The sequence below is a fragment of the Vipera ursinii genome (genome assembly GCF_947247035.1).
Source record: "Vipera ursinii genome assembly, chromosome: 12".
NCBI lineage: Eukaryota > Metazoa > Chordata > Lepidosauria > Squamata > Viperidae > Vipera > Vipera ursinii.
In genome coordinates, this window is record NC_139525.1 from 574799 (window position 1) to 849947 (window position 275149).

A 275149-nucleotide genomic window follows, 5' to 3' on the forward strand; every position below is an offset into this window, starting at 1 on the left:
GAGAATGCCAAAAGTGAAGGGTTTCTCCCAATACCCAGCCTTTGCCCTCTTCCCAAGACCCCCTGCAAGTCCCCAACAGCTCCCAGCCAACCCATTCATTCCTTGCGGGTGAGGATGAGCTTCCCGACCAGCCCTTACCTTGCCGTGGGGAACGGTTCTTCTGCAAGGCAGCCGCAGGCTCCCTCTACAGGCGCATGCCTCCGACAGACTGTGCCCATCTCGAGAAAGTCATATGCTGCTTTATAAACTATTTTGCATACAATAAGCCCTTTATCGGCCATCAAACAACACACTTTAGAATTCAGACCGCCTGTTAGGACTTCCGCCCACCCTGGCCGAACAAAGTCTCTGTGTGTGCGATTCCAGCCTGCCAGAGCGGCCTTGGCACCTGGTCCCACGCTCTGCCAGGAGCAAGGAGCCTGTTTCGCAGAGGCTTGCTGGGCCCGGGGCAGAAGGTTCCCTAAGATCCTGCTGGGGGTGGGTGGGTTTTTCCCCTCCTGGGCCCCTGATTTGGCAGCTGCCCCAGGGCCAAAGGTCCAGATGCTGGACACTGGCCAGCTGCCTCAGCTGTGACGCTGCTTGGCGTCAGCCGTACCATGTTTTGCAAAAACGGAGGCTCTTGGCATCTCCTTCCGGGGTGCAAAGTCAGTGCCGGAATCCAGTGCCAAGCCTGGCCGAAGACAAAGCGACCCTCAGTTCGAAAGGCTGACCCTGTTCCAGAACATCCTTCCTTACGCACATTGTGCACACCCTTTGTGCGCCTGCCCAGAGCACGGTCCCCCGGAGTCCCAGACGGAAAAGCTGCCTTCCCACCCACCAGTGGGGCAGAATTCTCCCCCAGCCCTCCATGCTGTCAGACACACGCACACAGCCTGGAGGGCCCAGGGTCAGTGAGTGGCTGTGGGAAGTCTCCCACAGGGCAAGTGGACTTGATGCTGGAACACAAAAGCAATGAGGATGGTGCCCAGCGCCCACAGGCCCCAGGCAGGGGGAGTGGATTGGCTACTCAGCTGAGCTTCCCAGTCCCAACCTAGCAGAGAATGTGGCAATGCTGCTGGCAGCTGAAAGGTAACCATTAAGCCAGCATAAACAGACAAATCGAGGGCCAGAGATCGCCCGGAGCAAAGGTCTCCCTTGGTGTTCTCAGTCCCTGAGATTTGGGGGAGGGAGCCCACAGACACAGTGGCAGCATCTGAAGGTAAACATATAAAAATGTTTTCTGCCCATGGTTTTCTGCTTCATGTCTTGTGCTTCATACAGACGGGGCATGAGAAAAAGGGAATTGTGTGGCTCAGGGACCCAGCACAGGCGCCTGGACAATCAAAGCTGACCAGGGAGGTCCAGTGTGACTTAGGTGATGGGGACCATCGGTCTGGCAACTGGCACTTGGGCTTCCGGGAAAAGGTCAACGGAGACCTCCCAGCACTGGCGCTCACCAGCCCCTCCCTGCCCGCCAAGCCAGGACTTGGAGGTCAGCAGGGCCTCCCAGCCACTCAGGGGGGCTTCGCCGTGTCTCTGGCTGCTGCTGCGAGAAGCTGCTCTGTGTTCTCGAAGTGGCTTTGTTTGCCGATTCGCCAATTTGTTGCTTTGTTGGATTCTGATTTCCAACCTCATTTTGTGTGATGCCTGAGCCCCATTGTTGCTTGAGAAGCCGGAGGTAGGCAAATAAAGGCGATACCAGCACAGGTAGGTGTGGGGAGATAGCGGCTGCCCACGTCAGAGCTCCTTCCTGCCAGTTGACTTAGAGGGAGAGACCGAGGGGGCTGGGGACGGCCCTCTGCTCAAGGCCAGGGGTGAACAGCCACTGCCCCGTTAGGCAGAGCTGCTGGAGGCCCTCCCCGTCCAGGGAGTCAGCCTCGAAGCCCCTGGGGGGGGTCTGCGTGTCTTGGTGCCTGGTCACATCTCCCCACCACCTGTTGGGAGGACGCAAAGGGGAGAGAGCCCCCTAGATGCCTTTAGCCATCATCGTGAGGACAGAGCAGGGAAAAGGCATGGGGACATCCGCGGCCCCTGAGACTCCTGGGGTTGATCAGAGCAGCCAGCAGGTCATCTCTAGAGCTCTTGGCAGGTGGGGGGAGGGGGAGTCCTGGGACTTTCAAAAGCCCCCTTGATCAGAAGAGCCCTCCCTCTCTTTCCTTCTCTCCTTTTCCTTCCTTCCCACTGAATTGCTTAATTTCTAGACTTGTTTGAGAAAAGAATTCAACCTTTGCCATTAATCGAGGCTGCGTGGGGAAAGCTCAAAGGTGAAGCAAAAAAGCAACGATGGTGAAATTCTGGGGCCGTTGAGAGAGAGAAGTCTCCACAGCCCCCCACCCCTCTGGTGGCCACCCTGGATTCTGACCGCCCGCCTCTTGTTCCAGGCTCACCTGTCGCAGCCGCAGGAGGTGGTGCTCAGCAGCCCAGGGTAACCTTGATTTGGGAGTCTTTTGCCAACCGGGCTGGGAGCTTTATACCCAGGGACAGGCCCACCCACTTCTCTTGAGGAATCCTCCCTCCAGCTGGCATTTCCTCACATCTGACTAAAGACCCGCAAGGGCGCCTCCAACCTGATACTTGGCCCCCAAAAGTTCTTTGGGAACAGAATCCACCTTCCGGGGTCCCTGCTTGCCTTGGGGTCCACTGGCCAGAGGCTGCAACCTCCAAGCCTGTTTTCACAGCCCCAAAGCACTTACCTGTCAGAGCTGCTACCATTTTTCTTGTTTTTACACAAGAAGCTCACAAAAACAGCAGCGAAAACCCCAGAATGGGCTTTAATGTGCCTCAAAAGAACCACAGCCACTCCTCCCACCAAAATGGAAAATGCCGGCCACTGCAGTGGTTCCAGCCAGCGGCAGTTTGCCCAGCCTTGACTCTCCACCTGTGATGCTGTCCCAGGTTCCAGAGCAGGACCAGACTCGCCTCCAGAGAGGTCCGCTCAATGACCCTTTGCATGGACCCCTCCCCACAGAGACGTGTCCATGTTAGTAGTGCTCACCCCGAGAACGCTTTCCTGATGCCCATCAAAGTACCCTCTGCAACCAGCTATTTGCAGGGCTGCACATTGTGCGAGCCGCCAGTTTCCATGACTTGCAAAAGCCTCTGCAATCTTGTAAACATTAACTTGTGCACCTGGGTACTCTTTCCAAGGGCTCCAACCAACCCTTGTAAGGCAGTCCAAAGCACGTCAAAAGCACTGAGGGGAGGGGGCAAAGTTGCCCAGCGTGCAGGATGAGGCACTCCCTTCACTGGGCTGAAGGGCTAGAGCAGTTTCTTGAAATTCAGGGCAACAAAAGCTGAGCATTCCTTGCTGGCTTGACTTCTGGAGCTGCTGCAAGGTGGGCAGTGACGTTTCCCTGATCAAACAGGCAGGGTGACTGTCAGCAAGAACCTCACCTGTGTTCATAGAGAACTGGGAGAATGTTTAGCAGCCTCCCAAAGCCCAGAACTGCCCATGACTGTGTGGCAGGAGGTGGGCATGAGAAGGGTGGAGTACTGTGACTCAAGTGGATTCCCGAGAAGGGCAACACCCAGGAGAGCGGGCACTGGAGGCTGGCAAGAGGCAATGAGCAGGGGAGGCAGAGACGAAACCTGTCCCAACCCAGCATGCTGGAAGGGCGTATTTGCTCTCTCCAGCCACTGTGCAAATCAAGTCCAGACCCATCGATTAACGTGCTTTTCCCCCTGCGCAAACGTATCCCACTTTTGTCAGCGCAAGAAGGGCCAATGGCTACACGGAGCCCGTCGACCAGCTTTTCTAAACCTTGGCAACCTTAAGACATGTGAACTTCAAATCCCAGAATCCCCCAGCCAGCCACTGCTGTAGACACGTCTCTCAAAACCAAGCCTCGCCTGAGAATTCCTGCCTGCCTTTTTCAGAAATTTCTTTAGGCTCAGCCCAAACCCCTTAACGTATAAAGGAGCCTAACTGTTCCTTGAAGCAATGGCTCCTCCTTGCTGGCCCTTCGCTCTTCCTCAGGGGAACAGACATTATCCGCAGTTCTCCTTTCCCAGGAAGAGCCGGACACTGGGGGGGGGGGAGTGGGTTTCTCTCTGTCCACTCTTCCACTGACTTTGTAAACCACCTGACGTCACCTGTGTTGAACCTGGCAGTTTATAAACACAACCCACCAACTGATCACTTTTTCCCACTTAAAAAGGCCAACTGCTGTAGCCCACCTGGGACCCTCCACTCTGAGGTCCTGTCAACCCCAGACAGCATGCCTACAGAAGATGCCATTTTTCCCAAGCAGGATTGTTCTTTTAAAAAATCTGTTTACCAAGTTTAAAGATCTGCTCTGGAATATTCTGGTGGTTTCCAAAACCCCCAGCTACTTCTTCACTCACTCCAACTAAGCTTAAATAGGTCTGGGGTCTATCTGGGAACACCATCACTGCAATGTTTGCCAGTATTGTAAAAACTGTTTCATTTCTGCACTCAGCCATGTACCAAATCCAGAATGGACCTGGCCTCTTATCCCACGGCTGCTAAATTCACTGGGTTACTTAGAAAAGAGAAGGGATCAGGCAGAAGATCGAGAATCGATTGTCTTTGGGGTTATTACAATTTTTTTATCAGCACTTGGAGAGGCAGATGAGCCCGATTATGCAGGAGTTGCGTTCTTCAATAAAACACGTTCCTTTTGTGTGCTTACAAACATTTGGTTTTCTATCATTTTATTGGATTATAACTCTCCTATTCCATGGATTGAAGCACTGGTGCTCCCTGAGCACTCAGATTTTTATCAGCTCATTGCAAACATTTACTAGACCAATGATTCTGTGTTTGAATTGTTTCAATGTTCGGAGTTTCTTCTGGCAGGTCAAATAAACTTTCGAAAGTTAAAAATTAATGTGTCTCTTGCAGTTTGTTCTTCAGAAAAATCCTCCTCAGAAAAGAGATCTGTATTTGTTGTGGACAGCCAAACCTATTTCTTTCCCAGTTTCTGCATATCCCTTGAACTGCTTTATTGCCTGACTGTGTGGCCAGCCTCCCACCACCACATCCCTTGTTTGCTTTACAATATTTTTAATAACCTTTGTTTACTTCCCCATCTTATGTTCATCTGTCTGGGTGTCTGCATGGTCCACTGAAGCCTGGTTGAGGAACACCCCCCTCCCACCGACTTCATCCATGCAAGGCTCAAATTGGTTATGGATCAGTATGTCACGTAAACCAGCCTTTCAAAATCCTGGGCTCCCGTCCTTTAATGTCAGCCCCTCTTTTTATAGAGCTTCTTCATCTGAGGGAGCTCTGCTTCCGACACATCGCTCACAGTTGGGCCCCAGCCTCTTCGAAAGACCCTCATCCCCTGCCTGGGCTGGCCAGCTGGTTTGAGCCCCAGAAGAGGTGGGGGAGGCAGGCCTTGCATGAATGGGGGCAGCCGTCCAGGCGGGTGGGGAGCAGCCTCCCTTGGCAGACCCAGCCCAAGGGCCATCCTTGGAGCAGGAACGGGAGCTGACCAGTGGGTGGGTTGAGTCTTTGTGGCAGCTTGGCTCATGTTGGCTCTGAGGCTGGACAGGGCCGTCCCCAGCCGCCTCACAGAGGAAGTCTGGAAGGAGGGAAGGGAGGGGCAGCATGAAGGATCCGAGCCAAGGGAATGAGCAGAGCTGCTCTGCTCCTAGGAAAGCTCCCAGGGAGGCTGGCTCCCTCAGCCGTTTGTCCCTTGCACGCCCTTCCTTCTCCCTCTGCCCAGCCCTCCAACTTCGGCAAGGCCCCCAACACAACCTGAGGCCATTGGACTCACCCAGCGACGTGCAGCTCCCAAAGGAAACCAAGAGGCCGGACACCTCGAGGGGGCCCGGCTCAATCCGGCAACCTAAGGCTGACTCCAGGGCAGGGCCACCCTCCAGGATTTCCACAGGGGGTCTCCAGGTGGGCACCCATTTCCTGGTGCACCATCTGCTTTTCCAGGATGAAAAGGCCAGGATCAGCAGGGCTCCAGAAAGAGGGTTTAAGATAATCTGGGAAGAGAAGCAAGAAAAAAAAACCTTAACGACAGAGGGAGAAACACTGACTGGTTCCCCAACCTGCTGTCTGGCTTGGCTCTGGCTTCGGCAGCCTATTTAATTTAATTTTAATTTAATAATTTGATTTCTATACCGCCCTTCTCCCGAAGGACTCAGGGCGGTGAACAGGGCAATACACAATAAAAATCAAATACAAAAATTAAAAAGCCATTAAACATCATGCCCATAAAATCAATACATATTAAAGTTAAAACTAGTTTTAAAAACCCAACCCCATCCCGTCAGACCAGGCCAGCTTGTTCGAAAAAGAATGTTTTGAGATTGCGCCGGAAGGAGCGAAGGTCGGGGGCCATCCGGAGCTCAACCGGTAAGCGGTTCCACCATCTTGGCCGAGCCCTTATAATCCTGCAACTAGAAGAGGAGGGCTTGGGAAGGCCGACCTCCCTTCTAAGAGCGCTGAGACTGCCAAAGGCCCAAGAGAAAACTCCTGGGTTCAGCTGCCTGGACTGCAGTGCACAGTTTAGAGGCGGCGGCCCAGGGTTGAAAAGGCCCTGCAAGCAGAGAGGGGCATCTCCGGAACAGCAGAGAGCAGTGTGGGACAGGGCTGGGTGTTTGCAGAATGATGGGTTTTGGCGGTCCTGCCGCCTCCGTTCATGCTCACGTGGGACGTGCCCCTAACCCACCATAACAGCCCAACAGGTAAGGGCTGCCTCGTGCAGCAGCTGCCCCGTGCCCCATCTCCCCAAAGGCTCCGATTCCAGCAGCAGCAGCAGCTCATGTAGGACATTCGCCAGCCAGCTGAAAAATAAGAGCATTTGCTAATCAAATCCCACTTAATTTGGGGTCTGGCCTCACCAGTGGGGGTCCTCGTGTGCGCCTGCAAACCCAAGGCTCCCTGAACTGCTGGAGGCCTGTTGTCTGTTTTGAACCTGCTTGTCAAGCAAGGGAAGAAGCCCCAGGATCCCTTCCCGGAGCACAAGGGCAGCTCTCGGCAGCCTCAGCAGCCCCACTGAGAGCCTCTGTGCAGTTCCTGCAGGACGGCTCTGCGTTGCCCAGCTCTTTGGAAAGGACGGGGGCCCTGGAGAAACACCCCTCCATCCCGGCGGGGCCCCAACATTTGGAGACCAGCCGGGGCCTTGGCAAGCTGAAGCTGCCAGGGTGTGTGCAAGTGCTGCGACTGGGACTCTGGCATTTGGGTTGTCTGATGTCTGCCATGTTGGGGCGGGGCGCAGACTGCATGAAGGTGGCACTTCATAGATGAAATAAAGATAATACCAAGCAGCAAAGGCCACCATGACGCTCATGAACCTCCTGCCCAGCTCCTGCTGCTGGCGCCATTCTCCGGCCGTCTGCATCCCCCAGCCCCTCCGCAGGAGAGCTGGCACTGTGGAAAGAAAGGCCAGCCAGGCTCAGCTCCCTCCTGTGCCTCACAGGCGGTGCGCCACTGCCCAGGCGCCCTCTGGCAGAGGGATGCTCTGTCCGAGTGGGACCCAGGAAGCACCCGGTGTGTAGCACCCCGCCTGGCCCTCCACCCTGCAAGCCGCCAAGGTGGGCCAGCTGGAGCTCAGGTCTGGCGCTACACCCCCCCTGGCATCTCTCTTTCGTGGGCAAACTGCATCGCGTCTCTCTTCTCAGTGCTCCGGAAGGACCGAGGGGCGGATCTCCCTCCAGGCTTGCTTTGGGCAGGGCTGTTCCTTTCCCAGCCTGCAACGGGCTCTCATTCCAAAATGGTGTTTGGAAGAAGCACTTAATCTCTTAGCTAATTGGAGGAGCTGCCTAATTAGAAGCCTGATAATGGAGGATATGGCTGGTGGCTGTCACTGAGCAGAGTCCTAGTTGGTTTTATCATGGTTTGTCAAATAAAACATCATTGGCTAGGCTGACATCACATATTGGTAAACAATCAATGGATAAATATATAAATAAATGCAATTTGATTTACCTGCTTGGAGTGCTTTGTAAAAGAGCACAGGACTTCCAAAAAAAACCAAGGTGAGCGGAATACAGCTAGAAGCGTAGCACACAGTTTCCAGGATCCATGCCAATCCCTGGTATGAGCTGCAGCTGGGATAAGACCCAACGGCAGAGCTAATTAAAACCAAACAAACCAAGGCCAACTTTGCTTTGCTCAGGCTCCTTGCACGTTTCATGCCTCCGAATTTTAGCCTAGGAAGTGGCAGGAGAGGCGCCCAGAGGGGTGGGGGGGAGCAGGTCCCTGCAAGGTTTTAAGGAGCAGCAGAAGCTGAGTAAGATGCTCCAGATACTGGCCGCTGGCTGGCAGTCCAGAGGTGCCAGATAAGGTACAGCTCCAGTACCAGCAGCTGCATGCAGCCAGCCAAGTGGGCAAGAGGCAGATCCTGGGGAGCAGGTTCTTCTGCACCCTGCTTTCACAAGCACAGGACCCGCTGCTCTTGGGTAGCATCAGCCTAAAAGGTAAAAAGGTAAAGGTTCCCCCGCACAGGCGTGCTAGTCGTTTCCGACTCTAGGGGCCGGTGCTCATCTCCGTTCCAAAGCCGAAGAGCCAGCGCTTGTCCCAGGACGTCTCCATGGTCATGACTGGACGCCAGAGGCACATGGAACGCTGTTCCCTTCCCACCGGAGTGGTCCCTATTTTTCTACTTGCATTTTTATATGCTTTCGAACTGCTAGGTTGGCAGAAGCTGGGACGAGTAACAGGCGCTCACTCTGCTATGCGGCACTCGGGATTTGATCCACCAAACTGCCGACCTTCTGATCGACAAGCTCAGCGTCCTAACCCACTGAGCCACCGCGTCCCTACTTTTCCCTTACTCACTGGATCCTCCTGCTCAGCCCATTTTGACTCATGCCTCGCTTCTTGATACGTGGGGTTGAAACTTCCCGGCCACTTTCCCCTCCCAGATGCCATTTTTGAAAAGGCTCATCCAGAAGGTGGAAGGAGGGGGCTTACTCCATGTCCCGTGGCCTCAGCAGCAGCAAAAGTCCAAGGAGGCACTGGACAGCTGGCAGCCCCCAGCAGAGGAGGCAGTACGGAGTCAAGGACCTGGTCAGGAAGAGGAACACAGTCAGCCTGCTGGTTACTTGGGAGGCCCCCATCACCTTCCGCCTGGGGGGAGGGGCAGCAGCAAACAGGGGTTCAAAGGGAGGCTCCCTGCAAGTGGGGAAGTACAGAACACCACCCCCCCGCCCAAAGTATTGTGCAAGGACAGCAAGGGAGCCTGAGGGGCATCAGAGCTCTCCTCAGGGCCCAGCAATACCCTTCAAGCGGGGTGGTGGTGGTGGTGGCTGCAGTCAGCTCGGAGTCCCCCATCAGAACATCTCCTCCTCCTCCTCCTCCTCCTCCCCAAAATCAGCTGCAGAGCTCCAACAGAGACCCAGCAGCAGGGGGCGCCCTCCGTACCTGTGACTGGTGGGGTTCCGGAGCAGCAAGGCCGCTTCCAGAGAGTAGCAGAAGAGAGCCCAGAGGTGGGAGGAGAACCCAAACTGCACCCAAACCTGGAGGAAGAGAAGTGAATGCTGGGGGGGGGGGGAGAGGACCGCAGGGCTGGCCCTGGCAGGAGGGGGGGGGGAAAGTGGCTGCTTTGGGGCATGCAGGAAATGAGGGCATCACTCTGTTCTTCTTGGGTTATGTCACTGCCAGTTTCCAGAAGGCCATGAGGAGGTTGCCTTCTTTTGCAAAAAACAAAAAAAAACTGGGCTGGCCTTTAAATGTGGGGCGGGGGCGGGGAGGCACTCGGGAGCAGAAGGGGGAGTCAGGTTGCTCTTTTTGATGAGTTGATTTCAGCATCTTAAGGGGCTTTTCAGGTGCTGGACAAAGGGGAGGCCATGGGGGGGTTCAGGCACCCTTCACGGAGGCTGAAGCACCAGCTGGGCTGCTTCTCTCAGCACCACCTACCACCATCAGCCGGCAGAGGCGAGGCGCGGACCCCAAGGGAGCAGCCAGCCAGAGCAGAGAGCGGGCCAGGATCCCTGCAAGAGGAGGGGCAGCTGGTTAGGATCCTGGCCAGGCTGGGATTGTGGGGAGGGGGGGAATGGGAAGCAGGGGCTCATTCCCTCCCTGCAGAAGCCATGTCTGGCCTCTGTACTGGGGTATTTTCTTAAAAAATGAGCAAAGCTAGGACAGAAATCTAAAACTAATTTCATTTAGATGTAATTACAATTAAATAAACATGGTTAAAATAATTATTCCATCCTTATGTAATAATTTTCTTTCAAAGTTTCATCTGAAGAGCAATTTTAGAAGGTCGGAGGGTCGCGGTCTGTGTTCCGCAGAACTTGGGGGGGAGGGCTGCCCTTCTCTAGCACGCCGGAGAGCGCGTGCAAGCGCCCCCCGCCCCCCCAGAAGCCCCGAATGCGGGGCCAGCAGAGCCGGGAAGGCGCCCGGGCTCATTCCCGACCCCCTTCCAGGCGGGGCGGGGGTGCCGAGCTGCTGTCCCCGCCGCCGCCGCCTGCAGCGGGAGAGAGGAAGGCGAGGGCCGCGCCGGCTGCTGCCCTTCTCTCACCCGCCGTGCCCAGGAAGCTGCCCAGGAGCGCGGCCGCTCGGAGCGCCCTGCCCGGAGCCCAGCCGCGCCCGGCGGAGACCCGGCAAGAGCCGCTGCAGCGGTGGCGCGGCCGCCTGCGGAGCGCGCCCAGCAGCGCGGCGCCCAGCAGTCCCAACGTGGCGCTGCCGAGGGCCAGCCCGGGCCAGGGCGGCAGCGGCCGGGAGAGGCGCAACAGCCCCGCCGCCGCCGCCGGAGCGCCGAGCTGGCCGCCGGGCGACGCGCAGCATAAGGCCAGCGCTCGCGGCGAGGCCATCGGGGATGTGCCCGGCCGGCGCTTCTCCAGTCAGGAGGTCGCTGCAACCCCGGAACCTCCTTGGTCGGGCCGGGCCGGGCTCTTCGGGCAAGGACTACTGAGGCTGCGCAGGACTCCCCGGCGGAGACACTCTGCACATGTTCGGGCAGCCTCTTTTAAAGGGACCTCCGGGAAGCAAAGTCCTGCCTCGTTTTTCGTGGCTGAGAACAATGGGAGATGTAGTCACGTGGGAGTACAAGGTGGGGGGCTGATTTATGATAATGTGCCCCGCTGGGGGGCATGGCTTGGCGGGATCCGGCCTCTGTCCGGATGGGCTGTATCATTAAAGTCGTGCTCTCTGCCCCGGTATAACTAATTATTGCTGAGATAATTAAATTTAATGCAGTAATTTGTTATCTAAGTGTCTCTAATGGATGCAATTAAAATTGGAAAAGGAATGGGTTTTGGCGTGGCTTATGCACGAGGGGCCCCCACGCTCGAGTTCGGAGGCCAAAGAGGGCCGCCGGGAGAAGCCGAACTGCGGACCAGCCTCCTTGGCCGTGTCCGATGCCCAGCGAGGCCTCTTTGGGCAGAGGGGTTCCGCAGGTGACTTCCTGCAAGTCTCGGGGACTTTGTGCCAAGGATGAGGATACAATGTTGTGTGAGAGGTTATTGCGGCTTGTATCCGATAACCCTGGCTGTTATTGCGGCTTGTATCTGATAACCCTGGCTGCCTTGGAGAAGGCCAGAGAGGTTTCCTTTTGAAGGGCAGTTCAGCTTGGCTAGGCAGACAGAGAAGACCCCTGCTTAATTTGGAGATCAGCATCTCCAACTCCCCAGTCCTGATGATGAAAGCCAGACGGGGAGGGGGAACTCTCCGCCCTGAATGTTTAGAAAGGGGAAATGTTGGAACTGAGCCCTTCTCTACCCCACCCCACCCCCTTCTTTGATAGTCGAGTAAGAAAGAGATACCACAGCTTTAAGCTCTTCCAAGGAGAAAAATAAGGCCAGCTCCCCACCACCCCTAAATCCTTCCACCCCAGCGCCTTAATCGGGACTCTGCCTGCCCGGGAGCCGCTAAGGGGGAGGGGTGCCTGCAGACTGCCTTCAGTGGGAGGGGCAGTCTGGGTCCCTCCCGGTCTGGTGCTGGAAAAGGCTTTGGATTGAGAGGAGCTGGGTGGTAGGGGTCCATCAGCTCATTTTCTTGAGCCCTCCACAATCTTCAGTTTAATTTGGGCAGCTGGATCTAGATGGCCCACCTCTCCCGGAGGAGGGACCCCGAGAAGCGTCTGCCAAGGGGCTTCTGTTCCTGGCCCTGCCTGCTGAGCCTCCACTCCCTGCGGTGGCTGAGGCAGGAAAGCCTGCCCAGCGGTGATCACCTCAGGCCAGAAATGTATAGAAAGGGAATTGTCCCTTTCATGGAGATGGACAGGCATCAGCCTTATTCTACCCATAGGTTTTGAGAATTCTCTCTGTGTGTGTGTGTGTGTGTGTGTGTGCACAGGCATTGTTTCAGATCAGAGTTGGTTGTCTGTGCCCGTGGTGGGGATGGCAAAGCCCTGAAGTGAGCCAGGGTGAGAGGCTGCATCTGTAATTCGTTGGCTGTGCATACAGACATATTTAGCTTAATGACTGAGCTGATCCATTTTTGTGTTTGCAGGAAATACCAGGGTCAAAGCGACACAACCTGGCTGGGTTTCCACGTGGCATGGAGCACCAAGCAAATGCAAGGGGCAAACACTCCTCCCCCTTCGGTGTTCTCTCTTCTCCCCGTGTACCACCAACCGTGGCCTTCAAACCACTGCAGACACTTTGGGACACTTTGCTTACATCCACCGTCGCCACGGGCTGGAGCCAGAGCACCTGAGGATGGGGGGCTGCCAGAACAGAAGACGGAGGCCAGAAGCTGAGGGCACCAAAGGGGCATTTCTGAGATTTACACACCCTAAACATCGTCCTCCATGCAAAACTGACCACTTGCTGGCTTGGGGCCTTCGACCCTTTCCTGAGGGCCGAATTGTCTTCATTCGGCCTTGATTTGGGGCAAAGGCAGGCAGCAGACCTCGAGCCTGGGCATGGCTGGGGCGCCCAGCTCCCCTTATCTAGAGTGAAAGGGGCAAAATGCAAATGCCTCTTTGGCAACTGACGCTGGCCATAATGTGTCCCTTAAGTCGGGACTGTCGGTCACTCCCTGGCTTCGCAGCTCCTGCTCCCTTCTTCCACAACCTTCTGCAGCAACAGCAAAACTCTGTTCCAGGTGCCGAGGGAGAGAAAATAGCCCACGCCCACACGCCTCCCTGTCTTGGCAAGCAAGGTGACTGCAATTCTGCGGAGTGAGCCGGGCTGAAGTGCAAATTGATCTGCAGGGTGAAACCTGTGCCTCGAGAGAGTCATGCCCATGTTGTATGCTGATGCATTGGAAATGAAGCCTGCTCCTCCCCCCCCATCTTTCCTGTGCTCCATCATTCATGCCGGCCACCGCTCAGAGGCTGGCCTGAAACAATTTGGATGACTGGAGGAAACCCAGGCTGTTTCTTCCATCCAATTTGAGACAATGAAAGGTTGTTAAAGTAACCAATTTGGGGAAGTGATCCTGCATAGACAGCCCCTGTATGTGTGCATGCGTGCACACACACAGGTGCACAATCACTGCAGAAGGGGAAAGAGCGAAGGACACACAGGAGGAGGTTGATCGAGCCAGCATCCTGCAAACACTGGTTGCCATGGAGAAGAATCCCAGATGGCTGCCTGCTCTCTGTCCATGTTGGGGGTTGATTTATGCCTTTTGCTGGAAGCAGCCTCTCCCCCTCCCTCCCTCCCTCCCTCCCTCCCCCCAATCTGGTTGCAGCCTGTCAGGGTATAAAGGCTCCTCAGGGGCAGAAGCTGTGGCTGAGGGTGGGAGACGCTTCACTGTATTATTGGGGGGGGGGAGAGAGAGCCTTACTGTCACCCTGAGCTGGGAACTAACCCATCTGCTACTGCTGGACTAGTTTCCAGCATCCTTCCCTATCTGTACTGTAACATCTGTCCAGCTGCTGGAAGAAACATCCGGAGCTATAATTTTACCTGCTAAATAGAATGGCCAGGAGAGGAGGAGGGGGCTTGGTGACCAAGGGCATCGCCGGGCTGACTGATTCTTTATTCCAAGTGTTTTTATGCTGCTTCTACTGAGAAAGACCCCAAATGGCAGGCCATTATAGCCTGGCCCTCTGCATTCACCCTGATAGCCTGGCAGGATTGCCAGAAAGGAGGCAGGTGGATCAAAAGCCCGTCTCAACCAGTGGCTGCTTGGGAAGCAGTTCTGAGGGACGGCAGCAATGAGCCGGGTAGAGGCCACACAGGTGTTCCCTCAAGCAGCTAAGGGAGGTTGCCTCCTAGGGACGCAAAAGGTGCCATTCTCCTTCCCCCTCCGCCCCAACATGACCCCAGGCCAAGAAGAGACAGCACAGCCAGAAGCTAAAAATATCCCTTCCAGTTTATTGGGAGTTTCTCGTTCCTCTGCTCCAAGATACATTCCCCCCCCCCCGCCCCCAGTGAGGAGCAGGCTGGCGATTAGTAGAGGAGACACACACAGTTTTAAATGTCCAGACAGGCTGGATCAAATCCCATTGGTCACCTGCCCGAGTTGCTTGCAGCCCCCCCTCAATGTGTCCCCCTCCCACCACCTCAGAATCCTCGCCTTGCTTGCCGATGGTGTTGCTGACCACCTGCTGAGCCCTCCTGCCCGCCAGGCCCTTCCCAGGCCAGACTCCCACAAGGCAGGGCTTGCTGCCTGCCATCTTTCCCAGCAGACCCTACCCTTGACCCTCTTTCCCCCCAACTCCAGTTCCCAGGCTGACATCCACCTGTCGCAAGCCTTTGAGCTGCCGCTGCAGGGTCTCCGTCAACTAGCAGTCCCACAGCCAGCTCCTCCTCCGGTACCTGTCCTGGACCTGGCAGCCAGCCTCACAGGCCAAGCCCCTTTCTGTCCCATGATCTCCAACCCGCTGCCCCTACCTGTGCCTTCCTCCTCCTCCTTCCCTGCCTCTCCAACCCCGAGAGGGGGAGCCGTGGAGACCAGGGCAGGCTGTTGGCTGCCAAGAAGCTCAAGGCTGAGGCGCCCGACGTGACTGGGCCGGCCTTGGTGCTGCAGCTGGTCAGGGCAGAGGGCAGGAGGAGGCTGCTGGTCCCCAGGATCCAGGAGCATGGAGTGCCCAGTGGACACCAGGGCTAGGAAGGGCAGGAAGGGCATATCAAAAATACAAAAGGGCCTCATGGTCGACTCTGTGCCACTGCCCATCGCAAGGGAAGTCTGCTGGTTTCGTAGTTTGGCACAGATGCAGCTGGAGGGGGGAGGGGTTGATGTGCTCCTCTGGGTGACGTGTGTGTCTAATTGGCTGTATCAAGAACACTTAGTTTAAAACCTTTACAAAGGACAAAACATGGTGTCTCCGTTAGTGTTTAAAGAACTAAAGATCTGCTTAAAAAATGTCTTTTGGAAAGAAACAGACAAACAGACAGTATCTCCGCAACATGAAGAGTGTGATATGGAGCCAGGGTACCAAACAGTACCTGCCAGGCCCAGCATCAAGACCAGGCATCCAGGATCCAGTATGGGGTTTAGACTGCCTGCCCCCCAATGGCACCTGTCCAAGAGCTCCAGGAAGTGCCAGCCACCTCCAGCCACAAGGTGGCAGCTAAGCTTGTGGGAGCCGTTCTCTGTGGCTCTAGGTTGGTAGAGAGAGACTGGCAAAGCTCTGTTCCAAGTGTGCCCACTGGGAGGTGCCCAGGCAGAGTCACTCACAGTTGTTCCAAGAGGCGAGGGGCTGCCCTGGGCTTCCTTGGTAGTGCCAGCTGGACCGGGAGCACAAAGGGGTCACTCAGCTCAGGGCAGCCCAGGGGTTTCGCCTTCTCTGCTGGACTCCAAGAAGCCTCTGCTGCTCTGGAGATGAGGAGAGCAAAGCACTTGATACTACGAGCCAAGAGAGTTGCCACGTCTGGCCCCACAGCCCAAGGTCCAGTGAGGCGGAGCGTGTGCATGGCAGCTATACCCGGGTGGTAGAGTGTGAGTGAGGGAGCCCAGTACTGCTAAAGCTGGCAGCAAAGGTGTTGTAGGGGTGCAAGGTCTGCAGCCCCACCAGGGAGTTGGGGATCATGGTGATGGTGTTGGGTGTCATGAGTGGAATGTCGTCGGGTGAGCGGCGCAACGTGAGCGTGTAGTCGGGCAAGGCAGTGAGTCGGAGGGCATCGTGGGTCGGCACTGCCTCGCAGTCTCCGTGGTGGGACTGGTTGGTCTGCAGAGACGGGATATCCTCTTCTGGGGTATGCCCGATATCGTTGGTGGCCGGTGCATGCTGTGGGCTGGGCTGGCGGTGGGTGTCCTGCCGTCGCTTGTCCTTCCGGTAATAGAGTGCTGCGAAGGCCAGAACGTTGAGGAAGAGAAGGGAAGCCCCCACAGCAATCGTAACGCTCAGCTCAGTGGAGTAATCCCGGGGGTTCTCCACCAGGAGCGTGCCTGCCCCGTCCTGCTCGGGGTTCCACTTCTCCTGCGAACCCTCGCTGGTGTAGGCAGTGGAAATGGCTGGCCGTTTGGTGCTCCAGGCCTTCCCATTGGGACGGCGTGCCATGTGGGAATTCTGGGTGGTGTCAGGTGGCGGCACCTTTGTGGTGGTGGAGGTATAGTGGAACATGTCGTGCAAGTTGTACAGATGTGGGACCAGATGCTTCCAAAAGGCAACCTTGGTGGCACGGTAGTGGTCACGCACCCGAGGCTTGAGGCCAATGTGCAGGTAGAGCTGATCACGTGGGTTGTACTTGGACCAGGCGACTTCCTCAAACCGATTAGCCTTGGTGTGGATGAACTTGGTGTCCTGGGGGACGGGTTTGTTAGGGTCCCTAAAAGAGAACGAGAGCAAGAATGAGGGAGAAAGCATGCCAACAGCAATCCCTAGTGTGCCATTAATCAGGGGGCTCCCTGGGGGGGATTGTTCCCATTGGAGAACAAGCAGGGACTCCAATATATGGACAAATTCCCTGTCTTTCGAGGGCTGCAGAGAACTGAGCCTTTTCAGAACAAAAATTCATTCAGCTTGGCAAAGACCTAGATTCGTGTTTCAGTAATCTGAAGGATTAAAACTGGACTTTCCCTAAATCACACTGGCTGGGAACTCTGAGAGCTGCAGTCCCAACACATCTGGAGGGGAGTAGGCTAGAGAAAGCAGATCTAGGGGCTCAATCCTTGAGGGGCACCGGAGAAAAAGCAACCTTCAATGCCCTACTGGTCCAAGGAGAACAGATATTTCTTTCATCCTTTCCCCCCTTCCTCTCCTTTATGAGATGCCTGTCCCCATTTCCTCCCGCACACCCTGATCCTGACTGCAGAGGGTCTTTCCCTGTCCAATTCCACACAGCAGAATTCCAAAGGAGTGCCTGGCTCTGCCCTCTGGGAGTCTCTGGGAGATGCCAGCCAGCCACCCTGCAAAACCCACAAAAGCAGCCTGGGGAGGGGCAACATACCCAGTCTTTGCAAAGTTAGTCCAGTAGGTCATAACAACAGCACTGAGCATGACGTCATTCTTGGAGAAGTTGCAGGGAAAGAGGTCGGTGGGGCCAATCATGGGAGTCCCAAAGACGTAAGGCACCTCGTCTCCATGGGCCGCATCAGACCAGGGTGGCTTCATGAGGCTCTGGCAGTGGTGATAAAAAGCGTAGAAATATGTGGGGGACCCATAGCGAGCGTGAAGGTCAGCGGTCACCACTGATGGCTCAACCCACTGGTGGTCAGTGAAGAGGGCCACCAGGGTCTTGCGTCGAGTTTCTGGGTTGTCCCGGTCAGCCCAGTCTGTGTACATGAATTTGATGGTCTCACGCAGGGTGTCTTTACCCTCTGGGTAGCCGTACAGGTTGTCCACAAAATTGGAGACAGAATAATCAAAATCGCTGCCTGAAACACCATCCTCTGGGTCCACGACGCCCTCCACAAACTTCAGCCCCTCACCCTGGTTGACGCCAAGCATTATGTCATAGTTGAGGAACTCTCCCTGCTCCATCAAGATCTCTGGGTCATCTGGGATGACGTCCCCATCGATGACTGGCCCAAATGCCACATGGTAGCGTGCTGGCTGGATGTCCTGCTCCACCAGTTCCTTGGCAGTTTTCTGCCTCAGGCAGTCCACCATGTCCACAGTGTCAAGAACGTTGCAGCCCACTTTGTCAGCCAGCAAGCTGGTGTACTTCACGGGCTGGTAGTTTACTGCCCAACTGGACAGCGCGGAGCCACTCTGGATGATGGCTCTCTGAAAAAGACCTGTGAGGCGAAGATACAAGCATACAGAAAAGGATGTGCCACCCACGAACAGGTTTCAAGAGAGCTGCTGCTGAAGGGATAGCAGACCAGCAGGCTGTTCTCTATTGCAACCAAGCAAGACAGATGGCCCAACAGAAAAAGCTCCTCTCCAGCCACGCCGGCTCCTTTGTCCAAGACTAAGATGCAGGACGCAAATCCTGGGCTTGAGGCCTTAGCACAACCCCCTTCTCATCTCTGTTAATCCCTCCCTGGCAGCCATGCCATGTCAGCCTTGCACCCGTCAAGCGACCCTGGTCCTGTTCCACCCAGTCTCCGGGAACAATGGACAGGAGTGGGAGAAGAGGTGCTCTCCCCTCCCCTGCCTCAGACAGGGCAATCTGAAGCTGGCATCGTGGGGGTTAAGCTGTGGTACTTAACCCTGCGTGTTCCACAGAGAACAGCCTTCATTTCCTGCCCAGCTGGGCCCCACTCCGTGCCAATGTGGGCTCAGCAAACTGCACATTCCCCAGGGGCACAAAGGAGCCTTTTTGCTGGCGGGAACACAAGAGGCCGAGGATGCCGGGCCTAGGAAGCCAGCCCACAAAGGCCCTGAGGCTTGCAAAAGAATGCCAGGCCGGGCTGGGTGCCAAGGTTCCTTCCGTGTGGCTTGTCCTCAGAATACAAAAAGGTCCAGGAAGTGCAGCCTCTGCAGCTGAAGCCGGAAGAAGGGGCAGAGGGAAGGAGGGCAGGAGCTCCACCACCAGCTCCTGTAGCCCCTCTGCCTCCAGGTAAAAAAGGGGATGCATCTTTGCTACAAAACTGGGGGAAGGGGATGATTTTTATTTATTGTCCCCCACCCCCATCCCTGCGCTCCCTTAAAGCAACTCTGCAGCTTGCAGGGGTACACCCCTTTTCTCCCTTGAAAGACTCTTACAAAATCTTGTTCTCCCCAGCCCCCCCCCCATCAGTCACCTTCCAATCACCAAGTGTCTGAAGCTGCTTCAGCTTCCAATCCACCAGGCTGCATCCCAGAGGGAAGGACTGCCAGCTGTGCCTCTGAAAGCGGCTCAGTGTCTCTGGGCTCACCCCCAAAGCAGCCTCCCTCAACCTGGTGCCCATGCTTCCTCGGTTCTGATATCTTGGCAGTTGAAGCCCCACCCGGAAGCGTTGGGGTTGGGAGGGACCATTGGCCAGTGGTTCCTCACCAACAAAACCCGTTACGCTACCGCTGAACAGGAGAGCTGGGCTAGTTCAGGCCATCCTACCACGTGGCAAGGTAAAGCTGCAGCCAGCTGGCCGGGGCATCCCTCCCCCTTGCCCACCTGCTGTACCAGCCCTGAATGCAGCTATTTGAATATTCTCCTGGTGGTTCTGGATGAGCTTCTCAGGCCCCAGAAATGCATGTCCTGCAAATGACCAGAGCTAATTCTATCACTTTCCAGCTGCTGGGTAGCAGAAACGGATAAATATCTTCTGCACACACAGCAAGATGCAGAAATAGCTTCTGCCTTTTTTCTCCACCTGGGGGACACCCCCCCCCCCAGACACTATGGGCAAAGTAGAAGACTGCTTCTTTCTCACATCTGGGGAGGGGCAGCTCCTGCCTGCTTTATTGGCTCACAAAAGAGCACTTGGATGGAGTTTGGCTGTGCAGAGGAGGCGGGAGCCCTGCAAAGGAGCGTCTCCTGGGTCACTCTGGGGCTTCTGCTCGGCAGGCAGGATTCTAGCTGGTGCCTAATGCATTCCGGCATGGGAGAGGGGCGGCTGAGCACCCTCCAGCAAGCAGAGGAAGGCAGCCACGCCTGAGGAGACCCTGGGGCTACCTTTGCTTGCCTCCATTCCTGGGAGATGAGATCCCTTTGGTGGTTCAGGCAAACAAGGGATTTGGGGTGCAGAAACCCCAAGGGGCCCTTCCCCCTCCCCTCTGCATCACTGCTAATAAATGTGAGATACGGAGGCTCTCCTACATTGGGGACACCCTCCCCCCCTGGTGTCGACACTGCAACGATCTTGGCTGAAGCCATTTTTCCTTCGTTTTCGGTTGCCCAGTAGAATACTTTGGCAGGCTTTCTAACGAAAGACTCAGCCCAGCAAAAGTCAGGCAGCTAGGACCTAATTTGCCCACAGGGCAAATTATTGTTTAGTCTAACCTTAAAACCACTCATCCCCCCTCCCAGTACTGCAATTCTGGGAACCTGTGTGCTTGGTCCACCCTGCCCTAATATTACGATGCTTTTGACCACGAGACAGACATTGCTAGCAGCAGCCCACCCTGACTTCTGTGCAGCGGATCCTCCTCAAATAACCCAAAGGAGTGATAACATTAACTAGACTGGGGTGAAGGGGGGGCATTTGCAGGCAGCTTGGCTAATTCCAATGCTCCAGGAGCCATAAAAATACCATGGAAATATGAGCAAAGCTGCTGTGCTACTTTTTCAGCCACTGCAGGAACTCCTGTGCAGCAAACTGGACGCACAGAAGCTGCTGAATGTCTAATTAAAAAGCAAGACATCTTTCCAAACCCCAAGGGAGCATCTATGCTGGATTACCCATCCATGAGGATGGCATGGATGGCATGGATGGCAGGAACAGGGACAAGTGTAAATACTCTTAAAGCTGTCCCAACAGTGACGCTGGGCTGGAAGCCACCCTGTTTTTAACCTGCAGAGTCTTTCTTGATGGACTCTAGAGCTGGAAGGGCCCCCCGGCATCAAGCCGGCCCACCTGAGACACACCTCCACCTTCCCGGAGAATGTCTTTCCCCCCCCATCTACAAAAGGTTCCCACTCTTCCCAAGATCAGCCAGCCAGGATTCAGATGCAGAAGGGGCAAAGAGGGCTGCACAGCCTGACTTTTCAAGGCTTTGCTTGGCAGGTGTTGGGGGCTTGGGCCCATCTCCGCAGTTGTGTTTTCTGAAGGAGATTGAAAGTCCTCTGGCCAGGCTATCCTGGACCATATCTGGCCACAGGTTGCAGCTTCTGAAGACTGTCGGCATCTGCCCTTGGAGAAACTATTGAAGCTGGCTTGGCAAAGGGAATATCCTGAGGTCTGTTTAATTTGAGGAAATCTTACCTGTGCAACTGTCATCTGATGTGTCTCACCCTGGCAAAGAACCTGCTTCAGCCTCTAAGCACTTGTTACCAACTGTTTTCCAATCGTCTTTGTAAATTTCAATTGTTAGCTTATTTTGAAACAGAAGTTATTGTTGCCTCCCCCTTGTAATCCTGAATGCAAAGATACTAGTGCACTTTGAATCTTGTAATTCCACATTATTACAGGAACAAATAGACTATGATAAAAACATGGGGGGGGTCCAGAGAGGAGCGGGTGCAGGAAGAGGGGAAACTTGGGGACTTCCCCTCTTGGGAGAGGCCAAAAGGCTTCCCTTACCTTCGGAGTGGTGCGACAGGGTGAGCAGGCTGACGCAGGAAGCCCCAATGCCTGACCCAAAGACGGTGATGCGCAAAGGGTCGCCGCCAAAGAAGGCAATGTTTTCGCTGATCCAGCGCAGAGCCTGGATCTGGTCCAAGAGACCATAGTTGCCTTTGGCAGCCTGGTCGCCGGTGCTCAGGAACCCTGCAGGCAGCAGAGGAAAGCCAGTTGCTACCCAGCCAGGATGGGGCTCCTCAGCCAGACCCTCCATCCCCCCTCCCCACTGCTGTTTCCTCCTCTCCCCCATGTGAGATTTCCAGGGAGTCTTTTGCCAGGGAGATGCCCCCGTGCCCTTTCCTCAGCCTGCGTGGGCTGAACGAATCTGCTCCCCATCTTTGCGGCCATCTGCCCCGATGCTCAGCTGTTCATTGGGACCTTTCTGTCCTTGGTTGGATGTTACTCTTAGACTGGACCTAGAAAAGCAGGCTTTAAATGCCTCTCTGGCTTCGTCTAATGCCAAGCCAGTGAAAAACTTAGTGGGTTTCAAGATTTTGAAATGTTTGGGAGCTCGTGAATTCTGCAAGCCCAGGAAAGGGATCAATCCGGAAATGAGGTGAAACGTATTGTAGGAATCTAGGGTGAATCCCGCAGGAGTTCAGGTCAGCTTCAGCACCCTGGCATGCAGGCTCACAAGCCGAGTGTGTCATTTCTAGGCTCCTGACCCAGGTGCAAATCCACCCAGGAATAGGCTGCTCCTCTGCCTGGAGACTGCTGCAGCTCAACCCAGGCACCCTCAAAGGCCAAGTCACCATCTGGAGTTAGGGGACCAAGGGCCGTCCCGAAAGTCAAGGGCGGAGCTGTTTGTCTATGGAGCAGGCACAAACCTCTCGGAGAAAGAAGGCCTTTCCCAGATGGAAGGGAAGCCTTGACCCCGCCTGCCTCCCACACCAAGGAAACCCTCAGGATCCAGCAGGCGGCTTCTGGAGGTGACCTGGTAGCGCCCCAGCAGGACCACGGGATACTCCCTCTGGGGAGGCATATGAGTGGTACTTGCTGAGTAGTGCAGAGAGGAAATGGATAAACAGGGTTTTTACAATATTTAACCACAGATCAATACTTGCTCTCTGCGGGGCCATAATGGGCAAACACAAGGGAACTCCTAGGAACACAGAGCGGCTTTCACGTCTGTCAGTTTGGCCGAGGGCCTGCCCTGGGGGCCACGTGCCAGAAGGGGAGGGAACCCCTTCACGGGAACTGGTGCAAAAAGTGGGGGTGCCAAAGCTGGGGATCTTGCTCCCTGCAGGACCCTGTTCTCATTCTCCCCAAAATGCTAAGGGATGTGGTGGCTCTCCGCAACGTCTCCAGAGGCCCCCACTGGCCTCCCCAAGTGGGCTGGAGTGCAGGCAGGTCTGTGGTGAGAACCTCCATACCTAGGACTCCCACACGGTAGTTGAGAGTGATGACGATGACGTTCCCGTAGCTGGCCAGCACACTGCCATCAATCATGTTCCCGGTACCTTCCATGTAGGAGCCCCCATGGATGTAGACCATCACCGGCTTGGCCCCGCTGTCTCGGATGTCTGCAAGGGGGAGAAGCTAGAGACAGGAGTCTGACGTGACCTGCTGGGCACCCACCCTTGGCCCACCTGGACCCTTCCTAGGGAGGCAATTGGAAGAAGAGGCACGGCAGGGACCTCAAGCTCTCTGGTTTCCGGCCTGGCAGACAATGTGGGAAGGTCCCAAGGCTTGCAGGAGCTCCCTGCGGTCCCTTGTGCTCTGGCGGCTGGGACTGAGCCCTAGAAAGATGGCGTCACCAGGGAGAGGAAGGGTTGGAAACAGCACCTCTCCTTTCACTAGGTAAATATTCTGGGGGGTGGGGAGGGAGGGAGTAGCCCGTCCCTTTGGAGAAGCTGCTGCTTCACCAGAGACTTGCTAGCAGAGATACACTCAACGGTCCTGCAAGATTCACCTTCCATCCCCCTTCCCCTCTTCCTCATTTCAGTCAAGTGCCCCTGGCACCTGAACTGGGATGACGGCCTGTGCCCCCACAGCAGCTGGCCCTGCCTATCCCATCCATGCCCTCAACGCAGCAGGAGGAGCAGCCTCTCAGCTCTCCAGGGATGCACACAGGCTTAGAGCTCACACTCCTGGGAGCTACAGTCCCAAGGCAGAGGTGGTCACCTGGCACTGCCCTGTCAAGGATTCCCAGAGGGGGCTCTTTGTCCAACTGGGAGAGTCCCAGAATGCCTACCACCCTAAAGCAAGCAGACATTGTAAGTACAAACATTACAAGCAGAAAATCAGCAAGAAGGACCTCCTGGCAACGTCTGGGCATTTTCTGTTAAGACAGGGACCTCATCTGCCCTTGCCAAGAAGGGACGTGGAAGGGCTTCTCCAAGGAGATGAGGGGGCAGCAAAGCCCACCAAGGGCTAAGAAAGGAGCAAAGGAAAGAGGCTGTCCCTTCACCCCCCTTCCTCCATTATTGTCCTCAACCTAGGAAAGACAAAGTGCTGACCACAAGAATGGCTCCTAACATGCCAAACAACATTCCCAACAGGGCTGCCAGCGTTGACTCCCAAAAGCACCTCCATCCTGGCTAGTAGGCCTTCGCCTCGGGCATCCGCTTCCAGACCTAGCCCACCAGCTCAGTTGTGCTGGCATTCCAGTTCCCTTTTGGGAAGCATGCCTCTTTGTGCCTGAAGGGCAGCAGATGCCCTGAAGGAGGTCCTCGGGAGGCCTTCGTGCTTCTCTGCCAAGCTGTTTTCACAGGTTGGCTGGGATTTTCTTGGGTGTCACCTTGACCTTTTCCTTCCAGCGAAATTGACGGGCATCTGGCACAGAGGATGCTTTTCTCAGGATTAAATGGCAGCCCCTGCAGGGAGGGAAGCAAGCAAAGCCAGGTCTCCGTGCACAAGGACACTGCTGCCTGTGGCATGGACAGAAATTGGCAGAGGGGCAAGCTGCAGATCCCGTTCTGTTGCAGGAGGGCACCACTTCATCCTCTGCCCAATGCCAATGGCGCCCTTTGCAGCCATGTTTCCAGTGCCCCTCCTGCCCAGAGTTGTGCCTCCCTGCCCTCCAAAGCGCCGTGCCCCCATGCCCCCCCCGCCTTTTGCAGAGGCTCCTCCAGCCAGGAAATAGCCCCCTTCCCTGAGCGCCTGGCTGGGGGAAAGAGCAGCCAGGGGGTGTGCTGAGGACTCGGGCTGGACCCAGCGGGGGGGGGACGAGAATGGCAAGCACCACTTTCTCCCAGAGGCGCTGCTCCTGCAAGTGACCTTCTGTGTGGGGAAAGGCCAGAAATCCAGAGCGTCTGAGCTGAGAGGGACCCTGCAGCCCCTGGTCTCACCTTCCCAGCCAGCAAGCAACCCAGGGCAGGGGGCAGCAGGGCTCCCTCCCCATCCAACCACTCAGCACCCAGAGAGACATAGACACAAACGGGGGGGGCAGCAGCAATGAGGACGTGCATGAGAGAGAGATGGAGGGAGGGAGAGTGGGTTCATGCATTGACAGCCACTTGGCACACGCAAATACCTTCGTCTTCATCCCCGTCATTATCCGCTAAGTCCTCGCCCTGTTTCTTAGCGCTGGAGCCTGGGGACCAAACACGAGGAGACCGAACAAAAAGGAAGAAGGGGGCAAAAAAGAGAAACCAAAACAGGAAGGAAGAAAACAAAAGAGAATTCAAACATAGCATGGCTGCAGAGAAGGTGGGAAGGTCACCTGGCCCAGGCTTCTGCTAAGCCTCTGGCACCGCTCAGACCTGCGGCAGCAGCACTGGGGAGGGGGCAGAGGCTTTCCTCAGCAGGGGCCTGTCCCCAGGGTCAGGGAAAAGGCCAGGCGGAGCTCGCGGGGAGGGCAAGGCCAGCTGCAGAGGTCACGCCTGAAGGAGGAAGGAGGGGGCAGCCCACCGGACCTGTCCCTGCGAAGCCAGCCTGGATGGCCCCTGAGGTTCGGGGTGGCATCCCTCGAGTGGCAAGCCCTCTTTGGATGCGGACACGGGCCTGGCATAGTTGTTGTGGGCATCACCGTCTAGCAGCCAAAGGGTGGAAACTCTGAACTGCCGTGGGACGAATATTTGTGCCCTTGGCATGACAGGTCACTTCCACTCAGGATTGCACAACAAGTCCCTTGACTTGTGCATTTGCTTGCACCAGCCTGTGGCACGTGGAGGGCCGGGGCTGTGGTCATCTCCCTAAAGGTCTTATGGTGACCTCCAGAACTACCCTCGGCTCTTGAATATGAACTGGCCCTTGCCACAAGCTCCTCTGGACTTTGGCTTGCCCACATGCCAACCAGGTGCAGCAGATATGGGCTCTTTCTGTTGCTCTGCAGGTGTCCCTTCTTTGCTGCTCCCTTGAGAAAAGGGGGCTGGAGAAGGCCTGGCAGGATGCTTTGGGGGCTCTGTGTGCTCCTGGAAGCAAACCTTAAACATCTGCAGCACCCCAGATAAATGCACACTGAAGGCTCCTATCCCCATCTGGCCCCGGCCACCCTGGGAAGCATTCAGTCCAGCATGCCAAAAAGGCCCTGCCCATCTTAGGGAAGAGTCAGCAAGCGCCCAGCTGCCCATCCAGCCTCTGAGAGGTCGGATGCTCCACCCTTATAGGACAAAGTCCTGGGCCAGCCCAAGGGGACAGATTTGGGAGACTTGCATGTGCCTCCACCTTCCCCTCTGCCGGGCTGCCACACAACGAGGCTCCGGCCTGGATCAGCTGAGAGCAGAACAAAGCGCTCCTGTCTCCAGCCGCTGCTGCTCAGATGCCAGGCCTGCACGGTCACCATGGAAACCAAGGCAGAGAGAGGCTGCGCTGGTCCTCCTGCTCGTGGCTCTGCAGGGCGCATCAACCCGGCCCCGGCCATGTTCCTCCAGATCCCCAGTGCAATCTGGGGGCAGGGAGGAGTACACTTTGCCCGGGCCATTACACGGCTGGGGTGCATCCGGAGATGAGCAACCTGCCCAGCCAATCCCCGTTCAGAGGAAGCTGTGGAGAGGCAGCTGAGGAGCTGCATTGGAGGGATCAGCCCAGGGCGGGGGATTATGGGCAAAGCCTGGTAGAGGGTTCATGGGCACTGTGCAATGGAGCAGCCATGCGCAATATGGCCGACAGAGCCAAGCCAGCCCTGGCCCAGGCACGGGTTACTTTTGACCCCTGGCAGCCGGAGGGAGGGAGGGAGGGAGCGGGGAAGGTATGTCCATCTTCCACCAGGATGAGGAGGAAATGAGGAAGGGGTGATTGATTTCTTTGCTCTGGTGGGAACCTGCCACGCCACATCAAAGCTGAATGAAACGAAAATGCTTTAGAGATGGTGCAAAAGAGAAGCACCAGTGACTCAGCTGACATGGATACCTTCTCCTTTCCATCAGTTTTAGGTGGAGAGCAAATTCTTGCTTGACAGATTAACCAGGATATGAGCACAAGCAGAATCCACAGCCACACTGGAGAGCCAGCGAGGGGGAAACATCTGAGCTAAATTGGGCCCAGCTGTGAAGGGGCAGACAGACTTAAAATTAGCCCCATCAGCCCCATAAGGGCACAATTCCCATAAGCTGCAGGAAATTTGTCAGAAGCTGATTTGCAGTGACTCCTCACTGGGAAACAGCCATTCCTAACTTGGCCTCCCTCCCTGAATAGCGGGGCTGGAGGTGCTCCTGAAGAAAGCGGGCAGATGCAAGCCAAAGAAGAAAGGGAAATAGCTATTTTGGTATTTATGGGGGTCCTTCCCCCAAAAGGCATGCGATACCGTCCTTCTCCAGGATTGAACCCTTCTCCTCATCCTGGTTTTGTGACATCGGGTTGAGTGGGCCCCAGAGTCGTTACGGGAGAGAAGCAGCTTCTCTGATGCCCCCCCCCCCCGTTGCAATGGGATGCCTGGGGGTGGGGTTGGCTCCTCCTTGAAACTGTTCAGGGTTAACTTTCTCCAGACCCACTTTCTCTTTCCTGGAGAGTCCTACATCAGCATTCGTCAATGGGCAAGTCAAAGTATGTAGCTGCATTCACACAAAATGCTAAGCCATCCCTAGTTGGATTCACACAATGCACCGAAGCATAATCCCCGACTAAATGAATGCTACTGGCAGAGTTCTCCCAAAATGCTTAGGCTCTCACAGTCATGTGCCTGCCTTCTAGCTAACCATGTCTTCCTTGCTGGTAATTAGGGTTTGCTGAATGGCCCACATGGACTGGGTTCGTAGATGCACTAAGCCACGGTTTACAAACCACCACAGCTACTTCAGGAAGACTGCTAGCCCGGTCACAGCCTTCCCTGCTTTCCTGGGCAGCTGTGTTTGACTGGAGCCCCAGGAATTGAGGGCTCCCACCCCCCCCCCCTTCAGGGAGAGAAGGGGAACCCAAGCAGATGTTCCGGGTTCAAACAGAGGAAGCTACCTGGGGGTGGGAAAGTCTTTGCTTAAGCTGCTGGGATGGGAAGCTGCCTCACATGCCTGAAGCCACCAGCCCTCTGTGTGCGTTTGTGTGCAGGTGTGCCGGCAATGCCCACTAATTCTGGTCCCCCCTTAACTGCTTGGTATGACTCCCTCCTTTGCTCCCTGAAGCCCCTTCTAAATTGCTGCATGCTTTTGGCCATTTGGCTGGGAATGACAGGAGCTGAAACCCAACACGCAGGGGTCGGGTGGGGTGTCCACAACCTGGGGGATCTGCCCTCTGGAGTCCAATCACATGAAATGAGCCCCCCCTCCTCCTTTTTCCCACTGGAACGCCTCCCTTTGATTCAAAAGTCAGGGATCAGTTTCCTCTTCCTTGGGAAGAGCTGTCCAGTCCCCAGGCGCCCCACAGGACAGCGGGAGTAGAGCAGGGGAAAAGCCCGGAGCGGCTTCAGCCATCCCCGCAACAGGCCCGGTTGGGTGACATTTCCAAAAGCTCAAAAGGAGATTGGCACCTTCATGCCTGGGCCGTGGCGAAGGAATAACAGAGGAGACTTGGGTTGACCCTTTGTGAGGAGGAAGGGGGGCACAGAGCCAGCCAGCTCTTGAGGGGCTGCAGAGGTTCCCTGCCTGCTCCTCTCCACTCCTGGCCAAGGCTGGGGGGGGGCAGCTCTGAAAAGACAACTGGGGCAAAGCAGACCCAGAGGTAGCCCCGAAGCCAGCCTTCCCCGGGAGGCAAGGGGAGTCCGGCTCAAGAGAGGAAGGAGCTGTGGAGTTGCCGTTCTGCCAGGTAGAGGGAGGAGCCCAGCGCAGGGTGTGCTGCCCTGTACCTGCTTAGGGACCCAGGGGCCACAGTGGCAGGGAAAGGGCGCCCACTGCATGGGGGTTGCTGTGGCGGGGCAGCCACTCCCCTCTTGCAGTGTCCGGGCCGGCCAGAGAAGCAGGCCAGAAGCAGGGCATCCTTAGTCCTCTGCCCGCTGGCGTGGCCTTTCCCAGAACTGCTGAGAAGGAACTGGGCAGAATCGCCTTCCAGTCGACTCTGGATGCAAAGCCAGCTCCAGCCCAGTGTGGGACAGGGGAGAAGGGAGCCCTCTCCCCTGCCCTCCCAGCGATAGGCAGCCAATGCCATCCAGCTGTTCCTAGGTGGGAATGCCAACCCCCCCCCCAAAAGAGAGGGTGCTCTCCTGGAGGACTGGCCAGAGAGCCCTTCCAAGTCAATAAGGCCCCCACCCCCACCCTGCTGTGGCATGGGGCAGGGCAGGCGCCCCCTGGCGCTCACTCTCTCACTTGCCTCTCTCTGTGCCCTCTGCCAGGCCCCGGCTCGCTACCTACCTCCTTTCCTACATATTTTCTTGTTGGGTTTTCGGGCGCATTCCTTGGAAATCCGTTTTACTGTAAAATGAATAAAAGACTACAAAATAACAGGAGGCCCCAGCGGAGGGTGTGGGCATGCAACCCATCCTTCTCCCCACTCCACTCCCACCCAGCCCCCCACCCCCTTTGGGGCTGACCACAGGGAGGGCAGAGGGGAGCAGAGCAGCAGCTGCTCTGGGGCATCTCTGAGGCCAGGCAGGGTGCAGGAGAGGAGGGCCAGTGAAGCGTGAAGCCCCCTCCTCCCTGCCTGGGGAGGGGACCAGCTCCCCCAGTGCTGCTGCTCCCCTCGACAGGGCCAGGGTCTCTTGGTGGGACCCCTTGCGGTGAGGCCAAGTGTGCTCAGGAAGGGCTACTTACAGTTCCAATGGGGGAGCCCTGGAAAGGAAAGGTTAAGGTGCTTGGCCTCACCACAAAGAGCCCCCCCCCAGCTGCCCTGCTAGTGGAGACCCTCCTCTGACCAGGGAGTGGCATCTGCTAGGCTGAGCTCAAGGACTGGGCGAGGTTTGGAAGAGAGAGAGAGACCCCCCACCAGAACTGTCCTGCCAAGGACCCTCTGGAAACGGGGGCAGGGGGGATGGAGAGAGAGAAGGTTGGGGGAATGTTGACCCTCAGACAAGCCTGAGGGCACCTAGGGCTCCCTGCTGCTCCCCAACCAGCCAGGATACCCTGCAGCTGACCGGAGAGTTCTCCTGTCTTGCCCACCCAGTTAAGGATGAGGATGATGGGGGCAGGGGGAGACGAGCGGAGGAGGAAGGGCCCGTGTGGAGAGAGAGCGAGAAGGAGCACATGGCAGCCGGGAGGGACAAGCAGAATGGCCAGAAATGGATGTGCACAGACAGCCATGCATCGGGAGGAGAGCAAGTGACGGCAGCATGCTCAAACCGCAAAGAGACACGCGTGCACACACACATACAACACACACGTCCTACAGGCACCCCGCTGGGGACTCACCATCCTCGGTGGGGATGTAGATGTTGAGGTACAGACAGTCCTCATTGGGGTCCTGGATGTAAGTGGCCACAATGTCCAGGTTGGAGGTGAACCAGATGGGGAGCATAATCTCGGGCACAGCGGTGTGGATGTTCTGCGGGCACACTGGGGGGAAGTGGGTGGCATTCCGGATCCCCGACCAGGACGGTGGAGGCTCAGGGGGCAGGAAACGCTTGTCCCCAATGGGAGGCGCGGCGTAGGGCACCCCCAGGTACTGGTCCACCGGCCCCAGGATCTCGCTGGGTAGGGGCACCCGCACCCCACGCAGCTTCCCGTAGTGAGTGTTGACGGTGGGCGAGTAGGCCTGGCTCTCCATCCGCACCACGGCTGAGGCGAGGCCCAGGATCCAGAGGGCCAGGTGTGCACCCCACCCGGCAGCCCCCTTGGTTGCTTGCGAGAAAGGTGGGAGGAGAAGCGGGCATCGGCACAATGACCGCCACATGGTCTGGGGAGGGCAGTACTAGACAGTGGGCCTCAAGCAGACTCGGGGGCTCAAAGGACCCTCCAAGGAGGAAGGAGGGCCCTCCAAGGGGGCTCCGTCTGGCAGGCAAAGGCCCAAAATCCCACAGCTCAGGAGCTCTTCCTCTCTGCAGATGCAGCTCTTTGGAGACAGGTGGTCCTACAAGGAGGAGACGGGGGGGGGGGAGAGAGGCAGGTTAATAGTGACCAGTTTGGAGGGGGCAAAGTTCAGCCACCTGACAAGCCTTCTCTTATAGAAAGAAATGCAAGATTCAAAAACCACATCGGGTGTCTGACCAGAAGTTTGGTTCTTGGGGAAGAAGACTCCAAGCCCCAAGGACAGATTCCTCTTTCCACCCCATCTGGAGGGCAATGTTTGGCCCCCGTTCAAAACCAGGACTGCCCCAGAAGGAGGCTCAGTGGTGACTCCAGCATGATCTGGGCTGATGGCTTACTAGGACCAGCATCTCCCAACTGAAGGACACCGGGAACAAATGTTCTTGTGCTGGTGGGCCTTATGACAAGATGGCTTCCTTCCCCATTTGGAGAGTCCCTCAGGGCCTCGGCTGCTACCTCCTCCTCTCCTGGGTGACCTGTTTCAGTCCTGGGAACAATGTGCAAGGTGGCTGTCAAGGAGAGATTCCTGGGTTGTGCTTTTCATTTCCTTCCGGGGGGCCCCAGCTCCTAAGTGCTCAAGAAGGCAGACGCATCTCCTGGTTGCAAAAGTGCTTGCAAAGTTATCCAAATTACATAATACCCTTAAAGGGATAAAAGCTGCTCTTTCCCAGGAATTACATCCAGCTGTCCGAATTCTAGAGAACCATTTTTTGGCCATAGGTACCTGGGGGACGTTTGTGGTGGGGAAAAAGAAGAAGAGAGAAGAAAGCCTTGGAAGGAGCTCAACTAATGGCTAGCTACATCATTGTTCCCCTTGTGGGTAAGTTCAGAGTCCCACAACAGGGAGAGGACAGACGGAGCCCAGCCCACCCTCCTTCGGGATCTGGGCCCCCTTCTGCATTGCTGTGAAGAAAACGGTATGGGGGGGGGTGTCAAGCATTCAGACAAATGTCAAGACTGAGGATGAAGGCCCCCCCCAGGTCAAAGAGACCCCTCTGCCCCCCACAGAAGAGTCCTGGGCGCAAAGAGGAGGTGAGACTGGAGGGTCAGCATGGAAAGGAGCTCCTCATTCTAGCCACGGAAGGGGACAGCTGTGAGTCAAGGCTCCCCCTCTGAGGCTCAGTGAAGCACATGGACTTAGGCGGACTTCAAAATCAGATGCGGGCAAGAGATCACCCACCCAACAGCCTGAAGCAAAAGAGCTGGAAAGGATCTTCCCACGGGCCCATAAATGACAAGATAAGAATGAGTAGATTTGTGGGGAGTGTAAGGGGGGGCTGGAATGAATGTAAAAGAACCTGCAGTAGGAGGGCAATCAGGGCCCGACGAGGACAGTGATGCAGGAGAAAAGTTAGCAGACTTTCGGAGCATCAGCAGACTGTATAAAAGGAAAGAAGACAGAGAAATACAATATGTCGTTCGGTCTGGACAGTTCCAGATGCAGACTGAGAATTATTTGTATCCAATATTTAAGCTGAACTTTGAAAATTAAAGAGCGTAGGTCTCATAAGAACTTTTGACCCTGGCAAACCTATGGTCAGAATGGAAGGTCCATTTAAACAGCACATCCACTACGTTGAACTTAGGTGAAATTGAATTTCGGGAACTCTGGGAAGAGGTCAGAGATTCTGCCAAAACCAAAGCAGAAAATGCATTCCCCAAATCCAAGGAGTTATCATGAAAGTCAGAGACAGATGGAGGACGAGAGGCTTGGACGGAAAAAGAGCGAGTACAACCCCTGAATGCAGAGTGGCAGCATCAAACGAGGAAGGACAATGGAAGGTATCAAAAGAAAAAATGTCTAGAATTGAGAAAAATAAACAAGAGCTGATGCTTTTAGAGAGATCAGATAAACCACGGGAAGATGTACAGCTACTCAAGGATAACCATCCAAAGCTCTAACAAAAGCAAATGAGGTTAGAAGAAGATGGGAAGATTACACTGGAATCATTGCAAGCAGGATCGCAGAACTAGAGAAATATTTGTAAAGGAGCAATTTATTCAGGCACTGGCTCCACTGAAAATGGGGGTACCACAGACAGTAAAGTAGTTATCAGGAGGAAAGTACTAGAAGCACCCCTGAAACTACAAAGAAAGAGCAATTAAACGGCTACCGGCTCTGTGCAGGACTGCAGGGACGAGAACTCCACTGGCAGAGAGCTGCTCCGAGTGGGGCTGTTCCTTGCTTTATGGACCTCAGCAAGCTCTTCAACTGTGGAGATCATGCCAAAATGTGGGATCTATTAAAACAAATGGCCGGGCCATCTGGTTACTCTTGGGGGGAACTTTTGCAATGGAGAAGAAGCTACTGTAAGAATTGGATTTGGAGGAATCAAGTGCCTTAAAAAGAAGTGGAGGTTCTGTTGTCCAATCCTAAATCCACCCCAATGGATCTTTTGAAACTGCACACTTACATCTTCCCAAGAAGCTCTCAGAACATGGAGTTGGACGAGTGCGCCACAGAGACGTCTACGAGAGAGTCAGCTCTCCCCTGGCTGTCTGCGCATGGTGATAATAGTGACACCCACAAAAATAGCTAGCACAAATCTTTGCTAGCACTTCACCCGCTGCATTTCCAAGACAGCCCAGGCACTGCTGGGTGGGCAGACCCCTAGGTTGCTTTGGACCAGCCGGGCTTAGCCACCATTCTTGCTGGTTTCTTGGACCACGTCTGGCTTCCTACCCAAGCAAGGGAAAGCCTTATGGGACCTGGTGCCCTCCAAATGGAATTCCAGGCCATCTGGAGAAGTTCGTACCTCTAATGGCACAGAATAAAATGAGGCACGGAAGCTCTTCTTTTCCAGAAATCTGGAATGCTATCCAGCAAAGAGTCTTTGCTATGGCTTTCCCTGAAGAAGGAGAAGCAGCCAAAGCTCCTTCTCTCACCTGGAAGGCTTTTCAGGGCAGAGCAAAGCCTTCATACACAGCCATCCAGGTGGAACGGCAGGAAAGCTGCTTCGAGGTCTGTCCCACTGAGTGACAAAGCCTGTCTCCACCGCTGGGTCTAGGCCAGGTGATGCTGCAAGCATAATGGGGGCTTTTGTAGCCCTGTGGAGCGAGAAGAGGGGGGAAAAAGACAGAGCTCGGTAAGGCTCAGAAGAGACCATTCACCCCTGACTTTACTACAGGAAAGTCTCTTTGGGGAAGAAGTCTTCGTCTTGCTGGGCTGCAGAGCTCCAGGTCCCCGCAGCTGCCAGTCTCTTCTCGGTAAAAGGGCCCCCTTTGCTTTGTGTGGCCCTCCGTGGTGGAGGCAAACCAATCCCAGCGTTGCTGCAGCAGAGACTGTCATCAGCTGGGCTGCCCCAAACTCTGTGACTCCAATGACAGAGAGCGCCACAGCCTTGTGCCAGACCTCAAGAGGGGTAGGTGTGGGCCTGGCAGCCTCGTCTTGCCCTCTCACCTCCCTAAGCATCAGAAACGTTTCTGCTCAGTCTCCATCCAGCCAGGTCAAATTAAAGAAGCTTATCTAGATAACCTATCATCCTGGTGAATTTCTGCCTAAGCAAAACCCCACCCACACTGCCTTGATGGCTGTGCAAGAAGCCTCTGGTTGGGCCGGGGCCCTACTGAATTTGGCTCCAAGGTCCCGGAGGGGCCTTGGCAAAGCAGCCTCAGGATGTTGAAGGCAGCTTTCCCTCAGCTGATGCTCTCTGGGTGAGCTGGACTACAATTCCCCTCATCCCTAGCCAGCTGTTCTTCATGCAAGAGGTTCAACCTCTGCAAAGCTCCCGGGGGAGTTGGAGAAACCTCTGCCCAAATCTCCACTGCTCCACAGTACTTGAACAGGTGGAGCAGAAGCACATAGGCGGCTCCTGTAAGACTGTCCGGATCTCCCAGTTTTCTCCACCGGAGAAGCCAGCGTTTGACCCTGGAGGTGTCCAAGGAAAAGGGGAGGGGCAGCCATCCCAAACAGGGAGATTCTCCAGTGCTCAGAGGTTCGCGGGCAGCCCTTGCTCCCGTGCACTTGGCTTCAGGAAGACAAGATGGCTGCAGAGGACTCCCAAGAGCATAGCAGGAGAGCAAAGGCATCTGGAAGGAGGCAAAGCCAAATGCTCAAGCTGACCAAATTTTCCCAGGCTGCCCTCCAAGGAGAAGCTGCAAAGGGCAAACTGCTCGGCCAGGGGAAACAATGGGCCCCTTCAAGCCATGCTCAGAGGCAACTGGGGACTTTCTGAGGTGAAGAACACAAGCATAATGTGGTTGGTGGGAGCGAGGGAGGGAGGGAGGGAGGGAGGGAGGGAGGAAGGAAGGAAGGAAGGAAGGAAGGAAGGAAGGAAGGAAGGAAGGAAGGAAGGAAGGAAGGAAGGAAGGAAGGAAGGATCCAGAGACAGAGCAGCCACTTGTCAGCAATAGAGGCAGGCTTCTCTCTGGAGTGCCCCCACCCCTGGAAAATGACTTGTCTGGCCAACTTACATTCCCCACATTCTCCCCCCATTCAATTCTCCTTCCAGGATATCCCTTTTCACAACACAGATTCACACAGCCTGCAGACACAGACAAGCCACAACATGCAATACACTAAGCAGACCCAAACAAGCGTTCAGCCAACGAAGCTGGGCACCCAATAAACTGGCTGAGCCTCCAAGTCTTGAAAGAGCCCTTTGCCTCACCACTGGCCCAGCGCTGAGCCCGGTGGCCAGTCTCCTGTCAACACCCCCTGCCGGTTTCCTGGGGCGGAGCCTGGAAAGGTCTGGAAGACCAGAGAAGCTGCTTCCTGCCGGAGGAACAGCCACCCGTCCAGTGCAGTCTTCTCCAACTTCTGCTGGGCTGCAATTTACATCCACTGCACCTCACAGTAGTGCTGGTTGTCCATGATGGCAGAACTCATCCGACTGAGCTGGAGGGCAGTCAGAGGTCAGGAAGACTCTCTGCTGTGAAGGACCAATGGAGGTGAGCGGCTTCTCTGGTGGGGCCAAGCATCAGGCTAGGCACCATCAGCCGATGGATTTCCACAGTCAGCCCCCCCCCTACAAAAGGCAGGGCGAAATCCAATCACTGCACCCACGTTCTTTAGGGACTGTGCGTCATCTTCACCCACAGCCGCCCTCTTTTAACCTTTGTCTCACTCGGATCTGTTTCGTCTGCAGAGCCCGAAGTCCCAGGCAAGCAGCACTTCCTGCCCTCACCTCCAAACTGGGATCTCCTGTAGGCATCCCAGGTGTGGCCCTTCCCTTTCCACAGGGAGGTTGGGAAGCAGCAGTGTCTGCCATGCGAGGGCTTCCAGGAGTGCCAGTCAACCCATGGCTGCAAGGAGAGGGCTGGGCACAGGCTCCTTCCAGCAGCCAAGGCTCACCCACCAAGTGCTAAGCGGTCTTCACCCAAGGCCTGTGGGGGCTTCACACTCAACCCCGGCTCCGAGGGCTCCAGGGCTTCTGGCCTAAGATCAGGGTCTGAAAGCTCCACAAAGCAGAAGGTTGCTGGGCTGCTCTGGCTGACCAGGGGGGGGGGGCGTGGGGGCAACATACATCAAGCCCCAGCACCTCTCCAGCCTGGGCAGTGTTGATTGTGTCGTGTGAATCCACTTGGAGCCGGGATGCGCTCTGAGTGCATCTCTTTCGGAGACCGATGTCCAGGTGATCTTTGCGGGGCGAGGGGTGTGGAATGGCACCCACAAGGTACTCTAGCCACAGCCGACATGATGTGAGGAGCAGACAGGAGGTCCTTCTCACAGGACAGAGTGAAGACAGGGGTCTTTTGCTGGTGCACCACCTCTTTTACCCACAGCAGATACCCACAGCCAAGTCCCGCCTGTGCCAAGGCAGAAGCTCTGGGAGTCTCAGTCCCATGTGGCTCTACGGGGCACCCCTCTTGCCCAGGGAATTCCAGATTCTACCTGAAGCAGGAGAGACGCATGAGCTTGTTTTTTAAAACAAAGAATGCAGTTTGTCTTCTTCCTGCAAGCAGCAACAGGGAACCAATCCTTCCTTGTCCATTTCTGCCGTCACCCACTACAGCTGTCAGTAAGAGTGGCTGCCCACCTGATGACTTGCAGAGGCAGCCTGATTTTCCTCTGATAGCGGGGGGGGGGGGAGGGGAGCCATTGTCCCCACACATCTGGAGTCCTCCCCCAAGGAAGACAGCTCACAGCCAATCAGAAGCAGCCCTCACCAGCTTTTGATGCTTGTGGCATTTCCCACATGCTCAGTGCATGTCATGTACAGCGCCTTTTCACACCTTGCAGCCAGTCTGTTGTCCAGGCAAGACCCTTGTTGGGGGGAGGGGGGGCTAAGAGGAAGCAGGGAATGTCAGGGTCTTGGCTGCCCAATTTCCCCCACCGCTTCCCACCAGCTGTTTGGGGGACCCATTGCCAGTCGCTGCCTGCAGAGGAACTGCTGCTAGCTCAAAATGGCTCTTTCTCCCTGGCATGGATCCCAGAGGGAGGGGCTTTCCCTGAGCCTTGAACTAGGAGAGCCAGGGATTGGAGGGGACTTGGGGGTGAATCTGCTGCTAACTATGCCCCCTGCTTGCCACGGGCACTTCCTGCCACCCCAGCCTCTCTTGCTTGCCACCCCGGGGAGCCGTGGAGAGCAGGCCCCTGGAAAAACCCCAGCCCTGCTTCTCTGGGGCAAAGAGCTCCACGTCTGGGCCCCCTCCCCACCCAAGCCCCTCCTGTGTGGGCTCAGGCTGATGGAAGGGAGAGCAGGAAAGCCTTGGGCCCTCCTGCTGTGGAAGCCCCAGGACCACCTCCTCCCTGTGTGGCTGATTCGGCAACAGCACCGGAGACCCCAGGAGTCCCGGGTGCTTCTCCCATACGGTTAGCCCAGCCATCTCACAGTGGTTGTCCAAATAAAGGAGTCCATGAAATGAAGCACTGGGCAAACAAAGGAAGAAACCCAGGTCTCCATCCTAACTAGCCATTTGAGGAGACAGATGTTTCTGAGACAGGTGAAGGAATAAATGTGCAAGGAGAAAATAACACATTTTCCTCCTTCCCGCTCACCCCAAGCAGACTTTGGCAACTGAACCTGCCAGCTATCCATCCCAGGAGAGACAAGCCAGCCGGAAGAGGCAGAAGTTCTCAGCTCTAAATGAGCAGGAAGAACACGGGCAAAGTTCACCCATCAACCCACTGACTGGCATCTGTGCCCAGATGGGAGACCCAGAAAAGGCATCAACAACTGCACTCCATTCTGCCCACGGAGCCCAGCTGCGGCTCCCTGTCACGTGGGGGTGGGCTGCTTACCAAGAAGGCAGCTGCCTGCGCACCTTCTGGCCCTGGACTACCTGTCGGCTGAGGACGTACTGCTTACTCACGAGTCAGGGTCTTGCCCTTGGTCCACACTGCTGCATGACCAGAAAGCCATTCCTGCTCCTTAACAAGGCTGTGCCTCCAGCCCACCCCCCCAATCTGGGCACTGCCACTATAGGCCCCTTAGGAAAAGCCTCAGTGGAGCCACAGGGGAAGATGCGTGGGCCTTCTCCTCTCCTGGACACTGAACAAACGGGCCTTGTGTCTTTCCTGGAAGAGGCCAGCCACCAGAAGGAAGGAAGGAAGGAAGGAAGGAAGGAAGGAAGGAAGGAAGGAAGGAAGGAAGGAAGGAAGGAAGGAAGGAAGGAAGGAAAGCTCTCCAGGCTCAGCATGGCTTGCTCACCCCTCAGAACTGTTCTTCCAGCAAATGCAGAGGAACAAGTTACTAGTCCTTTGAATGACATGGATGGAACACCTCTTCTCAGTCTGCCTCTTCCTGGCAGTCTCGGCCAGAGGCACAGGTGGGGAGGCCGGGCCTCCTTCCTGTCACTGCCCCCTTCCTCCTTCTGCCCCCCAGGCTCCCTGAAGGATCTCAGGATTCGGGCCGGATATTGGTGCCACTGAGCAAAGGGAGCCAGGCTGGGGGAGAGGGCAGCCGAGGCGTTGCACCTGCCAGCTCGGTGGGCACAACGAAGGCACTCTGCTCATGTTCAAGGTTCCTCAGTCACTCCAGCACCAGATCAGAGATACAACAACTTCGGTAGGGGGACAAACAGAGGCACATCCCCTTCCTCCCATATCATTGCCGGGGAAAAGCTTTGGGGCTCACCCGCCTTTCAGGCGGACGACCCCGATCCTCCCTCGCTATTCAGGCTAGGGCAAGGCGGGACGGCGCCCGGGCGCTCCAGGCCGTCTTCTCCCTTCTCTGCCAGCCCCGGAGCAACCTCGGCGGTGCCCGCAGCCCAGGCTCCCCACGGAGGCGGAGGGCGAGCGGCCCCACCCGGGCCGGAGAGGGCGTCGGAGCAGCCGCCCCGCTCGCGCGTCTCCCTCCTCGGGCGCCCCGTCCTTGGCTGCGGCGCGGCAGAACCAGCGAGACCCGCCGCACAGGGGAGGCACGCGGGCCGGGGAGGGGGAAGCAGCCTCCGCCCCCGCTCGCCCCCCCGCCTAAATGGGGGTCCTCTGCCATCCTCCTGCACCGTCACCATGGCAACGCGAGAGACCGGTCGCCGCAGCAGCGGCAGCCCCCCTCCGCGCCCCCGCGCCTGCTCCATCCTCGCCTAAACCGGCGGGCGATCGGGCGGGGGCGCGGGGTCGGCTGCTGCAGCTGCGGAGGGAGCGAGGGGGAAGCGCGGTGGGCTGCCCTCGCCCCCCCCGGCCACGCCGCGCGCCCTCCCGCCGTCCTCGTCCTTCGCCTTCCCCGTCGCCCCTCCCCGACTGCTCACCCGCTGAGGCGCTGCGGCTGCTGCTGCTGCTCCCCCCTTGGCGGCGAAGGCGGCGGCGGCGGTCCCGCGGCAGCCATGCCGGGCCGGCGCGGGAGGAGCCGGGGCGGCGGAGGCGGCGGCGGGAGGGGGCGCGGAAGGTCTCCTGCAACGGCCGCCGTCAGCGCCGCCGAAGTCCCCGCCCCGCGCGCGCGCCCGGCCGAGTGCGCGCGCCCGCGTGCAGCGGCGGCGCGCGAGCGGGAGGCGAGGAGGGGCCGCGGCGTGGGAGGGATCCTCCTTAGACCCGAGGCGGCCATTCGCTGTGCTTGGCGGCGCGGGGGCCGTAGGGCGCGGGGGCGGGGAAGGACGTCCTTGCGACCCCCGACTCAGCCCCCGCGCCGGAAGCCCCCCGCAGCAGGTGGCGAGCGGGAGACGGGCGCCCGGGCCCCGCGAAACTGCCTCCTTCGGGCCGGTCCCGGGAGGGCGGGTCTGCCGGCGCCGGCGTCTCGTTTCGTCCGGATTCCCGACAGAAGCCCGGGAGCAGCTGCCCCTCCCCCCGTTCCCCAGAAGAGGCTTCCGAGGAGAGGGCGACGCGGCAGGGACTGCGCGGGCTGCCTCTGATGGGCCCAGAAACAAAGGGCGCACTGCTTGCTTGCCCTGCCTTCCAGACCCCCCCTTCTGCTCTCCCCAGACCTCAGCAGCCTCCCCTCCCCCCCGTTTCCACTGGTCTCGCCCCCCCCAAGAGCTCCCGCACATGCCTCCCAGGCCCCCCCGTCTGCCTGGTCTTTCCACATTCTTTGGGTCCCAGCCCCCCCAAATGAGCAACTGCAGTTGTGGTTTCCGGGGTGCTCTTTTCCACGACCCCCAGGCTGTCTCGGAATCTGCTCTGGATGGAAAGGTTGGTCTCTAAATCGAGAAACCCTGCTCTAAGAAATAGGGACAAATCAGGGCACGTGTGCACCTAACGAAAGAACACGAACCCGGCCTTTTATTTCAGACCCACTTTGAAATCTGGAGCTTGGCGGACCTTGCGTAGCATCTCCAAGCCCTTTGCTTGCAGACTGGCCAAACTCCGGCCACCGGGAGGAAGGGGCCCTGGGAGGCGGCCCGAGTCTTCCACCTGCCTGGGGTGCTGTCCAAGGTGCTGTGCGTTCACTCCCCCTCCCTCTCCTTCACTCAGGTTTTTTGCTGCCTTCCGACCAGCCTCTGATCATCCAAGGAGCAGGTTTCCCCCAGAAAAATTCTTTTCTCATCCAAGAGATTTGCTTTTCATGTATTTTTCTCTTTTAAAAAAATGAAATGGTGGCACCATTTTGGGTTTGATGCTAAGGAGTGATGCTCCTTTGGTTAAATTTAGCCCTGCTAATTGCTCCCTCCATAGACAGTGGCTTTTCAGCAGCAGGTGCTCCCACCCCGTTCACTGAGGCCACGTTTGCCAGATCTGCCTCCCGGATCGCAACCGTCTCAGAGGAAATTGACCAATTCCACTCTTATTCCAACGGGCTGACGCTCCCTGACCACTAGACATGACTCCCCAGAGGGGATATGAGGCCCTGGTTTTCCGTGTCCTCCATGCTATGAAAGAGTCACAAACCATGAGACAAAATGGGCAGGAGGTCAGGCAGGAGCTGGGTTAGTGGACCAGCTCAGCTCCAGCTCGGGAGGGGAAAGCTGCCGAGCTGCTGAGTCTCCTTCCAGATCTTCAGAGTCGGTCAGAGAAACAGGGCGGATGCCCGTTTCCGCCTGTTGCTTCCATCAGCTCCACCTGAGGGAAACCATCCGTATTTCACGGAACTGGGCCAGGTGTTTAAAAAGATCAGAGACGGTAACAAAAGGGCCGGCTTCATGTCCTCCCTAATGGGCAGCTTCTACTGTGCTTTTCATTCTCCTGAAGCCTGAAGGAATGAGGTAAACGGCGGGTCTCTGTGAATCACACACAGTCCTCCTGGATTCTGGGGCCCAATTAAGAGGACAGAATTTAAGGTTCTGAAATTTCACTCTGGACAAAATCCACCAGCAATGGGCAAGATACCAGGGCTGTAAATTGCCGCCAGACACAAGAGGAACAAAATCCCTGCTTGAGTTTACTTATGTAGCCAGTTTAATAGTCCTGGCTATCAAACATTAGCTTCAAGGGTCATAAAAGCATCACGTTTCAAAGCAATAATGTAAAACCTCGTGACAAATAATAAAAGTAGACTTAAATCTTGATTAAAGCAGTATATAAATTCTTAAATAACATAAAACGCTACCACTCAGCTCAAAAGTGGCTCTTTGAGCTCTCTGACCCAGGCTGAGAATTTTAACTGGGGTTTTATTTTCAGGGATAATTTAATCTTTTAATTCTCTTTTAACTTTGTATTTTATATTGATGTGATTTTAAAATGCCCTGTAAACCGCCCTGAGTCCTTCGGGAAAGGGCGGTATATAAATCTAATAAAATCTAAATCTAAATCTAATAGCTCATTCAGGCATAAATGCTTTACAATGTACTGTATAGAAAAAGTCCAGAAGCTGGTGATAATTTCCCTTAGCAGAGAGTTCCAGGGGCTGCAAAGGAAGCGTCTGGCAAAAGCAACCATGAATGGACCTTTTTCAAGTTCACACACAAGCATGAATCCATTCTTCAACTTGCCATTTGAAGCCCACCCAGATTTTTTTTCTCCAACTATTGAGGAGATATTAGCTTTACTGCTGTCTTTACACCTTTTTAAATGGTGTCTTAATAGCTTGGTGTGTTTTGCACTTGCCCAAGTAAAGGGCTGGTTGGGTTTCACTTGCTTGAATGAGAGATCCCTCGAGGTTGAGGTTTTCGGAGATCTGGCTGCACTTAAGAACATAAAAGTAGGACATTAGAGGAAATGAATAGACATTTGTAAGAATTTTGCTGCCCCATCTCTGGACTTCTTCTGGGTATGGAGAGACTTTGATGGCTACCGTCCTGCATTCAGAGCACTACATACAGCCATTTGAGGGAATAATTGTTCCATCATTTGCTGGGCTTCAAACTGGTGCCCAGCCTCTGGGCTCACTTCCTGATGCCAAGGCCGAGGCTCAGGGGAAGATCTGGACCCCCAGAGAAAATGAAGCTTGCTTTCCTGTACCCAAATGCTTTGAAGCAAATTGGCTTCTCTCACAGACTTTTGATGCATCCGACTTTCTGCAGTTGAACTTTGTTGATGGGGGTTATGTGCCCTTGAAACATTCAGGCATCAAAAACTTTTGTGGGATTAACTGGAGTTTGCTCAGTGATGCCAGTGCCAGAGGTCACACAAGACTTAAGGAGAAACCAGGCAAACCACATTCTGGGTTGCTTCAATGAGCCAACGCAGGGCTGGCGTTTAAAGAAACAAATAAGCGTTTCTGAAGGAGAGCCTGTTTCTCAGATTGACGAATCGTTATTCTTGACTTTATTGAAATGGGCTGCAGAAGCTAAGCTGTAATAAACGCCTGCCCCAAAATCTTTCACTGCAACAGGGTAACACGGTAGCTTTTGGGAAAAGATTGCACACTAATTTCAAGAAGAAAATATTTTGTGCAGATCCAGAGGCCATTTCTTCAAGGCCTATTTTGCATTTGCCGCCACTGTGGCTCAGAATGGGGCTCCCGTGCACTGAGAGCCTGCAGCTTTCCAGATCCCAAGCAGCCTTTGGGTGCTAGGCAATCTGTGGCCAGTCACAACCAGACGGATGGCAGAGGAGCCAGAAGCCACGGGAGGGCATCTCTGACCGCAGAAGAGGGTCGGATCCCACGGTAACAGCAGGGCAAGGAATCGGCACCTGGCAGGGGTCCTTCCTCGGCTCCATGCATTTCTTGAACATCTCTGCCATGAAGCAACAACTCAGGGCTTCCCCAGGTCAGAAGACCTGCAATGGTTCAATCCTGAAGGTCTGCCCACTCACGTCAGCAACCTGAATCGGAAGTGGCAACTATAGATGGTTCAGGGAGCTCTGTGTGCATCTGGTAAAAGCCAGAAAGACCTCATGTTCAGTGACCTCGTTGGGCAGCAGGTCACGTGCCTCCAGGATGCTGCTCTTCTACGCTGGGAGAGCCACACGCCAGGAGGTTTCGTCCTCCAGGGCCCGAGCAGCCAAGACGGCTGCAGCGAGTTGGCCTGGACTAGCAAACATGGGAGTTAGCCTTGAAGGGGGCAGAGTTAAAATGCTGATTATGCACTGGACTAGGGGAATCCAGATTAGCCTGGATGAGTTCCGATGAAGTGGTGCATAAACATTCTTTTACAGCAAAGAGGAACTGATCAGAGGAAGAGGCAACGCTCAGAGGGACCGCGTGATGCGATGCAGCCTGTGTGTGTGGAAGAAAATGGCTGCAACTGGCTGTCTTGGAGAATGAGCCTGGGTAACCTGGACACTTGCCAACCTTCATCTAAGAAGAGGCGAAGGACAAGGGTTTTCACGTGCTTTGTTCAGACAAAGACGAAGACAGGGCTGTAGGGGAACCCCCGGAAAGAGGGCATAAGGTATAAAAACACTACAAGTAACAGACGTGGGAAGATGGAAGGCCAGGCCGGACCTCCGGAAAGACACCAGCTCCCCTCCCTGGCCAGGGAGGCTCACTTCAGAGAAAGGTGCCCCAGTCTGCACTGGGACTGGATCCTGCAGGTCCTAGAAGAGACGGGAAGCCTCCTGGAAGAGACCAGGGGGGGGGGGTTTCATGTCCTTTCCAGGCCTCCACCAACCACACTGAAAAGGACGCAAACCTTGAACTATCCCACAGACGGCTCTGGGGAAAAGCCGAGGTGACAGACTTCGACAGAGGGCTGCCCCTCACCCCTCTTCTGCAAAGACCTCCCCCCAATGTCTTTAGTGGGGAAATCAGCTTCTGTGCTGGAAGCCCTCCCTGTGCAAAAACCAGCTGCACAGGACCATTCAGCATTGCACCAGACTTGGACAATTCACACACACACACACGAATCCTGCGGTGCAATTAAGCCAAGGCCAACCAGTCAAAGCCAGCAGATCAAAATGGGGAGACTAAACCAGCAGAGCACCATCTCTCACACCCCCAAACACAAGAGACTTGGGGGGTGAGCAGGTGTGCGGCTCAAGGGCCACCAATGTTTCTAAGACAGATGACATCGGAAGGGAAGAGAAACTGCAGATGCCAATGTTGCTCAACAGCTCAACGGTTCCTCGAACCAAAGCGGGTGCCTGAACAGCAATGCCCGTGGGCAGGACTGCCCAGCCATCTCCGCATTTGGCTTTGCGAGGGCATGGCTGGCCGTCCTCTCCGTGCCACCCACAGAAGGGTCACGTTCTCCCTTGTTAACAGCCCAGGCAAGCGGAACCGGAGGAGACGGGGGGCATCCACACCCCTTTTTAGCACCAATTAGGAGAACGGATCTCAAAATACGGAAAGAGGAAGCTCTGCACCTCGCCTCCGTCCCCTCCCGCTCCGGAAAACCAAGATGCGTTCTGGAAAGTATGCTCTGTGTATTTCTTTTCAGGACATCTGTGATACAGGGTTCATCTGGTATAAATAAAGTATAAAATCTTACAAGTTGTTTTTTTTGTCATTATTTTAACAAAAATACTAAAAACTTATTAAAAGCTGAAATCAAAGTGGGGTGGGAGACTCTAGCAATCACACAGGATTCAGAAACACTGGTAGAAAGTGGAGATTAAAAACACTCGTTTGGCATGATAAAACACTCCTGGCCGTGGATGGGTGGGGGGTGCCGCTGCATGGCCAGAGTCCACGGGTGGGGTGGGGGGCTGGTTCCCCCCCCCGGCCCTGAAGAATGGCCCTTCCAAGTCCACCGTGAAGCTGCTTCTTCTCTCGCGGGGCTCAATACCGTCCGAATGGGTTGCTGCTCTGTTGGGGCTGCGTATCTGTGTGGGCCAAACAAGCAGTCAGATGCTGGGAAGGGAGGGGAGCAAACAGCTCAGTATTTGGGGCAGAAGCTGGCTGGATGTGGAAGAGGAGGGCACCGCAGGAGGTGCCCATCACACGACCCGGCTCTGTGGCAGGACACAGCTCCCCTGCGCCCGACAAGCTTCTCAAGCACACGTCTGTGATGTAGCCACGGCTCCCTGCATCCCACTCCAGCCAAACCCGGCTGGGCCCGTGGCGGGGGGGCTCTTGGGGGGGAAAGGATGAGGACAAACCACTGTAGGAGTGACCCATTTCTCCCCAGGCTCACAGTCGCCGCAGCCTTGGCCTCCTCAGCCTGCCGAGGGAAGCTGCTGGCCCATCTCCAAGGCTGCAAGAGGGACCAAAGCTGTCCGAGGGGCAGCCCCAATTCTATCCCTCCCCCTACAAGCCAGACTTTTTTGCTGAGGCAGCAGGAGGAGCCCAACTCCGGGGCCGCCCCACATGCCAGACGCCCAAGAGAGCCCCTCGGTGGGTCCTCTGAAGCGTCAGCAGAGTCCCCTCCCCCGGTGCCAGGGTGGGCAGCTCCTCTGCCTTCCCCCAGTTCAGACGCCGCCACTGTGAACGGCTCTGATCTGCCAGGTGGGAAGAAGAAGGCCTGGCAAGGAGGCGGGGAGAGAAGCTTCCTCCAGCAATGCTGGCAGCCAAAAGCAGCCTGCTTCTCCGGACCCACAACGGCCCCCTGGATCCCCCCTCCCACGAAGCTCCCTCCCTTGCCTTCAGCTCTCACTGAGGACCGCCTGTTCCGGTGTGCTTTGTGAGGGAGAGCACCCCCCCCGAGAACCCCACTTCCTTCCCCTAAGAGGAGCCTGGGAGGCTGCACCCTGCCCGGCCGTCTGAGCTACAGGGCCCGGGGCCCAGGCCTTACTGGAGAGCTGCTGCTGGAGCTGCCGGACCAAGGCGGCCGTCTGCTGCTGCTGCTGCGTCTGCTGGAGGCCTTGTCGCTGGAACTGCGCAGAGGGGGAGACGTCACTGAGGCTGTGGGCGGCTGGGAATCCCTGGCTACCCCAGGAAGAGGGACTTCCGGACTTACCAGGGGCTGTTGAGGAGCCAGGCCTTGCATCCCCAGTCCCGGTGGCTGGCCCTGAGCTTGCGGCTGAGGGACGGGGGGCACTGGGGGAGGCTGCTGGGGGGGTGGCTGTGGCTGTTGGGGCTGCGGCTGTGGGGGGGGCTGCTGCTGCTGCTGCTGCTGCTGCAAAAAAAGGGCGAAGCGAATCCGTGAGAAGCGCAGCCAGGAGCCCCTGGGAAGACGGAGGGTCACCTCAGACCAGGCGGCTTTCTGCCAACTGCGCCCGTGGCAGCCATTGAAGCAGCCTGCACCTCCCCTCTTTTAGACCCCTCCCCTTTTGCCACAGACTTCCAGTCCCCCAGGCAGGTCCACAGTCCCCCCAGGGAGGGAAGGGGCCTGCCAGAGGGTCGCTGCTCACCCGTAGCAGCTGCTGTTGCTGCTGCCTCAGGTATTGCTGCTGCTGCTGCTGCTGCTGGTCAGGCAGAAGCTGGCTGGGCCGGACCCCCGCGGGGACCCCCTGCGTGCTCAGGTGGTTGATGCTGCCCATCATGGCTGGCTGCTGCATCGGCTGATGGGGAAACCTGAAGTGGAGGCCGGGGAGAGCCGGCGCATCAGAGGGCAGGCCGAGACAGCCCCCCCCCGGCTGGCCAGAGCAGCCTTTCGGGCAGAGCCTTGGCTGGATCGGTGGGGGCGGACGCAGCCCTGCAGCTCCCCCAGGTACCTCTGGGCGGCATTCAGGGCGTGCCCATACGCCGGGGCCTGCTGGTGCACGTATCCACTGGGCCTCTGCATGGATCGGACGGCGTCGACGAAGGCAGGGTTGGCGCTGGGGTGGGTGTTCTGGTAGGTCTGGCTGGAATAGGTCGAAGGGACCATGGTGCTGGCCTGGGAGGGATGCTGCTGAAGGCCCAGGTGAGGCACCCCGTAGGGGGTGTAACCCTGCAGGGGGAAGAGGGGAGCAGGGCCCGGGTCAGCAATGGGCCAAGCAGGCTAGTTACTGCTCAGAGGCGTCAGAGAAAAAGGCGGCCAGCCTCTGGTGCTCCTGCCGGACAGAGACCGTGCTCGGCCCCACCAGCTTCCTTTCCCAGTTGTCTGGGCAGGAGAAGGTTTCCTGGAAGAAGCCGCCGGAGGGCTGGGGACTCACCTGTGAGGACTGCCCGGTTCCATAAGCCGGAGTGGGAGGCATCTGGCGCACTGGCGGCTGCCCCAGGAGCCCCTGGCCTTGCTGGGAAGGCAAGAGAGAGTCACGGCACAGGCAGCTGGGGCACAGTCGGTGCCCTTGCTGGCCCCGAGATCTTTCCTTCTGGGCACAAATGCTCTCCCAAATTACTTTGGGCCGTGCGGAAGGATAAAGACCAGGGTGCTTTTCGTCCCACTTCTGGAAGAGCTGGAGGCTGCCTCAAAGAGGTCTCCGGAACTCGGCTGCCCACAGGAGACCCTCTCTCGGGCGACCCACTCTGCAAATCCCCTCCCTGGGAGCTTACCAGTTTGGCCTGCAGCTGCTGGCGCAGGAGCTGCCCCCCAGGCACAGGGGGTGGCGGCTGCTGCTGCTGCCTGTAGACGGCTGATTTATAGGAAGGGTCCATTCCCAGCATGCCCATGCTGGCTGGCAAGACCCCTGCGTAGGGGAGCCGGTTAGGCACTAGCTTGCCTATGGGCATGCGAACCGGCCGGTACGATGTGTCCAACCGAGGGCCGCCTGCAAGGAGAAGCAGCACATCTCTTCTGGGCACCTCCAGGCGGAAGAGGCCAGGGGCGCCTAGCTCAGCCCCGGCCAGTGCCAGAGGCCTGGGGGAGCTTGGAGGGAGCCCAAGAAGACGCCCCTCTGTTCCGCTGGGTTCCCTGTCCCGGCTCAGGTTGGTGGTCCTGCTGGGGAAGCTGCCAAAATCCAGGCTGGGGGGGGAGGTCTCCTCCCCAGGAGACGCCGGCCTTTGACTGACCTGCTGGGAGGGGCTGGTTCTGGGCATAGAGGCCCACCGGAGGCTGCCCGTAGGCCAGGCGAGACATGGCGTTCCCCGGTTGGTGATGCAGGAGGTCGGTGGGAATGCCGGCACCATAGGAGACTCCTCGGCCAGCGTTCATCAGGTATTCCTGGGTGGGGGAGGGGGGCAAAGGCCATGAGAAGGCAGGAGGAGGGGCTGGGAGGGCTGGCCCAGCCTTGGGGAGAAGGCTCACCTCGCTCTTGCTGGCCGACTGGGCGCGCTTCTTGTTCTTGCTCTTACTCTTGTTCTTGGGTTCCGCCGCGGAGCTGCCGGTGCTGGCACTGGCCTTCTCCGCCTTGGCCGGCTCGACCACCTTCTTCTCCGGCTCCAGGGGCAGCGGAGTGGGGGGCTCCTCCTCCTCGGGAGGCAGTGGCAGTGGCTCCAGGTAGTAGCTGCGGGGCTTGGGCTTCAGGTGGGTGTGGTAGAGGAGCAGCCGCTGCTGCTCTTCCAGGCGGGAGACCTTGCGGTCCACCCGCACCGTCCCAAACCAGCCCCAGGACAGCGGAGCAGAGTGCTTCAGGCCCTCGAAGAGGTCCCAGGGCGAGATCTTCTGCTTGGTGGAGACCTGCAGGCCCTGGGGGGGGGGGGAGGACAGCCATGGCGATTCGTTCCTCATTCTGGAAACTGCCAGTCCCGCAGCCCAACCCCCGTCCTCTCCCACCAAGAGCCAAGGCCCCCCTCCCCCCCAGGGAGCCACTTGCCTCCTTCTTGAAAATGGAGTCAAAGCCGGCAATCTTGTTCCCTTTGGTGTCGATGAGGGAGCCCTGGGGCTCGCAGGTGATCACGTCCCGGGTCTGCTTGGGCAGGGGCAGCAGCTGCCGCACCTTCTCCAGGCTCTCAGACTGTCGGTCGCCCAGCTCTTTCTGCAGAGGAAGCCGGCCACGCTTGCCACTGCGGCTGCCCTAGGGGAGCTGCACCGTGGCCCCAGCCATCCCACCCTCGCTCCTGTGGCTCCGGACAGGGACCCCCGGTTGGCCCCCTCCTGCCCGCTGCCCTCAAGCACAAGAGCGTTACGCAGGAAAAAAGCAGAGGTCGACCCAGGAACACACCGCTAGTGCACCCCTTCCCTCCGGGGGGCGCTCTGGTTTACCCGCAGCTTCTTGACCAGGTTCATGTAGGCCCGCTTGTTCTCCTCCATGCTGCCTTGCGAGATGCTGGACATGTCAGCGGCCAGAGTGCCGTTGATCAGCACACTCAGCATGTCCAGGACGGTGGTGAAGAGCTCACTGGAAGATCAGGGCCGGAGAGGAAGGGCGGTCAGCAAGGAGTGGCAGCAGCGGCAGCCCCCTTGGCCCAGGCCAGGCTTTGCCCTTGTGCCGGAAGGGCTGCCAATTCACACAGCCCTTGTGGCCAGGAAAGCTGGGCCCCTGTCCTGCTGTGGATGGGGCTCTCGGGGGGGCACTTCTTAAGGATGTGGTCCCCTGCAGGAGGCCCAGCAGACAGGGCAAAAATACCCCCCTCATCACAATCAGAGGGCCCCCTGTGAGGGGCTGGGGGGGGAGGTCATGGCGAAGGAACGGCTCACTTGTTAGACTGCATGTCCACCGTGCCACTGCTGATGATGTCCAGGAGAAGCACCGCCCACTCCGTGGTCTGCTGGGTGCTGCGCTGCACCGTGTCGAACATGCCCCCCACCTGGCGGGAAGGACCACATGAGCTCCCGCCCCGCAAGAAGGCTGGGGGCAGAGAAAGAGGGGGGCTTCCCCCGTCCAAGGAAAGGGAGCTCCCTAAAAAGGGAGAGGCGAGGGGAGCAAAAGGAGGCCAACAGCTCCAGCTCTGCCCGACGCTTAGGGGAGCAGCCTCGGGAGGCAGAAGGGGGCCCCTTCTGCACCCCCCCAGCTCACCAGATTCAGACGCAGCTTCAGCGCCTCGTGCATCAGCTGCTTGGCCTTGCAATCGTCCTGGTACTGGTCTTCCCGCCAGTTGGTCACAATCTAAGAGGATGGTGATGGGAACAGCTCTTCCTCAGCAGGCAGAAGCTGCTGGGGGGCCAAAGGCCAGGAAAGGGAAGCCCCCCAAAAAGCCGCCCTGGGGACCTTCCACTTACCTGCTGAACCTGGCTGTACAAGGAGGTGAGGAGGCCCTCGCGCTGCTCGTCCTGGCCCTTCAGGCAGGTGAGCACCAGGGACAGGAAGGGCTGCTGGCTCAGCAGAGTCATGCTGCAGGCAAGGGCAGAGGTTGGGCTGGTCTCACAGGGCTTCCCTCCCCCCCTCCCGGTCCCTCACCTCTTCTGCTTCTGCCTGTCTCTCTCCTTGCGGGAGGAAGACCCCAAATGCTGCCCCTTCTCCAGCTCGTCCCCCGCGGCCTTCAGCACGTAGCCCTGCACAGAGGTCGGGAGCTTGGCGATGAGAGGCGCCACCAGCCACACTCCGGACCGTTCCAGGGAGCTGGGTGGGCGAGAAAGCAGCGTCAGGCCAGCGGAGCCCCTGCATCCTGCCCCCCCCCTCCCCGCCTCTGCCGACTTCTGCTGACCTCAGGACAGGCTTGGCTTTGGGGTTGGCTGGCATGAGGTTGGAGCAGCTGCCCAGGCTGACGATGCCGTTGCTGGCCGAGTTGGTCTCTGCCGATTGCTGGAACACCTCAATGGTGGCCTTGGCGATGTTCTCCAGGAGGGAATTCATCTCCTGCTGCAGGAGGCGGAGGGGGGGCAGTCAAACATTGGAGCCCTGGCAAGAGGACAGCGGTGCAACTCGGCTGGGATGAACTCCCAGGCTTTGCCCTCCTCCAGGGGCCTCTTGAGCTGCCCTGGCCTCTCCCAGGGAGGTAAGCCCGAAAGCCGGCCCCAGTCCTTACGTTGCTGGCCGTCTGCTTGATCATGAGCTGCAGCTCCAGCAGCGACTGCCGCATCGTCCACTGGTCCAGGTTCTGCAAGGAAGGCAGACGGGCGCCTCTGTCAGGAGGACAGCCCTGCTGTGGGGCCAACCCGCCCGCTGGCTTCGTGCTCTCCTGAAGAGAGCCAGAATTTCAGCACATGCCTCGTCCGTGGAAAGAGCCAATCCCTCCCTCCCACCGGGCTCCTGCAGAGGCCAAGGAGCACCGTCCGCCTGGCCAAAGCGCCCCCCCTCCAGGAACCTGCAAAATGCGCTTGATCCTCTGCCGCTGGGGGTTCTCGCCCTCCTCGCTGTCGAGCAGCCGGTGAGGGTAGCAGATCAGCTGCATCAGCCTCTGGGCCTGAGTGCTGCTCAGGACGGGGTCCTGCAGGTCGTTGCTGTCCTCGCACAAGGACTTCAAGCATCGCTCACCAACCCATTCCTGTGGACAAAGGGGGAGGAGCGTGCCACTGACCCTGGGGGCCTCTGGCTCTGCCAGCCACACCGAGCCATCTGCCCCCTGCGGCCCCGGGAGCAGGGCTGGTGGGGCCCTCCTCACAGGCACGTCTGTGCCTCAAGGGGGCTTGGCACCCGCCCCCTCCCAGCAACTGGACCAGTCCCAGAGCGAGCTCAGGACAAGGCCCATTTCTGAGCAAACATTCCCCGCAAGGGCCGACAGTCTTACCTGCTGGCAGATGCTCCGGAGGACGTACTTGGCGTAAACATCCAGGCTGGCTGTCTCAATGGAGACCATCCGCCCGGCCGACTTCTTGTCGTCATCCAGGACGTCGTCCACCCCTCCCGGGTGGGAAAACCCAGACCCCTTCAGTTCGGCGTCCCCTGCAACCAGGAGGGGGGACTAATCCAGTGATCTGACTCCGCCCCTCCCCCCCAAAAAAGACTGTGTCCAAGTACGCACCCAGGACAAAGACGGCCTTCAGGACTGCAAAGACGGCCCCGTCCACGATGCGATTCTGGGAAGCGGCCAGCAGGTGCCTGTCACAGGACGAGCGGATGCCCACCGAGGGCTTACCTGTGGGGAGCCCACGCTTTTAGCCCTGGACTGACCGCTGCTGCAGCCGACACACCTAAGGCGCCCCCGTCCTGGGAGAGCCGAGGCCCAATGGCTTACTGCTATCCTGCTGGCAGGGATTCAGCTGAGGTGTCTTAAAGAGGTGCAGCAAAATTCGACAGGTCAGGCGGGCCCCGGGCTCCGAGTCCTGTTCACTGCAGGCTGCAAAAGAAGGGCAGGTTGGTCAGGGGACAGGCTGCCCTTCAGGCTGGGCCTCTCTCCGGGACTGCTTCGGACGGTGCCCCAGCCGGACCCTCACCAGCATTGAGAAGAGAGGGAATGGCCGCGCAACGGATCAGGTCCTCCAGAAGCAGACATTGGCGAGCGATGAGGATGGCCACAAAGGTCGCCAGGGAATCGTGGAAAGACAGGTCGCTCACCTGCAGGTAAGGAGGAAGGCAGCTTGGCTGAGCCCCTGCCTGTATTACCATCTACATTCAGAACTGACCCCCCCCCCCCAGTGCTGGGCAAATATTCCCAAATCAGATCTTAAACCACATCCCTGAAATGCTGGGATTGAGGAAAGCACCGGATCAGGCTGTGGGGTCAGGTTTTGTGTTTTGGAACGAGAGAAGGACGACGTCCTGAACAAATGGGGGCATTGCTGGGAGCTAAACCAGAAGTCAAGGCAGGAAAAGATCAGTTAAAGGCAACCAGCTCCTGGGAATGCACCAGGGGCCCTGCAGCCAAGCCCAGGCTTTCTCCCTGAGAGAGTGGCCTTCAAGCACACGCAGCCCTCTTCCACACCTGCTTCACCAATGGGTCCTCCTCAGACGTTATGCCTGCTCTGTAAAACCTCCCTCCTGCCCCTCCCTGTCCCGCCCTTACGTCCACATTGCAGAGGAGGTCGTTGAAGCCGCACGTTCCATTGTTGGAGGAGCAGCACAGGGCCTTCAGCACCCCCAGCCACTCGGCACTCAGCAGCTTGCAGTAGCCGGTGAGCTCCGCACACAGGATGGCAATGTCGTTGACCCTGGGCAGAAGAGCAGGGGCCGGTGAGGGCGTGGCTATTAGCCGAGAGTCACAGAGAGGTCGGCATCGGCCAGCCAGCCTGGAGGTGTGCACGGGGCCTCGTCTTTGAAACCCTCTTTGAAACGGGTCTGCCGGATTCTCAAGAGGCAGAAAAAGCCACAAAGCTGAGTGACAACTAAGTGTGGCTAATTCAATAAAACGGAAAGTAACGTGTGAATCCAATCTCTACCCCCAGGAGCTAGGAAGTGGGGGGAAGAAAGAGGGAAGGCCAGACCTCCTGCTTCCCCTTCCTGTGCCTCCTCCCCAGGGAAAGAGGCATCAGCAGCCCCCCCCCCCCCGTGGCCCCTCGGCTGGCCGGGCTCTCACCGGTCCGGGTCGTGATGCCCCACGCAGACGTGCATCAGGGCGTTGCAGACGAAGCTGTAGCGGTTGGCCGGGTTGTCTGCCAGGCTCTTGCCTAGGTTGGTGTAGGTGAAGTTGTGGGCCGAGGGGTTCTCGATGGTGTCGATCATAAACAAGGGTTCCCACAGCATGTTCGAGTCGGAGGGCTCCACGTTGCAGTAGATGGTGTTCTTCACCTTGGAGCAGAAGTCGCTGCGGGGAAAGCAGGCGGTGGGACCTGGGTAGCCCTGGCCGGGCCTCCGGGAGCCCCCTCGGGTGGGGAGGCGCAGAAGGAGCTGGGCTCGGGATGGAAAAGGCTGGCAGGAAGGCCACAGGCAGGGCAGGGCACTGACCTGAAGAGCTCCCCAAATTTACTCTTGAGGTGGCTGCAGGACGTGTAGAGATCGTAGAGGTAGGCCAGGATGCAGCGCTCGGCCGAAGAGCCGTCCGAGCGGTTCATGCCGTGCTTCACCACCCCACACAGCCTGGGAGGGAGGAGAGAGGCACGTGGGAAAAAGCCAGGACAGGCTTGGCGGCCCCAGCCCACAATCCCCCCCCGAAGGAGATGATCCAGGAGGGCTGGCAGCCTCCCCTAAAGCTTGCAGGGCCAGGCGTGTGCCCAGGGCTCACCCTTCGAAGACTTGGGCCATCTGGTCCTGGTTGAGGATAAGGCAGGAGTGATAATGCCGCAGGACGGCCACGATGCACAGGCACAGGCTGGTGGTGTAGCTGCCCACCAGGTCAGAGGACTTGAGCAGCAACTCGGCCTCCACCACGCTCAGCTCGTTCAGCAGCTAAGCAGCCATCCAGGATCCGGTGGGGGGGGTGCGGTGGGAGGAGGGGGGGTAGGGAAGATGCAGATCAACTCATAGCCTCCAGCACCACTAGGGGTGGGAAGGCTTAAGGGGCGGGTTTGGGGGAACGCTGTGCTTGGGGGGAGCCAAGAGGAGGCGAGCAGGTCCTGCTGCAGCCCTCGGCATCCAAGTCACCAAGTGCGGCTGCGGCATCTCACTTGACGGCAAAAGAACTGGGAAGTGCGCTGCCTACTGTTTATGCCCTTGCGTGCTTGGGGATTCAAGGGGCCTTCGGGTGAGGGTTTTGGCACTGGGCTTTCAACCCGTCTCGGCCACGGGCAAGCTCTCTCCTGAGCAAGCCCGGGGGGGCCTTGCCCGGGGGGGGGAAAGCTCCGCACAGCCAGGCCCCGGTTTGAGCGGCTCACCTGGATGGCAAAGTCGATGAGCCCGCTGATGTTGAGCGAATACTCCATCAGGTCGAAGATGAACTGGATGTGCTGCACCAGAGGCAGGTGGTAGGACATTCCTAAGGCAAAGCTGGTGATCTGCTCCAGGACATTGCGAGATACCTGAGGGAGGGAGGGGGGAGCCCAGCAGTCTAAAGCACAACTCCCCACCCCCCCACTGCTTCTTCTCAGCCTCCGACCAGCCCTCGGCCGCAGGAACCCACCTGAGAGGTGACGAGGTGCTGGTCGAAATGGGAAAGATGCTGGAATTTCGCAAAGATGTCCTCTGCGGTCGGGAAGGCCTCTGGCTTGTTTCTCTTCCTTTTCTGCCCCTCCTCGCCGCCTGCCCAAGGGAGATACGTTGGGATGACCTTCGCAGGTCCCAATGGCTTCCACACAGCCCTTTGGCCTGAGCAGCTCCACCAACCTGTCTCTGCTGTACTTTTCCTGTTGAGCACCTTCAAGATATCTTTGCCGATTCTTTTGATGGCGTGGCGTGCCTCGTCGCGCTGTCTCCCAACGCCGAAAAGGACCACCAGCCGCTGGTTGCACTCGTGGCTGCTCGACTCCTCCTGAGAAGGCAGAAAGGCGGGAAAGAGCCGGTCCCAACTGCGGTCATTGGGAGATTCTCCAGCCACCCCACAGGGAGGCCTTGCCTTTCTGAGGGAGGCGCCTCCCAAAGGCTCTCAGGTGAAGCCACCTGGGACCTCCTCACCAGGCCCCGGCTTATTCCCTCGCACGCCCAGCAAACAGCAGCCCTTCCCCAGTGCCCAGCTCATGGCATCTCACCTGGGGAATGGGGAAATGTGTGCAGTACTGGATATGTCGAGGCTGGTCATAAAGTGTTGCCAACGTCCCATCTGCCAGCCTGTCCTTCTCAGGGTCCAGCTTCTCTGGGGAAGGGCTGGCTTTGGATTCACAGTGCATGGAAGGAGAGAACATCTGGCGGGGGTGGGGGCAGGGAAAAGGCAGAAAGGTGAGTGGATTCTGCATCTTGGCAGGGAAGACTCTGTCCCCGACAGCCGGGCAGGCAGGAGTGCCCTCCACCAAGGGCTTCTGCCTCTCTCTGCACAGCATCCCATGGCTTCCGCTCCCCTTGAGGCCCCCACAGGCCCCAGACAGAATAGGCTGGACCTCCTTTTCCCCCAGGAAGGGCACTGGAGGGCAGTGGCTCTCTTGGGAAGAGGCAGCCCAAGTCTGCCAGCGAGGGAAGGAGGGACCTACGGGCTTCCCAAAGACCGGCCAGGGCCTACCGAGAAATCAGCCTTCTCCATGTCATCAAAGATGGCACTGGAACTGTGGTCGATGTCCATGTGGCACTCCGACAGGCCGGCATCCTGGCAGGGAGAAGGGACGAGGCGCCTCCTTCAGTGCCCTGAAGCCGAAGCAGCCCAGCCCCACCACCCCCGATCAGAACAAGGAGGGCTTTCAGCTCAAACCTCCAGCTTGAGGCTGTGGCCGCCCTCCCGCTCCTTCCGGTCATGCTCGTCCGCCGCATCGTCAAAAGGGGAGGCAGGTCGGGGCCCGTGGTCGATGGCCAGGTCGCCCCGCGAGATCAGGGTGCACATGTACATGTTAGGCGAGAAGACGTCGTGTCGGATCAGCTCGCAGAAGAGCAGGACCAGGTTGAAGAACTCAACCCGCTCGTTCTCGCTGCTGGGGTCAGCTGCCAGGGAGAGAGGGAGGGAGGGAGGCGTGAGGAGCCCGGCCTGACCCCCCCCTCCTCTCAAGCGGGAGCCGGGTGTGGGCGTGGTCCATACTCAGCACGGGGGCCTGGCTGTCCAGGAACTGCATGAGGACCTCTTGGAAGACGGGGGCGCTCACTGCCGAGAGGGAACCCGACGAGATGGAGCCTTTTTCGTCCACCACTTCTGAGTCGCCACAGCGCTGAGCACAAGCACAAGAGCAGAAGGCGGTGAGCCCCACGCCTGCCCCCAGGCCCTCCCCAGGCCACCCGAGCCCAGATTTGGCCCCCTGCAGCAGTTTCTGCTGGAACAAACACCCCACGTGTGGCCTCATCTCCTGCAGCGACTGCCTGCTCCCAAACAAGGGAATCTGCACTCCCACAACACCACCCCATTTTCTAGGGCAATTCTTTTCACGCTGCATTTGGACTTTGGAAGTTTTCACACCCCCATCTCTGCCATTTTGAGCACCACGATTGCTGAATATTTCACAGGCTTTATTACTGTATTTTTTCTTCTTTTTCAAACGTCTAACGTTTTAAGGTAGATTTAAGGTCTTGCCAAAGAATTTACCTGCACTCTGGATGTTGTGTTCATTTGTGTTTGCAGAATATTCAAATGAACTTTGTGGGCTGAGCACAAAGTTGTCGGGGATGAAAATAGAAATTTATAAAGCACCTTGAGGCCAAAATATCTTGGCTACAAATGTCCAGTATCAACTTCAAAAGTGTTCCGACCTGGCCAGAAATGTCCAACCTTGTCCGTGGCCAAGATGGGCCACTGGGGTGACCGAACAATCCCGGCCGAGTCAGAATGGGGCATTCTAGGATATTAACCCCAACGGACATTTCCTTTTTGAAGGGAACACTCTGCCCCACCCTCCTGGCCTTCTCACACCACCTCTACCAGTCCCTGTGGAAGCACCCTCTGCTCACCTCGGCCTCTATTTCAGATTGCCGCTTCTCCAGCAGCTTTGCCACCACCATTGCCCTGTGCCGCCCTGACCGTTTGTGGCTCACGGCCCACTCGCAGAGCAGAGCCACCACGGCGTCGTCGTCGGGAGAGATCTGCCAGGAAAGCAAGGGGGTTAATCTGCCAGAAGGGCCGGCCTAACCTTCTCCCCAGCCTTCCGTCAAGCCCCAAGACAGCTCCCCACGGTCCAGCGGCCAGGGCCGTTGCTTCCTTTCATGCACTGCATGGGGGAGACTGTCCGTCAGCTGAAAAGCCGTAGCCACTTCCTCCAGCCTCCTCATCTGCACCGAGCTGCTTTCCCTGCTTCAGATTTTGCTCTGAGCAGCTGAACACGGAGGCTCCCTCCTCTGCGGTAGATCTCTCTGGTCCATCTTAAAAGGATTTCAGCTGGGAGCCCCGACCACCTCCCGGCAGCAGCAGTCCCAACCCGACTGTCCTGAATCAAATGCCTTGGAAGCGCACTGTGTGCCAACACAATGTGAGCAGAGAACACCCTGCACTGGCCCCTGTCCAAAGCCCCGATCACGCCCTCTCCCTGTTGGATCCCATTTCCCCACGGCTGAACCAAGGCAGAGGAGCCCCTTTGCCCCACCTCGTGACTGTCCTTGCTCGGCCCTCCCCCGAATATCCTGTTGTACAGAGAATCCAGGGAATTGCTAAAGTCCGAACGCTCAAAACTGTGACTGTCGAGGACTTCTAAAGTGTGGAGCACCCGGCTGATGGTGAACCCTGGGAGAGAGAGGGAGAGGTCAAAGGCAGGGAGCCCACCGCCTGCGCAGCAGAGAACTGCAACCCAGCTGCTCAGACACAGGGGCAGCGAGGGAGGGGGCGGGGGGGGAGTCGGGGCAGGGGCTACCTGCAGTGGCTTCCTGGCATTTGTCGAAGGACCAGCGCACTTCCACGGCCTGGCCACGCTCCTTGATCTGCTGCTCTGTCTCCCGGAGCCTGGCTCGGACCTGGCAAGGAAAGGGCATCAGAGGAAGACCCTGGCGCTTGCGAGGATCCTGAGCCAGTCGGAGAGACAAGGAGGGAGCAAGCCTGGCACAGCCCCTCCCCCACCCGAGTCAGCCCCGAGGGTTGGAGATGACCCAAGCCAAGAAGTGGGCTGCTGCTCACCTGTTGTATGAAGCTGGTGTTGACCCCTGGCATGGGCAGGTTTGAGGGGGCAATGGGCAGATGGTCGAGGGGAGAGCCCGTCTTGATTCTGCTGTCCGTGAGGGAGTAATGCCAGACAAGGGCGCTGGGGCAACACAGGACAATACTCTAAAGCCAGAGGAGACGAGGGGGAGGTTGAGTTCTCTCGGGGGTGGGAAAGAGGCCGTCGTTCTCAAGGGCAGTTCAGTGCCCAGCACTCAGATGGTCAGCCATTTCCACAGTACTCTCTGATCCCCAAAGCCAAATGATTCTGGGTATTCGCACCACTATTCCTCTGGGCTCCCCTGTGTCTCCGCTGGTGAACCACACCTGCTAGGATTCTAAGGGAAAGTCCCGTCCTCAGCAGCGGGCAGTTCCCAATGCTTCCTCTCTGCCCTCCTGCTACAACACGGGTGTCAAACTCGCCGCGTCACATAATGTGTCGCGATGTATTGTGACTTTTTTTCACATTGCCGGAGCTGGGGTGGGTGCGGCCTGCGTACGATGCAACGGACCCTTGGCCCGCAGTGCTACAAGGAGCAGCCAGGAAAAGGCTGAGATTGTCCCTATGCTCTCTCTGAAGGCCTTTCCTCTTAGACAACTCGCAAATGCGCCTCCCGAACCCTGCAAGGCCAAGCGCTTGCCTGGAGGATGCAGCTGAGCCCAAACACTACTGGGCGATGCTGGGGACACAGCAGCAGGTCGCTGAAAGGGGTGGCGGAGGAGTTTCCCGCAGCCGGCTGGGGAGTCGGGGTGGAGGGGAGTGCCGGAGCCGTCTGAGATGGAAGATGGTGAGCCGGGTGCCCACCGCTGGCATCCAGCAGAATAGCAAGCCGGCGGGTGCAGAAGTAAGCCAGGCGCCTGGACAGGTAGGCAGACTGCACAAACTCACTGGAATACTGTTGGGGAGAAAAGAGACCAGGGCTGCAGCATTAGCTTAGCCGAGAAGCCCACCACGCTCTGGGGCCCCCCGACCCACCGGGCACTCCCTCAAGACCCAGCGCATGAGCTTCCACCCACCATCTTCTAGGCCGCTGAACGGATGGAAAGCGCCCACCCAGCGAAAGCCCTCCCTTCCTTACAGTTTTACTCCCGTTTTCCCGTTTCAACCCAGCTGGCCCTTCTGAGTTTGCCTGGGGAGCGGCGGCTGACCTGCAGGAGCAGCGGTAGGAGCAGCTTCAGGAGCTCGTCTTCGCCCGGGCGAATCTTCTCAAAGCACTCAAGCACCCAGGTCAGGAACTCATGCCGGTCCAGCATCCCATCCTGGAAGGAGCAGGCAGAGGCGTAGTGAGAGGGCCGGGGGCCTCAGCCCGCCTGTCTTCAACGCAGCTCCCACCAAAGGGGACCCGCCAGCCAGCCAGAGGCCACCTCCCTTCCCCACTCTCACCTGGAACATAAACATGGCCAGCTTCTCATTGTAGTCCCACTGCTTCACGGAGTGCTCCACCTCCTGGGGCATGATGCTGGAGGGCGAGCCGCAGGCTTGTGCCAGCAGCTGCCGATGGAAGTCGGCAATCTTCTGCAGCTGCTCCCACAGAAATTTGGTGATAATCTGCGTCCACTCTAGAAAGGGAGAGAGGCGGTCAGCGGCAGAGACAGGTCTGGACCGGCTCTGGGATTCCTCAGGCAGAGAAGGCTTTGGATGCAACAGAGACAAGGGATGGTGAGGGGGGAAAGCCAGATCATCCTGGCGATTTGGGTGCAAGAGAAACGGATGCCCTGGGTGGAGGCTGAGAGAGGCCTAGCTCAACCCAAGCCCGGGGCGCTACATTGATCCTGGAAGCGTTCGAGGCCTGAGCAGCAGCCCTTACCGCTGAAGGGGTCAATGACATGCCGCTTCTTCACCTTCGTTTCCGTAATGGCAGCGTAATAGGCACAGGTCATCTTGATCAGCCAGGCAGCTCTCATCACGGGCACTGCGTACTTGGCCAGGTAACTAAATATCTCCTCCTTCTTGCTGAAGATGGGCACCTGCCAGAGCACAGCAGGAGGAGGGCGATTCAAACATGGCTGCGGGCAGTTTTGTCAGAGACCAAGCAAGGAGGAGGGCTAGGAAACCAGGCATCGTGTGAACTGCAGCCCATATTTCGCTCACTCCGTCTCGTTCTTTCGTCTCCCTGCACAACACCTAACCTGTAGCTCCGCATCAGGGCTGGGTCTCTGAGGACTCCTGTGCATCCCTCGCATTCTTGCCCTGCCTGAGCAAAATGCTAAGGGCTCCCCTTCCCCAGACAGAGCTCCCGTCTCTTTGTCCAAGTCCTCGCCAAAGCCGTCCAACAGTGAACCCTGAGGGTTTACAGATGCTCTGGGTCTCCTGACCTCAGCCACCCCTTCAGGGATCTGGGGAGCCTTGGCAGTGCGGTACCTTTTTAGCCAGGTGGGTGAGGGGTTTGGTTCCAGCCAGATCGTTGAACCAATTGTTAATCGCGCTCTGGGAGCGAGCCGTCACCGGCCAGAAGTTATCCTTCTGGTTCACCTGCGGCTTCCGACGGCCTGTGTCGGGCAAGGTGTTGCAGCGCAGCTTTTCAGCAATGATGCTGCTGAAGTTGGAGCTGATCTGGAGAAGAGGAAAAGGAGCTTCCAGGCTTCTTTGCCCCCAAGGCACCCCCCGCGGAAGCCCCTGCCTCACTTTCCCTCAAGAGCAACGACTCGGCACCCTCAGCCCACCCTGAGAAGAGGCTCCTCTGCCGCTGCAGAGCCCCCGCCTGAGGCCAGGGCCCACTTTCTCTCTTTCAGACCTCGGGCTTAGTGACGCGGTGCCAGGCAGCCCCAAGTTCCCAAGGTCACTTCGTCAGCCCATTGCCGCTGCCCAGAGCTTCACCCCTGATCCCAAGACCCCACGCAGGGCGAGGCCCTGGGCAGGCAGCATTCGCGGTCCCCTGCTTCTCCCGGCCCCCATCTCTCCCCAGCGGCTGCCCCCTTCGGCTGTGGGTCGGCAGCCCGGAGAGCCGGGACCCACCCTCACCGGGACTCGGAGGCTGGGCTGCCACGGGCCGTCCTGTGCCCCGGGGGGTCCGGGGGGAGGGGCTCACCTTGGCCGGGTTGAAGTTGACGTTCTTGGCGCTGCCGTGTTCATCTCCAGAAACGGCCGGCTGGTTGTTGAAGCCCTGCTTCACGTTCAGGGCCGTCAGCTCGTCCTGGGGGATCAAGGCGGGGGTCACCGGCGCTCCCCCGTCCCCGCAGCCCCGGGAGACCCCCGAGGCCCAGAGCAGCGGAGCCTCCGTGGGGAGCCCGGCCTTTCTCCAGCGGGCGGGTCCGGGCACGGGCGGGCTGCCGGCGGGTCTCCGGGCGGGGGCGAGGGGAGCCCCCGCGGCCGCCCCCCCGGGCCCTTCTCCCTCCGGACGCGGGGGGGCGCTGCGCCCGCCGCCCTCCCGCAGGGGCGCCCTCCCGGCCGGGCGCTGCGGCCCGCTCACCTCCTTCTGCTTGGGGTCCTGCGGGTAGACGTCGGGCGGGCCCAGGCGCGGCCGCTTGAGAGGCCGGTGCTCGTAGCTCAGCACCCCGAAGGCTGCCATGGCCCGCCGAGAGGCGCCCGCCCGCCCGCCGACCAGACCAGGCCCGGACCCCGCCGGCGGCGGAACCAGCCGAGCCGGGCCGACGGCTGCCGGAAAAGGCCGAGCGAGGGGCGGGGCGGGCGGGCCGCGCCGAAGCCTTCCGAGGGGCGCTCGGCGGCGTAGGACCCGGGCGGCGCCGGAATGGATCGCGCGCGGCTGCGGGGGGCGCGGAGGACAAAAAGCGGAGCACCGCCGCCGAGGTCGGAAGCGATGACGCGCCCGGCCGGGGCCGCCCTCCTCGCCGCCGCCGCCGCCGCGCACGGAAATTGCCGAGGGCGGACGGAGACGGCCGAGAAGAGCCCTGCCTCTCCCCCTGCAGGCCGAGCTCGGTCACTGCGGGTCCCCGCAGTCCGACAGGCGTGGCCGGCGGCGGCGGCGCCGCGAGGCAGCCGAGAGTCCCGGCCTTTGGGTCCACTTGGCCGGTTGCGAAGGGGCATTTGGGGAGGGGGCGCGGCGCGGTGTGCAGACCTGCCCAGGCAAGGACGCCCCGGATCTGGTCCGGGCTGCGATGCGGGAGGGGGAGAAGGGCTGCCCCTCCAGCGCCAGGGCGGGCTAAGCCCCGCAACAATTCCCGACCTTTTTGCTAAAGCGACTAAAAGTTCCCAAGTCCGGTGACTTTGCAGCCAGGGAAGAGGCTGAGCCACACGCACAGACACCAGCTTCGTCTCCCGTGCCCCTCTTCTGCCTCGCAGCCCTTCCAAGGGTTTCCGGCTCTGGATGGAGCTCCAATGGAGACTCTGCCTCCTGGGTTGGGGGCAGGGTCCCCCAAAGGTTTCAGCCACCTCTGGAAATCCCCCCCCCCGGGCCAATACCCCCCGGGATTTCACGCCAGAAACTTTCCACAGGAAACGGGTGGCGGCGGAAGTGATGGTTCCAGCCACAGATAAAGTTTTATCACACACACACACAGACGCACACGCACACCCCCACACCGCTTCGAGGTGCAGTCAGAACAGGCGCTTCTGGAGCAGCAGCTCTTTCCTCGTGCTGGAGAATGAGGGTCTTGGACCATCCGGGGAGCCTGCTTGGACTCCTCCTGCTGCTGGTGGCCCCTGGGGGGAAAGCGGCAGGCAGCCCGCAGGCAAAAGGTACTGGCCCCCTTGCCTGCTTCTCTCTGTAGAGGGTGTGGGAGGGGGCAGGGGTGCTAGAACTTGTATCCCCGTTCCCAAATTCTCCTTGAACTTTCCTTGAGGGAAGAAGGAAAATCCATCAGATCAAAGAGACATTGTAATTAAACTGTAGAATGTCTTGGCTTTGCATGTTGGGCAGTTGTCATCTGTAAACCATGATTTGTGGCTAAGCATTCAGGTGGCACTTTGTGGCAGTTCAGCTAGCAAGCAAGCCATGGTTTAGCTCACTTGGGACTGCTCGTCTCTAAATCAGTCCCGCTGACACCCTGGAAATGATAGTAGCCTTGGGATTGTTAAGAAACGGGGATTGGGGCGGGGGAAGGGCCGGCTTTGGAGACAGGCTTTTAGCGCCCCAGGCCAATGGTTACTTTCTTGACCTTCTCTCTCAAACGGGGAATCTGGACCTTCTGAAGGAAGGCCCAGCGGGCACTGCTGAGCCTACTGGTCTTCTCTGAAAATGGATAATAAAAATCAAAGAAGGGGGGAAGAGGCTGTCCGAGCAGGAGCAGAAGGGAGCTGGCTGAGATCTCTGGAGCCGCGCAAGGCTCCCTTACAGGAGGATCCGTTCTCAGCCCGCTTGGGTGGGAGCGGGCCTCGGCTGAGCATGGAGCAGGTGGCGGATGCTCGCTCTTCCTTCCCACAGTGGACTGCATTTGCCACAACGAAGATTATGTGATCTGCGAGTGGGGCAGACAGCAGAAACCGGTTCACAACTACTCCTTCTACTACTGGTAGGTGCCCTCCGCCTTTTTCACCCCTGGGTGGCACCCCTCTTTCTCGGCTTCAGTCCCTCCTACACCTCTTTGCCACAAGGTAGAGCTGTCCAGGAGCTCCCTCCCGTACCAGGGTCGGGGCATTCATGCCCCTGTTGAGCCAGGCCAGCCTCCCACGGAATTGCTTCTCCTGCTAAGGGAGGGTCGGCCCCAGCCAAAGGCCGTGGGCACCTTCTAATCCTCAAGCAGGTCACAGCGCCTGCCTGAAATCAAGCAGGCCAGGGCTGGTGGCGCCCTTATGAAGTCGCAGGGCTGGGGGTCAGCCGGAGGACCTCCCGGCATCTCTGGCCTCGGCTGCCCTGCGCCTCCAACCTGAAGCTGCTGATCAAAAAGGATGCAGCTGTCCCTTCTCTGCACAGGTTTGAGAATTTCAGCCAGCCAGGAGAGTGCGAGAAGTACAGACAGATAAATGGACTCAACGTGGCGTGCCAGTTGAGCGAATATGAGCCCTTCCACTACTTGAAAATGTACCTCAACAACAGTCAGGATCAGGATGTGGTTCGCGAAGCCGTCCTACTGAACAACCGAGGTATGGAGGATCTCCTGCATGGGGAATCCCAAGGAGCAGAGAGGCCCAGCTTCCCCAGTGGGGCTCAGGGCTAACCCGGCCTGTTGCTCTTAACTGCCTTAAGGACCAGCCATTTCCTCACCTGGCTCGCCATCCGGTCTCCGCCTTTCTGTCTCACCAGGCGGCCGAGGGCTCCAGCGGTCCCCGATGCTGATGGTCACAATAACCCTCAATTCTTCTGCTTTCTTTTCAGGGGTTGATTTTGTGGTGGGCCATTTCCCCCCTCCCCATAACATGCAGTTGTTTAGAAAAGGTCTCAGTTCTTAAGGAGCTGATGGGCTCTGTTGGCCTCTGGATCTGCTCTGCCCGGCTGGTCTGGGCTGGAGCTGTACTGTGGCTGAGAGGGAAGCGCTTTGGCCGGTGGGGAAAGAGGCCAGTGGGCCAAGCTCCCGTGCCCTCAGGGCTCCCTCTGAATTCTCTCTTAGTGAGACCTGGCAGGCCCTTTAACCTCACCTTGCACCACCTGAGCAACCACCAGCTGCTCCTGACCTGGGACACCCCGTACAAAAAAGCCCGGTGTTTGCAGAACGCTGTCAGATACAAGAGCAACAAGGACACACAGTGGATGGTAGGCATGTTTTGCTGCTGGACGGCCCAGTGGCTGGGTTCACATCTGGCCACCGAGAAACCAACCACATTAGGGCTGGGTAGGGGGGATGAACCAATTAGTGCCAAAGGAAGCCTTGTGGCGCTGAACGGCCGTGTCCTTGTCTACTTCGTAGCCCAGCCCCCCTCTTGCTTGAGGAAGAGCGTGTGTTAAAAGTGAAAAGTTCCTTCTTCCAGCGGGGAAGCTGCCTAGTCTGTGGCAGCCAAAGCTCCCTGGCCTCCTGGCATCTTAGGACAAGCTTCGGCACTAGAGCTGGGCTCCCTTCTGTTAGAGGAAGGAATTGAACATTTGTCTTGCTTTCCAGGAATACCAGGTAAAGAGCATGGAGTTCCAAATTCCCAGTGTGGATCCTAAGAAGCACTACACCTTCTATGTCAAGAGTAAACTGCACGACAACTGTGCAACCACAGATCTCTGGAGTGAGGAATCCAACCCTATCTTTTGGGGAAAAGGTGAGCAGGCAGGACAGGATGGGTTTTCTGTCTCCCAAAGCCAAGAAGGGAGTAGGAACAATGTCCAGCCCATGGGCATCTCTCCTGCCTTTGGCGACAGCCGCTGAAAAGTCGCCCTCTGCTCTAAAGGCACATCTCAGCCTCCAGCTGGTGTGCAAAGCAGGCCAGGGGCTACCCAATTCTCAACAACTCTCGCCAGCTCAGAACAGTCAAAGAAATTATAATATAAAAGATGGCCAGTATGATAAAGCGAGGGGTCTCACTGCACCCCAGCAGGGCTCAGGGTTGTAGGGAATAACAAAGTGGTTTTTGCATCTGACCATGTTTAATACAGTTTAACAGTGAATACTTGGAAAATGAATGCGGCCTAGATTACAATAACAAGAAAAAGCAAAGGTTAGAAGAACAGGAACTGTCTGCGCTGACAGCCTAACCACAAGAGCTTGCATATAATAATGAAGCTAATTGCTTATGCCTCTGCAGACCTGGGTGCCCGGCAAAACTCCCCGCACACACTGTGAACAGAGAAACTAATTTCGGAAGGGCAAAGCAAATAGGGAGAGATTTAAACGGGTAGGACACAAGTAGAGGATTCTCTGTGTGTGGGGGGGCGGGAAACTAGGCCTTCCGGGTAGGGTGTAAACCTTGTGGTCACATAGGATTCCAAGCCCCTCTTGATGTTCCATGAATGGGGAAATGGGAATTATGTCTGATTTCCAGATAAATTCTCAGACACGGGTAAATTTGGCAAAATGGGATATTTAGTCTGTCCTAGGGGTGGACATTACATTGGGTCAAAGAAAAATAAGGGTTGCGCTATGTCCGCTAAGAAAAGGAGAAATAAACTAACCCAAAAGTCTAAGTTGGAACTGGAAATAGAGGAGGATTGAAAATAGCTTCAATTGAAATTGCTTTAAGGAAAGTTGGGGAAGTAGTAAGGGTGAAAGAACATTCTCTTGGAAGAGAAAAAGGGATTGAAATCAGTCGTTAATCACTTCATGGAGAGTTTGTGGGAATCTTGTACGTCCCCATATGATATTCCAATTTTACCTATTAAGAAACTTGATGGTTCTTATGGACTAGTGCACTAGATCTCAGAGCAGTGAATGTGATAGTCCACAAGAAGCTAGGAAATTGATTTTGGAGGGGAGTAATAACTGGGTCAGTAAATTACCAGGTATGCAAAATCCTGGCACAAAAAGCTGGCTAATGCTTGACAGATTCTAAAAATTTTAAATGTAAAACTATATTAATGGAAATGATTTAATTTTGACAAAAGCTAGTAGACTAAAATTGGCCACTTTCCTAAAGGGATATGTCTCACAAGAGGAGGATGGAATTTGGACTCTGTCAAATTCTTGGAAGCTGAGTGTGTTTCTTACAGGATGAAGAGACAGTGCTGGGTCGAGTGTGGATGGAACTGCCAAGAACAAAGGGCTGTAGAGATCCTTTAAAACCTCAGTCCCTTCCACCCGTGTCTAGCCCAGCTGTCGGCTGTTACTGAATGCATAGAGGCCAGTGGCGATAGGCTGTCTGATGGGCCGCTGGAGGGGAGCATCACTCCCGGGGGAACTGAACTCAAATAGGGAATGCGCAAATCCTGACTGGGTTTTCTTTTCCATGGGCGCAGTGCTGCTGGGACCCAGCCGCCCCACCTCTTGGAAGTTCTGCACTGTCTTGGAGAGTCAAAAGTTGGTCAAGCCTCAGATGATGTGGGGGAACTTCTGATCTGCCACTCTGGCAGAGGAACTCCGGGAGCAGATAATTTGCTTGCTTTGGCACGAGGTGTGAAGACGAGGACGTTCCTTGTCTGAGACCTTTACTTGGCTTCCTCCTTTGCAGAAGACGTGTCCCCCGCTTCACTGCCCTTTTCACTAAAAGATGTTGCGATTCCTTTGGGCTCCATCGTTCTGCTGCTGCTGCTGTTGGGCCTGCTGCGGATGGAGAGGTGAGCAGGGCTGTAGGGGAGGCTGGGGCTGATTCTGCCTGGGGCGAGGGGCTGCTGGGTTGGGCCCGTGGGGGAGAAATTGAGGCATCTTGCCCAGAGCACGGCCCACTAACAGAGAGATGTCCGTGTCCTCCACCTCTAATTACTTCTCTTAGTCTAGTGGGCTAATTGAGGCGGGGCTGGAGGTAAAACAGCTCTGGATCCCATCCAGTCTCCTCACCAACAGAGTGTGGGTGGTCCTGATGCCCAGAATCCCAAAACCCAGCAGGATGTTTGAGGATCTCTTCACTGCATATCAAGGCAATTTCTCAGTAAGTCTGGCAAAGCCTACGAGACGTGAGTCAGCTTCAGAGTCCCAGAAAAAACCAGGTGATTTCTACTTTGTGGCGGGGAGAAGGCGCCCTACCAGGGCCTCTTTGCAGCCCAGGCTTGGCTCTGCTTGTCTGTCCTCAGTCTTAGCTTGCGGGGGACGGGGAACGCGTGTCTTTCCAACCTGTCCTTTCTTTGCCAGGACTGGTCTGGAGTCTCCAAAGACATGCTGGAGAGCTTCAGGCCCAGCCATTATGAAAACATCTGCTCCATCACTGAGCTGCTGCCCAGCGGCGACTGCCTGCCTGCAAGCAACAAGGCCACAATCGAGACCGGAGAGTTGCCTGACCCTTTGCCAGACCCTCCTCCCAAAGCCAACCTGGGCCCTGCAGCATTCGCCACCTGAGTTTGCACATGGAGCCCCTGTGGAGGGAGGGAGCCCTGCCTCCAGGGCCCCCCCAACCCCCACCTGTGTGTAAAGGGATGGAATTCAGCCAGGAAAGGAATGACACAAGCTGCCCCCGCTGAAAGAATGCGCTGCAGGTGCCTAGGCTGATCCCTGTCCGAGCTTCCCCCTTCTGCCTCTACTTCCCGAATTTCCCCATGACTTACGGGGCCAGTAATCTTCTGCAGGGAGGTGGGGTATGGTGCTGGATTTTTCTTCAGCCACGATACCCCACCCAGGCGGCTTTGACTTCCCATTGACCCCTCCTGCTTTCCTACTGCTGACTGAGTGGGTGCATTTCCTATATTCGAATAAAAAGGCCCTCGCTCATTCCGTCTCTTGCCTCCTTCATCTAAGCCTTGCAGGGCTCCTGTTGTATCCCGCCCCTGGCAATACTGGTCCTAGTTTGATGGTTGAGCTGTTGCATCCAGAGCCCCTGGTCACTTAGCTGCTTCTGCTCACCAAATTCTCAATTACAGGATTCCCATCGATAAAATTCACGGGGCACTCAAAGCTAAAGCTTGTCCTGAAATGCGTTCTCAGTAAACATGCTGCAGACTTTCTCAGACAGCATTTCATTGACCTGATTTGTGGAGAGTATTAAACTGCCGGTTTAGTTATTATTTATTGAATCAACTACAGTTGGTTACATTTGCCCAACACACCTGGCCATCAACCCAGGTTTATAAACTACAGTGGGTTGGTTGGGCTCCCCACCAAACAGCCAAACCATATTATGGCTTAGTGCAATGCAGAAACTGAGCTATTATGGCTGATTCCACAAGCTATGTTTGAGGAAACCTCGGTCAGGGTGCCAGGCCTGTCTGCTTGCCTCACAAAGCCATTCATTATGACGTGTCACAAAAGCCCCAAGGCTGCTCAACCCTGGAGAACTTGCCAGCCGTGCCAAAGACAGCTGGGGCATGTTCATTATCATCAAGCATGGAGGTAAGGAAAGGTGGACCGAGAGGGTCCATGGAGCGGACATGAGGCAGGCAGGAGAGCTAGCCCTATGGGCTGCTTTATCAAACTAGAGGGGAAGCTGAGGCAGGGCCTCTTGGGACTCCTTAGAGCCAGGAGCAGACCCTCCAAACATTTGGCCCTCCTCCCAGAAACTGGATGCTCTCAGGGACGTGCATTGTCACGGCAGGTGCAACCCCCACTTCTTGCTCCTTTTAAAAATGTGTTTTATGAGGCAAACAATCCTCGTTAATCCAGAATTAATGTGTTTGTTATTCCAAAGACTGGAGGCAGAATGCGGATTGTACGGGCAAATAAACTTCGGGGCCCGAGTCAGTTCAAGCAACCCTGAACTATGATAGCTCTTCCACCTTGGATGCATCCAGCCAAGGGAACCCCTCCCTGGGCCCTGATGCCAATGCCAGACGGGCAAGACCACGAGGAGGCCCGGGCCAGGCACGCACGAGATCCAGGCACCAAGTGTGGAGGACTCCAGGCTGTGCCTTCGACGGGCAACCTCAGAATGGCAATGCCATTCCTTCCCCCTCTCCAGTCGTGTGTCCGTCCTCTCCAACCTTGCTCTTCCTTGTGATGGCGCTCAGGTGGCCAGTCAGGCCCAGAGCTGATGTTCCCCAGGACAGGGCAGGAGAAGCCACCGTTCTGCAGTGGGAAAATGTTGCATTGCTCAGCGGTGACCGCAGCTCCTCTCCTTTCAGACAACCGGCAGTTCCTGGCCAACATCAATTGCTCCATTATGCTTCTAACCCATTACCTGCGTGATAAGGTGGGATTGCACAGGACAGGTGAGAAGGACCTGGGCTGTTCAGGGCCAAGGGAGGGGAGTGCCTCATCATTGGGACACTGGCAAGGACAAGGAAGCGAGTCAGGAGGGAGCGTGGCTGGTGGTCAGGCTTGGTGTCTGCTGGACTGGAACGTGGCTCCACCATACGCAGTTCAGGTAAGCCTTGATGGAATCTCATGGGTGGTGATTGTCTCAGGGCATTTACTCCTTGCCTGGTAGGTCAATGGTCACCGCTACCAATTGGGAAGAAACGGATTCTGGAAGGAAGGCCCGTAGCTTTTGGATAAGAGTTCAGGGCTTTGAGGTGGGCCTGGAAGAAGATGACTTCAGAAACGGAGAGGAAGTGATATTTCAGGCCTGCTAGAACAATAGCGTTGAGATGTGGATTCTGGTCAGATGAAAGCTCTGCACCCAAAGCCAGATGGGGCCTCCATGCACACAACCTCATTCATTTGTTCATTTGCTCACTCAATTTGTCTGGGCAGTTTGATGTTAAAAACAACTGAAAAATACATCAGTGATGAGAATAGATCCATAGAAACACACCCAACATCCATAGCACAATAGTTCGCAGGTGACAATTCACCGAACTTCCCGGCCTGGTACCCAAGGGTCAGGTCTTCAGGCTCATCAATCCAATGCTTGGATAAACCCACAAAGGGAGGGGCTGCACGGCCTCCTCCTGCTGGGCAAAACCATCAGGTGAATCTGGAGGTAAGGATGAGGTGCTCTGCTCTTCCCCTGCAAAGCCGAAGCCCTGAACGATCTAAGGAAGGATGAGTGAGGGACAAAGTCATTCATTCTTTGGGGTGGGGGGGAAATCCTGCTTGCCAACTTCTGCAGTTTCTTCTCAGACTCCATCGACCTGTGTGAAGAGAATGGGACCCTGAAGCTGATTTTCTTGGTCAAGTTCCCAGAAGACAATGCCAGCAAGTTCCTCACTGCACGGGGCACCTACTACGTTTGCAAAGTGGAGCGTGGCACCACAGGTGGGTGCATGCAGGGAGCAGCCCACCCCAGAGTCCCAGTCCTGCTTTGGCTCCAAACGTTTCGGAAAGTCAGTCGGAGGTGGATGCCCTCTTTCTGGGGGGTGGGGGCAGATATCTTTCCGAGGTCTTCCCCACTGCTGCCTCGAGTTGAGCAACTACCTGAGTGGAACCTTCCAACCACCGCCTGTCTCAGGGTGGCTTCCACCAGAGTCCACAGAAGAGGCCTCTCCTTCCTTCCCCCGTTAGCAGACCATTATTTGGGCCCGAGTGGCTGTCTGCATGCTAGCCAGATGCTTTATGCCACAGTTTGGGGGGTGATGTTTGGACCGTGCCCGATTGCAACTTGCACCATCTAAGTGTTGGGCATTTATACCCAGCCATTGTGCCCTGGCATCTTTGCAGGCCAAAGCATTCACAGCTCATCTCCCAAAGCTTTGCTAGGATCGCAGCACCTAATGTGGGCTTTTCTTCACTGCAGGGACCAAAAATGAACACAGCTATCGAGCCTTCCACCCTCTCGTCAAGTCTCCTCCGCAGGATTTGCTGGGTAGGGAACCTTGGCACAGGGTGGGTCTCCGGAAGCTTTTTCCTCCCGAGAGACACCTGTGGGAGTGGTTGGGAGGGTGGGCAGAACTGGGGAGAGCTGCCAGGTGTGAGAGAAGGGGGTGGTCTGATCAATATGAATCTGACAGATCTCTCCCCCCAAATAAAGGGGAGGCACTGCTGCTCCCCCTGACATTGGCACCTTGGCTGGCATGGGGGTTGCTAGAAGGGGGAGAGAGGTGTCAGGACGTTGGCTAACAGCTCTGGATCCAAGGGACCTTGGAGTGGGTAAGTGAAGGTGGTAAGTGGGAGCGATGCCATCCCCCTTGGCCTCCTTCCTCTCCTCCCAGCCCTCCTGAATCATGGAAGGTCTGAATGACCTGCCTGGTCACCTCTGCCTCCCCTGGCAACGCCAGCAGAGCCACAGAGCCTCTCCTCCCCTTTAGATTCTCTTCGCAACCAGTGTGAGTTTCTTGAAAAAAGCCGCCTGAAAATGCTCAAGAACCAGGATGGGAAGAAGCCCCCAACCATGGAAGCGCTCCTCTCCTACATGGCCAATCAGGTGGTGGTAAGCCTCCCCTCTTGTTCTCAGCCAGACCCCCGGGACCCCCTTTCGTGATGGCTCCAGGACTCAGCCTCCCTCTACTTTCCTTCCTTCCTCTGCGCTGCCGAACAGCAGCCAGGGAGGAGGGAGCTCTGGGCACCACACTGCCCCCATTGCTGCTGCTGGCCGTTGGGCTCTCCGCCCCGCGCCTTACGAGAAGCCCCGGTGATCTGTGCTGCCTCCCCCTTCAGGGAAAAAGCTCTGGGAAGCCCGGAGGGAGCATGGCCAGCGGTCTAGACGAGGAGGGCTTGCCACGCAAAACGGCCGCTGCCACCAAGGCGAGACTGGAGGCCATCCGGAAGGAGAAGGAGAAGGAGAAGCACCGCTGACCCTGGAAAGAGGTCCCGGGGGAGCTCCGGCCTCCAGCAGGCCCTCCGCTGCACCCATGGGAGTGACATTGCGCCCCAATAAAAGTGCCTCTGGCCCTGACTCCCCAGCCCCATTCCCATCTTTCCTCCGGAGCCGATGCCCTGCCGAGGAGCCGGGAGGGCTTCCAGCTGCATTGTCTGCCGGTCTGTTTCACATTCGGGACGGGTGATGATGACGGCGATGAGGTCCTTTCGAGGCTGATGTCACCAGGGAGGCTCCTGATTGGAGGTTCTGAAGAGAAGCTGCAGCAGAAACGGGATTTGCAGGCCCCTGGCTCCAGGAGCAGTGCGGGGGCGGGGGGGGGGAGACAAGGTGGACATTGGCGGGCGGCTGGCTTCTTGCCTTGAGGGATGCCCACGGACCAGCCCGGCTGCTTTGGCAGCGCTGCAGAGGGCCAAGGGAATGCCTCCACAGCTAGGAGTGATGAGCTCTGGGTAGCCCCTTGAAACTTGGCAAAGCCAGAGGTACACCAGGGTGTGTGTGTTCGTCTCTCGCCTACCTGATCCCAGGTCTGGAAGTCAAAAGCCAGGAAAAGTAGGGGTGGAAGAGGGCACCCCAGAGAGCAGGAAGAACCCCTGGAGGTACATTTTTAAAAAGCAATCCCTTTGAACATATCAAACACCGGAGCTCCCTTTTGGGGGCCTCCCCTGCGCCTGAGCTCACGACTGCGCTAGAGTGCCCGGAGTTGTCCTGGGGAGGCTGGTCCGGCGTTCGTTCCAAGGGTGCCCAGGGGCAGGGAAACGCTTAGGGGTCTCCTGCTCCAGAAGCCACGGCGCAGGCGGACTACCGCTTGGCTCCTTTTGGCAAAGCCGGGCTGGGCACGGGCAGACGCCGGGTCGGCTTGTCAGGACGGCGCTCACGCTGATAACTGGGTGAATCCCGATAAACGAATAAGGCGCTTCAGATAAATACTGAATGGATATTTAGAGTCGCTTCCCAGGCTGAAGTCCGGAAACGGGGCGCTTAGGAGTCTTTTTACCAACCGGCTGTGCGTTATTAACTTTGCGATCTACGCTGTAACCCATAAGCAAGTGGATGTTTCACGCCTGACCTCGGAAGGAAACCTCTGGCGAAAGAATCCGAATGGTTTTCTGCAAAATTATAGGGGGCTTCGTCCGAGCCTTTTTTCAGCCGGACCGACCTCCGCGGGCTCCGCTCGAAAACAGGACGCGGCTCCTTTAAGAGCTGTCAAGGGACACCACGTTGGATCCGTGGCCACGCCCCTTTGCTCTCAGGGGGCGGGGCCCGGGCGCTTGACGGGCAGGGAATTTTCCACTGGGCCTCACGAGGCCTCGCCCCCCGACAGCCGCCGGGCCCGCCCGCCGCGCGCGATTGGCCAGCAGGCCGGCCGGCCCCGCCCCCGCTGCGGTGTACGAACGGCGCCGGGCGGTGGGCACGCCCCCTCGCGCCCCGACTCCGGCTGGGCTGTCCGCGCCTCCGGCCTCCCGTCGGTGGCGGCTGCGAGTCCGGCGGCGGCGAAAATGATCCTCCGCCCCCCGAGCGCGGAGCCCCCCCGCGGAAAGCCGCGCCAGAGGCTGCAGGTAAGGGAGCCGGCCGCGAGCGGGCGAGGGGCGCCGGTTCCCCCCAGCGCGGGCCCGTCCGCGGCGGCCCGGCAGCGCCCAGGGCTCTCCGGCCGGGGGGCGGGCAGAGGCGAGGGGTGCCCGCGGCGGCAGGGGCGACCTTGCCCGCCTCTCCCTCCCGGCGGCGCCGCTCGCCCTCGCCCCGACCCAGCTGGTCCTGCCGGGCGGCGGCGGCGGCGGGGATGCGAGCGCTCCCAGCCCGAACCGCCGCTGGACCGGCCTGCCCCCCCCGCCCGCGCTGCCAATCAAACTTGTTTTTCTCCTTCTCTTCTTGCCGTTCGGCGGTCGCGCCGGCAGGGGGCGCGGCAGCTCTGGCGGCCGCAACTGGGACCGGCCGGGAGAGACAATGGACCGGGACCGCGGAGGGAAGGGTGACCGAACCGATCCAGCTGTTGCCGCCGCCGCCGCCGCCGCTGCTCCGTGGGCAGGGGGGCGTGTTCCTCCAGTTCTCTCCGGTTAGACTGGCGGAGGGACGCTCCTTCCCGTTTGGGGGAGGGGGCCAAGCCTTCGCTTTCACTGGGAGCTGGGCTGCTTCAGCAAAAGCTGCCCCCCCCCGCGTGCCTTGTCCCAATCTGTTGCTGCCTCGAGGGCCCGGGCCCCTTCCTTTGTTTTGCTCATCCTGCCCTTGTCTCCTTCCCCCTGCAGCCTCTGCGGGATGGGGCTGTTGGGGGATGCGGCTCTCTGGTTCAGCCCCCCCAACAGTGTCAGTTGCAGAGGTGGGTAGAAAAGCGGGGTCAGTCCTCCCAAATCTGTCTTTTGGGCCTCTTCCAAAATGTTGGTGAGTGCCCGTCCTGAAAGGAGGAGAGAGGCTCTGGAGGAGCTCCTGAAGATTTCCTTAAGGGGGGGGGAGGATGCTTGTAAGTGGTGGAGCCCCCCCTTGTCTCTTGGTCTTCAAACTGGCACTACAATGGTGCCTCTGCTTTTGCTTGGGGAGTAGGCCTGCGAATGGGATTTCCCCCACTGCCTCCCCTGTCGTCCTTTGTTTTTGCGGAGGCCGGACACTGGCCAGGTCCCTTGGGAGGTCTGGTGGGGATCCTCAGTTCTGGGGATGCTTCTTGGGGTTCCACCTCCCCTTTGCTGAGGCTGCTTTAATTTCAGCTCTGGGGTCTTCCTGGAAAGGCAGCTATGCTGGCCTCTGGCAGGGGAGGAATTTCCCCCTCCATCTCCCCCTCCCCCCAGCCACTTGGCCCCTGGGATGGTCCCTGCATCTTTGCCGGATCCTGGAGGCTCTTGATGAAGCCACCCTGGTGGTTACACTGGGCCTGGAGGAGGCTTGCTGTTCTGCACTGGTGAACAGGCTTATCTTGGGCTGGGGACTCTCTGCCGTGCCCCTGCCTGAAAGGGCCCTTTGCTGGAAAGATGAGGGATGTGGAGCCTAGAGACCCCTTGCTTCCTCTGAGCTGCTCCCTCCTCCCAGGAGACCCCTTGCTTTCCTCGTGGGGAAGAGGCTGGTCACCAGGGGAGAGGATTTCCGTCAGGCAGGTCCTGCCCTGACTGTGGCCCACCTGGGGAAGGGGATTCAGCTGCAGATTTCAGAAAGGAGACTTTAAGGGCCAGCAACATTTGCTCTGGATATATCTTGAGCGTGGGCTCTAAAAAAATCCCTGGGGGTGTGTGAAGACATGACAGGGAGAAGCTTTCATCATGCAAAGCGTGCAGAGACCGTGATTGGGGAAATTTACCTCTGGTGACAGAGGCTTACCCGGGATTTTAAAATTCAGGTGGAGGGCTGCATGTCTCTCACCAAAGCAGGCGTGAGAACTTACCGCAATGCCTGACGTGTACCAGTTGCATGCCCTGCTTTCCCTTGGTTCCAGATGTGACTCCTCCCCAGGATATTCTGGCCAAAAATACGCCTTGAGCACAAAGGCGCAGCCCCCACCCTGCTCTGCCCAGCCAGGTGTTTCTTCCGTGCCCTTGGCAGCCTCTGATGCTTTTGGTACTCAAGGACGGGGACTTTGCCAATTGCAGAGAATTGCCCGGGCTCTTCTTCTAGCCCTCCCCTGCTGCAGCCCCCGCCCCCATTGCACAATGTCTGGCGGGCCTTTGCCCCATGGTCTCTGCTCTTTCTGCCCTTCCCTGTCCAGCTGAGCAAGATGAGCACCAGTGACAAGGAGAGGCCCCCCCAGCTGCTCTTTGTGAAGGCCTTGGCCAGCAGGGGGCGGATCGAGGCCATCGCCCAGCAGATGGGCTACCACCCACACTACTTGGACAGCTTCCTCCGCCTCCAGCATTACCTGCTGCACATGGACGGGCCGCTGCCCTTCGACTGCCGCCACTTCATCGCCATCATGGTGAGAGCCTGGCCAGAGAGCCCTGCGCCTCGGCGTCTTGGGGCCCATCCCGGCGAGCAGCAAGAGCCTCACCAGAACCTGCTGGGCTTGGGCTGAGGTTGCCTGCTTGCCATTTCATTTGCTTGCTTCTCTGCTGAGCTCCCCACCCCCCTTTCTTGACCCCCTTGCCACTCAAAACTGAACAAGGGATGTTTGGGAGCTGCAGCTGGTTTGTGAAACGATGTCGACTCTGATCAATCCATCTCAAGGGGAGAGGCTGGCCCTTGTCCACTGTGGGACCCTTGAAGATAACCTACAGAGTTTTATCCCCCCCCCACGCAAAAGCAGATGGAGACTATGCCAGGCAAGGGATCAGGAGGAGGTGGACTTAGTTGGGGGGCGCTGGGTGGGCTTCTGACTCCCAGGGGCAGGATGGGACCACACTGAGCAAGGTCTCTGGCCTGGGGGGCGCCTTCCCTACTGATCTTAGTGCCTTGCGTGTCTCTTGAAGGCCGCTGCTCGACATCGATGTCGCTACTTGGTGAATCTCCATGTGCTGCAGTTCCTACGGGTGGGCGGCGACCCCCTGTGGCTGAGAGGGCTGGACTGCATCCCCCCCAAACTCCGCCGGCTCAGTGAGATCAACAAGGTCTTGGCCCACCGGCCCTGGCTGGTTTGCAAGGAGCACATTGAGGTAGCAGACTGGACCGGGGAGGGGTACACCTGGGGCCCTGGGAAGGGAGAGCGCAACGTTCCCTGTGACAGTTTGGATGCTGGGCCCACCGTGCCTGCCCCCCTCCCCTGAGGTGTAGCTGATGAGTGGGAGGAGCATAAGTAGCTCCCCTCTCTCTCCCACCCCATCTGTGACCTGCAAAGGACCCTCTCCCAGACCCCAGCGCCTTCCATCCCAAACGGCTTCCTTGGGATCAGCAGATGGTCCTTCCTGCCCTCCCCCCACCAAAATAAGCCTGCAGAATAAGTCCTTCAGGAGGGGGGTATATGAAGGTGCTGCAGTTGCAGAGTTTCTACCCACTTGGTACCTTCAACCCCTGGGCAGTGGTCCACTGGCAGGAGCTCAGAGGTTCCTGGTGTCCTTCTGCATCTCGGCCCATGGCCCCTCTGGAGGTGCCACTGAGGCTCTTCCTTGGGTCAGGGGCGGTGGGGAGAGCAGGCCTGGGCTGAAGCTTAATCCCAGCAAGATGCACCGCCGTGGTTTCGGAAGCCAGCATTCCTTCCTGGCTTCTGATTGGTTGGCTGCCCCCAGGAAGAGCTGCCCCTCGTCTGGGGCTCCTCGGCAACTGGGGCTCCTGCCTGGGGCCACTTGCACCATGAAGCAAGTATAAAGGCTGATGGAGAGAGAGGGGCGCTATGGGGGGGGAGTCATAGCTTGCTTCTTTTCGGTCCACCCCTTGCAGAAGCTGCTGAAGATCAGTGAGCAGAGCTGGTCCCTGGCCGAACTGGTCCACGCAGTTGTGCTTCTTGCCCACTACCACGCCCTGGCCAGCTTTGCTTTTGGCTGTGGTTGTGAGCAGGACCTCGGCCCGGAGGGACGGGCCTCCCTGAAGCTGGGCCTCCCGGGGAGCATCTGCTTCTGTGATGTGGGCAACGGCTGCAGCCAGGAGCTGCTGCACCTGAACCGCAAACGGGTGCGTGCCTCGGCTTCTTGGTGGTCCTGGAAGGGGGGGCATGGTGGGCGCGGGTATAGGGTACCAGGCCCCAGTGGCAGGGCATGGGGTGCTCTTTCTAGACCCAGAGGAAGGGCCTCTCAGTTGCATTCCTCCCCCTCTGCAGTCCTTGGATTCCTGCGTGGAGCTGGAGTCTCTTCGGGAGCGTGTCCACCGGCTGCAGGTGGGCAGTGAGGCTCGGGAGGAGCTGCGGCTGCCTGCCCAGCGGGAAGAAGGTAAGGCTGCCTGCCACCCTCCCTGGAAGAGAGACGGTGGAGGGCCTTGCCCGGAGCGTCCTGGGGCCTCCTGGTAGGGTTGGAAAGCTCACTGAGTCCCAGCACTGAGGGTCAGGTGGAGGCCCTTGAGAGCAGCTGGGATGCCATCTCCCCTCCTGCTTGCCTGTAGGCCTCCCTTTCCGCCTCCTCCCTTTGCTGAACGGGCCTGTCTTCTAGGGTTCGATGGGGAATTCTCGGGGGCCGCAGACCTGTCCTGCTATGTCCTGGATCCCAGCTTTGGCTACCAGGAGTTTGCACAGTGCAACGAGGACCAGCCCCAGATCTTCCGTGTGCAGGTGGAACAAACCTGGCAGTCCCCAGGATCCTGGCTGGCCTTCTGCCTTCCCTTTGCCTGGGGTGGGGTGGGGGGCTGCTGACCTCGCCCCCTTTAGTGTTCCCTCACCAGCCACCCTCTTTCTGATCCGGGCAGGACTATTCCTGGGAAGACCATGGCTTCTCGCTGGTGAATCGGTTGTATTCCGACATTGGGCATCTGCTGGATGAAAAGTTCCGTACGGTCGACAGTCTTCACAGCTGCTCGATGGCCAAGCGGCAGGGCTGTGAGCACGCCACCTTCAAGCGGGGCCTCTGGAATTACGTCCACTGCATGTTTGGCATCAGGTGCTCCTCTTCCCCCACTTCTGGGACCCCCTTGCAGGGCCAAACTGGCGCAGCGGAATCTTTCTGCAATTTGCTTACTCAAGGCAGGGAGGCAGGTTTAGAGGATAAAACGTTGGGCGGCTTAACGGAGACGAGGGACTTGGATAGAATTTTCTCTCTGTTCTTTGTAAACGTTTTGCTATTACCTTTTAAAAATTGGCCTGAGAATTCCTGGTCTGTCAGGACCTTCTACCAACTAGCCTTGTTCAAGATGAATTGGGGGTCTCCTTTGGTGCTAAATCCGGATTGCTTCCTGTTTCCCTCTCCCTTTGCAGATATGATGATTATGACTATGCAGAGGTCAACCATCTCCTGGAACGGATCCTCAAGCTGTACATCAAAACTGTGACTTGTTCTCCAGAGAAGATGGATCCCCAGATGTTTGAGCGCTTCTGGAAACAGTTCAAGCACAGTGAAAAGGTGGGTGGTGTATATGGAGCAGAAGAGAGAGACAGAATTATCCAGTCAGTTTTGATGCGGGGACATTCAGCAGAGGCAAGAGAGAATAAGCTTGTGGCTGTCCTTGGCAGCACGGATGGCTTGAACAAGGTCCAGACCGGTGGTGGAATATTCGCCGGGGCTGCCTCGGGCCTTGTGCTGATGCTGCTGGGCTGTCCTTCCAGCAGCAGCAGCAGTAGCAGCATCTTAAAAGACTTTGACCGTACCATTTTTTAAAACAGTTCAGCCATACATTTTGCTCCACCCCCGGCTGTCTGCTGATGCTGCCTGTGTCAGAGGACTGCCCCGCCCGTGTCCCCCCCTCAGCCAAGTCATGTTTGGATTCTGGAGCTTCTCAGACGCCCGGGTGGTGGAGGGTCTCCGCTGTCTGAGGCTGGTCTCCTCTTTGCTCCCGCAGGTCCATGTGAATCTGCTGATCCTGGAGGCCCGGCTGCAGGCAGAGCTGCTCTACGCCCTCCGTGCCATCACGCACTACATGGTCTCCTAGACCACAGGGGCCACCTGGACTTGGCTGGCTGCACTCTGGCAGTGGCCCCTCCCCATGTTTACTTGATACCCTCTCCTTTCCCTTCAAGATGTGAAAAGCCGGGCCTGGCAACAACAGGCCTGCAGCAGAAGCCCCAGACTGGAGGGCAGCTGGGGGTGCCGTGAGTCTCGTGGACAGAAGGGAGCCACAGGGACGTGGCTTCCATGTTCCTGAGGTGAGGGAAGGCCATCATTCCTTTTTCTCTCCCAGTCAACTCTAGGGATGATGTTTAGTCTCCGTTACAGTATTGGGGAGGGGGCTCCCTCGTCTCGTGCCATTCTTCTGCTCATAGAGTACACCCAGCTGCCCTTGGAGGGCTGGGAAGGGGGCTGCCATCTTGGACTGGGGTTTCTGGAGAGAGAAGAGGGCCACTTTCTGCTGGCCTCATCTTGCACTAGGGGTGGGGGGCAACAAAAAGGAAGGCTCCCTAGCACTTCTTCTAGTGACAGTCCACCCCCTACTTTTCATCCAAATGATCCTCGGAAGCCAAATTTGATCCCCCCTGCCAGACAGGGCTCTTATCCTGCTTCCATCCTCATATCCAAAGTCCCCCCCCCACTTGCAAATGTGCTGCCCTCCCTCGCAGCTGTCTTCCACACTGTGGCCCTTGACTGACACCCCCCCTTCAGATTGTGCTTCCCCTCCACACAGTGCAGATACCCAGCCGGCCTTGGCTTTTCTCCTGGCATTCCCCCCTCCTGTGGCTATTCAGGAGGGGGGGGGGGTGTTTCACTTCTCTTGATCCAAGGACTGAGTTTGGATACTGGGCTCTCGTTGATGGGGCCATCCTGCAGCGATGACTCCGCCTGGCAGATGGCGGAATAACTCTGCCACAGGAGGGGGGCTGCGGTCGATGGCTGAGAAGTGGGCAACTGGCAAAGGAGACTGGGAAGGGGGGGGACCCGGTGTGGGACTATGGCAGCAGCTGACTTGTTTACTGTGTAAATGTTTTGGGGGGTGGGGAAGAGAGAAAAGCCTATTTTTGCTATAAATATAAATGTTTGACAAAGAGCCTGGCCTGATTTCTTTTATCTCAGGTAGCCCCTCGTTGGGGAGGGCAGCTAAGTGAGTCCCTCTGTGTCTTGGGGGGGCTCGTGGCCCTTCGGGTGCTGCAGAACCCCTGAAGCTCCTGACTCACAGCAAACTGTCCTGCCACAAATTCCAAATGTTTGGTCTGTTGACGCTCAGTAACGCAGGACTCTGGCGTAATTTAATTTGGGGGCAGGGGGACTCTGAAGGAATGAACAGGCCTCTTCTGCCCCCCCCCATGAGATTCCTTCCTGCTCCTGCAAGGAGTTTATTCCTAGAGAAGAGAGCTGGGCTGCTGTGCCCAGTGACTCGGCCCTTCCTGGCAGCCCCAGAGGCCGAGCGGGGGCTGCACGTCAAGAGCCCCTTTGGGGGGGAAAGGCAGCCCGAGACTTTGGCAGCCTCCCACAATGAACTTCTGATGGAGCTGATGTCCCGGGCCACTTTCTCTTATGGACAGAAAATTCTGATCGTGGAGAGGATGAGGCTGGACTGGGTTTCTGGTCAATTTCTGTTGGGAAAGCCCCAGACTGCTTTACCCAAATCACCAGACTAGTGCCTTAAGTCACAATTTGATTCCTCAAAGGCTGAACTGAATCTAAAGCTTGTTTCATTGTAACCCTATTTAGATAGCATCCTGCGTATGATAGACAAACCCTGTGGTTAGCTAATTTCTGTTTTCAAGAAGCCCAGAAAACTGGCTTAATTGACATAACCATCATAACCCTTCCAAACACGACTCTTTCCTACGTCTAACTGGCTGCATGATTGGCTGCTGCCCCTTCTCCCGGGCCAGGCTGCTGGGCCAATCTCCCTCCAGAAGTCCTGCTGGTTCAGCACAGCACGGTGGGGGGGGGGGGGTGCACCAGGCTCTCCAAACCTGGCAACTTGGGAGACTTGTGGACTATGCTGGCTGGGGAATTCTGGAAGTCCACGAGTCCATCTTTTCACCAGCTGGCAATTAGGGGTTCCTCTGAATGTGAGAGCATAAATTCCCACAGCAGCTACCGCACCTCCGCCCTTCGCAGACACCGGTTCTTCTCACCCGCAAACAGCCAGAAAGTTGAGTCCAAGCTCAGCCGAGGAGTTAGAGGAAGCGGAGAAAAATCTGCCGCCATTCCAAACTTTCTAAGCGGCGAACCCCGGGCGCTCTCCTACAACATCCAGTTTTGGAAACGGTGCACCCGGGAGCCAGACAGCTGCCCTTCGGTTACGCAGCTTCACTCTAAAAGCCGTTCTCGTGGAGAGCCAAAACCCGTGTCTCCGCCCGCGCTAAGACACGTGAGGAATGCTGGCAAGCCAGCTGTTGATTCCGGGGGAGGGGGCTCGAGCCGCCGCCGGGAGACCTGAAGGAAGCCGAACTCGCCAAAGGGAAAAGTTTGGGCGACCCTCCCAAGAGATGCTCGCACGAGGGGGCGCAGTTTAGACCTCCTCCGGGGCTTCGGGCGGCTTTAGGGGTCTAATCCCTCCCGGGACTGTTGTCGCCCGCGGCCGGAGTGCGGCGTTTCTAGTCCTCAGGATCGAGAGGGGGAGCGGCTGCCGAGCGTCTGGAAACCGCTTCCTGCGGCCGCTTCCCGGTCGGCCAGAGTCCAAAAAGTTGGAGGCGGCCCCTTCGGCGCCGCACTTCCCGCCCTTCCTCCGGCCAGGGCGGCCCGGCCCGGCCCGGCCCTCGTCCGCCTTCCTCCCGGGGACGCGCAGCCCGGCCCGATGAGCGCCCGGACGGGTAAGGGGCGCCGGCCGAGAGGAGGGAGCGGGGGGCCATCCGCGGGACCAGCGCGATCCGGGGCTGCTCGGAAGGAGCTTCTCGGCCGCTGAGCTCCCCCCGCCTTAGAGGGGCCCAGGAGCAGCGGCCTTTCCGGACGCGGGACTCGGACCGGCTGTGCAGGAACTTTCTCCTCTTTTCCGGATGGGGGGGGGGAATAGGGGAGGAGGACTTCCAAGCAGGAGTTCCGGAGGCATTAAAGTTTTCCGGGCAACAACTGGAGCTTTGGGAGAGGGGCTGGGAGCGGAGTCGGAGCCCCCTTGCCTCCCTTGAGGGGCTCCTGGGGACCGCATCTCCAGGGAGAGGCCACAGGCGTGGACCTCCATCTGCGGGGGGGGGGCTCTTTGCTCCTTTTCCATCCCCTCCCCTGAGATCGCCCCAGCCAGAGGAGGGTCTGCAGCCGGGCCTTTGTCCTCCCAGGTGAGATGGCCCTGGGGAGGAAGACTCCACTTACAACCTTCTTGGCTGTAGAAAAGTTGTGCTTCTAAGGAATGGCACTTTTCTCTTGAAAACCTGCTTACCTTTTCCTTCCACCCTGGGATGCCTTCCAACCTTGAGTCTCAAGGCAGTCCTGAGCCAAGAGTGTCTCCAAGGGATGGACTTGAAACAGAACACCTGGCTACATATTCTACTGAATTGTTTGGGGGCCCATTTACAGGCCCCTGGGATTGCTGGGAGTCTCGTAGGTCTGGGGGTGCAGGCAGAGTACACGGGTAATCCTTGGGTGAGGGGGTGACAGAACAGGACTGGAAGCTTGGAAGTACCTTCCATCTCTGTGAGAACTTCGGGTCACTCCAAAGGAGATTTCTTACATGTGGAGAACCGGTCCTATTTAGCTAGGACCTCTGGAACCGCCAGAGCTGCTTGTTGGTGCTAGCAGGCCTGGTCTCTCCATGGGACAAAAAAAGTCCTGGTTCTGGACTCCTTGCCTTGATTGTGTGAATATGGATCCTGGATTCTGATCCATGCTAGAAAACGGAGAGTTAAGGAAGTGCCCCCTGCCAGCTGCAGGAACCTGCCTGTGTGGAGAGGAGCCCTGTGTCCTGGGGAGGGGGAGCTCGGTGGATACAGGCCCCGGGCCTCCCTCAAGCTTTGCTCTTGCCTTGCAGACACCCAGCGAGCTGTGGCAATCCTGGCCCGCTATCAGGCGATTCTGCAGTCCCCGGTGGAACAGCCTCTGCGAGCCTCAATCGAGAAAGTGGTCCGTGTATTTCAGAGTGAGCTTTTCCAGGCCCTGCTGGGTAAGGGTGGCTGGCAACAGCCGAGCGCGCAGGCTATGCCCCTCCTGGGGGTGCATCTAGGTTTAGGCTCCCTTAAACCAGAGCAGCTGCTTGGGGGGGGCGATGTTCAGGCCTCCACAGAACTGTATCCCACAAAGACCGGAGTCTCTTCAGAGGACATTGTGCAGCCTCTGGGCATCTTCTCCCTCTGAGGCCAGAGATTCGTCTGGCTTTAAGACTTGTACCCTAATAGGAAGGAGGCAAGATAAAAAGAAGGTGGGGGGGGGGGCACTGGAGAGCCTTCTCACTCTCAGGCCACGTTTGCTCCCCCTGCTGGCCACGCTGGGAGTTCTCTGCGGAGCAGGGCTGCTTTTTGGCTCAGCAGGTGAGACCACCTGGCTCCTCTTGCCTGACTCCCTTAGCCACAGCCCCACAGGGTTGGCTGGTAGCCAGTTCTCCCTTCGACCAGCCCGTTAGAGAAGCAGATGCCCAGATTCTGCTGAGGGGCTGAGGGGTTCTTCGGGGGGGGTGGCTCTGCCAGGGGGCAGAGCAGGAGGGGTCTTCTGAGCTGGCCTCTCAAGGTGTCTTTCGGTCTGTCTCCCAGACATCCAGGAGTGCTATGAGCTGAGCGTGCTCCCCACCTGCCAGCAAGATGGGTCTGCCCATCTGGGGCCTGGGAGCCCCTCCAAGATCCACGATGCTGCTGACCCAGGGGGCCGAGAGGGCCAGCCACTGCAGGTGAGGCCGATGGACCCCCTTAAGGAGGGGCTCCCCTTTGCTTCCCTCGAGCACCTCTTACAGCTCTCTGGATGCCTGATTAGCTGTGCCAGCGATGAGGAACTGCATTTGGCCCCACACTAGGGCCAAGCCCTTTCGTCCCAAGCCCCGAACCTGCCTTTGGCTGTGCGGCAGGATGCCCTGCTCTGCCCTCCCCTTTTGGCTGCTGAGCAAGAGAGAAACACGTGGGAAGCACTTTGTCCACTGGTGTCTGGTGAGGAAGCTGCATGAGCCCCCTTGCTTGAACGCCTTTCTCCAGCCAGTGGCGGATCGCCTGCTCACCCTGGGGGGATCCGAGGTCCTGCGGCCCTTTCATCCCCCTGCCCTGATTTGAGGCTCCCCTGGACCCCTGGCGGGTCCTTGGTTTGGGCAGTAGAGTAGCTCCTCCCCACAGCCCCCCCTTTCCTCCTCCCCCTCCTACCTCCATCATCCCCTGGCTTTCTCGGTTTCTTCTAAAAGTCTGAGGCTGGGAAGAGACCCTGCTGGTCACTTGCCGGGCTGTGCGCTGCTTCCCTTTCAGGCTGACCTTGAGGCCTTCTTAACAAGCTGTGTTTTAATTGGCCAAGCCTAGAAAATTAATGTCTGTGATTTTCAGTGCTTATTTTTTGAAAGAGGAAAGAGCACGTCTCCCATCCTCATGGCAACAGCAGACGGAATTGGCAGGTGGATGCTTATAGCCTGGTCAACAGCTTAGGCACCCAGAGGGGCAGATTTGAGAAAAGTGACTCCAGAAGGAAGGATTAGCAAGTGTGTCGTAGTTCTCTGGCACTGCTAATCAGCATAAATCTTAGGCAAGTGTACATATAATCTCCCAAGCTTTTAAAACCATCTTAGTTGCCACCATTGTAGTAGTGGAGTTGCAGGGGGTATTAGCAAAAAGGGGCTTCTCCCCCCTTCCTTGTTCCTCCTCAGGATGGGTGTGAGCCTGGGGGGGAATTCTGCTGATGCAGCCAGGGCTAACTTTGGGATGCATAGTCCTGGGGGTGCATAGTCCCCAGGAGTTGAGTCCTTTGCAGCTTGGTAGGCCTGACATTTTCCCCCCTTGCTCGTGAGGAGTTCCACAATCCAAGGTGCAGCCAGAGCGGGAAAGGTCTGTTGGTTTTCAAAACGGAAGCGCCTTTTTCTCTGTTCTCCAGAGTTCATTGCTTTTTCAATATTCCAGGGAAGAGCAACGGGGGCGTCAGATGCAGAACTGGTGCCGCAGTTGGTGAGAGTGACCCAGAGCAGGACTGAGCTGCCTGCACACGTCTGCAGTCTGGTGGTGGGTGTCAGCAGCATCTTGCCCAAGGTGAGGGTCTCAATGCTGCAGATAAGCAGCTGGGGGCAAACCCAGGAAGGGGAGCAGGGCATGGCCTCCTGTGGAATCATGGGGTCTCCCAGGGATGAGAACGAGGCTGCAAAAAGGCTGAGTTGGGTTCAAAGAGGAGGGGGCAAGGGAATTGTTGCAGGGGGGAATCTAATTTCTTTTTGGGGTCCAGTTGTGCTTAAGACCTCTTGGGGCAGCCTGATTTTCTCTTCCCCTTAAACCAGCAGGGTGCCCTCTAAAGAAAAAAATGAGGCTCTAAACTTAGGAAACAAAGCAAGCTCAACTAAAAGGGCCCCCGCTGTTTGTCTTGCATGAAGGTTTCCACACATCAACCCCACTCCTGGAGTCTTTTGACAGGCTGGTTCTGGAAGTCAGCAGTGTTAAACTTTGGGAGCGGAAGAGATGGTGGAGGATGAGGGCCTGTCTGCATCCTGCTTCTGCCCGTGAATTGCTGGCTCCCCTTATTTGATTGCAGGCACAGCTTGCAGTTCAGCACTGCTGGAAGGTCAGCTGTTATCTGGGAGTGTCCGGCAGCCTCCTGAGTGTCAAAGGGGGGGGGGGTGATGGGCGGTGCAACAGCCTCCTTGCAGTGGAGGGGGGAGCCCAGGTTTGGGCCACGAGCGCAGCCAATTTCACGTGGGCTCTTTTCCTCTACTGACATCTTCCTGCTGCTGCCTAGCAACCCAGCTGCCGTCTGCGTGGAGCTCGGCTGGTTGCAGGAATGGCAGAGGAGACTTTTGGGGGAATTGGGGGCCTCCAGTCCCATGTGGGTTCGGCTAGGAGCTCCATCCTGTCCTCGTGGGTCCAGCGCCTACTGGCTCTAGCTGGCTCTTTGAGGCAGCAGCAGGGGAGGCTGGCTCTGTCCCAGGAAGATGGAGGGGGACTTTTTGGGGCAGGCATGGGGCCGAGCGGGGCCTCCTGGCTTCCTCCCTGCTTTACCTCCAGCCTCAAGGGTTGGGCCACCCTTCTCCCCTTTTGTCCCGGCCTGCTCACCTTCAGGCCTCGGGATGTGGCTGGTCTCCTGAAATGGAGGGAACACCCTCTGTCTCTGGAGCGCAGCCACGTGCAGCCCTGCCACCATGTCCACTCCCGGCAATTCCTGGTAAAGCGCAGCGGCTGTGCGAAGCAGGGAGATGGGATGGGACGGGGCAGATCCTAACGGGGGTCTTTGAGCCTTGATTCAATTCCTAGATGAGGAAACCTGCAGTTTGGATTTAGTTCTCCAGCTTCCCTCTGCGCCAAAGGGCAATACAGGTTGCCCACAGCAGTAACTGTTTCTGCATCACACCCTCTCTTCTGAGGGGGGGGCAGCGTGCTGGTCTACTCTAGCCAAAACTGGGTGGCTACAGGAGATCGATTTTAAAACCCATCATCTGTCCAGATGAGGATTTCCTAGGTCAGCAGTCTCCCTCCTGGGGGGGCCTCCATGCACTCAATTCCAAAGGCCTGTCCCACACATCTCGAGAGTTCAAAGTGACTGGGAAGCTTCTGTCCTAGTGGTGTCCCAGGCAGATTGTCCAGGGGCAGAAATGCCTGTGCGCACGCTCTCTGCCAGGTGCTGTTGCTGAGGTTGGCTTCCCAGGTTGGCCTCTCGGCTTTGCGTGCCATCCGGGCATTTGTGTGGGAAGAAGGGCTGAAGAATTGGGGAAAGAGGCACACGGGTCATTTTGGAAAGCAACCGAAAAGCCTGGAAATGGAATTTGGTGAGCTTTCAATGGTGCCTTTAAGAAATCTCTGCTGCTGGGATTCCAGTTTGCTGGCTGATTGGCTAAGAAGTGAGTGGGTGGGAGGGGGAGGGAACAGCCATTCAGAAATCTGTTGTATTACCTTCCTTCTTTAAAGGGGACCCAGCGCAGGGAGGGTTGAGGGAACAGCCTGCAGGGAATCCCAGCAGCAGAGCACCAGGATTTTTCTAGACCTTGGCCTCCTCAGGCCTGGGAGGGAAGTCAAGGGGCAGGGTTCGCTCCTCTGGGCTGTTCCTGTCTCTGGGAGCCCCCTTCCCCAGCATAGGTGGAGGCTTCACTGAAAGGAAATCAGACTTGTGACGTCTGTTTAGATGTGGGGCTAGATTGTGTCCCCTGCAGTTCACCACTTTCCCCTGAGCTCAGAAGGGGTTTCCTGGGGCCTCTTGGAATTGCTGACCATTGGCTCCCAGAGGTGGCGCAGTTCCCCATTTGCATTGACTCTGCGGCTGGTGGACTGGCTCTCCCATCCTGCTCTTTCGGCCCCTCTGAAGGCCCTAATGTCGCTTTGCCAGTCCTTTGGAGGACTGAGAGCCAGACCCTCCTCTCCCTCCGGGGCTTTTCTCTGCAGATGATGTTACTTCCAACTTTTATTGCCTCAGTTTCCCTGGTCCTCTCTTGGTAATGTATTCTCTGACAGGGAGGTAGAACGGGCACGTGCCAGGGCTGGGCACGGTGGGCCTTGCTTTGAATAACTGAGAAAGGAGCTCCTGCATCACTCGGAATTACGCTCTTCGACTTGTCTGGAGGCGTTGAACACCACATCCTACTAAGCCGGTTGGCTCGGCTTGGTTTCTGGAACGGAAAGTGGCCTACTGCAGTTCACAAAACAGGGCCAAATTGTCAACCTAGTTTACAACAACATGGTGGGGAGCTTGTGTCACTCTCTAAGCGAAGCGAAATGAGCTGCAACAAGGCTTAATGTGGTGTAGGGGTCCACCCAGTTTGTATTGTATTGCTTGTCCTGGGACATTTAGAGCAGGACCCTCCAGAACCCATTTAGAAATCAGTTGAAGGGATCATGGTGGGTCACTTCCCCCCCCCCCCCCGCTACCCAAAAGCAGAATGTCCATTGCTGAGGCTCCTGGTGCAGTTTGGGCCGTGCTCTAGGGTGGCGTTGGATTGACAGTGACAGTTCTTGTGATGCGGTGTTATGATTAAAGAAGGGGCATATGCAACCTCTTGAGTGGCATTCCAGTGGGCACGTTCAGCAACCAGGCAAAAATGGTGATATGAAGTGGGTTCGGGATACATTAGTGAAGATTTACTATATTTCCTTTCTGTCACAGTAGCCAGTATTTTTGGTACGAGGATGTGGGCTGCCATAAGGTTTTGGAGAAGTGTAGCTCCAGGGAGCCCTGGGCTCAAATCCCCACCCTCTGGATGTGGCCGGCCGCTCGCTCAGCCTTACACCTTCTGAGGCCGGCCGCTGTGAATACGACATAGAAGGGAGGAGTCTGGCTGCTTCTCAACTTCTGCTGGCAAAAGCCTTTTGCCCAGCGTGGAGAAGAATATCCGTGTCTTATGGGAGTCTCCCACTGGCGGTGGGGCTCAGGTACAGGTCCTGGCGCCTCCCCGCACTGCTCAAAGGTCTGGCTAAGGGGAGGACTCTCAACCTCCTGCAGCCACAGACTGGAGCATTGTCAGGTCTGCAGAGGAAGAAGAGAAAGTGTCCAAGTTGCTAAATGTTGTGGTTTGGGGCTGGGCTAGGAACCCCACAATTCCTGATTAAGAAGCGCAGCTACCATGGCTCATAATGGCCCCAAAGACAAACTTGCCTTGGTTGGAGGCTTTTTAGATGTTTTTATTTCTATTATTTATTTGTATCCTGCCTTTATTACTTTGACAAATAGCTCAAGACGGTGCACACACGTAACCCAACTTCCTCCTCCTATTCAGCCGCTTGATTCGGTTTCCACCTGACGCTGGAGGTGGCAAAAAGTCAACGTGCCTGCGAATCCCATTTCATTGGCAGCACCCTAAGGGAGGATCTTGAGGTTAGCGGCTTTGGAGGCTGCACTTCAGAGTATCCAGGAGGGCTGCTGGCACCCTGCCAGGATGATATCTAAGAGTTTGCTCTTTTAGAAATGAAAATTTCTAGGAACTTTCTTTGAGGGAGAGGGCCTTTGTAGGCTGCCCTGGCCTGGGCTTCCCCAGGGTGGGGTCTAGTTAGCCCCAGGGTGCCTCGCAGCTGTGTGGAAGAGGGAAGAAGGGGGTCCCAGAAGTAGCAGATGCCTCACAGCTGCCAGGAGAGCAGCCCTTGGGGGAAGCCCTGCTCTGGCCCAGGCGAGCGGCAGCCGCTCTCTGACCTTGACTGATCTTGGGAAGGTGGGCAGGCTCGGACGGAAGCCCAGACCGAGACCCTGGGCAGTCCCTGGGCAGTCGGTCAGCAGGGAGGAAGGAGAGTTAAGGGTTCTGCTTCCAGTTGCCATTGCAGTTGCATCTCGGATGGGTGGGATGATGGGTGGGATGGAGCCCATTAAGAGAAGGGGGCTCGCTCCTCTGGAATCCGGAGGAATACAGACGGGGGCTCCTGTTCCCTTTCTGAGGACCCCTGCAGTGGGTCTTTCCCTGCCTAGCCTACCTGGCAGGGGGAGAGTCAAGACGGACGGGGACGGGGACGGGGACGGGGGGGGGGGAAAGAGGAGAGGCCCGGGCCGCATCCCCCGCCGCCCCCCCCCCTCCGGTGCGGCGTGCGGGAGGGCTGCCGCTGCGCCTTTAAGGGCCCCTGCTTAACATGCGCGGCGCTGCCGCCGCTGCCCTGCGCACCGATTGGCTGCGGCGCGGCGAACGGGAGCTGCGGGGCGAGCGCGATGCTCTGCCTGCCCCCTTTCCCGTCCAGGGAGCGCAGGCGGCGCGGCCCCTCCGCTCTCCCCAGCCGCGGCAGCAGCAGCAGCAGCAGCAGCAGCAGCAGCAGCAGCAGCAGCAGCAGCAGCAGCAGCAGCAGCAGCAGCAGCAGCAGCGGCCGCCCCTTCCTCGCCGGGCTCCGCCAGCCGGAGAAGCCCCCGCGCCCCGCCGCCTCAGCCGCGCAGCCCTCGGGCCGGGGCAGGGGATCGCTCGCCCGGCCGCCCCTCGCAGCCGCCGCCGCCGCCGCCGCCGGGGGAAGGCGGCGCCCCCTCCGCGGAGCTGGGCGATGCGGCGCGGTTGCCGCCGCCGCCGCGGTGACGATGCGCTAGCGACGACGGCGGCGGCGTGGTCGGCGCGCCCGCGGAGGTGACGGGCTGGGCGGCTGGCGGAGGGAGCGGCGGGGCCGGCGGGGTCATTGTCTCGGCGCGGGCAAGATGCACAAGCACCACCACTGCTGCCGCTGCCCGGAGTGCTACGAGGTGACGCGCATGGCGGCCCTGCGGCGCATGGAGCCCCCCAGCTACGGCGAGTGGCAGCAGCACGAGCAGTTCGGCGGCGGCGGGGGCGGCTACGGGGGCTACGGCTCGCAGACGCTGCCCTCGCAGCCCGGGGGCGCCACCCCCACGGCCCGGGCCAAGGGCAAGCTGGTCCCCACGGCCCGCGACAGCGCCCCCCCCGCGCCGCCCAAGCAGGGTCCGGCCAAGGGGGGCGGCGGGGCGGGCACCCCCAAGATCAACGGCAGCGGCCCTGCCTGGTGGCCCGAATGCACCTGCTCGAACCGCGACTGGTATGAACAGGTGGGTGCCGCTGCTCGGGCGCGAAGGGGGAGCGGGCGAGGCCTCACCGGGCAGGAGCGCTCCTGGCCCTTCCCTCAACCCAGGGCCAAGCGGCCGTCGGGAAGGCCACCAGCACCGTTTCCCCGCGGGGCTGCTTCTGATAAAATGTGGCTGTAGGACCTCGGACCCTTCGGTCCGGCCCAGAAAGGGATCGGGAAACCTCCGCGCCGCCAGCCTCCTCGGCGACCAGCGGAGAAAATGGATGGAGCCTCACGCGAGGCAGTAAAATGGAGGCTGCTGTCTCGGTGGGTCCCCGTCTTGCGCGAGTGGGCCAAGCCTCTCTTGCTGGAGGCTGCCTCGCCCCAGCCCAGCCCTGGAGGGGCAGGATCCCGGGTGCCGCCCAGGCGGAGAGGGAACAACCGCGTCCAGTTTTGCCTTCCCTGCCTGTGTGTCACGGCCCCTCACCTTGGCACTGGGCACTGAGGTTGTGAAGACCACCGGCCCTGCTGTTCACTAATGCCCCCTGCCAAATGCCGCCTGGCCAGCTCCTGGTGGGGGGAGGGGTTATGGTGGACAATCTGTGCGGTGTGTGTGAAGCTGCTGGGCACCCTTCCCCCAGAGCTGTCAGATGGAAATTGGTACATACACATCTCTCTCCTAAGATGGCAGTGGCAAGATGTGTGTGTGCATGTGTGTGTGTGTGTGCATGTATGTGCGTGCGCGCATGCTGGAGTGAAGAACGGCTCTGCTCTGGGTCTGGCTGTTTAACATGGTGCTGGTCAAAAGGCGCAATGGTGGTATGATGAGAAAAGGTTTGGGAGAACTAAGGGGTGGTGGTGTTTGGGGGGGGCTGGCACAGAAGCTGAGCTAGATAGGTCCTGGCAGGCTGTGGAGGATGGGGCTCGGCTCAGAGAGTGGGCCCAGGCAGGCCAAATTGCTCACAGAGATGTTGGGAGGGTTTGCGCTGAGCTTGGCTGCCTCTGCTGGTGAGGGGGGCTTGCCCTCTGCCAACCTGGCCAACCGGCGTGGTCCCTCATGGCCTCTACTGGGGGGCCTGTCTTTAGTAGGGCCAGAAAGGGAGGTGGGGCACTGTCCCAGGTTGCCCCCTACCTATGGCCCTGCTATGTGTGCGTGTGCTTATGTGGGGTTGCCTGGCCCCTCTTATCACGAGCTCTCTAGTATTTGGGGAAGGCCAGGCCTGAAGGGAGGGGGGCAATCAGGCCACTTGTTCTTGGCCCCACTTTGTCTCTGGTGTCAGACTGGAGGGAAATTGGCAGAGCCTGGGGGAGGCCGGACTGCTCTGGTTGATTTTGTAGGCCAAGGACCCCCACCCCGGCAGGGTCTTTTCAATGCTCCTCTGCCTCCTCCCACCCCCATCATTTCCCATTGCTAGTGAAGTGACTCCTTAGCCAGGGCATAAAGGAACATGCACCCCGTTGCCCCTGTGGAGTGACCCAGAACAGGGCACACGTGCCAGGGCAAAGCGGTTGGCAGGAGGGCGGGGTGGGGAGGCAGCCTTATTTGGAGAGGGGGGGCCCTTCCTGTCCCATGGCTGGTCTGTGCGGAGAGGGTTGTGCCGGGAGGGGGCACCGGGAAGGAGCCAGGGCAGGGTTCCCCAGTCCATTACCACACCATTTTGGGGTTTCTGGTGTGGCGGCTCAGAAAAGCGAGAGGCAGCCTTGGCTTCTGCCACTCTGGACGCTTGATGGTACCCAGGATTGGGAGAAGCGGAGCTGGAGGGAGCCGGGCAGCGCTGGGGCTCGGAGGTTGCCTGAGGCAAAAAGAGTGGGTGACGGATCAAATGGGACAAGGGGGGCTGGGTGGGTGGGGTGTGCCGAGCGGTGCCCTGCTGAGGGTGGACGGGTGGGGCAGGAGGCCTCTGGGAGTCCCGGAGGTGGGTGGGTTTCCTGAGGCAATGGGGGGAGAGAGTGAGGGAGAGGATGGGGCCGAGAAGCTGGAGGTGGGAGGTTGGCAGGGTGAGGTTGCCATGGCTACTCATGTTCTATTCAGGGAGGGAGGGAGGGAGCTTCATCCTGGCACTAGAAGGTGGGGGCGGAGGAGGGCGCGGGGGGGGGGGAGTGGAGTGGAAAGCAGCACAGCTGGGGGAAGGCAGGGGAAGTGGGCAAGGCGGCCTATGGGCTGGCGTGGGACTGTCAGGCCCCTGGAGTGGCGGGTGGGGGCCGTGGGGAGCCACCTGCCGCTTTCCCTGGCTCCCCTTGGGATGCTCTGCCTGTTCTGCGCGAGGCAGGATGTCTGCCAGTTGCTCTGGCGTTCGCTATGACTCAGAGGGACGGAAACCTGCGCCCCCCCCCCTCAGCTGCCTGGCATTTAGTATGTGGGGCTCTGAGAACAGAGGGCTTCTCCCAGGTCCCCTCCATCCTAGGGACTCCGGGCACCTGCCCCCCCATCCCAGGAGGAAGGAAGGAAGCTTCCTTGGGAAAACCGTTGTGAGCCGGGCTTTCCTGATGCTTCTAACCTGCCCTGTTATGGGGTAGGGGTCCTTCCTGGGATTTTTGCCTCTCAGTCCCTTGCACAAATCCGGACGGCAGCTTTTAGGGTCTTCCCAGCCAAGAGAGGCAGGTTGGGGAAGCTGCAGCTGTTTCCAGCATCGCCTGTACTTTTCTCTGGGCTCTGCAATAGGATGCCCATCACTGCCCCTGTGCATCCCCTTTTTCCACAGGTGTGCTATGGTAGTCCTTTCCTACCAGGGCACCTTCTTCTCCCATCCAGGTATCCACATAGAAGGCCTCCAGCAATAGCAATCAACCGTTTTCACAGAACCTGAAGTTCTGTGGGTCCTTCTAGTGGGAACTCTTTGTGTATCTGAGACAGTCAGTGTGGGGTCTTTAGGCTGGGGCTATAATATGCTGGAACCAAACCTTGTTGATCCACATTGACCCCACCAGGAGATCTTTCTGTTTCTCATTTATTGACAGGTTTAGCGTCAAAGGTTTGCCTTCCTAGAACATCCCGCTGGCCCTGGGCAGGGTGATCTTTAGGGGAGACTGATAATGGAGTCACACCACCTTTTAAAGGCAGAGTTTGGGCAGTAGACCTGTGAGACGGGGAGGGGGGCTTCAGATCCCAGAGCAACCTCCAGGGGCAGATCCTAGATCTACAAGGGATGCAGCCAATTTCCCACAGATTGTTCCAGGAATTATCACATGTCTGATTCTCTATAAATAACATTAGGATGCACTAATAATAAAATATGGGGTCCTTCCCATATCAGACTCTGCTGCCATCAGAATAGTTTGTGAAGAAGTGGGAGAGGAGGGGGCTGACGGGGGCTCGGGGGAGAAGGAGCTTCAATTCCCAGCAAGGTTGCCTTTACTCTCTCCGTCCTCCATGCCTGCAGTTTTCCTGCTTAGCTGGGGTCATTTTCTCAGAAATAGGCCTTTCGGTGATACCTGCTGCCGTGAGGATGCCCAGCCTGGGCTGATCTTGGAAATGCTGTAAAGTCAGGCTCAGCTTTCGGGTTGGGAATCCCAAGAGGAACCTGGAGGTCAGAAAAGCCAAAGCCAGCCGCTTCAGTCTTGTCACCAAGAAAACCACTTCAATGTGCCCACCGAGCCCCTCGGAGTGGCACTGAAGGGTTTGTGGCGAGGGCCTGCTCCTGAGCCTTGCCTGTCTCATGCCGTTGTCTGGCCATGCTACAAAGGACTCAAGAAGAAGGTTGCCGTAAAGGCTGTGGAGCAAATTTTATAGCATTTGTTAAATGTCACTGACATTTCTCAAGTTTTGAGGTGGGGGAGGCACTAACTGGGCTTTGCTTCTCTTTCTCTCTAGCAGGTAACAAACTTGGCATAGAACCCAGCCTAAAATGGTTCATTTGATTGCACAGGCTTTGAAAGCCGGGCTTCTGCTTGTGAACCTCCAAATCTTTCTCAGCAGAAGCTGAGAATCAGCTGAGGGCCTCCCCTTCTTTTCAGGCTCTCTGACAGCTGCCCGGGATCCCAGAAGCTCTGGAGATGGGCAGGAAGGTTCTCACTGGGTCTGGGAGCCTTGCAAGGGGTGGCTGGGGCTGCCCGCTGACCTGTAGCCCCTGCTCTAAAATAATCCTAATTTATATTTCACTCTTACGGAGTCTTGCCCCTCTAGTGTCTCTATAGGATGCCTGTTCTTGGCCGCTCTTAGTTTAGACTGGCCTCTGTGCAGCACTCCCGCTCGAATAAGGAAGAGGGCTCGGCTTCTCCATTGCTCTTTGGGACTGTTTTCCTGCCTACAAAACCCACCCAACCGACCCCTGAAATTGGCTGAAAAATTAGCGCCTTCTGAACCTCTGCAAAATTTGAGGCAAGGCTGCCTCGAGGCGGAGTGGAGCTGTGCTGTGGAAAGGGGGGCTATTTGCAGGCCAGGCTCAGGCAGGTTGAGGGATGATGGTCTGGCGTTTTCTGGCCAGGCAACCTGCTCCTGGAAGTTTGCCAGCAGAGCAGGAAGCTGGCTTGGCTTTGGAAGGCAGTGGCTTTGGGTTGACAAGCCCTTGTGAGTTTTCTTTCTGGAAGCTTTGGAGGCCTTCCTTCTCCCCACTGCCTAAAGGTAGCCGGAGGTTGACTGGAAAAGCCTCCTTGGTTGGGGAGATCCCTGCCTGATGTTGACGTGTGTGTGTGTGTGTGGGGGGGTGTCTTCTCATCACCTGACCAGTGGCTATGCAGTGTCTCCTAAATGGCCAGCCTAGAGTGGCTCATCCTTTCCTTAGGAAATGGATTTCAGTGTACAACTACTCACTGCTACTACCGCTTCCACTATTAATACTGATAGGTTTTTCCTTCTGTTCCAATGAAAGCTGCTTTGCTATCACTTTTTCTAGGAAATAAAGAATACAATAGGTAATATTCTGCATAGTAATTTCTCTGGGATGGTGGAGAATAGGCCTGTCCTATCGCACGGACCTGCCCTTGGAGACCCAGCTCATGGTCCTTATGTTGGTGCTGACCATACTCAGTTCACCCAATCGCTGTGGGAGGGCTTAATTTCTCCTCCCATTACCAACCTGACTGTTCCCTCACACCCAGCTTGTCAGGGTGTCTGAATCTGTCTTTAAAGTGTGGCATCTTTGGGAAATTCTATTGATTTGGTTTGGAATTTCATTTCTCGTGCGGTTTTCTATTTACTGGTGTTCAGCCTGTGCTTGACTCTGCTTCGTTCCATCTGCTTTTTTTCAGGACCAGGGGGTGGGGGAGGGGAGGGATCGAAGCATAACATAACTGAGTGGATGTTGCTAAGGGAGACCATCCATCGACAGCTTGCTTGGGGATCTTGGCCAGGCTAGATCTGGGATTCCAAGGATTGGGTGGACTGCCTTTCCTCCTCAGGAGCGTTTCAGCTCTGCTTCCTCACTCCTCTTGGCCCCACAGAGAGCCTTTCAGCTCAGAGTCCCCACTGGGAACAAGGGGTTCATTTGGCTGGAAAGCCATTTGGGCTGGTGAGCGAGCACTGTGGGATCCTGAGTGCACCCCAGGCATTGTAGACAGGGGAGCGAGGAGAATGGGAGGCAAAGGAAGGGGGCCAATGGGGCTGCCAGGCTGGCTGCTCCCTCGACGGAAATGTCTTCCAGTGAAGGGCAAAACCCCAGTCAATGATATCCGGCGGCGCTCCCTCCCTCCTCGCCTCTTTTCTGTGGATATGGAGGCAGCTCTGTTTCCTGGCATGTTGGCCTTTGGCTGAATCCGCCCCGGGCGGTCAAGCCCAGATGCCTGCTCTGGCTGGCAGTGGCTCTGGCCGAGGCTGGGAAGAGGGCTGATCCCTTGGGGCCGGGAGGGGTGGGGCTGCCTTCGTCCTCCCGCAGCTGCCTGCCTCGGAAGAAGAGCCGGAGCCCACTTTTTGCCCACTTCAGCAGGCGCCGGTGCTGGACAGCTCCCGACGCCTGGGGAAACGGGGCGAGGAGGCACCTGGGGACGCCCGAGTTGGGGAGACCGAGGAGGCCCAGAGCCCCCGTGGCAATATGAGGAAGCAAGCAGGTGGATTTAAACTGCACAGAAGGCCATAAAATTAACCAGTTACGAGGGGTTCTTGATCCTCTGAGCTTGCTTGTTTTCTTGCAGGCGTTTCGTTACCTGAACTAGGTAGCATTATCAGTGCTAGTCATCAATGCTAGATGTAAGCTAGTTTGAGTAATGAAACGTCTGCAAGGAAGCAAGTTCAGAGAGCACCAAGGATCCTCATGTTAACCCCTGAGCTACAAATATTCTCTTTTATTATTAACCAATTAAAATAAAAATCTGAGTCATTTTATTAGTTTGTGCTCCAAAGGCAACAATGTAACCTGCAGGATGGGTGGATGGATGGACCGACAGGTAGGTAGGTAGGTGTGTGTGTGTGTGTGTGTGTGTGTGAGAGAGAGAGAGAGGGGGGGGGAGAGGGAGTGTAACTCAGCCACTGGGCTTCTCAAGGTCTTCAAAGGAATCTTGTGTGAAAGGGACGTCACTTGGTGTCACGTGTGTATTTTCCCCCCCCCCCAGCCCTCCCCCCTTTTTCTTTTAATCATTTAATCATCTTTTTCTTTATGGGTTCTGTTTTCCCAATTTGCATTTTCTTGAGCATGTTTGTCTTTATACAGATTTTGGCTTTCAGCACAACTGTTCTAGGGTTTTTTTTGTAATGGATTCATAACTGTTGACTGCCATTGGTTTGGGTTTTGGCAACAGCTTCCTGTTTTGAGTATTTCTTTTACAAGTTCAAACTTGGCACCAAGCAACAACAGGAAGCCCCCAAAACTGAAATTGCCATTTTGGGGTTGGAGGGCCGTGGGGTGGGGGGAACTGAAGGCTGACTGTGAGACTAGGTTGCTCTTCTCGATGCAGGATGGAAAGAAACCTCTTTATTTGGCCAGACCTTTCAAAAATAAGGGTTTTTTAAACAATTATTATAAAAACGGTTCCCCGCCTAATTTATTAATTGGGCTTCATTATTCGATACTGCACTTTTAAAATTATCATTGAAATCTAGTTGTTGTGGTCATTGTTAGCTCCTGAGGGATAGTTGGTGGAAAACAAAAAAAATATGAAAATATTGCTAAAGAATCTTTTCTTTCTCATCCCTTCTCCTGGGTAATGACAGAACCTGAGAGATCCCTGGATTCTGGATCTGTCCAGGATCTGCCAAAGATTAGGGAGTTGGATAAAGTAGGCACTCCAGAGCAGAGGAATCAGTGACTCAGAGGAAAGATCATGTTAGAGGTGGCAAGTTTTGGGTTGGTTGGCAAATAGAGGGATAATTGGGGGCTGGGACAGAAGGCGCACTGGTCCTGGAAATGACACATGGAAAGGACACCCCTTCGTAGGAGCCCGACAAAGGATTCCCCCTCCTCCCCCCCCCCGGGCAAGTGGAGAAGCCACAGAGAACCTGCCGAGGGCAGCTCAATTCACACGGGTGTGTTTTGCTCTTTCAGGCCAGCCCTTCACCCATTCTTGTGAACACCGACACTCTGGAGCCCGGCCTCTCCGTAAGTTTGCCTCCTCTGCTAGAGTCCCTGCCTTCTCCAGAGGGTCTTGCTCACTTCCAGGAAGCGGCCCTTCTTGGCTGCCCGTTGGGTGGAGTCCGTTGTCTGGAGCCTAAGGTAGGGGGTGGGATTGATTGACGGGAGAGGTCCCTCCTCAAGTGGGCCTGCCAGTTCTTGGAGAGGGTGACCCAAACAGGCTCCCTCGGGAATATGCTGGGGGTGGGGCTGGGGCTGGGTCCCTTGCTCAATTCCTGCCTGCCTAAACAATAAGCATTTCAGTGCTCATGGACTCTGCAGGCTTCTTATCTCTGTGCAGCCTGTCAGCCTCCCTGGGCATTTTGGACACTCGCAGGGCCACCAGTTAGGGATTTTGGGTGGTGAGAGGTGTTTATTTGACAATCCTGGAGCTCCTGAAATAAGCAGCACCGGCGTGGCAGTGTGTTGTCCTGGCTTATTTCATCAGCATCTGCATTTGTGCAGAATGTGGTTTTAACTGTCCGATAATTCACTGTGATCCTCAAAGAGGATCTTCTGAGGCCCAGCAGCCTTTTTTCTCCAGCCCTCTCCTGCTTCACGGCCACGGGCTGCCTGATCCTGGGCAGTCTGGCACACCTGCTTTGATCCACGTGGATCAGGAGAGACTTTTGCTGGCATCGAGGCGGGTCTTTGGCCACTGGGCTCCGGGTGCCAGGCATGCAGGGGTGATTTGCTGCCCGGGTCCCTTATTTCTGGGCTCCTGGAATTTCCTTCTCTCCCCCAGGTGAATGGCAGCGACGGAATGTTCAAGTACGAGGAAATTGTCCTGGAACGAGTGAGTTGCCCAGTCCGGCCTTTCTCTCCAGCCCTCCGAGCCCTCCGTCCCTGCACAAAATTGGCGCATGCAGGGGGTCTCTTTTCTGCCGTGGTCTTCAGAGATGGAGCTTGCTGAGGTCTCCAGTCCTGTCCCACTCCTGGACAGAGCCGAGGCTGGGAGATCCGGCTGGGTCTGCCACAAGCGTTGTCTTCCCAGGGGACTCTCCCTCCTTGCCCCCCAGGCTCTCTGCTTCCTCTTTGGCTTCCTGCTCCTTGTTTGGGGGGAGGGTCAGCTCATATCCGGTCTCTTTGCAGGGAAACTCTGGCCTCGGCTTCAGCATTGCTGGTGGCACCGATAACCCCCATATCCCCGATGACCCCGGCATTTTCATCACCAAGATCATCCCGGGTGGAGCGGCTGCCATGGACGGCCGCCTGGGGTGAGTGCCAGGTGGCAGAGGTCCCCAGCCCCAACAGTGCAGGACCAGTTGGGGAAGGTGTGATCAGGAGGAGCAGGGCTGGGAGATTTGCCCAGATGGGCAGGGGCGCTGGGGCCGGCCCTTCCTCCCTCACCTCTTGCTCCGTGGTGCAGGGTCAACGACTGCGTGCTGAGGGTCAACGAAGTGGACGTCTCGGAGGTGGTGCACAGCAAGGCTGTGGAGGCGCTGAAGGAGGCAGGGCCAGTGGTGAGGCTGCTGGTCAGGCGAAGGCAGCCCCCGCCAGAGACCATCATGGAGGTCAACCTGATGAAAGGACCCAAAGGTGAGAGGTGGGGGCTGGGGACCTGGGGGGCCAGTTGCCATTTAAGCTTACACTCACAGAGACTCAGTTGGGGTTTTACCAAGCAGGGCCGGGCTTGGCTGTTGGGGGCCACCGGAGCTGCTGCTGGCTGGGAAGGTGCCTCGGCCAGAGCAGGCACTGTGGAGATTCCTGGTCAAGCTGCTCACGAGCCCCCTGCTCAGCAGAACCTTTTGCCTGGAAGGGCACGGCTGGTTCCAGCTGTGGGAGGAGAATATCTCACAGCCCTGCAGAGAGGGGGCAGGGGGGCACCTCAGGCTCACCCCCCAGTTCTTGCAGTGAGGCTGGCCACACTCCTGTAAAGAAGCCCCCCACCCCTAAGGGTGAGGTTCCCTTGTTGTTCTGGCCATTTGCAGTGGAAAGGTCCCCCCGGGTCCTTGCTGAGGGGCCCCCCCTTGCGGAGCATTTGGCACCGCCATCCTTAGCCCTCCGTTCTCGGCCAATGGCTGAGAAGCACTCAGGAACGTTAAGGCGGGCCTAATGAAAGGGGGATGTCCCCCGCCAATGCAGCACAGGCAATGCTCCCTCTTCCAGGGCTGGGCTTCAGCATCGCGGGGGGCATCGGGAACCAGCACATCCCGGGCGACAACAGCATTTACATCACCAAGATCATCGAAGGGGGTGCAGCCCAGAAAGACGGGCGGCTGCAGATCGGGGACCGGCTGCTCGCAGTGAGTAGCCAGCGCTGCTTCCCTTACAGGCTGCGATGGGCCATGCCACGGAGGTCAGAGGCCACGCAGAGAGAGGTTCCTGGCTACAAAGCATGTTTTCCTGTTATATCTGGTTCTGGTACCACCCAGAATGGAGGCCCAACCCAGCTGCAGGTTGATTTGCTGGTTGCCATTGCCAGGCGTGGATCCTCCATATTCTAAAGCAGTCTGTCTTTGAGCATCGTTGGTTGGGATGTAACCTGCGGAGGCTCTTGACTTTCGGAATATGCCACCGTGGAAAACCGAGCCAGGCAGGTGGGCTTTGGAGCCCCCCAGGGTTTTGATTTGCTCGGGCAGTCAGAGCATGCCGGAGCTCTCTTTCCTCTCCCCTTCCCCTCCCAGGTGAACAACACCAACCTGCAAGAGGTGCGGCATGAGGAGGCAGTGGCTGCTCTGAAGAACACCTCCGATATGGTGTACCTGAAGGTGGCCAAGCCGGGCAGCTCTCACATCAACGACCTGTACGCGCCCCCAGACTACGCCAGCAGCAGTACGTCCCTGCCCCGCCTCCCTCCAGCTCGGGGAGGAGGGGAGGGGTCTGGGTGGCCGCCGAGGGGGAGGCCGTCCAAGAGCAGCGGAGGCTAAGCCTGGTCTCTCTCCCCACTTTGTCTCCCCAGCTTTTTCTGCCTTGACCGACAACCACCTAAGCCATAATCCTGGCCTGAGCTACCTTGGAGGCATGGAGAGCAAGCCTGCTTACCCTGCTCCTCCCCAGGTCACGCCTGCCCGCTACTCACCTGTGCCCCGCCACCTGATTGGAGAGGAGGACTTCACCAGGTGAGCAGGCTGTCCTGCTGGGTTCAACAACCAATAAGGCTGCCCCTTCTGCCTCTGGCCCACAGAGGGGCTGGGATTTCACACCAGGTGGCCGGATTCTCTGAGGGTGGGTGGGACGTTGAAGCTGGAAGCCCAACTTATGGAGGATCTGTGATTGTCGAGCTTTGACGCCAGACCTTCTGTGCTGTCCTGCCTTTTCTGACTGCTGCCAGGAGTCATTCCGGCCTGGCTCTTGCAGCCCTCAGCAGGCAGGGAGCCTGTTGGCACAGCTGGAGAGTCGGGGGGTGCAGAGGGGCAGATCTGGGGAGGGTGAGTTAGCCTTTGCACAGCCATTTGAACACGCGGCCCGGCACTTTTCTGCGCTGGTGATGGGCAAGACAAGTGCTCTGTGGGCAGAGGGCAGAGACTGGCATTGGAGGGGCGCAAAGGGCCAAGGCAAGCAGGCTTCCGGCTGCGCTACCTGGGGCACCCAACCACTGGCAGCGTTGGTTCGTGACCACACGAGGGCGCTAATCAGAATGAGGCAGAGGAAGGCTGGCAGTCCATGCCCTGATCTGGGGGTAGAAATAGAGTCCATCAAGGGGCAATTCTAGGGGCTGCCCCCTTGTCCACTGGTTACCCTACCCCAATGTCAAGCAAGCTGTGATTTATAGGTGAGGGGCAAATGGACACATGAAGCCTCCGGGCCAGGACCCTGGCAGTCTTGAGTGCCCGAATCCTGCTACCAAGGGCCTCTGGGCCCACCCCACAGCCGGAGGGCTCTTCCCTGCTCTCAGCTCTTCTGCAGAGCTGGCTGTGCAGGCCGAGCCCTCCTCCTCCTGCCTGGCGGGTGCCCAGAGGGAGGGAAGAGTTAAGGCCAGTGGCACTTCCTGGGCAGCGCCTGCATCTGGATCATCTCAAGGGTCTGACAGCCCCGGTTGCCGGAGAGGGAGGGGAGGGGAGGGCGGGGCAGTGCAGATAAAAGGCAGGCTGCCCGCCCTCCCCCCCCAGAGACACAGCCACCATGATCACAGTCAACGTCTCCTCCTCCATGTCCTGTGGGAGGCAGCCCCCCCCACCGCAGTCTGCCGGCCTGCGTCGAAGAGGGACTCGGTATTGTGCTCCCCCCATTTGTGCTTTCAGGTGGGGGGGGGGGCTCTGCAAGGCTTGTCGTGGATGTCTGGGTCTGAGTGGGTCAGCAATGCTGTCCTTGGCTTGATTCCATCCTGGCTGGGGGGACGTGCAGCTCTTGAAGAGCAGACCCCTCTAGAGCTAATTGACAGGCGAAGAGGGGGGTAGAGAAACATCTTGGAGGGGAGGGCATGGAATGGCTGCTGCTAGTTACGAGCCAGGGGAAGCTTGGGGGGAGGGGCTCCAAGGACAGGAGCTGACCCTCCCCAGTTCTCCCCCCTCCCTTGTGCTCCTTCCGGGCATCAGAAGACCAGCCAAAAGCTCCCTTTACCCAAAATGTGGGGGTCCAGTTCAACCCTGGAGTGAATGGAGGTGCTGCTGACCCTTTGGGGGGCTGATTGACACCCACCATCCTGGGATCAAGCCCCAGCTGCTCCTGTCCCCCCTAACCCTACCCCTCTCCTCCTACCAGGGAGCCCCGAAAGGTCTCGCTGCACAAGGGCGCCAGCGGCCTGGGCTTCAACATTGTGGGAGGCGAGGATGGGGAGGGCATCTTCGTCTCCTTCATCCTGGCCGGGGGACCAGCAGACCTGAGCGGGGAGCTGCGGCGTGGCGATCGCATCCTGTCGGTGAGTGCAGTGGGGGCCTTCTGAGGGGGGGCAGACGGTGCTTTTGCCAGGTCTCCTTGCTCCCCAGGCCCATCTGCCCAGCCGCTAAGGGGTTAACCGCTGGCCCACGCAGGGCAGGGCAGGGCAAGGCAGGGCAGGGCAGAGCACCTCACCCAACCGGTCTGGCCTGGGTTAGCCCGGCCCCATCGCGAGGAGGAAGCTGGTTTCCGCTTGGCCAGGGGAAAACAGTGCCAGGCCCCCGGCCCGCATAAATGGCTTCTCGAGCCTGCGGGAGCCGCCCCCTCACGTTCCAGGGACAGGGGGCTCTTTTCCATCAGGTCAGGCGCAGCTCAGCGCCCGGCCTGAGGCTGGAGGCTTTGCGGGGGGGGGGGAGGCCCGGGTGCCCGTGTCCGGCTCTGCCTTCCCACCGAGCTGACGGGCGGGTCTCTTCGCCAGGTGAACGGCGTCAACCTCCGGAACGCGACGCACGAACAAGCGGCAGCGGCCCTGAAGAGGGCCGGACACACCGTCACCATCGTGGCCCAGTACAGGCCCGAAGGTAAGAGCGCTGCGGTCCCGGGGGGGCTCCTTCCTGCCGGCGGGGCACCGGGAGCCGCGCCCCTCCGAGCCCGGCGGAGAGGCCGGGGGCCACCGGGGACGGCCGCAGCGCCGGCAGCGCCGGCTTTCCGCTGCTCTTTTCCCGCTGCGCCCCGCCCCTTCCCGCGTATCGTGTGCACGCGTTAACGCGCGTCGGGGCCGGGCAGCGAGGGCGGCGCTCGGTATGCAAATAAGGCGCCCGCCTGGGGTTACCCGGGGATGAGCGGCGCGGCCGCCGATTGGCCGAGGAGGACGTTGACGTAGAAAAACGCGGGGCGTGGCCTGCCGCGGGGCGCGGCGGCGATCGGGCCAACCTCGGAGCGTGGGGCCGCACCAATTGCGAGAGAGTTCGGGCGGCGATTGGACGGGGTGGAGGGGCGGGTCGGCAGCGCGAAATCCGGTTGGGCGCGGCGGGCGGAGCGGCGCGGCGATTGGGCAGAGCCCAGCGCGAGGCCGCCCCTCCTCCTTCCCGCCCGGGCGACCCACCGGCCGGCCGGGCTTTGTGTGCGGACGGGGAGGCGGGGCGGCGGCGGCGGCGGCGGCGGGCAGGTGAGCGGGCTCCGCGGGCGCCTCCCGCTCCAGCCGGGCCCCCACCCCCCGCCGCCGCCCAGAGCTTGGCCGTTCCGGGCGGGGGCGGGCGGGGGCGGCCGGGCGGGGGGGGGGGCTTTGCGCCGGGGGGGAGGGAAGCGGGAAGGCGCCGGAGCGGGCGGGGGGGGGGCCCGAGCAGCTGCCCTCGCGGGGCCCGCCCGGCCACCTGCCCGGCGCCTGGAGCCCGGCGGGTCCGTCTCTTGGCTGGCCGCCGTGTGGGAAGCGGGGCCCCGTGGGAAAGGATCTTTGGGAACGGCCCGCCCATCGGCCCCTCCGTAGTCTCCGCGGTGCAAAGCCGGCTCGCGTTGTGTCTGTCCCCCCGGAGAACGGGAGACCCGGGCCTGCCCGAAGTGTAATGTGAAAAAAAAAACCCACGACCGAGTGCCAATCGCCAGAAAACAGTCTCAGATCGACTTTTGGGCAGCAGTTTTATTAAGGCAGCTGAAGGCTGCTAATCGTCTTCTCTTGTGCTGGAGATAGAAGAGTTGTGTTGCGTACAACAGGGCGACACAACAGAAAAGGTAGCAGAATCGATGGCTTTCCAAACGTTGTTGAACAGTCCCGTCTAATGTGGCTGCAGTTCAGCGACAGCTGAATTATACAGGTTCTCCGTCGTGGTCAAAGAAAAAGCCCTGATATCCCGCAAGCGTGACCAATTTTCAAATTCCGTGGGAAGTTTTTGAACTATCAATTTTTTAGTCTCGGCTGAATGAATGTGAGTCTACCCACAGCAGACAGTTACACTTGGTAGCTCCGCATGTAGACTCGGGGACATTTATTGCCAGTTTGTAATAATCATGGTCACAAAATCTTGCTGACTTTTGAACTTTGTGGCTGAAATAGTGCTTGCTTGGTCTGGCTGAATCTTGCACCTGTTTCAGAGAGGACCGGCGTGAAGCTAGCAGATGACCTGTTCTGCTCCTGGAGTGAATCGTCCTGCCTCTGACAACTGGCACGACTCTCCATTCTCTGTCCCTGAGAAAGGAGGTCTTGTGTGTAGGAAATTCTTGCTTGGTTTGGCTTACTTTCTCTCTGACTTGTTGCTGTGTGGAACTTGCAGTTGAAATGCTGATAGCTGTAAAGAGGAAGAGGGAATTAATCTTCCTAACCAGAATGAGCTGAGTTAACCAATGTGGTTAATGTGGCACGCTCAATTCCTGCTTGTCATGAGACTTTGTGTGCTCTGACACTTGTATAAAGTGCACTTTTTAAGGAGAGGGCTTTGCAGCGTGGATGCGAACCTGGTTTTACATAGAAACGTCGATAGGAGAGTGGGATTTTGGTTCACAAAAAATACTGTAAATGTGTGGAAAACGATCAGTGTTATTGTACAATTGTGGGAGGTGAAATGAAATAATAGTCTCATGGATTTAAAGTCCTGAGGGATAAAGCTGAGGCCCTGAAAATCTACAAAGTATCCTGGTGGTGATATAAGTAAAGACACCACCATCTTTTTTGAACTTGTTTTGAATTAGTTTGTAGAACCTCTGGATGCAGAATAGATTCATCTCTGACCCAAAATAAGCTGCAATGTTAGTCCTCTGCTTCTTTTCTCAGACCTTGCCTTGAAAGTGTTCAATAACTAGGATTTATTTATTTTGAAAACGTTAAACCATTTACCAACAAAGTTCATGAAACTGCTTACCTGACTGTACATTTAAAATGTAATAAAGGTGAGAAGCCTTACGAGGGAGAAGCAGAAGCACCAACACAGTCCCTAAGAATCTTTAAGGAATTCTAACCCCCCCCCCACGTGTTGAATCATGGGATCACAGGAAAGTTGCCTGAGAATGCCAAAGGCCCAGACATAAGTGCAGGCGCGGCCGGCTGCTAGTTGCTATCGACAAGCCAGGTTATCTTCCTTTGTCTCTCCTTAGCTGTTTCTTGGCCAATGCAGAGCTGATGGGGAGGGGGGAGGGGAGAGAGAGAGATCCTTGTGTCTGCTCTGTCCACGAGGGGGTAGCTGTTGGGATCATATTGTTAGCAGCTTCCCAGAATTTGGGGGAATATTTATTAGTTCAAGACAATCCTCCATGGTCTGACCTGGTGGACAGCTTCCTGCACTTAATTCAAGCGAGATGTGGGCTGGTTCACCACGTGATCTGCTTTGCCCCCCCCAAAGAAAAGAAAAGAAGAAAAAAGCCTTTCAGTGCAGCTGAAAGCACCTTCTGCTAGCAGAGCTGGCCTGCTTTCCTTGCCCGCCTCGGTGACGCTTTCCCCCCCCCCCACCGCTCCGCATTATTGTTTTCACGAGAGGCTGATCGGAGCAGGCCGCCCTCTGCCCCGGGCGCTGGAAACCGAGCCTTTGCTGCCTCGCCAAGCAGCAGGGCAGAAACAGCCTTTCCGTTTGTCCCTCCGTGGGGGAGGTTGTAAGTAGTGGAAGGATGTCACAGAGCTGCTCTCGGCTGTCCGTGCTCCCCTTTCAGGCTGTTGCCCTGAAATCTGCCCAGCCTCGAGTGGCGTTTGCAGGTGAGGACGGGTGCTAGGTCTGCTCTTGGCAGGGACCCGTTGGGTTCGAGACTGCTTGTGCTGCCGGCGAGAGGCATGTGCTGATTAATGTGAAATTGGACACACACGCACGCACACCCATGGCAAAAAAGGGAAAATTTTGCCATGTAAAATGTTTGTTATCAGTAGGCTGACGGGAGCTCCAGGAGTGGTGCAGAGCTAGAGAGCGCCTTGCTTCAGGCCGTCAGAGTCTCTGCCCTTCATCATCTGAGGTTAAAGAAGGGCCTCTTATTTTAATCTCTTGACATTTCACCACTGTGATTGTGGCTTAGCTGTTTCAAACCGGCCCAAGGAGGGTGGTTGGGACAGTACCTGCCGCTTTGCCCCCTTCAGTCCTCAGCCTTGAAGGCAACGACTGGAAGTCTTTCTCTCCAAGAAGACCCTGTGAGGGAGGCCCAGAACCCTGCTCGGTCCAGGGGAGAAGGCTTAGGATACGGGAAAACACACTTTGGAGCATAAATGGGGTCAGGGCATTTCCATGCACCGATCGTTGCCTTTCCATAGAATCTCCTGCAGCATCGGTCAAGCCACATATGTGCCCGCAGCATGGTGCGTATTCATATTCAATGATTTTTCTTACATTTATGTAAACCCATTGTTCCTGAAGGTGACTTAGCCCACGCCTGTTATTTCTACATTCTCTGTTGATACTTTGGAAAACTGGATCAATATTGGTCACGGCTCGGCTGCTGTAAGGGGTTGATCCATATTGATGCTTGGGGTGGGTGGCTGAGTCCTTGCCAGCTCACTGAATAAAATAAAAACATAACTTTCTAAGCCTGTAGGACTGAGGGGTCCACAATGAGAGTGGGGAGAAAGGCAACATATAAGAAAGCGATCAAGAAGATCGAATTGGAGCATGTGAACAAAGAACCCCAGCAAATGATAAAAATGACTTATCTGCATAAAATACATCTTAAAACGAACACCTGGGATTGAAGGAATTAAATCAGTCATCCTGTAATAAAATCAAATAAATTGGCATTTGAAAAATCAATAATACTACATACTTGGGGCTTTGCTTTTGACTTCCATGTTTTTTAGGCGTTCCGGTGTTTCAGAGTTTATAGGCAATGCACGTAGAGGCCAAAATGGAAGGATTGGATAAAAGTTCCTAGCAAAACAGACGACAGTTTTCCTGCTTTTGTTTTTAACTGTTTAGTTTAGAGAACATGCTGTTCAGCGTACCTGGTTTAAACTTCCAACAGAGATGATTTGTTTCATTTTACTAACAAAGTTTAATGCTGAATTGGGATTCCTTGGTTGTATTATTTATTAATATTCTGAATTTTGGAAAGTGATGAAGGTGTTTCTCTGCTATTGGAGCAGAATTACTGCTGATGGAAGTACGGTAATTAGAAATTAACTGGTGGCAGCGTGAAAAGTCTACTGTTCTTGGGGACTTGATTTTATAAGGTCCTCTGCACATTGATCTTATTAAATTGTAAATTCTCAAAATAACCCACCTCTACCTTATGCAGGCTTCTGTGTAATAATGTTGCTTAACCTTAAGCCAGTATACACGATGCATGAAGATGTGCTGTGGAAAAGGCATAACCTTGAAGTAAATGGTAAACCCAAGACTGTCTTTATGTAACCCTTTGCTTGCATAATCTGGATGCTGGCAAATGCAGCGCGTGGAAGGTTAATAGAGCCCCATCGGTGCATGTTTTCCAATGTCTTTAGGAATGTTTTCAAACAGTTCAAGCGCTTTGGGCATTAAACCACAGCTCTGTTAATTTTACCGTGATCTTATCCCCAACAAGAGCCAGATGCCGTTAATGGACTTTTGAACTGCTGTTTACTGTTAATAGTGCCAAGTCTCCTAAAACACAACAGCATCTTTAGCCATTGAAATATTTGTGGTAATTGATGCTAAATGTTTACTGTCAGTCTCGGGAAATACTACTTGAATATCCTCTGCCTCTGATCAGCCAGTTTTGTTGGTTCAGGCGGGTTCTGGGATTGTAAAAGGAACAAAAAACCCTGCGCCTCCTCTCCATCCTTCCCCCGATGTGAGGTGCTCCTCCTGTGTTGGTAGCTCTTCAACTGCCTTCTTGATGTAAACCCAGCCTGCTCAGTCTCACCTTAGTGAGGAAGATGTTTAATAAGCTGCCTCTTTCTACATCCTTCCCTAGTAGCATTTCTGAGAGGGAGTGATCTCAACCATAATGCTACTCTAAATGCAGCATTCTGAATACCATCTGATCGGTCCTGGTTACCGTCGTTGCCTCCTTAGCCTATTTGTCACACCTCAGTGAGCCATGGCTTTCTCAAAGGCTGACACCTGTCTCCAGGTGTGCAGCGTGTTTGGCCCGGGGCCTGGCAAGTCAAGAGTGCACGGAGCGGGAGTTCCACAGGTGAGGGCTCTGGCCGGCTGCTTGCTTGTCCCTTGTGTGTGAAAAGCGGAGCCTGGAGGGACCCCAACCCAACCTGCCCTCCTTTGTGTTTGCAGAGTACAGCCGCTTTGAGTCCAAGATCCATGACCTCCGAGAGCAGATGATGAACAGCAGCATGAGTTCGGGGTCTGGTTCACTTCGGACGAGTGAGAAGCGGTCCCTCTATGTCCGGTATGCATAATGACCCTTTTGGTGGGTGTTGAAGGGCACGTTGCCCTCTTCAGACTAAATTTTTTTGTTACTGTGCTGCATTCAATGTGATCTCTAATTCTCTTCCCCCAGAAAAAGGGGCCTTGTGGTGCCACTTGCTGAGAATGCTGATGGGTTAAAGCCTAGTTAGTGGGACCCTTTGATTTTAATTGGTTACAACAAAGTTTAGCCATTTTTCAGCCGTCATAATTCTAATTGCATGACCTCTGCCTGTGGCTCAGCAATTTCCCGTCTTCCTGAAACGTTGCTTCCATTTTGGGCAGCACCCCAAAGGCAGCATAGCCTTCCTGCACCGGAGCAAGGCATCGCACGAGGCCTCCAGAGTGTGGGATGTAGTGGCCTTGTCCAGCGGAGCGCTCTTGGATAGCTTGTGATTCTCAGGTCCTCAGAGTTCACGGGGCCCATTTGATCAAAAACTTTCCAAGCACAGTTTAGCCACGCGCGTTGAGCTAATCCAGCCATATGATCTGCTTGTGTGCTACAAATCCTGAAATCGAATTGGGTAAACCTTGGCTTAGTTAACCATGGTTGAGCATGTTCGGCATGCACTGACCGTGTGGGTGAGCCTCTTCTGCAAAGTACCGTTGAATCTTCTCAATGTAGAAAGGAGACAAACTCTCCATAAGATCTCAGCCTTTGGCTCGCTTTTCACCCTGAAGCGGCTTCTGGCCATTGCTGGCTGCTGCTCTTCTGGGCTATGTTGACGGATTCTGTGCCTGCTAGAGGACAGAGGTACAAGCCAATAAGTCTGTTGCCCCGGAGCAGGACTCTAGCAAGCGGTCGGCTGCATCGGCCGCTGGGCTCCTCTGCGCTCCCCCACCCCATCCCACCCTGGTGTGAGCTGCTCATAATACGTGCCGGCCTTTTTGGTCCAGCTGCCGAGATGCCTGGGCTCGTGGCTTGGGTGGGGGTCTTCTGGAATAGTCCGCCCTCGCAAATGCCTCCCAGCTCAGCTTCTCTTTTCAGTGGCAAAGTAGTCAGGATTTCCGACCCCATCTTGCACATCATGTTCTTGGCTGCTCCTGAGGAGATTGAGGCAGTGCTCTGCAAATCCTTTTGCACTGGGAGAGGATAGTCAGCCCTTTGGGTGGAGTAGTTTCGGGCACAATTTAACTGCAACTGATGAAATGGACAAGCTGCTGGTTGTGGTAATTACAAGGCTTGTTTTGCCAGATGGGAAAGCCTGATCTCGCCTCAGCCAACACATTTTCCTGGGTTCTTTGTGCCGAACAGGAAGTGAACCCTTAACTTGGGCAGAGGCAGACAAAATTGCGTCCCCTGGTGGCAGTAAGAGGAACTTGCAAAAGACCAACCCTCCTGGTTCTGTGCATGGCAAGCCTATGCCAGGGCTGTGGTGATAATGTGGTTGGAGTAAAAGGTGGGCCTTTTTGGTAGCCAGGAGTCAGAGTCACCGGGATGGACCTGGAGAGAGAGGCCCACTTTTCCAAAGGAAGGGGAGCTTGAGAAAGGAGAGGGGGACAGCTGCGTTGCGTCCAGCAGAGACAGGGCGGGGGGAGGCTTCGGGGTGTGGAGACAACTAAGGGCCCTCTGGCCATCCTGCTAACCTGCCTTATCCCTGGACAGAGCCCTCTTTGACTATGACCGAACTCGGGACAGCTGCTTGCCCAGCCAGGGACTCAGTTTTTCTTATGGGGACATTTTGCACGTCATCAACGCCTCGGATGACGAGTGGTGGCAGGCGAGGCTGGTGACCCCTCACGGCGAGAGCGAGCAGATCGGAGTCATTCCCAGCAAGAAGAGGTGAGGACTTGTTTGGCCGCGGAGGCCCTTGTGGCGGTGGGTTTTCACTGGACGGTTCTCGCCTTTGGCCAATTGCGTCACTTTTCTTGAGGTGGGTTGTCAGGAAGAGCTGAAACGGACTTCAGGGCCAGGGCGACGTGGGCCTGTGTTTTGCTGTCAAGCACAGTGAATTTCCAGGTGGTAAAGAAAATTCTGCTCGTGATGGAGGTTGTGTGGATTTTTGAGCTTCTGTTTTACCTTACCCTGAAGGCCTGAGGAATCAGCTCTGCCAATAATTTCTGTGAGATTCTTGAGAAAGAAAGATCTGGGTGAGGCAGGAAGAGGGGTCAGAGTGGGATCAAAGTCACCGTTAAAGCTCTTTCTTTTTCTTGGTGCTGTCAGAGTGGAAAAAAAGGAACGGGCACGCTTGAAAACGGTGAAGTTCCATGCTCGGACAGGGATGATCGAATCCAACCGGGTAAGTGCTGCTTGTTTGCGTGTGAGTGTGAGTGTGAGGAGTAGGGAAGGGTCTTGAATGAAGTCCGATTGGGATGGCAAGCACAGTTCCTGCAAGGTGTGCTCTGGCCGGTGCTGCTTAGGTGACGGTTGAACCGAGGGGTCTCGGTCTGCAGGAAGAGCGTCTCTAGAAGCCCCCCTCCCCTGCCCCAGATAGGACGTCCTCAGACTTCGTCCAGCGAAGTTCTCCACTTCTGCGGTCCAGGACAGTTTCCGGTGGCCTGACCTGAATTCCCTGAGGTCGGCTCAAGGAGTTTGCGGAAGGCCGGGACAGTGAATTCCTCCACGGACTGTTGGAGAGCCCGGCTGTGGGGACCCCTCCTTGTTATTGTGGCAATGAAAACTGTCAGTCGTCTTCCACCATCCCTCAAGATCATTTCCTCCCCCCTTAATTTTCCTCTTCCGTTTCCCATTTCCATTTAATTTCCATGATTTCATTTGAGGGGCAGCTTCCCTGACACCGATCACCGTTGTCTGTTCATTTTAATTTTTCTTGCATGCTTTAAACGCCATTGTTTTTTGTCCTTTTTGTTTTTGTTGTTTCCTTCTGCACCCCTTGCATCTTCCCCTTCTTCACAGTTGATCAAAACGAAACGTAAAAAGAGTTTCCGTCTCTCTCGAAAATTCCCCTTTTACAAGAGCAAAGAGAACTTGGCTCAGGAAAGCAGCGGACAGGAACGTAAGTAGCAGCTGCCCTGCTCGGATTCTCTCTGGGAGCCCCAGCTGCTGCTGCTGCTGCTTCCTTGGGGGGCGGGGGGGGCATCCTGGCCCCAGACCTGGGAGGCTCGGTGGATCCTGCCTTACCTCAGCTGTCTAGGGGAGCATCGGCCCGTCTGAATGACGATGATGCTCAGGGAAGGCTCTGGTCAGGATCCTGAAAAGGTTGTCCCCGTTCACGGCTGCGAGCAGATGGGTGGCCAAAGGGTTCAGAGGCAGCGTTACAGGAAGGAACGGCTGAGCCTTTGGCTCCGGAAGAGGCTGCTGGCTCCTCCTGGTTCCTTGCTCAGCCTCGCTTGCCGAAGTGGGCCTCCGCCTTTGCTTGCAGCGATTGTTCCAGCCCGGAGCAGTTCACTCTTCCCGACGCCCCTTATTTGCTCAGCCGTCTCCCTGTAGCCAAGAGCTGAAGCCTCACAGCTGACACCCCCCCTCCCCGAATGCCTTTGGGGTGGAGCTTGCCCCCCCCCCCGACAGCAGCAGCTCCTTTCCCTGCCCAATAAGCTAGGATAAAGGAGCAGGTTTGCGCACATCCCACAATTTATACAACATGACTAGAGATGCCCTTACAAAAGCAGCAGGTTTTGTGTGCTCTCTCTCTCCCGGAAGGGCAGCTTTATGCTCTCGCGCCACCTTCGCAGAGCTACCGGCCTCTGCCTCCAGCTACGTTACGCGACCGTTTAGCCTCCTCTTTTTTCTCGACTCCCAGCGCCTTTCCAGCACTTTTTGTTGCCTGCCCTCCGATTCCTTTGACTGAAGTTGCGGGGATTGGATTCCAGAACTTCTCCTTCCAAAGCAGAGGCCGGGTCGCAGAGCTGTGCCCCTCTCGTGCCCTTGGCCAGAAAAGCAGTCGAGGATTAGGATGCAAGAGAGAGCAACTCCTGTGCAAGAGGCCGGATTGCTGGGCTCTGCCTAGACCCGGGCAGGTGCAGAGGCTCTGTGTGGAGAGGACTAGCATCAGAGCTGAGAATAACTCACCCTGTGCTCTCTGCAGCCAGGCTGATCTTTGGTGCGCGATCCTGCTCTCGCTTACGGTGATTGCAGGCTAGTCACTCCACTGAGGTCTCCAGCGAGTGCTTACCAGTTCTGGTGATAAATGAAGAATCGACTCCTGTGGCAGTGGGAGGGGGACCAGTGTCCGGGGATTGGCGGAGAGGAGCAGCAGATACCATTTGCGGGGTGTGTGTGTATGATTCTTGGGCTACACTGCTCTGTATAAGTGATATCCCCCCAGTAGCCCCGGGGTAGATCGTCTCGGAACAAGGGGCTCTGCTTGGTGCTGCAGAACCTGGTGATCCTGGTACAGAGAGGCAGCTGGGGACTTCTGCCTTGGTGTCTGCTCTCTGGGCTTCTTTTGGAGCAAGTTTGGCCCGTCTTACCTTCTAGAGAACATGCTCAAATGAGGAGTTTTGGGGACACAAGATCTTAGGAAAAGTTGGTCATGAGCTTTAACTTCACTTGCTGTTGCAGCTCTCAGCCATTCTGCACTCCTGTCACTAATGCTGTCCTGGCCCTGTCTCTCTCCCCCACTTTCTCTTTCCTTCTCTCCGTCTTCCTCTCCCCTTGCTCTCCCCTCTGGCTGGCTGTGAATCAGGACTTCCCGGGGTTAAGTGACGATTATTATGGCGCAAAGAACCTGAGTAAGTGGAACTTCACTGCACACGATCACTTTCCATTGCTAGCATGTCTGTGACCGGAAGGGAGCTCGTGGGACGCTTGGCCTAGATTCAGCTCCCACGAGCCCAGCCTCCTCATAGCCGCTACTCCACACAGACTGGCGGCCTCCTTCCAAAGAAGAGACCTCTCTTAGCACTTGCTGATCGGTCTTAGGAGCCTCTTCCTGGATAGGGCTACCAGCAGTGCAGTGAGTTGGCCAGGAGAAAGGCTGGGATCGTCCTTACAGCCAGGTGCCAGCCAAGGAAAGAAATTGGGCCGGGCACGTATCAGGAAACTCCTTCCCCCCACCATTAGATCCTTGAACTTTGCTGTGTTTACCCTGTGTGTGTGAACGCCTTTTCTCCCCTACTGTCAGAATGGGAACACCTCAGTTGGGCAGCCCTGTAGTTTCTTTCCTGTCGTTTGTCTGCTCTCAGTGCCTCCCCTCCTCTCTTCCCTTCTCTGCAACTCTCAGTGGCGGGTTGCGCTCTCGGGGGACAAAGGGGAAGCTGGCCAGGAACAGGGCGGTTTGCGCTTCAACCCTGCTTGTGCCTGAGCTGCTCTCGTATGCCTGCTGGAGAGGGTGATGGAGGAAGAGAGCTAATAGTCCCTGCTGGAGTCTTGTTTGGGAAAGCAATCCACAACTACATGTAGTTACTTCCTGAGTGGAGTGGATCAGCTAGGCGCCCGTCCAAGAATGCACCGAAGCAGAGGGCCTTGTGCTCCTCTCCCCCCACTCCCCGTCCCCAGTACTTGTGGCCATCAACAGCTGGTCCCCTGCTGTCCATCTGTGTGTATTAAATCCAGGTCTCTTTCTTGGTTGCAGAGGGTGTGACATCAAACACCAGTGACAGTGAGAGCAGTTCCAGTAAGTATCTCTTGTTTGTTCGTCCTCAGGGTGGCGGCCGGGGTCTCAGTCTGTTCTTTGGATCGATAGCTCCTTTTGGCTGCTTCCCAGCGCTTGGGATTGGAGCGTTGCATAAGTCAGTCGAACGGGTAGAATGGATTGATTTCCAGTAGCAGAGGCTAAAGCCTGAATAGTATCTTATTTACATATTGAGCTTTGCCCCCATTGACTCATATAGTTGACTAAGGTGCAAAAGAGTAGGTAAGGGACTTTGGATCAGATGTGAGATTTATGCCCCGTTTCCATTGGCACGGAAGCCCTCTTGAACCCCCCAACCTCTTCCTCTCATGGGATCCAATCTACTAAGTAAGGAAGAGGAGGGAAGGCCAATTACGTTGCTGAACTATCAGTCCCTCGTCTTTAGGGCCGGCTGCCTGGGCTGCTATAAATGGGAGTCCCCTCAGAGATGGTTCCCCAACGATTGAGCTGAGTGGAAAATGTGTCTATAATGGAGGGAAACCTTTGCCTCCCCCAGACAGCTAAGGAAAAGTGAAAATGTCAGAAATTAATAGCAGTTGCCATTTGGCAGAGAGGTGGGGGGGGGAGTTGTTGCTGCAAGGCCAGCTGATTCTTTCCAATTCTTTCAGAAGGACAAGAGGACACAATTCTGTCATACGAACCTGTGACAAGGCAAGAAAGTAAGTTGCAAAAAAGGCTGGTCCATCCTCATCTTTTCGGAGGACAAACAACTTAGATCTGCATGTTATTTTTCCCGAATAGCTTTGAACTTCAGAGCTGACCAGCGACTGGTCTCCAAAACTCCTCATTGTCTTTTTGACTATCTTTGTAGTTCACTATGCCAGGCCAGTGATTGTTTTGGGGCCCATGAAAGACAGAGTCAACGATGACCTCATCTCAGAATTTCCACACAAGTTTGGATCCTGTGTGCCTCGTAAGCAACGGCTCTCTTGTATTTGGGGGGGAGGAAGATTTAAGGGACACGTATGTCTTCCAGAGTGATGCTTTAGGCCTCGTGCTCTGGGTGTTCGTGTGAGAAGAGAGTGAGTGTTCATATCCATGGGTTGGTGCTTTTTTCGCAGCAGAAGTTAAAAGGCCAAGCTGTACGGTCAAGGTCAGCCATGCCTGTAGAAGTGTAAGAAGAGGCTGCGCTCTGAACCACAGAAAAAGCAAATATATTTTCTTTCAGACACTACCAGGCCACGGCGTGAAAATGAAGTTGACGGACAAGATTATCACTTTGTGGCATCACGGGAGCAGATGGAGAAGGACATTCAGGACAGCAAATTTATTGAAGCTGGGCAGTTCAACGACAATCTCTATGGAACCAGCGTCCAGTCTGTGCGGGCGGTGGCTGAGCGGGTGAGTCCGGCACCAGGGGCTGCATCATTCTTGGTCAAAATACCGCATGGCCAAGTGGCTGCTCAGGACTTGTGGCATCGTTCAGTTCACGAATTACCCGTATTCTGTCCACTGTCAAACCAAGCAGCAGACTTTGGTCCCGGCTGGTTTATGTCGGGTTTCGGATCAGCTTGTTTTGACGCTCCTGCTGCTATTTCATGCAGGAGCTGATGCATACATGGTGATGACCTTAAGCCACAATCTCATTTAAATTCTAAAACACTGTAAATAAACCAGCCACCTAGCAGGTGTTGTCTGCCGGCATCTCGGCTCCTTTGGGTTGTGGTCCTCCTGTTGAGTTTGGGGTGGGGACGGTGGCAAAGCGTCTTGAAAGTGCGAAAGTGCAAAGGCTGCGTCATAACGGATGCCCTGCCCTCCTCCAGGGGAAGCATTGTATCCTCGACGTGTCGGGCAACGCGATCAAAAGATTGCAGCAAGCACAACTCTACCCAATTGCGATTTTCATCAAACCCAAATCCATCGAAGCGCTCATGTGAGTAACAGGGAGATTAGCAATTTAGTTATTTTTATTTATTCACCCAATTTATACCCCTCCCATCTCACTGTCTGACGCTGGGTGGTGTATAAATAAAAGCATTAATTCGCTTACCTGAAGGCGACCTGTGAGGGGCGTGGCCCAGGGGTGGAACAGCACCTGTGGGAAGGGGGGGGCCCTGACGCCCTGCCTGCTGCAGGAGAGGCTTGGTGGGGGGCAGGTCTTGTCAGACGTCTCTGAAGGGAAGGTTTAGTGATGGACACAGGGACGTGGGTGTTGGGCAGCTCTTGCCAAATGGACCGTGGTCAGGTCAGTAATGGGTTTTTTGCCCACTTAGTGCATCCAGCTCCCCTTTTTGATTAATGGAAGTTATTTGGCTGCAGGTGGATTTAAAATCTACTTTGGGATACCTTTCCCTGCATTCGGCTCTCAGAATTGCCAGTCTTGGTTTCTCTCTGGCCTCCATGGTCCGTAAGCTCTCTCCATGACCACAGCCCTCCCGCTTTCCCTCCACCTGTCTCTTCAGGCGGAGTTGAGACGCGGAGGTGCCTTGTGCCATTTCCCTGCCAATCCAGGAGTCTCTCGGGGAGCTGAGGAAAAGTCAGATTTCAGACAGCGGCAGAAGCAGAGACGCTCCTGCCGGAGTAGAGGCTTTTGTCCTGACACTGTTTTTTTTCCTGGGCCCGCAGGGAGATGAACCGGAGGCAGACGTACGAGCAGGCCAACAAGGTCTTTGACAAAGCCATGAAACTGGAGCAGGAGTTTGGAGAATACTTTACGGGTGAGAGTTCTGTTGGGCTGTTCTGGTGAGCTTGCGATGGGAACCCCCCTGTGTAGATGCCTTCTTTGTAGGAATTGGAAGGAGTGCGAAGAGTAGATTTTCATGTAGAATAAAACGGGTCAATAATGCAAGATCCGTTTAGGTGCTTGGAGCTTCAGAGGAGGCAGTAAGTTGCCCCTTGGCGGTGGGGGAAGGACCCTTCTCCTCTAGTAAACTCAGTTCTGTTTTATTTCCACAGCCATTGTACAAGGAGACTCTCTGGAAGAGATTTACAGTAAAATAAAACAGATAATAGAGGACCAATCTGGGCATTATATCTGGATCCCATCCTCTGAGAAACTGTGACGTCCCCCTCCCTCCAATCAACCTATTAGAAGATCCGTGACCCTTCCCCACCCTCTGCCCCAGAGGGGGAGCGAGAAGACCACCCCGTCCCTTTTCTAGATGGTTGACAATTGCATTTTCTAGACCTGTTTTTCTTTTTCTTGGGATGGACCAGTCTCCTTCATCAAGTGACTGTCCCCCACCATTCCTGCATGGACTATCTTGCTGCTCCCCTAGAAATGGAGACAAACCCCATTTGAGAGTTTTCTGTGTTTTTAATTAAGAAAATACATCAACTGTTGAAGTCAAAAAGCAAGGTAGGAGGTGGCAGTTGACAACTAGCCTCAAGAGCCACGGATGCAACAGACGTGGCCAGTTTTTGCCCCTCTAGATGTAATGGAGACAGGCAGCCTCTCAGCTTTACCAAGAAGAAAAGGCAACAGAATGCTTTTATTTATCTAGATAAGTAATTTTATATATATAATATATGCTCTAAATATATACATATACATGACTAGAGAATGTTCTGAACATAGTCATATATATATGTATATATATGAGACGAGAGAGCACGAGGGGGTTGCTGAAATGTTCTTTGTAAGCGAAAGAATTGCCACTTTGCCTCAGCCATTGGGACAGAAACTGCTGTGGTTGGAGGTGAACTGAATGGTACGGAGCGTTTTGGGGTGCTGTTTTGTGGTTCTTCCAAAACTGATTTCTGCATTTGGAAAGAGAGAAGCCAGCACTGTGATTATGGAGCAAGCAGAGGGCCCAGAACCACACAAGTTACAACAATTTATTTGAGCACGCAAAAGCAAAAGGATAATGCTTCATATTAACTGCACATTGTTTTATGTCACCTGATGTGTTTGCATGAGAGGTTTTTTTAAGCTGCTGTTAAACCAAAATCATGTTTGTGTTGGTGTGTTGGCTTTTCATTATTCCAAGCTTTTGATTTTAATAATAATGAACTGAACGGGTATACAATCCAGTTTTTTAACTTATTTTTTAAGATTGTTCCATTGTAAATAGTTTCCAGACCCAACCTACAGACCGTGTGGAATGAGCACAGCGGCTGTTTTGTGTTGCAGTCAGGTTACTCGTAGAGACTCGACTCCATCCCACCGACTTGTTCTGTGGAAGAGCATTGAGTTGCTCTGTGCAGTGAGAAGCTGGATGCAGCAGGGGGTGTGAAGAGAAGCTTGTGCCTTGGAGGGTCACTCAACCAGGTTTTCAGTGGAAAATTGACTCAAGAACCTGGAAAGTTCTTATTCTAGCAGAATTGTGCCAAATTCTGGTTGCAACGCTTGAAGCCCTTCTGACCAAGCTAATCCGTAGAGGCTCCATGAAGAATAGCACCCTCCATCTTATTTTGTGTTTCTACATGATCCTCGTTGCAGAGATGGGTCCCAGCCGTTCCTTGCTGCCGACATCTGCTTGCAACTCTTCAGGATAGCAAAGGGCCAGTGCAATTGAGAATGCGCTCTGCGTGGCACAGACTGTTAGTCTTCCATGGACTGCGGCTAGCTGCTAACGGGAAGAAGCCCTGATTTGTGGTCATGTCGACGTGTAGACTGTAGGTGCAAAAAGATTTTTTTTATTATTACCAAACAAGAGTAAGTTGGATTTGTGAAAGTTCTGGGTGGAGTTTTCAAGTGTTTCTAGATCGGTGCAAACCCTTTCCTGGGGGACCAAAGGAGAAGATTTGCCCACTTTTGTCATCTTGCCCCAATCTCAACTTTGAAACAGATGATTGTACTCATCTTGTTTCCATGGAGTGAGAGCCACGGCTGCTATGGTAGGAGATCCGAGTTGTTCCAGTCCTAATTCCTTGGGTGGGACGAGGCCTCGGCTTGTAGCAGGTTGATGCTGTCCGCTCCATAGCTGGTAGGTAGCTGTATCATTCATTGTGTGATTTGTGCACGGCCTTCATTGTTAAACATGGGTGAAAACCCGTCATCTTGCGGAGATTCATTCTGGTAAGCGAGAAGCCATTTCTACATCAGCTGCGTTGCAAGAAATGTCAAGTGGAACTTTGGAAGGACCAGAGCTGCTGTTCACTGGTAGGACTGAAGAATCGGGAGGAAGCTGCTGTCGGGTACGAGAATCCCTGGTGGGAGGATTTGGGAGAGGCCACCACCGACTTCCTCTGCTCAGCTGGTGTCTCAGGACGCTCTGAAGAACCGGACTATGCATAAATAGAAACAGCTCTCGAGTTGGCTCTTCTCCAGGCTCCGATGACTTTTATTTTGTAATGAGCCGGTCACTCTTCTAGGCTCATGGAGGAAGGGCCCGCCTCCTCCATGGCGTAGCTGAAAGTATCCAATCACGACACTAGTTGGTTTACCAGTGTTTCTTCCAAGGAGACGTATATTTTTAATAAATGAACATTGCAATGAACCCGTCTGCTGCTGTTTTCTTGGGATGTCCTTGTGTTGTTGTTTTTTGTTGTTTTTTTGGGTGTGTGTGTGTGTGGGAGATTGTCTTGTAGGGCTTCACAGGCCAGAAATATTAATCCAAAGCCATTCATTAGTGCCCTCTCCATACAGTTTTGGAATCCTTTTTTAAAGCTTTTTTGCTGGATTCTTTTTACTGTCACTTTCTACACTTTCTCTCAAGCCATTTGCTACACAGTAAACATAGGTCTTGCAAAATTAGAAGTTGTGACAAATGCTGCAATGTAGCATGGTTATTCACCTTGCAGTGCAGGTGTGTCTACATCCCAGTAGACAACTGCCTACTAATAGCAATGTAAGAGTCTCTGCATGCTTGAGGAACTGCCTTCATAGCTGTGTTAATGAGATCAGTTAGGCGTATGTGACAGACACACTAGATGAGCTGAAGTTTAGATCTGAACTTAAATTCTGCTCCACTGGTGGAACCTATTTCATTAGGACAAAATGGGTAGATTGCTTGTGTAGACTGCCTTGAGCTTCTAAGGAAAAATTGGCAATATAAGTGTAATTATAAAAAATACACAAGGGAAGAGAAATATATTTGTAAACAATTAGAACTGCTTTATTCAACTTCATGTTTGTGAAACATCCTCCACCTAATAGTGCCTACAATTCCACTTGCCAGCGGTGGCTGTATGCAGCCAGTTCCCCTTCAGCGCAGGGCAGCTGTTGGTGGCCACGGTCCCCGTCACTCTTCTTTGGAATGGAGTCTCTTTGCTTTGTCCAGTTGGTCCAGCACCTCACCGTAAACACCGATCATCTGTGGACAAAGGTCACCCTAAGTCTAACAAATGGGCACGATGGGCTGAGGGGTGCCGTGCAGCTCAGCCCTTCCATTAGTGGAAACAACCAGCAGAAAAGCAACAGGCCCACTAAAACGAGGACTGTGTGTTAAACGCTGCCTCGCGTGGCTTTGCAGCGCCTCAGACTCCTTCCAAAGGGCTGCCTAGGAGGAGACTGCAAAGACACTGCCCTGGGAAAGGACATCGTCGGCCCTTTTACTTTCAGAGTGAGGCATTTGCATTCCTGTAACAAATCTTTGGGATCAAACCCGTGGGACTGAAATCCGCTCAATCTCAGCAAGCAGTTTCCTCCCCTGTCGTGTGTTTGTCCTCCTGTACGATGGGCCGTTTCAGAGGGTGCCCTGGGTGTGATGAAGTCCTCTCCTCGTCCGTCCGCCCACCCTCACCTGATTCTCGTAGCTGTTCTTCAAAGTTCCCAAGTAGGCCAAGAACCGCATTCCTAGGCCACACCATTGCTCTGCTTCCTTGTATTTGCCAGCAGAGTACTGGTGTATTCCTGTGTTCCAAGCTCTAGTCATAAGCCAGATTATCTCCACCTCTGGGTAATTCGTCTGTAGGAATATATCGCAGCTTTTAGTCCAAGCTTAGTTTTAAGAAGGCAAAAACATATATACAGCTATATTTTGCTTTAATGCTGCTGGGTATGTGAACACACGTACACATAAACTGCCTCATTTAGCTGCTTGGACAGAAGTGGGGCCCACCAAGAGGATGTTGTTCTCATCCACCTAAGCCTGTGATGTTAACAGGAAGAGCCAGGCAAATATTCTCTTCTATCAAAATGCCCATCTGGCAGACTTTCAATAGCCCCGTGGAAAGGCCGCCGTCACAGAAAGAAGCCACGGGATACTAACTGTGTTGTCCAGCGTGGTCAGAGCCTCTTCAAAATAGGCCCAGGCCTCCTCCAGCACACACGGATCTGCCTCAATCGGGCCGGATGGCAGAGAAAGGTGGACCATGCTGTGCAGGCATTTGCTGAGCATGAAATACAAGGAAAAGACAGTCCTGAGGAAAGCATCCGTGCAGTACCTTCTTCCCGCCTACTTTGCAAGGCATCCAAACCTCATCCCGGCAAGCATTCCTGTGCTAGCTGGCTCTTGGCAACTGTTCCTGGGCCATGCCTGTCCAGCACCCCCTCCCCCAACTCAGGACCCTCAACAACAGGGAAGGAAAGAGCAGCTGCTCCTTTTCAGAAAGAAGCAGCCTTGAATGTCCTGCGTAAGGAATGCATCCCTAGACCTTTTTCCTTGGGAAGAACTAATAAGAATTTTACCTGCAACAGCCATACTCTCTCCCTAAGCCTGTCCTCCATCCACGCAGCCAGGATAAATACTCCTTACGCACCCAGCTGCTTCTCAGCACCACTGCTTACCTGTAGGTGATTGTATCCATCGGTTCGCCTTTCCTAAGGAGAGTCAGGATCATCTCGAGAGCCCTCTTGCACACGGATGGGTAGTGAGCGGGAGATTCCATGGCCAACGCTTGAGGAAGAAGTCATGAGAAAAAGAGACAGCTTTCAAGCCACTGGGCACCTGCCCTTTCCCAACACCGCAGGGCTGCTGCTCAGAGAAAAAGGCCGTAAGCACACCATCGATGGGTGGGGGTCACAGAAGCTTCAACTCCATTTTTGCTGGGGCAGGTGGCTTTATTGCCCGAGACTCACAGAAGCAGCAGTTCTCATTTGAAGCAGCTGCCTTGAAATGCAAGATTCTGCCCCCCCCCCCGAAGGGTAGCAGGGGAAGCAGGCCTGGCTCTTACTAGCAATGGTTTCCAGAGTCTTGATCTCCACCTGTGGAAGCGCCACCACTTCGTCTAAGAGGCTGGGCACTGCAGGTGAATTCAGCTTGGCACTGGCTTCAAATTCATAAAGCAGTAATATTTTATCTGTGGGGTCCTTGGGGAAATCGCCTATGGAGCAGAAAACAAGTCCCACTTTAGTAGCTCACCAGTTATGAATGGGAAGGGGGGCAAAACAACCCCCGGTCCGTACAGTTTCAGCACTACGAAGAGGAATTCAGGTGGGAGATGGGCATTTCCAAGCCTAGGAAGCCATGAGCGCAGACAACGCCCGCCTGGTTTCCACTAAAAGATACGGAGCTGCCTTAGTCCCATTGCTTCACTAGGCTTGTAAGGAGGCCACGGCCCCAGCCTCGCTTCTCAGTGGGCAGCAAAATCCAGGGCTGAGAGAGCCCTGCAATCTGCTTTGAAAGGGCTGCAGCCTTGCTCGAAAGCCTTCGAGGGAGTCTCGAATGAAACAAGACTTCAGCCTCGGGGCAAACAGCATCCCACGGCCATCACTAACCAAGGCAAGCAGGTTTCACCATTAATTTATTTTGGAACTGTAGAAATTCTAGCTCACCTGTCTGCTTCAAGACTTTCCAGACTGCTCTGCAGGACTGAATGTACTCGAGGGCCTGAGTCAGCAGTTTAGCCTGCTTTGGAAGCAAACACACATTTCAGGTAAACTGTACATGAGAGCATCACAACACTTGTTAGCGTGTCAGGGAGAAGGCATTTCCTGTTTTTTTGCCTACATAAACTTATCTATTGATTATCAATGCCTAGATATTATTATTTTTATTTAAATGTTCTGCAAATTCTCTAAAGAACACAAAAGGGTAGAATGACTATAGGTTTATGATATAAAATGTGGAGTGCTGGAAGAATGGCTCAAGTATCAAATATTATTCCCATTTCCAAAGACAATCAGGCAGATGTCATCTCTACAGGACAATTAATCAGAAAACAACTTAGGCCTTTCCTAAATTTCCATGGCACTTCTCCTAAAATACAAAAGTTAACAATTGAATTACTTCCAAATTCTACCTCATCAGCAGGCAGCAAATTGCTTCGGCTTATGTCCAGATCCACCGCGGCAGCCATGAGTAGGCATGTTCTCTGAGCGAGCAGGACAGCTTTATCGAGAGGACAAAACTGGGAGAACTGCAGCAGGAAATATCAGTGCAACCGTAATTATTTTTCCCTTCATCAAAGTAGGTCAGAGCTATCCAAACTTGGTCAGAGGAGAAGATCATAAGCCACTTAAATAGGGATTTGCATTTTTTTAAAAACTTAATCATGGTTGCATAGACAAAACAATCTCAAAACTCACTTCTGGTTTTGCTCATAACTTTATTACTTATTTATAAATTCAGTTTCTATAGCCACCCGTCTCAATCCAATTGACTCTGGGTAGGAACAATATCACAGTAACACACAATAACCACAGTGCTGCAATCTTTGAGAAGTAATGTGAAGCACAGACTAAAATGTATTTATTAAAAGTAAATAGTATGTTTCTTGCTCATCCATAATCATAATTAAATCACTACTCTCCTCCTAACGAGGTCATGAAAATTTGTTTCTCTTTTTGTCAGGTACCACAGAGTTTGACAAATTAACCCACAATACAGCATATTTGTTGGTAAAAGTCTCTCAACTATATGCAGTAAGTTTTGCAGTAAGTTTAGCACTTCTGGTAAAATATTTTTTAACTTCTAGCTGGTTTGCTAAGGTTCTTGGGCAACTACAGAAAATGGCCAACTTTTCCACACATTCTAGCAGGGACCAAGATACTCCTTTACATTTTAACTGAGACCAGTCAGATGATTTACCAGTTTCTGGACTGAAACCGTTTGTTGCTGGCTGGCTACTGATCAGCTGGCCAGTGACAAGACATGAATAGTAAGGGAGCAGCGTTCCTTTCAAAACGAGCTCTGCCCAAAGAACCCACAATGGCAAATGCAAAGAAATCAGGGAGAATTTAGGGGGAAGCGCATACCTTGAATGATATTATAAAGAAATCTCTCATCACTTTTAAGCAGCCCTCGCATCGCACAGCCAAGTTCCAAGCTCATAAAGCAAATAAAACAGAATGTCAGATTTAACAGCATCACCAACAGCAATTATGACAGTTCTGCTTAAGACAAAGCCTTTTCTCCTCTGATGGGCTTAAAAAGTCATGGATAATTTCTGTACAGAGATTACACGGGGATTCCTATTATTACAAAAGAATACCCATGCTTTTAAAATCCCTTCTTTATTCAGTCCATAAATAAAGACACCTTCCCCCGCTCCTCTTCTTGGAATGTATGAACTAAAATGGCCATGCGAACAATCTGTCTTGAACATCTGACCGGCTGTGTTTACTGCTGACAAGTGCAAGAAAACCCGATTCCTCGCACTCAGATCGCTCCTCCTGGTTTCGGATTACAGGGCTGTTGCGTCTGTGCACGAATGCAGAAGGGAGTCAGAGAACGCCATTTTGCCCAGGAGGGAAGAATGCCTGCACCTCTGGTGTAAGTGCCCCCTGCCCAAGCATTTCCACAGGATGCTTTTTCTTTTGGAATCACGGCGGTGATGGCAGACTCCGCGTCCTGGCCTACCTATCTTTCTGAACCACTGAGCTTCACTGGCCCTGATTTCCAGCATCTCCTTTTCCTTACTGTGCAGCTCATCAAGTCTACGGTGAGCTGGAAGAGACGAATTAATGTTAGCAACAAACAAGGATTTATGAACCTTGTACTTTCTGACTGGGACTTTATAAAGCAGCTAAAGGTCTGTCGGGGTTCTGAACAGACGACACTCAGTAAATGAACACGATGTACAATGATCCAGCTAGCATAATACCTGCTGTCAAGTGCGCTAGCAGTGTCTCCATATCTTTAATCCTAAAATAAAACAGAGGCAGTTATTTAGCATCTCTAAATGATATTCAAGGGAGAAAAATATCTTCTCTGAAGAAACAGCAGTTAAGATAAACCAGTAATAACACTGCTCTTCTATGAGGAAATAGAAATATGATTACATGAAGGAAGAACTAACACTGTCGACAGGAGGTTAAAATAAAGTCTAAATCTAGGTTCAGTACTATGTTAGTGATGGTTCAAAATAACCATGGCTAAACGTTTATCTCCTTCTGCGTAATTCAAGTGGCTATTTAACTTTTCTCAGTAACACCTTATCGAAAGCCGAGTATCAATAATTATTAGAAATGCAACTCACATCTCTTCTTCAGATGTCACTTTTGACAACACAAGTCGAATCAAACACCTGCAACAAAAGCCAATTATACCAAATGTTGTTTAGCACACATAATTTAAAACATCCACCTTCCTTCAAGAGCTACTCTCTTTACTTTTATCGTTGTTTACTAACTGTAGAGGCCCTTTTGCCAAATCGCTCCAGCACAAAAACTCCACATCCTGTGTTGAAGAAAGATGGCAAAATGTTTAATAATAATTTGGTATAGTCTTCGGAGAAGGGTGGGATATAAATGGAATTAAAATAAATAAATAAATAAATAAATAATGTTAGAGATACGTTTAAAAACTGAATCTGAAACAAGATTTCAAGTAAAGCAAATCCTTCCCAGATATAAAATGAGGGCATCTTAAGGAAATATAAAAAAGACCAAAGTCTTCATATTCTGACAGCAAATTATGAAACAAAACAGCATTTTTTTAATTATTTACTCACTTTACTGCTGTAAGCGCTTGCTGGCAACCCTCCAAGTGTTGAGATAAATACTCCAAGGCTTTAATAGCCATAGCCTGTTGATCATTCTGAAGGGAAAATGCATTAATTAGTAATATAACTTTGAAAAATACAACTTTAGTATGATCTTGTTCTGCCTGAACACAATGAATGTCATATTTTAAACACAATTCAAACAGGGTCAGGCTGAAAAACTTTCTGTGTCATCCCCCAGCTCCAGTGACTTTCACTGATTTTCTCTCTCTCTCTCTCTCTCTGGCGATCCTTGTAAGTATGCAACTGAGGATACAGTTTCCAAACTTTGCTTCTTTTCCTCTTCCCATCCCCTCCTTAGCATTTCTTCTTGTTGTCAATTGCAGCTCCTGGAGAATGGGATGCTTTATCTAAAATTTCCAATTACAAAGGAGGAGCTATAGAGATCCCAGCATCCAATTTATACCTCCAGGGCGAATTGAGCGGCTAAGCTCAGAAGGTTGGTCGCCACAGATCCTTCCACGAGCAGTTTGCCTTCCGTGAGCTCTGCAGCCGATTTCTCCATTGCTACAAATGCATCCAGAGCTAAAAGAGACGAGAGCAGCCTTGGATTGGTTCCTTCAGACCTGGGAGCGGCTCCGGGAAGAGAAGCCTGTTACTCTTCTACCGCCGCTAGCATCCATGTGCTGTCTAGTTATAGCCTGTATCAGATAGCCCAACACTTTGACAAGTTCTGGGTCAATCTCTTCAAAGGCCAAATTGTCATTGTGTGTGGAATCTCAGCTACTTGTGTGTAAGGTTTGATCTTACAGTAGGCTGCTCTTCCATGTTCCAGAGGGCAGCAATTGTAGGCTTTTGTAAGAAAAATAAAGTATTGTTGTACCTTGCAGACAAAAACATTTGTCAGCTCTTCCAGTGCTGCAAGACTGTTTGTTGTTCTTTGCACAGAAATCTACTTATTGCTAGTAAATCGTTTCTTGTGTTCATGATATGTACAAATTGTGTTTTTCATTCTGTTCGTTATATAAGGGACTGCTTTGGTTTATGAACATGGTATAAATGGGTGTATTTAGTTAGCAATCTTAAGGGACAGCCTGGGGTCACTCTCCACCCCTCTCCCAAGTTCAGGAACCAAAGATGCTACTTTTGAGCCAAGCTCTATTGCTAAGTTACTCTCCTGGCTTGAATCCTCAATTATGTTTAAATAAATTACGTACATGAGAAAGATCTATGTTAAAATAACATGCAGTAAATATATATTAGCAATATCAAGGAAAATTACTTTGTTTTACATGATTGCAAATTTAAACAAGTGAGATTGCCGAAGAATCATATTCTGTAGTCTGTCTCTCTGAATATATTTTTCTTATTCTATGTATTTTTCCTATTTATAGTGCCCTTTATTCTTTTTACTATTTTAATGATTTCATAATCCATCCAGACAAACCTAAATCTGGTGGATGAGAAATATATAAAAACTATATGGTTAAATACATTATTCAAATAGGACATATTAAAGCTCATGCTGAAATATACCAAAACCAAACTGTTGAAGGTTATAATGTATGCCCAAGTAATTCATTTAAAATCTAAAAATATGCTACCCTGATTCCAAATATATGACCAAATAACAGTGGTGTAACTAAAAATCACTACTATTTTGCATACCCTGATAATAGTTATTAGCATCTTTTCGATGACATTAATAACAACAATCAAGAAAGAGGGATTACCAAAGTGACAGTGTGCTACCAAGAAGCATTTCTGCTCTACATGGAGGGAACCAAATGCCCTAAATTCTGAGATGTGTCCTGGATAGTTAAAAGATTCCAAATCTGGAACTTTTACATTCTTTCTGCTGATGCCTTTTGTGTAATTTGCCATATTCTCTTAAAAACATAATTCTATGCAGAAGAATACCCCTTCTATGCAGTTGTGAATACCACTTTGTGACAAGAGGTGCTTGTCTGATATATAGAGGGCAAAGGTGGGATAAACAGTCATTAGATTCTCTAGCTCCTTGCCCTTAAACAGATGGATTACACATTCACCGGCACAGTAAAAGCACAAAGGCACAAATACCTTTGAGGGTATTTTTCTCTAAGACTGCTATTTTACAAACATAGAAGTGAGTGAAGATGCTGTTTGGGTCATATCTTTCTGCCTTCTTTATAGCCTCATTAGCCTTTAGGTAAAGAGAATCAGCTCAGTTAGTCACAGTAACAGCCAAATAACTAGTTAATAGCTATATAATTAGTTTCTATTAAATAATAACATTTTTGCAATAAAACATATATTATATCATATCGAACAATTACTGTAATATATCCCAAATGAAGCAACAGAGTAACTCTTGCACTTCAGACCAATACATTCACACAACAGTTTCTCTTTTTCATTTTTAGTTCATCTGGAGCAATAAAAACAACATAAACACATTCTCTGCTGGCAAGATGAGGTCCCAGCAAAAAGGACCACTTTGCCTCTGCAGTGATGCTGTCAAAGGAATTGTGTTGATGTAGCTAATTCATGCCAGAAGGTTTGAAACAAAAGATGAGTTGGCAAGGGCGCCACTGTCTCCTGGATCTTCCTAAAACAGCTAAGGGTCATGCAAGCATTCTTCTTTCCTAAGGAGTCTGAAGTGAGGTGCCAGAGATGTCCTGAGAGAAATGAGGCAAGACTAGCTGTAACATCTGGCAGAATAGGATGTTCCTTTGGGAAGGGACAGGCTGTATAACCTCTGGGTCTTCTGCAGCAGACAGCTAACTTGAGAATATGCCTTAGGAGAAAGCCCACTTGACGTGAATTAATATTAACATGCTAACAACCCCAGCAAGAAACAGATGGATTTGATACACTCTGGCAGATCTTCTCTTCCTTGTGAAGATTACTTTCTTCCATTGCAAGCCACGACCGAGGCAAGCTACATAAACTTAGTGATGATCCTTATCTACAGGTATAAAGGAGAGGCCCTGTTCTCTTGGGCTTCACGTAGCTCAGGGCTTCCATATTAAGTAGGAAGACCCCCCTCCTCCCCAAACGCCCCCTTCAGAAGGAAAGGGCTCCTGAGTCCAAGCCATGGCCAAAGATTCTTTCTCTGGCCAGGGAGAACCTGAAAGAGAGGACACAGAGAAGAAGGATACCTCGTCAGGCTCTTTCAAGTGAAGATAGCAAGCAGCCATGTTCCTGTACAGCTTTGCCAGGTTCTGCTGCTGGTCTGTCTGCCCAGAGGCGTAAAAGCGGAGAGAGTAGTTGTACCACCGAAGGGCTTCGGGATAGTTCTTTGACTGGAAGACAGCAACTGGGTCTTTATAGGCGCACATGCCTATAAAAGGCAGAGGGGCAGGAGACCAGGAGAGAAATCCCCAGAGTTTCTCATTTACTCTATACAGTATTAATTAAAATTAGTTATTATGAGCTTAATCAGACACCCCATACTCAGTGCAAAACAAGGGACAAATCTTCAGGCAAATGATGAACACAACACAAGACAGGTATTTTCACAATATTCGTCACCTGCACGGTATCTTTACCAGTTTGGAATATATTAAATGAGAGATAATGAAGATCGCCTATTTACTCTATAGCATTATCAGTAATCTTGGATTGCAGTAGTATCTGCATACTTTGAGGTAGTATCTGCATACTTTGAAAAGGATATGCTGACTTTGCTCAGAGGTAGTAAGAGGACTAACCTCGTAATTCTTAGCTGCTCTGTCCCACAGAACAAGGTGTAAATGGTTGAGTATTTCAGCAGGCAGTTGCTTTCCTAAGCTGTGTGCTAAGAAGATAAATTTCAGTATTTCGCTAATTCTACGAATCCGAAGAATGTCTATATTTCTAACTATATTGAGCAGAATCAGACCTAGGATCATCTATGACACCTACGATAGCAATACTAAGCAAAATTTCACCTAAAACCTCAAAATACTTCTACTAAAATTTCCAGTAACAAATTTCAAAAGTGGACTCTTGGAATCATGGTTAAAAGTCGAACAATTTAAAGATAAGCTTAAATTAATGTTAATCTTAAATTAATGGTAAAGTTATACAATTTTAGTCAGAATGAAGTTATAATTGCTGGATTTCTTAGCTGAAAAATTCAAGCAAAACAGAGGTTTTCACATTCTGCAAATTCCTTCTAGGTATCTACCCCAGGAGTATAATGAAAAGCTGTACACAGACCTGCTATGGCATCTTCAATCATTCCCTTGGCAAGTGGCTCCTTCATTCTCTGTAACAGGAGTTCGATATGAAAGAGGAGGACTCTGCCAGCATCTGGGGATCTTTCAAACAGCTGAGAGGCTGATTTCAGAAGGTCAAATCCAATGGCTTCCCTGAATGTACATGAAAATAAGCTGGGGATTTTGACACCATAGAAAGCTAAAAGAATTCATATATTTCTCAGTAACAGAAACCTGACATCCTGTCCTATGTTACTCAACAGTCATTAAGGCACAGATTTTCATATCAAAAGCTTGCTGGAGCACTCTGTCAGGAATCACATTGTAGGTCTGTGCATAGTACATACTGCTGCAATCGTGCTAATTGTAGGTCTTTGGCTGAAAATGCTGCTTACCCAAATGCGTCTCTTCAAATCAATCTGAGCATCCAAATCAAGAATCACTGATCAGCCTTTGTTTCATTTATTCCCACCTAGCCAACGCACCTGCGCCTATTTGCAGCTATCCTGCTACTGGGCAACTCTGGCACTCTGTCAATTCACCTCCCTTTATTGCAAGATAATAAATCATAATTATACAAACACATTGCAGAAAAATGGAGTTTGTTAAAAAAACACACAAAGAAGATAGGTGGATGTCTTGGATATTCCCTAAATAGTCTTATGATAGACACAGATGCCTGTGTTCCAGAGGGCCCTTCGATCTTTATACCTCTCATGTTCAAGGAGCAACTTTGCAGTGTCCAGACAGATCTCCGGAGAAGCCTCATGCTGCAGAAGTTCAGTGACAGCTAGAAAGCAGCAAGAACAAGGTTAGCATGTTTACTAAAAGGCTTTGTGTGTGTGTGTGTGGGGGGGAAATAAAGTGTAAGTCCTTTGTCTTATACAAGAATGACTAAATAACCAATGATCCAAAGAGCCTCGATGGACAGAGAGACTGGGGTAATTTATACCGCTGTGCAGTAGGAAAATGAATATATTCAATAATCTTTGCTTGTAGCAAGGAGGAAAGGAAGAATTCACAGGAGTGAATGTGGACGCTGTTTGTAAAACTCTTAAGGGCTCCTGCATTGGTTTAAACTTTCTTTCCTTTGTTCAGAATCAAAGAAGTACATCAGCTTAATTTAAACCTGTACAAGTTAAAGTGAAGCTGCTACCACTTCGGTTCACCTCCTCCTCTATGACAACTCAGACATGTTGTTGATCTTATGCTGAAGCAAGAATAATACCTTTTCTAATATCTTCATCTGATGCATCATCGCCTTTCAGGAGAATTTTAATTTTTAAGTAAAAACCAGCTGGATGTAAATTCTCCTGTAAATCAAGACATCAATGTATTATTTGATAGCCAAACTATTTTTATCAGATTCAGAGTAATGCCTATTCATAAAGAATGTCAAAACTTTTCATGAGTAAATTCTCCATATCTTCTAGAATAATCTTAAATATCCTTAGCAACAGTCTACCTACTATTGCCAGATTACCAGTTAATAATTATTTTTATTAGATTTATATCCCTTTTTTTTTCTTTTACAAGCTCAGGATGGTGAACCCAGTACTCTCCCCGTTTTCCCCAAGATAGAACTCCGGAGGGTAAATTGTGGTCCAAAGTCACCAGGGAACTTCCATGATGAAAGATGGACTTGAACCACACCAGTTAACCACTACATGGCACTTAATCTTCCATTTGAGACCCTCAGAAATCTTTTGCCTCATATATAAGGGAATTAAAAAGTTATCTTAATAAATCCCAGAGACCTCAAACTATTATTCTCATTTTAAGCAATAAAATATTATTTTATTCTCTCTTTGACATCATTTTGAATTTAAAAAAAACTATTAGGACCAACAAACTACACTGACCTTAATTTTATCAGATGCATAGAGATGAAATGAGATTTGTATGTATGCTATGCATACATAAATACTTCATTATCGTACAGTATGCACACTGCACATCTGATGAAGGGAACTGTAGCTCACGAAAGAAGATATCTTTTAACATATTTTTTGGAAAAAGTACTACTAGATTCTTTGTCCTTTTTTGTTGCCTACAGACTAAAACAACTTTCCTCTATGTATTATCTTGGAAGTCATTCCACTGATTGCAAAACTCTTAAGAATTAGCCTAGCCCAGAAATCAACCTCACCTCATTTGCCATGATGACAACCTGGAGAGCTTTCTCTTGATATTGTTTATAATCCCATTCCAAATACACAGTAGCTAATAATCGTAGTACTTTGGCCTATAAATAAAATTAAATTAATATTTACACTCAAAAGGCTGAGAATAAATTGGAGAGGGGCAATAAAGGTCATGTCTCCTCACACTGAATGACAAAGATATTTCCCATGGCATTGCAAAGGTTTCTCACCTGCATTTCTTTACTAACTGAATAGTTTTTGTGTGTCTTTCCAATTTCACAGCTGAGGCTGTTTAATAAAAGAAAGAAAAACAGAATGGATTAACTGACCTTGAAGGGGAGAAGAAAACCCACCTGATAAGTAAAAACCTGCCCTTAAAGATGCATTCACAAAGGAGACCCAGACTGTGCGAAAGTGAACACGCCCAACACCCTGACTCTGTAGTGTATGAATTTTGCAATGTCATTATTTGACATACTGCAACTTAAACACTTAAGAAATTATACTGGAGACCTTCTATTGTAAAGCTACGAAAAGAACAGAATACAGAGGAGGGGAAGCTTTTTCCCCCAGGGGCCTTCAGGCATACCTCTATCTCAGGGGTTCCCAGCCAGGGGGGCGAGACAATATTCCAGGGGGTGTGAAAAACTGGGTTTTCAAAATTGTAGTGTATATGCATAATTCATTGCTGCTTTTGTAAGGGGGTGCAAGAATATATCAAAAGCGTTCTAGGGGTGTGGGGTATGGAAAAGGTTGGGGGCCGCTGCTCTACTTATATACTGCAGTAATGCTCATTTCTTCAAATAACCTGGATAGAATGTTTTTTTTTTGCAAATAAGCAGTCAATTTGTTACTTAAAAGCCAGTATGCATGTATTATGGAAGCATTTGGAGAGACTGTGCAAGTTTTCTCTCTTTAATCCAGAAATAAATCACATGTACAAACCCTCTTTAAATGGCATCTTATTATAAGTAAATTACATCTGCAAATTTACATAACTTGAATAGTGATGATTGCTTTATTTAAGAAAAAGAAAGCTGGAGTTAAGGGAATTCTGAAAGAAGCAACATTCAGAGTTTCTACTTTTTTTTGCATCAAACCACCTGGGCCCTTCAAATGCACTTATAAAATTACCTTAGCCTTGACTACATCTACAGCTAGAAGAATTTCTAGACAGAAATTCTAGACAGAATCAGATCACTCCTGATAAGTGCTTGTTTTAAATCTCAGTGGCTATACATAGGGCAGAATTGGACATTTTATGTATTGCTTATCAAACTATTACCTAAGCCAAAAGCAATAGAGTCAAATTACCTGAGCCAAAAGGAACTCTGCTCATATCTCTTGACTTCGTATGTTTCTATGCCAAAGTTATAGCATAGGAGAGAAAGGTAACAAACCTGTAATTAGAGTAATTTATACCAGTTTTGTAATTGCTGTTTTAAAAAAGCTGGGAATTAACCAAGTTTATTTTTTCATAGCTCTGAAGGACCAGGGCAGTAGAACAAAATGAAAAGGTGTTTAACCTGACCTCTTTTGGCAGCCTTATCAGGATGTCTTTACACCGCTGAACACACATGACCGCCTTCTGAAAATCTGCTAAAGCAACTGCCTAAGAAAGCAACATGATATGCTAATGAATTGCTTGGATGACACATGGATTTCTTTTAAATTAATGTTTAAAACATTAATACAATTTTGCATTAGAGGAGTGCTAACAAAGTGGTATATCAAATTTAGTAGCTATATGGGAGGCAGCAATCCAATGAACTGCATAATATAGATTGAACATAGAATTATAGAATATTGTTATTGTAATATTGTTACTGAATAATAACAATACAGATAAAATCCACTTGTTGCCATTATGCTGCTACAAAGAATTGAATTATTTTTCAAACATACAGATTCAGCCTGGTAAGACAGAACTTTGAATATATCCCTCTCTATGTCAGCTTTGTGCATATTGGCCTCAGCCTCATTGCTACAGTTCTTGTTCAGCTGGGCATAAAGTTTCTCTAGATCCTGTAAAATAAAGCACATAGTAGGCTAAAAATGCATGCAGCCACTATTATGTCACCTACTCAAAATTTACATACGTTAGAAAGCCTCAACTTACACTCAGGGCAATTTCAAGGAAATTATTTGCAAGGGCAGGTTTTCCAACATCCACCCAACCTTTTCCAGTCTTCATTAACATCTAGATCATAAAAGACATATGCAAATTTAAAAGAAAACAGAAATATTGGCAAATCTAGAAACTAGATATATTTCATGTAATCTTTTAGAGATTTTTAAAATATGGTTGCTTTAGGCATACTCTTCATCAACTATTTGTTAAGGTAATATACATTATGCTATCATATTTCTACATCACTATCACAGTTTGTTTAAATCTTTGGCTTGCAACGAACCCAAACTACTGTCATTTTTTCTTGGAGACAGAATAAAAATGTGAAATGTATTAGAAAACAATATTCTTCTAACATTCTTGAACCTTATCAGCTCTTTAGCATTTCAGGAAGCAGAAGACAAACATAAATAATATTTGGACACAAACTATATTACCAAAATTTGCCTTCGTATCATCTCATTTGAATCACCTACTTCACAAAACATCATCAGGTTGCAGGCAACATGGCGTACTACAGAAATATGCAAAGACATTAACTGTTTCAATTCTCAGTGAAAATATAGATAAGAAAATAAACATTTGTGACCTGGAATAAATGCAAAATATCCATAAACAGTAAGAAGGGCAATACATTTGTTAGTGATCCATGCTGTGCTCAGTTCACCATTTCCATTTGTTTCAATTCATTCACTCCAGCATCAACTTCAAAAAAACGTAGCAAATCCTAATGTCAAGGATCTGCCTCTGAGTCCCTTAGTGCTGACATTAGAAAAATATTTTTAAATTGCAAACGCTATGATTTAAAGGGGCACAAAAAGGTAGAAAACATCTACAGACTTTTCAAGAAGATGAGGACATTCATGAGAGGTCATACAAGAAGCTAAACATAAAGCGAAACATAAAACATTTTACTCATTTTAGTTAATCAAATATTTTTTGCTGTGATTTATGGCTGCAAATTCAAACTGACATTTAACTCTTTGCATATCAGTGATACCAGGAGCTGTTTTTTTTGCCACAGTCCAATTCCATAAGTTAACTGCACTTTCTTCAACCTGTAGGGAAAAAAAAAAACAAGGATAAAAGTTGAAAACCCTTAAAATTCATGGAAATCATTTATATACAAATAAAACAGCCAAAATATTAAAGCTATGCATTGATTATTCAACTTCATCATAGGACATTTAGAATTCCAGGAAAATGTAGAAAAGGGAAGAGGAGCCAGTAGCTAGAGGTGGGCAGAAGACGGCCTGGCAGGTGCTGGCAGATCAACAAGTGTCATTTCAGGAGAGCAGTTGGACCTTCTCTCTTCACTCTTTGGTCAATTATGCTGCTGTGGTGAGAGAAAGGTTTGGGCTAATGCACAGTATGGTGTTCGACACCTTTGGAGATATGTGGAAGAGCAGAATATTAAGTATTTAACTAACACATCAAATGTTTGTAAGCAGATTTTTTGATGGGCTACTTCCCTAAATTTTCAACCTGTTACCTTTAATGATCCTTTTTTTCTCTCTACCTGGGCTTTCTGATTCTCTTTCCACTTTTCTTTATTTATACTTTCTATGCTGCTGAACAGCTTCTCAATACTTTCTGATACAGCAAATAATGTCTCTTGGTTCGTCAATTCTTGAATTAATCCTGAAAGAAATATTAGAATAAAGTAAAGGCAGCAAATTGTTTTCAAGTCAGACAGCTTACATTTTCTTCCTCTTCTCCCAGTAGCTAAATAAAATGCCAGAGCCCAAGGATGTCAGCTGATGGGATTTAAATAAGAATTCTCCTAATCAGAGTCTCTCTTTAGGATTGGGCATCAGGGGTCGTCTTGGCCTTGCTGCAAAGACTGCAGAGGGCAATTTCCTTCTCATCAGAAGCCGCCTGGACAGAAGTGAGTCAAGAGGAAATACAGTGCAGTGGGCAGTGACAGTCAGGAAAGGATAGAGGCCATCCTAATCCAAGTCTGATCAAGCCCAATCACAATCCTGAAGCAGGCGATGCCATCTCCTCAAACAGCCAAGTGTCTGCTAGGGAAGTGGCCTTCTCCTGTATTTCCCAGCAGCACTGGGAAAGATTGGAAGAGGCTGTCCTTTTGGAAGTTTAGACCTGTAAAATAATCCTACAACAATCCTTACTATGCTCCCTGCGAGCAAGGCTGGGTGGGATAATGGTGCCGACACACACTCTGGTTCTGACCTACAAACTCAAATTGTTAAATAAAATCCAGAGCAGAATCAGAAATCTTTTTGAAACAACAGGTTTGAAAGAACCTGCAGAGAGATGGCCAAAAAGATCATTGGCAGTTTCCTCCCTCCCATCCAGGACATAGCACAGAAGTGTTGTTTGAACAGGGTCCATAAGATTATCTGGGACACTACTCATATTCTTCACAACCTGTTTTCCTTGTTACCTTCTGGGAGGAGGCTTTGTGGTATCTGAAGCAGAACATCCAGATTCAGCCATAGTTTCATTCCATACAGCATTAAACTTGTGAACTCTCAGGCTTCCTCCTTCCGTTATATATTCAAGATGGACAGTATTTAATATTTTGTTATGTATATGTAGGGGTGTGGGTCTATACATATGTTGTATATAGTATGTTTTAGGTGTGCGTCATGTATGTGTTTTACTTTGAGAGCAGGCAACTAAATTTCATTTTTGATGTGTGCCATTGTGCCCACAGTAAAAAATGACAATAAAGATTATCTTATCTTATAAAAAAAGTTAAATATTTCATTACTTTATGCAAAAGTTACCTATTATTTCCAGACTGTCTCTTTCATCTTCCATTTCTGCTATGTAGAATAACAGGCCCTTGAAAAGAATTTACAATCTTAATTGTTCTAGTTTACATCTTAACCGATTATCTTTCCTACAATCATTTTTCCTACTTTGGGCATCCTTCAGCCTTTGCTGGGCTGACAGAACTGCAATGAGGACCAGCTTTCTGTTGACCCAGTGAAGGCTCCTTGGGGGTGCTTGAGGATGCCCAGATGGCCACGAAAGAGGAAACACTACATCCATTTGTTGCCCTTTCACAGCCTCTTTCTGGCCGGCCGGCCAGCCAGCACTTCGTTTTTTCGTTGTTAGTTCCAGCCAACAAAATCTGTCTTGAGCAAACTCTGTGCTGCCCTCTCTGGAAGGCCCCTGAGCATGTATAGAATGCCTCCTCTTTCTTACTGAAGATTTAATTTGCAATGGCCAAGCGATTGTTAGGTGACCTGAGGGGAAGAAAGAAATAAACTAAGACAATGATTAAAGCCCAGGAAAGAGTGCTTCTGAGAATGGACTTCCATAGAAGCTCACCAGCAAACTTTTCTTTGGGGAACCTTTATATCATATTTTTTTAAAAAGTGAGAATGAATCCGGTAACAATTTTGAATCAGCAGGGGCCTGGCAACACCTTTTCTGAATAGCCAATTTGATTAAAAGGTGTGGATTTTCATGAGCTGCAGATTAATCTGCACAGATAAAGTTCCTACAAATGTTCACGCCTTTTAATCAAATTCTTCCTGATGTTTGGCCACTCGATGCAGTGTTCTTCAATCTTGGCAACTTTAAGAGGAGCTGACTTCAACTCCCAGAATGCCCCAGCTGGAGAGTTCTGGGAGTTGAGGTCAACTCTTGTTAAGGTTGCCCCAGGTGAGAAACTCTGCCCTGTACCGCTCTTCTCCGCCAACGCTTTAGGTCGGGCGTGCCTCTGCCACCGCACCTGGGGAAGCCGGAAGGAGCCTTTCAAACCGCGGCTTCCCCAGGAAGGAAGAGGCCCCGAGCGAGGGGGACGCCAGGCCGCTCGCCAGAGGCCCAGAAGAGGGCCGCCCGGTTTTCCCGCCCAAACGTCGTCGCTCCGCCTTCTGCGCAAAGCATGCCGGGAATCTCGCCCCGACCACCGAGGCCGAGCCTTTCGGGCGGAGAGGCTCGCCGCCCAGACCACAATTCCCGGCAACCCTAGCGGCCAAGCTGCTCGGGACGCGCTAGGGCGCCGGACGAGGCGGCCTCGGGAAGGGGAGGGCTCTTCTGAGCGACAGGCGTGCGAGCCAATTGCCGACCGGCGTAGTTGAGCGCTCGAGGCCTTCCGGCTCGCCGCTGAAGATGTCGGGGCTGCTCGGCGCCACCCTGAAGATGCTCACCCGAGACTCGTACTGCGACTTCAGCAAGTACACGGAGCAGTCCTACAAGGTAGGGAGGGCGCTCTGGCCATGCCCAGAAACCCGCGCCCGGCCGGAGCCCCTTCCCGGGACCCAGAGCAGATCGTGGGCGCGTGTGAACGGGAGGGAGGGAGAATAACCGTAATGAATCTCTTTGCCTTTCCTGTGGCTCGTGCCTTCGGTTTGCCCGCCCCAACTTTGCCGGGCGCCTCGGCGCTGCTCGAACAAGCGCGTCCCAGAATCCCCCAGCGGCAGGTGGGAGATCCGGCCTCTGGGCTGATGGCCCTGCCGGGCTCCTTTGCAGGGCCGGCGGGAGCTGCAGCTGAAAGACCTGAAGGCCTCCTCCACGCTGTACGTGGGCAACCTCTCCTTCTACACCACGGAGGAGCAGATCCACGAGCTCTTCTCCAAGTGCGGGGACATCAGGCGCATCATCATGGGCCTGGACAAGAACAAGAAGACGCCCTGTGGGTTCTGCTTCGTGGAGTATCCTTGCCCTGGGAGGGGAGCGGGGGGCCTCTGGACCAGGCTGCTCCTCTGGGCGGCCCAGGTGGCTTGTTCGGCCCTGCGGCGTCTCTTCGTGGCGAGGGAGTCTTCCAAATTTTGCTCCTTTGCGTGGAGGGGGCTGGACGGCTTCCGCATTAATGATTCCTAGCCTGGTTGCTGTTCTCTGGGAGAAGCAGGTTGCTCTCTGTGACCTCAGGGCCTGATGCTGGGAATCTCTCCTAAAATAATACTCCAGATACTACACAAAAGCTGAAGCCGAGCATGCCATGCGTTTCATCAGCGGAACCCGGTTGGATGACCGTCTTATCCGGACAGACTGGGATGCAGGCTTCACTGAAGGGAGGCAATATGGCCGTGGCAGGTCAGGCGGGCAGGTAAAGACGGGTAACTGGGAGGAGACTTCACCAAGGGCTCCCTTCCTCTGGAGACTGAGTTGTGGTGCCAGATCGCAGAAGTTCAGAAGCACTGAAGTTTATTTTAAGTTTTGCCGTATCCCATAACGCTTGAAGGCCGAGCCATCCAAGGGCAGGGACACACATCTCTGGAACTCACTTCTACCACTGTGTAGCTTTCCTCACTTGTTGCCTCTCCCAAATTCCTGTAACTACCCTTTATGGAAGTTTTTGAATGTATCATTCCAGGACCTGGGAAAGATTGCCTTTCAATTGTAAGTCCCTGGCTTGCAAGGATGAAGGCTTCATTCATACCTGAGCTCTGCCTTGTTTTCCATGCAAAGTCCATGAGCCACGGGAGGCTGTATCAGGGCTATAGAGCAAGCAGGAAAGGAAAATGTGCCAATTGCAGGCTGCTTCCAGGCTAAGATGCTTTCAGATTGTGCTTTGCAGATCTCTTCCTGAGTGACCGTCCAGGGCTGCCTTGTCTAGCGCCTATCCGGAATAGCAGGTGGTGGTTATTTGGTAAAGGCTGGCCTCCATCGCAGACAGCCCAGTTTCTCTGGTCATCTCGATTTTATCTTGTTTCCCCCCCTCTCTCCAGGTAAGAGACGAGTACCGAGAGGAGTACGATGAAGGAAGAGGAGGTTTTGGAAAGAATTTCCTGGCACAGTTGGAGAAAATAGCAGCTGGAAGACAGGAGAGCTAAGCGTGGCTCATTGGACAGCTGAATAGAAGGGAGGGAGAAAGGACTTTTTTTGCAAATTGTAGCTCTAGACACTTTTCCCCACCTGTCTGTTTTTTATACTTATCCTGTCCTGAGTTGGGATATGGTCCAAGGAACAACAGGGTGCCTCTGGTGGAAAGAAATTGGAAGCTTAAACAGCCATTTCTTGCTTCTTTTCACTTTTCCTGTATGCTGTCATAGTGGTTGTAATGTCCTGGGGTGTGTAAACTGTCCTTAATGTTTCAGAGGAGGAATAAGACTGCAATAAAAATGTATTTGGTCTGAAGAGACTGTTTTCCTCGATATATTGTTACCTTCTCAGGCAGACCCACGTAGAGGCCCAAATAGTGTAGAACGGGGCTTGAAAACTACACACCTAAGGATGCCCACAGCAACCCACAGAAACAAATGTCTCCAGGCTTTTCCCTCTGGTTTCCTCTAGACGTGGCTGGTTGCAGCTTCTCAAATGGCATAATGAGCAGCAATCCAGGGCAGTTGTCTCGGAGGACTTACAAAGATTTAGGGGGAAGGAAAAGACATCCCAGGAAGAGGGGCCCTGCTGTAGTTTATATATGCAAATTTGCTGCTATCACTAAAAAGAAAAATAACCTTTTATTATTTGTTAGTTATTACATATGTCTTTTTGGCAATTCTGGGTCTCTGTAGTAAGATGCCTGCCGGTGCCCTGAGGTTTCTGCCCATTTTAGCTGACCTAACGGAATTGCTCCCACAGCCAAGGAACTGCCCCATCCCGCCCGTCCTACCGATGTCTGCGGAGAGTTAAGACTGAATTTGCTGCCAATTTGCCTTTTGCGTTTTTGAGGCTGGAGCGTTTTGGGGAAATGTTGTAGATTCAAGGTCTGGCCGGCAGGAGGCGCTACAAGGCACGATTTGCTCTCCCAAGTCGTCTCCAGTCCCCGGCAATTAAAATCCAGCGCGTCGAGACGGTTTTCTGGTTTGAAGCGGACACGTGACTTTGACAAGACTTTGACGAGGAAAATGGTGCCTGGTGCTCGGCGCTCGGATTTTTCGGCTTTTGGGCAATTCCGGGAGCTCCCGGTTCTGCGTTCGTACCTAGTTTGAAAGAAGCAGCAGCGGGACGGAGAAGGATGCGCCGTCGCGTTAGGAAGGTCAGTCCAAGCGGAAACTCCGGGGCTTCGCCTGAGAGCAGCCGCCCCGGTTCGCGGCACGCGGGCAGCCCCGCCGTCCGCTCGGCCTTCGCGCCTCGGCCGCTGCCCGATTTGGAGACGAGGGCAGGCCGGCTCCTTTGCAGCCGGGGGGGGGGTCCTCGCCCGGAGCTCCCGCGCAACCGCCGCCCCGAGGCCCCGGGGGAGCCCGCCCGGAGGAGGCGGTGGCCGGCGCTCGGCCCGCCCCTCGCCCGCCCGCCCTAGAAAGCCCGCGCCCCGCCGGCCGCCGCCTCCTTTCCTCCCTTCCTGCCTCCCTCGCCGGCTGCCCAGGAGCTGCGTGGCCGCGGCTGGTGAGAGGGGGCGGCGGGCGGCTGGGGCAGGCGCGGCTCCGGGGTGGGTCCGCGTGGCCGGCGGAGGGTCGACAGGTGCAGCCCCGCCTGCCGGCTCCGAGCCGCGCTCTCCGCCTCCGTCGGCCAGGGAGTCCCCCGGGCAGGGAGGGGGCGGCCCGGCGGCTCCGAGTCTTTCTCCGGCGCGAAGGCTCGTCTGTTCCGTCCGGCAAAAGTTTCTGGCTCCCGAGCTGGCCCGCCCCGCCTGGGACGGGGGGGGGAGGGATGAAAAGCGCCTCCCGGACCGGGATCCCGGATCCCCCGAGGAAAGGCATCGCAGCCTCGCCGCCGGGCCGGGCCGAGCGAGCCGGCTCCCCCTCGGGCCGGCGCCATTCCAGGGGTTCCGTGCGGGGAACCTCCTCGCCTGTGGTCGAGCTGGCTTTCCCCAGAGCTCCGAGAAACTCCCGCGGCGGGAAAGGCTCGCTGTGCCGGGGGCTTCGTCCCTTTCGCAAGTCTGAGCCTCTCCCGGCTGCTGCCCCTCGGCTGTCGGCGGTGGGCCGAACGCGCAGGAAGGGGCGCGGAAAGCAGGAGGGGAAGCTCCCCCCTCGGAATCCGATGCTGCCCGACGCGTTCAGACGGGAGATTCGGCTGCTGGGCGCCCGCTCTGCCTTTCTCGCCTGCGTATTTTGGCCAGGCAGCTTCGGACAGGGAACTAAAGCTGGAGAGGAGACCCCGTTAGGGGGCAGGGCAGGGCCGGGACCCTTGCTCGTGGGGTCTCCCTGGAAAAGATCCAGACAGACCCTCCTTTTCCTTGTGGCCGGTTGCCTTCGCCCGGGCAGGGCTTTCTGGGCACCGCTCTCCCTTTCGCTGCCCAGGGCCGAGGGGTGGCAGGGAATCGGGGCCAGCCACGTTCACGCAGACGCCCGCTTCAGACAGGCCAAGCCCTTCCAGCCTTCGGGCCTCGCCAAGAACCGCTCTGGAAACGGCATGCCTGTTTCTGCCTGGCTGAATGCAAACAGGTGTGTTCCTGCACGGAAAGTGCGTCATTTACCAGGTGCTAATTGCTGGAGATGAAAAGGGAGCTGCAGGCAGGATGCTCCTTTGCGGAAAAGGGGGACAAAGAGGGATCAGATCTTCCCGGCGCTCTCTTTTGGAGATCCTTTGGGGCAGCTGACTTTAAAGTTAGCCTCATTAGTGCTGCCTGACAGGTTGGGCTTCACGGAGCTGCAGCCTGGGCTTAGAAAGGTCTCAGAGCCGCTGCAGAGAGAAGCAGTTCTCATTAAAGACTCTTCTGAAAGACGGGCTGCTTTGTTTCGTTCTGCGGGAACCCTGAAATATTCAGGCTTGGATCCTTGTCTGGCTGAAATGGAGCACCAACCCAGTCTTGCCCTTTCCCAGGTAGGATGTTGATTTATTTGTCGTCTGAAGTTCCTGCCCCTGAATTCCAACAAGCTCCAAGCATTTACCGGACATCAGAATAGTTACATAAAACATGCCCAACCAGTAGACCACTGCTGTGGCACCCAGTGCAGGGAACTGGGGAACCAGGATCTGTCTAGTTTCATATTTCACGTTGTTATAATTTGCTTACCCACAACTACGTTTGGCTGGTTTCATACTCTGTGCCTGCAAAGCCATCAAAGTGTGCTATTGCGGGCACTCATGAGAACCTGGTCAGGGGATCTCAGCTCTGGAGAGTCGCCTGCTGGCCCCACTTGGGGTTATCCTCCCAGTTACTCTTTCCTTTCCTGGCTGCGCTGCCAGCAGCGGAAATGCCAGGCGTCTGCCTTCCTGGGTGGATCTCCCGACCAGTTCCCGAGGAGGGCTCTAGACAAGTGTGCCAGGCAGGCTCTGGGGTTAACGGACAACCTTTTACCTGGTCATTGAGAGGGGCAACTGCATGCCTGGCCATTGCGGGGGAGAGAGGAGGCCAGCCGGCCTCTGTCCCAGCTGGCTGATGTAACCAGGGATGCGGCTTCTGCCCACTGTCTGTCTCTCGGGACCTTTGGCCCCATCAGTTCACGCTCAGATGGCAATGTCTTGCTTTGCGGCCTTTGCTCGCCAAGAAGCCGCAGCCAAAGCAGCCGCAGGGTGTCTCTCTTCTGCCAGAACTGGGGAGGTCTAAATTGGCAGGGTGATGCCCTCGTCTGTCACAGGTGCATGGAGCGGCTGGTTTGTTTTCCCTCGCCTTTCCAGCAAACCCCACGGAGTGGGAGGCATTTTTTCTCGATGAGGAGGCACGGGGAATATTTAGCAACCCGTTTGGAAAGGGCTGGCGAAAAGAAGGCCAGGAGCTTGGAAGAGAGAATTGGATCAGGGATGAAGGTTTTCCCAGAGAGGAGAGAGCAGGTTTGCTTTCGGCTACTCCAGAAGGGAAGAGGGAGTTCCTGGCCTGGGCGCTAGGGGGGCTTCGGAGTGGGGGGGGCCCTTGGGACCAGAGCAGGTCCCTTGGCTGCCACCTCCGATCAGGGGCTGAGTGGCCGTCGATGGTGGGCCAGTGATGCGGTGGTACATTTCCTGCTGCGGGAAAGATTTGGACTGCTGTCTGTGCTCCGATCAGACTTGGACAATCGTCTGAGCCGGTGCGTCAATAAGTGTGAACAGGGCCCTCTGCCGCACCAGCTCCACTCAACGCAGTCACATTCTGGGGCTGCTTTTCCTCTTGCAAGTGCCCCCCCACCCCATTCCTTCAAAGGTGCGCATCATTTTCTAATAAGTCACGGCTGATGAACAGGAACGCATAAAGAGCCACCTCTCATATCCGCATTTCCCTGTTGGGACTCTTAATGGGTTGGCAGCTGGCAGAGCCCTTCCAGGCGTCTGCTGGCTGGGCAAAGGGGTGGGGGTGTTTTCCTTTTTGCTAATTTAAGGAAGAGGAGAAAAAATATCTGCCTGCAGAAGCCCATTTTGTCTTGATCTGTTTGTAGAAAACAAAAAAGGTGCGGAAGTGACTTGCCTGCCTTTTCCTGGCCTTGGGCAGAGGGGGGGGGGTTGTCTCTGATCGCAGCCTCTCCTGCCTTGCAAGGCCTTGAAAATCAGGAGTCTGCTCAATGGTGGGATTCAGCCAGTTCGCACACTTTGGCAGAACCGGTAGCTATTTTTTTGTTGCCTAAACCCAGAATGGAGTTCTGGAAGAGGCATCCACACAGAGAACCGGCGATTCACCTATTTGAATCCCACCACTGGGTCTAGTAAACTTGAAATCTTTTCTTCCTGGACTGCCCGCCTCTCTCCCCGCTTTGTCAGACGCCAAGCCTGGCCTGTGTCTGTCTTAATTTCTCCAGCTCACTAAATCTCTTTTCCACCTGTCCCCTCGTTGCTCCTCTGAGACTTTGCTGGGCGAGGATTCAGCGAGGGCTTTCTGGCGTATGGAAAGCCCCCGACTGAAGGCTGCTGCAAGGACCAGGGAGGTGGCTGAAATGCTGGCTTCTGGGAGAGAGAGAAGCCAGTTGGGCACCTGTGGACCCAACATTGGCACCGACCATGGATCTGTGGCCTGGCCCGGCAGGCTTCTCCAGGTGTCTGTCTGCGCTCTCTGGATTTCTGAATAGGCAAAAGCTTTTCTGTGAGGACTGGCTGGGTTTCTCTCCTCTTCTGGCTCAGCAACATCCTAGCCATTAAACCACAGGGCGGGTTTTTCGGTTGGTGACTCCGGGGCAGGACACTTGGCTCTCTGGCCACCGAACGTGGCATGTGAGGAAAGGACCTCCAGCTCTCTGAGGAGCCAGGAATGAACTGGTCCCACAACGGCCGCTCTATTCCAAGACCGAGTGCTGTTCCCTGAAATAACATTGAGTTTCCTGCACGTGCAACCCAGCCTGGTTGGGCCTGGGAGGATTTAACCACCCGGGTCCTTCTCTTCCCGTGGAAGGGACAAGCAGCCCAGGGCCTCTTCTCTGGCCCGGGGGCTGTCTTCCTCAAGGGCAGCTACACGGGAGGCAGGATGGCATGCTTTGGCCCCGTCAGTCAGTGTCAGCGCCTGCTTGCTTTGGGCTCCCCCTTCCCGGCAGTAACCTTGGCTATGCGGCTGCCGCTGCTGCTGCTGCTGCAGCACAGGAAGTGGGGTGGCCGCATAAACCTGACCTTCTGCCTCCCTGTCATCTATTAATAGGCTCGGGTGAGGCTTCCAAACTGCTTCCTGCTCGAATGGCAAACTGAGTTCGGTTGCTCTTTGGAGTTGGCAGCGCTTCATCATGTGCTTTGCTAACTAGGCGGTCAGGGAGGTGCGGCAGGTCAGGACCCTGGAGGGAGGAGGTGGGCAGCACTGTAAGGTTCGGACCCCTTTCCATTTGGGGCTTTCCCCCTGATCTGGGATTGGATCGCTCAGGATAGCCGGCTGGTGGACTGTAGTTAGCGTCCTGCCCCTGGTATAAGCACTGGGGGCAGCCTTACTGGGCTTTGCAAGGGTCTCTGCTGCAAGGAGGGGGCTGCACGGGATGCCAAGTGGGCAGGAGCAGCAACAAGGAGGCCCCCCCACTTCTTTGGCCAAATGACCCCCTGGCAGCTGTGCTCTCCTTAGCAGGGAACTGCCTTTTGAAAGCTGCATTCCCTCCAGCGAGAAGGGGCTTTGTGGAAATTCTCACGTTTTCCCTGGCCACTCATTGACAGAGGGCCAACGTTACAAGCAACCCTGGCACCTGGGCACGATTTTCATTTGCACATATTTACGCCTGCCTTTGCCAGCCTTTTGCCATACAGCTAGCTGAGCCAAGGCAGTCTTTGACCCGCTACCCTTCCGTGCCTCTCAAATGGTAGGGCGGGCCCTTCTGGGTGGCCTATTCCCGCTTCCCCTCTTCAGGGGCCCTGTCTTGCGAAGGTCTCCCCAGGTGCCCTGGCGGCACTGTCTGCTGGCAACAAGCAAGGGCAGGCCAAGGAAGACCCTCCTCTGGAGATGCTCTGCTGCTCCAGCCCTCCCTTGCTAGCCAGAGAGTGAGTTGTTGGGCTGCCCGTCCTGTATTTTGGGATGGCGGTCTCTGGCACCCCTCTTGGGGAGCCGATGGGAGTCAGACCGGAAGCGTTGCACTAACTGATGACCCGCGTAACCAATCTGGCCTTTGGAGAAGGCTTATCCGTCACGGCAGGTGATCTTATCTGGACTTCTCCTGCCTTGCAGTCTCCACCAGGGAAAACAAAGTCCCGTTCTTTGAGTTGGGGTGCCTGAAGCTCTGGGCCTGGCAGGGTCCTCTCATCTGCCCAGGGTTTTCATTTGCACACAAAGGCTCTGGGGTGCTGAGCCCCCTCTGCCCCCCGTCATGTGTTCCTCTCTTCTTCCATGCCAGACACCTTTTCAGCTATTCCCCCCCCCAAAAAAAAGTGGGCAATGGCAACAAGAGCAGAAGCTCCATGAAAGTGGCTGGCAACCCTTCTGAGGGCAGCAGACTCCCAAGGTTGGCGCACCGGCAGGTTTTGATGCTTAGTTGTGCTCCATTACTCCTGACAGCAGATCCTTGGGAGGATAAATGAACCATCGCAGCAGCTCGGCTTTTGCACTGGCTGAAAAACAGCCTGGACTGGGAAAGATAAATCAAAGCTTTGTCTGCTGAATTTTTGTAAGGATTTTCTGGTGCACCAGAGTGTGTGATCCCAGAAGGTCACGCTAGACTTGACTGGACAGCTAGTGGGAATGCCTCCCCTCCCCTGCCCATAGCGGGTGGGGGGGGAGGTGGAGGAGGCTTTTCTCCCTGTGCCTATGGGAACCTCTGGCCAAGGCAGTTCAGGCACTTTGCCTGGTGGGAAATGTGGCAGCTGGGGCCAAAAGGTCTGGAGTTTTGCTGGCACAGAGCGGAACCTGGCTCTTCGTCCAGCCTGAGAACTCTGCTTCTCCTGGGAGATCTTTCAATTATCTTCCACTGGGCTGGAGAAGAGACTGTTGCGCAGATCCACTCTGGCAGTCTTGTTTTTCCTCTTGGAAGAAACCTGTTGCAAGATCACAGATCCTGATATCTTCCAAACTCTGAGATGTAAGGGGGAAAAATCAGATCTCTGAAGAGTACATCTGAGCCGTGCAATCCCTTGGAAACCCCAGAAAACCCACCCATCTCCTCGGGGATCTGGATTAAGTGAACTGTCCCCTCCCTGGGAGTCCTGATGGGAAAGAGCAGCTGCGTGTCAGGCCTGGGAAGAAAGGGGCGAAGGAGAGTGCGGAGACGTGTGCAACAGACACACACCGAGGCAGAGCTTGCTTTGGAGTTCGTTCTCCTTAAGGGGGCAAGAAAGAAGAGGAAGCTCACCAGGGATAAATCCAATTAGTCCAGGCAGGCTCTGCAATATTTGATTTTGAAGCAGGTTTCTGCATCTTTGAATTGCTGCTGTTTTTCCAGACCTTGCTTATCTGCCTTTTTTTTTTGCTCACTAAAGAGATTCACCTGTACAAGCGTGGCCCTGATTTCTCAGCTCCTGCGGGATGGCTGGAACTGCCTCCCCATCCACCCCCAGTCATCCATCTCCACAGACCATCGCTCTGGAGAGAGGAAAGAGGCTGCCTCTGCCAGCTCCCCCTTTTGACAGAGCTGTCCGTCAGCTGATGGATGGGCCAGGTTGATGGCACCACATTGATCGGAAGCAGAGCAAAAGATGGAGAGCCACAGGCTCTTCCTGGCTTTCCCCACCCTGCCGCCCCAAACGGGATGTGTGCATATTTTAATAACGATCCATCTGTGCCGCATCAGAAAAGGAGAATTCCTGGGCACGCAGCTCCCGTGCTTGACATTCAGACCAAGATGCGCTTGGACACCCAGAGAGAGCTGCCACTTTCAGGCGAGAATAAACAGCTCCTGGCTGCTCTTTGCCCTTGTCTAGTCCTGCGTGCAAAATCCATCCTCTTCGTTCTTTGTGGCCAGCCCCCTCCCCTCTCTCCTGCGCAGGGGTAGGAGCCGTGCCAAGCCCTGTTTTTTTAACTCTGATTAATGAGTAAAGTCCAGGCCAGGTTTGCACATCCAGCTAAGTTATAAACCGTGGTTTACAAACCATTGTGGTTGAGTTCACAGAATTTACGAAGCCAAAATCACGCCAGATCCAGTATGTAGCGGGATGAATTGCAGCAGGCCACCGACTTGCTGGCAAGAGTGGGAAGGAAAGGCCAGCCCTGGGCAGCGAAATGAGGCAAAATCTGGGGTGGGGGAAAAGAGAGACATCCTGCCCAATTCCACCATGAAGCCTTATCTGGCCATGGGAGTCACTTTGTGCTGTGTCTGATGAGGGGCTTGAGGGGCTTGTCCAGCCTGGCGTAGCTCAGTTTTTTTCTGTTGTCTGTTAATTGAAGTTAAATTGGTTAATAACTGAAGGTGCCTTCCTGACGCTTATTCCAACGAGCAGCTTGTGTAAACACAATTAATCCAAGTAGTCTTCTGGGGTCTGTTTTCCTTTGCCCAGTTTTGCAAAGGTCTGCAAAGCACACAGGTGTAATGTGTAACCACAACTGGCTTCCTCTGCCGCTTTGAGCATTTTTCCCAAGATGATCCTGTTCCTGGCTCTCTTAAGCCCCGTTTCCTTTATGGTATCCAAACAGGTGGACGGGACAGCCGGGCACTTGATCTCCACTCCACTAAAGACATCATTTCGAGAGTAATCTTTGGGAGCCTGGACTGTATTTTCTCACCATTGTGCTCTGAGTGCGATTCCTGTAGAATCCACTTGTACAGTTGCAAGAAAAAGTATGTGAACCCTTTGGGATTACGTGGAGTTTTGCATGAATTGGCCATAAAATGCACTCTAAACGTCATATAAGTCACAACAATAGAAAAACACAGTCTGTTGAAATAATACTACACAAACATTAGCTGTTGTCATGTTTTAATTGAACATAACATGTAAAAATTCACAGTGCAGGATGGAAAAAGTATGTGAACCCCTAGCCTAATGACTTCTCCAAGAGCTAATTGGAGCCAGGAGTGAGCCAACCTTGACTCCAATCAGTGTGATGATATTGGATGTGGTGCTGACAGCTGTCCTGCCCTATAAAAACACACACCTGTTTTGGGTTTTCTGGTCTCAAGAAGCACTGTCTGATGTGAACCATGCCTCACAGAAAAGAGCTCTCAGAAGTCCTACAATCAAGAATTGTTGACTTGCATGAAGCTGGAAAGGGTTACAAAAGTATCTCCAAAAGCCTTGATGTTCATATGTCCACGGTAAGACAGACTGTCTACAAATGGAGAAAGTTTAGCACTGTTGCTACTCTCCCTAGGCGTGGTCGTCCTGTAAAAATGACTGCGAGACCACAGCGCATAATGCTTAATGAGGTAAAGAAGAATCCTAGAGTGTCCACTAAAGACCTACAGAAATCTCTGGCATATGCTAACATTTTTGTTGATACATCTACAATAAGGAAAACATTAAACAAGAATGGAGTACATGGGAGGACACCACGGAGGAAGCCATTGCTGTCCAAAAAAAATATTGCAGCACATTTGAAGTTTGCAAAAGAGCACCTGGATGTTCCACAGCACTACTGACAAAATATACTGTGGACAGATGAAACCAAAATTGAGTTGTTTGGGAAAAACACACAACACTATGTGTGGAGAAAAAAAGGCACAGCACACCAACATCAAAACCTCATCCCCACTGTAAAACATGGTGGAGGGAGCATCATGGTTTGGGGCTGCTTTGCTGCCTCAGGGCCTGGACGGATTGTTGTCATTGACGGGAAAATGAATTCCAGAGTTTATCAGGACATTTTGCAGAAAAACGTACGACCATCTGTCCGCCAACTGAAGCTCCGCAGAGGATGGGTGATGCAACAGGACAATGACCCAAAGCATACAGGTAATTCAACAAAACAATGGCTTCAACAGAACAGAATACGCCTTCTGGAGTGGCCCAGTCAGAGTCCTGACCTCAACCCGATTGAAATGCTGTGGCATGACCTTAAGAGAGCGATTCACACCAGACATCCCAAGAATATTGCTACACTGAAACAGTTTTGTGAAGAGGAGTGGTCCAAAATTACTCCAGATCGTTGTGCAGGTCTGATCTGCAACTACAGGAAACGTTTGGTTGAGGTTATTGCTGCCAAAGGAGGGTCAACCAGTTATTAAGTCCAAAGGTTCACATACTTTTTCCACCCTGCACTGTGAATGTTTCCATCTTATGTTCAATTAAAACATGACAACAGCTAATGTTTGTGTAGTATTATTTTAAGCAGACTGTGTTTTTCTATTGTTGTGACTTACATGACGTTTAGAGCGCATTTTATGGCCAATTCATGCAAAACTCCACGTAATCCCAAAGGGTTCACATACTTTTTCTTGCAACTGTAGATGGTGCAAGAAGGCTTTTCAGCCAATCAGGAGATGTCCGCAAACAGAGCTGACCTGAAAGGAGGAAGGGAGGCTCTGCTGGGGTAACCCTCGGGCAGCCCAGGCACCCACAAACAAGGCTGGCTTGGGTCTGCTGGACCCCTCCCCACTCGGGTCTGACTGCAGGCTTCCCTCCCCACTGCTGGCTGACAAGCTCTGCTGTTTTCTCTGCTAGGTCCTTTCAGGAGACGGGACGTGGCACCACCATTTGCCAGGATGCTGAAGAGAACCTTGGCCAACTTTGGCAAGAAGCTCATCCGGCAGCGGACCGTGGACCTTGGCTCCCAGGACACTCAGCTGGCCCGCTGCCTCTCCACCGTGGACCTGATTGCTCTAGGCGTAGGCAGCACCCTTGGGGCAGGGGTCTATGTTTTGTCTGGAGAGGTGGCCAAGGATCAGGCTGGCCCTTCTATTGTGCTCTGTTTCTTCATTGCGGCTGTCTCGTCTGTTTTGGCTGGCCTGTGCTACGCAGAGTTTGGCGCCCGGGTGCCCAAGGCTGGTTCTGCCTACCTCTACAGTTATGTCACCGTTGGGGAAATTTGGGCCTTCACCACAGGGTGGAACCTCATTCTCTCCTACATGATAGGTACATAGCTTTCCGCTCGGAGCAGACTGCTGAATGAGGAGAATGTCTTAAGATGGAATACTCAAAGCACAATCTGGATTTGCTTGCAGCATGAAATCAGGGAAACACCAGTTAGCTCATGTTTACCATGGGGTAAGTCGGGGTCCCCAGGCCTGGCAACTTTAAGACTTGCAGACTTCAACTACGAGAATTTCTGATGGCTGAGGAATTCTGGAAGTTGAAGTCCACAAGTCTTAAAGTTGCCAAGTTTGGAGACTCCTGGGCTAAGCCATCCCTGAATTGTGATAGGTTCTTCTACAGGAGTTTTCCTCAGAGAGTTCCACAAATATGACAAGACATCAATTCTGTCAAAATTGCAGGACAGGCTTTCTTAGAAATTACCTGCAATACTTCCTGGACCGCAAAAATTAGGGGTTCTCCCAACTGCTACGACTAGAGCTTTGACAAGAGTCAAGAAAAGGACCATCATCTGTAGAAACCATATTGAATTGTTGGCATTTAGTGCAGTTGCCAACCGTTTCTCATCAGCAATGATTTGGACAACTGGAGCTTTAAAGCTGTCTTTCAGCTCTGGAGGTGTGGTGAGTTGGAGCTGACGAGAGCAAGAACAGCAAAAGCTGTTTGACAACTGTCCATCTAGCTTCACTCAATGTGTTTGAGCTGGTAGTAGAAATAACCCATTTTCTGAATTCACACAGCAAGTGATCCAGGAACTGGGAGGTCCCTGGTGCTCTCTGAGCTTGGTTGTGTTCTTGCAGATGTTTCATGACCCAAACCAGCCCATTGGGGCAAAGTTTGTATGACATGCTGACTCGCTAACCTAACCGGGTCTTTTGCTGAGCTGGTTAAGCATGTCCCAAGGTGTGCTGGGCATACGCTGAACGTGTGAGCATGGAGTGCTGTGTGCTGCTGCTGCTGGATTGGGAAAGCGGTGGGCTCCCTCCAACCTTAAGGGCTGGGAGATTTTTTGAGCCCCTCTCCCCTCCTCTCCCCCTGAGATGGGACAAGAGCCCCCTTCGGCCCTGCGTGGGAGATGCGGACCGGAGACTTGCTCGAACTCATGAAGGTGCTGCTTTGCCTCCCCAGGGACAGCAAGTGTGGCTCGGGCCTGGAGCTCCACCTTCGATCACATCATTGGGGGCCACATGTCCACTTTCTTCCGGAATCACACAGCTCTGCATCTGGAGCACGTGCTGGCCGAGTATCCCGACTTCTTCGCCCTCTTCTTGGTGCTGCTGCTCACAGGTGCGGAGGCATCTTAAATGGCCTTGCGAACCGTGGGGCTCGGGCAGAGGCTTCCTCTGGGCCTCGGGGATTCATTCCAGGCCAGAGTTAGCCTGTTTGTTTAACATTTCCACTGTGAAATCTCTCAAGATGTCGTACAAATTTATTGAATCTTAAGAAAACAGAAATATACAAAATATAAATGCCACATTTTGTATTCAGATACAACTGCCTTGGTGGAGCAGTGGGCTAATGCCTCCTTAAGTAACACCAGCTGCCTGCAATTAGTGCAGGTTCGCATCCCACCAGGCTGAAGGTTGAGTCAGCCTTCCATCCTTCTGAGGTAGGTAAAATGAGGACCCAGATTGTTGGGGGCAATTAAGCTGACTTTGTAATAATGCCGCTTGGGGGTGTGTGAAAGCCCTAATAAGCAGGCATATACATAGAATGAAGGCTACTGCTAAGCTTGTAAGCCGCCCTGAGTCTTCGGAGAAGGGCGGGATATAAATGGGATTAAAAAAAAACCCCAATGCTGATAGCAGGAAGTGCCTGGGACCTGATGGATTCTCATAAAATATATGCCTGGCGTGGAGGTTGTTTTTCTTTCCTTTTCGTGACCCTGGATGCAGAGATTGATATAAGATGGGCAGCAATAAAAATGTTTTAAACAACGCAGGGCAATGGGAGATTCAGAGCAGGAAGGAGAACGTTTGCTTCATGCATTGATAATCTACTGCAGTGCTTCTCAACTTTGGCAAGTTGAAGGTGGGTGGACTTCAAGTTGCCAAGGTTGAGCAACACTGACCTCCTGCCTCGCCTGCTCCCAGAGGAGCCCATTAATGATCAGCCAGTTGACAAGGGATGTACGTGGGTCACGAGAGAAGAGTCTACCGCTGGTAGCAGGATGGGCATTCCTTTGAAATCAGCGGGAGGGGGCTGTTGCACGCCTGGCCTGCTGTTTGGTCTCCACAAGGTTGACTAATTGGCCGTGGGAGGAGCAGAGAGCTGAACTGGACTGTCTCGAAACTGGTGAGCTTTCTGCTGCTAGGCTGTGCCTGCCGTCTTGCAGATTTTGACATCACCTGCCCCTGCAAAAATGTGGCTGGACGGACGTTTGATCTGATTCCATGAGGCTCTTGGGTGCTTAGGAAGTAACTGCTGCTAAAACTCAGGCAAACGGAATATGCTGAAGTTGGTAATTAAAAATAGACAGGAAGGTGCCAAGTTGCAGCCTGGGTACGGCTGCAGAAAGGGCCCACATTCCCCATCGCCTGACCTCCAAAGAACAATAGAACCGGCAGAATGGAATTGCATTAAGAGACGGGTGCCAGGACGGCACAGAAGCGAATTTCAGTGGTGGCCCACCTGTCCCGTCTCTGGCCTCTGGAACAGCCACGTTGGGAAGGCTTGAACCCCGGAGCCTTTTCCCCTGAGGAGCAACCACATGCCCTCTCGTTTATTTTGCTTTCAGGCCTCTTGTCCTTCGGTGTGAGCGAATCTGCCCTGGTGAATAAAATCTTCACGGCCATCAACTTGCTGGTCCTCAGCTTTGTCATCGTTGCGGGTTTTGTGAAAGGAAATGTCAAGAACTGGAACCTGTCCAAGGAAGATTATAGGAACTACTCACAAAACGCCTTGGAGTCTGGACACAAGTACGGGCCTCCTCTTAGCTTCTCCAGAAGGCGGGGTGGTGGTGGTGAAGGTTGCCCCCCCTCTCCTATCCCCCTTGCTCCTGTGTAGCATCTGCTGCCACAAACGTTCTTTTGGGGGGTGGATGGATCTGCGGTAATGGCCAAAGGGAAAGAAGGAGCAAGTTGGGGAGAGATCTGGGGGCAAGATGGGGGACCCCAGGCCAGCTGGAGACTGGCGCCCCTCTTTGAAGGGCTGCCCCTCAAGGAGACTGCTTTCCTCCGGTCCTCATCTGCCTGCCCGTCTTCTCCAACAGCGGCAACTTTGGCAATGGGGGGTTTGTCCCCTTTGGCTTTGAGCGATTCCTCTCGGGGGCTGCCACCTGTTTCTATGCCTTTGTTGGGTTTGATTGCATCGCCACCACAGGTAAAGTTGCATTTTGGAGGCGGGGGAAGGGCCGGTGGGAAGGCCAGTGGGGAGGCGTGCCAACGGCCTGGTTCCAGGCTGGGTCCAGTAAGCTAACTGTAAGGAGAGAGAGTTGAGGATGGCCGTGCTGGGAAGGTGCAATTTGGAAGTTGCCTTCAAGCTGTTGAAGGAGAAGCTTCAAGAGGGCAGAGCACGGGCATTCTCACTTGTTTCAGAGGGCAATTCTAGAACTGGAGCTTGTGGAGCAAATTCGGATTATTCCTAATAACTAAAGTTGTTTGGGGAACGTGGCAAGTAGGGAAAGATGCTTAAGCAGCCACCTGTCAAAGGTGCTCTGCTGCCTGTCTCTTGTGAGCAGCAGAGGGGTTTGGAGAGAGGGGTCCTCCTACTCTCGGGTTCAAGTCAGGCACACACTGCGTGCCCATCAGGTGTGTGGGAACTAAATGCATCAGCATTGAGGCTCAGATTCCCTGTTCCGCCATGCCATCTTTAAGCAACATGCTCATCATTTGAGCGACACGTTGTGTCCAGTGGCTGCTCGGCTGCTCGGGAAGCCCACTTCACAAGGCAGAGTTTGTGTCTGTGAGAATGGTGTTGGCGGGAGGTCCTTTAGCTGACGTGTATAGCAGGGCAAGGAGAATTTCGTTGGAATCTCACCTGTGTCATTCTGCACATGCCCCCCGTTCTTCTACAGGTGAGGAAGCACGGAACCCTCAACGTTCGATCCCCATCAGCATCATAGTCTCCCTCCTCATCTGCTTTGTGGCCTATTTTGGCGTTTCGGCTTCCTTGACCTTGATGGTCCCCTATTTCCTGGTGAATAAAGAGAGCCCTCTGCCCGATGCCTTCAAGGCGGTGGGCTGGGAGCCCGCCCGTTACGTGGTGGCCATCGGCTCCCTCTGCGCCCTCTCCACCAGGTAAGAGAAATGAAGGGAGGTTCTTCGGTTGAGCCAGAAGTCCTCATCTCTCGGTTGACAGGATTTATAGCTGTCTCACCAGGATGACTGACAGTTGACTTGTTTATTAATTCTTGAGCTCAAAACAATGTTTTTTAAGCACGGAAACCAAATCAACCAGGCTTTTAAATGGGCCATTTTTGAAGGAAAGGGTAAGAGAATGTGATGGCAGTTAGAGGTTTGAGAGGAAAAAAGCGGCAGGATCCTGTGGTTTGAAGGAGAGTAGCCTGCACAGAAGATGAACATAGGGCAGAAGGATTTGAGAGGCCCTCACAGAGAAATTCCTTTTCCCAAACGTTGCTGCTTAAGCCAGGAAAGGCAGAAGTTCCGGAAGGGCCTCTTCATGAGATACTGGCCAATGAGAAAGCATTTTTGGAACAGAGGCAACCCTGAGGTCATGCTTTACTGAGGGGCCTGAACCACCCTCCTAAACAGGAGCCAAGTGGAGAAATGCCACAAGCCACGTTCACACGCCTGTGGCCCTCGGCGGCTTCTGGTTTCTTTCTCCCCTGCAGTTTGCTTGGCTCCATGTTCCCCATGCCACGAGTGATCTATGCTATGGCTGAAGACGGACTGCTCTTCCGGTTCCTCTCCCGGGTTCACAGCCGGGCCAAGACTCCCTTGGTGGCCACTGTGGTCTCAGGCATCATTGCAGGTATCTGTCCCTTAATGGGTCTCCCCCATTCTCTTTATCTGGGATCCGGACCCACAGATTTTTACAGCCTCTCTTCTCTTACAGCCCTGATGGCCTTCCTCTTTGAGCTGAAGGACCTGGTTAACCTCATGTCTATCGGCACGCTCCTGGCCTACTCTCTGGTGGCTATTTGTGTGCTCATCCTCAGGTGGGGGCCTCTTTGGGAAAAGTGCTTGTCTCTAAGTGCTGATTCCTCAGGAGCTTAGATGGCGGGCAGGCAGGCAGGCAAGCTTTGTAGAGCGATAAATATTGTAGTGCATAACTGGAGAAGCTGCAGCAGAGAAGGTTGAAAAACGGGACCTGGCCTTTGGGTCTTGATTGTCCCTGGACTCGTGGCTTTTTGCAGAGGGACTAATCAGGAATTCCTGCTTTTACCACTCTTGCTTTCCTGATAGATACCAACCTGAGTTATTGAGGTTCTCCAAAGACCTGGAAATGCTTGAGATAAATGGAAGTGAAGAAGAAAAGATGACCATTAATTCCACGGTTGGTGATAGCCAGAATGCATTTAAAGAGACGTTCAGCTGCAGGAGTCTTTTCTCCCCCTCTGAGGACACCCCAACCCATGTCTCGGGGCGCATCGTCTACATCAGCAGCACGGTCATCGGTAAGTATTACTGGAGAGAGGAAGAAATGGGGGTGCCGTTGCAGAATGGCTGAGGCTGGGGGATCTCCAGAGGTGGCCGGAGTGAGCAACTGCCCAGGATGCTGAAGAGAAGAGCAGGAAGAGATCAGAATCGGGTCCCAGGGATTCCCAGGTTACAGATGAGTGGCTTCACAGGTGTGGCAATTGAAAAGGTCTAACCTCCATAATCCTTCCTTCCTTCCTTCCTTTTGGTCTTATTTCCTCACAGCTGTCACGATCACTGCCCTGTGTGGCATCCTGGCCCATCAGAGGGCAGCCCTCCTGGAGACCAGCGTTGGCTGGATCACGGCCTGTGTCATTCTCCTGGGCATTTTGCTCACTGGCACCGTCGTCATCTGGAGGCAGCCAGAAAGCAAGACACGCCTCACTTTCAAAGTAAGACCCGTGGCCAGCTCTTCCTCGGGGGGGGGGCTGTGGGATGGAGGGGAATTGCTTTACTCAGAGCTGGCCGAAGGAGCAGGAGAGCTGGACGGCCGCTCCCTCAATGGCGTTTTGCCATGGGAGCGATCGCCTGCCTTCAAGGCAAGTTGGCTGGCCGCCTTCCTCCTTTGGCCTCTCCCAGCCGGCTGCCTCTTCCTTTCCAGGTGCCTGGCCTGCCGTTGCTCCCCCTCTTCAGCATCCTGGTGAACATCTATCTCATGATGCAGCTCGACGCAGGAACCTGGGCCCGCTTTGCTGTCTGGATGGCTATCGGTAAGGAACTGGCTACTCTCTTGCAGGAGCTACCTGGCGCAGAATCTTTCCCGTGTGGTGATCCCATCTGGGCAGCTTGGCTGTCAGGATCGGGGCCGCCCGGCACGGTCTCACAGTGAGGAACTTTGTCTTTTTCTCAGGCTTTGCCATCTATTTTGGTTATGGGCTCCAGCATAGCGAAGAAGGGCAGGGGGCCCAGCAGGCCCAGTCAGCCACCGACAAAGCCCTGCGCTCGGCCAACTCTGAGCCGGGCCAAGAAATCGCGATCTGAGAGAAGATGCTTCTTCTGTCCTTCTTCCACTGCCGTGGACGCCCCTCAGTTCTTGTCTGCCTCCTGTCCCCCCTTCAAGAAGGAAGCCGTGGCACGTGGGACCTTCACTGGTACATTGGACTCCACCTGTGGCAGCAGCTTCATTTTGCCGAGGTGGTGGACAAAGCACGCTGGGACAAAATTTAGAGGGCAGCCATTTCTCCTGGGAGGGATCGGGTGGGGAGAGTAACCTTCAGACGGGAAGCTGCCACACATGGTTTATTTATTTACCCGGCTTTGCTGGCTAGATTGCCTTCCTCATACGTAGATGTATGTAAAAGTGTCAAATGTGAAGAGTCCCCAAATGTTCTCCAGGACAATAAGTCTAGTTTTAACTATTGCTCATATGACATTTTTTCCCCAAAGATGTTACATTTTTTTTAATATGAGTAAAACTCCATGTTCTTAGTTGTTGTTTTTAGTTGGACTCATCTGACCCACTGTCAGTTTACTTTCTTTGTAGGCTTATCTCAGACGCCCTTGCAATGGTTCTCCAGCAGAAGCAACCTGGCGGCCTCCATAAATTTAGACAGACTGGAAGTTGTAGCGGTGCAGTATTAGGCTGGAACGTAACTGCTTAAATAATCATGGTTGTTTGGAGTTCTACTGTTCTTCTTGCCAAACATTATTAAATAGGTTCCTTGGGTTTCTCAAATAAGATCAAATGGACTATTAGTGCCAGTAGTATATAAACCGGCTTAGCCAACATGCTCAATATATGGATTCGACACCCTGTACACAGTCAGCCCATGATAGTTTATTCATGAGAGCAGGCAGTAATGCCTTGAATGAATCAGCCCAATAGGTGGGGCTGAAGTGGGGTGAGAGGGCCAAGGGCTGAGTAAAGTCATAGTAAAATAAGTCACTGAGCTGTCATGAAACTAAGTCTGAAGATAATCACCACAACATCAGCATTATGGGCTCCCCCATGCCGAGAGGTGATGATGCAAGGGGAGTGGAGGGAGGGTGGGCAGTGACCTCTTGGTCAGTAGCTGCCATCATGACAGCACTTGGCACCGGAACCACCACCACCTTCTGGGCCAGAGATCGGGGCTAAAGATGGAGACCGAGCAAGCGTGTAGTAGCCTGCTGTGTCGGCTTGCTTAGAATGAAGGCACCAGCAGAGCACAGCTGGCAAGTGCTCAAAGCGAAGTGGGGTCTCTGCCAGACTCCATCTGTTGTAAAGATGGCAAAGCCAATAAGCTGTCACTGGCTCCAGAACAGGGTGGAGATTTTTTCCTCCTAATAAAAGAAGCCAAATATACTGTCCGGCTAGTGATTTCCTGTTTTGGCCCAACCTGAAACTGGCAAGGAAATCAGTCTCTAACTTGGAAGGCACCAGGTTGGCAAAGACAGGATTGGAAAAGCTGGGTGCTTCCTATCATGATGCAGATTATTTACCTTTGACTGGAAAAATAATTCTAAGAATTCAACAGAAAGCTGGATAGTGACGTTTGTTGTATGTACGCAAAAACACTCCACTGACATCAGAAGACCAGGCTTTCTAACGACTGCACCAGGGCCAAGTGCTATAATGTCAAAATCCTTTCAAACTTCACACAGCTCTGTTCCAAGTCTTATGATTAATTTTCCATCATTTCCAAAAGCCAACAGTGAATTCGTTGTGTTTTGGAAATTAGCTCTAGGAAATTTTATGTTTCCTCTTTTTGAAGGAGATTTGGGACAATCTCAGTTTAGGGTTAGTAATTCAATAGCAGACTCTAGCTGGGCAGAAAGTCCCAGATCTTCAGAAAAGGCTGGGAGCACTGTGTCTGGGACCCACCCTGAGAGAAATGGGCCAGTTCAGCAAAGGCCCTAACTTTACATTATTCCGCAGCCTTGCTCAGAGCAAGAGGGGAGATTCCAGTTGTTTTAAGAGAACTTTGTTGTCTTGTTTGAACATCTACATGTGCACAAAAGTTCTTCAACATGAATATAATATGCAGCATCTTAATGCATTTGTTGGACCAAATAAAATGTTGTGCTATTATTTGAGTGTCCTCTGTGGTTTGTAGAATGAAGATGAGAACACATGCAGCCATTTCAATTGTCTGGGTGATGTTCTAGAGCCGTGGAGAGGAAGAAAACCTGGCTAGGGAAGAGAATGAGATCCATTCATTTCCATCTAGAAGTGCCACACACTCTAGAAGAGCTGAAGAAAGCTCGCCCTACGGATTTCAGCACAAAAGAGGAAAAACCAGCCCTGCAAAAGATAATAAAGACACCAGGAACCCAACCGGGTGATGCAATAGGAGAGCAGCTTACATAAGCTGAGCAGAGGCAAAGCGACTCTCCACAGCCGCCGGCGGCAGCAGGACGGGCTTCTTCAGGACTTGCACAGAGGCAGCCAGGGAGGAGGCTGGGGGCCGCCCTGCTGAGGAAGGGGCCATACTCTGCCTAGAGGGCCAGGGAGGAGGCTCCCAGTTTTGACCAACTGCCAGCTGTAGGGCAGAGGAGAAGGCTTACCAAATGCCAGATTCCAATAAACTTACGGGCAATTTGATTTAGCCCTGAGCGGCTGGCCTGCTTCCAGCCCCTCCGTTCTGACAGGCCCCAGTGAGCCAAGGAGGAGGGATAGCCGGCCCCTGGTTTCCTACCAGAGCACCACTAAAACCAGCCAGGAAGAATGTCAAAGAGACGGAAGAGAAGGTAAACTTAGGAAGTCCCATTAACTTTGTCAACATTTCTTTTACTAAATATGCATCATATACTCTCAGCAGCCCTTTTCAGAATGTGGCTCTTCTTGAAAAGAAAAAGGAAAGAAGAAAACCAAATGAAGACACACGTAAAAGCATCCATTCAAAACTATCCAGAAATCTCCTAAGGGTCTTTTTCACAGAATCCACGTCTAGATTCTCCTCCTTAGTCTCTACAGTTCCAGCAAGTATTAACCACATTCAGGACAGGGAATAAACAGGGTCAGATGTTTTCTAAACGTATAACGACTGAAAAAGAGAATGATTAACGAAGAGCAGCCACCCTTTCTCAGACCCTTGAAATCTTCACGGCCCCCCCTCCCTAGGTAGGTCATTCGGTCAACTTAATAGGCACTTTTCAAGCTCACTTACCCACAGAATTCTTCACTTAGAAGCTTTCTATTTCACCCTTTAAACCCTGACACTTTCCTTATCTTTCTGCTATTGTGCAGAAGGAAGGGAAGTTGGCAGTGGAATCTGGTACAGAATAAATGCAATTATTTAATTGTTGCCTAAATTAAGATTTGACCTTGAGAGGAAATGAGCCTTTTACACAACTTCATAGCCATTCAGTGGAGATCAGAGAGCAGCAATCGCCACACTTGAAACCTCATGACTAGCGGATGAAGAGCCAGGCAGATGGCCAAGACGTAGCACAGATCACTGATGTCCTGATGTTATCACGTGTACAGATTTGCAAGGAGCTCATGACTACCTGGACAGTGAAAAATGCTCTAAACTACCGGTTTTCCTTGCAGCAAAGCACACCTGTCGTCTTCCACTAAAGGGCACCATTTTCCCAACCGACAAAGCATCCCAACATAAAAATGGTATTTTAATTACAGATTGGAATAGTTCTTTTCCGGCAATCTGCCTTAATGACCACATCTATAGAGAGGAAGCTAGCAAGAAGTGTGCTGTCACACAGGAAATGCTCATCACATTAGTAGCAGAGAAGTCGGTTTATAATTCCAAGTAGAATCTTATGCAGAGAGGTTGCAAAATCAGCTTTCACGGCACTCCTCAATCTTGTTAAAACCGCGCAGGGAATCATATTTTACCAGGAACATCTCAGCTCAGTACGATTCAGCTTTATTTTGATAAATATAGAATTATTGGAAACAGTTTTGGAAATCATTAATCCAACCCCTTATTCGGTATTTGTACATCATTTTTCCATGGTCTGCCTCCTTCACAGAATGCCACACGAAGGAACAGTGTTAATGTCAAGCCTGCAATGAACCTGACTGAAGCTCCCTGCTCTTCTAACTTGGACAGGAGATTCTTTGGAACCTTACTTCCCTCTGCCGGCGATTAGCCACCCCTGCATTAGGAAACAGGTGGGGCATGGGACTGGCAGGGAGGATTGCTTGTGAGCTGATGAGGCAACCATTCCGTTATATATTTTTGAGATGCTGTCTTGGCTATGTTATTGCCTCCAGCTGTTGAAACACAAGCAGAAATAGAGGAACAGCTTAAACTTGAGCCCTAAGGCTGTGTGGTTTGGCAAAACAGAGCTCGGGATCCTGCACAAATGTGTGAGTCAGAGCTTCTGTCAAAAAGGCTACATACATTTTGACAGAAAATGCAACTATCTCTCTGGTGGTTCTCCAATTATCTGAATTCAATTCATCCCCTTACACATCCTGACCCCCTAAATAACCAAAATATGGCCTCTGGCTTAGATCTAGTTTGTAAATGTAGAATGCTGACAACTCCAGTAGATAAATGCACTGCAAAATTACATCAACCTATCCCAATTTACATGTTTCTAGGGTGGAATATCAGTGTTTCCAGATGCTTATTTTGCAGAGATCGATAATCCAGTTGGTCCTTGGTCCCCCACAACACTGAAAAGCTGTTCAGTGGTTTTGTTGACTTACATATCCTTTACATATCTTATAGTTACTATAAGAATAAACTGCCATCAAATCATTATGTTCAAAAATTGTTTATTGCTAAATGTAAGATGTCAGAGTAGATCCTCACAGGAATAGGAGAAACAGATGCTTATATATATTATATAAAAATAAATGCACTCTACATATTTCCCCTATTTCCTATGGCATATTTTTTTCTACCAGTGTTACTGCTACTCCTGTCAGCAGAGATGAAGATCAGGCACCGTGCAGAATCAGAATCCAGGCACTGCTCTGTAATGATCAGCTACGAAACAGTATTCGGCAGATCTTATTTATTTCCCAACATTCACAGCAGACAAGGTACAAGGTCAAAGCAAACAAACTTTTGCAAGTGTTCAAAATTGAAATAATCAATGATTATTGATCAACAACTCATTATAATAACGAGGCCATGAAACTGAAGGCCAACATTTAGGCGACTTAGAACCCTCCTCTCCCTCAGGAGCCGGAGGTAGCACTCCTTCCCTGCACAGCCACCACCTTGTGAGGTGTTACTACAATGAGTCCAGGTAGTCCTTGACATACACCACTTTATTTAGTGACGTTAAAATTTACAACAGCACTGAAAAAAGGGACTTAGGACCGTTTTTCACACCACCATTGCAGCATGTCCTGTGGTCACGTGATCTAAATTCAGATGCCTGGTAACTGACTCGTATTTATGACGGTTGAGGTGTCCTGTGTTCATGTGATCCCCTTTTGCGACCTCCTCACAAGCCACGTCAATGGGGAAGCCGGATTCACTTAGCAACTGGGTTACTAACTTAACAACTGCAGTGATTCACTTAAGAATTGAGGCAAGAAAGGCCGTAAACCACGGCAAAACTCACTAAACAACTGCCTCAGGTAACCACAGAAATCTCGGGCTCAGTTGTGGACTCCCTGTAATCTGTTCACTTTTATGGCAAGCGCCCCTGCCCCCCCCCCGGGGGTTGCCAAATGGAGAGCCTGACAGTTACGGACAGGCGACTGCACGGCCAGCCCAGGCCTCTCCCCCTTCCCGGCCCTTGAAGGGAGACCCTCCCTGGGCCGCAGTCATCTACCGGGCCCCGCCCTGGAGGACGCTGGACGCCCATCTTCTTTCCCGCCGGGCGACAAGCCGGCCACCACGGCCCTCTTCCGGCCACCGAGATGAAGGGCCAGCTGGGCGGGCGCGCGCCCGCGACGCCACATTTGCATTCCGCGCCTGGCTTTTCATTGGTCCTCGCTCTACCAATCCGACGAGGACCTCATCCCATCTGCGTCCAGGAGCCCTGCAACCACGTGTAGCCAGGCGGCCAATCGGAAGCGTGCGAGGGGGCACCGCTCCCCCTCCTCTCCTTTTCCGACCTCCCGCGCGCTCCGGGCGAGGCGCCGGATGGCGAGGCCGGGTTTGGAGCGCACCATTTTTGCCCTGCGGGGGGGGTGGCCCCGTGGCGGACCCCCCCCCCCCGAGCGCCCATTGATCCCTTCCCTGGAGCGGAGGGCGAGCGCCCATCCGGAGCCTGCTTAAGGAGCCGCGCGGGCCGCCGAGTCCCACCGTCTCGGAGACAGGCAGCGGCCGAGCAGCGGGCACCTGCCCGAGGAGGCTGCGCTGACGGCTCGGTCAGCGGCTTCCCTCCGGAGGGCGAGGGGGCCAGGAGCAGCGGCTCAGGCCGCTCGCATCCTCCCCGCCTAGGAATCCCGCCCAACTGGAAGAGCCCCGAGCCGGCTTCCCGTCGCCCGCTCACGAAGGGCTCCGTCGCAGCTGCAAGAAGGCGGAGGACCCTGCAGGCGGATCCCGAGAGCGCGGCCACGTCACCCGCAACAGACCCTACTACAGCCACAAAAGCTGCACCGTAGGTCCACCTAAACGTACTAAAACCCACTTATTCCTGGCAGGACACGCACAAATCTTTGACTTCACAGCGATTTTAATGTGAACCAGTCTTAGACGTTACATCAGTCGGTCAGTCGAAGACACAGGTGGCTGAGTTGTAAGCCCCACATTCAAATATACTTCTGTACAGCAGCAACAGCCACGGATCTTCAGACTTGTGCACCAAATAAAAGTACATTTAAAACCCCCAGCTAATGCAGCTTTGTATGGTGACAGCCGGCTGCTCCAGATTGGGATGTTTCTACTCTAGCAGCAGCAGCAGCTCTGGAAGCCTGCTTGCTCCTCAAGCTCTTCCTAGTCATTTCATTTTATCTACTGCTTCCCAGCCCTGCTCTGCCCTCCACTGGATTTTATGCAGAGCTGGAATGGGAGACCAGAGGCCCTTCAAATATTGTTTAGCCAACGTGGGCAAGCTTGAGGAATGCTGAGAAAATAATTTATACGGCCTCTCCCTTTTCACTCCCTATCTTAAATGCCCACCCTAAACTGTGGAAGGTGCAAAAGAAGTAACGCCTTTGGGATATGGACTGATATTCTACCCCTCCTGGCGGGAGGAACCCATAGAGAATGTTGGGCATTACAGAGGCCTAGTCAACTGAGGAGGCTCCTTGGGGGACAACAAAATACCCACGCTCGTCTATAAAATCTGTTTCATTACATATGAAACAGCAGAGAAATTTGCACCACAATCTTGCAAGCTGAGAGTTGTGAGCTCAGAGAAAGATTCTGCAAAAGAAGCAGGTCAAGCACTGCATAGTACAACTTCCAGCTCAAAGGCAAAAATGACTAGATCACGCAGGGTCCAAACCCAGAAACAACCTTCCCCTCTCCAAAAAAAGCAGATACAGCCGCTTTCCTAGGATCAACTGGCTGCCCTCTGCAGCTGCAGCATAAACCAGGGAAAAGATTCATTTGGCTAAAGGATCCCTGATGGGCTGAAGAAGCCCTACAACGATTCTTGGTGCTTTCAAGTATGAAATGCTTGCACAGCCTTTTGCTGTACGTCAGGCTACTGTAGCCTGTAATTTTGCATGGTATAATCTGCAGTGGCCTGCACAAGAGATTGCTGAAAAATTATGGGGAGCCTCATATCTGCAGGGGTGCAGATTTTGCCTACTCTATGGGGGATCCTCTCTTCCACCAGAAATAGTTGGTAAAAACTCTTCTGTGTTTCACCTGTGTCCCTGCATGATGGCTGAGTAGAATTCCAAAGAGGAATTTGGAATTGCTGACAAAAGAGGTTTTTGGTCCATAACACTATCTTCAAAGAAGGGAGATGGGACTAGAAAGCAGAAACTGGCTTTAATCATTCAGGCCCGAGAGATACTAATATTGACAGAAAGAAAAGCTCTGAGCAACAGAGACTCTGTGTGCCAAGTTCTCCCCAGGGACACATGTCCAGGCAGGAAAACTCCCTACCTCCATATCCAAAAGCAGAAGGCTCAAATCCCAAGAGTATATTCTTACACAAGTTCCTGGCAAGCTTTACACATCCACCGATAAGTACAGCTATTCATAAATCCTCACCTTTCATGCAGAAACCAAAAACCAACAGAATTTGTCATGGCTGGGGTGGAATGGGATGGCATGATAGGCAACACTGGAGAAGTCGGGGAGTTCAGAAAGAGAAAAAAAGCTGATTCAGAAGAAAGTGTAAAAATAAATGTCATTTTTGCAGAGGAGAGAGGAAAAATATGGAAGATGCCAGGCTCCCCTACTGGCGGACCTTCCCTGGGACGTAATTCCTATCAATAGTTTCTTCTTGCAGGAACATATGTAAGCAGCGCTCATTCTGTGCCAGCGGGTGTCCAGCGATTCTGCCAGGAGAATGAGGAAAGGCAGGGGGGTTACATGGTCCAGTAGCTACCTACTGGTTGACATTACACAAGAAAGAAAGATCACAACGGGTATACAATGCAATCAGGGTCTTGCTGTAGTCACCATTCTTTTTCCTTTGGCCCTGAAGGAACCAGCAAAATAAGAGTTTGCTAAGGGATCTAGACACTCACTCTGTTCTGTTCCCTGAGCTCCATTGGAAAAACAAATTGAGAAGATGTCAGTTTATATGAGAGGTAGATAACAGATGCTGGCGGTGGCAGAGGAAGCAGGCCAAGGAACAGCATATGGCTCTTATTCCGATGGAGGATATATATTCTCTGATGGACAAATACTTTTGCACTCTGCCCATAGCAGAAGACTAACGTCCACCGCCCATAACTGGATAAGGCAAGATGCAAAAAAGAGACAAAAAAGAGGTGAATCTATCAGTTGAGGATGGACTTGAACCCAGGTCTTGCCTGAACTTAGTCCACCTATTTAACCCTAAACGTGTTCTGCTCATTTAATGGAAATACAGGTAGTCCTCAACTTACCATCAATCCCTCAAACACATACTTATGACCCAATTTCAAAGGTTGGACACCACAACCCCCCCCTCCCCCCCACGGTCATGCAGTTACAGTTGGGGAGCTTGCCAACGGATTCACCTTTACAGCTGTTTACAGCGTCTCAGACATACAAACACAATTTTTAATGCTTTCTACTTCTGCTGTTTAGTTCTGGCTTCTGGCAAAAAATGCTCATTGAATAAAATGGATTCATTTATTGACCGCTACATTCACTTAATGACCACCATAAAAAAGGTCATAAAATCAACTACAATTACTGCTGGATGACTAACAACCATAATTGCAGGCTCCATTATAATAAGTCGAGAACTAGTTGTAGAATTTAACTGAGGTTTCAAACAGTGTCTACTAAAGCAAATGAGATTCATCTAACGTTGGGGTCCCCAAACTTGACAACTTTAAAATGTGGACTTCCTGGCTGAATTCTGGGAGTTGAAGTCCACAAGTCTTAAAGTTGCCAAGTTTAGAGACCCCCTCATCTAAAGCACTAAACCCTTAATTCAGCGAGTTTCCCTGCCTCTGGCATGACCCAGCCACTCTTTCCCAGAGTTCAGCTTCCGCAAAGAGCCCTACGTGACCTCAGGCCTTACTTGTTGATGAACTGTTCTAAGCCTTGTCTTCTTTCTTCTATGAAGGACTCCTCGAAGATGCCCTCGTCACCTCGGAAAGGAAGCTGGCGCTTCAAGGCCTTGCCTGGCAATGGAGGTACTACAATCTGCAAGCCGACAATGTCATTTTAGCAGCGAGACCTACTGCACCCTTGCGAGACGCGCTGTTCTCACGGGCATCTCCAGATGCTCAGCCCGAAATGTGTCGCCCCAGAGCCGCCTCTGACTCCAGACAAGGGCATCTGCCCGGCCGCCGGCACTCACCTTGCTGTCCCGCTCCAGCTCATTCTTCAGCCATTCAAAGTCACTATATCGCCGCCTCACGCAGGACTCTTTCAATTTGAAGATGGGCAGGTTGGTCTGGGCAGAAAGAGGAGCCTGTTGAAGGCGGCGGCCCCTCCCGGCCTTCCCCAGAGGTGCTTTGGGAAGGCAGAGCCCCGTTTACGGGCCCCTGCAGGAGAAGCCCCCCTCCTTGCTGCAGGCAGACAGGCAGGGGCTCCCACCCGGCCCCCGAAGCTTCCGGGCCTTCCCCCACCGTCGGGTCGCGGGCTCTTCCGCGGGGCGCCGCTCTCCAGCGGGCGGGCAGCCAGCCCCCGAAGGCCGTCCCCGAGCTGAGCAAGAGCGAGCCCCCCCTGCAGGGCGGCGGGCCAGGCAGGCTCCCGGAGCCACCCCCCGCCCACAGCCCACTTGGCAGCCCCACCCGGGGGGGGGGAGGCGTGGAAGCCCCGCCCCCGTGAAGCCCCGCCCCACGCACTCTCATGCGGAGCTCGTAGCTCGTGTAGCGGGCCCGCCCGACGCCCACGGTCTGCGGGTTGAAGATGTCGATCTCCAGGAAGTTGCTGGGCGGCCCGTAGGCGTCCGTCAGGTCCTGCGGCTTCGAGTTCAGGCGCCGCGTGTCGGCTACCGCCGCCTCGGACATGATGGCGAGACGCGGTGGGGAGCTCAGTCAGAGCCGCTTCAGCGGAACCCGCCCCGCCGCCGCCGCCGCCGCTACTCCGGCCGCCGCCTCCACCTCCTCAGCGCTGCGGCGCCGCAATACATAGCGCCGCCCCGGAACCTGCGCGGAAAGGCGCGGCGTCCCTTCCGCCCTGCATAACCGCAACTGAGATTCAGGTTCCGGGGTTCGCGACGCGCCAACCCCGCAACGCGCACAAGCTAAGCCTATCCTTGTCGGGAAGGGAGCGTTGATGCGTTATCCATGGCGCGGACTTCCGGAATTCCGGTCCCCGGGAACCTGCATTTAGCATTACGTCCGGCCCGCACCCAGCAGAAGGGAGGCAATATCCACGATGCGGGGCTGTCTGCCAGCGGGCCTTGACTGCTGCACCGCAAGGAAATGCCTCTTGCCTCGTAGAGGGAAATATTCGTGATTTGGGCGCGTGCGCGAGATCGCCTCGCCCTGTCCCGTGGAGCCGAAGGGCCGTTGACGCTCTGCGCGATGCAGGCTGCGGCGGCGGGGACCGAACGTGCCTTGGCTCAGAAATCAGAACGCCTTAAAATGCGGTGGGATTTTCTGTTCGTCGGATTGCAAACTTTAAAAAAGGTCCTGGAAGTTCGCGTGGGGAGGGTTATTCCCCCTCCCGTTTTAATTCTGCTCTTCCTTCTCATGATATTTCGATGCATTTATAACCGCCTCCTTCAAAATAGAAAAGCGGAGCCCAAGCATAGTAGTAATAACAGCCGCCGCAGAAGCAGCATCCAAGTACTTGAAAGCAAAATGCAGCTGAAAATGCTGCAACCAAAACGGGAAGAAGGAAAAAACACACCAGCCAATTCCTACAGCAGGTGTCAGCAAAGCGCAAGAACCGGCAAGGTGAAGGTGAACTGGATTGAAGCAGCCTTTCACCCTCCAGAATTTCCAGCCAGGATAAGGGATTTTGCAGCAGGTGGGCTCCCAGGGATGACCTTATATATAGCTTTCCCCCCCCCCCAAAAAAAACCCCACCGGGGACACAGTAGTAGAATTTCCTACAATCTGCTTGCTTTTAACTTTAGGCGGTGCATCTTTGGACAGGGCATAGCAGTGGCCTGAAGGCTGGGAACAGGGATCCCGTGGCCCTTTTCTCTTGACCTTGGAGAGTGACACCTGACATACCTTCTGGTCTCTGGGATTTTTCAGTTTGTAGTTGCATTCAACAATCTCTTTTTACAGCCCAGACAAACCTGCCCATCTTCGAATTAAGAGTCCTGCCTGAGGCGGCAATATAGTGACTTGGAAGGTGTGTTTTTGCCCAAAAGCAACTGAAAGTGTGGACCCAGAAATGCCTTTTCCCTTCTGTTACTGTTTATGATCAGGTATGCCCATGCTGATAGATTGAGAGCTCCAACGTGCATTAAAACCAGGTGGAGCTTGGATTGCTCCCTGATGGGCAAGTGTAGTCATTTCTGACTACTTGCAGCTGTTCCCCACTAGCCGCATCCGCAGACGATGCTAGATTGGCCAGTTTTAACTTTTGGTTATTTTCTTGCATAAACCCAGTTTGCCCAGGTATCTTATGATTCACTCTATCCAGACAATATTTTAATAATCAGGTTAACCATATTCAGACGATCGTCCAGCCTCTGATAAGTCATAAGTACCATGTCCTGTCAGAAGGAAAATGCATGAAATATTAAAAAGGGAGCAAACGTTTCACCACTGCCTACTAGAAAGTCCTGTGATTAAAGGAATTTCCTCATCTGGAAGAGCTAGGGGTTCATGACGCACGGACTAAGCTGTGTACTAAGCACGGGGGTTGGATTTTCGCACGACGGAGGGTGCCAAAAGTGGCCCAGGGGGCTTGCATCACAGCCGGCTGCCCTCGCCGCCTCAGCCAGCCAAGGAGGCTCGTGAGTTTAGCTGCTGTAGCTTTGCCTAATGGGGAGAGGCTGATTTCTCGCCCTTGCCTAAAGACTGTGAAACGCACGGCCAACGTTTGCGGTGTGAACCCATCAAGAGATGCCGTTCCATTTGGAGCGAGTTTAGATCAAGCGGCGAACAGCACAAGAGGTCACAGCCCAGCTGCGGAAAGGAGGAGGGCGTAACTTTGGAACAGCCAGCAAGGCGGGGGGTGGAGGGGCGTCATCTCGGCACAGCACGACGGACTTGTTTTGGCGGCAGCGGATTGGCCGCCTGCTTATGTAAGGGCCACCAAAAGAAGGCGTATACAGGCATCCGCCCATCCTTCCCTGCTGCCGCGAGGCCCTCCGGGAGTTGTAGTTCGGAAGGTACCTCGCCCCAGCGCCCGTCTGCTTGCTTTGCCTGACGGGAAAGAGAGTCCCTGGCCGTGCGCAGAGGCGCTGTGACGGCGCACGCGCGGAGGGGCGCCTGCCTGCCTGCCTCGCCTGTGGTAAACAGAGTGCCGCCGAGGCGGCGAGCTGCTCTCGTGGCTCTGCGCTCGGCTGGGCAGCGGCGAGGCCGCGGCGGGCGGGTCGGCGGGCGGGCGGGCGGGCGCAAAAGCGAGCGGCGAGCCAGGCCGGGGAGACCCGCGGCGTGGGCCCCGGAGCTCCGCGGGCGCTTCCCCGCCGGGCGCCCCGGCCTGAGGCGCTGATGTGGCGGCGCTGAGGGCGGCGGGAGAGGCGGCGGCGGCGCCATCATGGCGGAACCGGCCGGGAGCCCCCAGGCGGCCGAGTCCGAGTCCTCCTCCTCGTCGCTGGCCGCGCTGGACCCGGAGTTCCCCCCGCAGAGCCGCCCGCGCTCCTGCACTTGGCCGCTGCCCCGGCCCGAGCTGGTGGCCGTGGTCGAGCCGGAGCCCGGGGAGGCGGCGACCAGCCCGGAGGAGCCGGCGGGCGGCGGCGGCGGCGGCGGCGGCGGGGAGGCTCCCGGGGCGGCGGCGGGGGCGGCGGGGGGCGGCGGCGGCGGGGCGCGCAAGGGCGGCGGGGGCGGCGCGGGGTCCGGCGGGGCGCGGCGCAACGCCTGGGGCAGCCAGTCCTACGCCGACCTGATCAGCCAGGCCATCCAGAGCGCGCCCGACAAGCGGCTGACCCTGGCGCAGATCTACGAGTGGATGGTCCGCTCCGTCCCCTACTTCCGCGACAAGGGCGACAGCAACAGCTCCGCCGGCTGGAAGGTGAGCCCCGCTCCCCCCCGGCGGCCCTGCCGGACGACCCCCCTCCTCCCGCCGCTGCGGCTGCTGTTGGAGGCCCCGGAGGCGCCCCGGGAGGATCCAGGAGGGCCGCCCCGCTCGGTCTCGGGCCCCGAGAGCGGCTCCCTTTTCCTGGCGGTATTTCCAGTCCGTTTTGCACGGCTGTTTTTTTTTTTAACTGGAATAATGCTTGGTGAGTTAGGCCTTCGCTTTCCGTCCTTAACCGCATTATGTGAAACCTGAAATTTAGCCTCATTATCTTTTAAAAAACCATTGAGTTCTATATGATAAAAATATTGCGGTGCCAAGATATCACATTTTTTCTTGAATCGTAGCAATAGGAATGGAAGGCAGTAAATTGCACATTTTTTCCAATTCTTTTGGCAGGGTAAAACAAAAAAACCCACAGGAATTCTGGTAAATTCTAAAAACTGCCAGGGATGGTCCGATGTTTTAAGGGGTTCTGCAGGTGCATTGTGGAAATTCTGGCATCGTTTCCTCAGAAAACGGCTTTTAGTGCCAGCTTGCAAACGTGTTGTTTAGAAAACAGCTCTGGAAGGCAGGGTTAGGACACAGGCGGTTCAACGCTGACTGTCCCCACGTCTTGCCGCATATTTGGAAACAGGCTGCACATCTTTGGGCTGATGTGCAGTAGTCCCTCATTTGTTAACTGTCCAAGTTACTTGAACAGGATTTAGTTTCAAGAGCTTCAGGATAAAGTGCTGTTCTAAAATAGAACATTTCTGAGCATGTGCAGAATGCCAGCTTCAGGAAACCTCCTGCTTCCTGGAACCTGCTTTTAGATGAGGTGGAGTTGCTTGTTTCTATAGATTGGCCTGTGTGGCGGTTTTGCCATCTTGCAGGGCTACCGACGCAAAGAGCTCGAACTCTTCCATCCTGCCAGGTAAGGCAACTGCCTCCTTTTCAGTTAGGGAGGGAAAAATCACAAAGGCGGGGAGAGGACACCAAACAAGCCCAGCTACAGATGGCCCCGCTCTGCTGTTAAGTTGCTGAGCACCTAGGCAGCTGCTTGGCCTTGAGCCCGTTTACAGCTGACACGCTGGAACTCTTTAATCTTAACCCTTGTAGGAGTTTCAGCCGCAGTGGAAAGGACGGTGGCTTCAGTGCCATGTGCACTGGCAATATTGACTCCTGCAGGGTGTCCCTGGGCAGAGAGATCTGGGATTGGCTCTCACCACACTACCCTGATTATTGCCATGGCCCAGATACCCTGCAGTGTTACTGCAAGGGCAGAGCTCTGCGGGGAGGTTTACCTGATCGGCCGGTAAGAGAACGGCTTCAGTGGCTGGAAATTAGAAAGAGAGGGCAAGGAAGCTGCTTCCTGTAGGCCTTGAGAAAAGTCCAGAAATGTCTGCAGGCTTCTTCTACCTCCTTTGTCTCCCTTTGAAAAAGTAAAATTTATGATTGGGGGGTTGGGGGTAGGGGTTTTCTTGATTTGGGAAGAGATTTTACAGCTTTGTTCCATTTTTGTCTACTGAATGTCCAATCACCTTAGACAAACTGGATATAATAAATCACTGCCTGGTTTGATTTGTGAAGTTGTCTTAAATCTTGGCTTACTTCACATGTTCAGGATGGATCCTGAACAGTCATCAAAGGGTGGACTTTGGGAAGCTGTGCAGCAGATGACTCCCCCCCACCAATGTTGTGCTCTTTCCTCTTGAGCTTGACCCTGCAGTTCACTTTGTTTCAGCACTTCCAAGAAAAGCCACTCCCTGCCCCCTTTGTAAATGTTCTCCGCTGTTTCTTGGAAAGGCAGGAGTGAGGTCTGGGACTTCCAGCCAGTCTGGTGCAGAGGACCGAGTGTCACAACTTTCTCAGTCCCAGGCTTCAGCTCTTTGTCACCCAGCTGTGCTGATGCTTAATATAAATATCTCCTTCATAGCCTGCATTCCTAGCCCTCACAGCCCTCCTTTCAGAAAAGGACCTCTGAGCCGAGAGCGAGCACGTCTCTTCTGCTCTGAGGAAATGCGGTATGGCTGGCAGTCTTTTTTTTTAAAGGCTTTTTTCAGCATGACTCGTATTTGTTTGAAAAATTGGCAGTGCCAGCCATAAAGGCAGTCGACTCCTTCAGTGGCTGTTTGTCTCTGTTCTGAGTGCCAGAATAGCACCACGTGTATGAATTATCCACTTTTTTTTAGAGTATGCATATATGGTAGAAATTTGTTTGAGCTGGAAATGCTTGTCTGCCATCTTTCTTTACAATGAGAAGCTTTTTGGCCCTGCTTAGGAAAAAGCCTTTGTTTAGGGGAGGGTCTCTGTTGATTTTAAACATATATTTATGACTGATGCTCACGGGGTATCCCAATCATGTAGCAAGCTATCTCTGCTGTTTTGGAATGCAGAGGTTTATGAGTGACACTCTTTCAGTCTGAGCAGAATTTAAACCCCCAGTGGCTCAGTCTTTTTTTTAGGAGCATGAAGATGCTGAATCATGAAAGTTCACTAACTGGAGTTCTAAGGGCAATTATTGAACAGACCTTTTTAACTACAGTGTTTGGCTTCATTTTATTCTGTACAGCATTATGCAATTTAAAAAGGGATCTTTTCTGAGGTACAGATGGAAGAAGCCCTGGCTGTGGTTTGGACCTTGGGACGTGAAACCCTGTGCTGGGCTTCTCTGGTGCCGATTGCCAGGAGAAGAAGATGGATGTCCCTGCACTGGCTGTCATAGTTCACTTTAAGACGAGGATGTGCCAAACCTCCTCTAATGTTCCTTTTCAGTCTCTTCAGAGGAACGCTGTACTCTGCTGGTGGCTTTGAATGCCTGGAAATGGCTCGATGGGTGTTTCTCCTGTCCCTCTGATACAGAATTTAAGAATTGAGTTAAAAGGAGAATATTCAGATGATGTAGCACAGTGTAGTTGCATTTCCTTCTTCATGGTTTATAAGTAACTTTTTTACATTTTCCCCTTAAGCGTCCTTAAAGCTCACGAGGGCAAAAGGGTGCATTTCTGTGCTTTCCCCCCCCTTAAGAGCCTGTTTGGTTCTGGGCTGCGCAGATCCTTCCTTTTTCAGTGAACTCTATTACATGCAGAAAAGGTGTGGTGCCTTGGGAAAGCACCAGTAGGAAGGTCTGACACTGTTTTTAGAAAAATATACGTTTTGACAGTCCTTAGGTATAAGTATGCTAATTACAATGGCTGTATCCATATAGTTCTCTAAGCTTCAAACAAACAAGCTATGCTGCATTATGGCTTGGGTTGATGTGTGAATGAAGCCAGCGATATATCGGTGCACGTCTTCTCGGTATGGCCAGGTTTATGACGGCTGCTGGGTTATTGGTTACTGGGTCGAGGAGGAGAAGGCAGTTTCTTGGGGTGGGGGGAATAGAACAAAGATGAGGAAGCAAATAAAGTTTCAACTTGGTGATATTTCAGGGCAGTTAATGCTAGAGAATGCAGAGAGGATATTATCAACTAATGTTTCCTGGCTGAAAGAGTAGATTAAAAAAACAGGGTGTGCTTAACTGAATCAGAATAGGACAAACATGCCCCACCCCAAAGCCAGTTGGGTTCAGAGTCCCAGCAGGCACTTTCCCACCCGCTCCTCGTGCAGCAGCTCCCTGGCTGCTCCTGGTAACCCAAGTGGAATTATCTGGGGAAGACTTTGATGCTGGTTCCTGAAGAAAGGTTTCCTCTGGAAGGAGCCTGTGCAGAGGCAGATTGGAGCTGTGTTTCCCCCCAGTCGCATTACCAGGATACTGAAGCTGGCAAGAATCTAACACTCACTGACCAATAAAAAAAAGCTGTTCAGTTAAAATAAAGGGCAGAGGAAATTAGCAAGGATCTCTTTACAACATCCTGCTGGCTTTGAACAACCACAATTGTGGGGAAGCCAGGAGGGAGTTGCTAGTCCCAGGCAGCTCTCTTGCAGGTTGGCAAGCAGGTAAGGGAAGAGGATAGGTGAGGGTTTGGCATAACCCAAGTGTGGCAGGGGGCACTTAAGGGCGTGTGAGGGGCTGGTGCAGTGCCAGGGTGGAGAGGCTTGGAGTGGCTGTTGCCAGGCATGGGAGATTTACCTGGGCAAGTTGCAACTTTTTCGGCATGCTTCCCAATCGATTTTGCTCATTGGGACCAGCTGGGAAGCAGCAGAGAGCAACCACCTGACCTTGGGATGCTGTCACTGTCATACGTTTGAACCGGTTGCCAAGTGCCCACGTTGTGTCCACGTGACTGTGAAGGTGCTGGGCCAGCCAGAACCTCAAGGACCAGTTGTAAGTGCCACTTGTTCAGTGCTGTTGTAACTTTGGTCACTCAACAAGTGGTTGTTAACCAAGGACTACCTGTACATAAATATTCTCAAATCTCACCTGCAGGGATCAAGCGAGACAATCAGGTGAGGTGAGGTGAGGTGAGTAAATGGCGATTTCCATTTCCACGAAGGAGCCTTGGTGGCGCAGTGGGCTAATGCCTCCTTAAGTAACACCAGCTGCCTGCAATTAGTGCAGGTTCGCATCCCACCAGGCAGATTGGTTGACTCAGCCTTCCATCCTTCCGAGGTAGGTAAAATGAGGACCCAGATTGTTGGGGGCAATTAAGTTGACTTTGTAATAATGCCGCTTGGGGTGTGTGTGAAAGCCCTAATAAGCAGGCATATACATAGAATGAAGGCTACTGCTAAGCACATTGGTTTGTGCTTAAATTGTAAGCCGCCCTGAGTCTTCGGAGAAGGGCGGGATATAAATGGGATTAAAATAAAAAAAATAAAAATATAAAATTATGTGAGGAACATGGTTAGGGAAAAGTTGTTTTCTCTTTTGTTGAAGAACCCTAGGCAATCAGTGTGGCTGTGATGCCGTGAGTTGTCGTCTACCTCTGGCAAGCAGGTTGCCCTCAGAACATTAGATCCTTCTTCCTGGTTTCTGCAGTCAGCACGATATTCCTTGGCTATGTTGACTTGAACTTTTCCAGCTCCATTACGGAGGGCAAATTCCTTCCTTGGCAGACGCTTCTGTAGGAGCTGGCAATTTGATACAGGAGATGCTTTTCCTTCCTCCCAGGAATGTCTGAGTGTTTGGCTCATCAAACCATGATTTCCTGTCTGTTCTGGTGAGGACAGTTTGCCCCAACCAGCTGCCAAACAGTTGTAGGTTTGGAAGCTCCTGAATGAGCTATTACCGCTCAGCCCTTTTAAGATCCATTTTAGGGCCGGACTGTAGTATCAAAATAGTGTTTGCTTGTGGTGAAGAGAGAGCTAATTGGTGCTGCTTTTCCACTACTTGATATCCTGAAATAGACTGATGGCGCCCAAAGTAGTAGCCTTCTTCCAAGACAGTATCAAGTCATCTGGACTGAGGAACCCGCATCAGAAAATGTGGGAGTGGAGGAGATGGATCCATGCTGAGAAGGCAACAGAAGTCAAGGCGAAGAGTCTTCTGAAAGCTCTGGCTTTTAAAAAATGGATCTCTTTCCCCCATGAAATTACAGGGTACAGAAATTGCTGTTTAGAAAGGGGGTGTCAGGTAATGTGCTTTGAGCTTGTAATCCTCAACTTGTTTTAAAACGGGGTTTAGTTTGCTCATGGGGTTCCAAGTTTTTGTTTTCCTTTTTTTCAGAGAAGGAGCTAAGCTTTTTTGGGAGTATTGATTAAACATTTTGCCACGAATGTGTGATCAGATTTAGTGATTTGAACCTGGACATTTTTAGAACCTTCTGGCTGGGTTCACCCATCCACTAAGCTTGTTTTTGTAAACTTTTGCTTTTGTTTTAGAGTCACAATTGATTGGGTTCATAAACATGCTAAGCAGACAGCAAACCAGATGACAGCTCAGCACAGTGTGTGTGAGTGAACCTGGTTCCTCTCACCTCTGTCCTAAACTATTTTGCTTTGCTGTAACTTCTGGCTGTTCTTTGGGGAGTGATTCTGACTCATTCCACTCTTTTGCCCCCCCCCCACCAAACTGTGTGGCTCAGTATTACAGCATTTTTTTTTGCTTGTAGGAGACAGTCTTGGCACCTCCAGAAGGTGCCCCACTGAGATTTTGGATCAAGACAGATGGCTTTGGGGCAAGGGACCCCCTTGGTCCTGAAGAGGGCTGCCGTGAGAGGGGACAGCTGACTTCCTCTGTTTGTGCTGTTCCTGCATTTCAGGTTGACTTTGGGGTTGTTGGCCTCAGAAGAGAAGCCGAGGCTGGCAGTCCCAGAGCAGCTCTGTCCTGGGGCCAAAGAGCTCTCTTGACGCAAAGCTGAGCACACTGCGGTTCTGGCAGACGAGCCTCTTCCCCAGAAGTGAAACCTGACTAGTATCCTTAGGAAGTTACACGCTGTTCCCCACCTCTTGCTCTCAAGTCACTTTGTAAGCGGGCCAGAATCTGCCGGTTACGCAACTAGGTGGCATCCACCATTCCTTTTGGGGAAAAGGGGGGACTGTGGCTGGCCGGCTGTTTTGCTGGCTCCTGTGGGATGGAGCTCTGAAGCCATGTACAGCCTGCAAAACACCACGCAGGGAATAAGGACCCTGCTCTAAATCAAGAACAGTCAGGGATGAAGGAGCTGTGGTTTTTGCCCGATCACAAGGAGTCTGGGAGCCAAAGAATTCTCGGCTGGAATTTGAAAACAGCTTTGTGGCTTGGGATCCGTGAACTTCTGGCTGTGCAGTTGTAGCCAGTTGGCAAGCAGCTAGTAACACTGGTTAGGGGGCAGAGCCAAGGCAAGGCCGCTCAGGTTTCAAAATAGGCGTAGCCCAGTGGCATAAGTCAGATCTGTGCCTGCTCTGTGCCGCTTGGGAGGGTAACAGTCATTTCTGTTAATAGCTGGTGGGTTCGGATGCCGGCCGCCCAGTTTGTTATTTGCTCTCCCGTTCTCTTCACGCCTGGTCTGGAGGCGGATGAATGCCCTTCAGAAGGAGTCACACTGGCTCTGTTCATATGCAGTGCTGGACGATAAAGCGGCTTGTTTGCTTTGGGCTGGATGCGTTGTACACATTCAGCACGCTGTTGCTTCTTTCACCACTGCTTAGTGCCGTGTTTGAACCCAGTCACTGAAAACCCAGCGGGGAAAGGAAGTGTCAGGATTCTTGCCATTCTTGCAAGGGTCCCGATCCCTGCGCTGTGCAGGAGGGGAAGAAAAGGGCCAAGGAGGCCTCTGGGAAAGGAGACAAACGGACAAGCCACAAGGAAACTGGGTGGGTGACTCGTGGCCTGGACACTCTATCCCATGTTGTTTTTTCCCCTTGTATTGTAATATGATAAATCTTGATAGATTGTACTATTTGCAGTTGGTGATAGTACAGCGGGGATGCCGATTTCCCCACCGTAATGTTTATATAGCATGACTGAAATGATTTAACGTTTTATTATTTAAAGCAAAGTATTGGAAAAAAGAAAAGGATGTCGGTGTTTCAAATGCAAGATTATGTCTGTGTAACAGAAAAATAGGGGGAAGAAATGACAGTGACCTTGGGATGTTTGGCAAGGCTTTCTATAAAGTCTGGTTCTTGGTCTCCGAATGTGCTTAGCAACCGCCTCTCCAGGTCGGTATTTTGAGTCTAATAAGATCTGACAAACCTGAAATCCACAGGCTGCTATCGTAGGGAAGCGGGAGCAATCTGATAGGTCAAAGGGCAGCTTCCCAGTGCCCCAGAGACTGCGGGTGGTGGGGCTGGTTGTAGCTGCACACCCAGGAAGGTCTTCCTATGGCCCAGGAACCCCGGGCGGCTCATGGGTGGGATTTGTGGGATTGATCTCACCCTCTCTCCTTCCCGCTTTATTCCCAGAACTCCATCCGGCACAATCTCTCCCTGCATAACAAGTTCATCAAAGTGCACAATGAAGCGACCGGGAAGAGCTCTTGGTGGATGCTGAATCCCGAAGGCGGCAAAAGTGGGAAAGCCCCACGGAGAAGAGCGGCCTCCATGGACAACAGCAGCAAGCTGGCCAAGCTCCGTGGGAAAACGCACAGGAAGAAGCCGCCCATGACGGCTGCTCCAGAACCGACGTCCGACAGCCCCGTCTCCCAGTTTCCCAAATGGCCGGGCAGCCCTTCCTCCAGGAGCAATGAGGACTCGGAGGTGTGGACCAGTATCCGGCCTCGGACCAGTTCGAATGCCAGCAGCGTGGGGCTTTCCTCGGTCCTGGCCGAGCAGGAGGACCTTGCCGACGAGGAGCTTCTCCCCACCCTCGTCTACTCCAGCGCGTCCAGCAACGTGCCTCCCACAGTGACGGAGGAGCTGGAGCTCATTGATGGCCTGAACCTGATGTCGGCTAGTTCCTCATCCTTGCTGGCCACTCAGCAACCGGTGTCCAGCGGGGCGGCCCAGAGGAACCCCACCTTCCCCTTGCGAGCCCCCAGCTCTGCTGCTCAGGCCTCCGGCTCGTTTGGCAGCTCCCTGTTCAGTCCCATGGATCACCTGCTGCCCAGCTCCAGCGGCCATTTCTCGCAGTCGCTGGAGGAGCTCCTCACATCCAACTCGCCACCAGCCAGCGATGTGATGATGACCCAGGTGGACCCAATTCTCCCGCAGAGCGGAAGCAGGGTGAACAGTCAGAGTTTCCTGCTCCTGGGGGACCAGCCATCCAAGCCCAAGATGAGCCTGGGAAGTCTGCTCAGAAAACCTTTGGAGCAGCAGCTGGAGTCCATTGGTGGCGCCGGGCTGCCCTCCGCCTTTACCATGGCGGCCTCTTCTCAGAGCCCCGTTGGCCTGTCTGCTTTGAAGAGCTCGGGCTCGGCACAGTCCGCCCAGATGGGCGCCCAGTCGTCTCTGCCTGCTACTTTCCCGGCCTTTGATGGGAGTCAGGATAAGCTGCCCAATGATTTGGATGTTGATATGTACATGGAGGACCTTCAGTGTGATGTGGATTACATCATCAGCACCGACCTCATGGATGGAGAAGGACTGGATTTCAACTTTGAGCCCATTCCGTCTACTCCGAGTTACCCCAGCACGTCACAGGCTTCCAATCACAGTTGGGTCCCCAGCTAACTTCATGTGGACAAAGGTATGTACACGCTGGCTCTGGATTCCTGAAGGCTGCTCACCCCACCCCCACAGCCAGCCCTCCTCCCTTTCCCCAATATTTCTTGGTTCAGGAAAGCCATGAATCGGGCCTCTCCATTCAGATAGAAGTTCCCTCAGCTGCTGTCAGCCACCAGGGCATTCTCTGCGAAGGGATGAAAGGTGCTTCAGCTCTTGCAAGGCTCCACGCAGTTTCTGTCCTTTGGGCCAAACTAAATGCTGTTTGGCTTTGTTCAAATGAAAATAACTGCTGTACAGGAAGACGAGGAGGAGGATGGATGGAGGGGAAAAAAGTCTTGTTTTCCTTGGGAGAAAATGTGCTATGCAACCCTGATTGTTCCTCCCAATAGACGCGACAGTCTGGGACGAAGGAGACAAGTGGAAATGGAATCGCCCAAGTTGAAAAAGCTAAATGCGTTGGGTCTGAACCTTGCTTGGTTGGGTTCATATGTCAGCCATTTGCGCTTGTTCTTTTTCCTCACGTACTAAAATGTTTCATCTTTATTTAAAAACAAATGGATGATTGGTAGCAACCAGGTGGCCATTTATAAGTGAGTAGCTCTAATCATAGGGTATAAAAGTCAAGGAAAGGGCTGCCTTCTGCAGATGATCCTGGGCAGTTTGTGGTGCCTTACCGGCCCGAAAGCTGCTTTATCGTAAGCAGCCGTTTCTTTAGGGGCTGTCCGCATCGGTCCCTACCCGAGTCTTTGGAATGCAGTTCCCATATATGGGGGTGACGAGAACTGACGGGGGGCAAAGTGAATCACCCCTTTCCCGTTCACCTTTTCTGTCGTTTGTTGCCCTCTGTGCACTAAAGAAAACTAAGCATTTTTCTCTCCCCCCCCCCCACTTCTACTGCAGGAGCTTTACACACCCAGAAGAGTCTGGAATGCCAGGAGCTCTGGTGCCCGCCTTGGCCTTGCACGTGGGCTGGGCGCAAGAGGCCGGCGGCCACGGGAAGAGAACGATCTGTCCAGTGCCATGTCTTTTCGTGAATCCAGCGTACGCCTTTCTCCCAGCAGGAGCCTTGGAAAGCGCTTTGCCACGGCCAGAACTTTCCTGCCCCGAAGAAGCCTTTTCAGAGGGGTGTGCTTCAGGCCCAGCCAGGATAGGTCTGGACTCACCAGCCGATTTCTGCCTCATCTGTCATTTGACTCAGTACACTACGCCTTGGTGGATGCGAAGAGGATCAGCCAGTCTCGGGGCTGCTCGAGTGGAGAGTCCTGCCCTTTGTGCACGAGAGTAGCAGGTGGGGAGGGGGCAAGCTGTCCTAGGGAGCGAGGAGATCACCTGGCTTGATCGTGACAGTCCTGGCCGAGAGGGCCTTCTGGAAATGCAGGCCTGGCCCCGCCTGGCCCTGCTCCCAGCTGCCCCCAAGCAGGCAAGCAGGTGCTAAAAGCTGTTGCTGAGAAACCAAAACGCCTTCTCTGGGTTTGTCTCTGTGCTGCAGTAGAGAAATGGGAAACCCGGATCTGGCCTTAACCAGAGCCCTGATCAGTGTCGATTTTTTTCTTCTTTTTCTAACCTGGAAGGGCATTTTATACAGATGAACTATTTTGGTGGCGTTTTTCTATCTTTCCCTCTTTCGTTTGGACGAGGCTTTTTGTGAGAGCCTTGGGCCCTTTTTACACGTCTCTGTGTTGAGTGCCTTTTCTCCCCTCACTTGGCATGTCAGCAGCTGTGCTATTCCGAGCTCTACCCAGAACAGGAGGGCGGCTTCAGGGGGTGCTTTAGAGCTGGGTGGGGAGGAGGGAAAGGGGCACCAAGCTCAGCCTTGTTCTCTGGAATTGGGGTAGCTGAGGGGGCTGTAGATAAATACCTGTAAAGTTAGCAGCAGATTAACTAGAAGCTTTTGTTAAACAGAAAATGGGGAGGGTGGAGAAAACCCTGTCTATATTTTAACAGAAAAATCCTATGAAATGATTGGCTAAAAGTAAAGGATGTTTTCTTACAGGTCTGTAAGTTTTGATACCAGAGAGAACACTAAAGTACACAATGCCGGGAACCGATCTGAAGAACGGATGATGGGGAATGGTGTGTGTGTGTGTGTGTGTGTGTGTGTAGGTTTTTTTTTTTAGAAAAGGCGAGTCTCCTCCGCCGAAGAAGGGGGAGTCCAAGCTCCCCGGAAACACCAGGCTGATCAGCCTGTCTTCCCAGGAGGAGCTTTGGGTGCTCTAAGCCTTGAGGCGGCCAGGCTGCAGCGACCCCCTGGAGCCCTTGGCCTGCAGGTGCAGGAGAGCCACTGCCTGCTCACCGACCGTCCCGGGGTGGCTGGCTCTGCTTAGGGTCGACTTTGCTGTGTAGTCTGGCTAGCCATGCTCCGAGTGTAGCTCTGGCTGCAGGAATGGCGGTTGCTTTGTCCTAGGCGTCCAGCATGTTCTCGGGGGGTCTCCCCACCCCCCACCCCCCGGAGAGACCAGGAGAGCGTCAGAAACCATTTTCCCAGCACCCCCTCTCCTTGGCGAGGGGAGCTGGTGTGGGCCCTGGGCACGCTGGGAGATTTCCCAGCAGGCCTGAAAGGGGAAAGGTGGAGTTCCAATATAACCCGGAAGATCCTTTAGCGAGGCAGTTTTCAGACTTCCTTCCGTTCTCTTCTGCAGCTGCCCAGAGCCCTTTGTGATGAATGCGAGGAAAGGCCAAAGTTGTCTGCCTGGAAGTGTGTGTGGTAGATTTTGCTTGTGTCCTATCCAAGCCAGCCCTCCGAGTCCTTTCGTGAGGACCCTCGCCTGCCCTGCCTTGGAATGGTAACTTGCAGAGAAGTTGGTCCGGTTGCCAGCTGGGGGAGAGGGCGTCCTGGCCTCCCACTGCCAGAAAGCTCTTATGCCAGTTTGCTTTCTCCAAGCAAGGACTGGTTAATTACGGGAACATACTGCCCCTTCCCCTCATTTGCATGGAGCAGGGTAGACAGGAGGGGTCTTGATTGGGGCCAGAGAGCAGCCAGGATTGCCGTGCTCCAGAGGCCTGGCAGTGGGCTGCAAGAAGAGAGAGAGAGCTATGGAGATTCTCAGTCATCCAGGCCATGGTTGTCCCAAAGGTGCTTTCAAAAGGCAACGGGACTTCCTTGGTTTTCTCCTTGAAGACATTTCACTGCTCATCACAACTAAAGAAGCTTCTTGGATGAGAAGCGAAATGTTTTCAAGGAGAAAACCAAGGAAGTCCCGTTGCCTTTTGAAAAAAAAACCCATCTTTGGGATATAGATGTAAGTCACAATCCAAATATCAGGGTGTATCAGTCTAAAGACTTGCAGACTTCTATTTCCCCCCCTATAGTTGCGCTACTAGGGCTCCATGGGTCATCCTGGTCCAGGAAGGTATCGGAACCTTCGGTTCTTGGTCATCTCTGCCCCACGTAAAGGAGGAACCTCCCCTCCCTCACCCTGTGCTTTTAGGGTGCCCTGCTTTTCAAGGAGAGTATGTTTCTGCCTGGAAGGAAAGATGAAGGCAGCAATGTGTCTTCTGTGGCGTGAGTAATGGGATCCGCTGGGATCCAGGACAAGGTACATGAGGATCTTGGGGGCTCGACGAGCTGTTACCACCAGGATGCTGGTAGGGATCCAAGGCCTTCTCCGTGTAGTTCAACTCTTCTTGTGCTCTTGGCTTTGTGGGGGTTGTTGGGCATTGGAGTCCCAAAGCGTCGGGCGCTGGAGGTCCTCATCCTTCCGGCCGGCCTCTTTCCAGAGCAGGGCGAGGAGGGTGGGGGTGCCTGCTGTGAGATTGGGGCTCTCCTGCCTGTCCCTGGGGGGCCTTGAGAGCTTGACCTCCCCCCCAATAAAGGTTCCGTCCCCTCCTGTCCAGGCATTCTGCTCTCTCCCCCTTGACCCAGCCCTCCCCTCACCTGAGTTTGTGGATTTGCTGGGGGGCAAAATGTGACAAATAAACCTTCATAATCCTGTCTCCTAAGTGTCTTATACTTCCCCTTTGTTTGGCAGGGGGAGGGAACAGAGGCCTTTGGAGAGGGGGCTGTGCTGGAGGGGGGGACTGTGTGTGCTTAAGCCTAAATGCTGGCTAATGGGCAATGAATGTTGCCTGCTTTCTGCTGGAACATCAGGCGGCTGCTGGGCAGCAGAGAGCGGTCTGTACAGCCCGGGGCTTTGCTTGCAGCCAGGCCAGAACCTTCACAAACCTCCCGCAGGTGATGAAGCAGTCTTGGGGTCACAGGGGATCATTTCCAGGCACAGTTTTTTCGGGTGTCTCGTTCATAATGGCCAACTGGTGTTTGCAGAGGGCGCGAGAGACCTCTGCCTCGCGTAATGACTGGCTGCTTGGCCTGTCTGACTCATGTTAATAGATCGACTGATACCATTTGAATGCCCTGCTGCTAAATATTTCTTAAACAAGGAGCATTCTTTCTCAGAATAAGGAGGTCACCTGTCATGAGGGATCTCACCCAACTATAGTTTTCACAAGCATTTCTGCAGAGCATTTCCCCTGCCTCAGTTGCCTGCTCGGCATCCTTTTGACCTCAGTCCATTTCTAAACAGTGTAAATTCACTTCCTGTTAATGTCATCACCGCTTGAGCAAAAGAGCTTACGTTGTTTTTTTTAAAAAGTGAATTAACACATACACAGAGACTAGCATTTTGTTTCTAAAAGATCCTGGGGCAGCCTGTGACTCTTGCCTGCTGGGTGTTGTTTTATACGCTCTGCTGTTGAACGCTGTTCCTGGGAAAATCTTGGGGCTGAACCTGAATCCAACACACTTCCACACAGGCACAGTTGTTGGTGCAGAGAGCCCTGGCTCACGTGCGCAGTGTCACACTGGTTGAGGCTCCACCCTGGAGCCTTTGAACCCAGCTAGACTGCCAGAATACAGGCTGTGGCAGGGAGCTGTGCGTTGAACGGGTGCGCCACCACTTTTATTCCCCCCCCAGGAATGGATTAAGTGTTTACAACAGCACGGTTTCCCAGCCTGTACAAACAGCTTTATTGGTAGGGGGCACTTCAGAGATCCTTCCCAGTTCCAGATCAAGAAGAAAATGTGTCGTACAGGAGAGTCGGTAGCTCCCTAATACTGTCCTGAGGCTCTACAGTAATTCTGGGATCTGGGTCTTGCTGAGGAAGGTCCTGGGTTCCAGTCTTGCAAGAAGAAATGCAGGATCCAGGCTGCCGCGAACTCCTGCACAGCTCCTCTCTCCAGGCTGTGCAGCGCAGGCCCCTGAAACGGATCCCAGCGGCAGCTGCTGCCAACGAGCACCCAGGACGGGACGTTCCCAGAAAAACACTGGAAGGAGGAGAGCCCTGCCAAAGCTAGCAAGAGAGAGGGCAACATCCGGGACTTCACTCGGACAAGAGGCTGTGGATCTTCGTCAGGAGCACATCTGAATTGGAACCTGCAGGCGGGGGAGACGGCTGTGAGGGGCTGCGGTGCCTTTTTCCGGTGCACAGCAGAGGGGTGAAGCCACATTTAGGATAAGCCGTGTTCCTTCACTTGAAGCTGCTTACGGAGACAAGAATGGAGGATGCCTAGTAATAGGCAGCCCTCCGCAAAGTTCTGATTTCCCCTCGTTTATACCCCCTTGATTGGTCGCCTATGCAGCTGTTGTGTGCCAAGGTCACATTTTGTTTCCCAGTTATCCCAAAATACCAGCTTTACCTTTTGAGTCCTTTTCCCGAGGCCATCTTCTGTAAAGGAAGAAAAAAAAATCATGTCAGAATTATGTCAAGTGAGCCTCTGTGTTCTCTAGCTCTCTTGGCACTTGGGTGGGCAGCTGGAGAGCAACCAGGGACTTTTTGGTGCCTGTGGCGCAGTTGGACCCAGGTCACGTGGTGCTCCATCCAAATGCACAACACCACCTCACAAAATGACTGTGAAAAGGCCCATCTGAGAAAGTCAAGTCATACAGAACTCAGGACCAGGTTTGCTCAACCTTGGCAACTTTTAAGACATCTGGTCTTCAACTTGTGAGAGCTGAACTATGAGCCTAGAACTTTAGCTCTGGGAATTCTGAGAGCTGAAGTCCACACATCTTAAACCGCCAAGGGTGAGACAATGCAATCTGTCCTGGAGCAAGAGTTTGGTAGGTGCTTTTGTAAAGGAGATCTGCTCTACCGTTTAGTAGAAAGACTGGGTCTCCAACTGTAGACCTAACACAAAGTAGACCTATCACCTGGGTGCATTTGCAAACATCTATAATGGTGATGGTAGCAACCGCATCCCTCACTTGAGGAGACCCAACTGTACAGAGCTTGCAGGCTGGAAGAAGCCCCATTATGTGACCGAGATCCCTCATCTCTGTTCACTCGATACTCACTTTAGCAGCAAGAAAGCTGAGAGAACCAGCAGGAAGGAGACGCAGTCTGTCACAATCCAGATCATGCGATAGGTGGTCAGAGGCTGGGAGAAACAGGTGGCAGATCAGGGGCAGCAGCCACCTGGCTAACCACTTTCTCCCAGGGAGTCAGTAGTAGCCCCTCCTTCACTCCCGGTGGTCTTACCAGCAGCCAGGAGGGGCGCTGCATCTTCTGTAGCACCTGGCAGGCATTGGTGGTAACCGAAGAAGTCCCGGCACACCACAGGAGGGAGAAAAGCCACGGAGCATTTATCACGTACAGGTTGACTGAGATATTGTTCCGGCGGTACTCGCTGCAGAAGGGAGTTTGGCAATAAAGCGGAGGTCAGTGCCAACCCATAGTAGTACAATTTGCGTGGAAGGGGCTTGAGGAAGGCTGCAGCTACATCCCAGCCTCTAGGAGTGTGAAGCTTCACTATGCGACCTGAAGATGACACACCTTGTCGGTTGCTTTCCGGCTTTGCTAACTGGTTGTTGAGGGAGGGGGTGGAGGGGAGTTATGTTGCGCCTCGCTGCTCCACTTGAGCCCTCCCCATCCTGTTCATTTTTTTTTAATGGCTTCAGAGACCTTTGCCTTCCACACCCTCTACATTTCCCAACCTCTGTCTGCCTTGATAAAAGCTGAGCTGGGGCTGAAAGACACGTTTGTGTAAAGCTCCCCTGCCCCCTGCCTCAGGTGTGACCTGGCCTGACCGGGAAAGAGCCCCTCCCCTGCTCTGACCTGATTTCTGGGCTGCTCAGTTTTTGGTAAGCCAGGTTGACTCGTGGAAACCTTACGGTCTTGTTGACCAAACTTTCGAGGCCGTAGATGTGCTGGAACCTGGGCGCTCGTTGTTTCACCTGCTTCCGAAACTGATCAGGCAGCCACAGAATCTGGGTTGGGGAAGAGAGAGGACGTAGCAGGGCCTGCTCCGTTTCTCAGCACTGCTGGAGCTGGAACTGGAGATACTCCTAAGGCAGGAGGACGTGGCTCCGATTATTTGGATCTGGAGCAGATCTGACTTCAGTCATGTTCCTTTCCAGGGTCACTGACTCTCCAGCACCCGGCAGCCTCAGGCTGTCCTGAAGCCCCATTTCCAAGGGGACCTGCGACTTGCCCTTCTCTGGCCTCATACAGTCTCCGCATGTTTGGGATTTGTCTTACTCGGCACAGGGAAGACTCACCAGCTCTTGGGCGATGCCTGATTGGAGGACTGTCTCCACTGTGATGTTGACCAGGCGCTCATAATGGGGGTCCTCCAGTGGCATCAGATCAAATATGACAGACACCTGGTGCCTCTTGGCCTCTGCCAGCAGCTCCTTCAGAGACAAAATGTGCTGCCTTCTGGCCTGGGCCATCTCTTCTTCCGAAAGGCTCCAGGCTGTGGGGAAGGGATGCTTCTGGTAGAGGAGAGGGAGGTGGTGGTCAGCCCAGCGGTTGTACCCAGGTTAAATCGTGCACTGGGCTTGGATGGGCTACTTTTCATCTACTGGACTCTCCGTGCAGATCCAGCTTCTCGGTATGCACGGAAAGTTCTTCTCAAGAGTCAGGACCTCTGCCACAATGCCCTCCCTGGGCTGTTACTTGCGTTTGTGCGGGTGCAGAAAGCTCCCCTTGTAAAAATGAGTATGGAGACACTTTTCCATCTGCTTCTGATCCAGACATTCCCTGCCAACCATTATCCACAGAATCCAAGGTAGTTCACCACCCCAATCAACCAAATCCAGATGAGCAAGCCAGATGTTCAACCCAACCAATCCTAATCAAACCATGTTTTGATCAAGCGACACCATCCTGCTCTCACCTGCAAAAACCAGCTGCCAGCATCAAGTTGCTGCAGCTGTGTCCAGTTGAAGGCGGTGGCCTTGGCATGGGCTTGGGTGGGGAAGACCTCCTGGACATTTGTGGTCCGTAAGAGTGTCTCATCATGCATGAGGAAAGGGATCCCATCGGCACTGGGAGTGAAAAAAAGGAGAAAATACCTGGATTCCGGATCTTTGTTTTCTCAGTGGGGGATGAGGGACCCTCTGGATTGGTGCCTCCTGAAGCCAGGAATTCCCTTCCTGCATAAATCTTCCAACAGAGCTACCACTGTTCAGCCCGCCTCTTACCTCACTCGGACATCCGTTTCTAAGACACTCAGGCCACAGTTGACAGCCTTCTGGAAGGACATCATGGTGTTCTCCGGTGCCAGCTGGAGAGGGGGGAATGAAAGTGAAGCGGGAGATTTTGGGACCCACCCCTTGAGAAGTCTAGCCAGAGCCTGGGGAGCCCACCGCCCGGCTCACCAGGAGGGGGGTTTCCACATCATCTTGCAGGTGGAACAATTTTGGTGGGTCGAAGTGTTCTTAGGAGAAAGAGGCGAAGCTGGGACATCTTCCTAATGTCTTACAGAATAACCGAATTGGAAGGGACCTTGGAGGTCTTCTAGTCCAACCCCCTGCACCATTTAATCCAGAATAAAAAGGCAGAAAAATCCCAGCAAGGTGAGGCTGTAAAAGTCGGCATGGAAAAGCTGCTGCTGTTTTAAGGACACGCCTGTCTTGGTGGAAACAGACCTGCTGGGTTCAGGAGGAAGACCTCAAAAGAGCTTCGCCAACCTGGTGCACTCCAGGTATTTTGGGCTTCAACTCCCCACAGTCCTCCCCAGTGCAGACACTGGGCATACAGACAGTGGGCTCTGACACATCTAGAACGGGAGGGGAAGACAGCTGAAGATAGTTCCTCTTTCCTCCAAACTCCAGAAACTCATCCAGAAAGGGGATCCTAGCACCACCTTCCAGCTGGCGCTCCATTCTTGTTCAGGCTCTGCAGGTACAATTCTCAGTGGCCCCGATCAGGAGAAGCACCCAGACATTCCAGCTTCTTGGAATGCTTCTGCAGGCTCTCCCTCCCAGGAGCCTGGCCAGCCTCATTCCAGGATCGGTATGGAATGGAGAGGGAGGGACTTACCATGGGAGCTCCACGGTGCCCAAACAGGGTTGGTTTGGGAGGAAGCTGGCTCTGCTCCAGGAAGCAGGGCGATTCGATGCCCAGGGGGGCCAGGTATAAAGCCAGCATTGCGCCCAGATACAAGAGCAGGAGAAACACGCGGAGAGCTGCAGCAACACAAATGGAAGAGGGTCCCAAGCAGTCAGTAGGGGCTCTCGGTCCCCTTGAAGACAGCGACTGGATCCCCAGACCATCTGTCTGCCATCTGTGAGAGCTGACTGCTCTTCATCTTGCTCCCCCTGCCCGATCCCTAGCGTGGTAGGGTTGGCAGCAGGCCTTGAGCTGAAGGCCTGCCTGGTATCCAAACTGGGGCAGCCCCAACAAAAGGCTGCTCAGTTCTGACTGAAAGCATGCAGCCAAGGGCAGCCCACCATCTCCCCCTGGGATTCGCCCCAGGTGTTCTGCTCTTGCGCTCAGGAAGGTTTTCCAAGCATCCGGCTGGAATCTGCCAGCCCATAATGTGGGAGTGCTCCTCCGCTTCCCTCTTTCAATGCTGCCCGGAGAGCCTAAGGAAACAGCGCCACCATACACTTGGGGACCCTACATCTGAGACCCCCAGATTCCAGGCATCATGTTAACAGCTCGGGAGGAAGCTGCACCTGTGTGTCAGAGTTAGGGTGCCCAGGTTCACCTTGTAACTCGCGCCCAAGGGCTGCCCTCCAACCAGGCTTTCATAAGGAACAATCCCTTCCATCCGCCACCCTCAGTACCTGCACGGGAGATGTGGTAGAAGCAGGCTGCTACTGGCCAGGCAAGCATCGTCAAGCCCGCCACTGCTCCAATGTGCAGGAAGGGGCCGGTTGCCTGGCAGGACACAATACAAGGTGGTTGGCCTTTCCGAGGGCACCAAGAGAAGGCTGGCCCACGTGGCCCACAGTTTGGGAATCCTCCCAGGACTAGGGAGAAGGGCATCTGGGTCGGGGGGGGCTCGACCACCACTCCCCAAAAGAAAAGTCACACTATCCCTTGGATTTGGTTAGTTCCATCTGTTGCTTCTTGTCCTGCCTTCAGGTGCTTTGAAGAAATAGGTTGACCCCCTGCCGTCCGTCCTCTTTGGGGCAGCCTCTGAGATATTAGAACACTGCTATCGTGTCTCCTCTAGTCCTCCTTTCCATTAAACTAGACACATCCAGTTCCAGCAACCGTTTGTTCTTCGTATGTTTTAGCCTCCGGTCCCCTAACCGAGGGGAAGCGGAGAGCGGAACAGATACCTCTCCATGGGCCTTGGCTTAAAGCAGGAGGCAAAGGGCAGCTCCTCTTAGGGCTCCTACCTGTAGAGCAATGTGGGCACTCTCCCACTGCTCCGACCACTGAATTTCCAGCCCCACAAAAGCAGCCACTATTATCAGCACAGTCAGCATCAGAAGGCCCTGGAAGAAACAGGGAAGGTATCTCCAAGGCCCCGGATGTCTTTGTTTATTATTTATTTATTATGGGACATATGCCGCCCTATCTCCCAAAGGACTCAGGGTGGCTAACAACAATAAAATACAAAATACAAATTTTTTAAAAATTAAACTATCACAAAGCCCCACTAAAACCAATAAAAACATTAAAAACATAATTAAAAACCCTTATCATCAGTCCAGGTCGGCCTGTTGGAAAAGGTATGTCTTGAGGTCGCGACGAAAGGACCGGAGATCTGGGGCCATCCAGAGCTCCCGGGGGAGCTGTTTCCACAAGGCAGGTGCCCCCACAGAGAAGGCCCTCCACCTGGGAGTCGCCAGCCGACATTGTCTGGCGGACGGCACCCTGAGGAGGCCCTCTCTGTGTGAGCGCACAGGGCGACGGGAAGTCGTTCCTGGCACCCAAAGAACCTCTGTCCAGGAGGAAACCAGGTCCTATGTGGGCAGGACCTGCTGGCGTGGTTGGCGAGGGACAACCAAGTGGAGGGCATCCCAGAGGGGCCTCGGAAGCCTCCCACCCCACGGGGACCACGAACCGAGCCCAGCAGGAAACCTCGTGGCTTCTGCCCAAGGAACGGAAAGGAGGCAAGCAAAACACCGCAGCCTTACCTTGTGGAGCCAGTGCAGCTTCAGGGGCTGATGGCAGAGCTGAAGGCAGAGGGCCAAAATCTGGGATGCAAATAAAGGAAGATATGAATATCCTCCCCCCACGTAGCTGCTTGGGGCAAGAAAACCTTTCAGAGGATTGGACGGGATGACCTCCCTTGGAAAGGCCCTGAACGGAGACGGAGTTTATGCAACCCTCGCCCTTCTGGATGTGCTGGACCCCCAGTTCCCTCAGTCCCAGGTAGTCCAATCAAGGTGGGCGAAGACCAAGAAAAGGAAAGACGTAGACCCGACTTATAAAATGAGCACCCCTTTCCTTGTCTGCCTATTTAATTCTCCTGCCCTCCATTCTGAGCCTGAGACGCCCAAATGCTAAACACGAACCGTCCTTCTCAGCCCCCTTCCCCTCTTCTGGCTTCTGGCAGGCTTGCCCACCTGCTCTGCCACCTAGCTTTGCCCAACTTGAATGGGAGAAACAGGGCTGCCCATTCTTCAGAGTGAACCGGTGCTCCATTGGGCCAATATAATACCGGCCTCTCAACGTTGCAGAGAGAATTCTGTTGGATGCTGCTGCAACGCTCCTGCCCCCTCCCCATGAATTACAGCCCAAATGGTGGAACAGAATTTAGTTTATAGCACAGAGATATCCTGAAGACCCTCCCACACCATCAGCAAGGGGGGAGGGGCGATACAGAACCCCCCCCCCCCCAAGCAGGGAGCCTCACTCCCTAACCACAGGAAAGCTGGGCCAGGAGAGGAGGGGGACTAGTGTGGTAGGAAAGATGGAAAGGGGGGGGCCTACCAGCAGCAGAGAGGAGTAGGTGACCAGGGTTGCGGTCACAGAGAGCATCACCACTGACCAGTCCAGCCACCATTCTGTCTTCTGGAAGGCAAACCTGTGCAGAAGGGGGGGGGCAGATAAAGCTTGAAGGTCAGAAGGGGGCACAATGTGTGGGGTGGAGGCAGAGGGCACCTTCTACTCACTCGTTGAGGTTGTGGAAATCATTGAGTGTGACGAGGGCCACGTAGAGCCAGGCCAGAGCAAGAAGGCCAACGCAGAAGAGCAGGAAGAACCAGGCGCAGTCACACTGCGGATGGAGCAGAGGAGGGGCTCAACTGCCACTGCCATCCCAGGGGGCAGAGGGGGCTGGCCCAAGAGGGAGCTGTCCTCAGCCCTTCAGGCAGCCCACCCTGCTTTCCATGAGGATCGGGTGGGGTAACCAAGGCCCAGCTTATTTGGGGGAGGGGAGACTCTGAAGCATTGGAGTGGGTCTGCAGCCCATCCCCAGAGGCCCTTGGGGCCTCTCCTCACAGTTGCAGGGACATGGGGTGGGCCTTCTGCTGTTCCCCCCAGGGACCCTGTAGAGCGGGGGGGGGGCTTTCAGACACACACACACCGTGGGTACACACACCTTGCTGGTCTTCAGGCCCTTCTTGTGAGTCCAGTGGCAGCTGAAGAGTCCCAGCAGGCAGGCGCTGCAAAAGCGTTGGCGGCAGCCGCAGCGCCCACTCTTCCCCATGGTCGGTCACTTCCCGGGGAGGGGCAGCCCTGCCCTGCAAGGCAAAGCAGGCAGGTGGTCCTGGGGAGGGTGGCCCAGGGGAAGAGGGCAGCAGGAGGGGAAGGAAGGAAGGAAGGAAGGAAGGAAGGGAGGGAGGGAGGGAGGGAGGGAGGGAGGGAGGGAGGGAGGGAGGAAGGAAGGAAGGAAGGAAAGGAAGGAAGAGGAAGGAGAGGGAGGGAGGGAAGGAAGGAAGGGAGGGAGGGAGGGAGGGAGGAAGGAAGGAAATAAAGGAAGGAAGGAAGGAAAGGAAGGAAGAGGAAGGAGAGGGAGGGAGGGAGGGAGGGAGGGAGAGAGGAAGGAAGGAAGGAAGGAAGGAAGGAAGGAAGGAAGGAAGGAAGGAAGAGTCCACAGGGCTCCCCCCTAGCTCACCGCCCCAGTCTACCTCCTTGCTCTTTCCCACCTGCCTGCAACTGCAGGCACCGTCTGGCGAGCGGGAGGCGAGTTCAGCCAGATCCCCTGACTCATCCTGCAAATTCCCAGAGAGGAGGCTAATCCCAACCTGTGCAACCTGGCCGGGGAGCCCTGCCCAGCCACCCCGCCCCAAGGCTGCAGGTCGGGGCAAGCCCGCAATGCACAGAGGCAGTTTGGAAAGCCGTTTAACCCTCCATCTTCTCCCAGGTAGGGAAAAGCGAAAGTGGAAGGGATCACGAGGGGAGCCGAGCGTCTTCTGTGCCCACAAAGGAAGGCTGGGCCCCCGGAGGGGAGAAGGGGTGCAGGGAGGGGCCTTCCTGCTGTGCCCCAAACATGGTTGCTTGAGCATAATTCCCTAGATCTCGTATCACAAACCAAATTAATATTAGATTTTTGCTCAGATGAATGCTCGAGGCAAGTTAGTAACATGTTTTTTTTTCCTTAATCCAACAATTAAAAGGTAACTACTAACGTTGAAAGCGCTCCACAGGCAAGCTGGTGCTGCTAAAACGACACCCGATCTCGTTCTGCTTGACTGCTGTGGGCAAACTGTGATTTTTAAACCGTCAGGGATGCCCTCGTTGCAGAGGACCGAAGCGTGGCCTATGTATGCAGCACCCACTAAGGCAGGGGTCTCCAAACCTGGCAACTTTAAGCCTTCAGGACATAGTTGGCTGGGGAATTCTGGGAGTTGAAGTCCACAAGTCTCAAAGTTGCCAAGTTTGGAGACTCCTGCACTAAGGCTTTCAAGGAGAAGCATGAATGCCAGTCCCGTCCGCAGCACCCGGAAAACTGCACAGACACCCCCTGCCTCCCCCCTGCCTGCCCCGGGCCTTTTCCCACTCGCCCCAAATGGCCACCTGGCCGTTGCTCCATCTCCAGGCAGCCCCACATCCTCCTCAGCTGCCCAGTAGCTCAAGCAGCCTTGCCCCCTTATTCACCCTTCAAGGGCAGCTTTAGGGCAGCACTGGCAGAGTCTGCCCCCTCTCTTGCAGAGACGAGGGCCCAGGGGAGGCTGGAGAGCAGCCCAGCTCAGCAGCGAGGAGGACCCTGCAGTCCCTCTCACTCCCCCCAGATTGCAGACCCCGTTGGGGAAGTTCCATTCATGAAGACGGACGGAGGAACCCTGCAAACCAAGAAGAGGGCCAGAAAAGGGGGGGGGACACAGCAGCAGCCTTCTTCCCTTCAAGGACTGCCCCACAAAAGCATTTACAGGGGGCCTCCCGCCCCGCCCGGGCCTTTAGACCTGGGGAAGGGTTGTCATGGCGACCACTAAGGCGTCAGGCCTTGGTGCACAAGGACAGCGAAATGGGGGCTGGGGGGGGGGGAGAATTTGGCTCTGCAACTCGAAAGCAGCAGCAGCCTCCGTGCCAAACAATAGTCTCGCAATGCCGGGATTTTTTTTAATTGGGTGGTGGGGAGACCGCCCTGCCTCCCCCCTGCCCAGCCCAGCCGCCTTTGCCGCAAGAACCCTTGCGCAATTTGGCGGGGGGGGGGCAGCGGCGGGGAGGGGGCTGCAGCCTAGCCGAACAAAGCTTTCTCTCCTCTGAAGACGAGCAAGTCGGGCTACTTTCGTGGGCTTTTTCCAAAACTTCTTCCGAACTTTCCCACTTACCTTCCTGCGGAGAGGAGCCAGCTAGGATCCGGCCAGAGTCTCCTCGGCGGCGGCAGGACAGGCTGCTCTTTCCTCCCTCCTCCCGGTCCGGGATAGGCGCCCTTCGTAACCGCGACTCGGGAAGGTGAGCGAAGTCCCGATTTTCTCCGGGAGAGGCCGAGGGAGGAGCCGCGTCGCTCCCCTCTGAAGCGAGAAGCCGCGGAGCGAAACTTTCACCCGGGTCCCAACAGCTGCTGACTCGCATCGGCGAGCCCGGCGGGAAAGGAGCGCCACGCAGCTCCCCAAACGCTCCGAAATGAGGTCGGTCCCCCCGAGACGACCCCTCCCTGCTCTTGCCTCCGGCCCCGCCGCCCCTGCAGATCCCCCGGGGCGGGACGCAGCGCCTTCGCCCCCTCCCTTTGGCGCTCCTGCTGCTCAGAGGATGCCTTCCGGGCCACTCACCTCGGCCAAGTTCCCAGTCCTCTTGGAGGGCGGGCGGGAGCGGCGTCTCGGCTCCCTTTCCGCGCTGCGCTTTTGCTGGCTGCTGCCGCCTCCCTCCTCCTCCTCCTCCTCTGCTCTCACCTGCGGGGCTCCTGGCTTGGCCTCGGGGTCTTTATGCGTTTCCTCTCGTTTCCCCCAGTTGGGGCACTTGCAGGCTGGGTTATGGGCCCAACGCAGCTATTGATCTACCTGCTTCCTGTCATGTGGGAAATGATAAGAGGCCTTGTGGCTCTTGGCAGGCCTTCGGACCACGTGTGGGGATGGCTGGGCAGCTGCTGCTCTCCCGTGGAGTATGTGCCCTGACGGGATACCCCTCTCTCTCTTCCGGAGGGAGAAAAGTAAAGGAGATACAGAAAAGAAGTGATTGCACCCATTTAGACCAGCCCGTTCGCTCCACCTTGGCTCCATATGAGCAGGGCCACCCAGCCACTCATCTCCCTTCACTCCCTTTCGGCCTCTGGGTGGCCAGGTCACTGCAGTGGGTTTCCCCTGGAATAGTTGTTCCCTCTGGGGTCAAGCCCCGTTTCTTTAGCAGAAACTCTGTTTCTTTAGCAGAAACCCACTCTGGCAGAAGACTCCCTGCCAGGCCCCTCTGGCTTGGCCTCTCCTAGGCCTGGGAGGCTTCAGGCGGGGTGGAGGAACTGGCTTGGCTACCCGAACTGTTCCTACTCCGTCTTTCTGTTTGGAAACATTGAAAGTGGTTCCACGTTGCATCTTGCCCGGTGGAAGCCTGTGGCCGTGGCACAGGGGTGGGTGGGTGGGTGGGTGGGTGGGAATGGGGCTGGAGTTTCCCCCTGCACCTGGCTGACTGAGCACAGGTGCAGATCAGGCCCTGTGGATCGCAGGTGATTGCAGCTCATTGTGTGTCCCAACCCCTTCCACAAACTCCCTTAAAAAAGCCATGGTTACCAATGGATGTTGAAGCCCTGCCTGAGCATGCGCCCAACCCCCAACCTGGCTGCCCTACCCCGCCTGGATCCCATTCTTGGAGCCTCCCAAATCTTGTCTTCCAGCTGAAGTGGGGCATCTCCACCCCCCCACCCCCCCACCCCCGTGAGAGGGAGGCCCCTTCCTGCCTTTTAAAGGGCTGCCCGTTTACTCCCCAGGGATGAGGAGTGGGCCATGAGAGACATTTACTTACTTACTTATTTAATAAAATTTATAAAATTTATTGGCCGCCTATCTTACCACAGGGTAACTCTGGGAGGCTTACAGTTAAAACAAAAAAAGTTAAAACCAGACATTAAAACCCAAATCACATGGGGGAGGGGGGCAAGTGGGATCTGTGGTTATTCAATCAACCACCCCTATTGCGCCTCCCCCCACTGGCAGAGCGACTGACAGAGCTTTTAGGCCCCTGTGAAAAGATAGGAGGGCTGGGGCCAACCTCACATCGTGGGCAGGCGGGGGGGCCAAGATGTTCCAGAGGGCAGGAGCCACAGTGGAGAAGGCCCTCCTCCTGGACCCCGCCTGCCTCCACTGTGGGCATGGGTGGGACGGGGCCATCCCGTGGGGATTGAGATGGTCCCCCAAGGGACCTCCCTTGAAAAGGGGCTTCTCCCTTTAAGGCCAGCCTGGCGTCCTGGGAGAATCGCTTAAGGCAAGGAGGAGTTCATGAAGCACACGCCACCCTCCCCAAGATGGAAATGCAGCTCAAAGAGACGAGGCTACTGTTCTGCCCCTTCCCAGCCCGAAAAGCACCCAAGTCTCCCAATGGAGTCATCGATCACAACAGCTGAAGACACTTCCGTGTATGTCAGTGCGTTCCTGAAAGCTGGGTGGCTGCGGGCTGAATGTGGGCTGAGCAACATGCTTTAACTTTGAACCCTCTGCCACAAATGAAAGCAACTAAATATGTATTCCACAAAACTTACAGGGTTAGGCCCAGTGCTTTTTTTGTAAAAGAAAAAGGTGCCGGAACTCACACATGTCATACAACCCGCCTTGCCTACCCTACAAGGTTCCATCCAAAAAAGGTGCCGAAACTCCATTCTGAGCGTTCTATGACAAAAAAAGCCCTGGTTAGGCCAATTTACACAGCAGAACAGATCAGTCAGTCAAATTTTGCCCTAGAGCGTGGGGTGAACTCAGGCTGTGCGAATAACAAGTGTTCTCTGTGTAGTGCAAATTCAAAAATCCCTCTGGTTGAGTCCACAGTGGTATATATTAGCCCTAAATCACAACCATAATACTTGAAAATGTAGGACTGTGTGACGAGGACTAGGAGGCCGTTTATATGATTTCTGTTGGACCTGAAGGCAGCCCAGGGACGCTGCTCCCCACAGGCATCTGCTGTGATCCCAGACGATGCCCATCGTCCCCTCCTCTGGAGATGCCCATCGGCCATGGGCGTGGGAGTAGGTCAAGGGGGAGGGGGAGAGGCTGGTTCAGGAGGCCTGACAATTTCTGGTTTGGTGGCACACAAAGTCTGCTAGGGTGGTTAGCTGGTGATGCAGGAACTGCAAAGGACCCTTGTTGAAGACCCCATGAGCTTGTTGTGTGACTGGCAATGCCAGGGGATGCCATCTGGCATCGCAGTGCATGCGACGTCTCTTACCACTTTCAGGCACATCTGGATCATGTGAACGTAGAACGTCTGGCTGGTTGACCCATCCGTTCCCTTGTGGAAAGCCAGGAAAGGGGCTAAATGGATCCAAGGGTGAGCATACACCTCACCCATACAGTTGCAGTTCTCCTGTTCAGCTGCACAACAGCCGGAGGGCTGCAACTCAGCGCCACGTCCAGCTGTTTTGAAGCCTGGCAGCAACTGGTTTATTCTGCATCTTCTCAGCCACGGATTTAGGATTAGGATTTAGGATTTATTAAATTTATATGCTGCCCTTCTCCCTAAGGACTCAGGGCGGCTCACAACAATAAAAATTAAGAGACATAAAATACAAAAATTAAAAAAGAATTAAACAATGAATATAAGAAATACGGGACAATTTAACACAATAAAAACCAAATTAAAAACCATGGTCAGTCCAGGCCCGCTTGTTGGATAAGGGGGAAATGGCTCAAACAAATTTCAGGTCACAAATGTGGTACAAACCAGGGCATACCTAAGGGTGGGTCTCCAGCTGTTTTGAATTGGGGTGCCTTGCCACAGACGAGGGGTGGTGGTTTCTGTCAGGTAGGGGCATTCCTCAAAAATGCACTTATTCAGTTAGTGAACCAGCATATGCTGATTTTGACCCCCCCCCAAAGTATTCTTCCCCCTAAACAATACACTTTAACTGAAGTTCTACTGATGATGTTATTTAGCCTGGTAACGAAACGTTCAGAAGCTAAACAGCAAGTTTTGAGAATAATCCACCCTCAACACCATCCTTCCCTTTGCATTTTGTGGGGTGTCATTTCCATCTCTGCAGCTTTTCCTTGAGGTGTTGAGGAGACATGAGGTGTGAGGTGGGAAATGGTTTGGTCTTTATCCCACAAGGTGTTTAAACATTTTCTTGGACTCGGGTATATTCAATACCTTCACCTGTTCTGTGTTTTTTTTCCCAAGTAAGGAATGACTGTTTTGCTTCCATAGGCCAGTAGGTGGCACTGAAGACCCTCTAATCTCTAACGAGGAAGCTTCTCCCAGAACCCCAATTATCCTGCTTTGAAGCTTCCTTGAGAGGAAAGGGGTGCCCGGCCACCTCCGACTGGGTCTCTGTGGACGGGGTCCCTGCTGCGTTGGCTGTGCCTCTTCTCGGTTGGATTTCCATCCCACAAGGGGCAGTTGGGGAGGTGGAAGGAGGTGGAAAGATGCAGTCAGCCGGGAGGGTCCCTGTTGACTCCCAACTCAAGAAGACTTTGCGTGATCTGATTGTCTTAGGCAGCCACAGTCTCCCTCTTTTTTTTCACTTGGAAGGCTTGTGGAGAAAGCGAGCGCCTGGAGGAACTGGATGATTGCGCCCCTGGCAGGGTGGAAACTCTTTGGTCATCCCTGCGGAGGACCTTAGGAGAGACTGGGGTCTGGGACTGCAATTTTCCTGGTCCTCCTTGAGGAGGGTCTGGGTGGGAGGGAAGGACCCTACTGAATCCCTCTGAGACAGAGCAACTTTGGGCTGGTGGGACTAGCAGTTCCATAGAAATTCCTTCTCTGCTTCTGAAAGGGGCCATCTTCCCCACTTCAGAGGTGGTCTCCATTTTCTCCCATCTTCTACAGTCTTCCCAGGGACAATAGGGGCCTCTGCTGGGAAGGAAGCGCAGATCAACGAGGGGGGCTTCGTTGCCTGGCTGAGGCCCCCATCTTCATTTTTCTGCTCACCCCACAGACACCACAGAGAGCAACAGGAGTGGACACCTTGCAACATCGAGCAGCTGCAGCGGGTTGGAGAGAAAACGTGTGTGTAATCTATGACTCCACAGGCTGCTGGGGCTGAGCAGTCGGGGGCAGAGAGACCACTCTGAGCCCTGAGGAGGGCTTCTTCCTCTGGGTTCAGGATGGCTCTGAGGGCCTCCAGGGAGGGCATCCCAGTTGCAGGACTTTCTCTGTGGCTCTGCTGCCAGATTCTAAAGTCTCCAGATCGTAATGCATTATTGTCAGTTTTACAGTGAATTATGGCAGCCATAGAATTGCTCCCTGGTAGATTGGCCCACAACTGTAATAAACATTTCATCTATTTATTGGTGCAGGACCTGGAGGGCAATATCGACCCACTGGGTGCCATCCGTAGTGTCATAAAACCCTGATCCTGGCAGGGATGCTTCTGGAGCAGCTGGAGAGAGGCGGAAGCTGTTAAGACAAGGGCTGCTTTTCGTGCCTTTGAAGGCCGGAGACCACAGAAGCTGAGCCCCGTGTGGCTCTCAAGGCTTCGGGGAAGTGCTTGCTTCCTCCACAGGCTTGCCAAGCCTCATAAACAGCAAAGAAGGATAGGAGAGCCAACCAGACAGAGGTGGGGAGAAGGGGAGAATATGCAGAGAATAGATCTGGAGCAATTCTAAATCCCTTCTAATGGACAGAGAGGACCTGGCAAACTCTTAGTCCACTGGAAGGCTTTCTTGGGTTTTAGAAGCCCAGGTTGTTCCAGGGCCTGAGAGCCCAAGAAACGTCCTTCTAGGCAGAGTTAGACGTCAGTGCTGGCAGTCCTAGTAGCAGGTCAAGCCCAAGAGCCAAGGACAGCCTCCCGTTCCTTCCTGGGCTTGGCTGAGCCTCTTCCTGCCTTCCTGAAATGAGCGATGGAGACACTTCAGTGAATCGCTGCGGGGCCCTTTGAGCGAACTACAGTGGGCTATCCTGGAGCATCCTTAACCTGCCATAAACACCTCTGGTGTCTCTGTTACATTTACCTGACTGGCTGTGACTTGGTCCTGCCGCTCATCTCCCCTCTGTTCCACTGGTCTTGAGGCCATCTCAAGGTTGGTTGGGGCTGTTCCAAATCTGGGCTTGGCTGAAGCTTCTTTCTGCCACCAGCATGGGGGGTGGAGGAGGAGGAGGAGGAGGAGGAGGCGGCGGCAAAAAGGTCCCAAGATTACTTAGCTGCATTGCATGTCTAAAAGCAGCAGCAGCAGCAGCAGAGGGAGACTTGATGATAATGGCCAGTCTTGTAGCGAAGGTCTGCAGATTGATGGGCTTTTACGTACTTTAAAGAGACATGTTAAAAGGAGCATCAACAACTTGCGGTGTGCTGGACACCTTCTGGTGCGCTTGTCAATGTTCAGACAATTCGAATCTATTTTGAGGTTAGCCTGCACTGCTTCACAAACGCCGGTGCTCAAGGAAAATGGTTTTATACAAAGGGATGCTTATGAATTCACAGCACAGCACTGAGAACGGTGTTTTCTTAATCACCTTTCTTCTAAAAGTCAGTAGTCAGTGTGTGTTGATTGTGCCTTCTCTCTTATCAAGGCCTGGCAGAGTGGGCAAGTGCACAGATGGAGCCTATTTGAAGTGTAACTCTTCTGTGGAGGTGATCAAATCAGAGCCTGGACCTCTTGGGAGCAAAAGAAGCGTGTGGGATCCAAGGTGGGGCATGAGAATCCCCTATGTGCAGAAGGTGTGAAGGTGTTTGTGTGTGAAGGGGAATCAACCTGTTTCCCAAAGCCCCTGAAGGCAGGACAAGAAGCAACGGATGGAATCGAATCAAGGAGAGAAGCAACCTAGAAATAAGCAGAAATTTTCTGACAGTGAGAACAATTAACCAGTGGGAGGACTTGCCTCCAGAAGTTGTGGGTGCTCCATCATTAGAGGCTTTTAAGAAGAGACTGGACAGACATTTCTCCAGAATGGTAGATGGTTTCCTGCCTGAGCAGGGGGTTAGACTAGAAGATCTCCAAGGACCCTTCCAATTCTGTTATTCTGCCACAGAAAGCAGGAAAAACCTGCACTCTCTCTTTTCCTCTGGTACCCCTGGAGAAGCAGGACTGGTGGACTTGTCTTCCCCTTACTCAATAAGTGCCCCCACCTTTTCCCCAGGAAGGCAGGCAAGGGAGCAAAGGTCAGGAATAGAACTTCCCAGCACTAAAAAGATTCTTAACTGGACACAGTGGAATTTTCCTCCAATGGGATTTTCCCATGTATCTTACCAGGAAACATAGATAAGGCAGGCTAGAAAAGTCAGTGCCCTCCTAACCATACCCAAGCACTCCGAATTTGTTGGCGATGTCCATTTTGCTGTATGAGTTCATGATGACCTAACCCTAACCCTAAGTGGAATTTTCCTCCAATGGGATTTTCCCATGTATCTTACCAGGAAACGTAGATAAGGCGGCCTAGAAAAGTAAGTGCCCTCCTAACCATACCCAAGAACTCCGAGTTTGTTGGCGGTGTCCATTTTGCTGTATGAGTTCATGGTGACCTAACCCTAACCCTAAGTGGAATTTTCCTCCCATGGGATTTTCCCATGTATTTTACCAGGAAACATAGAGAAGGCAGGCCAGGTGAGTCAGCTGGTGCAATCTCTTCTAGGCAGTTGAAGGGTAATGGCTGTTTGACCTAAGGCAGAGTCTGGTGTTCCTTATTTGCTCACCTTGAAACGTGTTCCCAAGTGCTGGTGGCCAAAAGGAAGAAAGAAGAAGGAAGAAGTGTAGAATCACTCTCTGAAGGGAGTTGGGCACTACTGATGTCTCCAAAAATCCTTCCAGAATCCTTCAGGCATCTTGCAAATGGTCCCACGATACTGTTAATGTTTGTGTTAGGAAATGTGTGGTCTCTGTTTCCATGCTAGCATCCAACTCATTTCAAATGTGCACGAAGGCAATCTGTGAGATGTGCGCAGATCGTTTCCCTCCCTGGCAGCCTCTCACAGAAACAAAAAAAGGAAATAATTAGTAATCGCTGGTAGGAGCTTAATCTTTTAATTTTCCAGCTGTTGTGTTGCTGTGCCCCAAGCATGGCTCAGAGATCCATCAAAGTGAAGGAAATGAACACAACACAAAGCCAGCTTGCGACATACGGCCTCCCTCCCCGCTTAGTTAAAAGCAGGGCAGGCTCCATAACCGGCTTCGGTGTGGCACTTGCTCTTGCTGGCAGTGTCCTTGAAGGGAAGGGGCCCGTCCTTCACAGACCTTCCACCACAGGGACCACCTGCTTCCCTTTGGGGGACCCCAAACTTGGAAAATGGGGTCCTTGGCAGGCACACCAGACCTTGCAGAACATCCCAGCAAGCCGTGCACTGTGGGAGTGAAGCAGACTTGCCACTAGAGGGCAAGAAGCAAATCGGAAACCTACAAAAAGCCAGGTAAGGCTGCGGTCCAAGCGTCTGAATGGAGAGCCGGAAGCTTTGCAGGGCCTGGGCGCTCTGGCCTTGAGAGGTCTGAGGCAGGGCTTCTTCCCAGGATTCACTGCAAAGGCCTGCAGCAGCCAGTTTTTACGCCACCTGCTAAACTAAGGCAGCGTAGGCTAGTTTGGGTTTGAGTATTGTTCCGGAGCTTGAATCTTGTGTGAACTTGACTCTTAAGATCCATGACTTCTCTTGCCTTGGTTGGCTGGTTTGGATTTAGCTGCAGGGCCCATCCGCTTTGAGTCCCGGGTGGGAGGTTTGCTCCAGCTGGATGCTTTTAGTTCCAGGGGGGCCTTCGGCGTCTCCCTGCAGCCTTCCCTTTCAGAGGGGTGGGTAGAAGCAGCTGAAGGGGTCCAATTCTGTCACCTGTCAGGGACATTGAAATATCTCCCCACCATTGCCCGCTGGTGGAGACACAGCAACTGTGAAAAGCAGAAGCTGAGAACACGGCCGTAATTTCTAGCCAGCTTTTGACAGTGAAATGTGCAAAGGCCACCCCACTCAGCCTTTGGGAGGAGAGCGAGCAGCAGCGGGGGGGGGGCAAGAGCAAAGGTCATCGGCCGGGTCCCCCAAGGCCCCCTTGGGGCTGCCCAGGAAAGCAGGAAAAGCCGCCTCCCCAGGGGAAAAGCCGAGGGAGAATGTGCAGAGAATCAAATGCTTTTCCTTCTCTGTGGGAGGCTGTGTGCTCACTACTCGGTATGGGGGGGAGGCATTATTAGAGGTTGTAGCAGCAGAAGGTACACACTCTTTTCGATGAAAGGAGGCGGGTTTTTTTCTCCTTGTTAACAGCTGCCGCCGCCTAATTGTGTTCCTGCATTCTGCCCATCCAGCTCTTTCTAAGGGGAGTTAGGGAGGCTTTCCAGCTGAGCCAAACAGGCCTGCCGTGAGGTCCCTGTGCTACAGAGCTAAGCCTGGCTTTGCATGTAACGGTGCACAGGTACTTTGGGAGGGGGAAAATCAAATCAGCCCCTTTGCTCTGGGGAATCGGTGTGTGTGCGTGCGTGTGTCTTTAGCGACAGACAGCGTGGAGGAAGAGCCTTTTGGGGAAGGCCCTCTCCAGGGCAGAGACGTCGTGCCATGGCTTCCAAAGGCAGCCCAGAGAAGAAGGGCTGAAGCGATGCTCTGGCTGAAGCTAATGGGAAGCGCCTGCCAAATCACGGGCTCCCTCCTGATTTATGGGTGCCTGTCACTGCACGGACGCCCACGCTTGGAGAGCATGGTGCGCGCAGTCTTACAATCCGCAGAGGAGCCCAGCCTCCTGAAGCTACTTCGCTCCCTGCTAACTAAGCCTTTCTAGCAAGCTTCCTCTGGCCAGGCTGAGCGCTGGGTGCAAAGATGGCGGGCGGGAAGGATGAGCTTGCCCAAGCAAGCTGGCTCTCCCTCCCCTTCCGATGGCTCCGCGATCCCGCAGGACTTCCAGGCCAGGATGGGGCTGCTTGAGGACCCTTGAAGGACCTTCATTTCCATCGCTCCATTTGGGGCAATATCTGTCACCCTCATTCCCCCCCATCCCCCATTTCTCCAGGGTGCTTTAATTTGGAACTCAGCTTACGTCACTCCCTAGGACTGTATGCCGAAATTGGAGAGAGAAAAAGCAAACTATGTTTTAGTTGTGTATATAACTTGGGTATTTTACAGCTGGTTCCTGATTCAGTTTGATTCCCCCCCCCCTTTAAAAGGCCCTTTTAGGTCTGTTTGCCCTTCCCTTGAAAAAATGCACCCTTTGCCCAGGTGATGCAACTCCCCACCCCAGCCTGCTTAAGTATTCCATTGCCCCCCCTTACACCACATTAGAATGCCAGCAGTGAACGCGGCCAGTGTGTCTTTGAGATAAGCAGGCTGACTCAGTCATGGATCATCATTTAATATATATCCGTTTATGTCACTGCAAGAAGCATGAAGAATAAATGAAAAAGGCCTGTTGGAAAATTATAGGGAATTAATGCTCCGAAGCCACGCGGGGAAATTTGAAGGAATCAGTGTTTCTGCTCAAACCTTCCTGCAAACAACCTGGAGCTAAATCAGGGATGGCTACTGTTGTGTAGCGGGTTCTTTGGCGCAGAAATGAAGACGAGGCAAGTGAATATAGGAAAACTCATCGTTTATTGCTTGCAAGATCTTAACTGAGAATTGGGCTGTAACCAGCCGCAATATATAGTCTAGCCCCTAGGCGGCAGCCAATAGGTTTGAAGCAACCATTGCCCCCTAGGGACAGCCAATAGCAGCATTGGAAACTTGTAGTCTGGGTTGCTGGAGAGCCATTAGCTGCTCCATCAACCTACGTGGTATTACCATTAAGCCCAATACATAACAGCTACTTTAAAGACCGATTCACCTTTCTCTCTTGAGGCAAGCGGCATTTGAAAAACTTCTGGCTGAAAATAAAACAAAGGGAATCGGTTTCAGTCTTATTTAACTCCTTCTCCCCCCCGTGGCTTTTTGCCAGAATGTTTGGGGAATGACCCCTGCTGATTCTAGCTCTCCAAGGGACTCTTTGGGGCTCTGTGGCTTCCAAGGACGGGCATTAATTGGGATCAGGAAGGTGGCTGAGTGCAGCCATCAGAGCAGAGACCTTCATCCAAGCCTGGCACTCTGCCAGCAATTGCATCAACAGACACATTGACCTACAACGACCCCTTCAGGATCCAAATCAGCTGCACACACAATCAGCGACAGCACCAACCCCAAGCAACCGATCGACACAAGCACCCCCCCAACCAGCACCTCACCTCCCAATGCCCTCCCCTGATGGGACCCTCCCCTGATGGGACCCCCCCCATCACCAGACCTACTGACCACACAAAAACAACCCAGGAGCTCGGAGAAGGAACCTGCACTCTCAGAGCAGAAACTATCACGGGGGTGGGGGAAAAATTTGTCAGCAGAGTTTATTATGCAGAATATATACATCTTCAGAATGAATTGTGAGGATGGAAGGTTTTGGTTTCCCCCATTTGGGGCTGGTTGAGAATAAGTAGCAGGAAATATGCCGGCTGGGTTTCATGGTCCAACCAAGAGGAGGCCGAGTTTGGGCCAGGCCTTTGAAGGTGGCCAAATCAGGAAATACAGGAAATATTAGCCCTTTATTGAAAAAAGTTTATAATAGCTGATTCCTGGGAGCCAAGCAGCCTTTTTCTTTCCCTCCCTCTTACAGCGAGGAGAATCAAGGTAAGGCCATCTTGAGCATCTTCCTCACAGGTTCCTCTTTGCCTGGGCCAGGCTCTCCTAACAGCTGCTGCCTGTTTCCTTGTAGCTGTTTAATCCAAAGGTAAAGGTGAGCACACACAGGAGAGGAGCTTCAAGCCCTGGGCTGGGTGGAAGAGAAGCCTTCTGGAGGAACGCTGGTTTAATTGTCATGCGGTGAACAGTAAAAGAGTAATGAGACTCAGACAACCTCGTTACGGGGACAAGGGATATTGGCACATTTAATTAATAGCTAGCTGGGTAGCAGTCATAGGGAAGGGGAGGCCAATTGTTTGGAGGGACGTCGCTCCTTGGAGGACACAGAATTCTTGCCAAGTTGCTGTTCAGGCTCTTTGGTAGCTCAGAAAGGGGGGCTTTGGGGGCGGTGGTGGGGAATCTGGTTGGCAGATTGACTGGGGTGCTAAGATTGGAGTGTGTGACCTCTGCAGGCCCCTCTCTCTGCCCAGGAAGAAGAGCTTCCTCAGGACTCCAGCAGGCCCACTGCCCAAGATCGGTGGACACTTGACCGAAAAGCGACGGGTCCGCCTTCCAGCCCATTAAATAGCTGCACATCTGTGCCTGCTGTGGGTTGAGGTGGGAGGGCATGGAAGGGGCAGGCTGCCTGCTTCAGATCACGGGAGGCCGACTCTGAGCGGGAAACAGCAGACAAGCAGGGATCTTGGCCCCCAGGGAGATCTTGTGAACCCTTCCCCACTTGTTCAGCTGGGCCTTCAGAGCGCTTTAATTCTTCCCTCACTCCTTAAACTGGAAGCTGGAATCTTTGCATGCATGCCCAACCCTCAAAGCGGGGGGCCTGGGCTGGCCTGGCATTTTGGGGGGCATGCAGAAGCTAAGCTATGGTTGCAAATGAGCAATCACATTACAAGCATCAATGCACAGGTTGGCTGTTGCTCAGGGGAGCTGTGGGAAAGGTCAGGGGGGGGAGAAGAGAGAGAGTTGCCCCATTGCCTGGCCTGGAATCAGAAATGTGGTTTGTTCCCCTTGAGTCCTGGGCCACTGCTCTTTGTTGGGCAGAGGCTGAGATGCGAGAAGAGAAGGGGTGATCCTGAACCCCCTCCAGGAGAACAGGCTCTGACTGCAGCTGCACTGTCCTCGCTGCTCTGCCGTGGGATTGCAGGGGATGCCCCTCAAAATCAATTCTCAGACACAGCAGCGGCACTTTCGGCGTGTGGCCCACCCATTCTTGTTGAAAGATGCTGTGGCTCCTTTGAAGCCGCTGCAGAACCTTGAGCGCATCAGGCAAAAGTTGGACCCAGGTCCGTGTAGGAGGTGTAAACCGAGGGTCTTGCATGCTGGGGTGGATCCATCCTTTCTTCCCAATCTTGGGGGGGGGCTTCTTTATTCCACGCTTCTCCTCTGAACACTTGAGGGTAGGGGAGGGGCAGGCAAGCTGGGCGTCTCCTCAGCAAGGGCTACCAGATTTCAGGCTGGACCCACCAAAATTGGCTCAGCTGCAGAGTGAAGGGAGGGGCTGATAGGCTGGGAGGCTGCACTGGCTTGGGCAGCCCTGGAGACCCTGAACATGGGGTGGGAGCCGAAATGGACAATATGCAAATCAATGCACCACTCTGTTTTTTTAGAACTTTGCTCAGCTGGTTCTCTGAAACGCAGCCAAAATGTTCAGGGGACAGGTCTGACCTCCTTGCCAGGAAAGACCGTGCTGTGTGGGGCTCTGGGTTGAAATAAAGTAAGTCAGAGTGAGGTTATGACAGCATCAGTTAACAAGGGTTGAGGCCGCCAGAAGAGCAAGAAGCAGAACTTTGTGTCTCCCTTGACACCTGAAACGGAGGAGGGGGAGGAGGGGGAGGGGAGGAGGAGAGAGGTGGCTTCTCTGGCTGTTCCCAGCAGCAAGCCACAGGGGTGCGAGGGAGGAGCACGTGATGAAGGAGGGGGTGGGCATGAGGGCATGTGACATGGGGGTGGTGGAAGGAAACTCTCATGTCTTTGACTACAGCCATTCTCCCCACCCCAGGAGAGAAACGAATAATGCAATATTTGGAAATCCACTCAAACAAAAGTGGTGGAGCAAAGGACCTCTGTTCCTTCTTAGGTCAGGTTTTCCCAAAGAGACGGATGGGGCAGGTTCCAGGAAAATGGGCAGCAATGCAAAAGCCAGCTGCTTCCCACAGCACAGCATTAATCTGAGGAATTCTCTGCCACCAGAGTGCCGATTCTGGCTCTGAGGATCAAATTCTACAAAGCAGCAGCAGCAAAAGGGCCTGGATGATATCTGTGAGAAAGGCGGGGGGGGGGGGGAATGGATCAGGACCCTTGCTTGGCCCAGCTGGATGTGTCCCATCTTGGGCTCTGCAGCTTCCAAAATACTTTCCTGAGTTCTATTAACACTTGATCACTCTTAATTTTACCCTAAATTGTTTTTATAATAGTTATGTTACAACCTTTTGGTTCTTATTTCCAGGAATCATACACAACATTGTTTGCTTAATTATTGTTGGTCAACTAAGCCACAAAGTGCAATAGCTAGGTTTGTGCAATATGTGAAGCTGAAACCAAATGAAGTGTGATGTGTGAGCTCCATTATTGTGTGATCCACTGAGATAAAATGAGTGGGGTAAATAATGTCGAAGAAATTAAATGCATACAATTGTTGAATGTTTTCCTCTGCAGTAATTGTTGTGAATTGAAAAAGGCACTGTCCATGGTCCTGATACCCCATCGCTTCCTGTCATTAAGACGGATATTCCATAATACCCGTTGGACTATTACAGAAGCAGAACCCTATAAGCTAGTTTTCTCTGCTGGCTGGGGAATTCTGGGAGCTGAAGTCCACAGAACTTACTGTCGCCAAGGTTGAGAAACACTGCTATAAGCAATTTCATCCAAAACTTATATGCTGCCAGTCTGATTCCTTGTTAGGAGTGGTTGGATTAAGTTTTATCCAGTCTTTAGGGACAAAAGGAATAGTTGATCCCCCAGACATGAAAGAGCAAATATGATTATTTCCCAGTCTTATTTCCAGATGTGGAAGATGCTGCCAGGCCTGGCTGTGAGCTAAAACTGTGCATTTTTATCAGTATAAAGTCAACAAAGCTCTTGTACGGTCTAAGCTTCTACATTTGCTCCTTCTCTCACTATAATCGCTCTATTGTTTTGCAATTCTCAACTTGTTTTTAACAGATGCCTCTATCAATTTTGATAAAATAAATTTTCCTTGCAGCTGAGAAAATAATTAAAACGATCCTCTTACTTAACCATTCATTTTTGCAAACATCCCAGTCTCCTTTAGAGGAAGGCCTCCTCCTTCAGCATCCATTGCTCTGTTTCACCAGCTGGGAGCCTGGTGGGGTCTCAGGGAACAAAATGCTTGCCAGTTGGACTCGGCTCTCTGATTTTAGAAAGCATGACAATATGGGGAGGCCAAGCAGGTTTAGAAGCACGCAATTGTAGATGCCTAACCATATTTCCGGACTAAGAATAAACCTACTGGTGGCAGTCAGCGTAATTTTGACCTAGATTCACACATGGTTTGCTGGGTATCCAAGAAGGGATGTGGGCACCTTGGGGAGTGTGTGGACAGGCCCAGATGCCAGAAAGAGATTTTGAGCAAGTCGCCGCTGAATCAGCCCATCATCTTTTCTTCTCAGCTAGCAATGTTGGCAGAGCATCTCACCATTTGTGGGAGCCATCGGCTCTGGAAAAGAGAATCTATTGGTTTTCTTCTCACACACGTTAAGGGTGGGGGGATAATTGCTCTGAAATATTTTACACCATAAAAGCCTAATCAAATCAACGGCTGGCCTTAATTCTGTTGAACTGAGAAGCATCGTTTCCACACTGCTGTTGCCACTTATTGTCAAGAGAGGCTGCAACCCTTTAAATGGATTTGACTTTTATGGAGAAAAAATATCAGTGATTGGTTAATGTAGATCAATGCCTAACTGCAAATGCTCACAGCCGGGACTGGTTATCAGTGAGTTAGTGAGCAGGGAGGCCATAAAATCCTGGTGCTCCGTTGGCTGTTTCTCATCTCTGGTGTTATCTGCCTTTCCTCTTCCATTTTTTTAAAAAACAAAAATCATTAACTTTCCTGCTGAATTTTAAACCTTTTGCACTGAGATACAGCAAGATTTGGGAAATCCTTTGGATGACAAGCAGTGTGTAAATACTATGGTGTTCTTTGCACAGATTGGCTGGCAGGATGTCTGCTTCCATATCACTGGCTTTTATTAACTTTATGAGCTGGTTTATTCTCTTTTAGCCAGCTGTCTTTGGGCTGAGGTTGTTCCTCGATAGTAATCGTATTTGAGAAGGATTCTGCGAAGGTTTCCTTTGTAATATTAGAGCTTCTCCTGAGAAGCCATACTGTGGGCTGGCCAATGGCTGGTTAACCCAAGCGACTCTGTGGGTCAGTGTTTCTCAACCTTGGCAGCTTGGAGATGTATGGTCTTCAACTCTCAGAGGATAATGGTTATGGTGGGACCATTGGTGGAGAAGAGGAGGAGAAGAAGGAAGAGGTGTAGCTGAAGTTCCTCTCACTGTTTCTCCACCTTGGCTTCACATGATCAGATGTGGTTGAAGGTGTGGGGCAAGAGGCTCCATGCCTCCAGCCCCAAAGTGGCTGCTCCCCTTGAGACACTTTTTCTGCTCCCTGAGGGTCTGATCCTCCATTGGTGCCCTAGAGACAGCCAAGGACTTTTTGCTCGTGGCCCAAAGGTATCATGAGCTCCAGTGCTGAGTTCTGCCTCTTCCAGAGTTCGGATGGAAGGGGGAAACTGCCCTGACTTTCAGCTATGGTGGAAGACAAGGTTGGCCATTTGCTGAGCTTCTGCCCGGTGGAAATTATTATTTCCCACATGCTGTCTTGTTTTCAGAAATAACTTTGGCTTCAGAGGTTGCTCTCCAATTAAAATAATTGTTTATGAAAAGTGCAGCATACACAGTTCAGAGAGGGAGCCCATTCTGGTTGGAGGCTACTTGGTACTGCAATTCTTGCTTATAATTAGTGTGGTCTCAGGAGGAACATGTGCGCGTTTCTCGGCATGTGTGTTCAGCCTGGCAATGGAGACGAGGATTATGTATTAGACGTCACCGAGCCAGATAACGTTCTCGTGAGACTCTGACCTTCCCATATCTTCTGGGCTTCTGCTCAAGAAGATTGGAACCAGCTCACTGAACCATTCTGACCTGTCACAAAGCAGCGTGATGGTCAGCCATGGCATAATTAGATCCACGGAGATCATCTATGTCTTGTTTTCTCAAGTTTAAATGTGGGATGAACGTCCTTCAAGTGTCCTCTGGATGAAAAATGCAGGAGGTGCAAGACAGTCCAGAGCCGGTAATGGAGACGGAAGAACAAGCTCAAACGACTTCTGGGACATCCACTGTGCAATTTTGCAGATCTGGATCGGCTTCCTGGGCAAGATCAAGGCCCAAAGCAACATCGACTACCTTGAGCGGCTCACCGTGCAGTACTGACATGGACTCAACCGTGCCGCCTTTCGGATTTTAGGAACCCTCCCCAACTTTTCATCATTTCACTGGGAAAAAGCTTGCACTGAATTTTGCTTCTGTCCTGAAGATGTCTTTTTTTAAAAAAAAAAAACAGCAACAACAAGAAGATAAATGTGGGAATGCAGCTGCAGGGCGGTTTAATGTTTCTGTCCAACTGAATGCACTATTCATCTGCAGCAACACCGCAGTATGCGTTCACCAGCGTGAATAATTTAATTTTGAATTGAAATTGGCCTGGGACTTGTTTTCCTTGCAGATATTTATTCTGAGGATTGCTTGTGTTTTGGACGTGAATCTTCTCAATAACTCCTAAAGATCCTTGAGCTTCAGTTGCATTGAACAGCCAAACTACAGCATGTATTGATGCTGTTTTTTTAAAAAAAAATCTATATTCTCTCTCAAAGTGGAGTAACAAATGCCACATCTTTAAGGAATACTGCAGACATACTAGGTGGTGGGGAAAATGCCCACTTAAATACGGAACCAAAGTATTTGGAGAGAGAGGAGACGAAGCACCTTTTCTCGGTGTGCACAACCACAGTGATCACTGGGCTCTTTGCCAAGGGGATGCAGAAGACCCCAAAGCTCACAAAGTCACAGGCTATATGTCCTCTGAAATAGTGCAGGAAGGTAGATCTGATAACAGCAACACGGAGGGACCTTATGGTGGGTGTGCCGGCTCCTCTCCAGCCTGGCCATTCTGATCAAGAGGCTCTAAGTCTGTCCTTCCCACGGACGCTGGCACCTTCTAACCTCAACAGTGCCCTTTATTGCGACTCCCTGCACACCAAAGGAGAAGCAACAATCTGGCATTTGTTAACTCCTTCCCTTCCCGGGTCACCAGGCAGTCTCCCTTTGCCTGCTCTGCCTACTCTGCACTTCAGAATTACAGTATATTTGCAAGGATGCAATATTCCCCCCCCAACCATGAAAATCTGATAAAATTCTCTTTCTCTAGGATTGGAGGGGGGGAAAAGTGGGAGACAAAATTGTCCAGAAGCAGATATTTTGTGAATTGGTATAAAAACGAATCTTCTTGGAGCCATGAGGAACTTTACCCAAACCAAAAGAAACTCTTAATTAATTACTTTCCATGGAGAATGAGTTCATTTACCGATTGCAGTTGGCAGAATCAAAGACAGCTTTCCCTCTGATGACTCAGCACTGGACAAAGAGTTATCTTGGTTTCTCTGCTGTTTCTGCTCAAACCTTGTTGCTGCTCATGTTTACCTGAGGTTGAGATTTGACCTGGTCTAGATGTGGCACCACGGCTGAGGCCAGATTCCTTGGCCCTTTGGGCCACTAGTTGGCCGTGGGTTGGCAGTGACGTGCTGAGGTGCTCCGTCCCAAATTAAGGGAGGATGTTTGATCTTTGGTTTATATTCTTTTGTCTGTCCATCTGTCCGTCTGTCTGTCTGTCTCTCCTCTCAGACCTTGGCTTGCATATTGGCGATCTGAATTCTGAGCACAGAGTCTTGCCCATCTCTTGCTGAGTCTGGCTTTTGCTTCTGTGCAGCCGGAGGGAGAGGCAGGTGTGAGGAAGGCAGGCAGGAGGGAGGGAGGGAGCCCCTCTTCCCTGGGAGCCAGTCAACATTGCCCAGGGAGGCTCTTTTTACGATTTGTGTGGGCACTCGGAGAGGCTTGGATGTGCAGGTCATCGGCAGAAGAGGATTCAATTTCCTTGGGCAAAATCCAGACAGTGAGGAGAACAGATGCAAGGAGAAGAAATGAATTCTGTTAACATCTCATTTTCGAGGGATCACCTTGCAGAAGGTCCATCTTGTTGATGCTGAAACTCTAAATATTGGCTGAGGGCGCCGGTTTTTATTTTGTGAATTCAAAGAAGCAGAACTCCTCCATAAACCCTGACCTGGAACCAGCTTCCAGGAAAGCCAGCCAAGGGAGCTGCGTTTGCATCTGTGAACAATCTGGGCAGCGCTTTTCATGAACAAAAGTGGAAATGACCTCACATGGAGGAAGCAATCGTTGGACAAGGTTGAAATCCTGCTTAGTTAAATGTTCTCATTTTGAAACAGCCAATCTCCTCTTTTTATTTCCGCCCGTCCCTTTGTTGAAGACAAAACGAGGCGATGATGAGGATGAGGATGCAAAAGGGTCCTGAGGTTCATAGTACTTAAATTATGCAGTGTATCCCACTACAGGTGAGGGACAAAAAGAATTATATGTTTTAATGTGGTCCCTTCCTGTGGCCTTTGTAGACCTTCCTCCTGTGAGGCATCCACCCTCCAACCCGTTTCCCACATAATCTTTGCTTTTGCATCTGGTCATTGTTGACACCTCAAAACACATCCGGAGATCTTGGCTTCCAAAGAGGCTCCTGAATCTGTGCAAGTAGGTTCATCTTACAGAGGGCAGGGTTTCTCAGCCTTGCCCACGTGAAGATGGGTGGACTTCAACTCCCAGAATTCCCCAGCCAGCAACACCGGTTGGGATGCTCTGGGAGTTGAAGTCCACCCAGTGTCAGACCTGCCCCCATCTGATCCCTTAGAAAGAAAGACCCCCGACTCCATTTGCTTGAAGTAATAGCTTCTTTTACTAAAAGTTCTGGCTGCAATCAGGCCAGAACTGACTTTCCCCCACTCAAAACAAGACCGAAAGTTTCTCCACATTCCAGCCCTCCCCCCATGACCGGTCCAAGAGTTCTCCGCCTGGTGCTTTGCCTGGTGCTCTGCGAACACGAAGATGTGCAGGGTAATTCACATTCTTTCTCAGGGCGCCTGGCCTTGGGTGCTGGCACAAACCGGTTCCAAGGTCTCCTGCTCTTCCTCAACCTGTCATTCCCCCCCCCCCAATGTCCCATCAGCTACACATTCAGTTTGATTGCCCATTTGTTTCCCCTCCCCCATGTCCCTCCCCCCAGGCTTTGATGGCAGGCTGCATGGCAGGCCTGATGCCCATCTTCAAGTGGCCGAGAAAGACTTGGGTATGATTTCACCAAACTGGGTACCCCACCCTAAAACAAATCCATTCTGGGCTGAGTTATTGAGATAATGATTAGGATTTTATTGTTACTATTTAGTTCTCTGCATAGTTTACAAATGCTCCTTTTTCCCTGGATCCTGTTCTGAATCCCACCTGTTCTCCTCCTACAGCCATCTATTTATGGCCCTGTGTCCGCTAATGCTTTCCAGGAAGCAGCTCATTACACACCAAACCTTTGCAGTAGGTTTGAAGGTAACCAATCACAGTCTGCTGGGCGAGAGGGTTTAGCAGAAGAGGTTGCCGCCCCATCGTGGCTTGGCTCCCAATGAAGCAAGCGTGCCTTGGGGACTTGAAATGTCATCCTTGTTAATGAATGTTTTTTATTTAAGGCTGACAGATTTTTGTTATTATATCTCCCAATGTCACTCCGGCTGAAATAAATGCAGTTTCAACTCCAGAGTGCTTTACGGGTTTCCATAAATAGAAAGCCCCAGAGAGCAGGGCTGCGGGGGCAACTGCATCCTTCCCAGGAAGATTGCATTAAATGTCTATATTTTTTAAATCTCTGATTTCTACTTCCAAAACTACAGTTCAGGGAGCTGCTGTCCTCCAGCAGGATCTTCAGAGCAATGATACAGTTTGCAGGTGGCTCCACCTTCAGCGAGAAGAGGATCTTTCTAGGAAGACCAAGGATCCAGCGCAGGTAACGTTATAAACATTTGCCTTATTAAGTGCACGTGACTTATTGGTCTTCCCTTTGGGGATCAGGAGTAAGTCTGTAGTAGCAGCAGCAGTCCCGGTTATTGGGTTTCGGCATCACACAAACGGCAGAGCTCTTCATGTGAGCACAGGGTTCAGCTGGAGGGGGGGGCTCTCCTCACTGGTGCCCCCTGCTCCTCGGCCATCCAGGAGAGACAGAACCTGGTGTCTGCCCTCTGAGCACAATCCGTTTCTCCCCCTCGGAGACCATTTTGGCAGGGCTGCCTTCTCCCCAACTAAAACCCCAGATTTAATTTTACAGAGAATTGAGGAATATCTAGCCAGCAGCTCTTAGGCCTCCATCACTGTCTGGACATCAGGGGGGCTAAGAGAAGGTTAGACAGAAGAAGTTGGGCTGACGTATTCGTAAACATGAGCCAGCCTGTAGCAAAGCATCTGGTTCTCTCTCTCTCTCTCACTCACTCCCTTTCTTTTTCCCCTCCCACTGCTGGCTCCTCCTAACTTCCAATAAGATCCATTTGCTTGTTAATGGGAAACGACGGTGCATCTCCAGAACCTGCCGCATCTCTTCAGCGATTCACATTTGATGGAGCTGATTCTCTGCTGCAGTGAAGGGACCGGATTCTGGGAGAGCCGATTTCCAGCTTGAAGCCGCCACTCAAAAGGAGGGGTGACCTGGATCCCCTCCCTCAGGCCCCCATCCCCACCTTTCCCCTTCCTTCCAGCTGGGCAATAAAGGTTTCTGATCGATCTACACAACGGAGAGGAAATGTTTTACCAGCCGGGCTGTTTTCAGGCATAAACAAAGCCATCTGCTCTCTCTGGAAGCCTGGCACAAGGCTGCTCCTCCTTCTGAGGCAGGGAGAGCTTCAGCAGCTGCAGGGAGGGGGTGCTTTTGTCGGCCGGAGTTGGGAGCCAGCGCTGGGATGAAGGGGAACTGGCCAAGGCCTTGTCCCGTTGGGAGCTTCTGGCCCTGCTCTGTGGACCAGCAGCTCTGGTGAAGCGAGAGGGCCAGAAGATGGCTCGAATGTGGCCTTGACAGGCCCAGGAAGGAGGGTAAGCAAAGGGGGGGGGACAGCATTGATCAGGTGATGGGCCCGTGCGCCACGGAGGAGCCTGCGTGGGCCACGAAATGCCTGCCGACAATCTCCTAGTGTCTCAAGGGTCCATATATGGGGTCCTCCCCCCCACATCATAGTAAGTCATGAGGTGCTTAATCTTGGTTTCTGGAACAACCCTCAGCTAGACGGACTTATTCAACCCATAGGACCAGATCGCCCCTCTGCATCCCACTGTTGAAAGCAGGCAGTGTGGATTCCTGATGCTTTTGGGTGGGAGTAGAGAAGACTTCAGAGCAGACCTTGGAGGCCAGCGATGTCCCTCGCCTTCCCCTGTGCCAGGACCCTGACTTACACGCAACGCTCAAGGGCAAAAAGAAGGGAACAAGCCACGTGACGCTCAGGCTCTGCTTTGGACGAAGCACCTGTAGGAACCAAGAAGGCTCCTCAAAAAGGCCACTTTTGGTGTGCAGAAAGGGCCAGTTCAGAACCACCCCCCCATGCCCCCATGCTGCACTTCAGTAGCCCAAGATGATTTCTGGGCAAAGCCTTCAGTGCAGCCCCTGAGGGCCCACCTGCCAATTGTCTTTCCTGCTCGCGGGCTCAGCTGCAACCACGGAAGGAGACCTGGAGGAGGAGGAGTTTTTCTTCTTCGCGTGCAGAAACGAAGGATTTCCTTGGCTCCCGGTGTGTTTAATGATCAGAAGCCAGCCTCATTCGTCAGTCAAGTGAACTCTGCAAATGGCTGCTGCTTTGCAAGACTCGTTTTCCCGGAGGGGCCTGAAAGAAAAGCTTTGGCCTTGGCCTCCTCAGAGTCCGCAGAAGGCAGAGCATGCAGGAGAGAATCTGTGGGTTCACAAAAGAGCGACAGCTTTTAAAAAGCATTTATTCCCTCTGCTCTTCCTCCCAGGAGCTCAACGGGGTCCCCTGGCACAGTTTAGGATCATAATAACTATGTATGTATGGTTTGCTGTGTAAGGTTCAGCTGAAAGAGATTGACCTGGTTCTCACATCACACAATACTGTGGTTTATTGACCCAATCACAATTGGTTTACATAGTGCTAAACAGTTGTGTGTGTGGGGGGGAAGGGTTGCACAAGCCACATTATGGTCTAATCTGCTTCGGAATGGAGCAACTTGCCACAGGACAATTCAATAAATACAAAACTTAATTTGAACAGAACAATAGCCAATAATAATAAAGGAAAATCAAACCAGAAATACAAGTTACAATCATTTCAACAAAAATGTTGTCGCCAATAATAAAAGTAATTGACTGAAACAATACAGCGTTGCATGGCCTCCCGGCAAGTTACCCGGTGGAAGTTGGCCGTGGCGAGTTGTCCTAGATCGTTTTCCGCAAGAAGATAGTACAACAGCTAGGAAGCATCACCAGCCTTCCCAGCTTGGTGTGGGGGGGGTGTATGTCAGTATGAAGCCCCCCCAAAGGAAAATCCCCAGTCAGAAGGCACCCTAGTTGCCCGCGGCCTTCTCAGGGCAAGAGTCTGAAGGGCTGTGTGCCAGCAGGAGGGGTGTCCAACCAATCAGTGCAGCTGGCCGATTTCCCAGGCACCGTCTCCGCTCTGTGCCACGTCACGGCACCACGGTGCACCAAACAGACGGGCAGATCTCCACCGCAGGGGTGAAGCTCTACTACAGCATGAAGAACATAAACGGGATCCCGAAGGCCAGTGAAATTCTGCAGTCCTGTAATCTCTGCTAAATGAGATCTGGACAGCTGGTTTGTTTTCAAGCTAAAGTCAGTGGCTGAGCTTTTATCTGAGCTCACGCACGGACATTAAGCAGTGATTAGATTTAACATCAGTGGTGGCAATTTGCTTTTTCCATCGAGAGTTTGAAGCTGTGAAACTGACACTCTTCTCTCCTTTAGGAGGGGATTAAAACCTTATTTACTCATGTCTTTTAATGTAGCGCTTTATATTTTTATTAGCTATATTTTAAGTAATTGGCTTTAATGGCTAAGCATATTGCTTGTTGTAAACCACCCACAGTCATCAAGGGAACAGGAAGCAGATATACCTCTTAAAGACAGGAGTCCTCACTTAGCAGCCAAAATTGGGATTGGCAACCGAGTCGTTAAGCAACATGGTCACTAAGTGAAACCTTATCTGTGTTTACAATCTGACTTCAGCTTTTTTGCTTTACAGACCGACAAAGGTTATAAATATGAGGATTGGTGTTAAATTTAATTTCTCATCACTAACAGAACCGTGAACGGTCACTAAATGAGGCAGTTGTTAAGTGAGGTCTACCTGTGAATATTGATCTTGATTTCCTGAAATGATTTCTGAAGGTGGTTGCTGCCCACCAGGATCCTGTCGATAGCTCTGGAGAAGAACGGATGGATCCAGATTTATTTGGGTGAAGGAAAGACCAGATTCATACAATATGCTTTACAACTTAATATTTTGTGCCAAGGGAGCCTCTGGAGCGGGATGCCTTTGAGTGTTACTGCTGTTCCCTGGGAGGAAGATGCCTCCTGTGTGTCTCCATCCTAGACCCAAGGCTGGTTTTGAATGTATTAAATGTGATTTGAATGAATTAATTCAACAAAGTATTACATTAATTAATTTCAATCAAGTTCAAGTGTTTAACTGGATCTAAAATTAATACTAACGTTGAAAAAAAGAGAAAGAAAGTTAAGGTCAAACTGAAGAGGAACTGACAAATTGGGAATATTAATAAAGCAAGATGGAATTTTATCAAATACAGCCTGCCTAGATTTATGATCTAAGATCACACAGCCAGAATACAATTACAAGAACGTATAATCTACCTTAATCATAGTTGATAACTTGATTTCCTTTGCTTTTTATCTCACTGATGACCAGTCCTTGGACTGCTTTTTTGTTGTCTCTGATCTGCTTCCAAAGGCTGGTTAGTGCTGGGTAGCTCAAAGTAGCTCAAAGCATTGCTTAACCTCTGGGGTGCAGACCTCTCTCCCCCACCTCTGTGGGTGTAGAACTCAAGAGAATGTCTAAGAGTTGCTGATGGTCTCTGTGTGTCATTTGGACTGCATTTTTCCCCACCATGCACCATGGTTTACAAACTCCCAGGGCTGGATTCATAGACTGTACTAAGCGGACCCCATTGTGGTTTGGAGCATGGCAAGAAGTGATGTGATCATCCACAATCAGCCATATGGTTGGAGCACAACTGTGGGTGGGTGGGTGGTCTAGAGTCCAAGATGATTTACTTTCCAGAGAAAGAAAACAGATTATCGGACTGGATCCCAATTGCAACCATTAAGGTCTTCTGCCCTGTAAATTGTTTACCAACATCCACCTTTTACACATTCAGTTATTGTACTTAACAGCCTCCCACCATTAACCGAATCCCAGCAAATGAGAAATAAGCCAAGTGAAACGGTTAGAGTCACTTTGGAGCCCTTCGCATTCTTGGACACGGAGTGTGTGAGTGTGAGACATGTCGGCTGCGCGTTCACGAGTTGTGAAGGCAAGTCTTGATTACTGTGCTGTTCTCAAAAAAAAAAATCACCAGTACTGCTGCGTGTGTCTGTTGTTTGCGCGTGGGGTGTGTGTGTGTGTGTGTGACTTTACTCCTGGACTCTGCCCGACGTCCCGTTCCCGGCAGCTGGACCGGAGTTGGGGAGTTGGCGGGTCCGGCTTCGGCCGGGGCTGGGCTGGTGGGAGCCGCCACCAGATCGCGCTTCTCGGGCGCTGTGTCTGCTCGGGGGAGCCGGCACGGGGTGGCGCGGCGTGACGGCCGATTTCCGCCCCTCGAGCTGCTCTTAAAGGCCTCGGAGCGGATCCGAGCGCTGCGATCTGGAGTCGGTGCCCGGCCGGAGCCCCCGCGCCGCTTCCGCCTGTTGCGCGTCCTCGGCAGGCCGGCCGGGGGCTCCGGGGCGGCGGCGGGCGAGGCGCCTTTAAGACGAGGCGAGCCGCGGCGGCAGCTCCGCGTCGGGCGCCCCCCTTCCCGGCGAGCAGCCCCCGCGGGTCGCCCAGCCCGGGCGCAGCTTCAGCCCTGCCCGGCCGGCCGGCGCCATGGCTCGCCCGAGGCGCCTGGGAGCGCCGCCGTCCGCCACAAGCCGCGCCGCCCGGGCGCTGCAGCCTTGACCCGCCGCCGCCGCCGCCGCGCTGGCCGCCGCCGCCGCGCTCGGAAGGGCCGAGAGCCCCGGCCCGGAGCCCCGCCGGAGCCCCAGCAGCCCCGGGCGCCCGCCCGGCCAGGTAGGCTGTGCGGAGGAGAGCGCTCGCTCCCTCGGAGGGAGGTGGGACGCCGCGCCGGGTCGGTCGTGGGGGGGGGAGGGCCCCGCAGCCTCGCACCGGGGACAGAGCTGCGAGTTGCGGCGGGGCGGCCCGTCCGGGCTCCGAAACGCGCCCGCCTGCTTCCCGCGGGCGGAGAGGAGGCTGCGGCAGGAGAGGCGTTTCGACCGTCGCCCCCCTCCCGGGATGTCCGCGTTCTAGCCCGCCGCTGTCCCACCCGGCGACCGGGCAGCGGGAGCCGGCGGAACCCCTTCCGGCCGTCTGTCGGTCGTGCGCCTCCGCCGGGACGCGCCGCTGCAGACCTGTGGCTCCGGGAAGCCTCCGCTGTCTAGCTGGCAGTTGCCTGTTCGGTTGCCCCCTTCCCACCTCCGAATCCGTGCCGCGGATCCAGTCGGGCCGAGCTCGCAAGACAAGACCCCTTCGAGCGTTTTCCGCGGGGTCTCCTCCTGGGCAGCATGTCGGGGATCCGTCTGGCGGAGGGAGGGTGGGTGTTGAGCAGCAGCCCAGCCTGCGCCCCCTCCTGACCCACCAATGTTGAGAGCAGCCCCTTGGAAAAGGCTCGGATTTCAGGTGGCCGAAGTAGGTGCCTCCCTGAAAATGTCGGTCCCTGGGTTTTGGTTTTCGCCTGCTTCTTGACCCCCAAAAGGGGGTGCCCACGTTGTTGATAAATAGGCAGGTAAAGTGGGTGGGAGGGGGAGGACCTGCTCTACAGCATCAATTAAGGAGAATATTTATAGCTCAGAGTTGAAATGAGGGGTCTTGGTACTCAGAGAGCAGCAGGGACCCCTCGGATCCTACAGCGTCTGAGAAAGGCTCCAGCCCCCCCCCCTCTTTGAAGAGAATGGAAGAGAAGGTTGCAGGGAAGAGGTGGGAAAAGGCAGGGGCCTGCCAGGGCTCCCAGGGAGGGGCCATCAAATAAAAGGTGGGTCCCAGCCGAGGTGCCTCCCCAGCAAAGACTGGCTTTCTGGCCCACCCCTGTCTTGGCACCTGGGGAGCAGCTCCCAGGATCAAGTGGGACCTGCCGGAGACCGAGGGGCAGCTGGGCTGGGTGACCTGCAGGTCGGAGGGTCTGTGGCAGACGTGCCCATGAGTGCCTGTCTTTCCCGTGCTGATGCCGCCTCCATCCAGTTTCTGAAGGGTTTTCAGTTTTGCTCCTGGGGCTGGCAGCGCTTCGCTGGGCTGGCCTTGGGCATCCGGCTGCCAGTCTGCCGGTGTCCCTGCGACTGGCTCAACTCTGCCAGGCTCGGTGCCAGTTTAATTGTTGGATGATTGAGTGGAAATTCAACTTACTTGTGTGTGGAAGGACAACTTCAGCATGATGGTTCCTCCAATGCCTCTGCAAGGGAAGGGAGGGGGATAGGAGCCAAGGGGAGGGGGAGGGGGGCCCCGGGTAGGATTGCTGCCCTGAGTGGGGGTTTAGGAAGCCCCAGTGCCCTCTGCCATCTTTAGGGCTCTAGGATTCATTTCAGTCCTTGACAAGGGGAAGAAATAAGCTTCAGCGTTTAGATTAGATGATTAGACTAATACCAAGGATTAGATTAATTCTCCACTTAGCATTTCGCTGTTACTATAGTACACACATTTTTCCTATCCTATTGATCTTAATTCTATGGCTTTTAAAATACTTGAACTGAAGCATGGCTATATCAAAATAAAATAGTCCTGTTTAGATGGGAGGGGGTTCCACTGGTGACTTGCCCCCCCCCCCAAATGGCCAGTCTGATGGATCAGGGAACAACGCAGGAAGAGCACTGGTGAGACCCCAAGCATGTGCTCAGCCCACAGGCTCCCCAATGCCGGGCACCAGCTCTGGGAAGGGGCTCTGATGCTGCTGGAAGGGGACATACATGGGTTGAAAAGGCCAGAAGGTGTGGGGGGTCTTGTGTGTGTGGCTGCTCAGCTCATCTGCTCTGATGTTTTTCCACACAAGACTCTGAACTTGGTCAGATGATCTCCAAGCTTCTTCTAGCCTATTTATGCTAGGATTTCCAGGCCTTGCTGGTTTATTGTGTGTCCTTAGAAGGACGGCAGGATGTTGGTGTAATAAATGCAGGAGGTAAAGGGAGACAGGTGGAGAAATATAGTAGGAGGCGCTGCCTTTGCATAGGTTCTCAGCCATCGCGGAGGAGGATCAGATGAGACCAGTCAGGTCCAGTTCAGGAGGACCATCGACTGCAGCAACTGGGTGGACGGATGGGGTCCGCCAGAGCCCAGCTTTCCAGAACCAGGGCTGGAACCCCGTAGGAACTCCTCAAACACCTCTTTTTATCTTTCAGCAGGGTGTGTGTGTGTTCTGTGTGCATAGGCGCTTTCCAAGAGGAAGAAAGTGATGCTTAAAAATGACTGTCAATTTCGTGTGCGAGGTGTGGGAAATTATCCCGCCCAAGGTCTCCTGCAGCTGATAAACGATGCCCCCCCTTCCCTGTTTAGGAAGAGGTCACACTTATGACCAGCTGGAGGCCTGGGCGGGCGGGCTCCCCTTCCGGGCACCTTTTGCACGCAGGGCTTGCGTGAGCCTTGCAAGGCAGCCGAAACATTCCCTGCACTGGCTGCTCCTGCCTGAACTCCTTGCCCGGCAGGCGCTTGATTGCTCGCTCTCGTCTGGTAGCTGCCAAATGAGCAGCAGTGGTGGCAGCGGCGGCAGCGGCGGCAGGGAGAGGGCAGGCTCTGTGCAAAGGCCAGCCAACCGCCCGCCACCTCGGCACCCTGGGCAGGTGGCAAGAGCCGCCTGCCTTTCAGAGCGCAGGTCTGTGGCCCAGGAGAGTGGAGGCTTCTCCGCCGGGAGGAAGGGGCCTCGAGGGAGTCAAGGAATGGGGCCAGACTGCAGCAGGGAAGAGGAACGGCAGCCTTCCGAAGTGGGGGGGGCCTCCAGCTGCTTTCCAGCGGGAGGGTAAACGGACACCGGGCTTTCTTTAAAGCTACCAGAGATGGAAGGCCAAGGCAAGGGTAATCTATGGGGAGAAGGGAAAGCCGCTCTGGGGCAGAGAAGGACCTCTTGGCCATGCCGTGACGGGGGTCCCAGTTTTGTCTGACCCCCTGAGGCAATGACACCTCCACCCCCTTTCTGTGGGCTCTTCGACGCTGATGAGGATCGAAGATTCTCCCAACTGGGCTTGACGGATGTGTGGAGCATGTTGGTTTATTAGTGGCTGGAAGGAGAGGCTGCAACATCCACCTGCACGTGGGAGGCTTCTTCAAAGGTGAGTCTGGCAGTGCCAGCCGGGTTTTGAGTGTTGGCCAGCAGAGGGTCAAAGGTGGCTTTGGAGCTTTGGGTGGCGTCTCTCACCAGAGAAACTGGCCGTGGGTGGCCGTGAGCGGGGGCCGGCTGCAGATCAGGAACTGAGTAAAGAGGGTTCATCCTCTCAGTGGGGAAACCCCAGCCCTAACATTGAGCAGGAACTGGATTTGGGGCCCAGGGTGAGGGGGGCATGTGTGAGTGGTGCCCAAGCCTTGTCTGGAACGGCTGCGAGCTGCAGGGTGGTCTTGCCAAATGAGGCAAGAACTGTAACCAAACACTGAATGATGGACAGTGAGGGTGTGTGTGAGAACTTCACATCTGGTGATGAGGTCTGAGCTAGGGGGGACTGGCTGGAGCAGAGATGGCTCCAGAGTGGGGGAGGGGGTGGGAAATACAGCTGTTCACTTGGAAGATTTCACTCAGACCTTTGAGGTAGCTCCAGCTTGGAAAACTGGCTTAATTCCTACCTGGGATGTCCATTTCTACGGTCATTTGGAGAGCCAGCTGCAGGGATTGGTTCATAGACATAACGCCAAAGCACGCTGGGCAGAGACAAACCAAACCACACGGCATATTGACCCGATGCCGTGAGTGATACCTGTTGGTCCCTCTGGGTCCATAAGAGCTCATTCCTGAATCTCTCGTTGAATTCTGGTCCACCTTGAAAAATGAAGTCCTTGACAGATTGCCATTGGAGATGCACCCATCAACCGAAAAAAAGGTTTTTTCACCTGGTGGCAATTTCTGAGTGTTTAGAGAATTTCTCTCCTCTTGGGAGCTCAAAGGAGCTGCCCCCCCCCCTTGTGGGAGAGAAGGATTCCCACCCCTTTCAATCTCTTGTGATGCTGTCTTCAGAACAGTCTCTTCCCTGGAGACATTTCCCTCCCGGGAATAAGAGTTGGTGGCATCTGATGGAAATCGGCATGGAGAACCAGCCAGGCGTGGGCTGACGGTGGGGGGCAGAAGGGGGGGCTCAGGAGACCCATCTGGGAGGGCTTCCCTTTCCCCTGGCCCCGGTGGGCCTCCCTCTGCCAGCAGCTGAGCTGGATGCTTGCCCTCCTCCGTTGGGGAGCTGGCTTGGGGTAGCAGTCGTCTCTCCTGGCCCTGGGAACCAGTGAGGTGGTCTCTCCCTCCCCCTCCCCCATCTTCTCCACCGCTGGTAGCCCCTTGCCCTTGGACTCCAAGGGGCCTTGAGCAGCGTGGCAGGAAGAGTTTTTTTGTCTTTTCCTTTTAAAAGCATTTGTTGCGTAAGGGCTACTAGATGGTGTCTAAAATAGCTCCAGGATATTAGCATCCTAAGCATCTCTGAAGGAGATGGCTATGACTCATGTTGCCATAAATTCTACCAAGGTTTTCAGCAAGTATCCTGAGGAAATTATACGGAACTAGAGATTTATTTCAGGACTCCATTATTTTCATGGGCAGATTTCAAAGCCAGCTGAGGTATTTTGAATGGCTGGGCAGCTTCTTATCGGCAAGCTGGACAGTTTCAAATGAGTCCCTGAAATATAATTATAGACTTTACACGGCTGAATGGCCAAGCCAGATCTATGCTGTCCATTCCCTTCTGTGTTCTTAAAAGTCTCCCAAAATAATTTGAGTTGGTGGTTAGACTCTTAAATGTTCTCATCCCTGTCGCAGCACTGTTGTCTTCTAAAGGCTCCCTTAAGCCTGCAATTTAACAATTGCCGTGTTCACACATGATGCTAAGCCGTAATACAAGTTGCTTGCTTGTGCTTAGCATCTAATACAAACCAACCCCTGGGACTGACAAACTATGGCTTATGGCTTAGCATCATTGAAACTCAGAAGCAACCTGGCCCTTCTGTTAGCAATCAGGCTGAATTTGCACATGACCCCAAGCCACGGTTTGTTTAATGAAGCACAAGGACTGACTTGGCCAAGAAGCTAAGCCAAGCTGGCTTAGTGCAAAGGGTTGAACACTCATCTGGGAGAGGAATGATGCTCAGGAAAGCTCATCCGAATTTATTATTATTATTTTTTAAGAAAACAGCCCCTGGAAACGAGTGCTCTAAGACCCTGAAGAGTTTCAGCTGCAACCTTAGCCCAGAGTTGGTTGAGCGTCTCTTGGCCTAGGCATCCTCAATCTTGGCAGCTTTAAGATGGGTGGACTTTTAACTCCCAGAATTCCCCAGTCACCCATGCTGGCTAGGGAATTCTGGGAGTTGAAATCCACACATATTAAAGCTGCCAAGGTTAATGATGATTGCCTTAGGCTTAGTCAGATACAGCCTCTTGCCGGTTGCTTCTGTCACCGCACAAGAGGGTGCCCGGCCTCCTTCCTCCATCCTTGGGCCTCTGCAGAGGCCTCCGTTCGGCGAAGGGACATCCAGCCGGAGTCTCCACGGCGGGAGGGATCATTTCCCACGGCTGCCCAGCTGGCCTTCTTCGGGCGCTGGGCTGCTTCTTCGTCCTCAGCCAGCAGACGGACGGGGCAGCTCTTCCCCCCTTGCCAAAGAACGTCCGGCTCCCCTGCAGCCTTTCTTCATCTCCTCCAGCGAACGCTTCAGAAAGCATTACACTTTTTTTCCAAAAAAAGGGCAATAGTGGGCTTGATTTCTCTCTCCCTCTCCACTTAATGAAGAATTTGGACTGAGATCTGAGTAGCATTTGCTGCTCTGTTCTTGCTCAGATAAAGAAAAACTGCCTTAAAAAAATTCCACCAAAAGTGCCAGGGCTGCAGAAATTATTACCCAATTCCGAGCGGTTGGGGATCATTAGCTTTTATCCCATCACATAAATAGGGAACGACACTGCTACTATATCTTCTTCTTGCTCATGGATAGCTGGCTCCTCCCTCCCCCCCCACCCGGCTTTGGGTCCAGGAGCATATTGCAGCCGTTAGCAGGTTTGGGCAAGAGTTTTTCCCTATCTGTCAACAGACCGAGCCGCTCTTGGGGCATATAAAGAAATCCATACCTCAGGAATACCTTTGCTCCCTTCCACCTGGTTCCCCCCTCCCGTTTCCAGCTTAGAAGATTCCCCAGTTCACCTCTGCCCACGGGAACCTTCGCTACCTGTGTAAATCTGTGGGTGTTTGTTTGCTGCAGGATAATTTATGGGAATCACAGGAGGTTGCTGCTCCCCTCCGTCGGTTTGCACCCCTCTGGCTGTTTGGAAACTCCTCTTGGAGATGGGCTTAGGGCCAGCTAGCCGCAATGCCCACCTTGCTATCCTGCATGAGCGAGGCAGGGCAGCTGCACCTCTGCTCCACCCTGAGGTGAGGCTGCTCTGCTTTCTGATCAATTCTTTGGGCTTTTCTGCCAATTAACAGAGCTCCTCTTCACCTAAAACCTCCTGTTCCTAATGATTTAGCAGAAACTAAAAGCCTGGTACCTTGGGGGCAATCAAGCTGATGTAACTGCATGAACATTATAAATATTCAACATTTCGCAGAGCAAATCCCCCGTTTAAATAGATTTAAGCTGAATTATGACTTGTCTGAAAATCATCAGATTAGTTCCTATCAAAACGCTCTTCTGAAATCTAAGTCCTTTTTCTCGATTACCTGGCAATGGAGCTGCAGAGCTAGCAGCAGCTTGGCAATAAAGTGTGTGCGTGTGTGTGAATCCAGCCCTCAGTTCTGTTTTATTTTTGAAGAAGGAGATTCATAAAAACTGAGCTCTTGTCCAGGGACACAGAATGTTTGCAAAGGCATGAAAATGGCTCTTTAAGGACTCTTCTCAGATTTTGGGCTGGGGGAGTCAATTTTGGCAAGGAGGACCTGAACAGCCGGGGGGGGGGGTTTGGTGGCGGTGTGTAATGGCAGGTCACTCTCAAATCTTTGCCTTCACATGACAGAAATTTGCCCCCATCTGCGCCCACCGGCCAACTGGAGACAGTGCCGGGAGCACAATCAGCAAAGGAAACTTGTTCAAGGAGATGAAGTGACAACTAGATTGGGCTGTTTCCTTTTGTTACGGGGTGGAGACAATTTACATTTGAGAGTGGCAGGGATGAGCTGGCAGGCAACTTCCATAAGAACTGTGGCTGATGAAAGGCAATTTGATTTTAAATTAGCATGATCAGCTACAAAATCCCCTTAAATCAACAGTTCCACCTGTTTATTATTTTTATAATACCAGCAGTTGCCAAAGTTCCCCATTTTGCTCTCCTCTTCTGTTCCGACTTTAGCACTCGATTGCTCTGCCTCGTCTTTCAAATCGCATTTGCTCATATTCCAGAGTGACTGTGTATGTTGCCCACCGTTCTTCAAGGGGTCTGCCTCTCCCTGGATGGAACCCTGGTCCCTTCACTCCCTGAGCAAAGCCAACTGCTGTGAGGGGCTAGTGACTAACTGGCGACTGGCGAGGGGGAGGCGAGAGAACTTCAGGGATGGCACGGGAGTCGGCGTGGGGCAAGATGGGCCTTTGAAAGGAGCGCGCGATTGTCTCGGTGCCAGCCGGAGTTTTTGGAAATCCTGAGGCTGGGCTTTCAGTGTGAAAGCAGCGATAAAGCTGAATTTTGCCTCTTGAGACTTTCACCCATGCCATTGTGGGCTGTCTGAGATTCTGGTTTAATTGAATGTTATAAAATATGGCTGATTGATTAGCAGGTTGCATGAATCCAAACCATTACGATTTTCTTACTAAATCACGGCTAAGCGAGCCACTTATGACATGTTGATTTATGCATGGTGCTTAACCATGCTTTGCTTAATGCAATTAGCTCTGTTCACACCACGCTCAGAGGCAAAACCCTGATCTCACACCTCGCAAGCACACCAAACAAATCTGCCTGGTGCGCCGGGAGCCCCCCCAGAAGCTTTGGGCCGAGGAGCGCCCTTGGCCCATTGGCTTCCTCTTGCTCTGTCTCTGTGACCGTCTCAATGGCAACAAAGGTCAATAAATAGCTCTTCTTATGAAAAGAAGAATTAATAACATTACCAGAGCAATTGAATCAGAACTGAAGGAGGAGGATGAGTAAATTAAATGCTTTGCCGCTAATGGGTGGCAGATGTCCCTGGGAACAGTCAATTCCGATAATGCTCTGGATTCTGCTAATTCCAAATTAGAGAGGTGGGCAAATAATCCCGGCGGCTGCAAGCAAGATATTGGATCAGTCTGGGAATGCAACTTCACCGGGCCTCTCACCAGGAGGGAGACAGACAGATTTGGCAGGAGAAGGTGGTTCCCAGTAACCAGAGCAAATGTTTGAGGGGAGGATAAAGGAAATTTTTATTTTCTGTGTAATTTGTTTGAACTTGGACAAGATATTTTGTCATTGGCCAACTCCTGTCTTGTCTTGTTTACTCAGCAAATTCTGTCAAACCGGGATGCTTTTATTGATTCCCCATCACTAAAGCGGTCTGATGTCAAGATTATAAAAATTGGAATGAAGACGATCTGAGGAGCCCTCCGGAGAAAAGTGGGCACTGTGGGAGAGTTCACGGGAGGAGCCAAGACAGAGGGGGACTTGGGGAGGGGAAGCCCCTCAACTGCTTATTCCCCTTCCCCATTGACACTTCAAGGATGCGCAAGGCACCCCAGCTCAGCTTTAAAGGGGGGCCATGGAGGAGGGGGAACCAAGAGGTAACATCCTGTTCTGGGTCCTGGATCAAAAGGAGACTCCTCTCCTGGCCCGGAGTGGAGAGCCACGGTGGTCGAGAGTTGTCTCCTCCGGGCCATATTTTCTGAAACTCTGAAAGCTGGACTGACAGGCAGGGACCTGCTTGAGCCACCTGGGCCCTTCCAAATGCAGAAGGTGGTCTTCAGCACTGGATGGCAGAGGTTGCACATTTCGATCCAGCAAATCCGTCCAAAACTCCAGGGCTGTCTGCCACGCCCACTTTCTGTTCTCCAAAAGGTTGGAGATGTGAGAGAGCTCAACTGGCATGGGGTTACTCACAGGCTGTGTTCACCCAACACGCAAAATTAGGAACGGCTATAACCACTACTACTAGTACCACTTAGCTCCAATAGCAGCTATGTCTATGAGATTAAACCTTCCCAGAACCTTAGGAGATGTTGGCGTCATTCAGTGGTGATCAAGACAGATCCAGTGACATCTGGAGCTCATCAGTTTTGCATTCTTGGCCTAGAGCAGGTTAGGCTAATTATTGGCTTCTCTTAAAGCAGGAGCCCAACCTGTATTTGGGAGGGCACCAGAAACTGCTAGGAGCCACCTGGAGGAGGGCTGGGCATAGGAAATGCAGGCAGCTTCAGAAGTGGAAAAGGACTCATGGGGCGTCTTTGGGGAGCTGGAGGCCTTCCTGGCCGGGCTGTGCTTGGCATGGCAAAGTCTTTGAAAGGGAAGCACCACGGACAGCTCTTGTGCTGCAAGATCTTGCAGAGACGCTACACGTTATTAGCCCTGGTGGCGAAGGTGGTGTGTGTGTATGTGGGGGGCAGATTGGGGAGAATCACGCATTATCTTTCCCCAGGTGAAAAAAGAGGCTTGTGCAGGATGCTTGGCTTCCAGTGTGCTTTGTTCGATTTGGGCTTCCACGTCACTAGATGCAGCAGTTTATAAATCGGGGAACTCTTCCTGTGGTTCAGTTGAGAAGCAGAGGCCTGGGAAACCTCTCTGGTTCAGTGCACGTGTGAAGGCAACTCCTGTGTTCGGAACTGGACTCTTCCTTCTCACGTGGGGAGAAGTGAGATGCAGCATATTCTTTTCCTGGCTTGTCAGCCGGGTTGCCCTTGATTAAGTCAAAGATCGAATCCGTCTTCATTTCCAGGATCAGATGAAGCTTATAGATAAATATTTTATGGGACATAGATTTTTCCCTTTTTTGTTTCTCAGTTGGGGGGAGAAGGTATGGCTCTGAGCCAGGAGACCAAAGCCCATAAGCCTGCTGCTGCGTTCCTTTTCCGTGGACTGCCTTCAAGAGCTTCCCTGATATGCGGTCTTCCACATGGGTTGGATTCCGACTCCCATGATTCCCAGCAGAGGCCATTCTGGTTGGAAGTCATGGGAGGTGAAATCTGAAGCTGTTGGAAGGGCATCTGCTTGGGGAAGGATGATTCACGAAAATCCTTTTTTAGGGAGATTCCTCATGCCCTAATTTATACCACAGAAGGCAGATTTTGAATACCATTTCTCAGCCACGCATTTTGAAGCGACTCTTACACCTACGTAAGCTGGAGAATGTCATTTGCAAATTGTGGGCGTGTAATGTCTGAATTTTAAATGCTGCCACCAGAGACCAAGGATTTGAGGAGAGAAAGCTGTGAACTCAGTCACTGATGGCCTTGGTGGATTCTCTTGGTGGATTCTTCTCTTCTTCAGGAGCCCACCATTTTCTCCTCCGGCTGAAACCAGAAATCTCTCTTGACTCTGCAGGAGACTGACCAGTTTCAGTTCTCCTGGCACCTCACAAGGGCTGGTTTTGGCGTCACGAGGACTGAACCCGTGAATTATCCCCTGTCCCTCATGATAACTGGGCACTTTCCTCTAGGGCTTCATGCTGTTCAATATTCTAGCAGCACTTGGAGGTTTGGTGGCCTTGCTAGAATTCGGAGGGATGGGGAGGGTCCTGTGTTTCTCCAGAGGCAATAAATTATAGCTCCAGTGGTTTGGGAAATGCTATGCTAATCCCAGTAGAAAGCTCTTCTTGAATAGACCCATGAGCAACAAATGCACAGTGGAGAACACTCGGCACAAAACCTCATGACATTCAGGAGAGCATTTCTTTCAAGACTATTTGTAAAAAACAATATTTGAGAATACTGTACTAACCTGCACAATTATAGCACAAATTGCCTGCAACAAGAAAGGCCAACAAGAACAGACCTTCTTCCAGCAGCGCTCCTGGGGAAAACAGAGCTCAGCAAGATTTCCAGGGCTGAACCTCTGTTAAGAAGCACCGTCTCTCGGATATGGCAAGGGAAGAGTCGGGCAGCAGGTCTTCCTGGAGGTGATTTCAAGGCTTGGAGAAAGTCTCAGTGTTGTGGGCAGCTTTGTTGCTATGATGTAGGCAACCTTGGCTCTTTTATGACTCGTGGACTTCAACTCCCAGAATCCCGGAGCCAGCTGGTTCAGGAATTCTGGGAGTTGAAGTCCATGAGTCATAAAAGAGCCGAGGCTGCCTACCCCTGTTCTAGGTCATATCGGGGGATGCTATGCCAAACTGGTCGGTCAGGCAAAGAAACTAAATATGCAAAAGTACCGATGGACTGGCTGTCCTTTGACTGCTCTATAATTTTCTTTAAACACTTAGTCTCCTCTGTTATTATCTTTGGTCATTTCTCAAGTTTCTTTCTTTTGTAATCAAAATATTGTCATCCTAGCATATATTTAACCAAGACATGATGCTCTGTAGTTTAGTACACCTCCTTCCTTCCTTCCTTCTTTTCTTTTCTTTGTTTCATAATGGCCTCTTTACCAGCAATTCTTGGTGGACATCTTGGTAAATAACCATTAATTGTTTTTTCAAGGATGTTCTCTTGCTGATACAGAGAGAGAAAAAATCAATAACATTATGTGATACTCCAGCAAGAATATTATGATCTGTAACAAATTGGCTCCTTTATGGGAATCTTGTACTGATCGCTTTGCATATCTTGGTGAAGAATTTTAGAGAATATGATTTCATAACTATAAGCCATCTGTTGTGAGATGGATTGATAAAAATTGTTAAAACTCCCTTTGAATTCATTTCTAGACTGATAAGAATATTTTAGGATTATCTAGCAAAGGAACTTCAGTGGTAAATCTGATGGGGATGAGATTTGGGGAGATCTTTGGTCCTTCAGTCAAAATGTCATTTGTCTGCAATAAATTGTTAGTTTCTCTCACACGTGTTTGTCTACAGAAAAACCTCCCCAGGAGTCGTTCATTTTAATTTGGGGAAAAACCTGGGCATCCTTGCTTGTGTGCAATTCTTCATAGAAAACATAGCCTGAGTTTCTGTTCCTTCCACAGAGGTCTCCTCTTAGAAGGTTGACTGGGCTTGCGTGGGATTGTTGGGGAGCCCAGCAAAGTCTCTTTCAAGGCTGGAACTATTTTGGTCCTTGCCGAGTGCTTAAAAGAGTCCTTCAGAGAAGCTATTTATCCAATTAAACCAATAAAAGGCCAGGTCTAAAAGTCCATTCAGTGGCAGCTTGTCACTTGATCTGATTTGCTCTCCAGTGCTAAGGGACATTCTCATTTCCTGCATTGCAGTGCAAGTAATGACATTTGGCACTAATTCCACAGCGGGAGCCAGTGAAATCTCTGCCTCCATCAGCAAACATGCTTAGGTAGTCACAGGAAAGCGGAAAAAGGATCCCGGCTTGAACTCAGCTCAGGTGGAGGGACCTGGGCACAGCTCAAGTGACTGAGAGTGAAAGTTGATCAGGGTTTTCAGAGCCAGAAACTTGAGAACACTTTCTATTTGCTCAAGAAGAAATCGACAGTCTCAAGAATGTCTTTCTGAAGGAGCGGAGCCTTGGTCAAGAACACGGAGGAAACTTTCTTCCGTAAGACTGGCAGTGATGACGTTACCTGGTTTGGGTCATGAAACGTCTGCAAGAAAAGAAGCTCTGAGAGCACCAAGGACCCCACTTTCTTCCATTTCGGGATGGCTGGTGTAGAAGGGCAAGATGGTAGCCACAATGGTGTGACTGAAGCGCAACCTGATTTTTATGTGTGTTGCATTTTTATGTTGATTGCATTTTGGCTGGCCTGGTTCAAGCCACCTGGAAAAGAGGGATGGCTTCTGCAGAGCCCCAGGCTGGGGAGGCGTCTGAGCAAGAGGGCGAGATCTGAAGAAAGCAAAGAGCCCCCGTAGCCTTGCAGCTCCGTAGAGGCCACTAGCCCCCATCCGTTCTCACAATGCGAGCAGCAAGATGGGTGTTTCAATATGAATGCTGCATGCGTTTGAGTTTAATTAATCTTGTTGTGTTTGAAGTTCAAGTTCTGATAGCCTTTGAATAAATGGTTAATGGTAAACATATTGCAGTGTTATTGGATCTACTGTGGCTTTGGGCGCTTTCCTTAAGTGATTTATGTTCTGTACTTTGAACAGAAAGCATTTGCGGAAAATTCTGCAGAAGCTGCCTCTGCCTCTGGTCTCAAATTCTCTCCTGCTGATGATCAAAATGAAACCCAGAAGAAAGACTCTTGGCTTCTCCCTGTGCTGTCCCACCTAATCCAACACCTCTGAATCCAGGAAAATTCAGAAAATTTTTTTAGTGGGAACAGGGAAGGTTCCTGCTTGGGGAGGGAAGGAGAAACTTGGGGTCTCCTTCATCTGCAGCAGGGGCCCCTCCTGAGTGGCCCCAGAGACCCTCCTATGAGGTGGGAAGAGTTGTTAGTAAAATTACAAAAGCCAAAGACTAAGCAATCAGGTTGTGCCCCTTCAACCCTCCCCATACACTGGGGGAACAAAAAAGGGGTGGGTATTTTTGGCTAAGGTCCCAGAGGAGCATTGCTTTGGGGGACAAGCTGTTGCAGTTCTCCAGAGCCATTTTGAAAAATAGGGATGCAGCTATTTACTTCAAAGAGATTGTTTGCCTCTGATGGAAAGGGCCACTGGATGAGCCCTCAGTCCTGGGAGAGGAAAACAGCTGGATGAACTTCTCTAAAGAACCCAGTGGAAGCCAGCACTTGGTCTTGTGTTTCTGTTTAGAAATAAGTCTCACTGAAGTCAATACAATTGACTTCCCCATAGAGCATCGTGACTACATGGATTCCAGTCATGGGAAGAAACTGAGGAACAGCTGGATTTGTTCTAGACATTTCACTGCCTAGATAAACAGGATGATTTTGGAAATGTGGAATTTCCAGAGGAAGACTTTGTTGTCATACAGGCTCTGCTGGGAAATGTCTAAGCTTTTTCCTCCAGGAATAGGAAAATAAAGCATCTGGGGTTTCTTTAGTGTAACTTTTTTGTCACCTGAATAGTTAGGTTGCTCCATCTACCGTCAGATAAAAAAGGCACACCAGAGGCCCGGAACCTTCCCAGGGGGCACAGAAGGGATGCCCTTGGCAGTTGCGGCCCCACCCTCCAGGGCTCTACGCTGGTGCAGGATTGTGCAGAGGGCATCCAAGAAGACAATGAAATCTGCAGGGTTTTTTTATTATTATTTTCCTACAAAAAGGGGACAAGGCTGAGAGTAAACTGATCCTTTGTGTAGGACAGGCACTTAGGAAGTTTACTTTTTGGGAAGAGATACTGATGGTCTAGTTCTAGTACAAGGATGCAATTGACAGATTTTTAAAGCGAGCTAAAAGAAAAAGGCTGTTTCAGAACAAGGGAGGACTCAACCTTGGGTTGCGTTATAGGAAAATTTTGTCTTTCAATTTAGGTGGCAGACAATCGAGCACTCTGGGATTCTGTACAAATCGCACCAGTAGAGATTCTCAAGGAGTCCCCAAGCAGTGGCACAAATTGTGGTTAACACTTCCACTTCTCCTTCCCTGTGATGTGTCGGCTTGTGTTGGCATCTGCCTGGGCCCTGTGTGGGCATTCCTCACTCCCAGCTGCTGTGGGAATCCCACCAATAGGCCTGGGCAACCTGCTGGGTGAAAATCTGATAGATGTTGGGAACCAAAGCCAAGCAGGGCACTTTCTCCTTGGGCCATCTGGCTCTCAGGCCAGGTGAAGCAAAAGGTGAGACCGCTCAGCCCCTGATTTACGCAGGATGCACCGTTCCTTCTAATGTGTATGTCTCTGGGTTGAGGAGCCTCTCTTGATTGTGACCCCTCCTGTGAAAAACAGCAGGATGTTCATCTGCCTATTGATTTCCTGGGTTGGCTTCAGGCTCCGTCTGCAGGCAAGAGGGGCCCGGGCTGCAGAACTGACTGTGGCCCCTTTTTCTTCTATAGGTTTCTGAGCTCAGATTCAGGGGTGATGGGCGATGCTTTTCATCTGGACCCTTGTCGGGGCTCCCAGTGCTTTGGCCCCAGCACCAATCAGGGCCTGGCAGGAGCTGCATGTTCACAAAAGCCTCGGCTGGGAGACGGGCTGCCTGTCCTGGATGCCAAGCCCAGAGTGTCAGAATGCAGTCCGGCTGGCTTGGATCGGGCGCCTCGCACAGGCCTTGCGCGGCTCATGGCACGCAAAGGCGGAACGGCTCCCTCTCCATCCAACTGCAGCAGACCCTGTTGGTTGAGAGTGAGCTGCGGCAGCCGGCCTTCTGTTCACATCTGAAAAACAGGGAAGCATCTGGCTTTAACTCTCTGAGCCTGGGGACTGGGCTGAATTTCTTGGTGGGCAGCCCTAGGGATGGTTCTGATCGCCCCACCCCACCCCAGGGTGACTGTGATGCAGAGTCCAGCACTGACCCACGACAGCCTCGGCTGAGGCCCTTCCCCTCCGTCTCTCCAGATTTCTGTACATTGATTTCTGCCTCTGCAGAAAAGGCTCTTGGGCGGATTTCAAGGTAACATTTTGCCATCACCGGCTTTGCAGTGGTGTCCACCACAATCCACAGCAATGAGTGAAAATGGTGTTGGTGGTGTTGACTTGCTACTTGCTTACCAAGACTGTGTTATTCGCAGAGCAAAACCATCGTTGGTTGGATAAGTCACAATTGTCTGGCTTTGATGCAACATGCTGAACCATAAATCATGGGTTACTAACCACAGCAGTTGGGTTTGGACAACTCATTTAGCCAGAAACAAGCAAATCAAATTAGCACTTTGTGTAAGTCCTTTCTGTTAGAATTAGATTCTTGCAAAGAGGTAACAGAATGTTCAGTGTTAGTTTCAGATGTGGAATCTCTTCCCCAAGGATGATTGATTTTGCTGGAATAAATCTCCAAGGGAAAAAGAGAGAGAGGGAGACAGAGAAATGAGGATGACCAGCAGCAAGATGGGCTGACTGCATTGTAGTCGCAATGGGTGCATCAATGGAAAACCTTGAAGGGCCAGATTGGGGATAAATGATCCTGGAGGAGATCCAGCCACATGGCCACTCAGAGTCAGCACAAAGGGTCAACCTCAGTCTGACGTAATCAGTTGAGGGAAACAATCAGCTCTCTTGAGAAGTCCATAATTGTTGGGGAAAGTGGAAGAAAAGAGAAGAAGATGAACAGCAGAAGGTGGACCGACTCAGTTACTGCGGTCCTGAGTGCAGCATTGAAGGACCAGGTTGGGGATGGGTCATCCTGGAGAAGGCCTAGATGTGGACCTTCTCCAAGTTGTGGTCACTAAGAGTTGATGCTGACTTGGTGGAACATCATCAGATCAAACCAGTTTTCAAGGAAATGTGCTTAGACTGCAGCGCATTTCCTTCTAATAAGCCGTAGGCCCAGCAATAGGGACAACCTGCCTTTGAAGTTGGAGGGGAAGAGGGACGGCTGGTCTCCCTTGGGGGGAGGATCAGTTTAGAACGCAGCCCCTTCACACTTGTCGTGGGCACAAGCTGCTCCTGTTTAGCGTTTGTTTATTTTTAGAAATTTGATTGTCTCCTCTTGTGGGGTTAGCAGAGAAGAGACACTGAGACAAGAACAGAACTAGCACTTGAGTTTGCCTTCTAATCTGCATCATTCATTCTATGGGTGCGCACACGTGTGTGTCTGTGTGTCTGTGTGTAGGCATTTTCCTTGAGAGGTAACCGGTGAGGAAAGTGCCATTTCCCCCTGCCCGTTCTGGCTTCCAGCTGTGAGGTGTGAATTAAACTGAGACAGCGGGAGATTGAAGAAGCCGTCCCTCGCTGGATGGGCCCGGCTCCTGACCTTGAGAGTCCTTGAGCTTTTCTGCTCGTCCGTTTTTACATATTTTGTATATGAATTTATTTTGGAGTGTTCCCTTGGGGAAACTCTTCCTATTCAGATCAAATGAGCAATTAAACATGATTGATCTCATTCATGATGCCCCGCCCTTCCTGATCATGCTCCTCCTTCACCTCCAACAACAGAATGTGTGTGTGTGTGTCTGTCTGTCTGTGTCTGTCTGTCTGTCTGTCTGTCTGTCTGTCTGTCTGTCTGTCTGTCTGTCTGTCTCTCTCTCTCTCTCTCTCTCTCTCTCTGTGTGTAGATTCCACGTCCTTTTAGCTCCTGTAGGTGACTTTGTTGAGCTGCTCCTGGTTCTGATTGCCTGATCGGTAGTCAGGCAAAAGCAATAAGTTATCTATGCATATTCATGGCAAACGAGGGACGAGCATCCTTTGTTTTCGCTCCCCCTCTGGCTGGGCGTCTGTTGTGCGTTCTCAAAAGCAGCAGCCTCAAACTAGCCAACTCCCAAGAAGGAAGATTCCTACAGGCAGATGGATCTGCCTCTGGGCAGCAAAAATTCCCAATTTAGCGGCCTCAAATGCGGTCCAGACTGGGGCAAAAGTGTTTGTGAAAGGGACAGAGACGATTTCCACACGACTGTGACCTTTCCAGATTAAGCGGTGTCAGAAAGAAAAACACAAAAGCCTTCGGTTTTGTACCAGGGACAAAAGGTCACGCTAAGCAGCCAGACGAGCTGACAGTCTACAGAAGAAGCCGGTCAGCTTTGTCGGTTGTGACTTTGAACAAGAAAGGGCCTTATTAGAAGAGAGGAGCAGAAAAGGGCGTCTCTGGTTCAGAAGGGAGACCAGCCTAGCCTTGACCCATTCAGGCCAGAGCAGCTGCTGCACCCTGAGAGGAGTGTGTGTGTGTGTGTGGGGGGGGGTTCTGCAGCACTCGGGCTGGGGATTGGCAGACTTCCGGGAATCCCCTGGAAGAAGCGCCCGTTCCTTTAGAAAAAGTGTTCAGCTGATTCTGAATACAAGTAGTGGATCAGAAAGACTCCTGCAGAAATTGATAACATTTCTGGTGCATTTTTTGGGGTAAAAAGAAGCACCACTGCGTATATTTGTTAACAGAAATATGTTTCAAACAGCACTGATAAGCTGGGATTGTTCCATCTTGTAAGCCTCCCCTCCTTTTTAAAAAATAAATAAATAAATAAAGCACATCCCAGGTTTGAAATTCTCTCCGTTCTGCTGGCAGGCTGTCTTAGACAAATTGTCTGGATAACTGGCTTACTGCATTCAGCCTCTAGTGAATGGCTGGCTTATCCAAAGCCTTCCCTAAACCTCCATGGTGTCTGAATCTTGCATTTAGCACGCTTCAGCCAACGGAGCGTGTTGCAGCACCCTGGGCTTCCTCTTTTCAGAATGGAGACCCTGTGGATGCTCTGCTGAACCCCGCATCTGCACAGGATTGGACTTAATTGCCAGAAGCCTTCTTGGGGAAAAAAACTTCATGAGGATGGAAGCCCACGGGAATCTTATGTGTGGGTTGCCTTTGCTTTTCTGCATAGAAAAACTACCAGCGTGGAAATATTTGCTCCCTGCATGATTCACAGCAGGACCCCTTCCTCTGTTTGTTCTGATAAGCTGGATTTAGAAGGCCAAAGCCCCAAAGTCCTGGCCATCTAGAAACCGTCCCCTGCATGGCTTTCATCCAGAGAAGAACCAGAGAACGTGGCTTGGACAATTTCTCTGAAGTAGGAGAGGATTTCTGTGAAGCAACAGGGTGGCTTAAGGTTTGTGTGTGAATCTCTCTCTCTCTTGCATCTTTCTCTATCCTCCCCGGCTTTCAAGGGAAAGGCTTGGCAGGGCACCCGACCTGGGGTCTTTCTCAGACCAGAAGACTGGCCTGAGTTTGTAGATCAGCTTTACCTAGAGCTTTGCCATCTGTAATCCTGTAGACCCCGCTTCCTGGACAGAAGGGCAGTGCAACTCGGGGCTCCCCTGGAACTGTCTTGGGGCGGGGGGGAACCACTTTCTCTTTATCCCTGACACATCCTGATGGTTGAGTTCTCCCTGGCCTCACCTTTGCAGTGACCGGGTTGGGTTTGCTGGCACAGCACTGTGGTCTGCATTCGGTATGGTGCCGACTCTTCTCCGCTAGAAGCCCTGGCATCCCAGAATGGAGCGGTCTGTTTCCAGGGCTGCAACGTGAGTGATCAATCTCTCCGCCTGGGCTGTTCCTCAGGAGCTTCTGTGTTGCTCAGTATTCCAGCCATGTGCCATGACATCAACAGTAAAATAAACCTTTTGCTGTGACCCGCTGAATGCTGGGAAACCCAGACCTTACAGATACAGAACTATTTCTTACGGGAGACTGTGTATAATTCACCTGATCAATAGCCCCCTCCCTTCCTCCCTCCCTCCCATCCACCATCTTCTCCTTCCCACCCTAAATGAGGGGGAGCCTGTCCCAACCAAGCTCGATCAAGAGGACTTTATGGCTGACCAAAGACACAATCTGGATAAATCAGCAAAGGCCTCTTTGCTAAGTGATCCCCAGTGGGCAAAATGTCTCTTTCAGCCCCCCTTTTTCACTTGAAGTTTCTAGGGAGCTTCCTTTGGGTCACGATGTCGTGTTAGTCTGTTTGTTGGATGTCAGTCTGTAGCGTAAACTTAAGCACGGTAATTTGGAGTCCAAAGATGGCGTCTTGGCATGATGGTTAAACTCAGCCAGTAGCAGAATGACTCCTGAGCCATCTCTTATTGGTATGCAAACTTTCCTGTGAGTTCTGGACCACCGTCCTCTCTTGAGCCTGCATCTTATTGATTGGGAATTGGTTGAATGGGTGAAGACAGTGGGCACTGAAGCCCAAAGGGAAAACATGGGTGTAGGAGGTGAGCCTCCTTTTTACCTTGTCTGAACAACCTGACTGAAGGACACCGGAGGGCGTCTGAAGAGGAAGGGGGTGAATAGAGATCAGCGCTTCCATGTTCACTGAAGTCTCTCCAAAGCTTTAAAACCAGGCGATTTCTCAACTTCTGCACATGCCCTTGCTTGTATCTTTCTATGTTGCAGTTGGGACTGAGGGGGGAGCCTCTGGGGCTGGGGCTCAAATTTATTTGGAGGACATTGAGCAAACTCTGATTGACATTTCAAGGATTTCTCCCAGGCGATGTGATTTGCTTCGCTGGACTGTTCTTAGTCAACAGCCCTGGTTAAAAACTGGACACAGAAGGGATCCGTCGATAGATTGGGAGACCCACTGGCAGAGGGGGAAGTTAAATATGTTCACTCAGTCCCAAGGCGGCCCTGTGTTCGTGCTCGGCTTCAGAGTTTCTGCTGGCAGAATTTGGTTTTAAACACTGCGTTCTGGGATAAATTCTTGAATATTTAAAGTTATCTGAGGGGGTTTGATGGTACTTTTTGTCTGTCTTCTGAAGGGAATAGAGATTGACTGTAGCTCTAAATATGAGCCAGAGTCAAGGGTGCATTTCCCTACATAACTTATGTGACATTACATTTTTATTTCAGTCTTATCTTTCCCCTGGCCTTGACCATTAAGTCACTTAACAGTGTCACAAAATAAATCAAGACATGCTTAGAATGCTCCAGTATGAAAATCATAAAGGCAGCCGTCCAGAGCACTATCTAATGAGGTAAAATCCCATTTTTGTCCCCCAAACTCTGGGGTAGTGAGGAATAAATGCATCTCCCAAAGCTACGAGCTTCGTAGCTAGATTTTTCTTTTAAAAAATGGCTCTCATAGCACTAAACTGCTAAATTCTTCTCGCTGTGCTTGGAACTGGACAAAATAAGGCAAAGGGGGTAGATTTACCAGCTATCACGAACCCGCATTTCAATATTATCATTGGCCTACCAGAGCCGGTTCCCCCTTTCACTTTCAGGGCCTGATGGCTGCAGTCGAGGAGTGGAGAAGGAGGGAAAGTCAGAAATGAATGAGTCCAGAACTGGCCCACTCCTGAACAGCCGCCCTTTCTGCAGGAAACACTCAGGGTGGTTGTCCTCCTGTGCACAGCCTTAATGGGTGGCTCAGAGATATTGAGGGGATTATTAACTGCAGAACTTTATCAGAGAAGCTGGCGGATTTCCATCGTTACTAGAATCTTTATTTTTCTCTGCTATTCTTTTTTCTGGTCCTTGAGAAGCTGCCCCTTTTTGCTGCGCCTGTTTTCTCTTTGGGCTTCAGCCTCCCATTGGACATCCAGCCAAGATTTGTGCTCAAAAGCAGCCTTGTTATCCCCCAGAACTCGGTGAGATGTCCTATTGCTTTAGTATCTTCTACGTCTTCCGTGCTTGCTGTACCTTTGATCATCTCTCTGATCTTTCCTATTGTACTTCGTAATTGCTGCTAATTAGGAACTGCCAGCGCTTGCTGGGCTGTTGAATTCTCTTTCATAATTTGGTGCTAATGAGAGGCTGGTGGGTGTTTGGCAACACGGATTCGACTTCTGCTGGAGTAGAGAATTCTTGACTCCTTCCTACAAAACGGCTCCGATTTGCAGATTGTGACCCAGCCTTATTTTAGGGTCTACAGTGGGAATCAGTAGAGGAAGGATGGAGGGGGGGCGGACATGAATACATCTATGGTAGCAAATGTTCAGGAGGAAACTTGCAGCCCCCCTCCCCATTTTATTCAAAAGCAGCTGCATGAAAGCTGATGCTTTCTAATAACACGCATGAGTCAGAAAAGGGGCCGAGAATCACTTTTGCGCTGGCTGAAGAGAAGACACCTGGCTTCCAAAGATCTGCTTTCGGCCCAGGGCAGCTTCTAACCTCCACCTTCAGCTTTGCTTTGCCATCGTAAAATAAGCATGGAGAGAACTTTGCATTTTCTAATCTGAGCCAGGTTCTCCCAGCCCAGCAACTCTGCAGGTGGCTCCGAAGGAGGAAGACACACAGGTGGGCTCATTTCCATGCAGGCTTCAACCCTGTTTTTGCCTTCTTCGTAAGCAGGTGAGGATGGTAGATAAGGGGTCTGGCACCCTCCTTTCCTTCCCCAGGAGCAAGAGCTGGCTACACTTTGTTCTGCTGAAAGTTGGGTCAAGGGGTGACCCTGAACGGAGGTCATCGGTTCTTTCTCTGTCCCCCGTGTCCTGCCCTCCTCTGCCCTCCTGTGACTCTCCATGTTTGGGGGCATTTTTGAGCCAGCATTTGTTATAAGTGGGAGACAGACTAGGTGTGAGCCTCCTGATGTGATTCCCACAGTCCAATGTGTCTTTCCCTGCTGGAAAAGAAAGGCAAATCCAGCTCATCAGGGAAGGAAAGAGAAGCAGAGGTGGGACAGGGTTAATGAGCTCTGAAGAGCTAGCGGAGAGGCCAGGCCAAGATCAGAGTGATGGAGGCCTCTGATCCTTGCTCTGATGGCTGCCTGGCTGCTGTGTACACATTTTCTCCCACAGTTCCCAGACCACAGAGGCTCGAGCGCAGAGGAGCTCTTTCCTTCCTTCCTTCTAGACCTCTGACACCAAAATATTGTTTGCAAGAATTTCAGAACTCCAAAACATTGCATTCTCCGTGGTTTATCGCACTGGGAGAAACAGCAAACTTTTTTTTGTTTTTTAAAAAATTCTTTTCCACTATTAGTGTGCCTGCATTTTTAAGAGCAGTACATTTTGTGCTTTATGATACAAAAATAGAAGGGTTTTTGGCAAGTTACAGTAAGAGCAGTAAGTTGTGCAATCCAGCCCTTCCCTAGCCAGCTCCCCTCCATGCAGCCTCTGCACCCCAAATCACAGTGCAGTTAATTTCTATTCAACGTGCTTCGATTTACAGTTAGACGTTCTGTGGTGATCCGGCAACAACCCTTCAAGTTAGTTACTATGGTTCCTAAGCTCGTCAAGGGCAAGAAAGGGGGCCTCATCCTGAAAAGCAGCCAGATGAATGCGAGTCTTGTCCTGAGAACAAATGCCAACTGTTCTCTGGGGTGCTGAGGGGCCCTGGAGGGCTGCCATCGGAAGGAGCCGTTTCGTGCCTTGAATGCCTGAAGCTGTGGGAACCCCATTGATCCGGTTTCCATCTGAGCCGCATTGTTCCGTCTCCTGATTTGGGGGGATGCCCATGAGAGCCACAAGAGAGCCCGTCGCTCAGGGTTTGAATGAAGAGGGGGAGGGGTGGGAACCCTCGTCTCCAGGGTGCTGGGGTTCTCCCAGTCCCTGTCCGGGAAATGCGATCTGAACTGCCGCCTAAAAGATGTGGATCGGCTCTTCCAGTCACATGGGCTGCGGAATCCAGTGGGTCCAGAATAAGAGGGCCTCGATGGGCAGGGGATTTTTTTGGCAAACCTGAAGAAAGGATGCGCTGGGGACATTTTGCGCCTGGCTTCCTTGAGAGAGCAAACAACGGCCGTGATTTTCTTCCAGCTGCACATTTACTTAACCGCCTGCGTGCACCAGAGGGGCAGGAGATGAATGAGCAGACGGCCCCTTTCGCTGCTCTCTGCCTGGAGGGAATTTTCTGTCTGAGCAAATTGAGGAATTGCTGGTGCTCAAAAGCTCCCAGGCAACAATTTAAAATCCTGGCCCCCCCAGCGAGTGCATCTTTCTGATGGTGCTGGGTACCACGGCAAGAGGCGAGCAGATGGTGCCAATCGCTTTGCCAGGCATCGTGGCTGCATCTTGCCCAGACCTGGGAAAGAGTTGAGTTGTTTTTAGTACTCAAGTCCTGCACTGGAGCTGTGCAGAGGTGGAGAGACCCCCTGCACTGCCCCAAAGACCATTTCCGTCCACTGTTTCAAAGGCCAAACAGAGAGGGGCACCCAAAGCACTTTCACACGGTCCACAGGACGTCACAAGAGCCAGAGTTAGGCATCATAAGATCGATCTGCTCCAGGGAGAAAGAAGCAGCTGCTAAGGACATTTTGGAATGAGCTCAAGTCAGAAATGGGGCTCCCTTTTCCCAACAGCCCCCCTCCCCCCTTATCAGCATTTTCATTCCAGGCCCCTCACCCGTTCTCCCATTCCTTATCCTGTTTTAGTTCCTGCCAGTTCAGACTCACAGCTTAGCCCCTGGGGGGGGGGAGGACTGGGGGGGAGGACCACAGGAGCCTACTTTAACCCAAAGTACTGTACCTTGGACAGATCCTCGGGGGGGGGGTGTCTTTTGCAAGGAGAGTCTGCCCATCAACAAGGCCCCCTCCTCACCAGGCATCCCTGCTCCAGGGCTGGGCCACTTCCCTCCCTTAAGAGGGGAGGGGAGGGGAGAGGGGGCCTTGGGGGTCTGCCCACTCCTTGGTGAAGGTGTTCCTAAAGGTCAGCCTCAAATGCAAAGACAATTCTACACCCAGCGAGTTCTGCTTTGCACAGCTGCTCGCTTATTATAGGACGATTCTGGGTTTTCCCGTTGTGAAACCCAAAAAAAGAAACACCAGCTTGATTTTTTAAAAAAAATTGGTGGCAGACAGAGTTGAGTAATTGGAGGCTGCAGGCGGAGGGGGGCTTCCTGCCTTAATTGGAGGGGGGGGAAGCCCTCGGGTAACGAAGCTTGGGATGGAAGGGAGGGTCCTTGTCCTCTCCAAGCAGGGCCATTTGTATGCTGGGGGATTCGGGGATCCCCAAATACAGGAGTCCTTGACTTATGACCAAAATTAAGCCCAAAATTTCTGTTGCTAAGTGAAACATTTGTTAAGTGAGTTTTGCCCCATTTTATGACCTTTCTTGCCACAGCTGTTAAGTGAATCACTGCAGTTGATAAGTTAGTTACCCGGTTGTTAAGTGAATCGGCTTTCTTATTGACTTTCCTTGGGAGAAGGTCGCAAAAGGGGAACACGTGACCTGGGAGACTGCGACCGTCATAAATACAAGTCAGTTGACAAACCTGACCGTGGGGATGCTGCAACAGTCGTAACAATGAAAAATGTTCCAAGGTCCCTTTTTCAGTGCTGTTGTAACTTTGAATGGTCACTAAATAAGCTGTGGTAAGTGGAGGACTGCCTGTACTCCGATCGGGGGTCCTTCTAGCACCTGCAGCCGATGGAGGGTTGTGCGAAGGGAGACGTTGGCTGCCCCTTTGGGGGGCCACAAAGCCCTGCTGCTCTCCCAAAGGCTGCAGGCTGGAGGGGGTGGGTTGGTTCAGCCTCCTCCGGGTCTTTCAGCCTCTCCAGGCTACCTGTCAAAACTCATCCTGGGACCAACAGCTGCAGCCCCCCCCCAAGACATTGACCAGCAGCTCTGGACAGCCTCCTCTTGTCGACCTGCTTGTGATGGCCCGGTGCCTTTGCTGGGGGGGGGGGCTGCCAGGCCTTGCTGACTCTGAGAAGTTTGCAAATGGCCCCCTACGGATGTGCCCAGAGGCAAAAGGATAGTCAATACGGCAAATTTATACATGCCATTGATGAGTGGAAAGTCAGAATCACAAATCGAGCAAACTGGATGTTGTCAGAGCAGGAATGACAAATCTGAGCCTTGACATTCTAGGAATCTGTGGACTAAAAAGACTGGAATTCGTTACCTCCTCTCAGAGAAGAAGCAGATCTTGCGCTGTGGATAAAATAACCAAAGGGGAAACGGAGCCCCCGTCAGTAACAGCAACGGATGTCCAAGTCAAAGCTTGGACCTTAAAGGACAGGCGGACCTCATTCTGAGTCCAAGGCAAGCCGGTTCCTCTGATGGTGACCCATCGGTTCCCACCTCCGTTGAAGAAGCCAAAGCTGACCAACTCTGTGGCAAATTGCAGCATTTGTGGACACAAGACCATAAATAAATAAACATGGACATAAACAAGTGTCCACTAACCACAGAAGGCTTTTGCTGAAAGTTGGCAATAGGCAGCTTTTGCAATAATGAGAAAATGCTGCGCCAAAGGAGAGAGAGATTCACGCAAAAAATAAATAAATAAATAAATAGCAAGCCTCTTCTTCCGACAGCCCAAAGACAGCTTTAGCCTGGACTTCATTGGATGGATGACACCAAAAGGAAACTGCTATTTATTCAGCAGACAGAGATGGAGAAACTCTGTTTAGTCACCTAAAAGAAGAACTTGGTGTGGCTCCGATGAGAGGCTCCTGGCCGAGCAGGAGATGGCTGAGCGTCTAGATCTTTTCAGAGAGCTCCTGCTTTGGGGCACCGCTGAGCTGTGGAGGGCTTGAAGATCATCTGCTTTGCCCATTTCTCAGCTTCATCCTCCCTCCTCCCCCCATGATGGCTAAAAGGATGCAAACTCTTTCGGGCGAAGACTTTCTATCTTTGGATGCTGAGAGAGGATAGCTGTAGTGTGGATTGTTTTAAGAATGACCGTCTCGTAGCCTCAAGCCCAGTGTCCAATCCATGGGCTGGAAGCAAGGACTAAAGGTTTGTCTTGCCCCTTCCCCAGAGTATAAAAATGATTATCTCTGCACCCCCAGCCTTAAGCTCAAGCCTTATTATCACCCCATCTTTCACTTGCCTTATTTTTATGTCTAGGTAACCAAGGAGATGGAACATTCTGGTTATTTTATAGTAAGCAATAAAGAGAATTCTAATTGTCCCTTACACTTTTAAGAGTTCCCAGGCCTGCATTTGCTGAAATCTCCCCCCCCCCCCGCCGCCATTTTATCAGCAGAGCATAATGCAAGTTGGTTAGGAAAAGCCATTCTGTTTTTGAAGGAATGTATAGTTTTGCTATTTTTTTAAAAAAAATATGTCTGTTAACTGACATTCTCAGTGCTTCCAGAACTTTGAAAGATTAAGTATGAAGGTGAAAGGAAAGCATTTAGAGATTGATTTGAGGCCTTCGCTGGGCTGCTTCTGCACGCTACAATACTTGCGTCAATGCGCCATCTCAAAGCTGGCATCACCTCATCTGCCAAATTGCAGAGCTGGAGCCGCAGGTGGCCGTCCCACTAGAATTGCAAATGGCTAGCAGCAAGGTTTCCACCTGCCCGGATTTCAGCTGCCCTTTTCCAGCTTGGCTATTCTTCACACGCTGCCTCTTTGTTTCCCGCTCGCACGTCCGATGGCCCTGACATCCTTCTGATGTCTGTGGGTGATTCACGGGGCTAGGGAGAGGTGTGAGTGGCCTTCCGCCAGGCATCATAGCTGGGTAGGGGGTGTGGGAGAAGGAGGGCTTTGCGCTTGAACAGTCCAGCCCACTCCCACTCCAAGGACAGCCATGTTTTCATTTCATGCCCTGCAGATTGTGATGGAAGGTGATGCATGGTGAACCAGGAGTTATGTAAATATTTTTGTAGCTGCAGTTACTAATATTAGCTTCCTCCTTATCGTCTTGTGCTTTTGAGTTAGGCCAAATTCTAAGAGTCACATGGATTTAAAGCTGGCTTATATGATAAAACCCATCATCAGAGAAAGAATCTGGGGCACAACAGGCTGCTTCCAATTTCAGCATTAGAACTTGGTTGGGATCATAAAGCAGCAGCCCCTGGTAACTCATATCGGGCTGCTTTGGAGCTCAACCAGGTTATGCCTTCAAGGCTAAACCAACCTTTCTGCCGTGTTGAACGTCTCTCCCACTTTGGAGTCATGCTGGGATAAAGTGTTGGAGCCTATCATCTCCTTGTGCTCCGTCTGCTTATCTGTATGATGGGACAGGAGGATATTTGTAGATACAAATTTGGCCCAGTGGTACCCTACACATCCAAATCAGTTCCTCTCAATTACTTTCATCATTGTTTTACCCCCTTTAAAATTATGCATATTCTGAAGTTATAAAATCTCCTGACAGTCTAGACTTTTTTCCCCTCTGTGTGAGAGATGATATTATCAGCTTTAGTCAAAGGATATCATGCTGGTAGTTTCATTTCACAGTTGAATTTCTTTAATTATCTTGGAAGGTAGATATTTTTCCTGTTCAGTTTTTGCCATCAAGCAGCAAAAACTGCTTGGATGCAAAGAGCAAGGGATTTTTGGTGATTGAAATCTTTTTTTAAATGCGGTGCTATTTTTGTCTGCCGAAATGATGGTAAAAGGAACTAAAGAAAAGCATAGTAGAAGACTGTACATTTCAGAGGAGTTCCTATCCTATTGCTTAAAAGAGTAGCTAAATATACAGTTGTAAACATGTTATTTTGAAATGCAATTCTGGAGCATATAGATAGAACAACTATAGAACATAACATTCATTTAACTTTTCCAATGAGTGGTTAACAAGAATTCAATATGATTCAAGTGGACTTTCAGATATAGTTTTGTTTTCACCAGAACTATTCAGTGGCTTGTTTTAATCTAAAACAGAATGATTTGGGGTGGATGAAGAATACCTTTGTATTTAGTTAAATAGTTTTATAGAGAGGCGAGAATCATGAAGCAAAATCTGGCTTGTTTCCACCTTGGCAACTTTAAGGACTTCAACTCCCAGGAGAGCTGGGGGAATTCTGGCCTCTTCAGACAACTGGCGTCACAGTTCTGCCAGTTAAGCAGCCAGAGATACATTTCCTGGGCAGGTCTCTCCACCTGCTGCTTCTGGATGTTGCTGAAACTAGGGCTTCACCTGCCTGGAGGAACTCATGGGACTCTTTGGAAATCTCTTATTTGATCCCCTGCTCTGTCTTGACCTTGCCAGTAGCTTGCCACTTGGTGTGGTCATCTCTCTGTGCCACTGGAACAGAACGGATGGTGCTGAATTATTAAGAAACTGCTACAATCAAATAAAGCATGGCTAGCGACACAAGAGGGAAGGAGAAACCCCCTTGCCTTACCCATCCTGCAGTCACAGGAATCCTGTCTTCCTTCCCTCCTCATCTATTTTGTTAAGTGAGTGGATTTGACAATGTTCCTCTGGCTTTCGCTTTTTAATTTATATCTTCTTTGTGCCACCTGGAGCTCCTCCAAATGCTGTGGCTGAGCATTCATTGTTTTGCTTTCTTGCCTTTTTCTTCCAGCCTTTGGAAGGCAGTTTCAGAAATTCATATGAAGGTGATAAGGTTTTACATGCAGAACTTGCCATTTTCTGGTACACAAAGTTCCAAACAGCTAATTTGTCAACTTCCAAGATTTACAACCTAATTTCAAAGAAGTTTCGAACTTAAGAAATAATTACAGAGCTGGGAAGCCACCTCCACCCCCATTCCTTAACGTTTTGTTTCAGCTAAAATAGGCTTGCAAGTTCTGCTGTATTCAGAATGTTCCATTTGCTTTCTGCCTTCTGTTCAAGTGTGTTCTCCAGCTCAAGGTAAGATAGCCTCAATGCTGAAGGCACAATATGCACAAAAAGTCAATTCCCAGGTCTAGAATCGCTGATCCAGGAGAAAGGTCAACATTGGAGACGTTGCCTTGGTATCCGTTTGCTTCGTGCAAATGAGGAGACGGCTTCCCCAAAGGAGCCTCAACAGGATGAACCTTTTGGAATCGCCCTTGTCCTCTACTTGACATGATTGGAGTTGAGTGGCCGTTTTAGGACTAAAGATCCAAAGGCCCACCTCCCAGAGTCAGGGGTCTTCTAGACCTTGACTCCTTTCAACCTTCTTAAGACCTTAACTGCCTGCCTGGCAACAAGTGTTCTTATATCATGGCTAGAGAGTTCCGTTGTATCCCATATTCCCAGGATTGGAGTCTCGGTCCCTTGCTTGCTGACTTGGGGTGTCAGACTTATCACTCTTAATTCCACTGAGTTTCTCCCATTTCCACTATCAAGTACACAGGCTCATTTCCACACTGACTGATTTTAAAAAACACATCACCGTGATTATTCTGGGCTGGGAGTTCTGGATTAACTCAACATATCTCAAGGGGATCAAGTCTTGGAAATCTGCTACAAGGCATAATGCCGCTTATTGGCCAAATTGAAAAGAACTTCTTTAATATTTCCATTTGATCTAACTTCAGTGATGACCAACAGCATCTCTGAAAGACCATCATTGGAAAAACCTTCCCATGTGGTTTTGTTTCAACTGCTATCTTGAATTGGTTTTTTCCTTTAATGGGATTGAGTTTCAGTCAGCAAAGTAATTTGATTGCCTGAAGGAACTTCGAGGGCAAAGGGTGACCTTCTAAAGAAAGCCTTAGAAAGTTCTCCAGTGGGCAAAACATAAAACATTGAGCTGGGTGTCAAGCGTTTCAGACCAGAAGAATAACTTGTAATCTTTCTTGAATAAGCTTTTAGGTTCCTCTCTTTCCACATTAATTATAGAAAGCAGACATTCCTTAAGCTCTTGTGTTCACTGATCAGCAAGAGCCAGGAGAATTTTCTTGGTAGACAAGAGACATTGCAGGGCAGCAGGAACAAACCAGTGGCAAGAGGAAGATCTGAAGAAGTAGAAGTCAAGAATTGCCCTTGTAGGCAATTTCGGATTCCACCAAAGAGGAGGGTTGTTGAGAGTTTTATACAAATGCACAACAGTGTGTGATGTGTGTCCTCTGAACTTTTAGTCTAGTATGGACCACTGCTATTTTCCTCAACCTGATGACCTCTTCTGGGCTGGCCTACAAGTCAAAAACTCCCAGCTAATGGGATTATTGGACTGGCAATTTGTGGGGGTTGAGGACTGACCAAAGATGCTTTGAAGTAGCCATAGTTAGACAGGGAAAGGGACACGAGGTACAAATGCAACCACTTTGGTCTCTGTGTGCTTGCGAGGGGGAGAAAGAAGACAAACGGTTCCTCGCTCAAAGGACTTGGTTCCTCCAGATGCAACTGTAGGAATGTTCTTATCCCCTGAGCGACACCTGGGAATTTACAGCTTTGCTTGTCAAGCACTGGGATTGGAACCTCTGAGGCTATGAGAGCTCATCAGCGCAACTTGTTATGTCCCTCAGGCTAATTAACAGCCCAGATTTTATGGCAGAGCGAGACTGTGACAGGAGAGGTGGTGCTACCACTGTCATTTCAAATAGGCACAAAGCACCACTGGGAGAAACACCCCAAAAGGAATCTTTCCTGAGTTGGTAACATTTGCTTCCAAGAGAGAAATCATTAAATTACCCTTGGCATTCCCGACGTGGGTCCTGGAGGAAGACTGCAAGGCCTCTTTGTGCAGCTCCTGTTCCAATTACCCTCCAGTCAGGATATTATCTAGAATATTTTTAAAAACGTCTCCTGTCCATCACCCCAGGACTGGAAGATCCCTCCTGGAACGAAAGCCTTAAGATCTTTCCTCCAGTGCAAATGAGCCTTGGACCTTTCAGAAGTGACTTTGTGCTGGTTCTTCACTTGTGCCAACAACTCCAGTGATTTCTCCAATGGAAGCAGGCCTTTCCCAAAATTTGGGGCAGAGAGTCTTTTTCCTGCCTGCCTACCTGGGATCCACTTCTGCAGAGAGATTCTGCAACTGGGCCTGAGTCCTTCTCCATGCACCTCTTGCTCCTTTGAGATCTTTCTCTTGGGCCACTTTTGGTGGCAAGGGATTGATGTATTAGTGACCAAGTTGTTCTTCACTGCAGGCTGTTCAGATCCATCCACTTAGTGTATTTCGCAAAGACTACATTGTGCGGGTTAATTCAGTGGCCAGATGTTGCAGGAATGCAACTCCTTGCAGGGAGCAAGTCTGTTGAATCGCCTTCTCCTAATCTGCAAGCCTCTCCCTCCTTGGGGTTTTCCTGATGAAGGTTGAGGGCTCCCACCTCCTTTGCATCAAGGATTTCATTGGCATTTCCTACCAGAAGATGAGAGGAACACGAGGCTCATAATTCACTCCGATTCTCCCTTCAGTCTGCTGAATTCCATCAGCCACCTTTACATTTGCTGCCTCAGATTATCCCCGTAGCTGCTTCCTTAATTTTATTAATGCATGCCACAGTTTTCTTTAGGGCTGTTTTCGAAATGGGTTGCTCTCCGGAAGTCTCATATTTCCTCCATTCCTTTGTGCCTGGGGGTTCTTGTGCATCTCCACGGGGGATTTGGGGCAAGAGGGGACGATGGAATAGCAATGGAATCAGAGCGCGCCTGACACCCCCACCCTGCAGCCCAGAACCAGGGTCTTCCCAGGGCTCTGCCTTCAGAAGCGCTTCTGCCCCCAACCAGATCAGGTGGTCAAGATCTGAGGTGGAGCCCGGAAGGCAGACTGAATGGGGCAGGCCTGGGATTCTGCCCCATCTGGGAGTAGAAAATAAAATGACTTAGAACCCTGTTGAGGGATGTAATCATCCATGTCATTGTCTTGGTGATAATACTGTAAGGCAGGGCTGTCTGATCTTGACCACTTGTGGACTTCAACTCCCAGAATTCAAGGAATGGGAAGTCCACAGGTTTGAAAGTGGCCAAGGCTGGACATCCCTGCTGTAAGGGGAGTTCCGCGGCCTTCTTCAGATGTTTTCACCTTCCCAGTCTAACCAATGGTCCTAGGATGGGGCAGCTTCACGTTTCCTGACTTGGCTGGCAGTTGGGCACTTTCTTCCAGGTGATCAAGGGTCCTCATTAGAGCCAATAGACTGGACCAGGGTTGTTTTGTAGGAGCTGCTCCCGTCTCCCCCACCCTCAAAATGTTCTTCAAGGCATATGGCATCTTTACTGGGCTGCACTGTGTTTCTCTCTCTGTGTGTGTTTGATTGCCAAATATAACCATGGCAAGGAGTGCAACAACTCCTCTCCAAAAAAACCGGGCTGGGTGTGAAGGCCAGGTGGTTGTGCATAATTTTTCTCATATTTCAGAAAAGGTGATGATTTGTACAGCAGCCTTAAAATCAACTTCTCTGACTTGCTTTGCAGGAGGGGGCCGTTCAGCACGCAGCCCCCTTCTCAGTCCAGCTGGACCTGGCTGAGGCAGAGTCTTCTCACCTTCTCCTTTTTCGAGATGTTTTTCTCTTGCTTGCAGAAGTCTCCCTCCCCAAGGTTGAAACTGGCTGGTTATTGCCGGGAGAGACACGTGTGTGTGTGTGTGTGTGTGTGTGTGTGTGTGTGTGTGTGTGTAGAATTCCTCTGGGCTTCCTATGACCACCTTGGCTTTGTGAAGGACCTGGAGTTTGGGGGTGGGGGTGGGGAGGAAACCGGCCCTGAGGGAGAACAGTATTTTAGGCAATGCTCTCCTGCAGGCTGAGCTGCCATAAAGTTGCCCTTTATTTGCATCCTACATGGAGTGCAGTCTTCTGCAACCCAGCTCTGCAATGGTACCAGACCCATCATCCTTAGTCCACAACAACCTTGGGGAAGATGCCTCCCCTAGAGAAAGCTCCAAACTCAGAAATGGGTTCTCGTCCCCCCCCCAGCCTTCCTTCTCTGCTTAAGTTCTTAAATCATATTCCTCTGAGAAGGGGAGGGGGGTGGATTTAATTTATGCAGATGTTTGCACTTGGAGGAGAACTTCCCTGTCAGAGAAGGCAGCAGATGTGAACACATTTGTTCTTTCTGGGCTGTGAATTATTTACTGTCCATGAACGGAAAGGACCACGCCACAGCACCCTTCCTGGTTGAGGCAAACAGATGCACGTCTGCTTGGAAATTAGTAGTGGTGTGCATTTGTGTTTTCTCCGTCTCTTTCGCCTCTTTGATGGGAAAGGAAGGTCTTTTAACCGCAGGCAACACTTGCACCCCACATAGGCTGGGTCTGCCCTGCAGTTTTGGCAGATGTTGGGGCCAGGGGTCTGCAAGGGGCCCCAGTTTGAGGCCCACCTTCCTGTCCCTTTAGAGATGTCCATATTTAAGTATCTAAAAGCTGAAGTTCTGGCTGCCGTGCAAAGCTCCAACTGCTCCCCCAGGTGGACGGCCAGACCCTCCTGATCTCCTCCTCAGTCCCTGCCTGATCACTGGGGGTGCTGACTGGAAATGCTTGGTTTTACTACAAAAGTCATCCTTGCTATGACTTGGTTAGAAAATAAACATGGAAGCAAAGCAGAGATCTGGAAAGTTGTTGCATTTCTTTTTGAAACTGCATCTAGCAATGGTTTTTTGACATTTGGGTTCAGTTCTGCAATCCAGATGTGGAGACACCAGTGAGCCACCCGGCAGCTGTGTGGAGTGCACAGTGGACCTCTAAACTGGCTCCGTGAAGCTGCTCCTCTCTGAGCCGGTTTCCGAAGCCCTTTATGAACTCCTCCAGCCTTTCACGCAAATTCTCCCGGGTCTATTCTTCCCCGCCGTATGACTCCCACTCTTACAATTATCTCCGCTTAAATATCAGTGCCTGGTTTTCTGGTTAATTAACAGAACCTTTTGTTCAAGGGCTCGGAGTTTTTCTCCATGTAAAGCTTTAAGCAAAGCTTGATTCTCATAGAAGGTCCTTGGGCACGGCTGTCTTTCCTGGGGCTGAACATCTGGTTGTGTGAATTGTGCAGGGCTGCAACACTAACAAGTGTTTGATGCAGGTTTTCCCCCCTCTTTGCTAGTTGAAGAGGCAATGGAAAGGAGGAGGCCGCTAGGCCTTGGAGCAAGGGCGTCTGCCCTGCCTTACGGAGCCCAGAGACCCGGGCTGGCTCTTCGTTTGCAGCCAGGTAGTTCTGTGCAGGGTCTGAAGGACACCAAGGAACCAATGTATATATTGACAGGTCCTCTATGGCCCAATCCACAAAAGTGCCAGCCGCTTCCTTTGATGATTTGACAGCTTCCCCCTCAAAATGGGTCACCCCCATCTGGATTGTGCACAGCCCTTTGTGGTCTTCTGGAGTCTTCCCCCATTTGGTCCAATGGCTTCCTCCCTTGTTGGCTGCCTTTTCAACTCAGCAATCTCAGGGGGCTCACCTCACCCAGCCCAGGAGGTCCCATGGTAGACCTTCTTATCTCCTCACTTGCAACCCACTGCCTCGTGAAGACCCTCCACAAGCCACCCAGAGCCAGACCAGCAGTCTTTGTTGCAGGGAGAGTTTGACCTTTTCTGCCCTCTGGATTGTGCACTCGGTGTCTGCCCAGAAGTGTCCACCTAACAACTTTACCGAAAGTGCCTTTGGCAAACGAGGTGGTGGCCATTTGCGTGGCACCTTCCAAAGTCAAATAAAATTCATGTTCAAGCGATTTCCTTAAATGGACTGCAATGCAAATTCAGGCGCTGAAGGGAAAACAGCCTCCAAAGGGCAGCTGTTTGTTGAAATGAAAGATTATGGTGCTGGCACTTTTGCTTCTTTAGCCTCTGTTTTAATTTCTCAGACCTTCACATTCAGAACCAGAGTGGTGGAATTTAATTAAGCAAATTGGTTTATTCAGCTGGCCCTTCGCTTGTCTGGTGTACGATGCCTGTTGACTTCTGCTGAAGTCGGACCAGAGGATCAACGGTTGAGGAACAGCCAGGAGAGTTCCTTCCTTCGGCTCGTCCTGGGCAACCAGCAAAAGTGGGGCTGGGTGCCTGAATGGGGGGCAGAGGGATGGAATGATCTTGGCTCGGCTGGGGTTCCTCTTCAGCTGGAGGAGAAAAGTCGCCCCTATCTTTGGACCTAGCGGAGGAATGCCCTGTCGGTTCTCCAGGATCTCCGTCCAGCCGAGACGACTTGCTGGAGCCACAGATCTTCCCTCTTCCTCAAGGTCTGAGATTCCTTCACGGATTTTCCTGAAAGAATGGATCTAGCACAGGATACAGGATCCCCCAGCTCCTAAGATGTTGGGTTTGGGTTCCTGGGCCAGGGATTAGCAAGCAGGTTTCTGTGCCAAAGGGGAATCGGCTGGCTATCAAACCACAGGCTAGTAAGTAAGGATTTTGTGCGACGTGTGATTCACCTGGGAGAGAGAAGGTCCTCTGGCCTGCAGGGCTAGGGAGAGACAGATCAGCTCTGATCCAATTCCAGCTGTTGATTGGATCTGATTTGACAGTTCAGATTTAATTCAGAAAATCAAGGCGATTTGATTTGACGCTTTGATTCAGAGTGTCAAGCTGGGTTGATTCAATTTGCCCAATCGATTCCAAAGCAGCTGATTTGATTATTCAGACTAAGCACTTAATCGCGTTCTGGGATTCAATCAGAGCAATTGCCACATCAGATCCCTGGACTGCAGGCACTCCAGGAAGCGCAGGGTGGTGGGCCTCCTGCAGGCTGGCAGAGCAGAGGGCCTGGTTTGCAAGCTTGAAGCAGGGGTGGGGTGTGGGGAACAGGCTAAACCCCCTTTCTTCCTTACGACTGTTCCTCCACCCTCAAGGAAACGCCGAAACGGAAACACACTCCGTGAGAGTACTTGGCATTTATTTCCCCGGAGCTCTCAGTGGTGCTACTCCCACCCCAGTTTTGTCTTCTTTGGGCCAGAAGGACCCCTCCCCATGTTTTATGCAGCCTCTGCCCCCTTCCTCTTTTCTGGCTTGCATTTTCTCTACACCCACTTAATTCATCAGGGATAATAGTGAGTTCCAGATTTGGCTTTCACAAGACAGCAGGAGAGGCTATTTAATTTCTGTCACTTTTTTGGGAGGGGGGTAGCACTTCCTGACTTCCTGAACCCATGCTGTTGTGTGTTTGTGTGCATGTGGGGGTGCTCTGCACAAATAGTGTGCGGGTACAACTGAAAAGAAGCACCCGCAATGGCAGCCCAGGTAGTAGCCAGGTTACTGTAGACCTGAGGCGCCTTTCATTCATTTGTTCGTTCATTCATTCATTCGCCTGTCTCATTGATTCATCCTAGGTACATAGCCGGCCATCTCCCATCCGTGATTTGCAAGCCAGCCGAGCAGGATGGGAAGAGGGAACCTTCGGAGGCTGGGATGAATATTAATGCCCAGGGAAATGGAAGGAGGACCTGGGATCTCTCCATGCAGAAACTAGCTGGCGATTAATCATTTGCTGTAACTGGTAACTGCAGAGCCAAAGCAACCAGCGAAATGTGAAAGAATCATCAAGGAAAGAAAAGCACTGGAATAATATCTTTGTTTCGATAGCAGGAATGGGTAACGCCCAAGCCCTTCTCTTCATGGCTCTGTGCCTCACCTTGTTGGGGGGGGCTGTCATGAGAGGGGCAGGTCCTCCGACCTCTGACCTCTCCTCCGGGCCTGAACGCCCCTCTCTCCGTGCTGCTGGGCGCATCCGTGTGCATCTCCCGTCTTGTAGCAGGAGGCGGGTGACGCTTTGCCTGTCAGCCTCCTGACAGCCCTGAGTCACTTTGCTACCATCTGGGCATGGGAGCGCCTCTCAGTCCCCTTTCCCTCCCTTCCGGAGGCCGAGACGGGTCTTCAGCCCCACCATAGAGGTTGCACCCCGACTGCTACGCTTAGAAAGTGCTAGCAGGGAAGCCGGGAGTCTGCCAGTGGGTGGTGCCAGGGCTCCACTCTCCCAGGGACACAACGCAGGGCCTTCGGGGTCTGAGTAGTCCCCTCCCCACACCTCAGTTTTGATGAATGAAGGAGAAGGACAGCCGTCAAAAGGAAGGTGAGCTGAGTCCCAGACTGTCCATGAGGTCGATATCTGTGCTGCCATTCCAGATTCATCTCCCCATCTTCGGTGTGAGGGCCTCCTCTGAAGGAAAATGGGGTGGCCAACAGCAGATTTTAGGGTGCAGTGGTGATGAGAGATCAGGTCGTCGTGGGCCTGCCCCCTTCACATGTGTTGGAGGGGGACATCCTGGAATCGAAGCAAGATCCACCTCTCCTGGGATAACTCTCCATCTTGGCCCCCTTCACACAGGGTCTGTCCTTCATCATACATTTTTCCTAATTCTTCCAAAAGTGGAGGCAGAAGATCTTTTTTTTTCATGCATGATTAATAGCCAGGAGCAGAGAACATCTCGTTTTATGCAGACGCTCCTTATCTGAATTCATGTAGAAACTCTCATGAGGCCAGAGAGGTTAATTTTTAGCAGCAGGATGCCATAATGTTAGAAATTTATTAAGAGAGGGAACAGAGCAAGTAAACGGAACAGGCGATTTCTTTTAAAGGAAATGATAAACACTACAATGACTGGGTTATCCAGTTCAGGAGGAGGAGAGGAGCAGACCCAGTGAACAGGGATCCATCTTCTTCCCTTGATCTGAACATCTAGGTGGAAATTTCCTCCAATGGGATTTTCCCATGTATTTTACCAGGAAACCTAGATAGGGCAGGCTAGAAAAGTCAGTGCCCTCCTAACCATACCCAAGCACTCCAAATTTGTTGGCGATGTCCATTTTGCTCTGTGAGTTCATGGTGACCTAACCCTAACCCTAAGGAGCTGGGCTGCCCCTCCTGTTCTTTTTACCCTGGGTGTGCCTGGCCCAGGAAGCTAAGCTGACAGAAGACGGGGTTGTTTTTTTTGCCCACCTGTGTTTCCTTCTCTGTTTAGCTCAGTAGATATCTCTTAAAGGATGACCCAACAAGGCACAGGTTGTCTGGTCCCTCCTAAGTCACAAATCCACAGATGCTTTTTTTTATAAATGCATATTTGAGAAGAAATATGTTCACACAACCTCCTTTAAATGGAAGTGATGGAGCTGTGATCTTCTGTGAACATGACACAGCATAAGAAACTGGCAACTTGATGGATAAGTGGCCCATTTACTCCACTTATGAGACTCGAGTATTTGGTCCCCCAGATAAAGCTGTATGAGGAAGTACCGGGGGTTTTTTAACCAAGGTTTCCAGTGCTGAGATCAACCATTCAAGCAGCTCCAAGTTCTTGACTTCCTGGTGAGACAGTTGAGAATGAGGACCCCGGGCTGAACTGGGTAGAACCGCAGCTGTGCATTTTGTCACAAGAGTCTTTGAGACACTCAATAAATGAAGCCGTGTCTTTTTGGTAGCAAGAGCTTTTTCCCCACGTGAGTGGGGAAGGATTAGCATGCAGCTTACCAGTGCAGCCTGTCTCAGCAGAAGACAGAAATGGAGATTAATTTTTGAAAGTGAGGCCTGCGAAAGCAATATTGTCTTGAAACCTTGAGGGAGAACCTTTATCAATGATGCTTTATGGGCTGTCAAAGGAGAAGGCAAGTGATCAATCAGGAGACCGTGTGTTAATCTTGGAAAGAGTTCTAGCGATATATTGGGAATTCTAGACTTGTGGAGATAAAGGTACTCAGTGTAAAAGAGTATCAGTTCTTGGCCAGTTGCTTTTTGGATTCCAGAACATTCTTTTCTCATGTTTTTTTTTTCTTGGCCTGACGGGGCTGATGAAGTGGGCTTGGGGTTGCTTTTCACTGGCAGATGATGATAGATAATAATTCTTCAAACATCAAATTAATCTGCAGACTGTAGGCTGTATCATCTTCATTTTATAGCAGTACTGCTTTCTGGATAGTCTAATGCAAAATAATAATAATAATAATAATAATAATAATAATAATAATAATAATAATAATAATAATAATAATAATAATAATAATAATAATTAGTAGTAGTAGTAGTAGTAGTAGTAGTTGGAAGGGACCTTGGAGGTCATCTAGTCCAACCCCCTGCTCAGGCAGTGTTTCTCAATTTTGGCCACTTTCAGATGTATGGACTTCAGCTCCCAACATTCCCCAGTCAGCTTCTTCATGTTGGCTGGGGAATTCTGGGAGTTGAAGTCCATGTAATTAAAATAATCAAGGTTGAGAAACACTGACATAGATTATAGCTAAGTTACTCAGTTGTTTCCCAACTGCATCTAACCAGATTCCCAACTAGATTCATCATAAACATATGCCTTTAAAAAAAAGTTAATTATGTTTATTTTTAAAAGAGAGGCAGCTGGAGAGAATGTTTGTTATAATTACCTAAGATATTTTTCTTTCAACTGTGAAATATTGGAAGTTGATAATAATAATATTACAGAAATATTTCTATTCTCACTTTTCTATTTAAAACAGCCAAAGTGGTATATCATCAATAAAGCCCCACCCAAGGATTTAAAAATAGCACAGGTATCCTAAAATCCCAGGGAAAACTGTTAAGGTACTATCAAATCCCAACCGGAGGGATTTTGGTACGCTCTCCAAAATGTCGCAGGCGAATTCCTGGACAATTTTTGTGCAAGCGGAGACCAGCTCAATTAGCTTGAACTTGAGACTGACTGGCTGTAAATTTGGGATGCAGACCATCCTTTTAGCCAGCCCAAACAGCTGCCTGTCGCGATAAAGACCACTGCATGGTACATGAGCTACATGGGATTTTAGAAAAGTGGGTTTTTATTTTTAATCTTTCCTCCCCCCTCGTCACAGTTGGATTGGAGATTGAAAATCATCTTAGATAAATTGCTTTCGGGAGCACTTTAAAGCTGTGCTACTTCCCAACAAATTCATTTAATGGGAAATTATTTGTAGAAATCACTTTCAGGAGGAGAGCTATGAGAGAGCGAGCAGGTGGGTGGAAGGAGAAACAGGGGGAGATGGGAACTAGCAGCCTCCTCAAAATGACATCATCATTTGTGCAAGGACACCATGACGTCACTGTGGCTTCTACTGGACACCAGCTCTCCCCAGTCCAAAAATGGATGTTTGCTGTCTAGGCCCTTGGGAGGCCAGAATTCTCTCAGAAAAAGGGAAAAATAAAGAAAAATAATCTCGCTAGCTAGAATATATCTCAGCTTAGTTTTATTCAATGCACCACATCCATTAAGGGATGAGGGACAAAACCCCACACGTGTTTTCTGTTGTTATATTCAATCACACTTCTAGTCAAATATGGCCTGAGTCTTTTATATTATTATTTTTTGAGAGCTCTTTAGATAATTCTGAATCAGTAAAACAGGAATTTGGACTCTCCGTAGTTCACTCCCACTTGATAAACATTAAGTGAATGAAAATGTGAAGACAGATGATGCCAAAGATGGTAGAAATCATCAGTCAGAAGGACCATTGATGAGTTTATTTTATTCCCTTAATTTTAACCCTTAGATTATAACTCTCAAAAGACCTGGTGGGTTACGGGAACTGCATTCCAACAGATCTAAAAGGTGAAAATTGGAGAATGAGGTCTAATTATGTGAGTCCAACAGATTATCTGCCATGGTCTCCTCATCCTTCGAGCCAACCTGGTGCCTTTCCCGTTGCATTGTTCCGCTCTGCAGCCCAAGCCAGGGACTTCTTCATTAACTTTCCCTCTTGCTGGAGTGAGAAATGGCTGGCAGGCTGAACCTTCGTGGGGGAGACGTGGGAAGGAACAGTACTGAATGCTAATTAACACCCAGGCAATGTCACTGGCTCTGGAGTAACCAGGAGAGGCTGCCTTCAGACAGCCTGTTTGCATCGGCAGAGAAGTAACACGAGAATCTTGGGGGGGGGGTATGGGAAGGCGGAGTGGAATCTGACTGAAGATTTTCCAGCCTGGAGCCATTCCAGAACCAGTGGCCTGTCCTAACCCTGTGGGAATAAATCCGTGCCTCTAGATCCCCCTCTGTGAATGATGCTCACTTAGAAGGGATCTGGGTATCGAGGTTAGAGAGAAATATAAATAAGCTTCCTATTTCATTGTTCATCCTTCCTCTCTGAAAGAGGCAACTGAAAGACCCTTCGCACGGAAGGCTGCTCCATCTCCAGCCGTGATTAGAAAAAGCCCATTATGCCTGATTGTGTGGTATCACAATATGATGGAACTGAACTACCAGGAGGTAAAATTCAGGTAGAACCCACCCTGGGTGTCTAAATGCAGAACTTTTAAAGAGTTTTGAAAACAATGGCAATCATGTTGGTCCATGGAGAAGCAGGAATTCTTAACTTATCTTTGGAAATGCCTTCATTTGGCCCAATGAAACTGGAGCAAAGAAGAGTGCAGCTTTTGCAGTTCTTCTGGGATGAAGCAGGGGTGAGATTGTAACCTGGATGCCTCTGGGAGAGGCAGGAGGAGATTCCCCAACTAGTTGGAGGAGCTGTCCAGCAGCTCAGGACTTAAGTGGTCAGAGCTGCAGAGGAGCTGTCCAGCAAGAGATTTGCTAAGCCTAACCAGGAGAAGACATCATCCACCCCTGTAGGAGCTTTGACTGTCCTGCTCTGGCCTTTTTGGATTATCACCAGAACCTGAATCTCGAATGATGCTCAGGGAGGATGCTCTACACAGCCAGATGGGCAAAGAAGTGCTGACCAATACATCGACTCTGCTTCCGTGGTCTTAAAGGTGATCTGTGATGCTCTGGAGGTGGAAGAATTGTAATCAAGAATCAGTAAAGGTGTCCTAGTCCAGACTCTCCAATTTGATCAACTGCAGATGTGTGGACTTCAGATTTTTCCATCCAATATGGTCCTTTCAGAGAATTCTAGGAAAGGGTTAGCAGCAGAGTCTTCCTTTTCCTAAGGAAATCCCACTGGGTTGAATATAGCCCAAGTGAATAATGGTAGAATCTGGTGGAGTCGCCATCTGCAGCCTGCCTTATTTCCTAATCCTCAGGTGGTTAAAGAGAGATTTTGTGAGTGAGCTCTCTGGGTTGACTCCCTTATCCATTCCTGGCCCGGTTCTTGTTTTCAGGCAAAAGTCATCCTCGCTTAAAGATGAATATCAACTGCTTATTAGATGTTATTTAGACAAGTGAGAGTTACTCCCTTCATTTCCAGGGGCCAAATACCAAAGAGGCTTTTATCGGCTACAAAATAAGATGATATGATGTGCACCAATGCTCATTTTGTGAACTGCCACTGTGCTATTTCCCCTCTAGTTAAATCCTTTCTGAGATCCTAGATATTCCTGGAGTTCAGCCAGGAGTTACATTAGCTTATTAAGTGTTGAATTAAAGAGGTGCAATCTGCCTTAATAGAAGTTGTGCTCATTAAAGAATGTATATTGTTCTGATTTCCACTCCAGTTTGGGACACTTAATTTGTCTGCCTTATTCTCCAACCAGGCATGGGGTAGATTCTAATTATCCACATCTTGCCTGGCTGTTGTTGAGGAGAACTGGAATCCAACCAGCTCGAGGCCTGATTGGGAAACATCTCTGAAATGCTCAAAGAAGCACGGGGGTCCCTGGGGAGTGGGGAGTGGGCCATTTCATCTGCCTGGATCACTCCCCTACCAAGCCCTGCATCACTTCCTCAAAGAGGAAAGAGAGGGATGGAGCATCACTGCAAGGTTTTTGTGGAGAGAGAGATATAACCCAGAGAACATAAAGATGGGCACCAGATGGGTTAATTTTGAAAAGCCGGACCAATCCCATCTATTTCCCCACCGATGTTCCTTTGGCAGCCTGTCCTGAGGCCTCTGCACACGGGATCTCCTGAGACCTGAAAATCAAGCCAAAGGCCAGCAGCAGTAAATTAAAACCAGCATAAGCAATTAATAGCCTCTCATTTGTGATTCTGTGGCTATTTTTCTATTCAGCCCTATTGGATCACACACACACAATTTCAATTTCATTTGAACACCTTTTGTATGTATTAAATTTATAAGCCACCCATCTCACTCTGCATAGGGATTCTTAGTTAAGGTCATGGAACAGATGCTGTTGATACTAATTTAAATATCTGTGGAATTAGCTTCTCAAAATGGATAAGAGCTGGAGATGGTGGAGATGCTGACATCCCTGGGCTGATCCCTTGAGGAAGCCATCAGGAATGAATACAAGAGACTTGCTTTTGAGGAATGAATCTGGGAACTACGCACTCTCCTTTTCCATTAGGGAAACCTTTCCTGGGGGACATTTGGAAATAAAATTTTGCTTCCTGGCTCACAATCACAGCCAGGAGCCCCTCTGGTCAAATCTGAAATGTTTGAAGTCTTTGTAAAGTCTGCTGTGAGTTACTTTGCTCCACATACCATAAATTGTGGAATGACATAGAGTGATGACCGTCTGCATTTTCCTGTATGTCTCCGGATTCCCAAAGAATAGTATAATCCCCCTTTAAAATGTGTATTTTAAAATATGATGCATTATAAATGGTTTTCGAAGCATGATATTTCAACTTGTCTTTTGATGAATGTAGGATTCTGGAAGGCATTTATGGCTGAACAGGGGTCAAATTCCCTAAATACATAGCAAATGGATCAGCCTGCTTTGTCTTTATTTAAAAGAGATGGGAATATTTTATATAATGGCCGATACAGTCACAATATGACGCACATGAAACTGCTTTGATTTAACTTTGTCATCATGCAGACTATTTATTGCAACTCAGCTTGTTCCTTGCTTCCTTTTCCATAAAAAGCATCCACAGTCAAAATAGATAGCCAATTTTTTTTAAAAAAGCTAAAACAATCAGTAATTATCAAGGAAAGAATAAAAGTATATTGAAAAAAGAGATTCAAGTGAACAACCATTTTTTTAAAAAAAAACCTCAGAGATAAAAATCAAAAACTTGATTTTGATTACTACTGATGGAAGAAGATGCTGTATCTACTGGCTGGGCATTCAACCTCTCTTCTTCTCTTCTCTCAGAATCCTTTGCTGGTCTTCGCTTAAGTCATGGCAACATCTGGAGATGTTCACTGTGCTGAATTCCAACGGAGAGGAAGAGCTGAGTTTCAGCTAGCCAGATGGTGAAGCAGGAACTTCTTGGACCTCCTTTGGGCATCTTGACCACCTTAGAAGGGCCCAGAGACTTCATAGGCAGCCTATCCACTAACCATCTTTGACTCATGCTGGCTTGAAAGGCAACGGGTAAACATTGCCTAGGTAAGGCACAACATATGTTGCTTTGTCTCAGAGGGTTCTTCAACAGGGTGGAAAGTCCAAAGAGTAATATATGTGGTGTGTTTCCCTTCGGCTCTCAGGTTCTTCCCATACCCTTTAAGTCAGCAAAAACTGAGTGAGACTGAATGAAAATTAAGACACCTTAATCTCACCTAATCCCCAGAATCTAGGAACATGGGAAATGTAGTCTTCCAGAAGTTCCAGTTACTTGGTGGAGATTTGATCTTCTAAAAATGACATGTGTGGCAGAACATCATACTGGAGCATGTGTCCAATAATTTCCCAAGTTCAAGGAGGCATAATTTCTTGGGAAATTATACCTGCATTTTGACCTCTGTCAAAACCTCTGGTTTTCTTTTCAAGCCAGAAAATGCCTTGTGAGAGAGGAAACTCAGTTTACAATCTAGGTGGGCCTCCCAGGGTGAAGCTCTTGCTCTTCTGAAGGAGACAAATGGCTTCTGCACCTGCAAGCTCCATCGTAACTGTCTTGGGTTGGGCTGCCCCACATTTATCCACACCCCTCTCTGATAGCAATTGCAGCAATCTTTATCTGATTAAAGATTTAATTAGTCTTCATTGCATTGGACTTTTAATTACCCTCCCTGTCTTCATCTAATTTATTTATGACTTATAGTTGGCTTGGCTTGCCTCACCTGTTTAAAGTTTAAATAAGAATATCTGTTATTGTTTTTGCTAAAAATATCCCACGTTCTCCTGTGGACTTTTGCTGTCCTGGCTTCTCTGCAATGCTTCATAAGGCCATGAGACCCAAAGCAAATACATTTGCAGTCAGGAGCCGAGAGGGATGAAAAAGACCGACTGCTGCTGTGTCATATTTTGTGCAATGGGAAACTGGGAACAAACATAAAAATTCCATCTTAGGCTCAATTGTCTTTTGTGGCCTTTCCAAAATCTAAACATAATTTAATCTAATTGCTGCTAAAGGAGAGGTGTGTGAGTTTCAGTACAGTGCACTGAACTCCACTTTCTCTGGCAGTAGATTGCTACCAATAAACAAATTGATTAACTTAATGAGATGCATGCAAATTTCCAAGAGCAATCGGAGCGGAGTTCAGCAGCAAAACAATATCTTTCTGTGATTAGAATCCTGGAGACATCTGTCCATTCCCTCCAAGTAAAAGGTTGCTGAAGGTTAGCCCTTTTGTCCTGAAAACTCTGCCACCTGTGTCTCGGTTCAGTGGAAAAACGCTTGAAGTCTTTCCCAGAAAGGCCTTGGCTCAGTTAGGCTGGCTTCATCTGGGCTAGCCCATAAGAGTGCTTTGTTGCTTACGGTAATTCATAATTTTTGGGAGTCTTTCCCCATATCCTACTCTATGAACCATGGGTCAAAGAACCACAAAATCAAAGGAAGGCAAAAACTGCATATTGTGTAAAGCCAGCCTCTGAGGACACACAAAGGACGGAGGGTCTACATTATGGATGGGACCACCTCCTCTGGTCTGGTTGAGCCTCCCATTAACCCCAAATCGGGTTTTTAGCCTGCTGTGGTGTTTGTGGAATAAACTGCTGATGGAGTTGGGTGGAGTTCCCTGCCTTGTTTCGTGGAGTTTAGGGCTGGGGTTAAAGGCTGGTTTATTTTCCCAGGCCTCTAAAAAGCTTTAGTTTTATTGTTTGTGTTTGTTTTCATTTTTGGTCCTTTTTATTGAAGATTTCATTACATTTTTATAAGCCGCCCAAACCTATAAAGGGATAGGAAATAAATTTCCTAAATAAAAGAACTCCACAAATCCCCCTGGAGGTAATAAATGTTTTGCTTGTGGCTACCCGAAATAGCTGTTTATGCAGCAGATCCGATGGCTCCAGAGACACATTGATTCCATCAGGGCATCCTGGGGGTCCCCAGTTGTAGGGCAGGGGTCTGATGTTCATGCTGTCCCAGCATGTCTGTGGTTGGCTGCAAGGGATACTGGCTGGGGGTTCCAGTCCCCCACCCACCCAATGCCTTCTGGAACTCCACCAGCTTTCCTAGGAAGTTTAGATAGATAGACCAGTGTTCCTCAACCTCGTCAACACTAAGTTGTGTGGATTTTAACTCCCAGAATTCTCTAGATAGCTGGAATCCTGGGAGCTGAAGTCAACACAGCTTAAAGTTGATGAGGTTGAGAAATACTGCAATAGATTGTGAGATTTCAAAATATCTGAGCTGTTTTTGAGGGGCTTTTGTCTTCTGGATTTCTTGCATCCATATGGCATCTGACGGATTCCTACGGTGCCTCTCCAGATGCAACGGCTGTTGCATGGCTCTACCTGTTGAATGCTCGTAGCTTTGCAGAAACTTCAGGATGCACATCTCTGCGCTGGAGGACAGCCAAAGTCTTTCTTTGCTCCCTGCCTCTCACTAAGCCAGCACAAATTATCTCCAAGGCTTTTCTGCCAATTTGTGTTGTTCAGCATCTGTCAAAAAACAAACAAATTTCCACAGCCCCACGGTTGACATTGTGAAGAGGAGGTTCCATCGCTGGACCTTAATTTCCCCAAAGCCTTTTTTCTCCCAGATAATAGAATTTGTCATTTAAAACAAACAAACAAATAAAACAATGCCTTATTTAATTCATTCCTGAATTAAAAGGAAATGACTCCGTCAATGCATTTCCCTGCCAATTTGTGTCCCCCCTGCTAATAATACGTTGTTCCTTGAATAGATTAAAATTTGGGGGAATTAGTCACCAACTGAACTCACGTAATGGTTTAATGAAGAGGGAGATTCGCTTTGGTAATTGGGCGAATTGTTCCTGGCCAACCTGATTTGCCAACTTCCGTGGCCGCCTGGCCAGTCGGCCTGGCAGGGTTATGGGGGCTGCAGGCCAAGAGGAATTGGGGAGGGGGAGATGGAGAAGGTTGAGGATTGGGGGGGCAGGCTATCATGGGAGTGGCTCCATTGCAGGCCGACCCCTTCTCTGCCAAGGAAGACCCTCTCAACACCAGAGAGGGAGGAGCTAGGGCCAGGGCTGCCTGGGGTTGGCCACTCCTCGGGCCTAAGACGGGTGGTTTGTGGCCACCTCCACGGAGGCCCCGATGGGAACTGGGCACCAACCCTTCTGGATTGGGACAGGAAGGGCTGTCAGCACAGCAGGCGGAAGCTGCTTCCCTGCCTGAGGCTAAGCGAAGGGCCCTCTCCTTTCCAGCTTCTTTCTATGATAATCTGACAAGAAGCAATGGATGGGAACAATCAAAGGGAGATCCAGCCTAAAGCTGGAGACGCTTCTTGGATGAGAAGCAAAACGTCTTCAAGGAAAAACAAAGTCCAGCTGCCTCTTGAAAAAGCACCTTTGGGACAAGACGACCAGGAGGGCTGAGAATCTGCATAGAAATAAACCTAGAAATAAGGAGAAACTTCCTGATAGTGAGAGCAATTAATTGTGGATTGCCTCCAGAGGTTGTGGGTGCTCCATTGCTGGATATTTTTAAGAATTGATCGGACAAACCTTCGTCCGAAATGTCTCTTGCTTGAGCAGACGGTTGAACTAGTAGACGAGAAGATCTCCAAGGTCCCTTCCAACTCGGTTATTCTGTTAAAATCAGGTTCAGCGCCCCCCCCGGCCCCCAGGCTGTGGGGCATGTGCTGCTTGAAGTATCCCCCTCCTTCTGCCTGTGGATTGGGGCTCTTCCGTAACGGTCAGTGGGGTCCCGAGAGACATTCCTGGACGGGCAGCTAGGATGGTGGTGTGGCTTGAGAGAGGGGGAGGAGGTGGGTCTGGGACACGGCTCAGAATGACATCTTGCCTTGGGGGTGGCTCCCCTGCCCTGCGCCCTTCAGGCCCTGGGGAAGCCTCCCTTCAGACGGCCCTCCGGTTACTTGAGCCCTTTCACAATTCCCCTCTGTGGGAAGGCGGATGGATCCCAGCTGGAAAACCACCTTGACTGGGCAAAATAGCCTTGCATTTTCTGGCTCCCAGGGACAATTGGGGGAGAAGCTGGAGAGGGTGGTAAAAGCAGGCATCTCCCCCCCAACTCCCTCAAAACCTGTAACCTCCAGATATAGTAACAGAGCCCAGACTCGGGTCTCTTCTATCTAACCGTGGTTCTGGTAGCAGCTCTTCCTCCTGTTCCCCGAGCCCCCCCCCCCCGCCCGTCCCATCAGGACGTTTCCCATGGAAGTGGGGGGGGTCCCTGGCAGGAGGCAACTGAGGGGGATGTGGCTGACCAAAGTGTCACGGCGAGCGTGTCCGTGGAAACTTGCCGCCATCTGCTTTGACCAGCAATCATTTGAGGACAAGAAGGCCAACGGAGCTGCAAGGCTTCGGCCAGATGAGGTGGAGACGTGGTGGGGTTGGCAAGAGGAGGGCTGCTCTTTCTGAGGTCACCAAAGAGGATTCTGGGGAAGAGGAGGAGGACGGGCTCCGGGTCCTTGGCGGTGACGGCTGGCTGCACGTTTTGTGGCAAAGCCTCACAGGGTAAGCTTCCTATGTTTCTGAGGAGGAAGAGCCGTTTCCCTCCTCATCCACCATGTGGCCAGCTGGCTTAGAACAGGAGCAGGACGATGGATCAGTAAGGATCTTCCTGCATGCTTCTAAGTCCAGGAGGTTGAAGGGCTCTAAAGAGCATTTCTGGGGCTCATCCAACTTGTGAACAAAAAAGGGGGAACCATTTCCCTCATGAGTTATGGAGGACACGTCGGCCGGCCTGTCTGGCAATTCTCAAAATGAGAAAGTGCTTCATCTGGAAACGGGCTGTTTAGTTTCCTCTGTTCTTTGACGAAATAAATGTTGGTGTTAACAAAACAGGCCTTACTGTTTCTAGGCCCTTTGCCAATGCTGCTGCCTTTGGAACTCCCTGCCACTGCTGAACAGAGGCCGGGCACTGGCCCTGGTCTCCTTCAGAAGTCCTCCTGGTCGGAGCCCGCTGAGGGGTGGCCCCGATGCTCCTTTCCAGACTGGGGAAATGGGATGACTCTCCGGGCGGGGGAGGCTGAGGAGCCCCGGCTGTAACTCAGCTGTTGGATTCTTCAGGAAAGCCGGGGTGGGGGTGGGGGGCTGGACAGCAGGAGGAGGAGGAGGAGGAGGAGGAGGAGGAGGAGGAGGAGGAGACGTGACAGGTGGGTGAGGAAAGCAGCTTCCCTGAGGATTCACACGGCCTGGAAGCACCCGGGGAGGAGGGTCTTCACAACCCCCCTTTGTCTGCTGCAGAATCAGGACTGTGGTTCTGGCTTTAAGCCAAGCGAGTCCAGCTGCACGCAGCAGCAGTTGGAGCTGCCGAAGGGAAGGAAGAAAACAACTCCAGCCCTTGAGTCATCATCGCAACTTGTGGAGAGCTGATTCATGCCACAACTGGGAGCACCACGTTCCAGCTCTGGCTCTGCCGTCTTCGCTGTCGTCAGAGGCAGCCAACAATAGCCCAGGCGGGGGGGGGGGGGGCTGGGCACCTGCAGCCACCAGACAGCGAGGGAGTTGAACTCTCTCCGGCGGGAGGCGGGGACGGTCAGGGATGAGCGGACCCCTCCTGGGGGGGCTGGGAATGGCTGACTGGGGCAGATCTGGGCTAGGGTAGCCGAGGGGGGCTCTGGCTGCAATCCTGCCTATCTGCAGCCGGCATTTGTGGGGGGCTCAGGGATGGTGGCTGCAGCTGAGCATCACGGGAGTGTGAAGTGCCTGCCTTCTCTGTGGCCTGATACTTATTCCTGATATGTTTTTAAGACCAAGCCAAAAGTAGCTCAATCAATTGGAATAGAGCTGGAAGGAACCTTGGAGGTCTTCTAGTCCAACCCCCTGCTCAAGTAGGGGACCCTATGCCATTCTGGACAAAGGTCTGTCCAATCTTTTTTTAGCAGCCTCCAGTGATGGAGCACCCACAGGTTCTGGAGGCAAGGCGTTCCACTGGTGAATTGTTCTCGCTGTCAGGAAGTTTCTCTTTAGTTCTAGGTTCACCAGAATGTTCTCTCAACTGTTCCTTCTGCAGGTCAAAGTTAATCATTTTTTTAATGACAGAGACATTCTCTGAGAACAACAGTCCTTTGAGAGTCAGTTGTGAGAACCCCGCTGTCTCTGGGTCATTAGCTGACACCAACTGCAAGATCTCAAAATTTTCTAGAAGACTTTTTAGACAGGACTTGGGGGGATTGTGTGGAACAAAGTTTGATGCACTGGCCTTGTGTCCCCCCCTTTAAAGATGCTCCTTCCCCCTAAAATCAACACAGATGTGCATTCCAGCATTGTCAGGAGAGATCCAGGCTGGGTCATCCTGACATAATAACTGGGGTTCTACCTATTACAAGCCAAAGTGAATGACAAGCCATTAAGCTGGAAATTAGCTAAGGAAAGGGAGATAAAAGGTCCAAAGGGTGGAAGAGAGGTTGAAAACTTCACAACTAATGTTGGCAAAGTGTACATAATTCACGTGTTTACTGCAATAATATTACATTCCTCTTTCCTTTAATGTAGGGATTTCAGCCCATCTTAATGAGCTAAGAGCAGAGCTTTGCCTTCACAGAGGTGAAGATCAAGTGAGATGAAGCTGTTGGGCATCCTCGTATTAAAGAGCCTTGGTGGAGCAGTGGGCTAATGCCTCCTTAAGTAACACCAGCTGCCTGCAATTAGTGCAGGTTCGAGTCCCACCAGGCTCAAGGTTGACTCAACCTTCCATCCTTCCGAGGTAGGTAAAATGAGGACCCAGATTGTTGGGGGCAATAAGCTGACTTTGTAATAATGCCGCTTGGGGTGTGTGTGAAAGCCCTAACAAGCAGGCATATATACATAGAATGAAGGCTACTGCTAAGCTTGTAAGCCGCCCTGAGTCTTCGGAGAAGGGCGGGATATAAATGGAATTAAAATAAAAAATAAATAAAATAAAATAAATAAAGGTTCAACCCGTTACTGAACCAGATTGCAGAACAGACTGGCTTGAAATGGCATTTGGATTTGCTTGCTCTTCGCTCCAGTGACCAAGGAGCCTCTTGAGATTGTGGCTGAAAGGATTTGGGGGTGCAGGATCCCACCCAAGCAATTTTCAGATGGTTCTAAGCCTGGCTGGCCCAGCGACTGGGAACAAAACTCGGTGCAAACCATTGAGGGCAGAGCTAGAGAGAGAGAGTGGAGAGAAAGAGCCTGGGAAGCCAAAAGTGGCCCCTGGGCTGGGACTTTCCTGGGTGCAGACGGGGCTCCTCCTCCCGAGCATTCCCACAGACGAGCCCTTTGGAGGAGGCCCTGGGCCCAGGATCACTTCCAAAAGTCAGCTAAATTCATTAAGCCATTTTTGGAAGGCAGATCGAATAATCCAGTTACGGGGAAATGCATTCGGTTAGGAAACTAAAAATAGCAACAGGAGAAAGTTTGAAAGCCAGCGAAGAGGCCGACTTTTGAAAAGTCGGGGCATCTTCGTCCCTTGGAAGGTCACTCCAAAGATGAGGGGTCACCCCCAAAAAGGCTTCCAAGGAAGGTGGGAAAGTCAAAACATTATACTGAAAGTCCTCAATTTGTAAACCATCATTTGGTAATTTTTCGACTTTACCCAGGTCGCTGCATCCCAACGGTCAGGGGATACAAGTCCGGACCCTTGGCAGAGCCCTCCAAATCCATTGGGTGCTTCTTGTGTGAGTGTGTGTGGGGGGGGTCCCCTTATAAAATGCTCCAGGAGCTCTTTGCCTTGCTGTCTTATAATGCTGAGAAGCTCCTCCGTGGCCTCCCACCCATCCTCCCCCAGCTTTAGTGGGGCTCATGGTCGTTCTTGCCTTAGCTTTGGAAAAGACATTGCCCTGCACAAATGCCCCATCTCTATCTGGTTCTCTTTCTCCAAGAAACCTCGGAGTTGTAAGAATACCTCTGCTAGCTTTGACCCACGTTAGCCTTGGGCTTAACAGACCTTCACCAGCCTCTTTGGCTCCCTGGGGGATGAATGCATCGGAGAGCCCCCTAGGTTTGGCTGGCCTAGCCTGCAAGTAAAAATGGTTCCTCTCGGATGCGAGCGAGTGGCGGTCACAGCCTCTCTAGGGATCTTCCCCCTCAGCTCCCTGGAGCTGGGCTAAAGGTTTCCTGCTCTCTTCCTGACATTGATTGAGCCTCTGGGCTTTGCTGCCAGGCCTGGCCTCCTGCTGCAGTGAGGCTGGTGTTCCTCCATCCTCAAGAGGCAGGCAGATGAGAAGGAAGGGAAGCGAAAGCACTCCCATGGCCTTCCCTCTTTGGGAGGCGCTGGACCACAACTCCCATTTTGCCAGCTGGGGATGCGGGGCTACCTGAGGAGCCTGCCTGAAGGGCTTCCTGAGTAGCTGTTCTTCTCCGGGAGAGGCTCCCACGCTGGTCTCCGTTTTCTCTGCCCTTTCTTTAGGGTCTTGTGGAGGAGATGTGATGGGCGTGTCTCCCCCAAATCTCCTCCCCTCTTTGCTGCTTTGTTGGCCTTGTGGGATGTCCGACCGTCTCTGGAATTAGACTGACAGCCAGCTTTATTAGCCAAAATGAAATTTTTCCCCCTTCTCGAATGGCTGTGCTGTTTCTCCTCGACTCGTTCCAAATATTTCCATGTAGGGCAATTATTCCTTTCCAGCTTTCTTTGGCCTTGTGGAAGTGGCAGGGC

General features: G+C 52.7%; 12 protein-coding genes across 30 annotated transcripts; 7 read left to right on the forward strand and 5 right to left on the reverse strand.

Annotated features, from left to right (window-relative positions):
• Positions 1 to 15324: 15324 nt before the first annotated feature.
• On the reverse strand, positions 15325 to 36796 carry NLGN3 (neuroligin 3; the record flags this gene model as incomplete). The annotated part of the gene is given in 12 exon segments (XM_083372088.1): positions 15325 to 16572; positions 17194 to 17983; positions 21353 to 21538; positions 22765 to 22914; positions 24867 to 24926; positions 29050 to 29109; positions 30043 to 30541; positions 30545 to 30576; positions 30579 to 30615; positions 30617 to 30646; positions 30648 to 30700; positions 36766 to 36796. Coding segments are annotated over 12 exon segments (2778 nt in total). The 3' UTR covers positions 15325 to 15722.
• Positions 36797 to 44702: 7906 nt separating this feature from the next.
• On the reverse strand, positions 44703 to 62142 carry MED12 (mediator complex subunit 12). 3 transcript variants are annotated; one of them, XM_083372068.1, is made up of 44 exons: positions 61827 to 62142; positions 61446 to 61550; positions 60779 to 60970; positions 60225 to 60384; positions 59801 to 59976; positions 59566 to 59676; positions 59058 to 59312; positions 58396 to 58542; positions 58136 to 58235; positions 57872 to 58008; positions 57243 to 57374; positions 56383 to 56509; positions 56062 to 56288; positions 55876 to 55959; positions 55412 to 55564; positions 55050 to 55194; positions 54847 to 54965; positions 54602 to 54745; positions 54013 to 54176; positions 53736 to 53867; positions 53368 to 53595; positions 52858 to 53002; positions 52289 to 52409; positions 52090 to 52191; positions 51877 to 51990; positions 51643 to 51797; positions 51220 to 51399; positions 50941 to 51012; positions 50620 to 50774; positions 50373 to 50534; positions 50195 to 50306; positions 49992 to 50081; positions 49673 to 49782; positions 49238 to 49373; positions 48849 to 49010; positions 48341 to 48721; positions 48106 to 48256; positions 47650 to 47864; positions 47310 to 47390; positions 46887 to 47104; positions 46584 to 46746; positions 46190 to 46348; positions 46025 to 46106; positions 44703 to 45116 (listed from the first exon to the last, which is right to left on the reverse strand). In XM_083372068.1, exons 1-44 carry the CDS (start codon positions 61923 to 61925, stop codon positions 45073 to 45075), a joined length of 6447 nt encoding a protein of 2148 aa, XP_083228194.1. In that variant the 5' UTR covers positions 61926 to 62142; the 3' UTR covers positions 44703 to 45072. The 3 variants fall into 3 exon arrangements, with proteins under 3 accessions (XP_083228194.1, XP_083228193.1, XP_083228192.1); XM_083372067.1 differs by having other exon boundaries at positions 46190 to 46339; positions 54847 to 55194; XM_083372066.1 differs by having other exon boundaries at positions 54847 to 55194.
• A 614-nt stretch (positions 62143 to 62756) lies between these two features.
• IL2RG (interleukin 2 receptor subunit gamma) lies at positions 62757 to 68526 on the forward strand. Of its 6 annotated transcripts, none has more exons than XM_083372125.1 (8): positions 62757 to 63052; positions 63738 to 63825; positions 64227 to 64396; positions 64861 to 65003; positions 65347 to 65494; positions 67337 to 67442; positions 67654 to 67811; positions 67954 to 68526. In XM_083372125.1, exons 1-8 carry the CDS (start codon positions 62959 to 62961, stop codon positions 68007 to 68009), a joined length of 963 nt encoding a protein of 320 aa, XP_083228251.1. In that variant the 5' UTR covers positions 62757 to 62958; the 3' UTR covers positions 68010 to 68526. The 6 variants fall into 6 exon arrangements, with proteins under 6 accessions (XP_083228251.1, XP_083228248.1, XP_083228252.1 ...); XM_083372122.1 differs by having other exon boundaries at positions 67654 to 67753; XM_083372126.1 differs by having other exon boundaries at positions 67669 to 67811.
• Positions 68147 to 72523, forward strand: LOC310646000 (uncharacterized protein CXorf65 homolog). The gene is made up of 6 exons (XM_083372155.1): positions 68147 to 68294; positions 69873 to 69959; positions 70813 to 70947; positions 71426 to 71494; positions 71937 to 72058; positions 72286 to 72523. Exons 2-6 carry the CDS (start codon positions 69911 to 69913, stop codon positions 72421 to 72423), a joined length of 513 nt encoding a protein of 170 aa, XP_083228281.1. The 5' UTR covers positions 68147 to 68294; positions 69873 to 69910; the 3' UTR covers positions 72424 to 72523.
• Positions 72524 to 73631: 1108 nt separating this feature from the next.
• Positions 73632 to 80884, forward strand: LOC310645973 (sestrin-3-like). Of its 5 annotated transcripts, none has more exons than XM_083372104.1 (10): positions 73632 to 74004; positions 74689 to 74759; positions 76131 to 76337; positions 76828 to 77010; positions 77732 to 77962; positions 78108 to 78216; positions 78433 to 78551; positions 78686 to 78876; positions 79191 to 79335; positions 79772 to 80884. In XM_083372104.1, exons 2-10 carry the CDS (start codon positions 74715 to 74717, stop codon positions 79859 to 79861), a joined length of 1320 nt encoding a protein of 439 aa, XP_083228230.1. In that variant the 5' UTR covers positions 73632 to 74004; positions 74689 to 74714; the 3' UTR covers positions 79862 to 80884. The 5 variants fall into 5 exon arrangements, with proteins under 5 accessions (XP_083228230.1, XP_083228229.1, XP_083228231.1 ...); XM_083372105.1 differs by lacking the exon at positions 74689 to 74759 and adding an exon at positions 74341 to 74498 and having other exon boundaries at positions 73940 to 74004; positions 79772 to 80883; XM_083372103.1 differs by lacking the exon at positions 74689 to 74759 and having other exon boundaries at positions 73866 to 74004; positions 79772 to 80882.
• Positions 80885 to 82475: 1591 nt separating this feature from the next.
• On the forward strand, positions 82476 to 120787 carry DLG3 (discs large MAGUK scaffold protein 3). 4 transcript variants are annotated; one of them, XM_083372089.1, is made up of 24 exons: positions 82476 to 82649; positions 83798 to 83929; positions 84513 to 84646; positions 85848 to 85973; positions 98747 to 98800; positions 99558 to 99608; positions 99905 to 100029; positions 100182 to 100351; positions 100922 to 101058; positions 101440 to 101587; positions 101715 to 101874; positions 103457 to 103613; positions 104049 to 104151; positions 109741 to 109855; positions 111479 to 111655; positions 112037 to 112112; positions 112730 to 112829; positions 115347 to 115388; positions 116015 to 116065; positions 116218 to 116319; positions 116575 to 116747; positions 117170 to 117279; positions 117972 to 118063; positions 118302 to 120787. In XM_083372089.1, exons 1-24 carry the CDS (start codon positions 82634 to 82636, stop codon positions 118406 to 118408), a joined length of 2658 nt encoding a protein of 885 aa, XP_083228215.1. In that variant the 5' UTR covers positions 82476 to 82633; the 3' UTR covers positions 118409 to 120787. The 4 variants fall into 4 exon arrangements, with proteins under 4 accessions (XP_083228215.1, XP_083228216.1, XP_083228217.1 ...); XM_083372090.1 differs by having other exon boundaries at positions 83798 to 83905; XM_083372091.1 differs by lacking the exons at positions 82476 to 82649; positions 83798 to 83929; positions 84513 to 84646; ... (6 more) ...; positions 101440 to 101587; positions 101715 to 101874 and adding an exon at positions 102889 to 102966.
• A 596-nt stretch (positions 120788 to 121383) lies between these two features.
• TEX11 (testis expressed 11) lies at positions 121384 to 136022 on the reverse strand. The gene is made up of 26 exons (XM_083372206.1): positions 136012 to 136022; positions 135563 to 135643; positions 135349 to 135468; positions 134975 to 135055; positions 134758 to 134843; positions 133674 to 133731; positions 133449 to 133544; positions 132528 to 132612; positions 132011 to 132089; positions 131301 to 131452; positions 130811 to 130896; positions 130259 to 130402; positions 129198 to 129300; positions 127582 to 127700; positions 127125 to 127210; positions 126651 to 126698; positions 126276 to 126316; positions 126032 to 126118; positions 125428 to 125498; positions 124473 to 124589; positions 124006 to 124081; positions 123405 to 123554; positions 123019 to 123127; positions 122501 to 122621; positions 122033 to 122197; positions 121384 to 121603 (listed from the first exon to the last, which is right to left on the reverse strand). Exons 2-26 carry the CDS (start codon positions 135641 to 135643, stop codon positions 121532 to 121534), a joined length of 2433 nt encoding a protein of 810 aa, XP_083228332.1. The 5' UTR covers positions 136012 to 136022; the 3' UTR covers positions 121384 to 121531.
• A 3458-nt stretch (positions 136023 to 139480) lies between these two features.
• On the forward strand, positions 139481 to 141631 carry LOC310646001 (nuclear cap-binding protein subunit 2-like). The gene is made up of 4 exons (XM_083372156.1): positions 139481 to 139750; positions 140024 to 140205; positions 140462 to 140600; positions 141223 to 141631. The coding sequence occupies exons 1-4, from the start codon at positions 139664 to 139666 to the stop codon at positions 141325 to 141327; spliced, it is 513 nt and encodes a 170-aa protein (XP_083228282.1). The 5' UTR covers positions 139481 to 139663; the 3' UTR covers positions 141328 to 141631.
• A 228-nt stretch (positions 141632 to 141859) lies between these two features.
• Positions 141860 to 161251, forward strand: SLC7A3 (solute carrier family 7 member 3). 2 transcript variants are annotated; one of them, XM_083372097.1, is made up of 12 exons: positions 141860 to 142475; positions 152273 to 152683; positions 153770 to 153928; positions 155379 to 155559; positions 155853 to 155962; positions 156657 to 156879; positions 157434 to 157573; positions 157658 to 157760; positions 158008 to 158219; positions 158467 to 158633; positions 158843 to 158951; positions 159092 to 161251. In XM_083372097.1, the coding sequence occupies exons 2-12, from the start codon at positions 152314 to 152316 to the stop codon at positions 159220 to 159222; spliced, it is 1905 nt and encodes a 634-aa protein (XP_083228223.1). In that variant the 5' UTR covers positions 141860 to 142475; positions 152273 to 152313; the 3' UTR covers positions 159223 to 161251. The 2 variants fall into 2 exon arrangements, with proteins under 2 accessions (XP_083228223.1, XP_083228224.1); XM_083372098.1 differs by lacking the exon at positions 141860 to 142475 and adding an exon at positions 142786 to 142822.
• A 5769-nt stretch (positions 161252 to 167020) lies between these two features.
• SNX12 (sorting nexin 12) lies at positions 167021 to 169804 on the reverse strand. The gene is made up of 4 exons (XM_083371913.1): positions 169508 to 169804; positions 169018 to 169113; positions 168736 to 168860; positions 167021 to 167554 (listed from the first exon to the last, which is right to left on the reverse strand). The coding sequence occupies exons 1-4, from the start codon at positions 169670 to 169672 to the stop codon at positions 167452 to 167454; spliced, it is 489 nt and encodes a 162-aa protein (XP_083228039.1). The 5' UTR covers positions 169673 to 169804; the 3' UTR covers positions 167021 to 167451.
• Positions 169805 to 172045: 2241 nt separating this feature from the next.
• FOXO4 (forkhead box O4) lies at positions 172046 to 185689 on the forward strand. Its single transcript, XM_083371760.1, has 3 exons — positions 172046 to 172802; positions 180555 to 181776; positions 182655 to 185689. The coding sequence occupies exons 1-2, from the start codon at positions 172329 to 172331 to the stop codon at positions 181758 to 181760; spliced, it is 1680 nt and encodes a 559-aa protein (XP_083227886.1). The 5' UTR covers positions 172046 to 172328; the 3' UTR covers positions 181761 to 181776; positions 182655 to 185689.
• A 1013-nt stretch (positions 185690 to 186702) lies between these two features.
• On the reverse strand, positions 186703 to 197330 carry GDPD2 (glycerophosphodiester phosphodiesterase domain containing 2). 4 transcript variants are annotated; one of them, XM_083372275.1, is made up of 17 exons: positions 197213 to 197314; positions 196652 to 196834; positions 194479 to 194620; positions 194051 to 194154; positions 193869 to 193962; positions 193070 to 193129; positions 192326 to 192424; positions 191765 to 191858; positions 191016 to 191161; positions 190175 to 190257; positions 189868 to 190018; positions 189248 to 189463; positions 188805 to 188956; positions 188229 to 188376; positions 188045 to 188127; positions 187387 to 187415; positions 186703 to 187123 (listed from the first exon to the last, which is right to left on the reverse strand). In XM_083372275.1, the coding sequence occupies exons 3-17, from the start codon at positions 194584 to 194586 to the stop codon at positions 187071 to 187073; spliced, it is 1620 nt and encodes a 539-aa protein (XP_083228401.1). In that variant the 5' UTR covers positions 194587 to 194620; positions 196652 to 196834; positions 197213 to 197314; the 3' UTR covers positions 186703 to 187070. The 4 variants fall into 4 exon arrangements, with proteins under 4 accessions (XP_083228401.1, XP_083228402.1, XP_083228399.1 ...); XM_083372276.1 differs by lacking the exon at positions 196652 to 196834 and having other exon boundaries at positions 189248 to 189460; positions 197093 to 197330; XM_083372273.1 differs by lacking the exon at positions 196652 to 196834 and having other exon boundaries at positions 197093 to 197330.
• Between the last annotated feature and the right edge of the window lie 77819 nt (positions 197331 to 275149).

Coding starts and splice junctions, on each gene's coding strand:
- MED12 (XM_083372066.1), bottom strand. CDS start 61,925: ATGGCAGCCTTCGGGGTGCTGAGCTACGAGCACCGGCCTCTCAAGCGG. Junction 51,400..51,642: donor TCCGGAGCATCTGCCAGCAG/GTAAGACTGTCG, acceptor CTTTGTCCACAG/GAATGGGTTGGTGAGCGATG. Junction 46,107..46,189: donor TGGCTCCTCAACAGCCCCTG/GTAAGTCCGGAA, acceptor CCCTCTGCGCAG/TTCCAGCGACAAGGCCTCCA.
- IL2RG (XM_083372122.1), top strand. CDS start 62,959: ATGAGGGTCTTGGACCATCCGGGGAGCCTGCTTGGACTCCTCCTGCTG. Junction 63,826..64,226: donor AACTACTCCTTCTACTACTG/GTAGGTGCCCTC, acceptor TTCTCTGCACAG/GTTTGAGAATTTCAGCCAGC. Junction 65,004..65,346: donor ACAAGGACACACAGTGGATG/GTAGGCATGTTT, acceptor CTTGCTTTCCAG/GAATACCAGGTAAAGAGCAT.
- LOC310646000 (XM_083372155.1), top strand. CDS start 69,911: ATGCTTCTAACCCATTACCTGCGTGATAAGGTGGGATTGCACAGGACA. Junction 69,960..70,812: donor GGTGGGATTGCACAGGACAG/GTGAGAAGGACC, acceptor GTTTCTTCTCAG/ACTCCATCGACCTGTGTGAA. Junction 72,059..72,285: donor ACATGGCCAATCAGGTGGTG/GTAAGCCTCCCC, acceptor CTCCCCCTTCAG/GGAAAAAGCTCTGGGAAGCC.
- LOC310645973 (XM_083372101.1), top strand. CDS start 74,226: ATGCGAGCGCTCCCAGCCCGAACCGCCGCTGGACCGGCCTGCCCCCCC. Junction 74,760..76,130: donor CAACAGTGTCAGTTGCAGAG/GTGGGTAGAAAA, acceptor TTCCCTGTCCAG/CTGAGCAAGATGAGCACCAG. Junction 76,338..76,827: donor GCCACTTCATCGCCATCATG/GTGAGAGCCTGG, acceptor TGTCTCTTGAAG/GCCGCTGCTCGACATCGATG.
- DLG3 (XM_083372089.1), top strand. Junction 84,647..85,847: donor GAGAGGGCCAGCCACTGCAG/GTGAGGCCGATG, acceptor TCAATATTCCAG/GGAAGAGCAACGGGGGCGTC. Junction 104,152..109,740: donor GGCCCAGTACAGGCCCGAAG/GTAAGAGCGCTG, acceptor TTGTGTTTGCAG/AGTACAGCCGCTTTGAGTCC.
- TEX11 (XM_083372206.1), bottom strand. CDS start 135,643: ATGTTAATGAAGACTGGAAAAGGTTGGGTGGATGTTGGAAAACCTGCC. Junction 133,545..133,673: donor CAGTTAGTAAAGAAATGCAG/GTGAGAAACCTT, acceptor TTTTATTTATAG/GCCAAAGTACTACGATTATT. Junction 127,701..129,197: donor AGAGAAAAATACCCTCAAAG/GTATTTGTGCCT, acceptor CGTCTCTTTTAG/CTCTGGATGCATTTGTAGCA.
- LOC310646001 (XM_083372156.1), top strand. CDS start 139,664: ATGTCGGGGCTGCTCGGCGCCACCCTGAAGATGCTCACCCGAGACTCG. Junction 139,751..140,023: donor ACACGGAGCAGTCCTACAAG/GTAGGGAGGGCG, acceptor GCTCCTTTGCAG/GGCCGGCGGGAGCTGCAGCT. Junction 140,206..140,461: donor TGTGGGTTCTGCTTCGTGGA/GTATCCTTGCCC, acceptor ATAATACTCCAG/ATACTACACAAAAGCTGAAG.
- SLC7A3 (XM_083372097.1), top strand. CDS start 152,314: ATGCTGAAGAGAACCTTGGCCAACTTTGGCAAGAAGCTCATCCGGCAG. Junction 157,574..157,657: donor GGTCTCAGGCATCATTGCAG/GTATCTGTCCCT, acceptor CTTCTCTTACAG/CCCTGATGGCCTTCCTCTTT. Junction 158,220..158,466: donor CATCAGCAGCACGGTCATCG/GTAAGTATTACT, acceptor ATTTCCTCACAG/CTGTCACGATCACTGCCCTG.
- SNX12 (XM_083371913.1), bottom strand. CDS start 169,672: ATGTCCGAGGCGGCGGTAGCCGACACGCGGCGCCTGAACTCGAAGCCG. Junction 168,861..169,017: donor AGCTGGAGCGGGACAGCAAG/GTGAGTGCCGGC, acceptor GTCGGCTTGCAG/ATTGTAGTACCTCCATTGCC. Junction 167,555..168,735: donor TTAGAACAGTTCATCAACAA/GTAAGGCCTGAG, acceptor TTCTCCTGGCAG/AATCGCTGGACACCCGCTGG.
- FOXO4 (XM_083371760.1), top strand. CDS start 172,329: ATGGCGGAACCGGCCGGGAGCCCCCAGGCGGCCGAGTCCGAGTCCTCC. Junction 172,803..180,554: donor ACAGCTCCGCCGGCTGGAAG/GTGAGCCCCGCT, acceptor CTTTATTCCCAG/AACTCCATCCGGCACAATCT.
- GDPD2 (XM_083372273.1), bottom strand. CDS start 194,586: ATGGGGAAGAGTGGGCGCTGCGGCTGCCGCCAACGCTTTTGCAGCGCC. Junction 188,377..188,804: donor CTGAGCAGCCCAGAAATCAG/GTCAGAGCAGGG, acceptor TCCCTTCTGCAG/CGAGTACCGCCGGAACAATA. Junction 188,128..188,228: donor AGCGCCCCTCCTGGCTGCTG/GTAAGACCACCG, acceptor TGTTTCTCCCAG/CCTCTGACCACCTATCGCAT.